Below are 236,610 nucleotides of genomic sequence, written 5' to 3' on the forward strand. Positions count from 1 at the left end.
GAAGCCAGCCTGGGTCAAAGTGAGTTCAAAACCAAACCAACAATTAAAAAAAAGTAGATTTAAAATTCCCTTTAATTATTTATTTTGGATGCCAATAATGATATGTAGACATAGAGTTGCTGTTGTTCATTTTCATGCTTTACTTGTCTCAGCTAACTTGTGGCTAGGAAGGGGCCATAGGAGAAATTTTACTTTATCCTATATAAAGCAGGCCCACCACATACATCCATTAGCACTCAACTGAATTTTGAAGTCAAGGGCCAAGATTAAAGGGAAAGGGGATATATTATGCCTTAAGCAAGTTTTGACTATATATCACATGCTAGGCAAGGGGAAAAGTGAACATTTAACACGGTTTCTGATTTAATGGTAGGGCTACAGCTCCGCTGGAAAAATACCTGTATTCTTTTTTTTTTTGGTCTTTTTCCTTTTTATCGGTACCGGGGATCGAACTCACGACTGCCTGCTCGCAAGGCAGGCGCTTATGCTGCTGAGCTAAATCCCCAGCCCCTAAATACCTGTATTCTAAGAAAAGAGCCTAAACAAGAGGGTTTCTCGGAGGAGCAACACCAACATTAAACAACACAGACCATTAGGAAGGGATGAGGAAGGTCAAGGGGGCAGCACCAGCGAGGGGAGAAACAATTCACTGACGCCTCTGCAGGTGGCTGGGCCGCGGAGAGTGGGAAATCACGCTCAGGCGGGAGCTGCACCAACCGGGATCACAGCTGGAAGTCGAATGGAAGCTGCCCACGCACCGGGGCTCTTCGACGGCCCTTAGACTTGGCATATCTGGGTTGTTTCAAATTAAGGATATGTCTTACATTTTCCCTCCAGTTTTCCATTTCCAGTCTTCTGGTTTTTCTTTGACGCTCCGGGACTCCAAATATCTTCAGCCGGGGGATCCGGTAGCGGTGCAGAAACCAGAAGGAAACCAGGACAATTAGGAGCCAGTTTCTTTCTTTTGCCTTGTGAAGTCTTTCCAGCGGCGCTGAGGAAAGACACTCAAAGTGACTAGCCAACCAGGGAAGACCGGGAGCAAAATCAGTCACCATCAGGATTAGCGTTCTTCACCCTCTCCTTTCTTTACCGCGGTACAGCCCCTGCTTGCCCCAAAGGGTTGATTGGCAGACGGTTCGCCCAATCCTGGCGTGGTGCAGAGAGCTGTCACGTCAGGGACTGAGCCTATCAGATTAGGCAGGAAGCGAGTTTCCTGCCTGCGAGAGCCTGCCCCCTCGCCGCGCACGTCCCGCCTCTCTCTGGAGAGCTACGCGGCGGCGGAACGCAGGCCTCGTGCCGTAACGGCCATCCCGGCGGCCGCGGGGGCGACCGGGTTCCCTCCTCAGGTGACTGGAGCCGCCCGGGCTCAGCGTAGGGCAGGTGAGGCGGCCTTGCTGGCTGGCAGACACACAGACAGCCCTTTGGTCGTCCGTCCAGCCTGTTAACTCGCTGCGTCGCTTCCTCTTCCCGGCAAAGTTAGCCCCGGGAGCGCCGTCTGCTGGCGCTGAGCGGAGCCGGAGGGGGCGGGGAGGCCCTTGGGCAGAGCCTGGGCGTCTGCACCGCGGCTGGGCACCACCCGTCGGGCCTGAGCCCTGGGCGGCGCGACCCCGCGGCCTCTCTTCTGCTTTCGGAGCGCCGCCCCTGTGAGGCTGGGAGGTTTGCTGTGCTGCGCTTAGTAGCTCCATGTGTCTCCTGAGAAAGTCCTCTGGCCAGTTGTGGCGATATCCGAGGCTGGGAAGGTAGGGACGTAGGAGGGAAGGCAGGGCGCTCTCCCCCTTCTCCACCGGGAGCGGAGGAGCTCACTGTGCCAGCGAGGGGTGCAGATTCGGGACGCGCCCTGTTCCCCTCCCCCTCGGATGCCCAGCGCCCTCCTCGTTGGGGGGAAATCTGGGCGTTACTGTCGTCGTGTGGATCTGCTTCAGGTTTGTAGCGAGTTGCCTGGGCTTTTGGTACAGTTGGAGTGTGTCTAGATAAAAATTTAGATACAGTTGGAATATGTCTGGATAAAAACTTAGATAAATAGATTGATTTCGTACTCGTACATGTTTCTATACGTGTTAAATTCACCATTAGAAGCTGAGGCAGTCGGGTTTTGTTGGGGCCTGAGAATCCTAACAGGCGCTCAGTTAATGTTGAAATGATAAACTGAAGTCACCTGAAAATAATTCTACACGTTACCCGCTTTGGGCGATAAGGAAAGGAGGTTAGGAGAACTGGTTTCTCAGCCCACCTTAGGTGTGGAGCAGTAAGTTCCAGGCAAAACGGGTGTTGCAAGAGATACTCATTTTTAAAATCTTAGTTTTATAGATTTGTGACAAACTAGCCACAAGAATTTCTTATCCGCCTGGAAATCGTTCTGCCTAAAGCCTCACCCTTCAGGGAGGTCACAGAGTAAATGGGGAAATAACCCAAAGAGTATTGTTTGGTAATTGTCAATAATGTCCAGCTCTTATTAAATAGGCATCCCGTTTACATCTTGATCGTAACTCTAGTATGCATCGGTGAATAGTACTTTCATCCTGACCATTGATTTTTCTTGAAAAAATTATAATCAGTAGGCATTGACTTTATCTATATACACAGTTTGCAGTAGGTTTAAGTCTACTCAGCTGTTTGTTCTCATTAAATGTTAAAATGTTGCCCTAATTTTTCTAAGTGCTTTCTTTTTGTCTACATTTTCCCAGTCCCTTCAGGTCTATGTAAATGAAACTTGAAACATACATGTAATATTGTGTTAGACAGTGATACTTTATGCTGCTGATTTCTTTTTTTTCTTCGGATTTTCCAAAAACTCAAAGTAGATCTGATGTGTTTATTAAATAAATCTTTTGTCAGAAAAATTTAGTAAGTTTACTTACCTGAATAATTTGGAAAAAATGGCACGTGTTCTCCATGTATGGCAGCAAAGTAAATGATTTAGCTGGTAAGTCTTCAAATTGCTGGTCATTTAACACATTCTTCTAAATACTTGGTTGTGCTGTTTTGGGAGGACGACTGGTGGCTTGATATGGCATTTAAAGATTAAGAAGGCAATTCGTTCTAAATAATCTTCACTTTAGCTTGTATGAGAGATGGAATTTATATGTAGGTTTTATAGCCTTACCTTCAAAGCTGAGTCCATGTGCGGACTTTGTTTTGGTAACATTATATAACAGCATGCTGTCAGTTACCCAGTCCCCACCTTTTTTTAATCTCTAAGTACAAACATTTGCCAGTTTTGCGCATTAAAAAGAATTTTCTTCCAGATGTATGTTCTTTGGTGTCCTTGCATTATTTATTTATTTGTTTTTTGTATGGGCCCTTTTATGCTGAGCTATAGACTCAATGACCTTTTATATTTTTGTTTTGAAACAGGATCTTGCTAAATTGCAAACTTGCCCAATCTGTAGCTGAATTTGTGATCCTGCTGCCTCAGCCTTCTAAAGTGCTAAGGTGTTGTGACACCTTGACAATCTTACTTTCATTTTTCAGCTACTCATTAGCTTTAACTGTGTTTGATACCTGATTTTTCAGTATTAAACACATCCTCCCTGCTGCTAGATCTTAAAATAATGGCTTGAACACATCTCACTGTTGATGAACCAGCCTCATCTGTTACCTTCAGAACATTACATAGTTCAGTAGTCAAAGCCTCCTAATGAAAACCCATTTGTTTAATGTCAACACTTCTTTACAGGACCTGACCACCCTAGCCATTTATACTTTGCATTTTTTTATCTTTATCATATTTGTTGAAATTTTGAATATATATGGTCTGCCTGCTCTTTTTTTTTTTTTTTTTGGTGGCACTGGGAATTGAACCCAGAGCCTTTGTACTGAGCTAAATCCCAATTCTTTTTAAATTTTGAGATAGAGTCTCAACTAAACTATTAAATTGCCCAGGCTGGGTTTGAATTTGTGATCTATCTGCCTCAGCTGCCCAGAGTGCTGGCCTTACAGATGTATGCCACTGTGTCCTGCAGTTGCCTACTATAGTATTTAAAACAAAAATTTCCCTCTAAATTACAGAGTAGTTGGGTGGGCTGTTGCATGTTTCTGATCCCAGCCCTCAGAAGGCTGAGGCAGTAGGATCACTCTTGAGTTCGAGGACTACATAGTAAGACCCTGCCTGAAAACCCCACAACTCCCCAAAATACTACACAGTAAATTTTTGATCCTTTAATATGACATTCCAAATATCTCTTCTGTGTGTGATGTGATTTTTCTTTGAACCCTTGGTTCTTTTTGTTTTTCCCCATTCCTTTGGTTTTAAAGTTTATGTGGACTTGTATCATGGTACTGTAGAACATTATTGCTATAGTGTTGTAATCTACCCTTTTTTATCAATAGGTAAATGCATAGGTAAGTGAAATTCATGTCTTGTTGTGTGGGCACAGCTGAGACTCAAACTTTTTTTCCTAAAATTTTGTGTGTTTGTGAAACCATACTACTATTTATCTCTTGTAGTATAACTTCATATTTTGTTTCATATTACTTTGCATTTTGTGTATTTCTGAGGCAGATTGAAAATTTCTTAAGGGCAGGAAAACTTGTAAGAATTGAACAGTGCTTTAAAATCTGTATGAAGCCTTTTAGTATCATCTTTTTCTATGCTTGTGACATGTATTAGTAGCATTAATAAGAATAATACATATTGTCATCTCTATGGTGTAGTTCTCTGACCTACATTAAAAAGAATAAATTTTTTACAAGTTTTATTGTTGAAATTTAGCTTGGTGAATTCTCCCTGCCCCCTACTTTTTTTTTTTTTTTTTGATAGCACTGTGTTACATCCCTGGGCTTTAAATTTTTTTTTTTTTTTAATAAAAGTTGAGTAAGTTGCCCAGCCTGCCTTAGCCACCCAGTCAATAGCTGTGATGACAGGCATGTCACCGTACCTAGCATGTCTGAGAATTTCTTCATAGAATGAATCTTTGGGGGGTCTTGCAAATAGCTGCAAAACCATGTAATAGTTTGGAAGAAATCTGGAGGATTTATCACTAACCTAAATATAGTGACCTAAGTTTTTTTCTTTTTTGAAACAGTAACAGTTTCACATTTTGTTTTTTGTTCTGTTCATCTGTCAGGAGCCAGCAGTACATCTGCTTGTTGAGCAAAATTTTCTAAAAATCTTGTTCCATTTTGGGGAGTTAGAGAGCTTTTACATATTCTTCACATTTTCCTCCCTCCTGTTTCTGTTAAATAAAAGCATAAGATTACCTTGTTACATGTAAGTATCAAGAGTTAAATGGTGTAAGACTGGAGAGAAATGTAACAGGTGAAATCTCTGAAGAGAAGATGCTTCCTCTTTTGGTCTGAAACAGGTTAGAAGCTGCTTTTGTTAATTTTTTTGTTTTCACTTGTTTAAATAGGTAATTAACTAAAATACAACTGGTGAAATGGTGATTCTCTTGTTCCTTTTTCCTAAAATCATACTTAAAGGATTGATAAATTGGACATGAGTATGATACAAATGATTTATGCTGCTATTTAAAGAACTGACTTTTTCAAAAATTTCAGCATGGGTGGGCATGGTGGTACACACCTGTAATCCCAGTACTTGGAAGGCTGAGACAGGATTCCTGTGAGGCCAGCCTGAACTGCATAGTGAGATCCAGTCTCAAAAAGTAAAACAACAAAATTTCAGCACATATGGCATTTCCTAACTCATGTTGCTGTGGAGAGTAATTAAAATAATAGATATAATAAAGAATTTGAAATGCTGTACTTTAGAAAGCGTATCCCAACCATATTGTAAAAACATTATTTTTTGTGGTGCAGTCAGTTGAATTCAAGGCTTTGACCCTGAGCTATATACCCATTACTATTTTCTTTTTTTTTAAAGTTTGAGACAGTCAAGTGTGGGACTGGGCCCACACTTGTGATCCTCTGGGCTCAGAGTGCTGGGACTACAGACACGCACCACTATGTTCAATTTCATTTATTAATTTAACAAGGCCTTGGAAAAATTTCCTTAGAAATGCTTGATCACTGCCAGACACTACATACTATTGAATAAGAAATTTTAGAATATTTAGTGTACAACCCTACCCCATCCCAATAATTCTGCTTTGCTGCCCTAAGAAGTCAGTTAACTTTTTCTGTGTTTTTTTTTTTTTTTTTCCATTTCCTGTCTGTGTCTTTGGAAAAAAGCCCTATAAAGCCCCACATAATTTGGCATTTGCTTTCTACTGCATCTCTTAACATTTTCTCTTTGAATGGTCCAGGTCTTTTTTTGCCTTGGAACTTGTGAATATACATTCTTCACCCTAAACGGTGACTCCTTCAGGTTACCTTAGTATTTTGTGTGGCTGATAGGAATAGGAAGATACCAAATATCATAGGCCAGAGAAATCAGTGGTTGCATGGTGTTCAGTTTTTCAATGTTGTTTCTTTGTGTGTTGCTATCTGTACATAATTATAGAGCTTTAAACATTTTTTCTTTGATAAACTTCTATTTTATCCATTTGAAAATTTCATTTGCTTAAGAGCTTGTTTCAAGAAATATCTTTTGTTGAAAAGTGCATGTATTTAAATGTATAACTCAGTGAATTTTTGTATTTGCAGACATATGTGTAATCATTGCCCACGTCAAGATACACGTTTCCAGTGCTTCAGAAGGTTCTCTTGTTTTTACAATAAAGATTCCCTACTCTCTCCTTAAAGCTAATCTTTCTCCTGACCTCTATTACATTATTATTTTTGCTTGTTCTTGAACTTAATGGAATTGTACACTACAGTGTTAGCTTGGTTCACTCATGAACTGAATTCTTTCCATGATTCTGATCACATACTGAATTGGATGAGAACTGAATCGAATTCATTGGTAGATTCATTGTTGACCATGTTAGGGAAAAATGAGTTCTCCAGTTTGCTTTGCATCCAATTGTAGAAAGAATTAGTTTGTGAACTGAGGTATGGCTGTTTTTCTGTCTTTATACCTGGGAGTAGAATTGTGCTGTCCTTATTTAACAGTTTTTGAACCTACTTGAATCAGCACTGTGTAGTTGGTTCGCAGTAGTTTTCTGGTAATTTCCAAAACTAGTGACTTCCTTTTGTGATTTAAAAAAAATTATTACTATGATTATTGGTTTAGTCCCTCCATGTGATATATTACCCATTACATGCCTGTGAAAGGTTAAAGTCTTACATTAGTGAAACCATTTTTGTTGATTTTTGTCTTCCAACTTGATTTGGCTTGGTAACATTCTCTGTGGAGATAGTTTTCTTTAGCAGAGAATTCTGAAGGCATTCCTCCGTTTTGTGTTAGTGTGTTAACCATTTGAGAATTTTGAAGACATTCTGATTTTTTTTCTTGTCCCACTGCACATTTGACAGTATGATTCTGATTGTAAAAATGTTTTTTGTTTTCCTGGAATTTTGTGTATGCTGTGTTCTGAAATTTCACAAGGACATAATTTAGAATTTTTTTTCAGTAGTGGAAATTAAACCACAGAGCCATGTCCCCAGTCTTTTTTATTTTGAGATAGGATCTTGCTAATTTGCGCAGGCTGGCCTCTAACTTGTGATTCTTTTGCCTCAGTCTCTCCAGTAGCTGAGATTATAGGTGTGAGCCACCATGCCTGCCAAGTATAGATCTATTTTTAGTATGTTTTCCTGGGTGTCTATGGTATCTTAATATGCAAAACAATTAATGTTCACTAGTTTTGGGAAAATTTATTTCATTGATAGCCTGTTAGGGCTGTTGTGAAAAACCAGAGACTTTGGCTTTTTAACAACAGAAATCCATTTTCTCACAGATGTGGAGGCCAGAAGTCTTAAGGTCAAAGTGCCGTCAGAATTCATTTGAAGCCTTTTTGGTTTTTCTGTGAAGTGATAGATCTCTATTATTGGGTTAGGGCCTTATCCTTATGACTTCATTTAATCTTAATTACCCCCTTAAAGGCCTTGGTCTTCATATGCAGTCATATTATAGGGTTTCAATGGGAATTTGAGGAAGGGAGGAGGACAATTCAGTCTGTGGCTATGGTTTATTTTTTGTTTGTCATGTATATGGCTTTCTTAGATTAGGTTACTAATTTTTCATTTCCAAGTCTTCATTTCTTATTTGAAAGATGTTCTTCATTTCCTAAACTTGGTTGATTTTTTTTTCATTTTTGCTCTAAGGACTGTTAAGTAGAGTTTTTTTGTTCGAAGTTCCTTTTTATATAGCATTCTGTGCTTTTTAATGAAAATTGCCAGCTTCTGAGGCCATAAATGACTTACTGGAAAACAAAAACAGAAACAAAAACCTTTTTTCCTTACAAACTTTTTTGGGATGGGAGGTTCTGGAAAATTGTCTTTGGGGAAAGGATCTTGCTGTGTAGCCCAGGCTGGCTTGAACTTGTGGTGATCCTGCCTCAGCCTCCCAAGTGGTGGGATTATAGGTGTGGGCCACCATTCTGGGCTTCCAGAGTGTTGCTTCTAAATTGATTTTTGTTTACTTTTGTCACTATGTCTGAGGTTTATTATGTTTTGAATAATCCTTGGGATTATTCAGAGTCTATAAATTAATTAGAATTTATTGACTTTGAACTTCAATGTATGTTTGGTTCAGAGTGACCCATATTTTGGAGAAAACCATGATGTTTAGGAAATGTGTCTTTGGGTCCTATTCATGAAGGAAAATTTTAATTATTTTGAAGTCTGAAGTTTGCCACTTGTGGTTTATTTTCTTTTCTTTTTTCTTTTTTCTTTTTTTTTAAATTTTGTAACAGGAATTGAACTCATGACCTCGCACATGCCAGGCAGGTGCTTATGCCACTGAGCTAAATGCCCATCCCTGGGCTTTTCTTTTTTGGGAGATTTGTTACTGATTCATTCTCACCTATAGTACTTGTTATCGTATCTGTTTATTTATTTTTTTATTTCCTCATGGCTCAATTTTAGTAGTTTGTATAATAGTGTCTAGTTGTTTATTATGGTCTTTAAGGATCCTTAGTGTTTTTGTAGGATTAGCTGTAATACTGCCTTTTACACTAATGATTTTGTCTTTATTTACTGTTTTATTGGTCAGTCTAATTAAGTCTTACCAGTTTTTTTAATCTTTTCAAAAATGAGGTCTTCATTTCATTGATCTTTTTTTTTCATGTATTTCTGCTCAGATCTTTGTCTTTTTTCTAGTTTCAGATTTGGTTCTTGTTCTTAAATTGCATCACTAGGTGGTTCAATTGAAATCTTTCTAATTTTTAAAATGTAAACACTGCTATAAACATTACTCCTATGGGATTTGATATGTTGTATTTTCATTTTTATCAATAAATTTTTAAATTTCCCCATAAACTCAGTTTTTTAAGAGTACATTGTTTGATATTTATTTATATAATTTCTGAAGTTGCTGTTGTACTTGTTTTATTCCTTTGTGGTCACAGGTGATAAACACAATGACTTTAGTTTTTTAGATTGTGCTCAGGCTTCTGGTATAGCATATAATATATCTTGGAGAATGTTGTGTGTGGCAATGAGAAAAGAGTGTATATTGTATAACTCTTAGTTGAGATTGAACCCAGGGTTTTTACACTGAACTATGTCTCTAGCTCATGACATTGCCTAGATTGAGCTTGAACTTATATCCTTCCTGTCTTAGTTTCCAAGAAGGCTGGAATTCTAGGTATGTGTCATCATGCCCAGCTGTTTTTTTTAAAGACAATTTTTGATTTAAAGTCTTCTTCTGTTATAAATATTCCTGATTGCTATTGTTTTCATTTGCTTGGTATAGCTTCAGATTCAGTCTGTGTGCTTTACTGGTGACACAAGTTTCTTGTAGGCAGCATATGGTTGGGGGTAGGACTTTATTTAGTTTTGGTCTTTTTACTTCTCTAAATCACAACTCAGTCATCATACTGCCCTTCTGTTTCTTTGGTGTCCCTCTCTTATGTTCTCTTCCCTTTCTCTCTTTTCTTCTTTTCTTCCTCCCCCCATCCTGAGTACTCCACCTTTTCCTGTGCCACAAAATCACCACTGTGCTGACACCTGCAGTCAGATGACCTGCTGTTTTCTTTGTTTTGGACCTCTCTCTGCTCAACTTTAGTTTTGGGGGTAAGAAAACTTCATAATTTCAATGTTGACTGGTTTTTGGTGTACAGAGTCTAAAAAAGAAGATCAGCAATTTCCATACAAACTACAATAAAAATACCAATAACATTGTACAAAAAAATCTTTACTCCAATTATCACACCTAAGGCAGTCTGCACACATGATGGCAACATATTCTGTACACATGCATTGCTTACCATGATAACATGTGTCTTTTGCTTTCCTAGCCTTTTTGTAAAACATACTTGACGTCTCAGTGGTCTTGCTGTTTGGTCAGGAGGTTCTTATACAGTGTTAACAGGAACATAATATACCAATAACTAAATTCTGTATATGTATCGTGTGTTCAGAATAGACATCAGCATTTTCATGTCAGCTGTGTATTTCCTTACAAAACCTAAAAGGTAACATCAAAAATTAAATTCCTGTATGAACTGCAGTGACAATAGTAGTAGAACTCCACCACAAAAATAAACTTTGCTTCAACTGTCACACTCAAAGCAGTCTTCATACACAACAACTGCTAGTTCCATGCACATTTCTCACACCTGATAGTATGTGTGCTTAACTTTCCTTTTCTGTATAGCAGTCTTTCTTTTTTTTTTTTTTGTACCAAGGATTGAACTCAGGACCTCGAGCTTGCCAGGCAAGGAGTTGAGCCACTGAGCTAAATCCCCGGCCTTTATGGCAGTCTTGACACCTCTTTTCACTTCCTGTTTTGACAGGAGCATCCTACTATATTGTACAACATGTGCTTAACAGGGAAGTAAGATGTCAGTAAAATATCAAATATGTAATGGGTGCTTCTAATAAACATCGTTTTCACACCAGCTGTTTACTTGCTTACAAACCTAAAAGATAATATAAGAAATAAAAATTTAGGTGAAATACAATGTCATCTCAAGCAAGTCTATCACAGAAATAAGCTTTGCTTCAACTGTCACACCCAGGGCAATCTTCACACATAACAATTGTATGTTTCATACATAAGTATCACGTACACTGATTGTAGATGTTTTGTTTTCCTGTGCTTTCTTGTAGGGCATGGTTGATGTCATTTTTGTTTTGCTCTTGTAATAGGTCTTTTGTGATTCCCATTTACCTGCAGCTTAGCAATGTGCTCCACAATTTTTTGGGGTCGTTCCCTGGGCACAAACATTTTGATTTTCTTTTGCTGTAAATGGTCTCTTATGAGCTCTAGTCCCAATCCTCTAAGAAAATTTCTCCATGATACGTTGCACTTCTTATTTTCTTCGTAAGCTGTCAAACTATGGTACACATGTTTAGAATCTAGTAAAACACAACCATTGGCCAATGCTTTGTGTTCCAGGTGACATTATAGTTGCTCCATAGCTTATCAGCAACATGTATTCCATGTTGGGGTTTGTTGAAAGTTTCCATCTCAGGCTTCTGTTCTGTCAGGGTTTCCCTATGAATAGGTAAATCATGGTGAAATGTTGACATCAGCAGTACCAGTTTGCTTTTCTTTGCCATACAGGAGGACAGTGTTACATCTTTCTGAAATTCAAAGATTGAACTGTACAGTTTTTTCTTTTGAAATTGGAAAATTTCATTTGGAATTTCTGCTTTGTTTCTGGGATGGTTCTTAGGCTGATTAACTTGTGCTGTGTTAGCAAATATAATACCAGTTGGAAGCTGGTAAACCAGTTGTCCATTGTCACATTCTGATCAGTTGGGAGATGGGAGCAACAATTCTGTTAACAATATTATTCAGTTTATTATTATATGAATAAGGACCTAATGTCTAAGTTCCAGGATAAATAATCTGATGATAAATCTTCACATCTCAAAAGGCATACATTTTTATGCCATGTTTTGACCCATCACTTTTCTGCAGGGTTTTCACAATGATCATCATAAGAAATCTGTACTAAATACAGCAGACCTTTGCGATTTCAGTTTAGCTAGTTAGGTATCATAATGAATACATTTTTGAATATGGCTTTTGGTGCATACAGAACATTTTACTTGCATTTCAGTGTTTGGATATTTCACTTCGTATCCCCCTGCCCCACAACATCCTGTAGCATTTTGTCTGTTAAATTTCCAGCATTGAATGGCAGTGCTGGCATTCTGTCCAATATGTTTCACCCCTGCTGAGCCCTTTACTATTTCAGACCTAGTTCTAACATTGGATAGTTCCATATGTACTCACATTGCTGTTTTTTTGGTCATCTAAATCAAGTCTGCATTCTCATTGTCTGTGTTAGTTAATTCTTACTCCATTTTGCTTGCACAGGAACTTAGGCTCCCATGGCCAACCTCAAAGGCATCATGACCTCCACATCACTTTTCTGTTATAAAAGCATGTATTTTACCATAATGGATCTTCTTCATGGTCCATGCATGAGAAATCTGATGATTCCCTTTTGACCTCCTCTAAAACTTGTAAATCTGGTTTTTTATGTGTTGTACTGAATTGGGCTACTTCTACAAGAAAAATCAAAAGAAACTTATTTATTTATTAACAGATTCTGAAGTGATGTGAGTCTATTGAACCCTCTGTGGTACTTGGGTAAACACACACAAAAACTGTTTCACGGAGCATAAGGATGGGTCAAAATCCCATTTTGGCTTTTTTGCATATGTGCACACTCCTTTCTGTTTGTCATACCTATTGGTAAATGCATCAGTTGCTTTCCGTATCTTCAGAAAGGTTCTGAGGGGTACAGCAGGTTACTATAATACATAAGTACAAATTTACAGTTAGAAAAGGAAGAGATGTGTCCACTGGATTTAGGCTTATACCCCGAGGATTAGGGAAATGGAGATTCACTGCTCAAGAGTAGGGTTTCTTTCTGGGGTGATGACTGTGTTTTAAAATTGTGGTGGTGATTGCATAGCTCTGTGAATATACTAAAAACCATTTAGCTATATAGTACGTGTGTCATCCTTGCACAGGGGCCATGCTAATCTTCTGTTGTTCCAATTTTAGTATATGTGCTGCTGAAGCGAGTACTAGCTATGCACTTTAAATGAATGAATTTTATGGTGTGTGAATTGTATTTTAATAAACTGTTACCAAAAAAGTAGCTTGACTTCATTTTGTCAGTTCATGTAGCTTTTCCTCTTGTCCTTTCCTCTTTTCTCCTTCCCGGGGCCCTCCACCTCCCTCTTTGTTATTGTGGTCATTGTTGTCTTGATAATTAAATTCAGAGCTTTTGCACTGAGTTACATCCCTAGCCCTTTAATTTTTTGAGACAGGGTATTGCCAAGTCACTGAGTTTTCCAGGCTGGGCTTGAACTTACATTCTCTCTGCCTTAGCCTCCCAGATTGCTAAGATTAAAGATGTGTACCACCACACCCATCTGTCACTGCCACTTTAGATGCCCTAAAGATTGAAAATTTTATCCTGTAAAGGAGAAAGTTTGTGTCAGGGAGGAGGTGGGCACTAGACATAATTGAAGACCAGCTATCCAGCAGGAGATACTTGAATTAAATGAACATGTTCAATGTTAGTATCCTTATTGAGGCTTCTGTTTGGCTCCCAGAATTCTGGTGATTAATGGGAATTTAGAGGATGCTTTTCTAGTTCAAGAGGAGAGGATGCTTTTCTAGTTCAAGAGGAAAGCTAGGTTATTTCCAACATCTTTTTAAGGTCTCTCCTTTTAAATACAAGCAAACAGTCAAGGATCACCAGACACATGAAGAAAGCATTTCATATAAGAAACTAAAGCAAGGGGCTAGGGATATAGCTCAGGAGCAGAGCACCTGCCTGGCAAGTGCAAGGTCTTGAGTTTGATTCTTAGTACAAAAACAAAACAAAAAACAACAATAAAAAAAAAACTAAAGCATGTAGAAGAAAAGAATTTTGAACAGTCAGAACAAGAACCTTTCAGAATTAGATTATAAAAGCAAGAGCAAAGCATTCAATGAAAGGATGAAAGTTAGAGGAGATCTTTCATACAGTAAAAGATGGAAAATACATAGATGAGCAAAGATAAATTATCAGTCTGGGAAATCAGCTTGCAAATACCAGAAGTGCTAGCGAGAAAACAGAAAAGAAATTCTGGTGTATAAGGAAAATTCCCTAAATTGAGCAACATAATATTGCAGATTGAGAGGCTCCTTTGGGTGCTCTTGAAAAATGAGTGAAATAAACATGCACTTTTTTTTTTTTTTTTTTTTTTTTTGGTGGAGTGTGGGATTGAATCCATGGTGTCATACATGTTAGGCAAGTACTCTGGTATTTACTTTCAATTAGGGCCTAGTCAGGAACATAGGAACTAAACCACTTATAATCTAATACAAAGAAGTGTTTGGTCAGATGTTACTGCTTGTCTTGTGTCCCTTAAAAAGGAATGGTGAAGTCCTAATTCTCAGCATTTAGAATGTGATCTTACTTAGTCAAGTTAAAATGAGTTCATTAGAGTTGGCCCTAATCCAATGACTGGTTTTCTTTTTTAATGGTATTGGAGCTTGGACCCAGGGCCTTCTCACTCATACATTCCCAATTCAATTCTTTTCTTTTCTTTTCTTTTTTTTTTTTTAATTGGTACCAGGGATCGAACTCACGACTGCCTGCTTGCAAGGCAGATGCTTATGCCACTGAGCTAAATCCCCAGCCCCTCTTTTCTTTTCTTTCTTAACTTTGAGACAGAATCTTGCCAAGTTACCCAGGTTGGGCTCGAACTTGTGATTCTGTATCAGCCTCCCAGAGTGAGGCAGCCATTTGCCACCTGGGGTTACAGGCCTGTGCTGCCATGCCCAGCTGGTGTTCTTTTTAAAAAAGGAGAAAACGTGAACACACAAGACCAGGGAAGACTATCGTCTACCAGAAGCTAGGAGGGAGTCTGGAACAGATCCTTCCCAAACATCTGAGGCAGTACGGCCTTGCCAAGTACCTTAATTTTGGGTGCCTGACCTTGACAAGCAAGAGACAAATTTCCTTTGTTCTAATGATAAGGTAGCCCTTAAAACTAATACATTAGATAATTGAACAAGTGAAAAAGAATTATGGAACATCACAGAGAAAGTGCACGTAATAGTAGAAAAGAATCACCAGCTCTAGGGCTAAAAGCACACACTAAAAAGGACTTATTACAAGTTTGAAGAGAGGCCCTCAAATATCAGGGAAAATTGCTGACTGGGCTAGAAGGGAAGATATCCTAGGAGATATGGTGAGATGGGCTCTGGTAGTGCTAGGAGAAACAGTAGTTTTGAGGCTGAGGAGAAAGTGCCCAAATGGGCCAGTGAAAATGGGCCAAAAAGGATCTTAAAACTTCTGAAGAAGTTCAATTACAGAGATTCAGCATCCTCACAACATAGAAGACAGTTTGAGCAGTGCCCTCAAAATCCTTATGTTGGAAATTATTGCTAAGGTAAAATTCTTTAACAGACTATTAAAATACACAACTGTAGAATAAAGACAATTCACAAATACTTTTCCTACTCCTCTACCAGGAAGTTGTCTGATTGCCACCAAAGAACCGGAGATCTAAACCCTAGAGAAAGAAGACCCCTATTGGGATAGTAAAAGAGTTAGGTATTGCTGAATAAAGTTTACATATGAGTAGATAAGAGGTTTTGATACGGTTTTATGACTGGGAAATTAATAGACTACCGAGCAGGAAATTTCAGAGTTTGGAGTGGAAGTAGTGATGCCTTTGTTTAGTTATTAAATATAGGTTTTAGTGCTTCATTCTGGAGTTCATTCTTGAACTTCCCCTTAGAGGATTTTGCTCATTCCTATGATTTTTAAAAATGGTATTAACTGGCTGGTTCACAAATTTTTTTCTCCAGGTAGGATCATATTAGTTACCTATTCCTGTGTAAAAGCTACTCTATAACTGACAGGTTTTTTTCAATGTTGGTGATGGAACCCAGGTCCACCTGCATGTCTGGCAAGTACTTTGCCATGAAACTACATCCCCAGTCCCTCCTGAAGGTTAAAACAACAGTAGTCTTTGGATTGGCAATTTGGTTAGGATTCAGATGAAATGATTTTTCTTTTTTCTATATGGTAACATTTGGTGACTTTTCTTGATAGTGCTACTTATGAGTGTCTTGTATCTTGAACTTAAAATAGTCAAAACAAAACTTTGTTTTTTGTACTGGGAATTGAACTCAGAGCCTTAAGCTTGCCAGGCACATGCTAAAACAAAACTCTTTTAATTCCTCATTCTTAAACTGTACATGGTTTCTCTCTCCTCACCCCATATTGTCTATCCCTCAGTCTCAGTTTAATTTTGTGGTGTATTTACCCACCTGGTTGCCAGAAGCCAAAGAGTCAGTCTTCTTTTTTGTCCATATACACTTCTGGTCAATCATCCAGTCTTGCATTTTTTTATTGTCAAATACATTGGAAATCTTTTATTCTTTGTGTATAACAACAAATGTAATCTACTTCATCACTTCACTTGGATTGCTTTTTTTTTTTATTATGCTGAACAATATATAACATAAAATTTAGAATCTTTTTTTCCCACAAACGTTCATTTTTGTTTTCTGTTTTTAAACTTTATTTAAACAATGATTAAACAAAACAGAAAATGGGTAGAAATAATACATACATTCAAAGAAAAAATAAACAGAAATCACCATTTGATGTTTACATACTGTCCTCTTACAAATAGTTGTTCAAGATACAGAATTGTAACATAAAGTGGGAGTTCAAACAGCAAGACTGCAAACAGCTGTTCAACTATCCAACAAAAACTTAGTAATATGGTTATCAATCCTATACACTTAAACATACATGCAGTTATCATCTTCATTTATGTTGAGATTAAACAAACTAAAGCAGGCTAAAATCATTGTGAACAAAGGATAATAGTATTGCTGGATTTCACATCATGACACTCCAGGATCAGCACTGGGTACTGTAGTGTTTTTTTTTTTTTTTTAATTTAAAGAAAGACTAAACAAAACAGAAAACGGGTAGAAAAAATACTTTCAAAGAAAATTAAGAAATCACTAATTGATCCTTGCAGATTGTCCTCAAACTGGTTCATTTTGATTGCCAGTTAAGTACATTTTTAATCCATAGTTTAACAATGGAGGGTCATACACTAAAGTCAACACATATACCTAGCATTTCAGTCTAATCTTGTCTATGTATACAACTGAAATCAATTACAAGACATGGCCTGATACCAGGGTTTGATACTTTTTCGATATATTAAACTTTATGTTGCGCACTGAAGTCATCATACCTACAGCAAAGTCAGAGCTTTTGTATTTGTGTTTATTCATTTAACTTTTAAAACACTACCATAACTGAATATTGAAACAAAAACAACAGCAAGTAGTGAACATATGATGATTACAGTCCTTCACGCATTCACTACTGCACTAAATGCTAGCAGTGAGTGTTAATCACTGGCCCTATTAAGAGGTCTGACACTGAACACTACCTCTGGGATCAGTTCATCCTCATAGGCTTCTCCATTGTAATGGTGTCATCTTCCTGATTTGGATCAAAGTCCTACCTGATCCATTTCATCAGTCTTTTCTTCTTTCAGGTAACAGTTTTTCTAGCAAAGAGAGTTTATCAGGAGAGAGAAAGCCATTTTCAGGAAAGTTTACCTTAATTCAGTGATTAGGTGACCCTTTTCATATGGTCTACGATAAATTGGCATGCCCTCATTTAGCGCATACTCGATGTCTCCATGCTTGATAATCTGACCTGGATGGGAGGTGATGACTATGGTTTGGTTGTCAAGAGTAGATACTGGCTTCTGGAAGCCACACAGCGCTTCAACCAGTTGTATATCCATGCACATGAAAAGGTCTTCTCCCTGTTGTATATCCATGCACGTGAAAAGATCTTCTCCCTGTAAAAACAGCATGGTCCTTCTGATCTAAAACAGTGATAATATCTGCTGGCTCTGGTCTTGGTTCTTGGTGTCCTTCACCATGGAATGTTATCTTCTGACTGTCTTTCATGCCTTTGTCAATACGAACTTCCAGAATCATCTGTCTTCCTTCTGTTACAGCTTTTACATCTGTCTTTAGGACTGATGCATTCCTCATGACCCTAGCACTCCATGCACACAGACTGAATTTGCTGAACCATTCCAGGTCCTATCTGATGAATTCTTATTTGCATTCCAGTACCTCGGCAGTTGGGACAGCACTCCATGGCTCCTGTCTTAGCACCTTGGCCTTCATGGTTGTCACAAATCACATTCTTTTGCAGAGCTAGCTCCCTTTTGGTACCATTGTATAAATCTAAGGTAACTGAGAGCTGGTGCACCACATTTTTACCTCTCCTTTCTCTCTGCATCCTTCCTCCTTCAAAAAGCATATCAAAGATATCCATGGGGAATCCAAAACCGCCACCTGCTCTACCCTCCTTAATTGCCTGTTCTCCTCCTTTGTCATATAATTCCCTTTTCTTGGCATCAGAGAGAACTTCATAAGCTTGAGAAATCTGTTTAAACTTTTCTCCTTCATTTGGATTCTTATCAAGGCGGTACTTCAAAGCCAGTTTCCTATAAGCCTTTTTCAGTTCTTGGGTGGCATTTGATCCCCAAGACTAATAGTAAGGTTTCTTTCACCATTTTGTACAGGTGGTGAGTGGTCTGGGCTGGAGTGGGAGAAGTAGGAAGGAGTGCACACCTATGCGCAGGTCGAGCAGCCACAGCTTCTCTACTCACAATGCGTTCTGGGAAGTTCCCAAAGTTTAGTATCTTAACCATTTTTAAATGTACAGTTCACTGTCAATAAGTACATCCATAATTGTGGGCAACCAGTCTCCAGAACTTCCTTATCTTGCAAAATGGAAACTTCATATCTACTAAGCAGTTCCCTGTTCTTCCTTCCTCTCAGCCTCTGGCACTCATTCAGTATTTTGCTTTGTGTTTTTGTGAATTTATTTGCTTTAAGGACCTCATATATGTGGAATCATAGTATTTGTCTTTGCGACTGGTTTATTTTATTTAGCTCAATGTCTTTTGACATTTATCCAGGCTCTGTATCATATATAAAACTCTTCCCTTTTAAGGCTTAATAATATGCCTATACACACACACACACACACACACACACACACACACACACACATATGTGCTTCATCAGTCAGTGGACACATGGGATGCTTCCATCTTGCAACTTTTATGAATATATGTTACTGTGGGCATGGAAATACAAATACCTGTTTAAGTCTTTGTAATTGTACTTTTAATTTCCTGGAAGCTGCTTTTATATTTTATATTACTTTTATATTTACTGTACAATTCAGCGTTATTACAAGAGTTCCATTTTTACCACCTCCTCATCAGCACATATTTTCTTTTTTTATAATCATAAAATGGGAATGAAGAACTGTCATGCTTTTGCTAATTAGTGATGATGGACATCATTTTTTATATTTGTTAGCTATTAATCCATTGAGGCCACTAATCAAGTGAAGAAGGGTTGAAGTATGGATAGGCTGAGTGGCTGTGGGTTGATGAGTGTAGTTGGGTAATCATTTGTGTACAGTTGGACAAATGTATGCTAAATTTTTTTTTGCCCAGTTTCAATTGTTGTCTTTTTATTTCTGCCTTTGTCTTTTAACAGCATCCAGATAAATGTATTAGTTCTGATGTACAAATAGTTCTAATAATTAATAGATCTTTCACCAGATAAGGTATGAGGAGGTTCCCCAAGAAGAAGATGAAAAACCTCAATTAATAGAGTAAATTCACTAAGCTGACTCCCATTACGGATAAAGAATTTCCAGGATGCCTCAGTAGGAGGCACAGAAGAGATTTGTTGAGCAGGAAAAAAGCGTATATTCAGAAGGCAGTGTAGGTGTTTGGAAAGTGAGATTCATTATGATCTTGAGCTGAGTATTTTGTATTTATATAGTCTTCGCAAATCTGAAATTTGTGAATCTGTAGAGAACTTAAGAGGGTGTGGCCTGTTTATAGGTCACAGGTTCATTCTGCAGCTGAAAGGGGATAGGTGAAAGGTCTGTTCACAGGTGAAAGGGAATGCTCTTTGTAGGTGAAAAGTTCTTATAGGAAACAAAAACACAACCTCTATTTTAAGACGAAAGAATATTTAGAGAGCCCTTCTCAGTGTTCATCTTGGTCTGGGAAGTTTATATTCGTAATCTCATGGAAAAGTTACTGGAATTCTAGTAAATTAATTCCAGTCTACCACTTTCAGTGCAACCTATGGCAAGAATAAAGACACTTAAGACATAATTATGGGGAGCCAAGGGGGTCCTAAGTCTAGCCCAAGATGGTGGTTCATCAGAACAAAGGCCTCGACCCAGGGCCCAGCCCAGATTTTATTAATTTGTGAAGAGGGGAGTGGCTTGAGGGTAAATGACTGACAATGGTAGCAAGTATGTGAGGGCTGGGAGCTGAGCTAGGTAGGCAGCATGAAAGCAGCTCTGCAATATGCAGAGAGATGAATATGCAGAAAGACTGATTTGCATAACAGATGAGATAATAATGTCTGTTTTGTGACTGGTGTTTCAGTTCTGATATGTAAATTTTTCTGCCCTGGGAAGTGATAGCCTTTTTTCTGGAGCTCAGTCCCGGTTGAGATCCCAGTTGACAGCTGTGGAGCAGTGGCTCTTCCAGGCTAAAACATGCTTTTTTGGGATTTACCAGATGGGGAAGCAGTGACTAGTTTCAAGGATTATATGTCAGCACCTCAGCTAGCCCTATTTATGTTGCTTAAAACCAATCGAAGGGATAAATAAATGGCCTAGCCAGCCGTGTAAGTATCAGTACATGGAGATAGGGCCAGGTTTAGCCAAGATGGAGATAATTGCTCTTTATTCAAGGAGAGTCATCCAGGTGGTACTTCACAAATTTAGGAGTTTTGTGCAAAAGAAAAAGGTATTGTAACCTTTAGTAACTTTTGTGTCCTGATGCTGCAGTTTTTCTTACAAGGGCAATTTTAACATAATAATTTTTCTTGTTTCCTTCCAACCTTGCTTTTTTTTATCCTACCTCAATGTTAGTGAGTGAACACAATGAAAATTTGTATTATTTTCAAATATCATAATCCAGTGTGTGCTGATGAAGACTAGAACACAGATAATAGCACTAGCAGTTTTTGTCATAGTGTAGATCCAATTATAATTTACTTGCTTAAAACCCTTCAGTGATTTCTTATTACTCATAGAATAAAGTTGGTCCATGTTTGTTGTTCAGTCTTTATGTTGTGCTACTTTCTCCCTAATAGCATTTGATTGGGTCATTTTTGATAATGTGTGAGGCTTATTTCTCCTATGTACTTTATAGTTCTCCTTTGCTTGGAGCACTGTACTTCATATACTTACATGATTATTTGTTAACCTTACAATGTGAGTTTCAATTCTATTTTTAAAAGCCCTGATTAATATTTCTATTTTGTATCCATCATAGTATTATGTTTGTTTCTGTTACGGTATTTATCACAATCTATAATTACTTTATTTGAAAAAAATATTTTCTTAAGTGTGTCCTCTGCTAGAAAGAGATGTCTGTTTTACTCATTGTTGTATCCTGGCAGCAGTCAGCTAATACTTAGCTAGTAGTTGTGTTTACTTATTTTCAATGCTGGGGGACAAAATACTTGAAATTCAAAGTTAAAGGAGGTTTATTTAGCTCATAATTTGTGGAGTTTTCAGCCTATACTTGGCTGGCTCCAAGGCAGTGTGCTGTGGAAGAGGGCAACAGTTCATGGCAAGGGAAAACAGCGAAAACAACGAGCAAAAAGGGAGAAGCACAAGAGAAGACCCTACTGTCCTCTATATTATATGTCGGCTGCCCACTCTAGGGTAAGTATAGTGCTTACACCCAATAAGGCCAGCATTGGACCATGAGTCAATCACAAACTCCGCAGTCCTGCTCTCATGACTGCATGAGGCTTTGAGGAGACATCTAGACACAAACCATAGTAGTCATTCAGTACACATATTTTTAGGAGTGAGTGACTATTATGCAGTGAACATTACAATGGAGAGAGAGTGGTATAACCAACGGCTCATATGATAATTTAGAGAAAAGTTGCTAATGGGCTGGATTTTAAGGATGGCCATTTCAGTGGAACAGAAAAGGATGAACAAGACACATTTCAAGGGTAAAACCAACAGAAACTGATGTGTTACTTAAGGGGAGGCTGGATGAGTAGAAAGATGGTGATTTGCAATGAACAGATCGTCAAAGAGGATAGAACTAGAATTTAGAGATAATGAAGAGATGGGAATGATACACGCTGAGTTTGATGTAGCAAGACATTCAAGTAGAAGTGTTGAACAATGGCTTGGATGAGAGGACACAAATGAAATTACAGATTTGAGGGGCTGGTGGTTTAGCTCAGCAGGCAAAAGCGCCTGCCTTGCAAGCTGGCAGTCGTGAGTTCGATCCCTGGTACCGATAAAAAGGAAAAAGACAAAAAAGAAAAAAGAAATTACAGATTTGAGAGCAAACCAACAAAGATCCTATAAAGCCATAAAAATGGATGAGCTATTAGAAGATGTATATTGAGAAGAGGATGTTATTGGGAAGTCACATCCTGGTGAAGCAAGGAATCTAACTGCCTAGCAAACAGATGGCCGAAGAGGAGGGAAAAGAGGACCTAAAAATAGAAACCAGAAGTAGTTGAAAGGAAGCAGGAGAACCCATTTAATATGGTATTAAGAACTTCAGAGCTTTTCAGGAAACAACAGTTAACTTGGCTGTTCTTGTGATATGCATGTGAAGGTTCTGAAATGTTTTTAAGTATTTTGAGGTCTGAAAGCACCATGGCCTGCCTTCTATGAAAAATACAACTTAATGAGAATGATGAGTATGATTTTGAGCTCTTTTTCTTTTAGAGTTATATGCTGAAATATTATTAAAAAATTTTTTTAGGGAATATGCTGAAACATTTACAAGCAAAAAGATTTTATTTCAAAATAATCCAGTGAAGAGATAGGAGTGGGTGGGATTATGAATAGGACAAGGGACCATGAGTTGATGATTGTAGCTGAGTATTAGGTTGAGGGTAAGGGTATTTTTTTTCCTGTTTAATGAATGTTTGAGATTTTACATAATAGAAATGATAAAAGGAGGAAACTGGCTCTCTGCTTTCTAGCTATGACCTTGAACAAATTTCTTGAACTTTTTTTTTTAATTAAGTAATTTTTTAATGAATAAGGGAGAGGTTGAGATAAAAGGGGGCATAACAACATAACAATACAGGTTAAAGCATGACACTTTCAGCAACCTAGTGCCTCACCACCAAATTACCCAACTTAATAGTAGTTACCATAGTGTCTTTTTCCTTGAAATATTTGAATATAACTTTATATGCTATCGCATCAAACATACCAAGACTGTGTAACACCATTCAAGTGGATGAAAGCATTGTACAGTATTTAGAACCAGCTAACAGAAAAATGATCAATGGTTTCTATATCTCTTTGCCTATAACAATTTTTGTTTATACTACCACATATGATAAAATCCAGCAAGCTACAACATGATAAAATCAATGGAGACAGAAGAGCCATAGTTTGGTGTGGCTTCAAAACAAGATGGTATTAAATCAGCACTAGCTATTATGATGTCTCATTTTCTTCAAAATTGCTGTTCATTGCATCACAGGCCATAATATCAAATAGCCCAAAATAAAGCCATTCCAATTAATGAATGAAAACTTTATAAGGTTTCAAGGCCACATAACGGGGAATCATGGTTACCACATACTTTTATATATTTGAACCATTTCCTACACTAGGGAAACTATTCGGTATTCACACATGCGAGATTGATTTAGTTCACTTATGAGTATGGTTTCAAGCTGCGCCCATTTATTGATAAATACCTCAGTGTGATCCTTCTTTATAGCTGAGTAATACTCCATTGTATAGAAATACCACAACTTTCTTACCCATTCCTCAGTTGATGGACACTTAGGTTGTTTCCAAGATCTGGCAATTACAAATTGTGCTGCTAAAAACATAGGTGTACATATATCACTGTGATATGATGCTTTCAGTTCTTCTGGGAATATGCCTAGAAGTGGAATAGCTGGAACAAATGGGACTTCCAATCCCAGCATTTTGAGAAATCTCCAGACTGATTTCCACAAAGGTTGTACCAGTCTACACTCCCACCAACACTATAGGAGAGTTCCTTTTTCCCCACAGCCTCTCCAGCACTTGTTGTTGTTGGTTTTCTTGATCTTGGCCATTCTTTCAGGAATCTCAGTGTGGTTTTAATTTGCATTTCCCTAGTAACCAATGATGATGAACATTTTTTCATGTATTTATTTGTCACTTGTATTTCTTCCTCTGAGAAGTGTGTATTCATCTCACATGTCCATTTTTGGATTGGGTCTTTGAATTTTGGGGGTATGAGTTTTTTTTAATTCTTTATGTGTTTTAGACAAAAGTCCCTTGTCTGAGGGGGAGTTCATTAAGATCTTTTCTCAATTTGTGGGTTTTCTTTTCACTATGCTGGAGATTTTTTTTTTGACTTACAGAAACTTTTTAATAAGAGGTGGTCCCAGTTATTGATTCTGGGAAGTATTTCCCATGCAGTTTGAGTTCTGTTCATGAATTTTCTACCTACCCCTATGTCTTCAAGGTTTCTACCTAATTTGTTTTCCAATAGATTTAGTGCTTCTGTTTTAATATTCAGATCTTTGATCCATTTGGCTTGGGTCGAGTTTTAGTTTTTGGCAAATGGAGAGCCAGTTTTTCCAACACCATTTATTAAAAAGACTGTTGTTTTTCCAGTGAACCTGCTTGGCTCCTTTATCAAAGATAAGGTGGTTGAGTATGTTTGTAGTTGTGGTTGTATCTTCTAATTTATTTCATTGATCCTCTGCTCTGTTTTGATTCCACTACCACGTTGATTTTACTACTGTTGCTTTTTAGTATAACTTCAAGTCAGGGATTGTTATGCCTCCTGCCTTGCCTTTGCTGCTTAGGATTGCCTTTGATATTCTAGGTCTCTTCTGGTTCCAGATGAATTTTAGGAGTGGTTTCTCTAGATCTTTAAGGTATGTTGATGGTATTTTTATTGGGATTGCATTGAATCTGTATAACAGTTTTGGGAGAATGGCCATTTTCACAATGTTTATTCTTCCTATCCATGAACATAGGATGTCTTTCCATTTTCTGAGATCATCTTCAATTTCTTCTTTCAAGTGTATTATAATTTTCCCTGTAAAGGTCTTTCACTCCTTTTGTAACAGTAATTCCTAAATATTTCACTTTTTTGCTTGCTAGTGTGAAGAGTGTAGCTTCTCTTCTCTGTGATTTTGTTGTTAGTGTATAAGAATGCTATTGATTTGAGTATTGATTTTGTATCCAGCTACATTACTGAATTTATTTATTAGATCTAAGAGTCTTTCAATGGAGTTTAGGGGGTATTCTATGTAGAGTATCATGTCATCTGTAAACAATGACAATTTAACTTCTTTTCCTATCTTTACCCCTTTTATTTCTCTCTCTTGCCTAATTGCTCTGGCTAGTACTTCCAGTACTATATTAAATAGGAGAGGTGATAAAGGACATCCTTGTCTTGTGCCTGATTTTAAAGTAAAGGCTTTCAATTTTTGGCCATTTAGTATGATACTGGCTGTTGGTTTGTTGTAGATGGCCTTTATTATATTGAGGTAAAGACCATCTATTCCAATTTTCTGTAAAGTTCTTATCACGAATGAATGTTGGACCTTATCGAAGGCTTTTTCTGCATCTATGGAAATGATCATGTGATTCTTACTTTTGGCTTTATTCATATGGTGGGTTACATTTATTGATTTACGTATGTTGAACCATCCCTGCATGCCTAGGATGAATCCCACTTGGTAATGGTGTATAATCTTCTTGATGATTTGCATCCTATTTACCAATATTTTATTGAGGATTTTTGCATCTGTGTTCATTAGGGAGATTGGTCTGTAGTTCTCTTTTTCAGTTGGGTCTTTCTCAGGTTTTGGTACTAGAGTAATATTTGCTTCCAGGAATGACTTGGGAAGGATTGCTTTCCTTTCAATTTCATTGAAGAGTTTGAGGAGTCTTGGCATTAAATCTTCTTTGTATTTCTTGTAGAATTCTGCAGTGAATCCGTCTGGGCCTAGGCTCTTCTTTGTAAGTAAGGAATTAATTATATGTTCAATTTCATTGATAGAGTGATCAGCAGTTTTACATCCTCTTGATCTAGCTTTGGTACTTCATTTGTTTCTAAGAATCTATTTCTTCTGTGTTATCAAACCTTTGAGAGTAGAGGTTTTCGAAATAGGTGTTGATGATCTTCGGTATTTCTATTGAGTCTGTAGTGACTTCACCTTTTTCATTTCTTATTGCATGGATTTCAGCTCTTCCCTTTTTTTTAATAAGGTTGGCTAGGGGCTTATAGATTTTATTTATTCTTTCAAAGAACCAACTTTCTGATTTGTTGATTCTTTGGAATGTTTTCTTAGTCTCTATTGCGTTGATTTTTACTCTGATTTTTATAATTTCCTCTCTTCTTTTGGCTTTGTGCTTGACTTGCTCTTCTTTTTTAGCTGTTTGATGTGTAGCATCATGTTGTTTATTTGTATTCGTTCTGTTTTCCTGATGTGGGAACTCAGTGCAATAAATTTTCCTCTCAGGACAGCTTTCATTGCATCCCATAAATTCCGGTAAGTTGTATCTGTATTTTCATTTGTTTGTAGGTATTGCTTAATTTCTTTTTTAATTTCCTCTGTGACCCACTGATTACTCAAGAGTGTGTTATTCAGTTGCCATGTATTTGTGGGATTTTTGCAGTATCTTTTATCATTAATTACTAATTTCATAGCGCTATGGTCCGATAGCATGCAAGGGATAATTTTAACTCTTTTGCATTTATTTAAATATGTTCTGTGAGTTAATATATGGTCTGTTTTAGAGAATGACCCATGTACTGCTGAGAAGAATGTGTATTCTGTTGTTGTTGGGTGGAATACTCTGTATATGTCTATTAAGTCCATTTGTTCACAGGTGCAATTCAGTTCTTTTATTTCTTTGTTGATTTTCTGTTTGGTTGATCTGTCCATTGGTGTCAGTGGTGTGTTAAGATCTCCTGTCAGAACTGTGTTACTGGTGATTTGGTTTTTCATTTCTGTTAGTACTTGTTTTATATAACTGGGTGCTCTGGAGTTTGGTGTATATATATTTAAGATAGTTATCTCTTCCTCTTGGAGTTTTCCCCTAACCAGTATGTAGTGACCTTCTTTATCCTTTCTGAACATTATTGGCTTGAAGTTGACTTTGTCTGCAAACGGAAGAGCTACCCCCGCTTTTTTTGGGGGTTCCTGTTGCATGAAGTATTGTTTTCCATCCTTCGACTTTCAGTCTATGAGTATCCTTTTGAGTTAGGTGGATTTCTTGTAGACAGCATATGGTTGGATTTTGTTTCTTAATCCATTCTGCCAGCCTGTTTCTTTTAATTGGTGTATTGAGACCATTTACATTAATAGTAAGAACTGTTATATATTGGTTTATTGTTGACATACTATCTTTCTGCTGTTGCATGTTTATCTTTCTGCTCTGTTTAATTGTCTGCTTTGTTTAGTGGTTTTTTCCTAAATGTATCTAGGCTGTCTTTCAGTATTCTTTGCAGGGTTGGCTTGGTGATCATGAAGTTTTTCAGCTGGTCTTTGTCATGGAAGTATCTTATTTCTCCATCGAATTTGAAGGACAGTTTTGCAGGGTACATCAGCCTTGGTTGGAAATCATTTTCCTTTAGGATCTGAAATACATCACTCCATGCTCTTCTCGACTTTATTGTTTGTGCTGAGAAGTCTGATGTAATTCTGATAGGTTTTCCTTTATAGGTCATCTGTCTTTTCTCTCTTACAGCCTTTAATATTGTATTCTTTTGTTCAGTTTCTGGGATGGTCATTATTATATGTCGGTGTAGATTTATTTTGGTTGTGACTATTTGGAGTTCTGTATGCTTCATTGATCTTGATATCAGTTTCCAATCTCGTGTTTGGGAAATTTTCAGCTATTACTTCTCTAAATATCCTCTTGACATCCTTTATGTTGTCCCCTTCTTTTTCATTTATCCCTATCAACCTCATGTTGTTTCTCTTTGCGTCATCCTGTAGGTGTTGAATTGTTATTTCCCGATTTCTTGTTATTTTTAAAAGATCTTTTCTTTCCTGTTCATTGGCTGCTATCTTGTCTTCGAGGTCTGAGATTCTATCTTCACATTCATTGAGGCAGTTTTTACAACTTTCAATGGAGTTTTTGATTTCCTGTATATCTCTTTGCATCTGTTTTATGTATTCTGTTTGTTTCTTATATTGTTCATCCAGGGATTCTATCCTTTTGTTTAGTTCCTCCAGTTTTTTAACTGCATCTTCCTTAGCTATGTTTAGCATCTGCTTCATTTCTTTTATCAATTCTTCTTTCATCTGAGAGATTATTTCTAGTTTGAATTCCTTTAAGGCTTCCCATACTTGCTTCTTTATTTTAGTTACCATTATTTCAGGTGTTTCAGTTATGTGGCATGTGTTTTCTTATATGCACATGGCTCCTGGGCTTTCTTGGGATGGATGAGATTGCATTTTGGTCTTTCGTTTTGTCATTTTCCTGTATTTTGGAGCTTCAGGTATTGTTCCAGGTGTGGGAGAGCGGTGTGCCAGCCTGGAATGGGGTTCCCTGCAATGACCCCACTCCCTGGACCTGGCTGGGAACCACGGCCTGGTCCTCAGGCCAGAAAGAGTGTCTCCTCAGGCTGGGCGGGATTCCCAGCCACCACTGCTACAGTGACTGATCTGGCCTGCTCCCCAGTCTGGTAGGGAACCAGCCTGGTCCCCAGATCAAGGAGAAAGTTCCTGCAGGTTGGGCAGAGCTCCCAGCGGCTGTTGTTACACTCACCCGCCGGGCCTGGTCTTTGGTCTGGTAGGGAGCCGGCCTGGTCCCCAGGTCAGAGAGAAAGTTCCTGCATGTTGGGCGGAGCTCCCAGCCACTGCTGTTACACTCACCGCCCGGCCTGGTCTCTGGTCCTTTAGGGAACCGGCCTGGTCCCCAGGTCAGGGAGAAAGTTCCCGCGGGTTGGGTGGAGCTCCCAGCCGCTACTGCTACAGTCTCTGATCTGGCCTGGGCCCTGGTCCGGTGGGGAGCCGGCCTGGTCCCCAGGTCTAGGAAAAAGTTCGTTTCTTGAACTTTTGAAGACTTCTTTTTTTGTTTATCTTTTTTTATCAGTACCAGGAACCGAACTCACGACTGCCTGCTTCCAAGGCAGGTGCTTATTCTGTAGAGCTAAATCCCCAGCCCTTGAAGACTTCAGTTCTGAAATGGTAGTGCCAGTGTTTATTTCGTAGGGTTGCTTTGGAGATTAATGACTTTGTATTAAAATTACTTAGGCTTCTTCTGTACTATGTTCAGTAAACATTTTTTTCTCAGTACAGATTTCTGCAGTAGAGTTAAGTACAATGTTAAAAGGAGTTTGCAGAGAGAAAGGACTTGAGCTTGTATCAACTTTTAAAAAGAAATACACTTAGAGTTGTTTCTCTCATCCATTGTTTTTGTTATCCACTGCTTTGTGCTCCGCAGTGTCAATAACCTGTAGTCTGCAGGTATTGTCATGGCTCCATGGTACTTCTAATAAAACCTTACATTATTAGTAGCCTAATACTGTATCAAAATGATGCACCTGAAGGGTGAGTACAGTCCAACTTATTAAGATTGCTTTTCTTACAGTATATTGTTTTAATTGTTCTTTTTAAATTATAAATGTTAATCCCTAAGTGTGCACAGCTTATAAATTGAATTTTATCACAAGTGTATTTGTATAAGAAAAGGCAAAGGATTTGGTATTATCAGTGGTTTCTAGCATCCACTGGGATCTTGGAATGTATTGTCAGTGGATCTGAAGGGAACATGGCTACACTATTTTTTTTTTTTTTTAAACTTTTAAAATGAATCATTTATTAAATCAGACTTATTCTTAACAGTTGTGGAAGTTATATGGATGTTTAATTCAGAGTATTTCACATGAAAAAAAATGTTAAAATGCTATGGGCAAGCAAAATCATAGCACACATGTACATAGGAATACGGTATTGCTAAACATTCAAATAAGGCAAATATTTAAAACAGTTGAGGACATTAAGAATGAACTGGAATGTGTGACCAGTATTTCCTTGGCAAATACAGTTAGGCCTTTTTATAATGTTAAGAATTTCTAATTTAAAAGCACCCGTAGATAGTTCACCATGGTAGTGAATGTGATAGCACATGCCTGTGGTGGTGAGTATGGTGGCATATACCTATAATCTGGCACTCTGTGAGGCTGAGACAGGAGGATAGAAAGTTCATGCCCAGCTTGGGCAACCTAGTGAGATACTGTCTTAGAATAAAAAAAAAAGGATTGAGGATGTAGCTCAGTGCCAAAGCCCTGTGTTCAATTCCCAGTATAAGACAATTAAAAAACTACTTATATATTTATTAAATTTATTTAGAAGTGTTTTTAATAGAAACTTTCTGATGTGCAAATATACAAAAATCATAGTAATATTACCAGGTTTTGGGTTATTGGACTCTTCTTCTGGAAGGTGGTTTCTAGGTTCTTTCTACCCTGAACAGAGAATTGGTCAAGACAAACACAGATGGTAATAAAGTTTTACATTTATTAAAGATTGGAAAAGAAACAGGCTCTGTAAAAGTATGAAGAGATGTATGCTCAGCAGTAAAAAACCACAATTGCCAAAAACTTTTTTTTTAACTCAACGTTGACTGGCTTTTTTATATCTCCTACTTGTCCGGCTAACATCAAGCATCATAAACCTGCAGCAAAAGTCCCAAGAAATCTGTGTGCAGATCTTTGGGAACTGTACTGCACATGTGTCCTGGGATTTTACAATTAACAGATCATGCCCATTTCCCCAGTCTGTCTTCGCTATGCCCTAGTTTCCTGCCTCAGTAATACAATTTGTCTGTGCTTTTTCAGCTACATCATTTTACAGAATCTTATTCCAGAAGCATTTATAATAGATGCCCCTTTTAAAGATGTTGCCATTTAAGTCATCTGAGAGTAAATTTTCTTTTCTTTTTTTTTTTTTTTTTTTTTTTGTTGAGACAGGGTCTCCCTATATAGTTTAGGCTAGCCTTGAACTAGCAAAGTAGCCCAAAGTGGCCTCAAACTAGGACAGTCGTCCTGCCTCAGCCTCCTGAGTGCTGAGATTATACCATGTGTGGTGTAAATTTCTTTTTTAAGATAAAATGAATTGAAAAGATGTCTAAAATGAGGGGCTGGGGATTTAGCTCAGCGGCATAAGCACCTGCCTTGCAAGCAGGCGGTCGTGAGTTCGATCCCTAGTACCGATAAAAAGTTTAAAAAAAAAAAAAAAAAGAGAAAAGATGTCTAAAATGGGTTAGAATTTAATCACATTGTAGTAACTTTTTTTTTGGTGAGGCAAGGCCTTGCTATGTAGTACATGCCGGCCTTGAACTCACTATGTGGCCAAAGTTGGCCTTCAACTTGCAGTGATTTTTCTGTCTCAGCCTAGATTATAGGCATGTGTCACCTCTAATGCCTGGGTCATGTAACAACTTAGAACACCTTTACCTTCCTTTCATCCTCTTTCTGTAGCAAAAGTTGGTATACCTAGAAATTCAGTTTATAGATGTGATACTGATTTTGTCTTCAGATAAATGAGAAGCCTTAACAAAGGGAAAGGAGAGAGCTTTCTCACATGATTTCATTCTTTTATTTTTAGTTTGTTCATCTTTTTGTTTAGGGCACTTTGGCGAGTTAGTTGAATAAAGTTTAGAAATGTAATTTATATGTTCATTTTCTGTTTAACATAGAAGTTATTGCCTTTCTCCTACTCAGTAGCAACCTAAGGAAGAAAAAAATAGTGATTGAGAAGAAAGGATAAGATAAAAAGACAGGCAGGTGAGGAAGTGTTTAAATATGAAATATGAAAGGAGGAGAAAAAACTTGAGAGCTAATTGCCAAAAGAATTGTCTAAAATTTATCTTTCCCTTTGCCTTAGTATGAAGATGGAGTAAATTAGCAGTTGAACTTTATTTGCTAGTATCATATAATTGGTGACTTTCAGGTTATTTGTTACTTGTGAAACACATAAGTTAAAGTAATATTGAAATACAACTGTCTAAAGTTATTTTTCCATACAGTTGGTGGAATTTTTAGCTAATATTGGATAAGAGGAAAGGACATGGAAGGGTAACTGCAGCTGGGCTCGCACTAAGTGTTTTATATATTACTTTGTGCAGTCCTCCCAGCAGCCCTGTAAGTAAGAATTGTTACTGAACAGGGTCTGAGGTTGTCTCCCAAAGAAGACTAAAACTCTGCATTCTGCCCTCTGGGTTTGTGGACCTTTAGTCACAGAAAAGCATTTTAGGACCTGTTAGTTTGAGGCATAAGTAGATTAATTAGAGTTACAAAGTAAGAGAAAATGAAGGACTTCCGCTTGAGAAATTGAAGGACTGTACTGGTCTCTTGAAGAGAATCAGAGTGGTCCATTCACAAAAAGAACAGGCTAGGTTTTATGGATTTGCTGAGGTGAGTTAGAGTCTGTTTGATCATTATCTCAGTTCTGGTTTTGCATAATGGCTCTGGAAAGAGTTCTTATTGCTTGAGGGGGCAATTTAGTCTCCTTGAGATGATTGTTTCTGCTTGGGACAGTCTCAGTTTTATAGAGGCTGGAATATTTATGAGGCATTTGAAAGTTCTTATAAATCTCTCATCTTGGTCTCCTTAGTATTGAAGGGTGATGAGATAGGTTATGTAAATTTAAGGCTCATCAACTTTGTTTTCCCCATTTTTAGACACTGCCAAAATCATTAACATTGTTTATATAGAGAGCAGAACAAGAATCAGATTCAGTTTTAATTTGTTTTTCTGACCCAAAATTTTAAGGTGATAAACAAGACATTGAAAATGAAGGCTACACATTATACTGTTTTTAGTTATTTATTTGGCATCTGTAGACCCAAATGTATCACTTTTTTTTTGCCCCCCTTAGAGCAGTAACTGCTTTTAAGTGGAGTTTGTCCTTTGTCCCCATAATGGTCTCTGACTTAAATCAGTGTTACTGAAGCACAGAGATGTTAAATAACTTAGGTGTTGGAAAAGTAGTAAGTTAATAGAGCAAGAATTTAAACTGTGGTGTTTCTGTTTTCTTGCATTGTATTTTATCCATCCTTGTCTTTGATTTTTTTTAATGTTGAAGAGATAAAATTTCAAACAAGGGTAACAGTGGTTACTACATTGCATAGTTAACTTTAAATTAGTTACTCAAAGTCTTTGTCCTTCATTTTGTAATTCTGTTCAATTACTAGTCTATTGGCTCTAAAAAAACCCTTTGCTGAGATATAATTCATGTAGGATACATCTCATCATTTTAAAGTATACAATTCAGTGGCTTATATAGAGTTTGACAACCATCACTACAGTTTTAGGACATTTTTAATCACCTCAAAAAGGTGATTAAAGTAACAAGTATAAGGATACTTGTTAGTTGCATGTGCTTCCTCTAGTCCTAAGCAGCCACTAGTTTTTCTATCTCTGTAGTTTTTACTCATTGTGAACATTTCATATAAATGGAATCATGTAATATGAGGTCCGTTGTGACTTCTTTCACTTAGCATGATTTAAGTTTCATTCAGTATCCCATTCGTCATTTTATTGCTTGAGTGATATTCCATGTTAAAGGTGTGTTTTATTTGTGCATTCATCAATTTCATATTACACTGTAACATATTTCACTGTGGCTTGTTAGGCTTTTTAAGCACAGTTGAGAGACAAAACCAGAGATGAGAAAAACCTTTATTGCTGACACATACGGTTGCTGGAGACTGCAAGGACCCTCAAACAGGGGAAGCCAGGGAGTTGCTTTTATATAGAGTTGGACTGGGGTGGAGACTGGATCATGGAATTAGGAGAAGATTGGAGGATCTTTGGCGTGGGCCTGAAAGAAGAACAGGAAGTTTATTTTGAGCTTGGAAGAACAGAAAAGTTAGGATTGGAGGAACACATTGTCATTGTGCGGCCCAACACTGTGTACTGGGCAGATGCCACGTTAAGTCTAGCAGAGTCCCATATGAGCAGGGCCCATCAGCTAATAGACATTTGGGTTGTTTTTCCCTCAGCTATTGTGACTAACGCTATGAACACTGTATGTGGTACATGTTTTTTTTAATTGTGGCAAACTATACCTAACAAATTTTATCATTTTAACCATTTTTAAATATATTCACCTTGTACAACTATCATTACCATTTATTTACACAACTTTTCTACTTTTGATAACCAAAACTGTACCCATAAATGTTCATTAGCACTATGAGCCACCATTCTATTTTCTATGTCTATGAATTTGACTCTAGTGGCATGGAATCATGCAACATTTGTCCTTTTCTGACTACTAGTTTGACTTAGCATAATGTCTTCAGGATTCATCCATATTGAACCATAGTTGATAATATCCCATTGATTCTGTGTACCATATTTTGTTCAACAAGTAATGGACATTTGACTTTCAGTAATGCTATTATCAATATGGGCATATAGATATCTAAGTCCCTACTTTTATTTCTGTTTAAATACTGTCTACTAGCTGATTGTGCCTGTAGAGTGCCTCCTACTTTTTATTTCTGTAAGGGAATACATCCAGAAATGAAAATGCTGTATTCATATGATAATTCTTATTTATATGTCTGTTTATTGGGTACCTGGAATTGAACCCAGGATCTTTGCACTGAGCTATATCCTCAGTCTTTTAAAATATATTTTGAAGTGAATCACTAATAAGTTGCTCAGGCTGGGCTAGAATTTACCTCAGCCTCACAGAATGCTAGGATTAAGGTATGCACCACATGCCTGACTGGTAATTCTGCTTTTAATTTTTAAGTGAACTGCTACAGTGTTTTCTCCAGTGGCTACACCCAATCTTATGTTCCCAATAGTAGTACACTAGAGTTCTAATTTTACCATATCTTCATTAGTAGTTCCCCCCCCCCCCCGCACGCTCTGAGAGTAGGAAAAATATACTGAGAGAAAAAAACTTCTATGAGGGACAGAAGCGGGCCTGGAAAGTGGATTGCCCACCAGCCCTGTTTCTCAAGGATGTTTTTGAGCAAAGTCACGAGGTGAGGCAGGTTTAGGATGGGAAAGAACTATAATCATTCAGTAGCATTACAAGTATAGTAGCTTAGGTAATATTGATCCAGTGGAAAATCATAGGATGGATGTGAGGTAGGATAAAACCATGGTCAACCAATAAGATTACGATGTCACCAATAATACTAAATGGGGATCAAACGAGGAAGCAAGTTGTGTAGGAAGTACAGATGGGATAGACAAGGACTGTCTTAGAAGGAGTGGGTTAAGGAGGTTTGGTCCTCTATTCCAAGTTGATTGATGTCTATTTAGAGTATCAATCACTGCTGTTCTTTCCTAGGGGAAGTATATGGGTGAGTAGTTCTTCTTTTTCTTGAAATCTGGCCTTCAGTAAATATACCTCTAGCCACAATTGTCTTCTGCAGTGAACTCTGGAAGACTTAGACCTGTCTGCCTATAATATTTCTCCCAAATTTAGCAGTCTATAATTGCCCTCTGTAGAAGTACCCTTAAATGCTGTGACAGAACAAGGAGTGAAGACTGATCTGGCTGCTGTCGGCTGAGGAGGGTAGTAGTTGTGGTCAGCAGTCAGAGATACTCCATAGAGGATCTATCTAAAGGCCTTTGATAGGCGCCAGGTGTTCTTATCTTGGGTACAGTTAAAAGTCTGGCTTAAGACAAGGACAAAAGAACCCAATTAAGTATGCAACGTCCAGATAATTATGACTAAATTCAACAAAGGTTTTCATCATGAGGAGCCAGCTAATGATGAGGGGAAGGTCCAGAGAATTTCAGAATCTGACATGTCATTAACATGTCATCTTAAATCTTGAAGAGCTATTGAGATAGTAGCAGAAGGATCAAAAATGTGTACACAACATTTACATCTTATATTTGCACCAGTACCTCCTTGTACTGCTGTTACAGTGTCTAATGCCATCTGATTTTGGCTTGCTTCATTAATGTTGCTTCTTCATTCAGGAGAGAGAGAAACTGCAGTAGTTAAGGCCTTGTTATGTATCATACAACCCTTTTTCAACAAGATTAATGTGGTGGATCCTGGTTAAAGAGGCTAGCATCTTTGTCATTGGTTTTATCTGTATGGTCACTTGGGGTCTTGCAGCCTCTAGGCAAGAATAAACACATTTTTAAGAAGTTACAGCATTTATAATCAAAGCATGAGCATTAGAGCTGACTGGTAAGTCCAAAAACTTTCTAAGGGACTGGGATCACAGTTGTAACCCATTGACTCTTAGATCCCTCTACTGGTAGAGTCTGGTTTTTTTTTTGTCTTTTTATCAGTACCGGGGATCGAACTCTCAACTTGTTGCTTGCAAGGCAGGCGCTTATGCCGCTGAGCTAAATCCCCAGCCCGTAGAGTCTGGTACTTTGTCATGACCTTCCAGTTTTAACTATAATTATCTCCAAAATTACAGTGACTTGTGAACCATATTATAGCAATTAATACCTTATTTTTGACCAATGTAAAACTCAAGTAATTGTACATAGACAACAGTATATTGTATTGGTAAAAACAGTTTAAGCATCATTTTGATTAGTTGGTGTCTTAGTTACTTTTCTTTCATTGAAACAAAATACTTGACACCCAAAATTAGGAAAGGGAAAGTTTATTTTTCATAGTTTGGAAGTTTCAGTTCATATTCAGTTGGCTCCAAGACAGAATGACATGGCTAAGGGACAGCAGTTCATGCAGGCTAAGGGGCTGCAAACAGTAAGCACAAACAGCAAAAGAGAGAAACACGCTGCCTTCCTACTGTTACACTATATGCTGGCCCACCCTTGGGCAGGTGTAGTACTCACTACCAATCTGAGTGCTAGACAATGAACCAATTACAAATGCTAGATTTGGCTGCATCCATGGTTGCATGAGGCTTGTGGGATGGGGGCATCTGAACATAAACTGTAACAGTTGGCAACCTGTCTATCAATCTGTCTAACTATAAAATAGTATTTAGAATAAAATACCTTTCCCCAGGACAGGAGACCTAATACTCTTTATATCCATTCTATAGCCATTCTCTAGGTGTGAGGTGGCATTATTATTATTATTTGCATTTCTAATGGCTCCTGGATGCCTGTTTAGTTCGCAGAATATTTTAAAAGTTCAAGTTAAAGTCTCTTTTGAGACTCAGGATCAATTCTTAGCTGCAGGCCTCTGTAAAAATCAAGAACAAGTTATGTACACTCAAAGTACAGTGGCAAAGAGTGGACATTCTCATTCCAAAAGAAAGGAATATTGAGATAGAAAAGACCAGAAAGCAAAACTAAAACACAACAGCTTGAATATTAAGTCATGTAGCTTCATGTCTGGATCTGGGGTACACTGGTGATAAAATGTGAGTTCCAGAGAGGCTGGGTAGCCCCATCCCTGTGACCTTGATGTTTGCAGCCCATATGGCTTTTCTCTTGAGCTGGTGCTACTTTCATTTGCAGATGTTCCATGTTTCTGGTATTTCTAATTCATGGGATCTCTCCATTGCACTTTCGGCTTCATTCCCACGCTTTGACACGTTGCCCTCTTAAGAGTTCCCTTTCTGTCTTCCAGGCCTTCCTTTAAAATCTAAGCGGAAGTCTCCTTGACCCCACGACTCAAAACCATCATCATGTGGATGATGACAAGGTCTACTATCCTTGAGAGCATAGCCAGGACCCTTTTAGACCATCACAGCTGTGGTTGCTTAAGTCTGAGCAGAGGGAAATGAACCTTGAGACATTAACTTCCTAGGAGGTCCTTCTTGAGCAGGGGTCCTAGGGATTCTTTTCTCAAATGAAAAGTTGACTTTTTTTGAAGGATTCATCCTGTGGTGGGTAGGGTTCTGCTTATTACTGAGATCCCCACAGGGCATCTTTCTTCTTGGCCCTGTACAAAGTAGTTGGTTTTTTTAATGGCACTAATTTCTTCAGCAACCTACCTTCTTTGGTCTCAACTGTACAGCTGGTTTCTTGTAGGCCCAAACTTAAATTTTTCTGCTCTGCTTTTTTCTTCTTTATTCTCACTATAATTCTGGCAAAAAGCAGGTCAGCATTCCAGACTTACAGCTTGGATTTTGGACCCCCTTGAAATTTTCTTGGCAAATCAGTTGGTCCTCCACTTTCAGTCTCAGCCTCCTGCAAAGTTTTAGGACATGCACAAAACGTACTTTTTTTTTTTTTTTTTTTGCCAGAGCATTATTATATACATGGCCTCTAGCTAGCTGGCAGTGAAATTCTTGTTTCTCATCTGAAACCTCCTAAGCCTAGCTGTTACAGTCTAGATTCTTATTGGCATTCTGGTATGCTGAACTCCTCCCACCCATCAAACTCTGCTAGGTGCATTTTCAGGCTTTTCTAATTCCTGTCTCCAAGCCTTTCCAAACTTTTTCCATAAAACATTTCCAATGGTTTGTAAACCACATGCTCAGGGACAGTTGCAGCAGCAACCACATTCCTGGTACCAGTTTTCTGTGTTACTTACTTTCCAGTTGCTGGGACATAGTACCCACCACCCACAAATTAAAGGTTGAAAAGTTTAATTTTTCTCATGGTTTCAGGTGATTTTGGTCATGTTTAGCTGGCTCTCAGACAAAAACATCATGATAGAGGGACTTTAGTGGACCAAATATGTGCTCCCAAAAGTCTCATGTTTTTAGAAGATAGTTGGATTCTAGGTGTGCTGTCCTTCGTTCATTGATAAATTCAGTAAATTCGTGTGCTGTTAAGAGATGGGGCCTGGTTGGAGAGGTAAGTTTCTGGGGAAATCACTGAACGCTGTTGCCTTCCTCCTCTCTCTCTCTATGAGATGCGCGACTTTCCTTCACCATGCCTTTCTGCTATGCCATATTTGTTTTGGAGTCAGCCAGTCACAAAACTGGAGACTGAGCCAAATAAAAGCTCTTCTCCTTTAAGTTTTTGGTGTCAGATATTTTGTACAAGAGATGGAAAAGTAAGTAATGCATATACCCTGAAGTGTGCTTAACCAGTTCCCTGGGTGTTTCTTAATACAGTCAAGTTGGCATGTTATGATTAACAGTTACATAGTTTGCTTATGAGAGGTACATATATTTATTTATATTTATCACTTTGCCATATTAATATTTCTTCTGTAGTGTTTGTAGGGACCCTTATAGTTTTGGTAATTAAATAACCAAATATTATGCAAAATTAAGGATATTAGAGTTTAAAATGCATTATTACCCTAAATATAAAATAATGATAGATAAAATAGTTTTAAAATAAAAAGCCTTGCTCAAAAGTGAATCAAATTTGGCCTGGGGATTTAGCTCAGTGGCTTGCCTTGCAAGTGCGCGGTTGTAAGTTTGATCCCCGGTACCCATTTAAAAAAAAAAAGTGAATCAAATTTATAGAAGTACAATGTATAAAGTAGGATTAAATCCATGTGTCAGGAGTTGAGTATGGAAATAGGGTTGAAGTGGTTCTAAATTCATGTCTTGTAAGATCGTAGGGACAGACTCAACACTGAAGCTATAGACGAAAGGTAGGAAGATCAGTGACAAGGATAGGGTGCCCCACTTGTTAATAAAATAAGGCTAATTGCAACTGACTGCTGCTTATGTATTGAATTCTTTTTTGAGACAGGGTCTCACTGTGTAGTTCAGGCTGACCTGGACTCATTATGTAGCCCGGGCTGGCCTGAAGCTCGCAGTGATCCTCCTCTGTCAGCCTCTCAGGTACTGGGATCACAGGTGAGTACCACCATGCCCAGCTTATGTGGTGAATTCTGAAAGAATGAAAGGGTGTTTTTTTTTTTTTTTTTTTTTTTTAACACATGCTTAATGGCTTTCATTGGATTATGTCCTGACATACCCTTTGTAAATTGAAAATATTGTAAGTTGAAAGTGTGTGGGGCCTTGGGTTCAACCACTAGTACTACTACCACCGCCAGAGTAAAAGGACTACATGAGTTTGGTGAGGAAGGAAGAGCATACTTCACTGTAGACTCAAATAGTGCTTGAAAGGAAGTAAGTTAGTAACTAGCACAATATTGTGAAGGTGCCAGTGATACAAAATGAAGTGAGACTTTGTATAAATTTCTCCAAAGAGCGCCTTCAGGCTGCCTTGGGAAGTAATTGTAGCCCCATCTGACCTTGAACTCTTTGAGATCATTCTGTCTCAAGTCTCCGGAATGCTGGGGTCATAGGTGTGCACAACCATGCCCAGCATACACAGCTATTTAAACAGTTTCATTGGTACGATGTGTAGTGTTTAATAAAATAAATCTCCCATATGCACTTAATGTGTTGTGTAAATTGTTCTCTGTTAGATGTAATTGATTTATATTAAGTACTTTTTATTTCCTTACTTCTGATTGTTCTGTACATTATTGTGAAACTATTTCTCCCTTTAATTCTGTTTTTTATATTTTGATGTTATTAGCTTTGTTTATAACTTATTGATGTGTTGAACCTTTTATTAATGTATAGTAAATTTCTAGGTATGTTTTTTTTTTTTACCAACAGTTCATTACCTTACTTTGCCTTAGTGTCTGGTAACTGCCATTTGTTGTATGTCAGTGAGTTCAACTCTTAGTTTTCCCATACGACTGCGATTATGTAGTATGCTGTTTGTCTGTCTGTACTTGTTTAGTATAGTATCCTCTGGGTTTATCCACATTGTTGTAAATGTGTATATTTACTGTTTTTCCTTATTGTGTTGTATCTTGGCTGCTGTGAATAATGCTGCCAATAACCTGGGAGTACAGATATTTTTGTGTTACACTAATTTCAGTTGGTTTGAATATTTATCTAGAAGTGAGATTGCTAAATCATACAGTAGTTTTATTTTTGTTTGCAAAACATCCATATGGCTATACTAATTATATCTTCTGTCTTAGTTATTTTTTACTTGTCGCTGAAACAAAATACCAAAGTTAGGGATGGGAAGATTTATTTCTTACAGTTCTTGGAGGTTTCAGTCCATAATCAGTTGGCTCGAAGGCAGGGTGGCATGGTGAGGAAGCCCATTCATGGCAGGTGCAAGCAGTGAGGTAGAAAGCGGGGAGAGAGAGACACACACACATTTTCTTCCTGCCTTTACATAGTATGCTGGCTCCACCCCAAGATGGGTGTAGCACTCACACCACTAATCTGAGTGCTAGACAGTGAACCAATTAGAAATGCTAGATTTGGTCAAGTACATAATTCATGAGGCTTAGGGGCCACTGACATAAACCATGGCATTGTCCTACCAACAATAAATGAAAACATTCTTTTCTCTGCAATCTTGCTGGCATGTTTTTAATCTTGGTTTTTTTTGTTTTTGTTTTTTTTTGGTCTTTTTCGGTACCAGAGATCGAACTCATTACTGCCTGCTTGCAAGGCAGGCGCTTATGCTGCTGAGCTAAATCCCCAGCCCCTTTATCTTGTTTTTTAATAAAAGGTATTCTAACAGGTATATCACATTGTAGCTTTAATTTGCATTTCCCTAATGATTAATGATACTTTTTTGTCTTTTTTTGAGAAATGTTCACTCTAGTTCTTAGCCTGTGAGTTTTTTTTTTTAAACTTATTTTTTATTTTCTCCCAATTCCAAAGGCATTTAAAGTCATAGGCACTTTCAAGTCATTGGAATGGAATGCTGTGTTCAGATAATGCTGACGGGAACCCTTTCTCTGTTCATAGATCCAGTCTTGAGCACAGGACTTGAAGTCAACCAATTTTTCAGGCTTAAATCATAGGCTGATCTTTTTTTCAGTACTTTTTAATGAATCACTGCCATGAATGATGTTCCTGCCAACTTGTATGTAAAAGTTACTTAAAATAGTGCCTGGGTTAGCATCAGCAGGTTTGGTCTCCAAGCATCACTTAGCTTCTCTTCACTACATTCAGTCTCTCCTATGGCCACTGCTGTTCTTATGCTGCTTTACCAGCCCAGAGGAAAGGACAGTCTTCTGGGTTAATATTATGTTACTTCCAGTAGTCTTTGGATGACTGAAGGAACTTCATGAACACCATGTGGGACAATTTCTGTTCAAAATACTTGGTCTTGCCTACCAGGCTGCAATGCACACTGTCTGACTTTATGCTTTTGACCATTTTTAAATTGGATTATTTTCTTGTGTCTCAGTTTTCTTGTTGCTGAGACAAAATACCCAACACCCAAAGTTGAAGGTTTGTAAAGATTTCAGTTTGTAAAGATTCCGTTTCATAGTTGGCTGGTTCCAAGGCATGACAGAGTAAAATCACAGAGCAAGCATGAGGCAGCAAAAGATTAACAACAGAAACAGGCAGCAGCAAGCAACCCCACTCTCAGTACCAAAATTTTACTTTTCTGGTTGCTGACACAAAATACTTGACACTCAAAAGAAGAAAAGTTTATTGTAGTTTATAGTTTCAGAGGTTTCGTAATTGACTGGCTGTAGGTTTGCATGGTAGAAGAGTGCGATAGATGAGAAACAAAACAAGCAGTTCATAGCAGGCAGAAGGCAGTGAAACAGCAAGTTGCTAAAGTCTTAAGAGTTTCAACATTGCTGAAAAATCCAAGTCACCTCTAAGCAAACTCTTAGCTGTGGGTTCTAAGCAAAACTTGTAGCTGTGAGCCCTGTACAAATGAAAGATTAAACACTTCCAACATTGCGTGGCACAAAGATGCAGATTACCATTCCAAAGGGTAAAACCAGAAGGATACGAAGGAAAAGGGACCAATGGAAGTCCAACATCCAGCTGGACAAACATTAAGTCCTGTAGTTCCATGTGGAACATCTGAAGCAATCTGTGGCAAATCATAAGCTCCAAATGGCTTTACCTCTATGGCACTTTGGTGGTTATAGTTCTCATCACTTCACATGCCCATTTTGCTCCCTCTTTGGGGGTTTTCTCAGATGAATCATGTTTCTGACTTTTTCAGACTTCTGGCATCTCCACTGAACCTTTGGCTTCATCGTCACAGCTTCATAGTTGCTCTCTCAGGGACACAGTGCCTGGTCTCCCAGACTTTCTTATGAAATCTGGGTGGAAGGCTTTTTAACCTCAGAACTCTTGTATTCTGCATAGACCTAAAACCAGCACCATGTGGATGATGATAAGGTCTGCTGCCAACTGGACCATTAGCTAGGCTTTTTTCTCTTGGTTGCAGGGATTGAGTACTGGAATCACTGGACACTCTGAATCCAGTTCCAAGGAACCTGGTGCGGCTGCGGCTGCCATTCTGGAACATGGTGTTCCTGCCTTTTTGCTCTTGTTGCTTTTGCTATTTTTTGCCACCATAAACTGTTGCCCTGTGCCATGTGGCACTCTGACTTGGAGTCAGCTAAGTATGAACTGAAACCTCCACAAACTGAGCTAAATAAACCTTTCCTTCCTTAATTTTAGGCTTCAGGTATTTTATCCCAGAAACGAGGGAAATATAACCAACATACATGCTGTCTTGATAAAATTATATATCTACATTTAGTGTTTTAATTTTTATAACCATGTAAATATTAAATATAATGTAGCTGACCTGTGTTTTATGATTTGATATTTCCTCTCTCTTTCACTCTCTGTCTCTTTCTCTCCTCCTTTCTCTCTCCTCCTTCCCCTCTTTCTCACTAAGGATCAGATCCAGGGTCTGTATACTACACAAGTGCACTACCACTGAGCTACACCTCCAGCCCTCATAAATTTCCTATCTTGTAGAAATTAATTTTTCTTAAAATCTTTAAGCCTTTATTTAAAAAACTGTTGGCTTTTTACTTACAGTTTTCTTATAAAATTTATGCAATTTTTTTTTTTTTTTTACTGGTACCAGGGATCGAACTCACAACCATGCGCTTACAAGGCAGGCGCTTATGCCACTGAGCTAAATCCCCAGCCCCTAAATTTAAGTACCCATTGTCATACCCATCAGATAGTCTATTAAAGTTTTTCTTTCCTGGACTCCTACCCCAATTTGAATTCTTTTCTTCAGAGCTACATTTTCTTTAGCTAGCATTCCTGAAATTTTCCTTGTTTCTTTTCATTAGTTCCCCTGCTACATAGATCTTATACCTTCTCTGCTTTATTCCCTTGTTTTGCTGAAGCATGGCCTTCACTTGTTTCCTAAATAAACATTGGATTTAAATTTTTTGAGAATGTGTATCTGAAATGTTTTAGTAGTCCTTTCATTCTTGATTAGTAGTTTGACTATGAATAGAACAGCTCTTGTATTATGTTTAGAGGTTGAGTTTTGCAAGATGAAAGTCATTCTAAAGATGGATAGTGATTAATTGCACAACAAATGAGTATATTTAATGCTGTGTACTTTGTAATTAAAAATATTCAGATGGTAATTTTATGTGACTTCACTAGATTTGCTGTTAATAAAATACAGTCTGGTATTTAACAACAAATTAATTTTCTCATTCTGTTAGGAGATTAGCAGTCTTGACAATAAGGTATCACTAATGTTGGTGACTTTCGAAAGCCTCTTTTGAGCAATTTTTAAACATTTTCTTTTTTTTTTCCTTTTCTGGGCTTTTAGATGACTGTCTTATCCCTGTGTCTTTTGGTGTCCTTTTTTTTTAAGAACAACTGTCATACTGGATTAGAGCCCACTAATGACTTCATTTTACCTCAGTTACTGCCTTAAAGACAGTATATCCGAATGCAGTTACATTCTGAGATACTGAGAGTTAGGACTTAATTGTGTGAATTTTAGAGAGGCACAATTTAGTCTATATTTCACCACAATTTAAAAATATTTAAATGTGTCAGTTATGAGCCTATTTATCTTTAATTATTACCTAGATAGTAAGGGGTTTATAGTCTCAATGTTTTTTGTGTTACTCATCACATTCTTCATTGTTACATGTTTTCATTATGGGTGGTAGTAATTGTGCTGTAGTTGTCTACCCCTAATTTAGCAAGAGTACTGCTTTTTTTTAAATGGTAAGAGAATGATTTCTGCTTCAAGTAATATAAAATATATTCTAAGATTATTTTAATATCATCTTAGATCAGTTTTTGTAATTTAGAGGGTAATAATGAGTAAAATTTTATGATGTCTGTTAAAATAATCATAAAGGAAATAATATCTTTTGTATATGTTTGTTGAAATAGGATTATAGTTGGGATTATTTTTGAGAGGAAGTGTTTTTTTTTTTTTTTTTTTTGAGACAGGGTCTCACTGTGTAGTTGAGGCTGGCCTTGAACTCACTATGTAGTTTAGGCTGGTCTTCAGCTTATGATGATCCTCTTGCCTCAGCATCTAGTGCGAGGATTACAGGCACTTAAAACTATGCCCAACTTGAGAGCAAGATTTTTGATTAATTTACTTTTCTTTTTTCTCGTTCTTTGGTTCAGTTTCCTAGTCTGTAATAATTGCTCAGTAACCATTTGTTGAATTAATAGTTTTAGTATACCCAGTACTTTTGCTTTTGTCATTACTTTTTGCTTTCTCATATTGATGATGTCTTCAAAGTGATATTTCCGAAAATGGGTAAAATAAGATCACATTTTCATTGACCTATACTTAAAAAAATCAAAAGACAAAACTCTTAATTTTAATTTGGCTTTATTTTGACTAGCTCATGATTTTTGTTTTCCCAGTGATGGAATTTGTTTAATTGGTTGTTTCATTACCAAGAGTGTTTAACAATAAAACTTATTCAAAGATAATAGGACTTTGAAAATTTTGTAGAATAAAAATAATCTTACAAACTGCCTTGTCTTTTTGCATTACTTATGGCACATAAAAGTTAGTTATTTGTGGGATTTTTCTCCCTTCATTGTTTACTGATTGATTTGTAACCCACCAAATTTCCGGACTTAGTCACTTGGGTATTGTTACTTAGCTGATTCTTATCAGAAACAGGAAATTGTTAAGATATGTGTTAAAGTACAGCAGACTGTTAATATTGTATTTTTAGTAGCACAACAGATTTCCCTTCAGAAACATTTTATGCTACTAGTTGACTTATTATTTTTTCCTCAGAAAATAATCACCCTCTTGCCAAAAGGATCTTATTAAAACTTATATACATGGAAACAGTACCCTTCTCCATAGTTTATACATAATATATAGATTAAATGATGTGACAGATTTATTGTATAGTGTACAGCTTTACTTAATTTGTAAAGTAGGTTGAGAAGAAGCATCCTCTTTAGGTGTGATTGGTAGTTCTCTTGTGTTCCCAAAGTGGACCCTTTAGGGTTTCTAAAGACAACCTTTTTCATAGTTCTAGGATATTAATTGAGTTTTTCACTCTGGAGATCCTTGAGGCTGAAAGAAATTTGATACTAGGTAAAATGTTAACATTTGGGTGACCTGCAAAACTCATTGTTTGTTTTTGTTTTTATTTTTATTTTTTGTCTTTTTCCTTTTTATCGGTACCAGGGATTGAACTCACGACTGCCTGCTTCCAAGGCAGGCGCTTTATGCCACTGAGCTAAATCCCCAGCCCCGCAAAACTCATTGTTACAAGTTGTGTATTTGCTACCACAATATAAATACAGAGCAGGTCCATCATTTTCTCTCAAGAAAAAAAATCTTTTATGATTTGTAGTCAAACTTTAGCTCTTGATAGTCAATTTGTCTGCGTTCCATGTAATTTTGCCTATACCAGAATGTTACACATAGCCTTTGGATCACTAGGTCTTGCAGTTAGCATGATGCATTTGTGTTTCACCCTTCTGTGAGTCAGTATTTCATTCCTTTTCATTGCTGAGTAGTAGTCCATTATATGGATGGACTGTAGCTGATTTATCCCTTTATTCATTAAAGGGAATTTGTGTTGTTTCCAGTACGGATGGTGAATAGAGCTGAGCCAGTGGGAACTTGTTAATCATTTACTAATTATTACCAATTATTTAAATACAAGATGACCCAAAGTTGCATGTTTTTTGTTAATTTTTATAAAATAATATGAAATATAAAAACAAGAATCAAATTCAATAATTTTCTGTATATCTACAACCCAGTGTTACAGTCTCAACAGTAGAATCTAGTGTGTTTCTGATTTCTTTTTGCATTATTATCTGTATTCCTTTATTTTTTTTTTATGTTTGTTTGTTTAAATGGCACTCTTTAAACTGTCGTGTTGTCCTTTTCTTTTTTACTCTGTGTGGTATTATGTTAATAAAAGGACCACCCATGAAACATAATAGTGAAAACAGGTGATGGATGTCCTGGTTGGGGTTTCCCTATCTCATATTTTTCAGTTATTTGTTCTGTTAGACCTAATGTGAATTGTAAATGACTTTTTGAACCCCCTTGTTTTGAATGAACAACAAATGAGTTCCATGTTTCTTGGTCCAGAATGTGCATAAATTTTTGTAGTAATACTTTTTCCTCACATTTTGATTACATGGTAGCTTGTCAGATGTTGGTCAACTCTGTTAACACCACCTATAGAACTATAATCACTAACCACTATTAGAATTTTTTAGTTTCATTTCTTTCAAGTTTTATCATTTCTGTATTATGAATAGTTAACCATAAAGACAGTAATTGTTGTTCCATTTCATAACACAGACTGTCCCCTGTTTGGTATGCTGACGTTCTCCCTTTGTCAGTTTTTCTTTTGCAGATGTTGTGACACTTCCTTCCTATTGAGTCTCAGTCACCTGAAGATGTTGGTTTTATATTGTAAAAGAGTATCATTGAGTTCTTACATATAAAACTTTTATTTCATGTACTTATTATGAGAGTTTTTATAGATTTTAGCACAAAATTATAGATTAGTTTGTACAAATTAGTGAGGCCAGGTGTGACGGATGCCTATAATGCTGTCTTATTGGAGGATCAGCCTGGGCTACACAAGTGAGTTCAAGACCAGCCTGTACTACATAGTAAGACAAAACAGAACACAAACTTGTAAAAGAAAATAATCAGAACTAACTATTGAATTTCACTAGAAACAACATCTTGTTACAAGAGAGAAAGAGACAGAGAGACAGGAAACAACAATAGCAAAAAATAGACATGAGTGTATCTTTTGCAAACAAGAATTGACTGGTTGAAGCTGTTGGTGGGGAAGTTGAAGCTAGAGGATCCCTGTGAGTTCAAGTTCAGCCTGGGCTACCAGTGAGGGACCTGCCAGCCAAAACAGAAAAAAATTGATGAAATGACACATGCTGGAGCGTTACTCAGGATAGTCAGCCTCCCCAAGTGAAGCTCGAGGTTAACTGTTCAAGGGCATTTGGGTTGTTTCTAGTTTGTGGTGGTGAATAGAGCTGCTGTAAACATTTGAGTACAGGTTTTTGCATGATCATAGGTATTTGTCTCAGTTGGTTAAATATCCAGGAATTAAATACAGTCATGTGGTAAATGTGTGTTTAGTTTATAAGAAGCTGTCAAAGTTAACTTATACTTACCTGTTTGTACTATTCTGTATCTTCAAAGGCTCCTGGTGCTGTCAGTTTCTTCTTCCTTTTCTTCCTCCCGCTGTCTCTAAGCCATTTTGTTGCTATGCACAGTATCATGTTGTGCTTTAAATTTGCCTTTCTGTAATGACTAATGATTTGATCATTGCTTTGAGGTTCTTTTCATGTGATTATATACCATCTGTACATGTCTTGACGCGGACTTCCTAAGTGGTCCATAGTGGCCTCAGATTTTCAGTTTTCTTGCTTCACAGAGTTCTGAGTATCTTGTAAATCTAAATTCCTAAGTTAGAGGCTATGTATAGGGTTGTGGCCCTTCCTCCCCCTTACTGGGAATTGAACTTAAGATCACAAGCTTGCCAAGTAGGCACTGTACCATATAGCTTTTTAGTGCTATAAATTTTCTTTTGAACACAATCTTAGGTGTATCTACTAATTTTTAAAGAAATGCTTGATACTGGGGATTGAACCAGGGAGTTGTGACCTACATCCCCAGCCCTTTTATTTCCTTGAGATGGGCTAAATTGCTTAGGGTGGCCCTGAATTTGCAGTCTTCTTCCTGTCTCAGCTTCTCTGGGATTACAGGTTTGTGCCACCATGATCAGTGTAATTTTTTATGTATTTCCATTCAAAGTATTTTCTATTTTCCCTTGAGTCTCAAGTTTTTTCCCCATAAATTATTTAGAAGCATGTTATTTAACATCCAAATATTGAGTTGTTCTACTTCTGTCTGTTAACTGGTGTCTAGTTTCTGTAATGGTAAGAGAATGTATGCTATTTGATGTTGTCTTTTAAATTTAATAAAGTTTGTTTTATGTTCTAAAACATGGCCTTTGTGAATATTCCATGTGTACTCAAAGATGTATACTGTGCTTTTGTTTTTTGGTTGGGGGTTTTTAGGGTTTTTTTGAGAGCGGTCTCACTGTATAGTTTAGGTTGGCCTTGCCATCACTATATAGTTTCACTGTGATCTTTCTGCCTTAGCCTCAGCCATGTGCCACTACAACTGGCTTTTGCTTTCGTTAATTGGTTGAGGGTATTGTTTAAATAGTCTTTGATACTGTTTTATGTGCTTGTTCTATGATTATTACTGGAAGTAGTATTAAAGTGTCTGTTTCATCAATTCATCAGGTTTTATTTCCTGTATTCTTGTGAAGTATTACCTATATAGGACGGTTATATCTTGATGAATTGGCTATTTTATTGTCTGTTGCTTTTCATTACCCTTGCTGATTTTCTGTGTTTGAAAATTTACTTTATCAAATATTAATATAGCCATTTTTTTCTCTTGATTACTGTTTGTGTGATCTTTTGACTTTCAGTCTGTATCACGTTTAGGTTTTTAGCATAAATTGAGTCTGATTGATTGATTGATTTAGGTACTATCTTGCTACATAGTTCAGGCTGACCTTGAACTCACTATATAACATAGGCTGGCCTCAAATTGAAGTGATCCTCCTGCTTTAGCCTCCCAAGTGCTAGAAATACAAGCGTGCAACACCATACCTGATAAGTCATCTTTAATAGTTTAATCTGACTATCTTTTTGTAGTGTGTTTAGGCCATCTATTTGATGTAATTATCTAGTAACTTTTTCATCACTGACACAATACCCTGTATCCACAGATAAAGGAGGAGAAATTTTCTTTTGGCTCGTTTATCAGTGGAGAGTGGTGATGAGGCAGAACAAGCATGGCAGAGGGGCATAGCAAAGGAGAACTGCTCACAGCTAGGCAGACAGGCAATAGAGAGAAAAAAGTGAAAGGATCCTAGGAGGGGGATACAACCTTTCAGATGTAACCTAGGTTCTGACAAGATCCCACTGCCTAACAAATCATCTATGAACTCCCATAATCTAGTCACATTCCAAAAGCCATGCTTGTGAGGTTATGAGGCTCTTAGGGGACATGCAGATATGTCATAATAGTAGTTGTTGATTTCCTTGCTACTTGGTATATGATATCTGTGTGCTTCTTGTGGCTTTTATTCTTCTTTTCCTTTTGTGATTTCTTTTGGATTATTTAAGTCCTTGTGTTTTTGTTTTTTGATTTTGCTGTCCTGGGGATTGAACCCAAGGCCTGGATGCATGCTAGGCAAACACTTTACCACTGAATTTCGTACCTTGTCCTTTTTAAAAATTTATTTTGAGACAGTCGTGCTAAGTAGTCGAGGCTGGCCACAGATTTGGGTTCTTCTGTCTCAGTTCCTAAATAGCTGGGATTAGAAGCATGCACCACCACATCTGACTTCTTTTTTTAATATCCATTTAATTATTGTTTTTTGGCTATATATATATATATATATGTAATAAATGTTAATATATGTAATATATGTTAATATTCTATTTTAATTTTTGGAAATAGGTTGCTATGTTGTCCAAGCTGGTCTCATGGCCTCGTGCACTCTTCCCTCTTGCCTCAGCCTCTTGAGTAACCTGGACTTTAGGCATGCATAAACTACCTAGCTTTAATCCTGAATTTTTAGTGATTGCCCTAGAGATTTAATTCAGATAGCTCCTATTTTGTGAGAGTTTGACTTGCATTCTGTCAGGTTTATGATTGTGTAAAAGTGATAGGCATTGAATAGAAATAGTACTTTGAATTTTGATATTTTACCCCCATCCCTTGGCTATTGATACATATTCAGATACTCTTGTGACAGCTTAGCAGACCATAGTCAGGCACAGAATGACCAATACTCAGTAAATTTGTTTTGCTAAGCTATGATGTTTGGTAGGTTAGGTGTATGAAATTCAATTTTTTTACTGATGGTATTTTCAATTTAAAATGAATTTCAAAGTCATAGTTTTATTTTCTCAACCTTTTTTGTGCTATTTACATCTCTTGGTATATGTACCACTCGGGTAGCCTCAGGCTTGGATAGTGTTTATACTTCAGTTCTTAGTGTCTTCGTTATTCTTCTTCCGATGTATTACACATTGTTCAACTTGAGGAAGCCTGGTATAGTATTTATCTTGATTCATAACTACGATATAGAGATGTCAAAGATAAACAGTTAAAAGCTAGACACTCAAGTGGTAAAGATAGGTTTTCTTTAATAACTGTTGAAGAATTCAGTGCAAATTGAAGTTGTCTTTGCCAAAACCGAGGTACTTTTTTTTTAAAGGTCGCTATGTGAAAGACATTGAATAGTGTTAAGGAAAGTTGGTTTATGTGGCTAGGCCACAACTTCACAGACCAGGGTTTGTGAACTGGCACTTAACTGGATGGGAAAAACTTAGTATTTTTGTCGGACTATGCCTTGAACTGAGGATCTGCATGCTGAGCAACATCCCTGGCTCATTTCTTAATTTTATTTATTTTGAGGCAGGGTCTTGCTGAGTTGCCCGGGCTGAGCTTGAATTTATAATCCTCTTGCTTCAGCCTTCCAGAGTGTTAGGATTACAGGCATGTGATACCATAGTATTGAGTTTTCTCAGTCAAGGACCTTTGAAAGGAAGGACTAGTATCATCCTCCTAGGATTTCGCCTTCAGATATTAGATACTGTGCTATTAGTGTTTGTTAAAATCTTTGTGGGAGTTGGGTAAACTGGGAGAAGTGAGACAGTATCAATTTTGCTGAGTCTTTGTTTTGGTTTTTGTGTTTTGTTTTTTGCAGTACTAAGACTGAACCCAGGGCCTTTGCACTGAGTTACATCCCCCTAAGTATTTTTTACTTAGAGACAAGGTCTCACTAAGTTGCTGAATTATTCAGGCTGGGCTTCAATTTTTCATTCTCTGATTCCCTTCCCTGATCCTTCCAGAGTGCTGGCATACTCTTTTGAGTCTTTAATTTTTATTTGAAGAGTTTTTTGTGTGTGTTTGCCGACTCCTCATGATCCCTTTCCTGGTTCCTCTAGCTAGAAAGATTAAGTTCTTTTAGAATTTTTGTCTCCCACATTATCACTCAATTCTAGGCTTTGCTGTACGTAGCTTCAGAGAAAAGTGGTGATAGGAAAGAGAAAAATAAATTCCCCCCCTCACTGGTTGCTACTACTCAGTCTACTTTTCATTTTGTCTTGGGATCTTAATAATGTATGTGCCACCTTCCTTCATTGTGACAGCAGTGTATATCATTTTCTGAGACTGACCTTGGAAGGCTGGAAAGGAAAACCTCTCCAGGAATTTAACAGAAGTACCCTTTGGCTGTTAAGGGTCTTTCCCCCTGTCCTTTGGCCAAATAATGCTCTAAGTTTTCTTTTCTCTGACTGCACCTCCTATACAATTCTCTTTTTTGCCCACTTGTTTTCTAGTCAAAGTCAGAAAATACAGCAGGGTGGTGGTGGTGACTGTGGTAGTAATGGAAATAGGAATAGTGGTGGTAGAAGAAATCATAAGGAAATGTATTGCTGCTATATTTGTCTTTTTTTGAGTTGATTTCTCTCCCCAGCCACTTGCTGTTAACTTACTTTTTAGAATTCTTAGATGCAGTGGGTATGTTATCATTTTCTCTGGAAATAAAAATATTTAGGCCAATTAGGTTTTTTTTTTTTTTTTTTTTTTTTTGAGACAAGTTCTTGCTGTGTAGTCCAGGCTGACTTTGAACTCATAGTGATCCTCCTGCTTCAGCCTCCTGAGTGCTGGGATTATAGGTGTGTGTCAATATGCCTGAGTACCAGTGAGTCCTAACATAGTAGTACGAGAGGTTCAATGATAGTTTTAAATTTCACACTGCAAACTGATATTTGGGAAACTCCCTGAGCTGGAGGTGTAGTTTAGTGATAGAGCACTTGCCTAGCATATATGAGGCCTTGAATTTGAACCTTCCCATCCTAAAAAAGAAACAAGAACTGTCCCTGTGGAAAAGGTCCTAGGAGGGTCCTAATCCTACCCTACCTGTAGCATTAAATTGCAGGTTCACTGACTCCTGTCATGGAAATAGAGTTTTTGGGATGTGTCAGTAAGAAACATAAAGGAATTAGACAAATTTTGATTAATATTATACATGTTTCCAGTACATGATGATTATACTCATCATGGGGAGTGGATATGTGTGCATAACACTGTTTTTTTGAGAATTAATATTTTCTCTTTTTATTCAAAAATTAGGCTAAAATAACTAACATTGTAACAGGATAATAGCCTTCTTTATTGTCTTGCCCAGCTGTGTACTTACAGAAGCAGGCACAATCATAACTTTGGTATGTATTCTTCTAGCTTTATGCATTTAAACCTCTAAAACACATGTCTATGTTCAGAAAACTATAGTATCATTTCCTGGTTTTCATTACTATTTTGTGTTAAAAATATCCATATATGTTAAAAATCTGTGTCTCTAAAATTTATTTTATTCCTCTCATTTTAAGTTCCGTTTTCAGTCCAGTGAACGTTATGTAATATGTCGTAATTGTAAACATATATATCATAATCATATTCAAATCTACCTTAAACATGCATGCATCAGAATTACTATTCATCTCTCAATTGAATATTTTGGTTGGTTTCAGTTATATCAGGCAATACCATAGTAACATAGTGAATATCCTTTTTTAGTTACCTTGAGTTAATGTGAAAGTTTGTTTTGCACTATATCTGGAAATCATAATTGTAAAAATATGAGATTTATATACTTCTTTTCTTTCTTTCTTTCTTTCTTTCTTTCTTTCTTTCTTTCTTTCTTTCTTTCTTTCTTTCTTTCTTTTTTGATGGAGAATGAGGGAATAGATAGATTTTAAAAGTAGAACTGCAGCCAGGGATAGCAAGGACTCAGTCTCCTCCTGTGATGAAAACAGCTGAGTTCACATCAGGAAAACCATACAACAAACTTCCAAATCATCAGCATGACATCTTCCACCCCAGTTCTTTTGCTTTGTTAGCAGCAACCTCAGGTGGGCCTTCTGCGCCCAGAACCGTGCTGATTCACTTCAGCGGGGTGTTACAAATCTACTATGTCCCTTATTATGTAGACTTTAAATTCAAACTGGCTCTTTTATCTGGTGCTTTACTGAGGAAATGACTATTAAAGGGAAAGTTAAATTACGAGATTTTTTTCTTCCTTTAGATACTGGATTTAGGTTCTTCTAGTGTAAATGTAGTAATACTTGCTTTTTCTGTCACGTATTTACTTTTTTGCCTTTTTTTCTTCTCCATGTTTCCTTACCTTTACTTTGGTTTTTTTGGTGCCACTTATTATTAGTTAGCTTTTAAGTTAGTTGGTTTTCTCTTTTAATTGAATATTTTAGAAGAAGTAATATGTATCTACTGTAAAATACTAAAACTGCACATCTACAGAACAGGGATTGGAAGTCTTACCAGTTTTATCACTTACCAAGACTACCACTGTTTATAATATGATGTATATCCTTCCAGAACTTCAAATGTGTATATGAAGATATAGGGTATTTTTTTTCAGAATGGAGATTGATTGATTGTTTTTGGTACAGGGTTTGAACTTATGACCTTGCACTTGACAGGCAAGCACTGTGCTGCTGAGCCATATTTCCATCAGAATGGTGTTTTATAATAAGGATACTGTTTTGAAATTTGCATTTTCCAGTATTTCTTGGATATTTATCATACCAGTACAGATTGAGCATTCCTAATCTGAAAACCTCAAATCTGAAAAGTTCCAAAATTTGAAACTTTTTAAGCACTGATATGATGCTGTAAATGGAAAATTCCATACCTATTCATGTGATGGGTTAGTAGATTAGAGTCAAAATGCAAACACACAAGTGTTTGTGAAATAAATGAATTTCTTTTAGATTTGGATCCCATCTCCAAGTTTTCTCATTTTATATATATGAATATTCCAGAATCCAAAATTTGAAACTTTTCTTGTCAGAAGTGTTTAAGAAAGGTATCCTCAACTGGTGCTTACAGTTTAGCTACCCTTTGTATATATTTTGATTCAAATGGTGACTGCCTTGAGAATTTGTTCCTGTGCACTTAGTGGATAGTACTCGGCCATCTAGGTAGGTCCTTCACCTTTATAGCCAACATAGAAATAATCTTGACTACTCTTCTAGCTTTTGGCAGACCTTGCCATCATCTTTGTGGTACTGACTTTATAGGCATTTAGAGTCACAGGATTAGTTAGTTACTTTTCTCATTACTGAGACAAAATACCTGACATCTAAAGTTAGAGGAGGAAAGGTTTATTGTAGATCATGGTAGAGGTTTCAGTGTATAGTTTGCTGGCTCCAAAGCACAGTGGCATGTCAGAGGGGTGTCACAGAGGAGAAACAGTTTATAGAATGCAGAAAGGCAGCAAAACAGCGAAGTAACAATAAGCAGCCCTCTTTCTGTCCCTTATAGTATATCCAGGCAACTACTTGTCCTTAAAAGTGAGAAGAACCTGACACCCAGGATGCACCGTTCCACATTACCCATGTTCAGAACTATGTCAAGCCAATGAGTGGACTAAATTAGTAATCATACTCATAATCTCAGCATCACACACTCTAGATCTAGCCACCTCTGAAAAAGCCTCTCTTGTGACTACATAAGGTTTTGTAGGGGAGGGGTTTGAAGCTGGGAGAGTAAAAGCAGTGTATGGTGACTCTAGAATGTTGAAAAAGCCAGAAATGTGAAAGGAGTAAGGAAAATTTCAAGGAACGAACAAAGCTGGCCCAAGAGAGAACACACTAACCATGCTGGGAGGGGTAAAGCCCCTAACATAGTTTGGTGTTCACATTTTGCTGCTGGTTGCTCTGGGTGCTGGATATGGAACTATGGGATTTAATTTTTGCCCTGTTGTATTTGGTCTTGATTTGGTACCATTCCTTTCTGTCCTCCTATTTCTACCTTCTGGAGTGGATATGTTTACCCTGTGCCATTGTGTATTAATCCTTTCATTTTTACAAAGGCTTGTAGCTAATAGTTTGCCTTAAACTTCAGAAGAAACTGGATTTACACTTTTCAGCAATGCTAAAATTGTTAAGACTTCAGCACCTCTTGGTGATGCATGAAATTCATTTTGCAAAAAGGGATGTGAATGAGTCTTAAGGGCCAGGAGCAGAATGTTATGGTTTATATCTCAGTTACCCTCTAAATCCCATGTGGTCATGGGTAGGACTTTGGGGAAGTGATTAGGTCTTTAGGATGTGATACTGATGAGTGGACATTGCTTCACTAATGGGTTTATGGCTAAATGTGATTTTGGAAGGTGAAACCTGGTAGAAGGAGGTGGATCCTTAGAGATGTGATCTGAGTCTACTCTTCCCCATGTTGCTTAAAACTGTCAATTCTGCTTCATGCTGCCATGTCATAAGCAATCCTCCATTACCATGCTTCTCTGCCTTGGAGCCAGTTGACTGTAGATCAAAACCTCTGCAAACAGCCAAAAATAAACTTTTTCTCCTTACAGTTGTGGGTATTGAGTATTACATGTCAGCAAGGAGAAAATAACTAAGACATCCCTTTTCAGATGATGTTTAGAGGGGATAAGGAATGTGTCCAGATTCACAGTAGATGACAGAGCTGAGCAGTCTGATGTCAAAGCCTATTCTTGTTTGTTTTTTTCTTTTATATTATCTATCTGCCTTTCAACTTTATAGGTCAGATATTAAATTGACAGTTTATGTGAAGGTACAGTGTGGACCAGTCTTTGGATTAGTTTGAGGTTACATGGAGAAAACTATTCGTTTTAATCCATTTGAACCAGTCTGTACTAGATTAAAGTAAATGAATTTGATTCTGGATTCCATTGGTTAGATAATCTGAGACATCTCTGTATATTTCTTTTGGGACCAATTTCACAGAAATACTGTTGGCTATCTGAGATAAACTGTATTTATTAAGAAAATACAATTTTATTCTAAGTTACTAAGGATGATTAGTCTCAAAAAATTATTTGGACATGTTTAGCATTACTCAAAACCATGTACTCAGTACCTCTTTCAAATCACTTGCCATTTCCTCTTTGCCGGAGGAAAAAACTTTTCCTCATTCAAAATACTATACACTAGTTTCACCTACTTGGAACTTTTTATAAATGGAATCATACACCATGCCTATATATGTCTACATTCATTCAATGCTATGTATGCCAAATTTAAACCTGTTATTGGATATAGCTGTATTTATACATTTTAATTATTGTAATATTCTAGTGTATGTCATACTGTAATTTAGCCCATCCTTACACTGTTTAAAAATGTCTATTAAAGAAAGAAATTTGGGTCTATTAAAGAAAAAGAAAAGGTCTTCTAGATAAATTGTTAAACTGAAAAAGGAAGGTTCAGACAATGTATATAGTTTGCTCTTTTATGTGTATATATGTATTGTGGGGGAGACGAAAATTAGAATTTCTAATTTACATATTTTCTCGTGTACTTTCCTTAAGTATTCAAAAAAGAAACAATGGAAACATAAACCAGTACATTTCAAAATGGTTCTGTGGAAGAGTGGGAGAGAAAGTAAAGCTTTCTTGCTTCATTTGAGACACTGTGGATTGAACTCAGGACTTTTGCACTGAGCTATATCTCTGGTTGTTTTTTTGAGATAAGGTCTCCCTAAGTTGCCCAGGCTAGGGTCAAATTTGTGATCTGCTGGCCTCAGCCTCCCACAATGCTGGGATAACAGGTAGGTGCCACCATTCCCAGTGGAAGCAGAACTCTGAATATACCTTGTTTGATAGTTTTAGAACTATCTAAATATATTACGTAATTATGAAAGTTACATTTTATAAAAGCCAAAACATGGAAATAAACCTGACTATATCCAGTGCATCAAAACACATAGCATATATTCTGTTCCCCTGTAGAGCCTGTGTACTGTTACTTAAATCATTAGGCAGAGTTCTTCATAGAAGAATCAGTTTTGGAAAGCAGGTAGAGCTAGCAAATTACTATTTTGGAAATAATGGATCTAGGCAGTGATCATTGATGGCTTATAAAATGATTAGGTGAATGTTGCTGTTTTTGTTGTTTTTTAAATTTTAAGTGGGCTTTTTTTTAAAAGAAGTTCATTCTTTGTGTATGTTATGATAATACATTTAAAATGAGGGATTGGTTTGGGTACATAAGGCTTGTAGATCCTTTTTACTTCCGCTTTCCCTCATGTTCCTCTTATCCTTCTATCCTCCAGGTGAAGATTTGATAGGAAATTTTATAATTGATTAATAAATTCAGTATTACTAAGTCTACTATTAAGTCTCAACTATAAATAGTTCAGCCATATGTAGTGTGTCTCCTAACATATGTCAGTATCAAGAATACAACCTACAGCAAAGGAAGCTAAGAGAGAATTTAAGCCTCTAGAAATAATGACCAGTTTACTAGAGAAAAAGGAAATAAACGAACATCACAAGGGTATACACCAGCCAAATTCTTGATGGTGGGTCATGTTATGGAAGAGTGGGAAAGCAAATGATGTTACAGAATTAAGAGTCTGAAAGCATAGTTGCCAAAAACTGTAATATGTAGACTTAGTTTGGACCCTGGTTCAAACTGGCTATAGATTTTTTTTAAAACGAAAGAATGTTGCCGGTGTTCCTTAACTTAAAAAACCCAGGTTTTACAAAATATATTGATGAACTTAGCTTAGTGATAGAGTGCTCACCTAATCTTATGTGAGGTTGCCCTTTTATAGTTACAATGGTTTGGAGTCTGTAGTGCTATTGGGAAGTAGTGGAGCACTTAAGAGCTAGGGCCTAGTGGGAGATATTTGGGTCATTGGGGTATCCCTTGAAGAATGTCGGTTCCTAGTCCCCTTTTTCCTCTATTTTGATTTTTAGTGTGAGGTGACTGGTTCTCTTCCCTTAACATAATTCTGTCATTATTTGCTGCCATAGTCTCAAAGCACAAGAGCCAACTGATTAGCCCTTCCAAAACTGTGAGCCAAAATACTGTAAACCTGTTAACTCTATTAAATTGATGATCTCAGTGTTTTGTAACAGTGTTGGAAAGCTGACCAGCAATCAACCTAACAGATGTCCCCTCTTGCTCCCACTTTTCTTTAATCCCTAAAAATCACTGATCTTGTTTTTTCTATAATTTTGTCATTTTGAGAATGTTGTATAAATGGAATCATTCAATAAATAGCCATGGGATTGATTTTTTTTTTCATCCAGCATAATTCCTTAGCATTTTACCCAGATGCTTTTATCTAATAGTTTTGTTCATTTTTGGTATTTATATACCAGTTTGTTTTAATCATTCATTTGTTGAAGCATATGTGGATGGATGGTTTCCAATTTTTTATTTAATACACAAAGTTAGTGTAGATATTCATATATAAGTTTTTTTAGAGGCCTTCATTTCTTTGGTATAAATACACAGGAATACAATATGTGGGTTTGTATAGTATTTTCATTTTTTATTTTATGAGAAACTGCCAAACTGTTGTCCAGAGTATTTGTACTACTTTACATTTTCGTCAGTAATGTATGATGATACAGTTTCAAAATACTCTTGTGAGCATTTGGTATTACTATTTATTTTTAGTCAACTTGATAGATGTATATTGTGACATCTCTGTGTGGTATAATTTACATTTTCTTAGTAATAAATGATAAATGTCTTCATGTATTTTACTTTTTCTCTAATTAAATTTGTTTTTCTGCTGCTGAATTTTTCCTTTTATGGGTCTTGCTTTTGTGTAGTCTTTGCCTAGCTATTCTCTGACATATTTCTAGAAGTTTCATGGTTTTACATTCGATTGCATTTTGGGTTTATGTATAAGGCACAAGATTAAGTCCAGTACCTTTCTTTTTTGGGCTAGGGGTGTTGTTGTCTCAATTGCTTTAACAACATTTATTGAGAGGGCTAGTCTCCCTCCATTAAAGTACCTGTGCACCTTTGTCAAAATTCATTTGGCCATATTGTTGTAGGTCTGTTTGTGGATTCTCTCTTCTCTTCCATTGTTCCGTATCAGTATCTCTTTGCCATTACCCTCGTCTGCCAGGCAGTCCCATATGGGACCCACTTGCGTGTGTGTTTAGCTGACCTTCACCTTTAAATCTAGGGACTTTGTCACTATGTTACTTCTTGAGTTCTGAGCTCTTTAGCTGTCTTTCGTTCACTTTTAAAAATTTTCTTTTATATGTAATATTCAGGAATTTTAGTTACAATTAACTAAACGAATAGGGAAAGAATGACTATTTTGACCTTGTGCAAGTGAGAGTCCTCTGTCTAGGGATTTTTGTTTTGTTTTGTTTTTTGGCTTTTTTTGCATATTGAATGATGTAGGACTGTTTTTTCCCAAATAGATAGCCAGTTGACCTACTGTCAGTTACTAAATAACTTATTCTTCAATAATTTCAAATGCCAGGCCTCACATAAGAAATTCTCATGTATTTACCTTTTTTTACAGACTAAAATTACTTAAAAGACTTGCCTTGATTGACCATTCCCATTTGTGTAATGAAGCATAATAACTTGATACCCTTGGCACTTTTCTATTCCTACCAATTAAATTGAATCTACTCAGCAGGATTCATATATAAGACTTCTTCTAGAGGTGCTTCTAGTTAAAACAAAAATGGTACTAAACAATTGCTTTTATGAAAACTAAATTGATTGCTTTGGAAAGAACTGTCAGTGGAAATCAGTGTAAAAAGTTCGTGAATAAGCTCAAGGTGAGACATCAAATGTTTGGGAGGACTACACCCTGAAATGTCTTGTTGAGACTGATATCACCCATGCTTTTTGAAGTACAGTACCTACTTTTAAAAGGCCTAAACTTTGTACCTCATAGTTTGTACCTTAGGGAAAAGGCCTTCTAAAACCACATGTGTGGGGGTGTTTCCTGGATCTCTGAACATTCTTTTGGTCTGTTTCTGTATCACTATCATGTTATTCTAAATTGACTCAACATGTTTTAATGCATTTCGATACTCACAAATAAAACTGACTTACACCATAAAGAAACTTACTAGGCTCAGGGAGTAGAGGTTCAAGGTGAAAAGCAGACTTTGGTGCCTTTTTTTTTTTTAAAATAACTGACTATTTTCCAGCAATTCTGCTTTTCCCTTGCTCATCAGTTCCGTCTTCCAGCTGGAAACCAGAGGGCCACAATAGTTCTCTACCTTATCTCTATCTATGATAGAATCCTGAAATCTATGTTTTTAAGAGCCATTTAACTTTTACCTGAAGTCTCATGCTTTTCCTTGTATCTCTTTGGCCTTACATGGATTAAACCTAGCAAGGGAAAGATTGTCATTGATCTGCTTGTATAGATTCTTATTCCTGGCTGTTTATATTAGAGTCATTTGGGTAGGTTTAAAAATACTAATACCTGATTAACCCTTTAGACTGAATTGACCCTTTACTCTGAAGTATTGGCCCAAGAGTCTATATAATTGAAAGTTTACTAAGTAATTCCAGTATGCAGATAGGGTTTTGATTAATCCAAAGTTATCCTTGTAGCCAGCCAGGGTATATTCTTTAAGTTCCATGGCTAAAATACTACTAGAAAGTGTAGAAAGTGTAGTTGGGATACTGTTTGGAAAAGAAACACTGATTGCTGAATGTAATCTGCAATGTCAGTGTACCAATTCTTATTTTTTCTCAAATATTTGTTGCCAGTTTTACATATACTTTTCTAGATAACTTTTCAATACAGTTTATCAAGTTTCCAAGTAAGTTCCATTGGGACCTAGAATTGAATTTCATTAAGTTTATGGATCATTTGGGCAGTGGATGGAACACAGGGAAGGAATCTGAATCACTGCCCAGGTATCCTTAAAAAATACTTGCGTTTAGCTCTCCACTTTTTCAGAAAACCCATTGTTCATTGTTGCTAGCTTTGTTTTTTTTTTTTTTTTTTAACATCGTATACCAGTAATTATTTCAATTTAGCTAAAATTATTTTGAAGTAATTTTAAGTAGAAAAGGCCCATGTATACCAATATTTTTTTCTGATTTTTCTGCTCATCATTGTTTCTTGAACACATCATCTTTTTAAAAAATTTTTTTTTTAGTTTTAAGAGAATAAGACCAAAATAGAATAAAGCCAATCAAAACAAAACAGTGAAAGCAGTATAAGACCTCTAAACAAGACAATAGGAAAACAACAATGGTCATCTCAATGCTTCTTGTTATCTTCAGAATAGCTGTCCATACCATTAGGCATACTAAAATCAAACCCAACAAAACAGAAGAAAACCAATCAAAACAAAACAGTGAATGTGGTGTAAGTTTCAAAACAAGATCGTAAGCAGTGAGTTAGATCCCCGGTACCAATAAAAAGGAAAAAGACAAAAAAAAAAAAAAAGAAATCAACAATGGCCACCGTAATACCCCCTGCCATCTTCAAAATAGCTGCCCACAAAATCAAACAAAACAAAATAGAATAAAATCAAGCAAAACAAAACAATGAAAGTGATACAGGATCTTAAAGCAAGACAATAGAAAATCAACAGGGACCACCACAATATAATATCCTGTTATCTTTGAAACAGCAGCCTGTGCCATCAGACACAGTGAAACAAGCCAGAACAAAACCAATAAAAATGACACAGGACCCTAAAACAAAGTAATAGGGAATCAGCAATGACCACTACCTTCCAGTTTAGACACTTCCTTCCCTTTGACTTTCACAGTATCTACTGTACATTTTGGATCATACTCCTTCAATTTTTTTATAGTAGGAGAACAACATGATATTCTATATGACTGAATTATTTTACCCAAGAGCACAATCACGTTGTATCCATTCACCTACAAGAGCCTTGTGATTATCCTTCTTTATAGCTGAGTAGCTTTCCATTTTATAAAAATGCTGTATCTTACCCATTCTGCAGTTGATGAGCAGGCTACTCCTGCGATTTTCTGGTTCTGTGTTGCATGGAGCATTGTTTTCTCTCTTGTGACATTCAGTCTCTCAGTTTCCTTTCCAGTTAAATGCATTTCTTGTATAAAGCATATTGATCGTTGCTTGATCTACTCTCCCTGTGTTTCTTTCTGTTGGTGAACTGAGGCCATCTACATTAATGGTTATGGCCAACATGCATTGGTTTGTCAGTGTTACGCTTCTTTTTTTTTTTCCTGCTGTTGACTCCCTGCTTTTCTCTTCCATTCAGTTGTCTGCCCTGCTTGGTGATATCTGCTGCTGTTCCTGGGACTCTGTTCATTTTTTTTCTCTCTCTAGAATTTCTTCAGTGCTCTTTGTAGGGTTGGTTTGGTGATCACTAATTCCTTCAGTTGTTCTTTGTTACAGAAGTATCGTATTTCTCCATTCATTTTGAAAGATAGATTTATAGGGTACATCAATCTGAGTTGGAAGCTGTTTTCTTTCAGTACTTGAAATACTGCACTCTTAAGCTTTTCTTGACTTGATGGTTTGTGTTAAGTCTCTTGTGATTCTGATGGGTTTTCCTTTATAGGTGATACATTTCTTTTTTCTAACAACCTTTAATATTTTGTTCTTGTGTTCAATTTCTGGGATCTTGATTATATGGGTATAGTTTTATTTTGGTTATGGTTAGCTGGAGTTCTATATGCCTCACTTATCTGTATGTCAAGTTCTTTTCCCATGCTTGGAGATTTTTTGCCATTACTTCTATAAATAGTCTTTATGTCATTTGTGTTGACTCCTGCTTTTTCACTGAAACCTATCATTCTGAAATTATTTTTCTTTGCGTCATCTTGCAACCCTTGAATTGTTATATCTTGGTTCCCTGTTATTTAAGAGATCTTTCCTTTCATGATTACTAGCTGCCATCCTGTCTTCAAGGTCTGAAAGTCTATCTTCAGTTTCTTTCAAGCAGTCTTGCCAACTTTCAATGGAGTTTTTAATTTCCTGGGTATTTTTTTGAGTTTGTGTCACACATTCCAATTCTTCTCTATATTGTTCATTCCCATCCTCTTTTTAAATCTATGTTGTTCATGTAAGAATCTGTGAAGAAAGATGGATCAGGGATGAGATTGGCTTGTGATTTTTTCTTTGTTCTAAAATAGCTTATGTAATTTGTTCCTTGAAATTTACTCTAATTTGTCTGTAAAACTTTGTGGTCCTGGTATTTTCTTTATGAGAACATTTCATGATTGCTTCAGTTTTATTTTTAATTTTTCTATAAATTTTCATTTCATTTTATTTTAGATTTATTAAAATAATTATAACATAGCTGGATGTGGTGGTGCACACGTACACTTCCAGCACTTGGAAGGCTAAAGCAGGAGAATCACCACATTCAGGGTCAACCTGGGCTACATATTTAATTCAAGGCCATCCTGAACTACATAGTGAAATCTTGTCTCTAAAAATAATAAAAATAATACTAATAAAAAATAAAACTATAATATTGCTGCATCTTTTGAATTTGCAGTGTAATTACGATTCTTTTCATTTGTGGTTTTTGAGTGAAGTTTTTCTTCTTGAGTTTTTTGTTTGTATTTTTTGAAACAGGATCTTCCTATAGTACTCAGATTCTCAGACTTGCTATATAGCTCAGGCTGGCTTTGAACTTGTGATTCCCCTATTTCAGCCTCTTAAGTGGCTGAAACTGCAGGTGGTCTCTGCTATGCCTGGCTATATTTTTAATTGATCAAACTTGCTAGAATATATAAATTTTATTAATTTTATCAGAGAATACCTTTTCATTTATCTACTTTTTCTTATGTATTTTTATTTTGTTTCATTATATTCTACTCTTGTTTGTAGTTTTTTTTTCCCTACTCTTCAGCTTCTGCTTTTCTAATTGCTTTGTGTGGGTGTGTGTGTGTTACCTGCTTAAGATAGATGCTTATTTCATTACCTTAGAGTTTTTTCTTTCCTTTTTTTATACTGGGTACCCTGTTTCAAAAAACAAAATCCAAGACCTTGCACATACTAAGCATGCACTCTGCCACTGAGCTAAACCCCTTGCCTTATTTTTAGCTTTTGTTGTTTTCTAATATAACTATTTAAAACTAAAAGTCTGCTTCTCCATAGTACTTTTGCCTCATTTATGAGGTTAGTCTTTTATTTCCACAAGTCTGTATGATTTCTTCTCAGACTCAAGATTTTTAGAATTTTTCAAACAAATTTTTAAAACTGTCTTTGTGTTATCATTGCTAGGGAATATAGATATAGTGTACCAGTTACATGAAAGTTGTTGAGACTTTATGGCTTGGCTTTTAATCAATTGTGTATGTTCCATATATAGTCTTCTGTTTAAAAGTAATGTTCTGTATAGATACTACGTTAAATGTATAAGTGATAGTTCTTTTTTTTTTTTTTTTTTTTTTTTTTTGGTCTTTTTGAGACAGGGTCTTGCTATGCAATTCAGGCTGGCCTTGAGCTCACTTTGTAGCCCAGGCTGGTCTCAAACTCACAATGATCCTCCAGTCTCAGCCTCTGGAGCGCTGGGATTACAGGGATGAGCCACTATGCCTGGCTCAAAGTGAAAGTGATAGTTCTTACTAATATTTTTGCCTCTTTTTTTTTTTTTTTTAAACTGAGATAAATACATTAAAAAATTGTCCTCTGGCTGGGGAAAGAGCTCAGTGGTGCAGTGCCTGCCTGGTAAACACAAGGTCCTGAGTTCAATTCCCAGTATCTCCCTGAAAAAGCCATTCTCCATCATAATGAATTTGTCACTTTCTCTTTGTGATTCTTACCAATCTGTTTATTTGAGTTTGTGCCATCTAACTGTGTAGAAAGGATAAACATTGCTCCAAAAAAGTATCTGTTATTTGATATATGTAAGTTCTGATCTTAACTATATTGAGCACTTTTTCATCATTTATATAATGAACTTAATGCTAGTGATGCTTTTTGCCTTAAAGTTAATTTATATAATATTAATATAACAATACAAATTTTCATGAATTGGTATTCTCTGGTGTATTTTCCTCCTAGTTTTACTTTTCAAGGTCCTTAGATTTTTTTGGTATGTCTTTTGTAAAGTGTGTAAACAACTATCAGTCAACTTTATATAAAAATATTTTCTATGTGTTTACAGTGCTGAAAGTGTTGAAATATGGCAGAAGAAGTGGTGGTAGTAGCCAAGTTTGATTATGTGGCCCAACAAGAACAAGAGCTGGACATCAAGAAGAATGAGAGATTATGGCTTCTGGATGATTCTAAATCCTGGTGGCGAGTTAGAAATTCCATGAATAAAACAGGTTTTGTGCCTTCTAACTATGTGGAAAGAAAAAACAGTGCTCGGAAAGCATCTATTGTGAAAAACCTAAAGGATACCTTAGGTAAGTTGGTTTTGTGTGTTCTTTTAAGTGTGTGTCAGTAGAATTGACTTGAAAAGGTCAGAAGTAGAATTTCAACTAAGCAAGGTAAATTTAGTGTATAATAGGTATTTAAGCCAACAGAGTAGTGTAGGGTGTAATTCTAGGCCCAGATTCAAAAATAAAATAGTGCTGATGAGCAAAATTCTCACCTTCTAGCAGGAGCTCCTTGAATCATGAGTGCCTGATAGAGTTTAGTCTTAGAAGAAAATTCTCATTTAGTAAGGGAAAAATAAAACGCAGAATTACTTCCTTGAGCATTAAGACAATTTATTTTACCTGGCACATTATGGAATTTTAACATCTAATGGCTTAATATTGTGAACTTCATTTTAAAAAGCAAACTCATTTTATTCTACATAATGAGTATTGAACTGTAGATTATTATTGTATTAGTATCTACGGGGCTAATTTCTTTCCTGTTTTTTCTTTCCCGCTCTTTTGTTCCTCTAAGTATAAAATTCTTCATGATTAATTTTTATGTGTCTTCCAATAGGCCAGAGACAGTTGCATCTACTTCATTCACACTGGTCTTGTCTAAGATGATAGGAAGGAAATACATATGGGTGAAGACTACCGCCTCCCCTTTAATTAAACACTTCAGGCTGACAGGAAGGAATTGGGAGGGACAGAAATTAATTTTGGTTTTTCAGGTAGACATACTGTCACTTAATTATTCTTTGTCAAGGAGTAAAAAACGTTTCTCCTTGGGAAGTCAGTTTGAGAGCAATGTAGTGAGATTGACAATACAGTATGAAATGTTTTGACCTACTGCTTTCTATTTTTACTTCTTCAATGTTCTGTTATTGAGTGTTTTTATCAGCAATAGAATACATGATTAATGATTTTAACCATTGTAAGACAGCAAATACAAAATACATTATAATTCAAAGAATTCCATAAGGTATTAGGTTTATAGTGTTCTAAAGTAATTTAAGTAAATATAATCACCATGACCTTTAACTGCCCAGATAACTTTTTATTTCTATTTCAGTCTTAAACCTGGTAATTTTATTATAGTGGTATAGTTATTGCTACCTGTATTCCAAGGTGATCTATAATTATTTTGTGTAATGATGTAAATCCAGCTTTTACATCAGTTAACCTACTTTTTCTTCAAAATTTCTACACCCCCCCCCCTTTTGGTAACTTGAATGCCCATGTAAATAATAAATTTGTTTTACAATGATTGTGCTAGTAGAGACATTATTTGGAAGTTAAGGAGGAAACCAAAGAAAGGATGAATGTGTGAATGTATTTTTTATTAAAAAGATACATACTTTGTTTCTTTCAAAAGTGAATAAGGAGGTCACATTTTTGGCCATCATGATTTACTTGTCTTACAGGTTCTTTTCTAGTTTAGGGGAAAAATAGTTTTGGAGAGAAGCCTCAGAAATCTGTTTGCCTGGGTGTGGGCCAGGTCACATGGATGGGTGTGGGAAGTTTCAGTGTTACAGAACAGACCAGGAAGCTCATTAGGAATTATCCTGTGCAATGTTAACAAACTTACAAAAGAGAACACATTTTATTCAGAATGGATTGGTTAAACGTCTTTAAAGATTTCTTCAGTAAGTTATTCTTTTTATTAAATCTGTAGTTTTTGAATTAGGCTTGTGAATTTAAAGAGAAGTTATGGAGAGAGCTTAGTGACTTAATATTAGCTAGTACTTAATGTTTGTATAATACAAGCTAAATGATTGGTGATCTGTCAAATGCTGTTAGTTTTGACTTAATTAAAATTATTTAAAAATGTTTTAATGTAATTGTTTAAATTGTAAACAGAAGTTAATGAAGTTTTTGAATTTGGTATAGTTAATTCAAATGCAGTAACTTTCAGTTTAGCACAGTATAATTCAGATGAACATTAAAAACATCAGGGAAAAAGGGATTTGGTGAACAAATTCTTTCATCTTCAACTTTTTAATTAATATACCATTTTACTGCTTTTTACTTAGATTTTATAAAAAGAATATTAAAATGCTAATAAAAGAACTAGTCGAATGCTAATACTGACTCCCAGGGGCCTAATCTATGTCTGCTGATGGCCTTTTATGATCTTACAATAATAAACTTGATTTGATCAGAAAAATTATTATAGAAGTTGCTTATGTACAGTGAACGTAAGCAAACAAAGAATAATCTGTCGAGAGATTCTAGGGAAAAGATTATTTCAGGGAAAAGGGCAGATCAGAAGAGGAGTAAACACTCTGTTGAAAAAGAATGTTCTAATTGGAATGTGAGGACTTGTTTGTGGTGTTAGCTTTGATGCTAAGTGAATCTCTCCACAATGTGTGATAACTGGCTTACTGTTTGGAGAGTTGATAGGTTTAAAAATTTTTGTATTTCCAGTTTTTGGGTTTGCTAATTTATCCACCAATACTTTTATTACTGTATGCCAGGCAAAACTCATTAGTTGAAAAACTAATATTAACTCTTTGCCAAATTTACATTTTGGTGCCCAAGTAGATGATAGTTATTAGTAACACAGTAGATTTTTATATCTAGTTTGATCGTAAGTAATATTAACTGTAAATTAACCAGAAATGGTATAAAAATATATAATATTGATACAGTGATTCAGTATATATTATTAATCAATAGGATGATAAAATTACTCTCTCTACAGAGTCTTAGGAAGCTGTTAATCTTAAATACATGTGTAGTTTGAGGGCCAGAATTTGAGATTTATAAACAAAATTCCATCTTTTAATCCCTGTAGCGCCTCCATATATTTATTTTGCCAGGCGGCTTATTAGAGTACAAGCAGGCTATTCATTCACCTATTCCTTGGGTGGATTTAGAAAGCAGGGGAAACAGGATATGTGCTCCTTGTGTGATAGTCAGAATACCCTTGAAAACAAACAACTGTGTTTTTTATAAAACAGTTTTTCATTTAGATGAAGTAGGTGAAAATATAACAGCTTAAATAAAAGCATATAATGGCTACAACACTATAAATTCATTTTTAGAATTCTGTACTGTTCCCAGATAAACCACTTATTATAAGCCTTGTGGCTTAGGATATAGAACTAAACTTTCCTTATTTCCTGTTTTATGTCTTACGTGAGAGTTAATTGGTAAGCCTAATGATCATGGAAAATCCCTTCTAACTCTAAAAGTCTTATTGTCATGGTAAACAACTAAGTGGTCTTATGTGTGTCATAAGAATTGAGAAATCTGTCAGAGAGAAATTAATTTTGGGGAAGTAAGAACATAATGGCAGAATGATAGCTCACTAAGGAATTAGAAAAAGCAGCAATACTTTCTTTGTATCCCTTCTGTTGAACATTTACTCAGGGATTTAGGTGAAGGAAAAATGACTTTTTTTTTTTTTTGTCTTTTTCGTTTTTATCGGTACCAGGGATCGAACTCACGACTGCCTGCTTGCAAGGCAAGTGCTTATGCCACTGAGCTAAATCCCCAGCCCCAAAATGACATTTTTAAGGAATGTCATTCATGCTGGCAGCAGTGCCTAATAAAAGATACCAAGTTGGTTGCAGTGGCACAATCCTTATAATGCCAATTTAGTGAGACCTTATCTTAAAATAGAAATTAAAAGGGCTAAGAATGTAGCTCAGTGATAAAAGACCGTGAGTTTGATCCTCAGTACCTCAAAACAAACGAAAAACTGAAAAGATTGCAGAGAACGTAGTCTGGTGACAATTTACATGAGTAAAAGATTTAGTAAGAGATGCTGTAGTAAAGTATGTGAAGGGATGCAATAGTCCTTAATGTGTATGCTCGCTAATTGAAACATTATCTAGGCTATCCACTTTGAGTACTTTCATCATGGTACTGAGAAACTGACAGTTCGAAATACTGCCATCCAAATTAGGTAAGGAAGAGTTATTGATACTAAGATTTGCCTCATGAAAAAGATAGATATCACATAAAGATGAAGTGTTTTATAATGCTTAACCAGGTACTTGAAAAACATCTGAGGAGCTTATAGTGCATTGTTCTGATTAAGACATTTGCTACAGGAACAGAGAAATAAGATCAATAGATACCAGCAAGGAAAAAATTGCAAGCTCTGCTAACACTATTTTTTGAGCAAAGGTACCAGTAAAAATGATTGTCTCAAAGTAATGTACCTCTTCGGTGTTTAGATCTGAGCCATTTCCTCCCAACTCTAGCCAGGTTCAGCTGTGTAATTTAACAGTAAAAGTTTAAGTAATTTTGAAAAATTAAATACCAGACACACTAAGAAGTAGGAAAGTATTAACTACCATTGATTTGAGGTCCTGCTTTGTGCAGTGTCTTGTGCTACGTATTTACATACACTTTTTAAAACTGTACAAAAATTTTATGATACCGACACTTAACCCTGCCATTTCACAGATGAGATTGGAGTTTAAAGATGATTAAATAACTTAATCAGGATCACATAGGACTAAACTTAGATCTTTTTTGTTGAAAATTTTCATTATTGGACCTGTTACAACTAAGGAGTGCGAAATAGATAAGCAATGCATTAGAAACATTTGCTGTAAAAGGACTGATGTTATGAGGACTGTAATAAACGAGGAGTTCGGAAAGTGTTAGAATCTGAGGACTTGTGGTCCCCCCACCACCCCTTTTAAGAAACATGATGTTGCCAGGCTCGCCTTAAAGTCCTGGGCATGAGTAATCCTTGCCTTAGCTTCTCCAATAGCAGGGACTATAGTGGTGGGCACTAGTCAATCCAGCTATGTTCCCCAAACTTACAGGTTAAAATTAATCTTCAGTTATTAAGAGGTATGTTTTGGAGGTAGCTAGGTTGTGAAGACAGGGTCTCAATGAAAAGAGTGATCATTGTCCTTTTAAACGAAGTGCAAGAGTGTGTGTTTGCCCTTTCTACACTGTGAGGACTCAGCAAGAAAGGTGCTGTCTGTGATAAGTTACACAGTTTATGGTATTTTTGTTATGGCAGCCTGAACAAACTAAGGAAGAATGGAAAAAATGCATTGATCTGAGGGAGGGTTGTTATGGAAGGATCTAATTGTTGCTTGATGAGAATCTAAGTGATACTCATACTTCTTTGTGTAACGTTGTGCTTTTGTAGCTACTCTCCTTGATAGCAGGCGACTGAAATGTTCATTTTCTAGCAATAGAAATAAAGGCCAATAAACAGACCTTTTTAAAAGAATCATGAGCAGGAAAATAAAGCCTACCAGTTGTACATGAATTTATTCTGTTATTCACATGATACATACTTCAGTGGAACATTTAGTGTGGATAGAGAAGTGGCTAAAAGACATGTTTGATCTCAAAGAAGCAGATACTGGTATGCAGTGTGTTAAATGGAAAAAATATTTCAAATAGTAATGGTGTGAAGGAATACATGAACTCTTCTGGGGAAAGGAAGGGAAATTTTCAGTGAATAGATACATAGACTATATCTTAAAAAGAATGAGATGGGAAATGTTTTAGCCAGGAAAACATCATATACAAGCATGAGAGCCTTGGAAGAAGAACATAAGAGTTTTGGTAAGCCTGAGGAGTTTGGTATTCAAGATTCTGGTATATTAATCAGCATGCAAGTGGGAAGCGGGAATGAAGTAAAAGACACTTTGTGTTCTATATAAAATATTTAAGCTTATGTTCTTAGAAGTATTTCTGGCCTTTAAGATTCATTTATTGGTCTATTAAAAATTCTTTTTTCCTTAGATAATACATAATCTTCGATATTATCTTTTTTCAAAAATAAAATCATTTTGAAACTTATTTTCAGTTAAGTATTTTTTTTGTATTTCCTATGGTATTCAGTTTAACAGACTTCACTGTGAGCATCGGCTGTATGCACAGTTCTGGGTAGTATGGGAAATGCTAAGGTTCAGTAAAACATAGAACAGTCTTCATTGAAAACTTACACTTTAGTAGATGGGCTTAAAAGACAGAAAAAAGGTAATGTGTAACACTCAGAAAAACAAGGTGCTAACGTGTTTAAAAAGGAGACTGTTAAGGATAGAAATAGAAAATAAATATTGGAGCGAGAATATTAGCAATTAAAAAATTTTTACTTGAAACTTTTTTGAATGAGTAGATTTTTAAGAGGCAGAAGTTTTAGTAAGGTTTTGAGAAACTAGTAAAGAAGATAAACTAAATCATGAAAGGAGGAAACGATTTGAAGATTTAAAGTAACCCATTTCTTATTAACAGGGTTATTTTAGTATGGGGATTAAAAGTATACTCTTATTTAATATTTATTATTTCATTATCATGTCACTATTTTATTTAGTTCCCTAAACACTCTTATTAAATAAATTTGCTCATCTGTGTTTCTTTAACATTAAACAAAATTTTTTTTTGAGACAAGGTTTTAATGTTGCATAGGCTGGCCTTGAACTCACAATCCTTCTCAGTCTTTCTCCCTTTTTCCAGTTATCTTTTATTTTGCTTCTTATTTATATTTTAGGTTTCCTGTGTAAAAGAAACCATACAGTATTTAAGTTTGTGTGTCTGATTTATTTCACATAACATTATGGTCTCAAGGTGCATCTCTTTTCCTACACAGGACTCGAGTTTTTTTTCCTTTATGGAAGAGTAGTGCTCCACTGTGTATAAATACCACATTTTCTTTATCCATTCATCCACATATAGGCCACTTAAAAGATTTTGCTATTATTCATTGTGCTGCTGTGTAAATGTGGGTATGCTTGAATTACTGTAACATGATGCCTTTAAGTTTTGAGGGATGATACCTAGGAGGGGAACAGCTGGCTCAAATGGAATTTTTAGTTCTAGAGTTTTGAGGAATCTCCATAATGATTTCCATAATAGTTATACTACTTAACATTCCTACCAACAGTGTAGAAGACTTCCTTTTTCCTGACAGCCTTGCCAGTATTTCTTATTATTTGATTTCCTAATGGTGGCCATTCTTTCTGGAGTAAGATGGAATCTCAGTGTTATTTTGATTAGCATTTCTCTAAAGGCCAGGCGTGTTGAACATTTTTTCATGTATTTATTACATTGTACTTCTGCTTCTGAGAAATGCCTGTTCATTTCAGTTGTGTGTGTGGGTTTTTTTTTTTTGTTGTTGTTGTTCTTTTTTTTTGTGAGACAGAGTCTCTCACTATGCAGTTCAAGCTAGCCTTAGGCTCACTTAGTAGCCTAGGCTGGTCTCAAACTGTCAATGACTCTCCTGTCTCAGCCTCCCGAGTGCAGGGATTACAAGAGGGAGCCACCCTGCCCAGCTCAGTTGCCCATTTTTTGTTTGAATCTTTTATTGGCGGGGAGGTTAATTTTTTTGAGTTCTTTTTTGTACTCTTAAAAATTGATCATTGCTCTGAGGAATAATTGCAAAATTATTTTCCTGTTCTGGAGGTTGTCTCTGTTGGTTATTTCCTTGGCTATGCAGAAGCCTTTTAATTTGATACAATCCCATTTGTTGATTTTTGGTACTATTTGTTGTGCTATTGTGTCTTTCCCTATCCCTATGTCTTCAGGAGTTTTATGTTTTTATCTTCTAGTGGATTAATTCTGTTTTAACATTTAGATTCATTCCACTTTAGTACATGGTGAGATTTATGGATCTAGATTCAGTCTTGTGCATATAGATAGGCAATTTTCCCAGGACCATTTATTAAAGAGACTATTGTTTTTCCAGTGTGCATTTTTGACCTCTTTGTCAAAGATCAAATAGCTAATTATGCCTGGGGTCATTTCTCCACTATTCTAATCCATTGATTCAGATGTCTTATTTTGGCAGCGTTGTGCTGTTTTTATTACTGTAGCTTTATAATACATTTTGAAACTGGATTCTGATTTCACAAACGTGTCTGCTACTTCACTCTTGTTGCCTAGGATTGCTTTTGTAGATCTGTGTCTCTTCTGGTTCAGTATAAGTTTTAGGATTGTTTTCTCTAGTTCTGTGAGGAATGCTGTTGGTATTTTAATTGGGATCATGTTGAATCTTTTTATCAGTTGTGGAAGTATGACTGTTTTGATAATATTGCTTTGTCTAATGAGGAACGGGGAATATCTTTCCATTTTCTGATGTCTTCTTCAATCTCCTTTTTCAGAGTACTATAGTTTTCTTTGTGGAGGTCTTTCATTTCATTTTTCGGGTTTATTCCGTAGTATTTAATTTTGTCTTGCTGCTATTTTGAATGGTATTGTTTTCCTAATTCCTTTCTCAGTGAGTTGATTATTGGTGTCCAGAAATGTTATTGATATTCGTTTGCTGATTTTATATCCTATATTGTTGAATTATTCTAGGAATTTTTGGTGGAACTTTTTTAAGGTTTGTTAAGATCATGTCATCTGCAAAAAATAATTTGACTTTTTCCTTTCCTATACATATCCCTTTTCTTTCTTTCTCTCTTGCCTGATTGTTTCCAGTGCAGTAATTCCTTGGCTTACAAATGAGTTCTGTTCTGGTAGAGCATTGATAAATTGGATTAGTTTGTAAGTCTGATGATGTGAGTCTTAATACACTTTTGACACAATTATGCAATATATACTCATTTGTGCTTTCTAGTAGTCCTCTCCATATCGCCACTGCTTTTCTTTTGGTTCTGGCCATCCTGGGCTGTGATTGAACTTTGTACTGCTGTGCAAAAATTGATTCACTGTTGTGCTGCTGTATACAGCAGCACAGCAGTGACAGTGTCTGGCAGATAAGTTAGCTACTTTTGTGATTTGGACACAACTACAGTATTCACAATGCAAAGTCTGTTCCTATGAAAGTTCACAAAATAAAAGTGTGTAAATTGGAGTTTGTAGGTAGAGTTACTGTGTTATGTTGAACAAGGATGGTGTAATGGACATCCTTATCCTGTTCTTGCTTTTACAGGGAAACCTGTCAGTTTTTGCCCCATTTAATATATTGGCAGTATGTTTTCCCAAATGACCTTTATTAGATTGAGATAATAAAGATCCTTTTATCTGTTTTCTTCAGGATTATCATGAATGGATGTTAATATTTTGTCAAAGGCTTTTTCTGAATCTGGTGAGATGATGAGATTTTTTTTGTCCTTGCTTCTTTTTATGTGATGTATTACATTATTGATTTGCATATGTTGAACCATGCTTGCATCCCTGGGATGAAGCATACTTGGCATGATGTAAGATCTTTTTGATGATTCATTGCATTCTGTTTGCCAGTGTCTTACTGAAGATTTTTGTGTCTGGGTTCATTAAAGTAATTGTCCTATATACTTCTCTTCTTTCATTTGATCCTTGTCTGGTTTCGCAGTCAGTGTGATGGTAGCTTCCAGGAATAACTTTGGGCCCACTCCTTCCCTTGCAGTTTCATTAAAGAGTTTGAAGACTGTTGATATTAGGTCTTCCCTGGAGTTCTCAGAATTTATCAGTGAATACCCCAGGAGCTGGGCTTTGCTTTGTTGGCAGGTTTTTATTACTGCTTCAATTTCGTTGCCTTACATAGGAACTTCTAAAATCCCTTATTATCCCATGTACTAAATATCCTTCCCAATTGTTTTCCTTTGCTCCAGGTTGCTACTAATCAGATGATTCAGGAAAAGTCACCCACAAAGACAGTTTAGCTCTGGGAATGTTCCAAGCCAGGTAAACCCAAGGCAAGCCATTGTACCAGTTCCTCAGGAAACTGACAGACAAGTTGAAACCCACAATTATAATTCTTAAAGAATAAAGTTTGTATGGCTTCCTTAGGTGTTAGGATTATAGGTTTCTGCCCTCTGTACTTGGGGTACCACTGATTTGGGGTATAGGAGATGGTAGGCAGTTTAAAATTCCATAGTGTTGTGCATGGTGGTGCATCTCTGTAATCCCAGCACTCAGTAGGCTGAGGATTGCCATCAGTTCAGTGCCAACCTGGCCAGCCTGAACTTCATCACAAGACCTTATCTCCAAAAAGCAAAACAAACCCATGAATGAATGAGTGCAGGCACATTGTTATATTCTCTTTACTGAAAAGCAGCATCTTTACCAAGCGTTGCCTACTTTTTATATTTATATTTATATTTATTTTTTTATATTTATATTTTTTTCCTCTAGTGTAATTGATTCTGGCAGTATTAGCACATTAATTGCTCTTTAGAGAGAACCCTTGAGTCCCTTGTGTTGCCATTTTGTGATGTTGTCTTTTTCTGGTTGAGATTTTTCAGAATGGTGATACTGTTAACCAAAAGTAAGAAAGTTAGGAAACAAAGAATGTTGATGTGTGAATACAGGAAGCATTATTTTTGTGCAGACATGGTTGTTGGGATATAAGATGCTAATGATATCTGTTGTTTAATAACAATTAGAATTCTAGTATTTGAACTTCAGACAGCTTACAGCTGCAAAGAAATCTGAGAAATTTGTACACAGATATTAAAATGAAAGTATTAAGATTATCTTGAAATGGAAATGAAGGCCAAGTATGTAGCTAGGAAAACTTAAGAAAACATTCACTGTATATTCAGCAAACTAATTTTGTTCCTACGGTGAATATATTTTGTTGCTAAATTAACAATGGAGATAGAAACGGTCTAGTTATTTGTCCTTAGGAAGTTTACTTTCCAATTAAGGAAAGCAGACAAGTAAACAAGTACAGTACCGTTTTATAATGAAAAGATTTAGAGAGGTCCAGACAGAAGCATAAAAGAATATGTAAATAGGTCAGGAGAGTCAGCAAGAGACATGGAAGTCAGAGGAGAAAAAATAATACATAGAGTGGGCTGTGGCCTTGATTGCCCTATGAAGATTTTCTTTTTTCCTATGAAGATATTGAGAAGGCTGAGGACTCTAAAGCATATTACTTTGGCAGTATGGAGGTAGCATGATTTTCATCAGAGAGGTTTTAATTGAGTAGTTTTGATAGCTTGGTGGAGATAAAAAACCAGATTATTGAGGTAGGCGTGTAAGGGTGTGGTAAAAAGTTGAAGGAAAAGAAACTTTTTAATTAAATTTATTGGTACATTTTAGGTATACATAATGGTCACATTCATCCTAGGGAATTTATACCTGTGTATGATATAACTTAATTCCCTTTCCTTCCTTTCCCCTTCTCTCCTTCCCAGTTCCCCTTCCCATTTGAACATTTTCTTATTTTCCTGTATCTGTTACACCTTTTGATCCTTATTTACACTTTTGTTTTCTGACATCAGAAAAATAATGCAGTATTTACATGTGTGTCTAATTTATTTCACCTAAAAATATGGTCTCAAGGTGTATGCATCTAACTAGAAATGTCTCAATGTTTATCCTTCCTTATGATTGAGTAGTACTCCTTTATGTTAAAAAAGAAACCCACATCTTTATCCATTCATCGGTTGATGGGCATTTGAGCTGTTTCCAAGATTTGGCTATTACAAACTGTACCTCTATAAACATGCATGTGCATAGATCACTGTAGTATGATGCTTTTATTTTGGAAGATAACCAAGATGGATTGGGTCAAATGTAATACACTGATTTCCACAGTGATTACACCAGTCTCTATTCCCACTAGCAGTAGAGAAAGGTTCCTTTTCCCCCATAACTCCGCCAGCATTTGTAATTGGTTTATTGCTTGGTAATGGCCATTCTTTCTGGAGCAAGATGGAATCTCACCATTGTTTTAACTTACATCTCCCAAATGACCGGTGATGTTCAACATTTTTTTTTATATATTTATTTGCAGTTTCTGCTTCTTCATTTGAGAAGTGTCTATTCATTTCAGATGTCCATTTCTTGACTGGATCTTTGAGTTTGGTGGATCTGATTTTTTTTTTTTGAGTTCTTTATATATTCTAGATAGGAGTCTTTTGTTTTAGGTACAGTTGACAAAATTTTTTTCCCATGCTGTGGATTGTCTCTTCACTCTATTGGTGATTTTTCTTGCTGTGCAAAAGCTTTTTAATAAGATGAGGTCCCAGTTGTTGGATCTTTGAGATAGTTCCTGTACAGTCAAGGTTTTGTTCATAGTCTTTGCTTACACCAATGTCTTTAAGAATTCTATCAATTCTATCTTCCAGCAGATTTAGTGTTTCTGTTTTGATATTTAGATCTTTGATCCATTTTGATTTCAGTTTGGTGAAAGATATGTGTCTAGTTTTAGTCTTCAGCATATGGAAAGCCCGTTTTTCCAACATTGTTTATTAGAGGGTATCTCTCCTCTAGTGAAGGTGTTTGACTCAACTTTGTAAAGACGATTATAATTTAAAAAGAATAGCAAAGTTAAACACACTTTATTTTGGAGTAAAAGAGATTCATGTGGTTTTAGACATTGACAAGACTAAGTAAGAGAGTAACATAGATGGTGAAGCTTCCCAAAAGAGTTATTAAGGAACCTAGAACGGTCAGGGTTTGAGGACTGAACTGATTAGAAGAAAGAGAATGAGGTTACTGAGAAAAAGTTTTGAAACAGGAGGAATTTGAAAAGTTTACCTAGGAAAACTCCCAGTTGTCTAGGTAAGCAAAACAATCAACATGCTAAGATTGGTAGCCTTGAAAATAGCAAACTGAACTTGAGGTACTATACCTTTTTGATGATAAATACTGTTTGTTAAACTACTCATGTCTTTCACCAAATACATATTAACCATTCTGTGTAGTAAACATTACTTAGGATCCTTAGGATTTTATCTTTGGACAAAGTAAACAAAATTCTCTGCCTTTGTGAAAGTTATAGATAAATGCATCAAAGGAGACATATACATTATTTTAAAATAAACATATGAGATAAAATAGAGCTACTTGGGTCTGAAAGGTGAAGAAATAAATGAGAAGTTTACCCAGATGGGACTGTAATTTTATATTGTATATCTGCTTCTAAGTCATTGTTTTATTTTTATATAGGTTAATAAATAAAAATCTGAGTTAAATGGTGACCAACATGGGTGTGGCTTTGTTGGAAACTTTGTGTACTTATAGTTATGAGAGAGATGGTGTATATTAAAGTTTAAGAGAAAGTCAGTTTAGAACCACTTTGTAATTACTTATTTTAAACTCTTTGACAAGTGAAAAGATGAGAAAGTAAACTTTCACATAACTGAAATTCTTTTTTTTTGGTCCCTTGGATCAACCTCGACCTCATACTTGCCAGGCAGGTGCTTGTGCCACTGAGCTATATCCCCAGCCCAAAATTCTTTATTTGGTTATGGAACAGAATTTGTATCTTTGTTTCTAAAAATATGATTGTACGCATTAATTTTATGTACATATAAAGATTTAAACTATATGGAGTTGAGATCTTTGTTTAATATAAATTAGGTTTTTGTGTGTTTATACTCAATTGTTTTTTGTTCTCATTGCCTCATTTTTATTTAAACAGGCATTGGAAAAGTGAAAAGAAAACCTAGTGTCCCAGATTCTGCATCTCCTGCTGATGACAGTTTTGTTGACCCAGGGGAACGTCTTTATGATCTCAACATGCCTGCCTATGTGAAATTTAACTACATGGCTGAGAGAGAGGATGAATTATCATTGATAAAAGGAACAAAAGTGATTGTCATGGAGAAATGCAGTGATGGGTGGTGGCGGGGTAGCTACAATGGACAAATTGGATGGTTCCCTTCAAACTATGTAACTGAAGAAGGTGACAGCCCTTTGGGTGACCATGTGGGTTCACTATCAGAAAAATTAGCAGCAGTTGTCAATAATCTAAATACTGGGCAAGTGTTGCATGTGGTACAGGCTCTTTACCCATTCAGTTCATCCAATGATGAAGAACTTAATTTTGAGAAAGGCGATGTAATGGATGTTATTGAAAAGCCAGAAAATGACCCAGAGTGGTGGAAATGCAGGAAGATCAATGGTATGGTTGGTCTGGTGCCAAAAAACTATGTTACCATTATGCAGAATAATTCATTAAGTTCAGGTTTGGAACCATCACCTCCACAGTGTGATTATGTTAGACCTTCACTCACTGGAAAGTTTGCTGGCAATCCTTGGTATTACGGCAAAGTTACCAGACATCAAGCAGAAATGGCATTAAATGAAAGAGGACATGAAGGAGATTTTCTCATCCGTGATAGTGAATCTTCGGTAAGTTGGTTTTCAAAAGTAAAAGGAAATAGCTCTGGATATTAAAAAGAAGATTACAGAGGTTAAATGGCTTTCTTAAAGTTAACCAGCTTGTAAGCTAGAACATAAGCATAAATGTTCTGAGGTAATGTTCTTTACAGGTGTATCGATTTTGAATAAGAACTGTAGCAGTATATTTGATCACATTCTCATCTCTGGGACAAAATATCTGATACACACAGTTTAAGGAGAGATTTTTTTTTTGTCTCATGGTTTCAGAGGGTTCAGTTCATGATTGGCTAGCACCAAGACAAACAACATAGTGGAAGGGTAAAAAAAAGCTGCTCAACACTTTGCTGCCAGGAAGCAGAGAGAGAAAGAACCAGAAGAGAGATACACCCTCCAGAGGCATGCTACCCATGATCCACCTTCAATTAGACCCCAGCTCCTAGCAGTATATTCAACTAGGAGCTTATCAGTAGATGAATCCACTGATCAGTATAGTTTTCCCATGAGCCAATCACCTTCTAAGAGTCCCATCTGTCTTCTGGGGGACATTTTGCTTCACAACTATATGATGCCACACTAGGATATTTGACTTTTCCCAGTTATGTTGGTTTTGCTTTCCCGAAGTATTTGCTGTTGTAGTAAACAGGAAAATGGAGAAAACAGTAGTTGGCTTCTTCATTGAGAGTAGACTAATGCAATAGATTTAAGTGGGAAAACCATTTTTTAAGTTGTTGATAGATGCTATATATAAGGAGATAACCATTGTAGTCCTTATCAGAAACTCCTACATTTAAAAAATTCATATTCAGACTTCTTTATAAATTGGTTGTTTAGAAATTAAAATAATGCGTTTTTATATGTCTCAAAACTCTACTTTAAAGGGGCTTCTTTTTTTTCTATTTTCTGTTTTGGTACTGGGAATTGAACGTGGGGCCTTGCGTTTGCCAGGTAGGCACTTTGCCACTGAGCTTTATCCTCAGCCCTCAAAACCTATTTTAGTACTGTGTTTGAAATAGAGTTGTAATGAAAGGTAAATTATGTTGTATTAATAAATTATGAAATCATGAAAATCAAAGAATAATGTAACTGGTGTCTTAGGTATTGTCTAGGATGTTAAAATTTTACGACACTCAATTTCCTTAAAAATTTCCTTTCACTGCTGCATTGTAACTTTCCACTTAGCAAGTCATGAGTAATACTGTCTGTGAATGTAATTGTACAAAAAGAATGTGTATTTGCTCAAAAGATTGAAAGAAAGTCAGGAGGAATTGTGTGTGTTGAGAGAGTGATACTAACTTCCTTATAGGAATCCCTCAGGATGGCAGGTGGTCAGTAATAGGGAAGAGTAGTGAGATCCATTTTCTGTTACATGCCTAATCTGGCCTGCTGTTTGAAACTTTAAGAGTAAATAAATATAAAGAAGCTCAAGATCAGATTTTTCTTTCTTTTTTAAAAGAACTGCCATCATGAAATCCCTGTTCCTGCAAGCAGCATTCACAAATAGGAATACTAATTTCTTTGGATACACTCTCATCCTCTCTGTCCCCTACCTTGACATCTATTTACATTATTCTTTAGACTCAGTTTTCTTATCTGTAAAAAGTGTTTGTTCTGAGCATTGAAGGAGATAATCTGTAAATAAGTTAGCATAGTACCTAATCCTTACTGCACAGATTCTAGCCATTATCAGTTTAATATAAAAATGCTTTAAAATGTTTATGGCTTTCACAGTGTTAACTATTTTTTGTTTTGTTTTTTTCTTTTCTCCCTCTGTTTTAGCCAAATGATTTTTCAGTATCATTGAAAGCACAAGGAAAAAACAAGCATTTTAAAGTCCAACTGAAAGAGACCTTCTACTGCATTGGGCAACGTAAATTCAGCACCATGGAAGAACTTGTAGAACATTACAAAAAGGCACCAATTTTTACAAGTGAACAAGGAGAAAAGTTGTATCTTGTTAAGCATTTATCGTGATACTGCTAATCAGAAGTGACTGTTACACAGCCTTGTTCTTCATGTAATTAAAGACTGAAGAAAGTGTTGATCCAATCCTGCTTGATTGGAAATTGCTGTTTCTAACTCTGTATGAGAATTGACTATAATCCATACATATTTTTTATTATCATTCAGCCCATACATATATACTATATATGCAATGCATCAGCATAGAACAGTTACTTATCCTTGGTCTTTTATTTCACTGTTTTCTTCTTTGCTGTTTTTCTTTTTGCTTCTAATATTAAGGTTTTGTATTTTGAGAAAAAAATCAAATAATGCAGATCAGAAGTCTGTATGGAAGAATTCCTTTATTGCCTTTCCTATATTTCCTTGTAAAGGCACCTATTAGTTCTGCCATAGTTTCTCCTCATATAAAATTATATCTATATATGGCATATGCTAAAAGTAAATTTCTTGGAAAGTGTTATCTTTTCTGTGACTAAATAGCAATAATAAATGGAAAATTAGAAATTATTTGCAGGTTATTGAATTTGTCACCACTCATTGTAAATACCAAATATGTTGTATATGCTAGTGTTTTTTTAATGTCTTCATTGTCTACAGTATACTACAAAACAGATGAAACATAAACATACTATACAATTTTAACTTACAGCTTGAAACAAAAATCTCTAAATTCTTAAAAGATTTTCTTTGGTGCTTTTTTGTATATGGTTAAGACAGTTTGAGATGCTGAACTTTTAAAACTGTAAGGGATATTCTAGTGTTAATTTTTTCTCTGAATGTTGCTTTACCAAAGTTTCTTGCATGTACATGTTAGGTTTATGTTATGTGTGAAAAAGTTACAGCCAAGTTTTGAGGAAATAGACAATAAGATATATGGATTTTTTTTCCTCCTTAAACATACATCAGTAATTGTAAAGGATAGTGGTATTTGCTGTTTTCATTTCCCTCTTTCAGCAGTTTTTTTTTTTTTTTAAAGGATACTGGAGATTAAGCCCAGGCAAACACTGTACTGTGAGATATATCCCTAGCCCTTTTATAATTTTTGGGTTTTGTTCATTGAGACACTAAAATTGATGTATATCTAATGGAAAGATGAAAGATGCTTATGAGAAGATAAAATTGTATTATTTAAAAAATAATACAATGTTTGTTTACCGAGTAGTTTTAGTGTATAAATGGAGGAATAATGTATTAAGTCTACTTCCGCAGGCCATGGGGAGGATCAGTTTATGTATTTTATTAATTCACTCAAACCATCAGTATTTTACTTAAAGATAATTATTAAAACGATATCATTTAGTAAACAGTAGAAAGTCATATATTTTCAAAAATATCCCCAATGCTGACCAAGGATATGAATATTTTCACCCTTTGATGTCATAAAGACATTTAATTCACCAGAACTACTGATTATAAAATTTAATGTGTTAATTTAGGAGGATTTTTTTCCTATTATTTTAACTTTTCGTATTTAAACCTTAAAATCATTTAAAGACTAATGCTGCCACTGGGTGGCAGCTCTCCCTTCTTCCATTAACAACAGAAGTCAGAACACAAGACATTGCTGTTATAAAATTTCATCTTCATTATGTCTACTTAAAAGTGTAAAGCCTATTCATAATTCACTATGTTCCAGAGTATTCCTTTGTTTATTAAGGTAATTATTAATAATAAGTTTCATGGAAATGAAAGTTACATATCTTACCTTTTGGCTGCAAAAATCACATGAATATAGAGGACAACAGTTCGAAGTAGTTATAAAATGAGTGGTAAGCATCCTTTTATTTTTAATATACATTTGATGATGATGATAATTGTTTATTTTTTTCTCCGTGGTTCCCCAGTCTTCATTATGGGGGAAAAAAAAAACGTTTAAAGTAGCAGTTAATACTTTGTATCACAGAAAGGGTTATTTATAGCAGACCCTTACTGAGCTGATATTAATAAAGCAGAATTTTGAGAAAATATCTAGGAATAGAGTAGTACTGAAAGCAGAATTCATATTCTTGTGCCATAATTAGATTTAATATAGAACTGAGTTTGATGGTACACACCTGAAACCCCAGCAGTTAGGAGGCAAAGCCAGGAGGATCACTGAGTTCAAGACCAGCCTGGGCTACATAGCTGTCTCAAAAAAGGATTTATTGTTGCTGTAGAATTCATAATACATGTGTGTCAGTATCTGTGATATTCCCACTTGTGGGATAAAAACTTGGGCGGGAACTATTTTGTACTTCCAAGATGTCAGGTTTTTTTTTTTTTTTTTAATTATTTAACTAATTCTTAGACCAGCGGCTGTTTTTATAAGCATGTATGTTATTTGAAGCAGCTTCCTTAAGAATTGAAACAGCCTTATAAAATAGCTACATGAGCTATAGTAATAGGACTTTTATTAGAAACTGGTTTCCTCATTCCTAGCCCATGATATATATTGCAACATATTGCTCTCTGTGAGCTAGTTTTAGTTGAAGATGGTCCTGGGGAAAAAAATATCACAGAAGTTTTCTGCATATGAGATGATTAGTTATCAAATTTAAATATAGATGTAACATTAATTCTTACCAGCCACTTTTATAAATGTACAAAATCTTTGAAGTTTTTTAGAACATATGCATAAATATATATCTATATATTTAATAACAAGAGCAATTGCTGTTGTATCCCTTATTTGGCCATAAATCCTTAGGCCAGTATATTCACAGATATAAGACATACACATCACATTGTATACATCACATGCACCTAGCACCACTAAAGACTTTGACAGGTCATTGAACAAAATAGGGAAACCAGTGCCTTTGGCAAAATGGGAAGGCCTAACAGATAAGCAATTTAGAATAAGGTCATCCTTGTAGATAAATAGCATGTAGATTACTTCTAGCTGTTGTAATGCTCTGTCATGTAATCCAGTGGTAACAGAGGCAAAGCTGTCATTGTGTAGTACAGTACCTTTGTCAGAATTAGAGAAAGGCATCTTTCTGGCAGACTTAGCACCTTCTCATCAAGAAGTTTGGAATTTACATCCTCACCCCTTGATGGGTGCTTTGTTCAGGTTACAACAAAAAACAATGGTCCTGTGCAGGGATACTGTTCAGCCTACACACAGGGCTGAAGCTGGGTATGCTGCTAGTACCTATAGTACTTACCTTACTTAAGGTTTAAATGGAAATACTCAAGAGGCTGAGGCAAGATGATCGATCCTTTAAACCTAGAAATTCAGGCTAACGTGAACAACATGGCAAAATCCCATTTTTAGGAAAAGTTAACATTTTAAAAAGGGATTTCACATAAAATTCAGTTACGGTTTTCTTTTAAAAACGAGAAACTGCAACAGTGGAATTTAAGCAATCAGCTGGAACCTAGTACAAGTAATATTGTTTATTTTTAACCAGTGTATCTGCTGCAAAAATTAAGTGTAAAACAATCTGTTTCCTAACCCTTATACCACTCTCTAGTTCATGTTTTTGGCTTGGAATCTGCAGATTCTTACTTTTCAGAAACACTTTAAGATGTGTTAGCCAAGTCAGATTTGGAATGTCGTTTGTAATGTGTTTCAACTTTTCTATCATTGAGGATAGGATAGATAATATCCTTCTTTACTGTTCTGAACAGCATTCTTAGACTTAAAACATGGCAGATTACTATGAGTGAGGGGCATTGTTTGGTTTTATTGCAAAGTAGGAAGGATTGGCTTGTTCCTCTCCTGATAAGTTAACTAACTTGGTGTTTGGCGATTTTATGTGATTCGGCTCTGCCATATTGTAAGCTTTGACAGACAAGCAAGATATGCATGCTCCACACCCTAATTTCTTGCTGTTACATGAGCTAAAGCAACTGACAAAAATTGAAATGTATATTTCTAGTTTACTTAATGAGGTGCTCTTTTGTTTTGAAAGTATACATGTGCTAAGACTTGTCTAATGAGAACAAACTGGGTGTGGTGGTGTGAAAAGCAAGAGGAAAAGTTTCACTTATTAGCCATGTTCAGAGGTGTGTTTTAAACTAGTGTCTTTGAGAACAGTTTGCTGTCTAGAGCAATTTCTTTCTATCAGATATTCCAGGGTTGGCCTGCCTGATGCCTGCGGTAGCTTTGCACAAATGTTTAAGTTGCCGGCAGGAATGCTGCCTCTCAAATTACTTAAAGAGCATGGATACCTCATCTCATTATTTTGGAATAATGTTGCAAGTTTTATTTGTAAATATAACAAAAATCACAGTACTTCGTTTCTTTCAGTATATTTTTGTGCCTCGTGGAATAAATGACTTTCAAACAGGGAAACAGATACTTTAAAGCAGACATATAGTTAATGTATTTATTGTTTTAAGTAAACTTTTGGGTTTAGAGTATGTACATTTTGAAACAATGGAGAAATGACTATAAAGGGACTGCTAGGTATTACCTTTTTAAATATAGTTTAAAGACAGGAAAAATTATTAAACTTTTGTTTTTGAGCACTTCAGGAGGAAATTTGCATTCCCTGAGTAACTATAACTTTGGAGCAAATGATGTCAAACTTGTTTTGATAATGTTTTCTGGACTATAGATAGACCTAAACAATGTCACCGAAAACAAACGCTGATTTCATCTGGGGATATGAGTATTACTTGGTGTCAAAATGAAAAAAAAAAAAAATTTAGTCTCAATTGTTGTAGTTTGGATGTTGAACGTCCCCAGCCCACAGCACTACTGGTGGAACCTTGAGGAAGTGTGTGTTTAGTGGAAAAAGTTAACTCACTGGGTGCATGCCCTTGATGAGGCTCTTCCAGCTGGCTCCCTGCTCTCTCTGCTTCCTGGATATCTTGCGCCCCTGCCATGATGTATCGTCCTACCACAGATCCAGATTACTGAGGTCAAGTGACGGTGGCCTGAAACCTCTGAAGTTGTGAGCCAAAACTTCATTGATTCTCTGGGATATTTAGGTATTTGTGTCCCAGCAACAGAAAGCTTTAACACTGATGTTCTATCAGTGCATAGTTAAAATAGCTGTTGAAGATAATTGTCCATCCAGCTTCAAATAGTTTACTGCTCAGGTGCAGACTATTCAGTTGTGGGTATAGGAAAAATGGACAAAGGTTTCATAAACCTTCAGCTGCAGTGGTGAGGGCTCTGAATTTAAAAATAGATTCATCAATCAAGAGTGAGGTTGAGGGTGTTGGCAGAGGATGATCAAAGGAGGTCTTAGATAAAATTGACCTGTGAACGAATTGTGTGCTCAAATTACAGCACTAACCGGTGATTGAATGAAAGAACAACCAAAACCATTTGAAAATCATGTGTAGATCTTCATCATTTCACATTATTTCTGGTTTTCAAATTTTAAAATTGATTAAAATTGTTTTATTTAAATAGGGAATTTTTAACTACAAAGAACTATTTTGAGTGAATTCTGCTTCTCCATCTTAAGAGTTATTGGGAGATATATAGAAAAAAAAATACAAAAGGACCACAGTTTGGCAGTTAAGTAAGAATTTTAAATCTAATGCTACCCTAAGGAAAGAATTGAGGTCAAAGGAGATTAAATGCTTGATCACCAGCCAATAAGTAATTTTTAAAAATTGAAAAGCCAAAAGTATATTCAGAGGTGGTGAAAAGACATGGGAGCTCTGAAAGTTGGAGCTTGACAGTCCAGAGTTGGAGCAGACTTGGTGGAATTAGAAGAGTCTTAAAAGGAATTCCACCGTTTAAATTCCCGTGTTACTACTTCCTCCTCCAAATTGAGACAGTAGATTACAACTAAATGTCAGATGTGCTAAATCACAGAACATAAAAGTTTAGGAATGTTGGTGCAAAGGGAAAGAACAACTATGTTAAGAAGAGCGAGGGACAGTTACGGGAATGGAGTAATTGACCATCTAGACTGACCTGGCTCCAAGACCTTTACTGGACTCCAATTTTGTACTCTAGGTTCTTCCCTGTTCATTCAAGTCCTGTCCCTGAAGGGCACAGAGGGTTTAGGAGTCTCTTGGTCATCAGACTTCTCCCTCCTCACTGCTGCTTTTTAACTTTCTAGTAAAAACCTTTTTTTTTTTTTATCTGCTTTTCCTCCCATAACTAAATATCAAGGATTAAAGTGGAAAATATATATATTAGGATATGTATAATAGGAAATACACCCCATTTCTAGATCATGCCTTCTTACAATAAATAGAACCATTCTTCCAATAGTCCATCCACAGACATGGATGATCATGTAACTCCACAAAAGACCGAGAGTTAACCAAAGAAGCACAGGCAGCAGGAGAGAATGATTTGGTTTTTGTATTTTCATAGGAAGATCACAAGTAGCCGATCAGATAGCATAGAAATAACAAGATTAACAGTGGTACAGTGCACAAGGTCCAGAGTTTGATGCCTGATTTAAAAAAAAAAAGTCAAAGTTAGGGGTATCTAGGTGAGGGTAGAAGTTAGCAGGTAGGCATTGCTCTGCAAAAGTCCTCATGCAGTAAAATGGATAAGACATAGGAGGATGGTCTGACCCAGGCTTGAGAATGACCATCACTCAAATGTCCTGATAGCAGGGAGTGGTGGTGCACACCTGTAATTCCAGCACTTGGGAGGCTGAGCCAGGAGGTTTTTAAGCCAGCTGAGACCCTGATTCAGAGATAGAGAAAGAGCAATGGCATTTTCCTTTAGTGCCCTTTTAGATACCTGAGCCTAGCCATTTTTAAAGACCTATGTGTCTGGCACTATGCTCATATGCTTTGTCTGCATTCTTCTATTCCTATAACCAATATGCAAGGCATTATTGTACTTACTATATAAATAAAATCCATGAGCCTCACAGAGTTGTTTTCTTCTGCTTTGCATCAAAAGCACATGATTTTTTTCCCATCTACTCAATGCACAGATATTTAGCTTTTAGTCCAAGACCTTCACTGAAACTGTTAAGATTACAAATGACAAATCTTGTTAAGATTACAAATTGCTAAATTTTCATTGATCAATCACTCATCCTCAGCACTCTGCTGGGATAGTCACTACACTACACTCTGACCCATTCTTTGCCCCCTCTACTTTCCATGTCTTTGTCTTGGTCTGTAAATGTGGGTCTTCTTCAGCAGTGCATTCATAGCTTCTCAGCAGCATGTTCTCCTTGGATGATCTTATCACTAATGGTGAGATACCAGAAGCAGGGGAGAAGGTACCACGCCATTGACATCCATGAACTTGAGACAAAGATTATTTAACAAACTGGAGATTTCCCCACCTGTGTGAGCATCTCAAATTCAAGTATCTCAAATCGAATGCAGACATCTTTATCTGTATCTTCCCAACCCTGCCTGCACTAACCCCACCCCATCTTGCTCCTCTCTTTATTTCAGTTGAGTTGCTGCCATCCACCTACTACTACCCAAACCCAGAACCTGAAAGTCACGTTTGGCTCTCTCAGCATCTCCCAGTTCATTGAGTATTCAGAAGCTGTACCTTCTATATCTTTTAAATGTCATGTCTCACATGTGGAAAACCCACTGTAGGCCAACAATACCTTGTGGCCTAGATGACTGCCACAGCCATCCATCCGTCCCCCACCCCTGCCAACTGGCTCCCTTTACTAGTAATCACCTTAGTCATAAACTTTTAAGGGAACGCCATGATCGATTTGAGTTTTGAACCCTTCCTTTGACCTCGACCTTCATTCTCAGGTTAAACCCCAAGCCCCTTTGCAAGACTTTGAAAGCCCCCTGGAATCCTACTGCTGTCTTAGTCCCATCTCTTGTCACTTCACAGACTTCTTATGGTTTCATAAACAAAATAACTGGCTGAATGGTTTTTTTTTTTCTTTTGGTCTTCACAGTTTATTAGTCATAAAGACACCACCTCCTGAAGGTCTTCTGTGATTCTATAGGCTGGATTAGATGTTTCCAAGTGCTTCTGTATTCACTTGTGAATATTTTTATCACTGTATTTTCAACAATGACTTAAAATTATTTCCGTGTGCTTCTCCAATAATTAGGAAGTTCTTTTCAGAGGAGCAAGAACAGTTAAATACTCAGGATTGGTGCTTCCAGGGGAGTCCACCACTGCTTCACTGGAAAGAGTAGCCAACTGGGATTATAAACTCAATACCAGGGGCTGGGGATTTAGCTCAGCGGCATAAACACCTGCCTTGCAAGCAGGCAGTCGTGAGTTCAATCCCTGGTACCGATAAAAACGAAAAAGACAAAAATAAATAAATAAATAAATAAATAAATAAATAAATAAATAAACCAGAAATGAGTTAAAGGGATGGGGTTTTAAAAAAAGACATGTTATTTGTTAGGAGGAAAAAGCAGAAGACAGAAAGCTGCCCTGAAGATGGGGCAAGGGTTTCCAGAAAAACTGGTTCCTGTGGGCCTCTGTGCTTTGCTTCTGTTTATCTGGAGATAAGGGCCCTCTCTCCCAAGGTGACACCTGGTTGTGAAACTTGTCACAACCTTAATTGGCTCTCTGGAGAGTCATAGATGGATCCCAGACCATTGGATGCAAGCCACATAGTCTATGTGCAGAAGGCTTTGGTGGGCTTAGATTTCTTGCCCATTTGTCCTTGTCAAGGCCTTATGTCTGAAATTTATAGATTACCTAAGAGGAGTCTTAAGAAAAGGCAACTTAAAATTAGTGATTAGGACTAGGTATATAGCGCAGCGGTACAGCGTCTGCCTTGCAAACACAAGGACCTGAGTTTAATTCTCAGAACCAAAAAAATGCAGGTAGTGATTAAGGGGATGAGTGTCATCTAGTGCAGCAACATAAGAATAGGAATGCATATACGGTAATGCCTCAGTTCACAAACACTTCCATTTACAAATAACTTGGTTCAAAAACAGGCATTCAGCAAAATTTCGCTGTATTTGGAAACCACATCAGGTGATGAGCACAGCCGCAGCCATCTGCCCCACACAGACACAAACATAGTTGTCTTCCCCATAACTGTAAAGCAAATTGTTTGTAAACTGAGGTACTACTGTATATTATTATATAGTTTTCCTTTAGGTTAGTAGCCCTCTGCCTGTTTTGTCTCCTTTCCACCTTATTGGAGGTAGAGAGGGGTGGCTATCTTGGTTTCAGGCACCTGACTTCCCCGTGCTCTTCTCAGTCTGCCCTCTAATGTAAGTCCCAGTGCTATTTGGTGCTTTTCTTCATCTGGTTTCTTCTTTTTATCCTTGTCCTTTTAATTGCTCCCTCCAGTAAAATTTTAACTCTTCCCAGCCAGGATTATCCAGAAACTCTGATGAGCCCTTTATTTCCCTGCCTACCAATCTCTTTCCCCTGCAAGATCTAACACATAATAGGCCCTTTTCCCAAGGTTACATTGCAAGTAAGTGCTGCAGCCAGAAACAAAACATCTTCTACTCTAAAACCCATGTTCATGCCACCATTGCATTTGCATATTAGGATGCTTAAAGTTCTTTTTTTTTTTTTTTTTTTTTTGTCTTTTTCCTTTTTATCGGTACCAGGGATCGAACTCACGACTGCCTGCTTGCAAGGCAGGCGCTTATGCTGCTGAGCTAAACCTCCAGCCCCTAAAGTTCTTGAAGAGTCAGAATTGTTTTTGGATTTGAGTGTGAGTGTGAGTGTGTGTGAGTGTGTGTGTGTGTGTGTGTGTGTGTGTGTGTGTGTACGTGAAAGTCTTTTATTTTAACAGGGCTTGTGCTGCAGCACAGGGGCGCTAGTGCCCAGGAGAGCACACTCCTAGACTAAAATCAGAAGAGTTGAAGTTTAAGGGGCCAACTCAATTATAAGGTTTTCCTTCCAATGTTAAAAACTGATTCTAATTAATTTAAACTATGCATTCCCATAATACTTACACAGTATAAAAATGATATTCAGTAAAGAGTCCTTCCCCCATTTTTCACTTTCATTTTTCCAGTTCCACTCCCTCTGCCTCCTGTTAGTTTCTTGTATCTCTAGGTCTTCTTTTTGACAAATGCATGAAAATATGAAGCTCTGTGTTCACCTTTTAAAAATATCTTGCCAGGTGAGGTGGCTTATACCTGAAATTCCCCAGCATACTGGAGGCTAAGAAGGATTACCACGGGTTCAAGGCCACCCTTGACTATATAAGGAGACCCTGTCTTGAAAATTTTAAATAAGTGTTAACTTAAAAAAATTTTAAAAATTTTTTCCATGTAGGTGTATATTAGCAAAAAGAGTCGATAGGTACCCCACCTGAATAAACTCAGAGGGAAACTTGGTAAAGGACAGTTGTGTGATGAAGGGAAGAATATTGTGCCTGCTCACTGACTACTAAGAATACCTTCCCCAATCCACAGATTCTGTGCTACAGAGATTCCCCCAGGCAAATTCTCAAGCTCCCCAGTGTTGCCTTCTAGCCACTCCCCTTGCTGTAATATCTGGGTTTGGGCGAAAGGAGGGTGCTGCACAGCCCGCCCCTTCTGTGTTGTTTGAGCCAACTCCCCTTTCCAAAACATAACTGCAACCCAGTTCTCAGTTCCATCTTGCATCTGAAGCGAGTTGGCTGGAATGGACAGAATTCTTCATTGCAAAAGGGAACGGTGTTCCAGTTCAAACCAAGTCTACAAACAAACTCTAACGATGATCCTGAAAGGGAACTGGGCAAGTCTTATCATGTGGCTTTTCCACGCCTTGATTCCATGTTTGCTCACAGGTAAGTAGGAATTAGAATTCATCTGAAAGTTTGGGCCTTGAATATAGGTTAAGAAGGTGAAAAATACTTCCTGGGTCTTGGGTTGAAATGTATGTATAGAGCAGTATTTTTTTTTCTTGGTCATTACAGAAAAGATATCCCTATCATTTAAAAAATAAGTTGGATTTGGGACTTTTCTCTGCCAGTAAGATCATATACTTTTTTCTCCACTCATAACTTCTTGTACTTACCTGCTTTACTGTTCCAAAATTGCATGCTGATATTTTGTCATATCAAATGGTATATAAGAGAAATTCCTAATTTTAGTATTCCGAGATTCTGGTCTTTTGTGGTGTTAGTGGGAGCCTCAGATTTCTCTCTCTCTCTCTCTCTCCTCTCACTCAGAAGTACTTATTCTAATTAGTTTAAAATAGGCAACAAATCAGTGCAAAGGCACTCAGCAGATGGTTAGAACTGGCTCAAACATCAAATGTACTGTGTTCCTTCCTATTCCCTAAACCTTTGCCACTCCCAATTGCTCAGTACATCGAATCCACATTCTTTTTCTTTTTTCCATGATCCAGTACATTTAGGCCCCACCCTATAGTTATTTGACCCTATTTCTCACTATTTCTTTTCTTTTTTTTTTTTTTTTTGTCTTTTTCCTTTTTATCGGTACCAGGGATCGAACTCACGACCACCTGCTTGCAAGGCAGGTGCTTATGCCACTAAACTAAATCCCCAGCCCCTATTTCTCACTATTTCTTTCTCTTTTTTTTTTTTTTTTGTCTTTTTCCTTTTTATCGGTACCAGGGATCGAACTCACGACTGCCTGCTTGCAAGGCAGGCGCTTATGCTGCTGAGCTAAATCCCCAGCCCCAACTATTTCTTGAAAACATAGACTAAAGGCAGCTTCTATCTTCAAGCCAACACATTATACTGTCATTTCTGCCTCCTGGCTTTTATTGTTAACAATTTTCCATCAGAAGCACCATCTTTGGGTCCTTTTCCTATTCCACCCCCATTGTCACTCCAGATCCTTCCTTCCAGAGACCCTTCCCAGACCTCATTTGCTTCTTTAACTTTGACCTCATGTACTTTAGCCTCGGGACATTACTTCATTTTTCAGCACTGGCCTGAGGGAAGAAACTGGACATCTTTCCTGGTGTCCTTAATCCTGTATCATAGGCTGAATAGGTTGATTGTTTGGTTAGTTGGTTAACTGTTTTTTGTTGGGACAAAAAAAAAAAAAGTCAAGGAAATATCCCTCCATTGAGCCAAAGGGATAAGATGGGACGTGGAATGGAAAGTAGAAAGGTCGTGAGAGCAGTCTTTAAATCTTTTCTTAAAAAAAAAAAAAAAACAACGTTTCAAACAGACCTGGAAGTGAGTGTGCTCTTTGGACAGTTATAAACTTATAAAAAAACAAAACAAAGCAACAGTGGTGGAAACCACAGGACATCAAAGTCAAAGGACTTCTGTGTGAGTGTTGGATTGATCACCTCCCAGCTAAGTAACTACTAGATCATGTGCTCTCAATGTTTTCATCTGTGAAATGATCTTAATAGCCACCTGAATGTTGTGAGTTGTTAAATAAGATGATTTAACAAACAAAATCATTTGATGACTTCAACATCTGCCACTCCAAATATTAGTTATTTTTATCTGTTGATGATGAAAATGGATGGTGATGTTGGCAAATAATTGCTTCAGCTGAATTTGCTTTTATCCAGTTTTGATCTTTTTCTGTAGATTGTGTAGGTGCCTGTGATTAGTTCTGTGACTACAGAGACAAATGGGTATATTTGTTGCTTTCTTTCATAGAAATATTTTTGACTTGTTTTGTCCTTTAAAAATAATAGTGTGGTTTAGGAAACTGATCCTTGCTGTCAATAATAACAGTAACAGCAATGGTGATCACAATTGCCATTTCTGAGTGTGCTCAGTCCCTTGGGTTAACAAAAAATTTCTTTTGACTTCTTTTTTTTTTTGGTACCAAGGATCAAACTCAAGTCCTCGCATTTGTCAGGCAGATACTTAGGCTGATGAGCTAAATCCCCGGCCCCCTTCTTTTGACTTCTTACATCAATCCATTTTTGTAATTAATTCACATTTTACATGTTAGAAAACAAACCCAGAAAGGTTCACTTATTTGTCCAAGTATAAATCCATCTAGTAAGTGTGAGAATTAGAGCTTGACCCCCACTTGGCCTGCTCTAGGGTCCATTGCCCTTTGTAATCCTGTGCAGGAGCTGAGCCATTGCACCTGGCCCAAACAGGGAAAGGAGAGACAAAAGAAATGCATAAGTCACTGCTGCCTTTTCCTATGCATTTGCTGTGAAGGCTGCTCGAGGAAAAGATGCCAGAAGAGGATCCAAATGTGAGGAGTTGACTTTCTATGCAGTATGGATTCTTGCCAGGAAGAGATACAGGGATTTCTACCTGGAACTTGGGTCCAGCAGCTTTGTGGTAGAAAGAGCAGGGGTTGTAGCTCAGTACAAAGGCTCTGGGTTCAATCTTAGTAATGCCTGCCCCCCACCCCCGATAAAAAAAGCTGGGGCCTAAATGCAAAATAGCATTCCAGAATGGATCCTGAAACAGAGAAAGCAAAACAGAACAAAACAAAAACCCTTAATGGAAATATTGCTAAAATCCAAATAAAATCTGGAGTTTAGTTGTAGTAATGTATCCATATTAATTCCTTAGTTTTGATAAGTGCATCATTGTTGTATGTTCTCATGGGGGGAGCTGAGTGAACAGTAGATGGTAACTCTGTGTAATTTGTCTTTGCAAGTTTTCTGGAGTTCTAAAGTTTTTAAAAAATTTAAAATTGTATGTTAAGAAGACATGAAAAAGGGTAAGGGATGGGAACAAGCCAAAGACAGAAATTAATCTGAAAGAGTTCCCAAAGACCAAGCTGGAAAAATTTGAATAACAAAACAAATAATGATAGTGCTGGATTTTAAACAAAGAATAAAATAAATCTATATGAATTAATATGGATATAAATAAATGAGTAAGGGTGGGTATGGTGGTTGAGGCAGGGCAGTAGCTGTAAATTTGAGGCCAGTCTGGTTACACAGTGAGTCCAAGGCCAGCTGAATTACAGAGTGAGACCCTGTCTCAAAAAACTAAAGTGGAAAAATGGGGATGTAGCTCAGTGACTTAAGTGCCTGCCTGGCAAGAGCAAGGTCCTGATTTCAATTTCTGGTAACCCCCCCTCTAAAAATAAATAAATAAATATTGAGGAAAAAGTAGCTCTTACTTAGAAGAGAATTTGCATTAAATAAAAAATGCTATTAGAATATAACAGCAATAATTGTATCGAATATCTACAAATGTGATGTTGAAATTCATGGGTGAGTTTGAAGAAAAACAGACAATTTACATAATCCCACAGTATCACTCTCAAGGTATTTATTAACTCCATAGACAAAATGATCAACTTTACAGTGGAAACTGCTCCTTAAATAAGTGATCAAGATCATCACTAGTAATGACACAATGACATAATGTACTTTGTGAGTACATGACAAAAATATATAACCTCAGTCAAATCATATGAAAACAGCAAACAAACCCAAGCTTAGAAACATTTTATCAATTGCTGACCCTTACTCTTCAGAAATGTCAAATCATAAATGACAAAAGAGACTGAGAGCAGATTGGAAGGGATTACAGTAACTGGATATGATAACTAAATGGGGCATCCTGGACTGGTTCATGGAGAGTGGAAGTATGAAGGGAAAAACTGGTGAGATTTGAATAAAGGCTGAGGTTTATTTAATGATATTGCTTCAGGATTAATGTTAACTTTCATACTATGGTTAAGTACATTTAGAAGGCTGAGGGAAGGGATATGATGGCAGGACTGGGTTTTTTCCTACGTGCTCTAGGGAGAATGTGTCCTTTGCCATTCCCAGCTGCTACTGGCCACTGGTAGCAGCATGCTTCACGTACTTGCTCCAAGTGCTCTTCCCATGGTTTGTATGTACCATTCTTTGTTTAATCAGTCGCCTTTTAAAAGATATCTGAGCTAATTTCAGTTTCACTATGAACGTTCATGTGCAGGTCTTACATGATAAAAAGTTTTCATTTCTCTAGGATAAATGCCCAAGAGTATAATCAGTAGTTCTGACAGTAATTGTTGATTAGTTTTAAAATTTTTTTTTAATTTTAAAGATAGTAAAATATAATAAAACAAGACAGCACAAAGCCAATCAAGACAATGCAGTGAAATTGGTACAAGACTTCAGAGGAGGATACCAGGATAACAATAATAGGTGTCATAGTATATCTTGTTATCTTCATAATAGTCCATTCAATCAGGTATAGTAAAATCAAACCAAAAACAGAACACTATAAAACCAATCAAAACAGAATATTGAATAGAGCAAAACAATTAATCAGAACAATTAATCAAAACAGTGAAAACAATATTGGCCTTCAAAGACAAAGTGGAAGGAAATCCCCCATATTTGCTATACTGCATAGTGTCATCTTCCCAAGAGATGCTCAGAACTCTGGTCCCAGATCAGCATAATCAACCAACAATACAAGCATTTAGTTGCTACCAATTCTGGCTGACCCAGAAACCACCCAGTTGCTATCAAGGTGTCGGGGTGGGGTGGGAGGAGAGCCATGGGATGTTTGATTCTCAGCCCCCATGCTGGTAGGCTCTTGGGAGACACTAACTTATTCTCTCCCTGTTGCCCATGGCTTGTACCACTTATCAGGAAGGATGGCTCAATGCTTTCTTTGTTGGTCCCAGAAGTTCCAGCATGGCTGATTTCTGCTGATTAGTTTTAAGAGATCCTGCCAAGTATTTTCCAGAGTGAGTGTTACCATTTTTACAGGCAGTGTATAAGGGATCCACTTTCTCTCCTTCTCACCAACATTTGGTTTTGTTACTTTAAAACATTTTTTTTTTTTTGTCTTTTTCTTTTTTATCGGTACCGGGGATTGAACTCACGACCGCCTGCTTGCAAGGCAGGTCCTTATGCCGCTGAGCTAAAACTTTAAAACATTTTGCCATTCTAGTAGATATGCAGCGCTATCGCATTGTGGTACTAATTTGCATCTCTTAATAGCTAATGATATTAAATATTTTTTGCTTATTTGCTATCTGTACATCATCCTTTCATGTTAGATGTCTTTTCATGTCTTTTGCACATTCCCTAGTGGATTGTTTGATTTTCTGCTATTGAGTTTTGAGAATTGATAATGGTTTGCAAATATTTTCTCCCATTGTATAGTTTGTCTTATCATCCTCTTAATGGAGTCTTTAAATTTTTTAAATTTTATTGGTACATTATTTATTTATTTATTTATTGATATCTTTTTGAGACAGTTTCCCTATGCAGTTCAAGCTGGTCTCCAACTTGCAATGATTCCCTTGCCTCAGCTTCCTGAATGCTGGGATTACAGGCATGCACCACCATCCCTAGCTTATTGGTACAGTTTAGATTTACATTGTAGCATTCATTATAGGGAGTTTGTACCTGTATGTGATATATTTTGCTTCTTTTCTTCCCATTCCCTTCCCCCTTGAATATTTCTTCTCTTCCTTATTTACAAAAGATTTGCTTCCACTGTTTCCTGCTATTCTTTCTCTTCTCCTCCCGTCTTTCCTTCCCCCTCCCACTCTCTTGTTCCTCTTCTCATGTGAACATTTTCTTCCCACTTCCCAATATCTATTATACTTTTTGGTCCTTATTTATACTTCTCACACCAGAGAAACAATGTGATATTTGCACGTGTGTCCTATTTATTTCACTTACAGGTATGGTTTCAAAGCACATCCATTTAGCTAGAAATGACCCTTTCTTTATGGTTGAATTGTACTCCATTGTATAAAAAACCGTATCTTTATCCGTTCATCAGTTGATGGACATTTGAGCTGCTTTCCAAGATTTGGATATTACAGACTTTGCCACTATAAACATGGGTATGCATCTATTGCTGTGGTATGATACTTTTCATTATCTTGTGAAGGTACCAAAAAGGGCAATAGCTGGGTCAAATGGAACTTGTAGTTGTAATTTTTGAGGAATCTCCACACTGATTAACACAGTGATTGCACTAGTCTACACTCCCACCAATAGTGGAAGAGGGATTTTTTTTAACCTCAACAGCCATTCTTTCTGCAGTGCAATGTTATCTCACCATTGTTTTAATTTACATCTCCCAAATGACCAGTGATGTTGAACATTTTTCATATATTTATTTGCAATTTCTACTTCTTTATTTGAGAAGTGCTTATTCATTTCAGATGCCCATTTTTGGGCTGGGTCTTTAAATTTAGGGGTTTGATTTTTTAAAAGTTATTTATATATTCTAGATATTAATCCTTTGTCTTAGGTATATATTCTAGATATTAATCCTTTGTCTTAGGTATAGCTAGCAAACATTTTTTCCCATGCTGTGGGTTTTCTCTTCACTCTGTGATTTCTCTTGTGTACAAAAGCTTTTTAATAAAGATCCAAGTTGTTAATTCTTTGTGATAATTTCTGTGCATTCACAAAACTATCACAAAGAATGTTTGGCTTCTTTGTCAAAGATAAGGTAGCTGAGTATATCTTGACTTTTTCTGCATCTTCTAATCTGTTCCATTGATAATTGGGACTTTTTAATTTTTATTTTTATCACAATAACTCTGTAGTATAATTTTAAGTCAGGGAATGTGTTGCAACCTGCCTTGCCTTTCTTGCTCAGAATTAGAATTGCTTTTCTAGATATTTTCTGATTCCAAATAAATTTTGGATTGTTTTTTCTAATTCTGTGAGCTAGGCGATAGAATTTTTATTGGCATTGCATTAGATCTATATAACAATTTTGAAAACATGACCACTTTAACTTTATTGGTTCTATTTACTTAAGAACAAGGGATATCTTTCCATTTTCTAATATCCTCTATGACCTCCTTTTTCAGAGCACTATAGTTTTCAATGTAAAGGCCCTTTATTCCCTTAATTGAATGGATTTGTCAGTATTTCATTATTGGATGCAATTGTGAAAAGTGTTGTTCCCATAAATTCTCTCTCAGTGAGCTTGCCATTTGTGTATAGGAATGCTAGTCATTTCCTCATATCCAGCTATGCTACTGAGTTTGGTTACTAAATCTAGAAGTCTTTTGGTGCAGGTTTTGGAGTGTTCTATGTGGAGTATCATATTGTCCACAAATAATGAAAATTTAACTTTTTCCTTCTCTATCCTTATTCTCTTTCTTTCTTTCTTTCTTTCTTTCTTTCTTTCTTTCTTTCTTTCTTTCTTTCTTTCTTTTTTTCTTTCTTTCTTTCTGTTGTCTAATTGCTTTGGTATTAACAATGTTTCCAGAAAAATACTGAATAAAAGTGGTGACAGTGAACATCCTGATCTTGTTCCTGATTTTTGAATGAAACCTTTCAAGATTTTGTCTGGTTAGTATGATGTTGGTTGTTTGCTTGCAATGAGTAGCTTTTATCAGATTGCGATAAAGACCATCTATTCCAACTTTTTTCAGGATTTTTGTCATGAATGAGTGTTGGATTTTGTCAAATGTTTTTCTGCATGTATTGAGATGGTCATGTGGTTTTTGTCCTGGCTCTGTTGATAGTGTATGTTACATTTATTGATTTGCATATGTCAAACCATCCCTGCATCCTTGGGATGAATCCTATTTCGTCGAGGTGTATAGCCTTCTTGATGATTTGCCGCATTCTGTTTGACAGTATCTTTTGAGGATTTTTGCATCTAAGTTCATTAGGGAGATTGGCCTATAGTTCTTTTTTTGTTTAGATCCTTCTTTGGTTTTGGGGTCAGGGTAATGCTTGCTTTCAGGAATGAATCTGAGTGTATTGTTTCCCTTTCAATTTCATTAAAGAGTGTGAGGAGCAGTAGCATTAGGTCTTCTCTAAATTTTGTGTAGAATTCAGCAGTGAATCCATTGGAGCTTGGGCTACTTTGCTGGTAGGATTCTAATTACATCTTCAGTTTCATTGACTGATATTGGTTTATTTAGAATTTCTGTATATTCTTGATTGAGCTTGGGTAATTCATATGTATCCAGTAATCTTTCCATTTATTCTGTGTTTTAAATCTGATTAGAATATAGTATCTCAAAGTAGATATTGGTGATTTTCTTGATTTCTGCAGGATCTGTTGTGATTTTACCCTTTTCATTCCTAATTGCATGGATTTGAGTCTTTTCTTTCCTTTTTTGGTAAGGTTGGCTCAGGGCTTGTCAATTTTATTAATGCTTCAAAGAACCACTCTTTTTATTCTTTTTTTTGTATTGTTTTCTTAGTCTCCATTGCATTAATTTATCCTCTGATCTTTATCAATTTCTTCCTTATACAAGCTTTGCACTTGACTTGTTCTTCTTTTTCCAGAAGATTGAGGTTCAATATCAGGTTAAACAACTCAAACAAAATTTGAGCTCACTATGATGTTCTGATATGGGAATTCACTTGTATAAATTTCCCTCTTAGGACAACTTTCACTGTGTCTCATAAGTTCTGGGATGTTCTACTGGTATTATTACTTAATTGTAGAAACTGACTAATTTCTTTAATTTCATCTCTGACCCATTGGTTGTTCAGGAGGGTGTCATTTAATTGCCATGTGTTTGTGAAGTTCTTGTGGTTTCTTCTGACATTGATTTCCAATTTCATTGTACTATTGTCTGATAACATGCAAGGGATAATTTCAGTTCCTTTGCATTTACTTAAGGATGTTCTATGAGCTAGTATGTGGTCCACTCTGAAGAACATCTCATGTCAGCTGTGAAGAACATGTATTTTGATGATGTTGGTTGGAACACTCTATAGGTATCTATTAAGTCCATTTATTTAAAATTTGGTTCAGTTCTGATATTTCATTGTTGATTTCTTGTCTAGTTGATCTATTTGTGCAATGGGGTATTGAGGTCTCCCATTATAATTGTATTAGTGCTTATTTGATTTTTCACATCAGTTAATGTTTGATTTATATAGTTGGCTGCATTGGTGTTAGGTACATATATATTCATGATTGTTATCTTTTTATTTTGGATTGTGCCCTTTACAAGAATGTAGTGGCCTTCTTTACATCTATAAATCATTCTTAGCCTGAAATTCACTTCTCCTGCAAATAGAATAGCTATCACTGCTTTCTTGCAAGTTCTTGTTCATGGAATATTGTTTTACATACTTTGACTTTCAGTTATAAATTTCTTCTTGAATTAAATATGTTTCTTGTATGCAACATGTTGTTGGATCTTGCTTCTTGATTCATTCTATCAGTCTCTTTTGATTGGTGAATTGAGACCATTAACATTGCTGGCTATACTTGATATGTTTTGACTTATCCTCCTCATGTTGTTTCCTATTTTTTTCCCCTGTTTAATTGTTTGCTTCATCTGGTGGATTCATTCTGTTCTGGTTCATGGAATTGTAATCCTTGTTACCTCTTTCTAGACTGTACCCTAAGCTTTGCACACTGACAGTATCATAGCTGGTGAGGTTTATCCTATACATGACTATTGTTAATAGAGTACCCTTCACAACATTTTGGAGTGCTAGTTTGGTGTTTATGATTTTCTTCAGGTGTTCTTCGTCATGGAAGCATCTTATATCTCCATCTGTTTTGAAAGATAGTTTTGTAGGGTACATCAATCTGGTTTGGAGATTGTTTTTTCTTTCTTTAAAGAGTATGAAATACTTTATTGCAAGCTCTCCTTAACTTGAGGGTTTGTTGAGAAGTCTGCTGTGATTCTGAAGGGCTTTCCTTTACAAGTTTTTTGTTTCTTTTCTCTAACAGATTTTAATATTTTGTTCTTGTGTGGAATTTTCTTTTTTGTTGTTGTTTTGAGACAAGATTTCATAATGCAGTTCAGGCTGGCCTGAACTCATTTTGTAGCCTAGGCTGGCCTTGAACTCAAAGTGATCCTCTTGCCTCAGCCTCCTAAATGCTTGGATTAGAGTTGTGCACCACCACACCCATCTCTTGTGTAAAATTTCTGGAATCTTGACTGTTAATAAGTCTTGGTGTAGGGATTTTTGGGGGGGATCATGGCTAATTGGAGTTCTGTATGCTTGACTTATCTACATATCAAATGCTTTTTTCCCTGCTTGGAAAGTTTTCTGCTATTAGTTCTGTGAACAGCTTTTTATGTCATTTTAACAGTCTCCTGCTTTTCATTGACTCCATTCAGTCTTATGTTATTTTTCTTTGCATCATCTAGCAGCTGCTAGCTTGATTTCTCATAATCCCTTGCTATTTTTTTTCAAAAGAAAACAATGCACATGATATAGGACTTCAAAACAAGATAAAAGAAAATGGACAATGACTACCATAGTGCCTCTTGTTCTCTTCAAAGTAGCTACCTATACCATCAGACAAAACAAAATAGAATAAAATCAATCAAAACAAAACAATGAAAGCAATATAAGATAATAGGAAATCAATAATGGCTACCATAGTGTATTTTGTTATCTTTGGAATAGCTGCCCATGCCTTCATATATAGCAAAATCAAACAAAACAAAATAGTAAAACCAAACAAAATAGAACAATGAAAAAAATACAGGGCTTCAAAATAAGATAATAGATTAACAATGGCCATGACTTCCCTTTTTAGACATTTCCTCCCCTTTCAGTTTCACAAAATTTATTATGCATTTGGGATCCCAGTAACCCTTAGGTTTTATACCAGGGAGGCAACACAATGTTTACCCATGTGACTTTGAACCATTTTACCCATGTGTATGGGTAAATGCTCTCAAGCTGTATCCATTTACCTACTAGAGCCTTGAGGTTATCTTTCTTTTTTTTTTTTTTTTTTTTTTTTTTATTGGTACCGGGGATTGAACTCACAACTGCCTGCTTGCAAGGCAGGTGCTTATGCCGCTGAGCTAAATCCCTAGCCCCCTGAGGTTATCTTTCTTTATAGCTGAGTAGCTTTCCATTGCATAAAAATGTCATACATTTCTTGTCTCTTCTGTAGTTGATTGGCAAGGTACCTCTATTTTGTTCTGATTTTCTGTCACATAATGCATGTTTTTCTCTCCTTTGGCTTTCAGTCTATCAATTTACTTTCCAATTAAATACATTTCTTGCATAAAGTATATTGATGAATCCTGCCTCCCAATCCACTCTGCCTTGTTTCTTATTATTGATAAACTGAGGCTATCTACATTAGTGGTTATGGCCAACATGTACTGGCTTATCTTTGCCTTGCTATTTTCCTGCTGTTGGCTGCCTATTTTTCCCCTCCGTTCACTCATTTGCCCTTCTTGGCAGTCTCCCTCTCCTGCTGCTCCTAGAACCATGGTAATTTTTATCTCTCTCTAGAATGGCCTTCAGTATTCTTCATAGGAGTATTTTGGGGGTCATGAATTCCTTCAGTTCTTTTCATGGTGGTATCTTGTTTCTCCACTAATTTTGAAAGGTAGTTTTTCAGGGTACATCAGTCTGGGTTGGAAGTTGTTTTCTTTCAGGACTTGAAATATTTCAACCACTTCTTGACTTGATGGTTTGTGTTAAGAAGTTTGTCATGGGCTGGGGATTTAGCTCAGCGGCATAAGCGCCTGCCTTGCAAGCAGGTAGTCGTGAGTTCGATCCCTGGTACCGATAAAAACGAAAAAGACCACAAAAAAAAAAAAAAAAGAAGTTTGTCATGATTCTTATGGGTTTTCCTTTATAGGTGATCTGTTTCTTTTCTCTAACAGCTTTTAATACTCTATTCTTGTGCTGAATTTCTGGCATTTTAAATATTATATGTCTGGGTGTAGATTTATTTTGGTTATGGCTATCTGAAGTTCTATATGCCTCACTCATCTGAATGTGACTTCCTTTTCCCATGCTTGGGAAGTTTTTGCTTTTATTTCTATAAATAGGCTTTATATGCCATTTGTGTTGAACCCTGATTTTTCAGTAACACCTATCATTCCAAAGTTATTTTTCTTTCAGTAGTCTTGTAGTTGTTGAATTGTTATTTCCTGGTTCCTTGTTATTTTTAAGAGATCTTTCCTTTTGTGATCAAAAATATGCAAATCTGTCTTCAAGGTCTGAAAGTTTATCTTCAGTTTCTTTCAAGTGGTTTTGTTAACTTTCAAAGGAATTTTTAATCTCCTGGCTATCTCTTTGAATCTGTTTCATGCATTCTAAGTCTTTCTTATATTGTTCATTCAAGGTTTCTCTCATTTTCCTATGTTCCTCTATTTTTTTTTATCTACATCTTCTTTAGAGATGATCAGCAATTATTTTTTCTTCTTTTACCTGAGACAGTATTTCTGTTCTAATTTCTTTTATAGCCTCATGAAGTTGTTTCTTTACTTCAGTTGCCATCACTTCAGAAACTTTAGGTGTACAACTCCCAATCTCTTCCATGTTTCATCTCCTCGACTTGCCTCTACATGAGTTAGAGCCCAGAGACTGCCTTTTACTTCATCATCTTGACATTTTCCTGGGTTCCTTTGGACAAGTGGATAGTGGGGTCCCAGGTACTTCTCCCATTGTCTACAATTTCTCCCAAGCATGACTGGCTGGTTCTACTGGCCAGCAATAGTTACAGGTATCAGATGGTGGCAACTGGGTATGTTGGTGCAGGATTGGCTGCTGCTTTTTCCAGCCCACGCTGGCTCCTGGCAGGAAGCTCCCTCATGGTGGCCAGCATGGGTGTGAGGGTGTGGTTGGCTGCTGCTTCTCCCAACCCAAACTGGTTACCAGCAAGAAGTGTCCCCAGTGGTGGCTGGTATGCATGCAGGGCAGGGCTAGCCACTGCTTCCTGGACCCAAGCTGGTTACCAACTGGAAGCATCTCTGATGGCCAATTTCTGACTATTTTAAAGAATTTTTCTTTTTGTGATTGCTAACCACAGTCCTGGCTTCTAAATCTGATATTCTGTCCTCATTTGGCCCAGTTTGCTGCCTATACTTTCAGTGGAATTTTTAATCTCCTGGATATCTGTTTGAATCTGTTTGTGGTTTTTTTTTTTTTTTTTTTGGTCTTTTTTGAAACTCTCACTATGGAGTTTAGGCTGGCCTTGAGCTCACTTTGTAGCCCACACTGGTCTTGAACTCACAACGATCCTCCTGCCTCAGCCTCCTGAGTGCTGGGATTATAGGGGTGAGCTACCATGCCCAGCTTTCTGTGGTACCAGGGATTGAACTCACGACCTCACACTTGCCAGGCAGGCATTTATGCCGCTGAGCTAAATCCCTGGCCCTGTTTGAATCTGTTTTATGGGTTCCATTTCTCTCCTTTGTTGGACATTCATGGTTTCATAACTTTGCTAAGCTCCTCTGTTTTTAATCTGTAGCTAGGGATGAGGATTTAGCTCAGTGGCAAAGATGTCTGCCTGCTAAGCACAAGGTTATGAGTTTGATCTCTGGTACCAGAAAAAAAAAGAAGAAGAAAAAAAAAAAAAGAAAAAAGAAAACTACCTAATCTGTATCTGCTCTAGAGTCACTAAGAATTACCATCTCTGTAGTTATAGGATAAATTATTTCTGGTTTGATTTTTTTCTGGGTCCATGTTCATCTGCTTTGTTACTTCTGCCATTAGGACTTCAGAGCAACCGTGTGGGTGGCTTTCAAAATTGTTTCATGTCATTGCCCACTGAGTTTGCTTTCAGTGAGCTGCAAGCCTAGGGGATTGCATCTTGTTTAAGTGTCTTCTCATTTTCTATTTTTTAAGTTCATTTATGGGTCAATGCTTATAAATTACTTATGGTAATAGCGTTATTGATAGTATTTAGAACCCCTTGGAAATGACTACTTCTCAGATATGCCTTCCAAGTGCAGCTGGTTTTGGATTTTGAGTGTATTGCAAGATCCTGTTTCTTCTACTCATGGTGGATGAGAGGTTATTGCCTACTTGACCAAGCCACTTGTTCTTTGACACTGCCCTATAGTGTTGTTTATGACCCTTAAGCAATGTTGGTCTCAGGATATCAGGATGAACAACTGATTAGAACAATTACATCACCTTGGCTAAAGTAGTACAATCAGCAATAACAATAGCATCAAACACAGTCTAGAAAATGACAAACTATGGTGACTATTAATTTTAGGATCTTTAACGATTGTTAGTACAGCTATTATGGAAAGCAGCATGGAGTATTCTTAAAGAATTAAAAATAGAACTGTTACATGATCCAACAAAGGAACAAAAATTGGTATATTATTGCAGCAGAATTCATAGTAGCCAAGGAATGGAAACAAACTAAATGTTCATGTATTTATGAATGGATAAAGACAATGTGGTACATACATAGAACAGAATACTACTTAGCCATAAAAGTGATGAAATCCTTCTAATTTGTGACACAGATTAAACTGGTTCATTATGTTAAGTGAAATAAGTTACAAGGGCTACGTGATCTCATTCATATACAAATCTAAAAGTATTAATCTCACGGATGTTTAGAACAGAATAATGGTTACCAGAAGCAAGAGAGAGGAGATAGGGACAGGAATGGAGACAGACTGACCAACATTTACTACAGTACAGTAAGATAGAAGTAAGTTCAAGGGTCCTATTGTAGAATAGAGTAACTATAGACAATGCAAATGTACTGTATATTTCCAGAGGCTATAAAGAAAGATTTTGAATGTTTTTAACATGGAGAAATGAGAAATGTTTGAGGAGATATGAGTGGTACTTTGATTTGAACATTATACATTGATACCCCACAGATATGGACAATTTTATGTTTGTTAAAAAATAAATACATACACATTTATATAAATGTGTCTCCATTTTTAAAATTTGTATAATGAAGAAGCTCATTGCTGTTACACCCAATGTGGTCATGAAGATTAAATGAGATAATCATGTAACAATCTTATACATGGCCAAGAGAGAATAAAGTAAGTTGATAAAGATTAGTTGTTATTACTATTAATATGTCATTTTGTCCTGAAGGTAGAATTATAAGGATGATAGTGAAATTTAGTATTAGCTCAAATATGATGAAATTAGAATTGTTCTGATTCATAAGTCTGTGAACCCTTTTATTAGCCACCAATTCAGAGCAATGGCATTCCTCAACTGTCAGCCTACCCATCTGTCTCTCTTTGCCTTTATCCCAGATGGAGTGGCTGCTCTGCCTGCCCCTCAGAACCTCTCTGTACACTCAACCAATATGAAGCATCTCTTGACGTGGAGCCCGGTGGTCCTACCCAAAGAAACAGTATACTATTCTGTCGAGTACCAGGGGTGAGTTTTGTTTTTATTTCCTTCAGGCACAGCCCTTCCTCCTTAGCTAAAGGAGGTTTTGTGAACTGAGGGACAGATGATCTCTGATGATCTGCTCCCTCAGTGTGTGGGCATTGGGAGAGCTGAAGAAGCCAGGGATATCATCTTGTGGATGTGACAGCAAACTTTCTGGGAATACAAATGTGTATAAGAAAAAAAATATGTGTAAGTCCATTGTAATGCAGCTTTTCTACACAGAATCAGCTGTTCAAGGACTTTGATATTGACCTGAGATTGATAAGTGGTTGGAGACCCAGATCCTTATTGTACAGGAGTGATGTCAGCCTTCCTGACTAGCAGCTCATTCCTAGAAGCCAAAGAAGTCTTGACCTTAAAGGAGTTGGCCTGGGACCTATCAGGGTCTAGCAGTGGCCAGGTGCTTGCTACTGTTAAGTGGCAGTGACAGGGAAGGTGCTCAATATATTTCATTAGCAACAAATATAAACTGAATTCTCTGTGCATAGACATTCTGCTAGGTTACAAACATAGTTGACTGGGATTCTGCACATAGGGAATTTAACATCTAGAGGCAGAAACAGTGAATGTAGTAGGTCTGCATTCTCCGGTTAGTACCACTAGCAATAGGTAGATATTTAAGTTGAAATTACGTTAAATTAAATTAAAACATGTGTTCTCTAGTCAGGTGTTCCATAGCCACATGTCAGTAGTGGCTAACACACTGAACACCACCAATATGGAACATTTCCATCATCATAGGAAGAGAAGCCCTGTTCTGTTTCAGGCAATTTCAGGTATTGATCAGTGCTAGGAGGCAGCCAGAAGGCTGATGCAATGGAGTTAACTCCATGATGTTTCATATTAGGTGGCTGGAAAGGCCTCTCTGAGGATGTAATATTTGTCATATCTGGAGGGCAAAAGGAAACATCTAGGTAAGCAGCATTTGGAAAGCATTTGAAATAGAGTGAACAGTTAGTCAGGCAAAAAGCTAGCCTGAAGCAAAAAGAGATCAGTGTTTTGCAGGAATGAGCAGGAAGTAAGTGTGCAAGAATATCTTTTTTTTAGTTGTACTAGGAATCAGTCTCAGGACCTTGTGCTTGCCAGGCAGGCACTTATGCCACTAAAGCTATATCTCCAACTCTTACTATGTATTTCAGACTGACCTTGAATTCACTATGGAGCCCAGCCTGGCCTCAAACTTGTGGTGTTCCTCATGCTTCAGCCTCCCCTGTGCTACAGGGATGTGCCTCCATGCCTGGTTTAACAATTTCAATTTTATAGGCTTGGGATAGAGAAGACTGGAATCTTGTAGGCCACAGGGAAGAGTCTGGGCTCCATTCTAAGTGCTTCAGGAACCATTAAGGATAGAAACATGTAATTTGCTGAGTGGCTTGGGGAACAGAAGTGTGGAAGCTAGGAGGCTACAGAAAGGAAAGGCACAGTGGCAGTAGAGGGTGGTGACAGAGGACATGAATAGGAATGGACAGATCAGGGTTTCTGCTTAGGCTTCTCTTCGCTGGTTATAAAAGAAGTAAGGGTGAGGGATGATTGGTGAGGGAGAAGTGGAGGAACTGGGGTGGGAAGCAATAAGCATCCATAAGAAATAGGAGAAAGATAGCAGTTACAACCATCTTTGAGTCTGGGTCACAGAGGCTGAAGTGACACTGTACCCTCCTCTCCTTGGCCAGCGAGTATGAGAGCTTGTATACAAGTGACATCTGGATCCCCAGCAAATGGTGCTTATGCACTGAAGGTCCTGAGTGTGATGTCACTGATGACATCACTGCCACAGTGCCATACAGCCTCCGTGTCAGGGCCATCCTGGGATCACAGACTTCGGCTTGGAGCATCCTGGAGCAGCCCTTTAATCCAAACTCAAGTAAGACTTCTCTCCCTCCTTTCAGGAATCATGTTCACAGAGAGTTTTAGAGCTTGTTTTAAGGTAAAAATATTCTTGCAAAACCAGACCACTGTGAACACAAGCCATCTTTTTTAGTACATCTCAGAAACTGTCTGTGTCCTACATGCTGTCTCTCTCATGCCCTTGTTTGGAAGTCCTTTCTGACCAACTCTGTCAGGTGGTAGAGGGGGTTGTCATTGGGAACTGGAAGAAATGTTTCTCTGGAAATTGGAGAATAGAACCAAAATCACTTCTTACCTTGATCATGCCTCCATAAATCTTACATGGCCTCCCATCTGATGCCTCACAGCCCCACATTTACTCACTGTTTAAAAAGATCTTTACGTGTAAGAGCTGCCATAAACAGCTCATTTATATGGTTACTGGCCAATAACTTTTTTATTACAATAGTAACTGGAAAATTATTAACAAGCGAATAAACCAGGTAGGTGGCCAGATATGGCTACATGCAAGTGATGGGCAGTGTGTAGAAGAATGTGTGCTTGGGAGACAACAGAGGAAGAGGTCCCATGAGTAGAAGACAGGGAAGCAGCTGGCCACATGGTAAAGGGTTTTGCCATGAAGCTTGGTCTGGAAAGTAGGGGGCAGCCGTGTTAGAGTAGAAGGTCTAGACCAGGTTTATCTTATAGAACAATCTTATAGAACAAAAGTGACCTGGAGTGGGGCAAGCCTGCAGGGCAGGAGAGGAGTAGGAAGTGGTTGTGTAACACTCCAGCTGAGCAAAAATGGGTCCTAATCACAGGAGTGAAGGAAAAGATAGGGAGGACAGAATGAATTCAAGAGACGAAGCTGAGTTAGAGAGGACAGCACTTAGCAATCAGTCACTGGGGGATGGAGTGGGCAAAGATGGTGATGGTGCTCAGCTTCTGAATGAGGTTGATAAGAGCACTGTCCAAGACATGGAGCCTAGGAGGAACAACTGGTTTTGAGAATGGGAGCTGCCTCTGTTTTTGTGCAATTTGAGATTGAAGTTCCTACAAGATGCTAAGTCATGTGCATCTGATTGGCTGCAGGAAATCAGGTCTTAGGATTCAGAGAGATCAAAGCCAGATCACAACCCGGAGTTAGTGGCTGAAGGCTTGGGAATGGGTGAGATTATTCAGGGACAAGATAGATGGAACAGAGTGACTCTGGGACAAGGCCCTGGGAAAACATAGGGTTTAAATGTAGTTGGAAGGAAGGCCAGCTGAGGAGGTAGAGGGCCACCGAGGGGAAAATAAACAGCTCCTGGTAGGCTGAAGGAGGCCCCTGGGTGTGCCCGTAAGAAAGTGGTTCCACTGAATGTGGAGGATGGCAGTCTGGTTATCAGGGTGGAGGACTCAGTAAGGCGGAAGGCAGCTCCTCCTCTGAGACATTCCTCTGTGGGAGGGAATGCTACCAGCTTGGAGCTGTGGGAATGGCAGAAGATGGGACTTTCAGTGGCCTCATTTTGCTTAATGTGGCAAGAGAAGGCAAAGGAAGATTTAAGGCAATGCTTGCAGAAAAGAGACAAGTCGAGGTTATAGAGGAATACAGAATATTGAGTGGAAATCAGGAGGTTAGAAGTGCCCTCCTGCCCAGCTGGAAAAAGCTAAGGAAGATGAAGGTAGCTTTGAAAGCATTGGCCCAGTGGGATCAGAGGACTGTGGTTTATACTCTAGCTCAGCCACTGGACAGGGGAGTCACTGACTCCTCATCTAAAAGAGGAGTAAGAGTTTGCTTCACTGGGTAGTTATGGGGACCACGTGAGATGAAATGTGTAAGTGCTCAGTGCAATACTGTACTATCACAGCACTCAGCTGTTGGTGGATATTATTGTTATTTTCTTAGGAGGCTGTGATTTGAGAGCAGAGAGAGAATGTCTGGGGCAAGAATAGAATGAGATGCCAATAGGAATTTTGTGCAGAATGTGTATTCCTCTCCAGGCCTCCTTCCCATACACTGGGAGGATTTGGTTGATGGGGCAGGATTGCAGTGCCAGCACTGGGGGAGGCTAAGGGGTACTGGATGGCACTGCAACCTATGTCTGATCACAGTGCCCAGGCAGCACCATTCACACTTTTCTCTGGCAACCAGTGCTGCAGGTAAAGCTTGGGGCTTGTGTTGGAAGAAGGCTTGGGGAAGATGGAGATAAGGGTGTTAAAAAAACCATGTGAGTGAGCTATGCAGTAAAACTTGTACTTAGGAAGGCAGCATAAACAGGAAAGAGCCTTGCTGCAGGAGGAACAGAGGAGCAAGAGCCCAGACCTGCAATGGGAGGCAGAGGGTGTGCTTCTATGTGAACCCTGAGCAGTGGAGTTAGTGACCCAGCTGGGACGGCATTTTGTTATTCTAAGAGCGTTTGGTCTGTCCTTTCCTGTTTGAAAAAAACTACATCAGTCTCTCCTCAGGGTTGTGAATATTCATGCTTGAAGGCTGTCCTGGAGAGGATCTCTGGAGAGCAGAGATTCTTGGTCTCGACTGTGCTGTGGAGTCAAAAGGAGCTTTAGAACAATTTTCCCAGGACACATCCCCAGAGGATCTGACTTAAATTCCCCCCAGGTTATTGCCATGTACAGCCAGAGCTGAAGAGCAGGTAAAACACCCCACATGGGACAAGTTGGAAACACAGAAAAACCTGGGCTTAAATTTTGGCCATTAATTATGTAGCTCTGGGCAAGTGCCTTCATCTCTAAGTACAGTAGGAATAATACTACCTTCTTAAGTTTCCTAAATGGATTAAATAAGCATGTAGAGAGAAAGAGAGAGAAAGAGAGGGAAAGAGAGGGAGAAACGGAAGACCCAATTTTAATCATGCTTGACTTAAAAGTGAAGTCAAGCATCTATTTTCCTCTTGGAGGTGTTTCAGAGGCCATGCTGGCTGTGCTGTGTCTGCCTAGGTATGTTTGCACAGCTGACCTAACTTCCCAAGTCCTCTTCCCATCCCCTATCTGGGCAACTCTCTGACCAGGTCCACACAGGTCCTCATAAGGTAGGTGAAGGAAATAGTATGCTCTCTCAAAGCTCCCTACAGGAACTGCCTTTCTTGAGTGTACCCTGATCCCAGGACATGCCCATCCTACTTCCTGAGCCAAGACCCACGACTGGGGTGGCTCTTTGGACCCTTCAGTGCTTGACTCTGCAAGGGAAGTATGAACCCACTATGAGAAGCCAGAGAGTGGAGGCCGCCTGCGTACACCTTTCTGTTCTTGGTCTGCTGAAGGAAAAGTGTCTACAGGAGATAGTGGGCTCTGTTTGGGACCTAACAAGGTGAAAGATAGCATTGGTGATCAGACTGTAATTTCTTGAATTATTTGTTTGGATTCATAAAAAGATAACTTGCCAGTATTTCCCAGTCACAATGTGAGATGAAAAATCTTTGGGCCAAGAATTACAATCCCAGCCCATCCATAGCCTTCTGATTTGCTGATGTCTGAGAGTCATCTGGTTCCAGTATGTGCCGTGGGTATATATGAGCTATAGGGATGCCTTGCCACTGTCAGCTATGTTCATTCTGAGGAGCAAAGACTGCTCTCAGCTGCACTCAGCATAGATCCAAACTTGGAAGGGGTTTGGTAAATGAAGAACAATTTTTGCTAAAAAGAGTAGTGGAGAGAGGAACATGGAGCACATAATTTTAAAAGAAAAAAGATAATGTCTATTCAAGTATTCAATTCCTTTATGTGAGTAAGTGTTCCCAGAGAAGGAACAAAAGACTTTATGATAGCTAAGGGATTTAAAAAATGAAGTTGGAATTTGTCATTCATTCATTCAAAAAACATTTTATAAGTACCTCCTGAGCACAGGAGACTAGCGTACAGCTGATGCACTATCTACTCCAGGGGTGCTGGCATCCTTCCACCGATGACATGGTCATCATGTCTCAGGGAAATCAGTCCTGTGGGGCTGGCTTTGATTCTGCCCTTGTCTCGCCAACAGCCATCCTTACTCCACCTATGATAGAGGTCTCCCAGGATGGCTTCCATTTGGTTATTGAGCTGGAAGACCTGGGACCCCAGTTTCAGTTCCTCGTGGCCTACTGGAGGAGGGAGCCAGACACCAAGGTGAGACTTCCAACGTTGGCCCATGAGTCAGGCTTTGGGAAGGAGGCACAGCTTTTTGTGGGTGAGTCAGATGTGGCCCTTGAGGTACACAGTGTCTGGGTAACCTGAAGATGAACATCTTGGGTGAAGCTTGTGACAGGAGAGATGAGAGTATGCTGCCCATTCACTAGCTTCTTCTGCAAAGTACTGCTTTGGCCCATCTCAGGCTTTTGGTGGGGGACCTTTCCAGGCTGAAGTTTGGGGGCTGTCTCCTTGCCCTAAACTCTTAACCTAGTTGGGTTCATAACATCTTTAAAATGCCTTCTTTTTCCTTTTTTCACTAGCTGATCTCCTCAATCACTAAGGGGCAGCAGGCCAGGGCATTCCAGATCAACCGGATGATTTCGAAAGCACACGAGGCTGGTACAAGCCTCTTGCGGATGTGTATCTTGGCAGGGTGTAGAAGTGGGAGCAGTAAGCCAGGAGCTGGCTTATGAATAAGCCCATATAATTACTAGTGGGTGGGCCATTCAAAATGCCAAGAAGCAAGCTGCCCCTCTCCATGGGAAGGTGGCTATAATCTGGGGTGACTGGAAGGCCAGTCCTCATAAATGGATAGTCAAATAAGCAGCAGAGAGGGGGTATAGCTTGATTGGGCACTGGGAGATATTCAAGCCTGTGGAGCCCTGTCCAAGCTGATACGGTGACAAAGCCTAGAGGCCTACTCCAGTCAGCACACAGAATCTTGCTTTCTGGTAAGAGTCAGTGTGATGCAATACACAGGATGTGTGAGCAGCTAGGCTCTCAGCTAGGCAGCAGCACAGCCTCACCTACATGGAAGGCCTTCTGCTGGGACCTCTCCTGGGACCCCCTCCTCAGCTTACTCCTGGGCCCTGCCCCCTCATGGCTCCTTCCTGCATGTGCCTATAACTAGGTCTCTCAGCCTGATGCTTCTCACCATGTCCTCTCCCTTTTATGCCTACTTCCAGCTCAAGATATTCAGTTTCACAAGATCAAATTCTTAGGTGAGGAATCCATTGTCTACTCTCATCCTATCATCCTGAGCCTTAGGGGTTGCAGGTACCCAGCTACTTTTATGGGACCCTTCTCAGGTTGGGTGTATCCCTGATCCTAGGATTATCTGAGGGCAGTGCCCATGTCCCTCCATGCACTCTACAGGGGCTCCAGGTTGGGTAGTGTCCCCTGGAAGGTGGGGTGGGAAGGTAGGGCATGAAATAATGCAAGATTCCAGTATTTATCCATATTGGGTCAGGGCCCACTGGCAGGACATGATATTGCCAACCAGGCAGATGGAGTGATATGGGAGATAGGCCAGGGCCTGGTGGGAGGGAAGATATAGTTCCTGCAGATTCTTTGGGATGGCGCCCACTCCCCACCCTTGTACCTGGCAGGGATGGTGCTGGGAGAGGAGCATACACCCTGAGTCATCTGGACTTGGCTCAGACAAGCCTCTGCAGGCTCAGACACAGAGCACAGATCTTGGGGAGAGAAGTGGAGGTGGGAGGGTGGACAGATGGGTGGACAGACAGGTAGACAGATGGATAAGGGAGGAGAGGTGGTCTGCACGCTCCACTGCTCTTGTGCATTGAACACAAGGTGAATGCCATTGGGAGGAATAGTGCCTAGCAGCCTTGGCCATGCCGAGTCTTGGTTCAGTCAGATTTCCTGCCTACAGGTCTCTGCTCAAATGTCCTGTTGGTGAAACTTTCCCTTTCTGTAAAACACTGTGCCTTCTTATCTCTCTCTTCTCTCCACCTGTCCTTCATAGCCCTTCTCACCATCTCACGTGTATTTCTATATTATTTGTGTATTGTTTGTCCCCTACGGCATGTAAGCTCCATAAGAGCAGGGACTTTGTCTGTTTTGTTCAGCGTCACGTCTCTGTGCTTACAACAGTGCCTGCTGTGCATTCATCTTAAGAAAGATGAATGAAAGAGTAAATGAATGAATGGACACATGAGAATGAAAGGAACTGCAGTTGTCCCTCTCTGGTTCTCTCTCACCTTTGCAGTCCTGCTGCCCTTAGGGACTAACTGTGTTTTCTGGTCTCTTGAAGGAACATGCCAAAATAGTAAGGAGGGGAGGCATTCCTGTGCACCTCGAAACCATGGAGCCAGGGGCCCCATACTGCGTAAAGGCCCAGGCGCTGGTGAATGCCATTGGGAGGAATAGTGCCTTCAGTCAGACAAAGTGTGTGGAAGTGCAAGGTAAGGAAGGGTAGCCTGCTTGTCTCCTGGCCCAGACATGGGGACTGCCCTTGGTGTGTGTTTGGGTGCCTGCCAGATGCTTTGATCTTGATTTGCCCCCAAGCTGGATGGGTTCCCATGGTAACAGTGTGCTGGGCTCTCTAACACCCACCTCCCATGAGGCAGAGGTCCATCCTGGGGCTGGGTGGGGTTCCAAGAGCAGCTGTCTGGAGTACTTAACCCAAGCCCTCTGCTGGGGTCAGTTGTTACTTTCTGGGGTTGAGGGGGCTCAAAGAGAGGCTGCTAGGTCAGGCCTTCTAAGAGACTCCACATTATGATGTCAGTTTCTTTGATTTAGAAGGGACCTTACAGAGGGTCTAACAGAATAATCTTGCTTATTTTTCTCCCTTGAGTTTTTTTTATGTTTTAAAAATCTATATCATCTAAAGTCTTTTTGAAAAGAAGCCAAGTCAAACAAAGCACTACACTCTCTGATTCTACTATTCAAACATAACTGGTTACATTTTTGTGTAGGACCATTTAGTTTTTAAAAAAAAATATTATTTTGAATATATAGTACATTACATGGTTCAAAATATAAGATACAAGGGCCAGGCATATAGCTCAGCAGTACAAGTACCTGCCTGGCAAGTGTGAGGTCATGAGTTCGATCCTAAATAAATAAAAAATGTAAGATGCACATGGAAATTCTCTTTTCTACTCTCTCCATTCATATAATTCTTATATGCTCTCCAAATAGTTGTGACCTTATATATTCTTCTGAAGACTTTTTTTAATGCATATGCAAGTAAGTGAAAATATGTTTACTATATTGCCTTCTTTCTAGCATAAATGGTAGGATTTTTCTGGATCTTGTCTTTTTTACTTTTTGTATTTCGTAGATTTTTCTATATCAATAAGAAAACATCATTTTTGCTGCATGTTATTCCACTTGTATATTTATTATGATCAATGTAACTAGACCCCTGTTGATAGAATTTAGGTCTTTTCCAAATATTTTGTCATCACAGCCAATGTAGTAATTAATTCCTTTGTATAAAGATCATTTTGCTGCTCTATATATGCATTCGAAGGATAAATTTCTGGATGTGGAGTAGCTCGGTCAAAAGTCTGTGCATTTAATTTCAATCACTGTTTCCAAATTGCCCTCCAAAAGAATGTGATCCTGTAGGGAAGGCTATGTGCAGACGTGTGCTACAGTCCTAAAACATATGAACATTTTTCCTATTTTTTTCACAAATATCATAATCATAACATTTTCCATGCTGATCTGCTGACCGCCTTTTCATACTACTTTTAAAAATCATATCGGACTTGTTTTAAAAGTTGAATATAGCTCTGCAGCACAGTGCCTGTCTGGCAAGTACAAGATCATGAGTTCGATTCCTGGTACCAAATAAAACAAAACTTAAATAATCCATAAGTATGAAATAGTAAGAGTTAAATATTTTCCTTTCTTCCTTAACAGCACTCAGGAGTTTTCTTTTGGCATTTAACCCTCCAGCTACTGTCAGTCTTTTCTGGAAAAGCAGGGATACTCATAAAGGTTGTGGAAACAGGGCCCCACGTGTCCAGTTCTAGCACAGAGCTGGAAGGAGGCATAGCCCTGGTAGCTAGAATCAGGGCTTGATACAGCATAGTTGTTATGTAACTGTTTTCTGGACTTAGTATATTCCTCCACTGTGTGAACCATTGCCAAGAGCAGGCTGTAAAACTCTTTGTTTTCAGTTACCGCCCAGCTGGGTTCTATGCTATTCTGCTCCAGGGTCCTCTCATCCTTCTGGCGCCCAGCCCCCCCCCCTTCCTCTGGCAGCAGGGCCAGGTATGTGCGAACAAGGCTGGTGCCTTCACATACCATGCTCCTCCCTTCCCCTTCCCAAGAAAAAGATTTTAATCTTCCCTGGGGCTTTCTGGAAACAAAGCCTTAATCTAGAGCCTATGAAACCAGTAGCAATTTTAGTCACAAGGGCACATATCAGATCTCAGCATGCTGGGATCTGTTATCATGGCCAAGGTGTAGAGCCAACTCCAGGGAATCAGAGGAGGCCCACAGTGGGCGGTTTCCCCTTCACAGCTGTTCCTAAGCCTGTTTTTACTGTTTTGTCTCCAGGAGAGGCTCTCCCTTTGGTGCTGGCCCTGTTCGCCTTCATTGGCTTCATGCTGATCCTCGTGGTTGTGCCATTGTCCGTCTGGAAGATGGGCCGGCTGCTCCAGTACTCCTGTTGCCCCATGGTGGTTCTCCCAGACACCTTGGTAATAGCTGTCTCTTTCCTTTTAGCACAACACTGACCAGATGTAGCCGGGTTTATGGAGATTTGCAGACATGGGAGAAGTATACTTGCAGAACTTTTGTCTTAGTCCATTTGTGCTGCTGGAACACAATACCATAAACAGTAGAAGTTCATTTGGGTCACTGTTCTGGATGCTGGGAATTCTGAGATTGAAGGGCCACATCTGGTGAGGACTTTTTTACTGTGTCATAATACAGCAGATGACATCCCAGGGGTGAGAGCATGAGATCAAACTTGCAGCATTAAGGCCTTAGAAAGATTACTCTGTATTAATTCACTCGTAATGGCCGAGCTCTCATGGCCTAATCACCTCTCCAAGTTCCCATCTCAACACAGTTGCACTGGTGATTCAGCTTCCAACATCTGCTTCTAGGGATACATCAAATCACAGCAACTTCTTATGAAGTTAGGAGAGACCTCCCTTCTCCAGGGCACAGGGACCTCCCTGAGGCTCCTGAAGGCCACCTCTGGTTTTCCCCAGGACCTGAAATGATCAGGAGATCAAGTATAGACAAGCTGAAAGAAAAGACCTATGTATTTGTGTATGGATATTATATATAAAAATAGTTAAGATAGTTATACTACTGATTTCTCTGAGTTTGCTGAAGAGAAAGATTTGCACTGGTATTGTTTGGACAATTGAATGCAGATGTCTTGTGCTCTGGGTGAATGATTTGGGTATGACAATGCACAATGTATGTTCCATTGTTACCCCCTGATTGATGTGCTTTGAAATTTTATTGTAGTTTTTTTCTTCTTTTTCTTTCCTTTTATGCTTGAATAAAATGGATTTTTAAAAAAAGAGATAAGATATATTGATAGCCTAAGATCATTATCATTTCAGGAGTCATTCATAGTCCTGCTGAGCATTCTTTGCCCCATCCCGTAATTGTAACAGCAGCAACATCCAATAGCATATTCTGATATCACATATTCAATTTGTATACCAAGAACTGCATGGTTCTCAGAGCAGAGAACTGTTAGAATTGGTTCCCAGTCAGGGAACCATATGATAGAATTCTGGTGTGGTTGAAAAGATAAGAAGTATGAAATATAAATGACCTTTAAGAATGTGGGGAGAGACCCCTGACCCTCCGGGGTCTTGCATTCTCTCCATCAGACATGTGGAGTGGGGGCATACATGTAGCTTAGGTTTGAGGTGGAGCCTAAGGGGCATTACTGATGCACAGGTAGCCCACTGATATTCATTTCGCACCACAGGTAAATTTCTAGGGGTGGGGAAGATAGAGCTCAAGATAGAGCCCCTTGGTTCCGCCTCCCAGCTTCACTGGCTACAGTGTCCGGCATAGGGCAAGATTCTTTCAAGAACATGCGTATGAATGTGGGAAGCATGGGTTATGTTTTAGTTTTGGTAGGAATGGGATGTGGTGAGAGGGCAGCAATATGGGCCTTCATAGACTACTCAAGACTGGGATTATTCTCCTGGTTCCTCAGAAGGTCAGGATTCTTTTTTGTTTTGTTTTGTCTGTTCTGGCAATTGAACCCAAAGGTTTCATACTGAGCTATATTCCCAGTCCTTTTATTTTGAGACAGGGTCTTGCTAAATTGTCTGGGCTCTGGGCTTGAACTAGCAATCTTTTTGCCTCAGGCTCCTGGGTTCTGGGATTATAAATGTGCACTGCCACACCTGCTAAGCACAGGATTTTTGTGGTTGTTTTGAGACAGTGTCTCAACATGTATTTCAGGCCTGCTTTGAACTCACCAAGTAGCCCAGGCTGGCCCTGAACTTGAAGTGATCGTCCTATCTCAGCCTCTGAAATGCTGGGATTACAGACATGTACTGCATTGCATGGTTAAGCGCAGGATTAACTTTCTCCTGAGAACACTGGACCGCAGGTTTGAGTCTCTCCAGTAGACATAGAACCAGTGTGCCCAGGCTATTGAGGGGAAGAGCAAATGCTGTCCATAGCAATTTCCACATGGTCAATCTGGTTGCCTTCCCAGATGGTTCCCTTGCCCTCAACCACAGAGTGCAGCACAGTGAAACAAAGCAACAGTAAAAGCAAACAGAAACAAAAGCGACTCCCTCCACCCTTGCTACACCAGGAGTTTCTAATCCTGGAGGAGCCAGCAGTAGCTTTAACCAGAACTGCAGCTCCGCAATCTTGGAGTTTTTCATCAGCATGCAGTCACTGGAAAGTCATTTGTATGGCATCTGTGTGGGTTTGCTTTTTCTCTATATACCAAAACCCCTGTGGAGGATTCAGGTTTTCCACCTTGGCATGTGAATACTAAATAAAGACAAAAGGAGAAAGTTCTGCAGTTGAAGAGCTCTGGGATGGCCAGTGTTCTCTGTGGAACACAAGGCCACAAGTTCAAACACTCATGACTCTTACTGTTATCAATCAGGGAGGCAGGTGGGAATAGCAGCAGAATACTAGGGAAAAGAAAATTTGCAGGCATTGGCTGCAATGAGAAAAGAGCCAATTTTGCACCAGGCATAAAGGACTCTAGTTAGCAATATAACCGATAGTTTGATGTGTGAAAGGCTCTTACCTCACTGTCAGGAAGGTATAATTCTTTTGGTGTCCTGTGGTCTCAACTGAGATGTTATCTCATGTATTAGCCCGCAGACCTCACAGGCTCTGACTTGAGCCTTCGTTCCAGTTATCAGCATGGAGGCTATTTTCACCTGCATGTTGCTGCTTTGGTATTAATGAGACCACTGTGCCGTGGCCAGATTCAATCACATTCTTTTGGTCAATGAAGGAAGCATCTGTTTCAATATAGCCAGTTCTGCATATCTCAGTGAATAGGGTTTAGGGAGAGGTTAGGGAAAGACTGAGACAAGGGACATTGTTCCTCAGGAGAGTGCAGCTTGACAGTCTCCCACATCTCTACACAGAGGAATAATTCACCCTGCATTCTATGCTTCAGGATACCCACCCATCCTGCTGTCATAACGCTGGCTCTTCTTTTCTTTCTAGTTCTTCAGGTAGTTGGAACTTTTACCAACTCTAACACAGAGCTAAGTGCCAGGACTATTTTAAGGATTTATAGTGGTCAAAGTATATGGCAAATATTTTAAATTTAAAAGGTTATTATAGTAAAAGACATGTTGCCAATAATTCCCCTCAAAATAACTCTCTTCATTTTGAACATATTTGTCCTTTTGTTCTTGGCAGTGTGTTCTTTATTGTAATGAGGTTTTCAAAAATCACCATTTTTTATTACTTCTTGTACACTGACCCATGTCACTCTTTCTTCTGATTTTTTTTTTGTGTAATAGTTCTACTAATTATTGAAGGAAAGGTGTCAAATCCCAAATATATGTGTGGCTATATCTGTGTTTCTTCCTACACATCAATTTTCCATTCATGTATTTTGAGGCTCTGTTTTAAGTACACTTATTATTTATTTATCTTCCTGAGTAACTCTTGTAGCATTGTAACATGTTCTTTATCTCTGGTGATATTCCTTTTTGCTATATAAATATAGCCTTTTTTGTTTACTGTTTTTATGGTATATTATCCTAATATGTCCTTTATTGACAGCAAATAGTCTCCTTTTCTATTTTTAATTTTTTGGTATCAATTCTGATAATCAGTTCTGATAATCTCTGCCCCTTTAACTGATATGTTTAGTTCATTAGCATTTATTATAATGATTAATATAGTTGAATATAAGTCCATAATTTTATTTTTTGTTCCATCTATTTTTTTTCTATCTTTTTGTATTAAGTAAATACAGAATTTTAGAATTTCTCTGTACCCTTGACTTTCTGGTTATTCTTCACATAATCTTTTCATAATTACTATGGGCATTATAATATACATATTATTAAGGAGACTTTTCAGTCTTAGAGTTAAAATTGTATCACACTGTGTAAGACCATGTAATTACTTTGTAAGTACTCATGTTTTTAAAAGATAATTAAAATAGGCATTTATGTTTACACATATGTTTACCATCCCTGAGACTCTTCTTTCCTGAGATCTGTGTTTCCATTTAGTATGCCCTCCTTAAGTTAGGAAAACGTCACAGGTTTGCTAATGCAGATTTGGTGGTGGCAAATTCTGGCCTAAAAAGGATATTATTTCAGCTTAATTCTTGAAAGATATTTTTGTAGAATTCTTTGTTGACAATAATGTCTTTTTTTACTACTTCAAAACTTGCTTAATTATCTTCTGTCCCACATTATTTCTGATAAGGTAAAAGCTATAGTTTTTAGTATCATTCCCTTCTATAAAATACAGTAAAGCTCCAGCTAACCAATGAGTTCTATTCTGGGAAAATGTTCTTAAGTTAGATTTGCTCAAAAGTCTGATGAAGTGAGATTTATAGACCTTTGACACAAATATACAATGTAAAGCATAAAAAACCAAACACAGACTTGTACACAAGTACCGTGTTTCCTGACCATTCTGGATTACTATACATTGTCACCCTGTACAGTAAGCACATAGCAGCACCACTGTGACAGTGGTAGGCAGACATATGAGCTACTTACATGGTTTGTTGGTATCTATGAATGTTTGTAATGTGAGTTTAATTTAGACTATCTATGAAAGTCTGTGACTTGAATGTTTGTAAGTAGGGACTTATTGTATGTTCTTTTTTTCTTATTGCTTTCAAGTTACCATTGGTTTTCATCAGTTACACTACAATATGCTTCAGTATTTTTTAAAATTTTTATTTATTTGTTTATTTGTTTGTTTATTTTGTGGTGCTGTGCAGGCGCTTATGCCACTGAGCTAAATCCCCGGCCTCGCCTCAGTATTTTTTACTTTATATTTACCTTGCTTGTAGTTTATTGAATTTCCTGAGTCTATATATGAATATTTTTCACCATAATTTGGGAAATTTTCAGCCATATATCTTCTGATAGTTTTTTGGTTCTATTTTCTACTCTTCTTCTGTGACTAATTTGATATATGCTAGACATTAGAAATAGTTCACACATTCGTGAGACTCTATTCAGCTTTATAAGGGAAACTTTTTTCTTCTGTTTTACAGCTAAGTAACTTTAGATTATCCACTTGTTCATGGCCTCTGTTTTTATCACCAATATGATATTAGGCATGTGTAATGAACTTTTAAAATTTTTATATTTTTATTTAATTTTAGTATCTCTATTTGGCTCTTATTATAATGACCTCTGTAGCCATTTTTACTTACTCATTTGTTATGAGACTATTTTCCTCTATGTTGTGATTATAATACTTTGACTATTTTTTAAAAAATTTTGGTAATTTTACTAGATGAGCCATCCCAGGACCGATCTCTGCTGCATTTTATTTGGCCTGAGTTACATTTCATGTATTTTTATGTCCAGTGATTTGCATCATATTCCAGATATTTTGAAGAATATGTTGTAGAGATTTTAGATTTTATTATACTTCACTGAAGACTGTTGATTTTTGTTCGTTGTTTTAGCAAGCAGCTAACATGGATGAATGTACATTTGAATCTTCGGTCTCCTATGCAAAAGGCAGTTGGTATCTATTAGTCTGTTTGGCGTTAGCTAGATTGTTTGGTATGCCCCACACCTACGAGCACACAGTTCAGGAAGGATAGTATTTGTATATAACATATGTAGCTCACTCATTCTAGCTTTCTCCTTTTGGGGATTTGTCCTCTCAACTTTCTAAATTTTAAATTTGCATACATCTCTGCTTTCTGCTTTTCAAGACAGAATGACTGGCACTCTTCATAGTATCAAGTGGGACCTGCCCTTAGGCAAAGAGCTATTGAAAAGAAGAGGGGGCACTCACCCAGTTACAGTCTCTTTTTCCAAGTGTGCAAATTGCCAATGCCTTAAGGAATCTGGTTTTATATTTTGATCAGTTTTAAAAGTTGCAGAAGGTTGAACTGTTTGGTACTCTTCTGCCGTCATAGAAGTACAAACTTGAAATGGAAGGGGAATCTCTGAACCAATCCAAAGTTATGGTAGTAGAGGGACACTCCTGGCTGAGGCAGGTCCTTGGCTCTCTTTTCCCCATGTGTGGTGAAAAGGTCAGCCTTCTCCAGCCGTTCTCCACCAACTGGTCACCTTTTGTGATTCCTCTCAACTCCAGTGGCCCATGCCTGCCTTCCACTCAGAGGCTGTTATATTGGTAATACCTCCCTCACTGTTCCTCTTCTGGTCCTTTATTCAGGGACCAGGAGAGATTTTCTTCTCAGTATCAGGAATATGAAGATCTTTCCAAGACCTGCAGCTTTCTTAGTAAGGAACAGAGTAGAGGAAGGAAACAAACAAACCTATAAAGGATCAAATTTTAAAATAATATTTAGGGTCTATAAGAAAAGTCCTAAGCTGGCAAGAACTCTTAGGAATCCTGGCATATTATGAGCCACTGCCCAAAGTCAGCTTTTGGAGAAAACTAAAAGCTTAGAAGAGGTCAAAGAAGAAAAGACTCTGACAGAATGAACAGTTTCCTCTCCAGCTGATAGATGCCATCATTGCTGGCCACATTTAGCTTCTCTGTTCTCCTTTACCACCCTCCTGCATCACTCTGATGTCTTTTCCTACATTCCTTTCCATAAGGATTTTTACTTTTTTCCATTTTCTAGATTTTTAAAGTAGACCAGTTCTTCGGTCTATGAATTTTCCCACAGGGCTAAAAAAGAGATAAAGCACTAGGGTTTAAGCACATTCTGGAGTAGTAAATTTCCACCACCATCTGCCCTCTCTGCTTCAGCTCAAGCGCAGCCCCACTGTTTTCCAGCGTTGCGTTATTTGTACATAATCCTCCAAATGGCTAAAAAGTTTCTAGGCATCTTTACAAAATCTACTCATCTTTCCAATTAAACTATGGAAAACTGTCAATCAGAAATCCTTGACAGTTCTTCAACAAATCTAGCACGTGTGTTTACTTTTCTGTATGGCTGAAACAGTACATGTCTACATGTACAATTTTATAGTCATGGCTGCATTCTGAAATATACTGTTAAGAATTTCTTTCCATTAAAGTTTATAGCACCATGGCACACATCACAGTAAGACTATATTAGGCAAGGGAAATTTATTACTTCATCTCTATTTAATAACATGTCATTTTCTTTTTTCATCTGTAATTGCTCGAGGGGCCTGGGGGCTTTGATGCTAATGGGTCTTCTCTTTCTGCCACTGACTTTGCTATTTCTCTTCCTGCTGTCATATTCTACTCTAAGATAGGCAGCGAGAATAGCAATGACCCCTGCATTAGTAGATCTTCAGTGATTCATCCCGAGTATAGCCTTGTAGGCTTCACAGAAAGTGGGGTTTGTGAGCTCTGGCCTCTGGGCCAAATAGGTGCTGAAAAAAGAAGGAAAGAAAGAACAAAAAAAGGTAAGAAAGATGCAGCACACTGAATGTGACTCATTAGGGAGGTGTGATGGTGCCCAGGACACACATTTCCATCTGAAGGAAATAGCAGTTGATAACCAAGAGGGAAGGTGAGCCAGTGAGACCAGATCTCCAAATTTTAAACAAAAAACCCAGAAATCCAGGCTTTTATGAAAAGTCTCCAGATTTTTAAATATTGAAAACTGATCATTGCCACAATGAAACCCATTAATAATAAGAAGAAAACTAATTCACATTAAAAAAATCATCTTAGCCTTGCTTGAAAGTTAATTCTAACCTGTGCAGTGACATTATGTCTTCTGAACTGATGCTGTTTGTTTAACTTTCCTCTCCTGGGACTGTGCTGTACAGTATGATAGCCACAGCCATCTGTGGCTATGAAACAGGTGACATGGCTACCCTGATCCGAATGTGTTGTAAATATGAACAGATTTTGAAGATAGTACCAAAGTGAACTCTTTCAGTAATTTCTTTGGATTGCATGTAAATGTGGTATTTTGGATGTTTGTTCAATAAAATTAATATTTTATTAAAATTAATTCCATTTACTTGGGAGGGGTGTACTGGGGATTGAACACATGGCTTTCATACTGGGCTATATCCCCAGACCTTTGTTTTTTCAGACAAGGTCTTGTGAAGTCACTAAACTATGCAGGCTGGGCTAGAACTTGTGATCATCCTGCCTCATCCTTCCAGAGTGCTGGGATTATAAATATGTGCCACCACACCCAAATTCTTTTACTTTTTAAAATGTGCTCCTAGATTTAAAAAACTATATATATGGTTCCCATTATATTGCTTTTGGACAGCGCTGCTCTAGAATTTAAAAATATAATCACTGCAGACTTAAGCAGCCAGTGTATGGAGAGTCTGACTGGACCAGCGGCAGGAGACAGGTGGAGGGCATCGCTGACATTCACCCGCTGAGCTTTTTCTCATACTGTCTTTTTCAGAGCAGGTTACTCTTCTCAGAGCTCTGGGGGTGGGGTGGGGGTGCACAGGAAGAAGGGCAGGGTTTCTGTTGTCGTCGTTGTTTTGTTTTAACAGGGCCTTGCTATGTAGTGCAGGCTGGTCTTGAACTCACTATGTAGCCCAGGCTGGCCTTGAACTCATGGTGATCCTTCTGCCTCAGCCTCCCCCGAGCTGTGCGAGGGGGTTACAGGCATGTGCCACCACACCAAACTAGATTTGTTTGTGTGTTTTGACCGGAATTATATTTTGGACTTTGTGCTTCAGGTTCCCAGAGAGGATATTACTGAATAGGAAGCTGGAAGATCTCAACAAATACTGGAAGTCACTGATCTAGGCACTGAAACTGTTTTTGAGGGTTTTTTTTTTTTTTTTTTTTTTTTTTTTTTTTTTTTTGCTGCTTGCAAGTTAATTGATTAAGTAGTTGGGATGTTTGTGATATTCTTTACTACCACTATTACTGCTAGTAACATCTAATGATTGTTGGTGAAAATTAATTTCAGAAAATAACCAACTCACCACAGAAGTTAATCAGCTGCAGAAGGGAAGAGGTGGATCCCTGTGCCATGGCGATGCTGTCTTCTGGGCTTGGATCCTGCAGCCTTGGGAAAGGGCCTGGTTGTCAGGAGCTGGCATCCTGGCCTACAGGACACAGAACCCATGAGGGAGAGGCTGTGTTTCTGCCTTTCGTGGACAAAGGATGGGAGAAATGAGGAGCACCCACCTGCCTGCCTGTCCATGCCTAAAAGCAACCATCAGGGCAGAGAGCTGTGGCCAGCAGAGCACTGATGAGGGATCAAGTGATGTGGCCTCTGCCATTGGGCAGATGGGTGACCCTGAGGAGAGAGACTTAATCCCTTTGGTCCTTAGTTTTCTTATCCATAATGGGAGTTGACAACACACCTGCTCTCTATCTGCCTCTGTATATGCACACACACCTGGCTCCCGCAGGGCTGAGGGGAAGCAAGCAACACTGTGCACTGTGATAGACTCAGCTCCTCTGGAGATCAGGATACAAATATGTAAGGAGAATGATCAAAGCCTGCCCTGAAGAAGAAAAGGAGAATGGGAGCAAACACTGATTTCACTTCAAGTCAATACCTGTGCACAGGTGAGTGGCTCAGCAAACTACAGGGTGTGACCAGGATGAAGACCCCAGCCCTGCTGAACACAGGATGTACCTGAACACTGTGAGCCATGGAACCCCATGGACTGTGCGTCATGTGTGCACATTGAGGACAGAAGGTAAAATGTGCACAGAAGAACACAGAAGGACATCAGCAACAGGTGCAAGACTTTGCCCCTTTGTCCTGTTGAGTTGCTAAAAGGGCAAAGATGAAATGAAAGGGGATCTCCCTGGGCAATCCCTTTGTTCCTGGAGAAAAGTGGTCTTCAGAGATTTAGTTACATTGTCAGTCTTGAGTCCAGGGAGGCTTAAAGGACACCTTTGGTGAGGAGAGTAGGGTGTCTCTGGGTTGTAGCTGGGGCAAGGGAGGAGCACACTGAGTTCTCAGGAGCCACTTGCTGGATGGGATGCAGCCTCAGTGTACAAGAACCCCAGCTGAGGCAGATGGTATTGGCTTTGCATGGCCAGCGTGTTCCGAAGTGCTTGCTGGAGGTCTCCACAGGAAATCTGTGAGAATCCCCCTTTCCTAAAACAGCTCATGCAGGACCCCTAGCTTCTTCCAGGTTGCTCACCCCAAACCCAGCTTTAGAAGCCCTGACAATCTCTCTTGCATCAGCTGAAGAAGAATCTCCAGCAGTGAAGGAATGGAAAGAGGAGTTTCTTGAGAGACAAGAGACTAATGAGCAAGCCTGCACCTCATTTTTTAGCCCCTACCTCCTCCCAACTTGGGAGCCACTGAGTTGGTTTGTTTCTACTGCCACTGCCTGGATGCTTCCAAACATCCTGCAGTGGACATGGCTTACTGCTTCAATAAGGTCTTTCCCCCTTGGAGACAAGGACCAGCCACCTTTGTTCCACCAGGTGGAGTCTTTTTTTTTTCCTTTTTTTACATCAGTACTGGGGCTCGAACTCACGACTGCCTGCTTGCAAGGCAGGTGCTTATGCTGCTGAGCTAAATCCCCAGCCCCACCAGGTGGAGTCTTAATACATGGAAGTTTTCTGCGAAGAGGAGGAATGGTGAGCCACAGAGAGAGAGTCCTCTGAAATTTGATGTCCACATGCTGGAATATAGCAACATGAGGAAGAGAGGAAGGAGGTAAGTGGGTCCCTGAGACCTGGGAAGGCTCTGAAGTGAGAATTGAGACCCACTGTGAAAGCAAAGTGAGAGACTTAAACAAAGATGAATGTGGCAGCTGGTGCTTTCTCCCCAAGACCAGACTCAGTGTGGGAGGGGTGGCTTGAACCTACAGGCACAGTAACTACTAGTGACCTCAGAGGCTCCCACAGAGAAATTCACTGGTGAAACAGAACTGTGATGCAGTGGACTGCAGTAGCTGGTGAGCTGTTCTAGTTCAGATGTTCCCTCAGGGAAGGGTGATTGGTTAGTAGCCATCTTGGAGAGGAGGCCAACTGAACTCAGAACTCAGAACAGCTATGGGCCAGCTCCATCTAGCGACTCCCAGTGTTAGGGTGAGGCTGCCGAGTTTGTCAGCAAGTGCTCAGGGAGCCAAGTTCAAGCTGGCACAAGACTATTGGAGGCTGAACAAATCATGTTCCAGTCTCACAACCAGCCGGACCTTCAGTGGAACTAATGGTGCAGGCTTGCTGGGATTATTCACTACCCTGCTGTAAAATTATGGCTGGCTTGCTTGGGTTAAATAACTCAGATCTGGGCTCTGCTTACATTGCCTACAGCAGAGAAACACATTGAGGTGGACATTTTAAAACAATTTTTTTTCTTTTCTGGCTTTTGTTTTAATTTTTTTTTCTTCATGATTATTTGTTCTTGTTTTTATGTGAGTGTAAAAATTGTAAAAATTCTAGTTTTTGTTTTTGTGTTCTGTTCTCATTTTTATTTCTTCCTTCACTGTTTCCCTCCTATCTTCTTCACAAGTTTCCCAAAGTTTGCATAATTTTCCTTTCTTCTCTAACCATGTTCTAATCTTTTCCTCTCCTTCTATTTCTCTGTTTTCCCCTGACTCTAAAGCAGATACAGACTTTTTTTTTTTTTTTGTCTTTTTCATTTTTATCGGTACCAGGGATCGAACTCACGACTGCCTGCTTGCAAGGCAGGCGCTTATGCCGCTGAGCTAAATCCCCAGCCCCAGATACAGACTTTTTAAAAAAAAATAGAGGAGCTTAGGAGCATGATAGAAACCATGAGTGTCCAACATCAGAGGGAAATGAACTCCATAAGACAGACTCAAACCAATATTGAGGGTATTAAGAATTCATTGAAAATACACACAGTAGAATGAGTCAATATTAGGACAGAATATCAGGCCTAGAAGACAGGATTGTAGTTAGTGATTATGAAAAGAAAAATTCCTAAAAAATTGCAAAGGATTATGAAAAATCAATCCAGCAGTTATTAGATGGTGCAAAGAAGAATAACATAAGATTGAACAGAGTCAGTGAAAAATCAGGAGAATACACAAGAGACATAAAAAACAAAACAAAAACAAAACAAAAAAGACAAAAAAACAAAACCTGTTCACAGCAATAGAAAACTTCTCAAGCAGGGAAAAGAAATTTGACATACAGATAAGTGAGGTATATAGAACTCCACTAACCAAGGCAAAAAAAGAAAAAATTTAGTACACCAAAGCATATAATACGCAAGATTCCAGAAATTCAACACAAGAACAGAATATTAAAAGTTGTAAGAGAAAATAAATAAATTACCTATAAAGGAAAGTCCATCAGAATCACATCAGACCTCTCAACACAAACCCTCAAGACAAGGAAAACTTGGAGTGAAGTATTTCAAGCCTTAAAGGAAAACAACCAGATCAATGTAATCCACAAAACTATCTTTCAAAATTGATGGAAAAATATAAAGAACATGACAAAGAACACTTGAGGAAATTCATATCCACCATACCAGCACTCCAAAATGTCAAGGACATTCTAGAAAGTGATAATAAGAACTACAACTCCATGAACCATAACAAAATGAATCTACTACACAAGTTAAGCCTTTAAACAGAAGGGGGAAAATGAGAACCAACAACAGGAAAATAACGTGACAAGGATAAATCAAAACATATCAGTTATAATCAGCAATATTATTGGTCTCAATACACAAATCAAAACTAAGACTGGCAAAATGGATCAAGAAACAAGATTCAACAATATGCTGCTGTAAGAAACACATTTAATTCAAGAAGAAATTCATAGACTAAAAGTCATTATTATTTGCAGATGACATAATTCTCTACATAGAGGAACCCCAAAGAAATTCATTGACTGAAAACAAAGCTCCATGGGAAAGGGACCCAGAAGACAGAAGTGGTAGCTATTTTATTTACAGGCAAAGTGGACTTCAAGTCAAAGCTGATTAGGAGAGACAAGAGCTGACTAATTGTTCCTTGAAAGAGAATGATTCAAGCAAAAAAACTAACAATCATAAAAAAATACGTGTACAAATACCAAATACCAGTACAGCCAACTATATAAAACAAATACTAACATACATGAAAAATCGAATAAGCGCTAATACAATTATAATGGGAGACCTCAGTTCTCCACTGTTATAAATAGACAGATCAACTAGACAAGAAATCAACAATGAAATATCAGAACTGAACCAAACTTTGAACAAATGGACTTAGTAGACATCTACAGAGTGTTCCAACCCACATCATCAGAATACACATTCTTCTCAGCTGACATGGGATGTTCTCCAAAGTAGACTGCACACTAGCTTATAGGACTTGCTTAAGTAAATGCAAAGGAACTGAAACTATCCCATGCATATGATCAGATCACAGTGCAATGAAACTGAAAATCAATGTCAGAAGAAACCACAAGAACTTCATAAACATATGGCAATTAAACGACATCCTCCTTACCAACCAATGGATCACAGATGAAATTAAGGGAGAAATTAGTCAGTTTCTACAATTAAATGATAATGCCAGTAAACATCCCAGAACTTATGAGACACAATGAAAGCTTTCCTATGAGGGAAATTTATAGCAGTGAATTCCCATATCAGAAAAACACAGTGAAATTTTAAAAAAAACACCTAACATTGAACCTCAAACTTCTAGAAAAATAAAGGCAAGTCAAGCCCCAAGCTTGTATGAGGGAGGAATTGATAAAGATCAGAGGAGAAACTAATGCAATGGAGACTAAGAAAACAATACAAAAAAAATTGGTTCTTTGAAGCATTAAATAAAATTGACAAGCCCTGAGCCAACCTTACCAAAAAAGGAAAGAAAAGACTAAAGTCTTTAGCAATTAGGAATGAAAAGGGTAAAATCACAACAGATCCTGCAGAAATCAAGGAAATCACCAATATCTACTTTGAGAAACTATATTCTAATCAGATGAAAAACAGAATAAATGGAAAGATTCCTAGGTACCTATGAATTATCCAAGCTGAATCAAGAAGATATAGAAATTCTAATAAACCAATATCAGTTAATGAAATTGAAGCTGTAATTAGAAACCTACCAGCAAAGTAGCCCATGCCGTGATAGATTTACAGCTGAACTCTACACAAAATTTAGAGAAGACCTAATGCCACTGCTCCTCAAACTTTTTAATGAAATTGAAAAGGAAGCAATATTCTCAAATTCATTCCTAAAAGGCAAGCATTACTCTGACAACCAAAACCAAAGAAGGATCCAAACAAAAAAAGAACTACAGGCCAATATCCCTAATGAACTTAGATGCAAAAATCCTCAAAAGATACTGTCAAACAGAATGCGGCAAATCATCAAGAAGGCCATACACCTCGACCAAGTAGGATTCATCGCGTGGATGCAGGGATGCTTCCACATATGCAAGTCAATAAATGTAACATACCCTATCAGCAGAGCCAAGGACAAAAACCACATGGTCATCTCAATAGATGCAGAAAAAAACATTTCACAAAGTCCAACACTCATTCATGACAAAAACTCAGAAAAAAGTTGTTAGTTGTTAAAGATCTAAAAGTTAAAATATCTGTTGGAAGATAGAATAGGTAGAACTCTTAAAGATACTGGTGTAGGCAAACTTTATGTACAAAACCTTGATTGCACAGGAACTATCACAAAGAATTAATAACTTGAATCTCATTGCGTTAAAAAGCTTTTTCACAGCAAGAGAAACTACCAACAGCATGGAAAGACAATCCACAATTTTTATCATCCGTACTATAGGCAAAGGACTCCTATCTAGAATATATAAAGAACTAACCCCCCAAAACAATAACAACAACAACAACAACAAACTCCCTCAAATTTAAAGAGTCCAAAAATGGGCGTCTGAAGTGAGTGAGTAGATACTTCTCAGATGAAAAAGAAGAAACCATAAATAAAAATATATGAAAAAATGTTAAATTACACTGGTCATTTTTGAGATGTAAATTAATTCCGAGATCCCACCCCACCCCAGAAAAATGGCTATTATCAAGCAATTAAGCAATAACAAATGCTAGTGGGGTTTCCGGGAAAGAGGAACACTTTCCCACTGTCGGTGAGAGTGCATGCTGGTGCAACTACTGTGGAAGGCAGTCTGGAGATTCCTCAAACTTTGTGCCTAGAGATTCCATTTGACCCAGCTATTCCTCTTCTTGGTACCTTCCCAAAAGACTGAAAAGCATCACATCACAGTGATATATGAACACTCATCTTTAGAGTGGCACAGTTTGTAATAGCCGAATCTTGGAAACAGCTCATTGCCCATCAACTGATGAATGGATAAATAAGTCGTGTGTGTGTTTCTTTTAATACAGTAAAGCACAAAGAAGGATAAACCTGAGACATCTTTAGCTATCATGGATGCACCTTGGGACCATACTCCTAAGTGAAATAAAGTGGACACATATGCTCAAATATCACATGGTTCCTCTGGCGTGAGAAACCAAAAGTGTAAACAAGGGCAAATGTATTATCAGTACTGGGAAATGGGAAGAAAATGTTCAAATGAGAAGGGGAACAAGCAGGGGGTGGGGAAGAAGGGACAAGAGAAAAATAGAGCTAAAATAGAAACAAGCTTTTGGAAATGAAGAATTGAAGGGGGGTTGAAGTGAGGGGAGGGGAATGGTAACAAACAGAAGAAACAAGATATATCATGTACTAGGACAAACTGCTTCCGATGGGTGGTACCACTGTATCTAAATGTGCCAATAAAATAATAAAATAAAAAAAAACAAATTTCCATTGGCGTTAAAAGAGAGAGGGAGAGAGAGAGAGAGAGAGAGAGAGCGAGTGCAGCCTCTCTCCCAGCTAGGAAATTGCCAAATTCTTGCTTTTGTACCATTTTGTTTGTTGCTGTGTTATTTTTCATGAAGAGAGTGAGAATTTTATATTTAACTGGAAACATATGTTCATTGTGCGAAAACAAAGACCATGCTATTACTATATGTGTTGTCACTTTGTTGCTTCCCTCTCCTCTGCCCCTTCACCCTGAGAGTATTTCTCTCTGTCACCTACCAGGGCTGAGAAACAACAAATGAGCCCCAAGCACCCGCTGCTAGAAGCACCCATGAGAGTTCATCCATTTTTTGCTGGCATATGCAGGTGCTTAGAAATTTCTGTCAATCTTCCGTGTCTTCCCATGTCCCTGACCATGCAGCAGACACTGAGCTAGTGCTGATGACTGAGGGGCTGCCTCCTCCACAGCTGCTAACTCTGTTTCCCCTGGAGCTCCCTCTGTAGCTTATTTATCCCGGTCTCCTGGTTCTTTAAGCATGGGCACTTGCATGATGGGACAGGAGTGCATTTTGTGATTATAACAGGACAACAGCTGTAAATGGGGCTTATTCAAGTGAATTAGGAACGTGGGCCCCCTACTAATAACCTCCAGCCTTGCACTTCACCTGGAAGCTTAAACTTTCAGATGCTCAGATAGGAGGCCTAGGAGCAGGCTCAGAATGAATGCTGGCTTCCTTTTCACAGATTGCATTGTGTCCTATGGGCACTGGGAGAAGTATAGGAGGGGAGTGGCCTGGGTGGCTTCTGATGCTTCCGTGGCTCAGGCTGTCGTCTACCCAGGAGCTTCCCCAGAACCAAGCTCAGCATTCTGATGGTGCCTTCATCGAGCAACACCAGGGTCCAGTGAGCAAAGACCTGTGCCATGATATTTCAGTGGGGTAAGGGGAAAATACTAATACTGTAGTAGTAAAAAAGATTATCATTATTAAGTGATTTATCTAGCATAGTGGGACCTTATAAGCCTTATGGAAAAACAAAAAGGTAGAGCAAAAAATGGGGCAGATCATGCAGCCTTCTCAGTCATGGTAAATGCAAACATCTGAACCCAAAATGTCAGATAAGTGCTTGCCTAGCAATGCAAAATGAGAGTAATTAGACAGTAAATTCTTAGGGGAATGCTGTCTAAAACAAAGGTTTGAACTGTTTGTATTGATAACACACTTAACAAAATTAATCTCCTACGTTCCCAGATAAAGCAAATAATTGTTTAATTAGGAACCTAGCTTCCAGGATAAGTGAAAAGGAGGGCCAACTGCAGACTGCAAGGTTTGAATAAGAACCGTGTACTGTTAACTGAGGCAAGTAAGATAATATGAGACCAGGCTTCTGAACATTTTAAATCTAGCTTGGCTTTTTCTCACTGAAATGGCCTAGAAGAAATGTCACCCCCACAATGTACACTATTGCCCAGATTTTGGTTTCTAATGCTATTTTTGTCCAAAGAAGCCAAAGATTCTTGGAGCCATGGCTAAATTTCATGTCCATCTGAGGGTGAAAGATACAAGACAATTCTAGAATATCTACACATGGCGGGATCATAAAACAAAAAGCTTAAATAATTGTGTCATTCAAAATTATTCATAACCGGAGAACCAGCCAGTGTCTCCTGAGATCCATGCCATGTTGGAACTTAGGACTCTGGGAAGCCAAGCCAGCACCTCCCCTCCCTGGTGGGCGGAGGCAGGGTGGCAGACTGCAGCCCTTCCAGGGGGAGAACTAGCAGTGTCTCCTGAAATTCACGCCATGTTGGAACTGAGGAGGCAGTGAAAACAAAAGACCATCCTGCTCCCTGCTTAGCAACAGTGAACCTACTGCTACATGGCCTAGAGTCAAATATCCTACTTCCCCTATCCTCCGTCTCCTCCCCCTCCCTGAAAAAAAAATAATAATAAATGTAACTCCCATTAAGAAAAAAAAGAAACTGAAAAGAAACAGTTAAATTATCATAACAAAACAAAACAAAACAAAATTATTCATAACCAATCTGAAAAGTGCTCCTATTGGCCAGCAGAGGAGCAATGTGAATATCAGGGGGTGTTGTTTGACATCAATTGATACAATAAACTTGAAGTCATCCACCCATAATGGTACTTAAGAAGTGCCAAAGATAACAAAATAGATTCCCAAAGATGAATAGAATAAAATGTACAGAGGGGCGTGGTGGCAAACACGGGTAATCCCAGCACTTGGGAGGCTGAGGTGGGAACCATCGTTGTGAGTTGAAGGCCAGCCTGGGCTACAAAGAGAGTTAAAGACCAGCCTGAACTGCATAGTGAGACTCCGACTCAAAAAGACTTCCCCCATTAAAATAAATAAATAAATAAAGAAGGAAAGGAAAACGAAACAGGGAGGAGAAGCATAAAGGCTGTTTAGATTCTGAAATCCCTCTTTATCAGAATGCAAAAGAACCTTGCCATGGGGCCTCTTGACAAGATAGAGACAGACTGAAAGTGGCATGAAAGGGAGAGGCTATAACAAGCCTTGAAGAGGCAGGGGATGGTGGCTGGGGCCGGGGGCCAGGGGTAAGTGGTGAAGGGGCAAATCTCTGTCTGATGCATCTACGCTGACTACATTGTTTTCTATTGGTGCAATACATTGCATTCATTAATCAACAAGCCCAACACAACTGAGTAGCAAGTAGAACTACTGTACTTTTGTTTGCGCGGGTTTTTGTTTTGATTTTGGTCTTTTTGGGACAAGGTTTCGCTATGCAGTTCAGTCTGGCCTTTGACTCACTTTGTAGTCCAGGCTGGCCTTGAACTCACAGCAATCCTCCTGCCTCAGCCTCCCAGGTGCTGGGATTCCAGGCTTGTACCACCATATCTGGCTTCTTCCTGTTTCTTATATTAAAAAGTAAAAAAAAAAAAGGTATCTTTTTTTTTTTTTTGTATTCTGCGTGCTCTATCTTAGCCTTTGGCAAGAGTGATTTTCTGAGGCTGAGATCTCCCGGTTTTCTTTGAATCTCTTGTTGACCAGATCCCACCGCAGTTTCCGGAGCCCACCAGGATGGGAGCTCCTCCTTATGTTCACGGGTGTCTGGCGCCACCTTGTGGTGAGTTCTGGAAAATTCCTTCTGCTCCTGCTTGTGCCCTGGGTTCCTGGATGAGAGAATGGAAAGTTTAGACCAGTTCCTAGAACAAGAACTCAGCAGAAAAACTTCCATGGGCTTGGCCCCTACGAAGCCGCCGTTGTCACCAGTGGACTTTGCCGTCAGCGTCTCCTCACCCTGTGTCTCGCCGCCTCCGCGGATGAGTCCTTTACCCTGTTCCCGCAGCGCCTGTTCGCTGGGCTGTGGCCTCTGCTGGCTTCCGGTCTCCTTTCCTGTGTGTTGCTGTTCCCTTGTCTTTAAAAAGACTTATTTTGATGCCCCTTTTTGCTGTGTCCTATTTCCAGCCTACCTCTGGGCCAGACTGACTTTCTGGGGGTCCCATCGGGCCCCTGCTCCATAGGGGGCGCCCCTCTGCTGCCCCACTCACGCTAAACCATGGGTGTGGCCAGCCTGTGAGGCCGGGCCTGGGACGTCAGAGAGGACCCCAAACTGTCTTCCTTTGCTGGCTCCTGGGATGCTGAGGTCCTGAAGCCCCTGACAGAGCAACCCCGGAAAAGCCATCTACGTGGGAGCCCTCGCAGAGGGAGGGCGCAGCTTTTCCTTCCTTGCCTTGCACAGCGCTGGGCTGCAGGCCGGAAGGGCCAGCAACCCCGCGAGACCGAGCAAGAGCCTGAGCCTGGATCCAGCCCTTGTCCTGTGGCGGAGAGGCCTGTTCTGGGTCCCACTGTGGGACCTCATTGAGGGACATTCTATTTATTATTTAAAAATTTTTTATTTTAAAGAGAAAAAAAATTTCAAAACAAGAGGATAACAATGGCTAATACATTATGTATTGTTATCTTTAAATTAATAACTCAGAGTACAAGATATTGGCATTTAATTGTCCAAAAAATATTAGCACAAACCATTATTGTGAACTAAATTATAGCTATAACCATAACTATATATAGTTATCGTTAACTGAAGTATAGTATAGTATAGTACAGTGTAGGATAGTATAGTATAACTATCTTATCACATATATATGTATATGTGTGTATTTTTTTTTCTTTTCCCTTCTTTTTGCCTTTCCTTTATCCCACTTTCTCTTTCCTTTTTAAGCTTCTTCCAATTTTACTATATCTGTTGTGTGTTCTGGATCTTTTTTACTCTTTCAGCTTCTCACACTAGGGAGATAATACCACATTTACACATGTGCATGTGGTGTATTACACTTATGAGTATGGTCTCGAGTTGCATCCATTTACCTATAAAAGTCTCCAGTTTATTCTTCTTTTTGAACTCAGGACCTCGTGCTTTCTAGGCAGGCACCATGTGCTAAGCTATATCTCTGGCCCTAGTTTATCCTTATGTGTGAATAGTACTCCACTATGAAAGGGCCATGTCTTTTTTATCCATTCCTCTGTTGATGGGCATTTGGGTTGTTTCTGAGATCTGGCAAACTGTGCTTCTATAAACACAGTGCACATCCCAGAAAACAGGGCTTCTCGTGTGCTCCCACCTGTAGCCACACTGACAGACTTTCCTGGTGAGTTCACTCCATTTAACTTTAGAGTCTTACACTTGGAAATAGATCAAAACAGAAAAGCCCCTCTCCTCAGGCTAAGTCTAATTATGGCGGGACAATGGCGTGAGACAATTACCATTATTTATTTATTTATTGTTGACTGTCTTGCTGTGTGGTTCGCGCTGGTCTTGAGCTCACTATGGAGCCCAGGCTGGCTTTAAACTTGCTGTGGTCCTCGCGCTTCTGCCTCTGAGTCCTGGGATTACAGCATAAATCTCACGTTCAGTTATTACTGTATTTTACAGAATATTCACGTTCAGTTATTACTGTATTTTTTAATTTAGTAAATGGCAGCAAGTAGACGCTGAAATTTAAATGCGAGTAACTTTAAGCAGCTCCGTTCTAATTTATGAAATGGTGTCTTTTTCAGATAAAGGAATTTTCCCATGTTAGAAAAACTGGAAGGTTTAAATGATCTGCTTTCCCTGCTCTTCCTCTTAACTTCTATTTTTTCTTTCTTTCCTTCCTTCCTTTTTCCTTTCTTTCTTTCCTAATTCACTGTTTTCTCTCTCCTTTTAAATTTAAGCTTTAAGTGTAACTGGTTATATGGTACAATATTCTTTTAAAATTTTTTATTTTAAAAAAATAAGACAAATACAAAACAACAAAGCAGATCAGAACAAAACAATGCAATCAACACAGAATTTCAAAACAAGACAACAGGAATCAACAGTGGTTACTATAATGTCTCTTGTTTTCTTCTAAATAGTTGTCCATATCTTCACACACAATGAATTCAAATAGGACAAAAGTAGTATAAAACCGATCAAAACAAAAGGATGAAAGCTTTACAGCAAAACCAGACAACAGAAAAATCAACAATGGCTGCCGTAACATCTCTTGTTCTCTTCAAAATAGCTGTCCATCCCTTCACATATATTGAAATTAAATAATACAAAACAGGCTAAAACCAACCAAAACAAAGAATAAAAGCATTACTGGACTCACAACAGTACGATAGGAAACCAGCAATGGCTACCATAATGTCTCATTTTCTTCAGAGTAGCTGTTCATACCATCACTTGTAATAAAATCAATTCTTATAAATTTTTTAGGGAAAGTTGTAGGCATGTATAAGCCTATATGTATACATCTATCCTTTCTGAATTAGAGGGGAAAACAAAACAAAACAAAACAAATTATGAGAAAACAAGAAATGAAAGAGACAAATAACAGTAACGAAGAGCCCAAAACAGTGACAATACAGGCTTGCAAAACAAGATGGTAGGAACATAACTAAGGTTGTTATTTTGCATAGTTTTCTTCAAAAGAGTTACTCAGGTTACCACATATAAAATAAAAAATTGATCTAATCCTATGAATGTTAACTGTTTTGTTCCAAGAACTAATAAAATTAGTAGCACAATCAGCTAATAGAATTAGTAGCACAAGTGTACATATACAAAATTATATCTTTTTTCTTTTCCATTCTTCTTTTCTCCTTTTCCATGAGTTATTTTTTTCTCCTTTGAGCCAGTTTCTTACCCTTTCATAATATTTACTGAAGATTTTATATCTTATTTACTCTTTCAGTTTCTTACACTAGGGAGCCAATACAATATTTAAACATGTGAGTTAGATTTATTTCACTTATGAATATAGTCTCAAGTCTCATCCATTTAACTATAAAAGCCTCAACGTGATCCTTTTTTATAGCTGAGTAGTATTCTATTGTATAAAAAAATACCACATCTTTTTTTTTATCCATTCCTCTGTTGATGGGCATCTGGATTGCTTCCAAGATCTGGCTATTACAAATTGTGCTCCTATAAACATAGGTTCACATATATCACTGTAGCATGTTTTCAGTTCTTCTGGGAATATGCCCAGAAGTGGAATAGCTGGGTCAAATGTGACTGCCAATCCCAGCTTTTTGAGGAATCTCCACACTGATTTCCACAATGGCCACCAATCTACACTCCCATCAACAGTGCAGAAGAGTTCCTTTTCCCCGCAGCCTCTCCAGCATTTGCTGTTGGTAGTTTTGTTTATCCTGGCCATTCTTTCTGGAGTGAGATGGAATTTCAGGATGGTTTTAGTTTGCATTTCTCTAATGACCAATGATGCTGAACACTTTTTCATGTATTTATTTGCCATTTGTATTTCATCATCTGAGAAATGTGTATTCATGCCCATTTTTGCATTGGGTCTTTGAATTTTGGGGATCTGACTTTTTAAAATTCTTTATATGTTCTAGATAGAAGCCCTTTGTCTGAGGGACAGTTGACTAAGATTTTTTTCCCAAGTTTTGGGTTTTCTTTTTACTCTGTTGGAGATTACTTTTGACATGCAAAAATTTTTTAATAAGAGATCCCAATTATTGATTCTGGGAAGTATTTCTCCTGCAGTTTGACCTTTGTTCATGAATTTCTGACTACCCCTATGTCTTCAATATTTCTATCTACTTTGTCTTCCAGCAGATTTAGTGTTTCTGTTTTAATATTTAGATCTTTGATCCATTTTGCCTTTAGTTTAGTGCATGGTGATAGGCATGGGTCTAGTTTTAGTTTTTGGCATATGGAAAGCTGGTTTTTCTGGCACCACTTATTAAAGAGGCTGTCTTCCAGTGAACATGTTTGGCTCCTTGAAGACAAAGGTGGCTGGGTGTGTTTGTAATTATGGTTGTATCTTCTAATCTATTCCATTGATCTTCTGATCTGTTTTTACTCCAGTACCACGCTGATTTTATCACAGTAGCTTTGTAGTATAACTTCAAGTCAGGGATTGTGATGCCTCCTGCCTTGCCTTTGTTGCCCAGAATTGCCTTTTCTATTCTAGGTCTCTTCTGGTTCCAGATGAATTTTAGGCAAGATTTCTCTAGATCTATGAGGTTTACTAATGGTATTTTGATCAGAATTACATTAAATCTGTATAACAATTTTGGAAGAATGGCCATTTTTACAAAGTTTGTTCTTTCTATCCATGAACAAGGAATGTCTTTCCATTTCCTGAGATCCTCTTCTATTTCTTTTTTCAGAGTATTATAATTTTCACTGAATAGAACTTTTACTTCATTAGATTGATTCCTAAGTATTTCATTTTTTTGGATGCTGATGTGAATGATGTGGCTTCTTATTCTCTCAGTGAGTTTGTTGTTTGTGTAGTGGAGTGATATTGATTTTTGAGTGTTGACTTTGTATCCAGCTACATTACTGAATTTGGTTATTATACCTAGAAGTCTTTCAGTGGAGTTTTGGGGTCTTCTATGTAGCATGTCATATCACAGGTCCCTTCTTACTAGCCAGCAGTCCAGCCACCAGTCTCCCTGGGAGGTGAGGTTAAGGGAAGTTAAGCCAGATGCCTCACCTTCCCATGGACCACAGCCCCAACCAGCTCAGAGGCTCAGCCACATCATGGGAATGCCAGCCTGGGGTGAGGCCACCACTGTACTACAGCCCAAGACCATGGGGTGTAGGTACCCAGCCCTCCCTGGGCCCACACCCAGGCCTTGCAGAGATGGACAGCTACAGTGAACCAGGGATGGAGGACAGGGGAGACAGGTGGACACATGGCCAGGACAGGGCAGTGGGTGGCTGACAACCTGTGCCAGGAAGCAGGGAAGCACACAAGAGCTGAGGCTCCAAGACACCAGCCCAGGTCCCATTGTCCATGGGACTTCACTTAAAAAACACAAAGTCAAAGGTAAAATTAATAAGAATTTCAGAACAGCAACCACAGAGCATTAAACCCCACTGGGGAGGAGGCCTCCCGAGTTCAGGTCTTGGGTAGCTGCACTGGCCCTGACATGGGTAGTGAGGTGGGAGGTTCTGGCTGGAGCAAAACCACTAAAACACCTATGCGGGATCTGTCAAAGCATGAGACCCAGGGCACACATACGGCACATGGGAGCTGAGTGGGTACAGCCCCTGAGCTCTGTGCACAGAACCAATCAGAAAAGTGCTGTTTTTAGTTCTTCGTTTATTCCCAGCACTTGGGAAGCTGAGGCAGGAGGATCACTACAAATTTGACGTCCACATGGGTAGACTACAAGGCGAGACCTTGTCTCAAAAAGTCAAAAAACAAAACAAAAATTCTTCACGTATACCTGCAGTGAAGCCAAGAGAGTTTGTGATAGGACAGTTTGTGTCTGACATCAGGCCGCGTGAGTTTTTGATAGGTAACTGTCCCACTGCCCCATTCACACGAGAGAGAAAAGCCCGCAGACATTCCAGACACAAAAGACCCCTTTCTCCTCATCCCATTCTCAGTCTTGTTCTCATGGGCCGCTCTTGCTTTGCAGAGTGTACTTCTACAGTCAGTAAGTGAATGTCCTCACTGCCTTTTCTCTATGTTTTATCAATTTTCTGTTCAGGACACCAAGAACCTAGGAAGAATCCTCCTGGGACCACTATCTGATAACGGCAGGACAAAATACGTAAAGATACGCAGAAAGGAGACAAGAAGGCCGATAGTGGTGGTACCTACCTGTAACCCCAGCACTCTGGGAAGCTGAGGCAGGAGAATCACAAGTTCCCTAACCCTAACCCTAACCCAATTCACGCCTGCCTGCTTTCAAGGCAGGCACTTATGCTGCTGAGCTAAATCCCCAGCCCCCAAAACCACAATTTTAAAAGTATACTTTTTCCCTGATGAATATAACCATTATGTACCCTGAACATGTACTAATAAAACATTTAAAAAGTATCTTTCATTGTTATTTAAGAAAGCTGCAACTTCAGATGCAAAGTCACCCAAGGCCATCCCTACCTGTATTCCCCGTCTTTGCTCTCCAGATCTGTTTATCCTCCCTGGATTGGTTGATTTGGTTTTTCCCTTCCAGGCCCATCATGCTCAAATCCCTTAAAGATACTATAAGTCCATAAATTAACCTAGTTGATAACATAAAGGGCGGCAACCTGAAATTAAGATGAAGAAAAAAATTCAAAGGGTACAAAGACTGTTACCATAACATCTTGGATCACCCATCTTGAAGGACCTCTGCAAGGGCTCACATGTACCCCATCCCCACAGTGGGCCCCTCGCCACTCAACTTTCTCTGACTGTTCTTATTTTAAGTCTGCCTCATAAAATCTGTCTCTGCTTCTCACCGACACGTCCTGAAGTTGGTCACTGGAGCTGAGAGGGTCCTGAAGCCCAGGGGTTTGACTAGGACGAGTCCACTAAGGCAGCTGCAGAGGAAGAACCAACCCACATGGCAGGATGGGGACCATGGAAACGAGAGGTCACAAAGCCAGAGAGAGGGACCCAGCAGCCCCAGCTGTGAGAGAGCCCCAGCAGGGCCGTTCCAGGTCTTGTGCGACCTGAAGCTTACATGATTTACACCAACTTTAAGACAAAAAGAACAAAAATAGATACAAAAGTGAATAGTTAGTTGGAAATCCCAAAAGTAAATGGCAATGGTATACAGTACTACGGGGCCACCTTGGTCACCTGGGTTTTCTCGCATTCCTGACTACCTGCTTTGTGGTCACCTCTTCATGTGTGGACTTGGTAGTCACTACCTTGAGAGAAAACACAGAAGTAACTTACCTTTCCTCCAGTGCAGCTGATCTAAGTGTGCCTTCTATTACTGAGAGTTCAGAAAAGTTCCCCACGTTTTCACAAGCACATCCTGATTTTGTCGTATGAACCTTTAGGACTGCTGTCAACTTTGGAAGAATCTTCAGAACATTTCCTTTACAGATGAACTGTGAGTTTTCAGGGCACTTTTTATCATATGTGTGTGTGTGTGTGTTCTGACTAGAGCTAAATTCTGAAATAATCTTTGAAAGGATGACAGTCATTGCCCACTTTTCATCTTTGTATTCGTTTATTTCTTGGAAGAGAATTTTCTTTCTTATTAATGCTGTAAAAATTACTTATTTATTTAATAGGATTTTTGCTATGTATCAACCCATATGCAGGAAGAAATGAAGCAGCTGGACCACCAGGCAAAAACCGGGACCCATTATACCTCCATCCCTAAGCACCAATTTTTTAAATGAAAAAAGAATAAAAATGACACAGAATTTCAAAACAGCATAATAGGAGATTAACACTGGTTAATACATTGCATATTGTTATCTTCAAAGTAGGTGTTCAGATTACAAGATATAGACATGAAAGGAATGATCAACTGAACAATGAAAGCATAAAGTGTTCTTTTTGATGAACTAACAGAGAGTGTAGCTATCATATGTATGACCTTTTCTTTCTTTTCTTTTCACCCTTTCCCTATCCCAGTTGTTCTTCCCTTTTGAAAACTTTCTTTCACTTTCACAATATCTATTGATTTACTCTTTTAGTTTTTTACACTAGGGAGACAATAGGATATTTACACATGCGAGTTTGATTTACTTCACTTATGAGTATGATCTCAAGTTGCATCCATTTACCTATAAAAGCCTTGAGTTTATCATTCTTTATAGCTGGATAATACTTCATTGTATAAAAGTACCACATCTTTTTTATCCATTCTGCAACTGATGGGCATTTCAGTTGTTTCCAATATTTGACTATTACAAATTGTTTTGCTATAAACATGGGTGCACAATTACCACTGTTGCATGATGTTTTCAGTTCTTCTGGGGGAAATTCTGGATTGAAGGAGGTCTCCAATTCTAGTTTTCTGAGGAATCTCCACACTGATTTCCATAGTGGTTGCACAGTCTACACTCCCACCAATAGTGGAGAAGGGTTCTTTTTTCTTATTGGCCAGCCAGCATTTGTTGATTTCTTGATAGTAGACATTCTTTCTGGGGTGAGATGGAATTTCAGTGTTGTTTTAATTTACATTTCTTGAAAGATCAATGATGTTGGACAGTTTTATTTACATTTATTTGCTGTTTGTGTTTTTCTCATCTGAGAAGTGCATATTCATCTCAGATGCCCATTTTTTGATTTGATCTTTGAATTTGGGGGACTTGATTTTTTAAAAAATTCTTTATATGTTTTACATGTAAGTCCTTTGTCTGAGGAACAGTTGGCCAAAATTTTTTCCTATTCTGTGGGTTTTCACTCTGTTGGTGATTTCTTTTGATGTGAAAAAACTTTTTAATAAAATGAATTGTTGATTCTCTGAAGTACTTCCTGTGCATGTTGTTCATAAATTCTTTGCCTACTTTTATGTCTCCAAGATTCCTATATACCTTGTTTTCCAGCATATTTAGTGTTTCTTTTTTAAATATTTAGATATTTGATCAATTTTGACTTTAGTTTAGTACATGGTGATAGACATAGGTCTAGTTTTAGTATTCAGCATATAGAAAGTCAATTTATCCAGCATCACTTATTAAATAGGCTATTTTTTCCCCCAGTGAACATGTTTGGCCCCTTTGTAAAAGCCAAAGTGACTGTCTTTGTAGTTGTGTCTGCATCTTCTAATCTGTTCCACTGACCCTCAGGTCTGTTTTTATTCCAGTACCATGCCGATTTTATCACAGTGGTTTGTAGCATCATTTCAAGTCAGGCACGTGATACCTCCTGCCTTGCTTTGTTGCCTAGAATTGCCTTTGTTATTCTAAGTCTCTTCTGTTTCCTAGTGAATTTTACAAATATTTTCTCTAGATCTGTGAGGCATGTTAATGGCATTTTGATCAGAATTGCATTAAATCTGCATAACAGTTTTGGGAATATGGCTATTTTCACAACTCTGATCCTTACTATCCAGGAGCAAGAGATATTTTCCATTTTTTAATATCTTCTTCAATCTTCTTTTTTAAAGTACTATAGATTTCCATGTATAGATCTTTTATATTCTACATTAGACTCATTCCTAAGTATTTCAGTTTTTTGGATGTTACTGTGAAAGGTGTTATTTCCACAATTTCTCTCTCTGTGAGTTTGTGTACAGGAATGCTATTGATTTTTTGAGTGCTGACTTTGTATCCAGCTATGCTGCTGATATGTTTATTAACTCTAGCAATCTTTTAGTGGAGTTTTTCGGAGTCTTCTATGTAGAGTATCATGTCATCTGCAAATAATAATAATTTAACTTCTTTGTCTCCTATCCTTATCACTTTTATTTCTCTCTCTTATCTAATTGTTCTGGCTAACATTTCTAAAATGTTTTGAATAGGAGTGGTGATAATGGACATCCTTGTCTTGTTCCTGATTTGAGAGTGAAAGCTTTCAGTTTTTGTGTATTTAACAAGATGCTGGCTGTTGTTTTGTCATAGATGGCTTTCATCAGTTTGAGATAAAGACCATCTATTCCAATTTTCTGTAGTGTTTTAATCATGAATGAGTGTGGAATTTTATCAAAAGCTTTTTCTGTATCTATTGAGATGATCCTGTGATCTTTGTCTTTGGTTCTGTTGATGTGGTGTATTATATTTATTGATTTGTATATATTGAACCATCCCTGCATTCCTGGGATGAATTCCACTTGGTCATAGTGTATAATCTTGATAATTTGCTGCTTTTTTTTTTGTACCAGGGATCAAATTCATGACCTTGTGCTTGCCAGGTAGCACTTACTCTGCTGAGTTAAATATCTGGCCCTATTGATGCATTTTTTTGCTAGTATTTTATTGAGAATTTTAGCATCTAAGTTCTTTAGGGAGACTGATCTGTAGTTCTCCTTTTTGGTTAGGTCTTTCTCTGGTTTTGGTATCACAATAATGCCTCCAGGAATGAGTTAGGGAGAATTGCCTAAGCACCAGTTGTAGGAGTCCTCCTAATGTATGAGTCTGATCAAAGATATCCCAGTTAAACTTTGTAAACTTTTATGTAGCCCTTCCTGCCTCTCCCTCTTTTCCTTCTCCTTCTCTTCAAGTCCTGGTGATTGAAATAGGCATTCAGGCATCAGATCCTCAACCACTGAGCTACGCCCTAGCCTTGTTTTCTGTCTCAGAGTTACCCCTTGAGTCACAAAACTTCCTCCTGTCTGACGTATTTGTGTTTCCTAGTTTCTTTTCCTTATCTATACAGTAGTTGAGTTGGTGACACCAACATCGTACTGACATAATAAACAGCTTTGCAAATACACTTTTCCCCACAACTTCTCTTGAACTACTTGGTGTCGACTAAGTTTCACTCTTTGGACTCCAGTGTTTTAGAACATTTTAGAAATGTTAGCCAGAGCACTGAATCACGGGGTGGGGCTGGAAGTGCTCTTCACTGGCTCCTCCATGCCTAAGGGGATCATCCCATCCTCCTTTTGTACTCCCTGAGTTTGGCTTCTAGTCTTTGCCTTTTCTGGCCAGTGAAAGGTTCTTGCCCTAGTATACGTTATTGTACCTTTATGGCGGTGGGCTAACATGGTGGAAGGCCAAAGTGGGAATGCTTGCCTTTATGGCCACTTCTTCCTTCTTCCCCTTTGGCCCAAATTGTTACTTTCTTGCCTGTTTGTGCATGAAGAAAATTCCAATCAGTTCCACACATGTCATCAATGCCTGCCCCATGTGCCACTTCTGATCAGAGGTCATAAAACTCTCTGCCCCTGGGTATCCAGTTGGAGGACAAAGCCTCTCTGCATCCTCAAATAAAAAGGCCACTTTCACTTTCTCTTTCCTTCTGCTTCTCTCTTGTGCTAGAAAACTGTGATAGCCAGCTCTGAGGAACCCCCTGTAGCAAGCCATGAAATGATTTTGGGGATTCTACAACATGAGCCAAGTACTTGGGTACTTGTACTTAAAATTGCTACTGCACAATATAAAGAACTGTAAAATTTGTACTGTTTAAAATGTTAAATAATTTAAATTGCTCCTCTGTTTTCATTAACAACACTGTTAAATAAACAGAATGACACGTAAAAAGCTCATGAAAAAAAGGAAAGGAGCTTTCTAGGCACCTGAAATGACACTTTTTCCCCATCAGTGCTAAAGGGGTTCCCAAATTATGTAGGGGATCCTGCTTGAGATTGATGCCCTGATGGAAAAGAGATTCAAGGCAGCCCTGATCGGTTGCATGGTCCTCTAGGCTTCCGGGGGTGGCAGGACAGCCAGGTGGCACAGTGGCTGGAGCTTGGACGGGGTGGGGTGGTTAGGAGTGGTAGTGTGGGTGCCCTCTGCTTCTGAAACATAAATAAGGGAGGAAGAATCAGGGAGGGAAGTCAAGGATGGTTGAGGTAGCAAGGCAGATTCAGCTGGGCAGGGTTACAGAGGTGGGTACTGCTATCTGCCATTGGAAGCGAAGAAAAAAGGAACTTAAAAAAAGATAATGCAGAGGGTGGACGGGGCTCAGAAACACCAGGAGGCAGTTCTCCTGTTCAAACAAGTGTCCGACCCTGGCACAGCTGGTGGCACTTACTCCTCACTTCACTCTCCCTTCTCTCAAACTCAGTCTCTCCCCGCTGAGTGGAGGAGCTCAGGCTGGGTGCCTGCAGGGTCTGTGTGCTGACTTGGTGGGAATGGGATCTCCTTCTCATGCCCCACAGCCTGCTGCCCGGTGAAGCTGTGACCCAGGTGAGGCCCAAACTTCCTGTCCTGCCCAGGAGAGCAGCTAGCTCTTCACAGCAGCCCCACATTCTGTAGAGGGGCGGGGATACGGTACATTCTCAATGACGCCAGTTGGCTGCATCTTTTGCTGATTGGCCAGTGGCTCCGCTTTCACACAGGCTGAGCTGTGAGTGCTGAGGCTGTGTGTATGGGAGTGGGGTGGCAATAGAGTTTGGCTCCATTGGCTGCTCCTATACCAGCAATGTAGTTCCCGACCATCACTGGGGCTAGACCCCCTGCCACCCCAGGCAGGCAGTACCCAGGCTCTTCCTTTCTTCTTATCCTACTTTGAGGCTTGGGCTACTCTGCTAAGCCAGGCAGAGGAGAGAACATGAAGTGATGGCCACGTAGCATCTTTGAGGCCCAGAGCCTTCTCAGCAATACCTGTATTATCTCATTAAACCTCTACCTATCCTGACATTGGAGGTGTCACTCTTAGTGCTACCTTCTACATGAAGACTCACAGCTCAGCAACCTTAAATATCATGCCCACAAAGTCACACAGCATTTAGGTAGTTCTGTCAGACCTCAAACACAAGCCTGCTGGGAGATTTTGACTTGTGTGATACCAACGGATGTGCTTAAGATTTACAGGAGGGTCCTGAGTCCTCTCTCAGGTTTGTTGCTGTGTGAGGGAGGGCTTGGAGAGACGGTAGTACTGTGATTTTTCAGGACATTGAGCCAATCTGTCCTACAGCAGCTCACATGGCTGGGCAGGACAGGACAGGGAAGGAGGAATTCTGCCAAAGCTACTCATAACAATTTCCTCCCATTGTGGAGGAAAATGTTGTCACTTTGGAAATGGGTTTTTCCACTCTGCTGGAAGACCCTGATGATTTGGGACTGGGCCACACATCTCGCCTGTCTAGATTGACAGTGTCTGAGATGAGACTGTGAGGCATCTGACTAAGGTATCTTGAGCAACACGCCTGGTGGAGGCAGTTCACTCCAAATCCTCTCTGTGATATCTCCTAACCTAGAGGAATGAGAGCCACCTCCTCTTTGTCTAAGAATGAAGGGTAAACCTACAGGGCAAGCTGATGAAATAACTGAATTATGGAACAGTACCAAAATTTGTATTATGTATACCTGAGTTACATTGCTTGAAAAATACGTTTATAGATGTGTATTTATACATCCTGCCATTTTCTTGCTATTCCAAATACTGCTGCAGTGAGGATGCATATGCCACACTCCTGAGTCAGGGGACAGCTTTGATTGTAGGCTCTCTCCTTCATCATCTGGCTTTACCCTGAAATGGACGGGACTTATCACGTCACTTCTTCGATTTCTCCTGCCCTTGGCCGGATCAGGATAAGGATATTTAAACACCAAAGCGCCGGTGAAGTCTAGAATGTTTCCCTGCGTCCAGCGTCGAGATAATTTTAAACTCTTGGATCCTTGAATTGTTTGGCTCTTCCGGAGTGACTTCCTGGGAAGCCTGAGAGCCGCTGTCATTCCCAAAGTCGCCACAAGGTGTCAGTAGCGCTCTTGTTTGGTTCCACAGCTGATTTGGTCGAGTCCCTGCGGCGCTTTTGTGCCCTCGCCTACAAAATGACAAATGTCCATCGTGCAGGGCACTTTTTTCAAGAAGTGCCCCAGGGAACTCGGGAGTTTACACAGGAAGCCGAGGGAGCGAGGGGCTTCTGATAATGATATTCAACGTGGGGTGGAGTGGCTCACAGGCAGAGCCCGGGCCTCTCCAGCTTTGATGAATGAGATTATTATGGAGAGGAGCATGGCCAAGCCCAGGACGTGCTCTCTGCAGGTGCGAGCTCAGGGCAGCATCACGTCGCCACCTGCACGAAGAGGAATGGGCTGGGCCTGGTAACCAAGGGGTTAAAATACTCCGCACCTAAACTTCTTTGACTATACATTTCTGCCCAGCACATACTGGACAGTCATAAGCACTAGACTAATGAGGACCAAAAAAGTAAACACACAAGCCCTCTTTCCCTCCCCTGAGCTAATGCTGTATCTTTCCCTAAGAAGTACAATATGAATTTTCCAGAAAGAACAAAGAACAGAAAAATGCATTTCTAAGATAAGATATTGACATTTGACCTCTTAGACCCTGCCCCACACTTTCATTTCCCTACCCCCCCCCCCCCCAATCTTCACCCTGACTGTGTGACTCTGGTCTGGTGTCCCTCTTGACAGTGTACTTGATGATCTAAATAAACTGTCCTTCCTCTGTTCCTCGTCTGCTGGTAATTCCTTCTAAGGCCCCATCTGGCAAGTCGGTGGGTACTGCCACTGTGGGTCCCTGCTGGCCCTGTTTGTCCCCAGCAGCCACAGATTAGGCCTCTGCCTGAGGTTGAGCAAGGTGGCCAGGGTAGCCTTGGAGAGACAGCAGCAGGGGCTGCTTACAGTGTTGCCCAGGCTTCACAGCGTTCACAGAGTCAGCATCAGCTTCCGGAGGAGCACAGCCACATAGGAGGTGGTCGGGTGGCGGATGGGTGTGTGGGGCGGGGTGGTGAGGCACTCAGGAGTGAGGTGTCCCTAGAGACACTTGCACAATTGGCCCCTCAGGGTGGGGGATGGCGGCGAAGGGAGGAGGTTCCCTAGGGACTGTAGACTCACAGGCAGGACCCCCAATAAAATAGCCTTTCCTCTCTTCCAAGTTCTACCAAACCTCCTCACTGCGCACTCCTCCTGGACTGGATGTTTTTTTTAAAAGATTCTTACTGTGTTTGAACCTCAGCACCTGCTGGGAGAAATTCTACCTTCGGCAATATCATGGGTACTATGGTCACATCCATGGGTACTATAGATGGCTTTCTTCTAGCCACCAACTGTGGTCACTGCCACAGGTCTGATCCTGGCTCCAGCCAATGTCTGGTCCCAGATGGATGGCATCAAAATTATTCTCATCTGTTCAGCTGTCACCTTCAAAGCCAAGCCCCAGTCCCAGCCTCAGCCAAGTACACTGTTAGGTTCTTGTTCTGCCCTCACAAACCTCAGATCTGAGACCTTTGGTTAGAGCCCAGGTCCTCATCCTGTTTAAGCTTCTCTGCCCCCTGGCCAGTTCACTCTGACAATTTTCTTAGTCACCTTCTGAATTGTAAACTCTTTACTCCTGCAAAGCTCAGGTTCCTACTGTCCACCTCTCTTCTGAGCCCTGAATCCAGGGACTCATCTTCACAGCGCTGGACTCCTCTCACACTTCTCCAGGGCACTAGCAGTAAGGTATTGCTCTTTTAGCCCCAAGCGCTGCATTCTCTGTGCATTCTCTGCTGAGAATGATCTATCTAGCCATTCATCCTTAATCTGCATAACTAATAAGGACCCCCTCCCCCATGGACCTAAGGTAACTTTCTATCCTTACTCAGTGGACTAAGAGGCAGCGACTGTCTTTTGTTTGAGTTTGGGCACACTTTTTGAAATTGCACAGTTCTTTTTCACTTTCAAGCTAGTTGTGATATCTACAGATACTCAAAATAATATCTTTAAATATTGACTTTTACTAATCAATTTTTGTGGATAGGCACATAGGCAACTGATATCTGTTTTTGAATAAATAAATGCAGTGTGCTTGTGTTGGTTCTCTGTAGAGTGGCTGGTTGGTAGCTTGAGGAGATGGGTCAGGGATAGCTGGTGGGTTGGTTTACTCTCCTCTTGCTCTGTCCTGGTTACTTTCTCATCACTGAGACACAATACCTGACACCCATAAGTTAAAAGAAGAAAGGTTCATTTTGGCTTATGGTTTGTAGGGGTTTCAGTCCATAGTTGGCTGGCTCCAAGGCAGGTGGCATGGCAGAGAAGAAACTGTTCATGGTGGGGCAGGCAAGTAAGCGGTGAGCAAGCCTGCCTGCTACTTTCCTTTTTACCCCGTCTAGGCTACAAGCCTATTGGTTGGTGCCACCCACACCCAGATGTTCCCATCATCCCCACCTGGAGCTGGCTAAACCAGTCAGTGACTAATTTGGTTATCACATATCCTGAATCCACATTCACACACCAGAGATCCAGCCACTTTTAGAAAACCCCACCTATAAATACATGAAATTTTGGATGAAAGCCATAATGCTCTCATTCCCTGGCCTTTCCTCTTTAATCCTAAGCACTCTATCTGTTTCTATAATCTTGATGTTGGGTAGCTCTACCAGCTTGTTTAGAGTCTTTTTTCTTGTTGCTACAAGGTATGAGAGGGGGGAATTTAAAACTATGTTGAGTAGAGGAGTCTTCCTCTTGGGTTGGAGGCAAAATACAAGTACCATGGCATTGTCTGTGTGACATCAATTACTACGCCTTCAAACAAGGGGTGTGGTGCGCACCTGTGTTGGGGTCTATGTCTAGATCCCCAGTCTTCCAAACTGGTGTCCAGTGAAGGCTCAAGGGAATGAGACAAACAACATGATTTTAGGGCTGCAGGAGGATTGAAATCCTCTGCAGAGCTTGTAACTCTGCTAGCTGGCCGGCTGACTGATGTGAGGCAGCTCGAATTTAATCAGAAAAAACGAGGAGTTGAGTGGACAGTGAAACCTGAAAAGGATCTTGGGAGGGATTCAAGGACACCTCAGTGCAACAGATGATGCTAATTAAGGAAAACTATCCAGAAAGTCTCCGGGTGGCCTCAGCTGTGGCCTATCTTGCCTCCTGAGGCGTCTCTTCATCCTCAGTTCAATCATTCCTGGACCGTGCCACAGCCCTACACATGTATTTAGCTTCAAAGCTCTCCAACACACTTGCAAATTCTGGGTAGCTGAGGGAAGAGGACCGCAAGCTCAACTCCAGCCTGGGAAACTTAGTAAGTCCTTCTCTCAAAGTGAAAAATAAAAAAAGGTGGGGATGTAGCCCAGTGCAAAGGCTCTGGGTATAATCCACTGTACCATACACACACCCATCCACAAAAGCCCCAGCCAGGATAACGAAGGGAATTGATCCTTGTGAGGAGGAACAGGAATGGGGGATGTGGAGTTCCTGATTGAAGCAGTTTATGCTCAGTGTCATGCAGACAGACATAAGGAAACGTGAATAGGGTTCACCCATTTGGGATGAGACAGTAGAGATGGGTGTCAGTGGAAGTGACTGAGATTAAGGAGCCCTGGGAATACTTACAGGCTTGAGAGAATTCTGAAGACCTGGGCTGAGCTCTGAAACGGGACCAAGTCTATTTCCTGGTGTTTAGTTCTCTGTAGGGCTGGTAAACTGAGGTCTGTTTGCAAGGTTTAAGCCCTCAAGTTGAGCACATGCTGGTCTCTAAGGCGAAGCCTGGTGAAGCCAGAAGAAGGCCCACAGAAATGGAGAGACAGGTGAGCGGGTGTGGGCGGGGCGCCGAGAGTGCACCCTGGCCAGTCGTTTCTCAGCCTTGGCACATGTGTGGAGCTGGGGTGGTCAGTGTGCTCCTCACATAGCCAGGCGTGGCTGAAGCTGCCTGGGGAGGCCTCCTCTCCAGGTCCATTTGTGTGCCAGGGCATCGAGACATGACCTTGCCCCTTCTACTTTATATCAGTCCTGGTCAGGCATCGGGGCTTTTCTCATACACAATGCTTAGCCGGAGCTTCGGTGTGGCCTCTCGTCAGTATCTCAGAGCCTCCCTTCCCCTCCCTGAGACAGGAGCTCTGAAACATGCCGACAGGACAGACAAACCTGTCTGTGCACAGGAAACCTGTCTGTGAGGGTTGTGCACAGGTGGTTGGGGCACGAAGGATGTCTGATCAGTGAGTCCAGCCCAGCCCTTTACAGGTGGGAATCCTGAGCCTCATCGAGACAGCATTTGTAGTCCCTTGAGCTTCTAGGCCTGATCCTGGCTGCCCTGGGTGATTTCAACACTAAAAATCATCATTTAAGTTTCTGCTTTCCTGGGTCCAGGAAAACACTCTTGTCCTACCACTGTTTGAACACCCCAAAACCATTCAGTGTGAATCTGTGTCCTGCCCAGGCAGGTGTTGATCTTCAGAAATGGGACAGAACTATTTCCTGAACAATGTAAGCTCCCAGGACTGCACAGGAGCTTCCACTGGAATAACATCCGGTCCAACTGCTTGTGTCCTACATTGAATACTAAAGAAGAAGGAGCCCAGAAGAGGCACGAATGTCCTCCCCCACTTCTTAGCTACAGGAGCTTATAGTGAAGCCCCCCCCCCTTCTTTTTTTGTGGCAGGAACACATCACATATTTTAGAACAGTCATGGTAGATGGAATCACAGCAGACAGTTCTGCCTATTCAGTTCAGGCACGGTATCCCCCAGCTACTACTGTAGCATGGTAAACTATGAAGAACTGTGCTCTGAAAACCCCACAAATTTGACTAATGCCTGTTTGATATTCTGGTTTTATACATTTAAGGATAATATGAGGTATGGGTTGAATCCATAGGAAAATCTTTTTCTTTAAAAAAAAACAAATGACATCTTGTGGGCTCTTCTCCTTTTTAAATTTTTTTTTTAAACCACAAGTAAAATGCACTCTGATAAAAAAGATGTACGTGGCATGTATCCGTGATAATAGCCATGGCAAAGGCAGTGTGAGGCATATTAACAACAGACTTATCTCTGGAGCAACACCTTATGTAAGATGCATTTTCCTCTAGAGCCAAGCTGCACAGAATTCACCTACACGGGTAGATAAGTGGGCCGTGGGCCCACACACAGTCCAGCGCCAGGCCCTGTGGCAGGGGGGCTTCTCACCTACATAATTGACACGACAAGGGTAGGATTTCCATTTAGTACAACACAAACTAACATGTAAATTGGTACCTCATATTCCACAGTATGGCTGTGCTGTCACCTATGGAACCCAAGATAATTTCAGTGACATTTTCCTTTTCTCTGGGGGAGAATTGCTCTTTCCAACAAGCATGGGTAAACATTTGCATGGCAAGTGGAGACAGGCATTCAGGGTGTAATGGTTGATAGTTGTGTCAATTTGAGACGGAGAAGTTTAAGTGATTCAGCAGGGGGCCAGGGTCCTTATTGGTAACATCCTCAGCCTGTGCAAGAGGAGGGTGTGGAGATGGTATGAGCGTTACACCCACCAGAGGGACATCGCCTGCAAACAGTAAGAGGGAAATGAGGCCGGACCCACGGCTCCAGTCTTCACCTTCAGGGTGGATGTCGTCTTCTGGCTTCTGGCTCAGGCTGTTCTGCTTCCACCTCAAGACTCAGTCTGTTTTTGTTTTCTCCTGGCTTAGGACTTCTTTACCTCTAATTTTCATACTTTAGAGCCCCAATCATTCCTCTGCTCCTCTGGCTTGATGACTCCTTACATTATAGTCTATTCCTGTTTTTTATTGCTGGATTTTTCCAAGGAGTGATCCGCATTGCTTCCTCTTTTTTCTTTATGATCTCCATACTCCTAACCTCTTGCCATTTAATTTTAATTCTCTTTTTTATGAAAATGATATTTTTGAAGAATACAGATGAGGCTATAGTTCCAAGAGCCGTTCCTAAGACTAGCGATAGAGTTTGATCTGTGTGATGGTCATGTCCCTCTTGGGGTGGGCAGAATAATGACTGTCCAAAAGATGTCCATGTTCTAATCTGTGGAACCTGTGCATATATTACCTTTCAAGACAAAGGGACTTCACTGATGTGACTTGAATTAAGGATCCTTAGATGATGAGATTATCCTAGGTCAGGTATTTAGCTCAGTGGCATAAGAGCCTGCCTGGCAAGTGTGAGGTTGTGAGTTTGATCCCTGGTACCAAAAAAAATTTTTTTTTTTTGCTTTCTATTAAACCACTAAATGTATGGTAATTTCCTATCTTGACAGTAGGGAAACAATGTATTTTTCATAATTCCCTTTTCCATGTTTTTGACAAAGTCCAGCACCCATTTAAGATAAAAATCCTACAGAAATTGGAATATATAGTTTTTAATCTCAATCTGATAAAAACCCATCCATGACAGACCAACAGCCACCATCATACTAAGTGCACAAAAATTGAGAGCTTTCTCTCTAAAATCAGGAACAAGATAAGAATGTCCACTGTCTCCACTAATTCAATATAGTCCTGGAAACTTTAGCTGGAGCAAACAGAAAAGAGAAAGAAATGAAAGGAGTAAGGATAGGAAATGAAGAAGTTAAACTATCATTATTTGCAGATGACATGATATTCTACATAGAAGATCCCAAAAACTCCACCAAAAGATTACTATATTTAATAAGCAAATTCAATAATGCAGCTGGATGCAAAGTCAACATTCAAAAATCAATAGCCTTCCTATACATGAATAACAAACTCACTGAGAGAGAAATTGGGAAACACCTTTCACAATAGCATTCAAAATAGTAAAACACTTAGGAATTAGTCTAACAAAGGATATAAAAGACTTCTACATTGAAAACTAAGTTCTCTGAAAAAGGAGATTGAAGAGGATGTTAGAAAATGGAAAGATATGTTGTGCTGTTGGGTAGGAAGAACCAATATAATGAAAATGGCCATGCTTCCAAAACCATTTACAGATTTAAGCAATCCAATCAAAATTCCAATAGCATACCTCACAAAATTAGAGAAAACAACCCTAACATTCCTCTGGAACCAAAAGAGACCTAGAATAGCAAAGTCAATACTGAGCAACAAAGATAAGACAGAGAGCATCAAAATTCCCAACTTGAAATTATACTACAAAGCTACTGTGATAAAAAGCAGTGTGATACTGGCAAAAACAAAAACAAAACAAAATGAAATAAAACAAAAAAACAGACCCAAAGATCCATGAAACAGATTCGAAGTTGCAGAAACAACCCCAGACACACTAAGCCACCTTATCTTTGACAAACACATTCACTGGAAGAAAGACAGCCTTTTTAATAAATGGTGGTGGAAAAACTGGCTCTACACATGCCAAATATTAAAACTGGACCCGTATCTTTCATCATACACTAAGCTAAAATCAGAGTGGATCTAAGATCTTAATATTAAAACAGAAACATTAAATCTGCTAGAAGACAGATTAGGTAAAACTCTTGAAAACTTTGATCTAGGCAAAAACTTTATGAACAAAGCCCAGATTGCACAGGAACTATCGCAGAGTCACCAACTTGGATCTCATCCTATTGAAAAACTGTTGCACAGAAAGAAAAACCACCAACAGGGTGAAGAGACAACCCACAATGTGGGAGAAAATGTTTGCCAGCTGTTCCTCAGACAAAGGATTACTATGGAGAACATATAAAGAATTCAGCAAAATTAGTCCTCCTAGATTTAAAGACCCAATCCAAAAATGGGCATCTGAGATAAATATATACTTCTCAGGTGAAGGAATACAAATAGCAAGTAAATGTGAAAAAATGTTCAATATCACTGGTCCTTTGAGAGATGAACTACACTGAGATTTCACCTCACCCCGGAAAGAATGGCTATTATTATTAACAAATGCTGAAGGGGCTGTGGGAAAAAAGAAATCAGCCACAGTTGGTGGGAGTGTAGACTGGTATAACCACTGGGGATATCAGTGCAGAGATTTCTCAGAAAACTAGAACTAGATGTCCCATTCTACCTCACTATTCATTCCCCTTCTGGGTATCTTCCCAAAAGAATAAAAAACATCATATCACAGCAATATACCTGCACCCATGTTTATATGGCAATCAGAGCTTACATCTTTTTTACTTAAGCTAATTTATATTCATTTTTTGGAATCAAAAGTACATTTTTATTTGCCAAGTTGCTCAAGCCAGAAACTCCAGGGTCGGGGAGGAGAGTCTGCTTGGACTCCCCTGGCCGTCTCTGTTGTTCTGGAGCCCAACTATATAAGGAGAAGGAGAACCTGGACAGCCCCTAAAGACTCTTGCAAGGAGGATGAGAAGCAACACAGAAAAGAGGAAAACCAGGAATCTACATGGAAACAAAGGGAAGGAGCTATCAGAAGTGTTAAATGTCATCAGGTCCTAAACCAGGGTGCTCTTGCTTTGATGTCAAGAGTAGTTTGGAACCTGGACAGGGTGGCACATACCTATACTCCCAGCACTCTGGAAAGCTGAGGTAGGCAGATTCTAAGTTTGAAACCAGTCTGGGCAATTTAGTGATTGAGACCCTGCTCAAAATAAAAATAAAGAGGAGAGCTTGTAGCCCAGTGTGAAGACCCTAGATTTAATTCCAAGAAGTGGAAAAATCACATTGATAAAAAGATGTACATTGTTCCGGGAGAACATGGCGGACAGACAACAGTAACTACCGGAGGCTCTCTGAAAGGCTCGGCTCAGAGGCCAGGAATGATGTGGACTAAGGAGACATGAACCGGTAGAGATATGCTCTGCTGACTCAGGAACGAACTGGGCTGAGAGAAACCAACTTAGAATACAGTCCTGGCACTAAAATAGGAACAGAAAAGACTCGGTGCGGAGGCTCGACCCCGCGCCATTGGAAACCGCGATTTGGGTTTCCCGCCTCCCGGCGGCTGGCTGCCTCCACAAGCGGCTCAGCAAGGAGAGATGCGCCGAGCTCTGGGAACGGGAGTCTGCGAACGGAGTCGAAAACAGGACGGACAAGGAGGCGTACACGAAAACTGACTGGTGGCAAGGTGAGTGAGAGAAACTGACTCCCTACCACAGTTTGACTCCAGCGGAGGACTTTCTGGGCACGGGCAGTCCTGTAAGAGCAGGGCGCGGTGGTGACTCCAGCCACACATTCCCCTCTCGGACGGGATTGGTGAAAAGTGCCTGGCCTGCGTGACGCTGCGGGCGGATTCAGTAGGCTGGCCTAACCCAGATCCCAGAGCCTGACGGTGGCCCGGAGGAGCGAATGACTCCCGCGTAGGCTGCCTCCTCCGCAACTCCCTGGTGCGCAGCGGTGGGCGGGAACACCTAGCCAGCGCAATTTGATCAGGCTGTGGCTGACAGGCAGGGAAGCCGGGCCTCCTATGTAAGCTTGCATTTTATAAGGAACAGAAAATATGGGGAAGGGAAGCAACAAGAAAGGCTCCTCGGCCCCCAATTCTGAGAAACAGGCAATAGTGGACACCGCACCAATATACATTAAGCGCCATATAGAGAGCCTCATAGACCAATTCAGGAATGAAGTTATCAATGACCTGAAGCTAGAAGTATGCAGAATAGTTAGAGAAATGCTAAGCACCACCCAGGAAAAAACAGATGGTGGAATGGAAGAACAGAAAAAGAGGGGAGAATTGCTTGATGGAGAAAACAGAGAAAGCATTGAGTATGTGAAGCAGGTTCAAAGGGACTATCAAGAAATTAAGAAGTCTATCCAAGACTGGCATAACAGCTTGAAAGAAACTAAGGACAGACTATCTGAACTGGAGGGCAGACTTGTAATATGGGAGAATGAAATGAAAAACCTCTTAAAAATAACACAGAAACAAACAGCAATAATACAAAGACAAGAAGATGATAAGAGGAGCCATAACTTAAGGATTAAGAACATAAAAGAAGAAGTAGGGACACAAACAAGTGAACTACAAAAGCTACTCACAGAAATAATCCAGGAGAATTTTCCTAATTTAGCAAAAGGTAAAGATACTCAGATGTATGAGGCATACAGGACCCCAGCTACCTACAACCCTAACAGAGAAACACCCAGGCATATAATAATAAAAATTCCAGAAATTCAATACAAGAACAGAATATTAAAAGCTGTAAGAGACAAGAAACAGACCACTTACAAGGGAACACCCATCAGAATTACAGCAGATTTCTCTGCACAAACCATCAAATCACGAAGAGCATGGGGGGAAATAATTCAAGCTTTGAAAGATAATAATCTCCAGCCAAGATTGAGATATCCTGCACAACTGTCCCTGGAAATTGATGGAAAAACGAGGTGCTTCCAGGATAAAGAGGAACTGGGGGAATTTGCAACCACCAATTCAACCCTACAAAAAGTATTGCAGGATATTCTAAAAAAAGAAAAATACAAAGAACCCAGAAATAGTGGCGGGGAGGCCACAACGAATGGAGCAGAGAACAAAGTGAAGAAGACAAACTGACAGCTACTGACAGAAAAAGAGCTCAACAGAAATGAGGCAGAGAAGATTGGATGATAGGAACAGCTATTTTGGAGAAAATGACATCTTAATAGGTAATACTGATTTAGTACCATCTTGTTTTGAAGTCTCATCTAGCTTTTGTTCTTCTATCTCCAATGGTCTAAACAGGTTGTATCTTATTGGATTTTATTATGTACGATAGTATAAGCAAAAACCTTTTAAAGACGAGGAGAATATACAGAAACCATTGTTCATTTTCTGTTAGTCGATTCTAAATACTCTATAATGCTGTCATTATCTTAAATGGTTTTACATTGTTTTGATATACTTAATGCTACAGTATACGAAGTTGTACTCAAGGACTTCAAGGAAAGAGTCTATATGGTAACTACTTTTGGGTCGGAATTATCTGGTGGTGAAACACTATTCTGCTTAAATGGTTATGTTTTGATCTGCCCTGTTTCGCTGTTATGCCCTCTTTTTTCTCAATCTCCACTCCATTATTTACTTTTTTATTTTTATCCGTTTAATTAAAGGGAAAAAAATAGCAGGATATAATATAGTAACCCACTTTGACTTTCTATTATCTCGATTTGAAGCCCTGTATTACTCTCACCATCTTGTTTTTGACTGAGGTTCCTCTATTCTGTTTTGCTGGATAGTATCAGGTTCGAAAGTTTAGGCATCAGCTGAGAAGATAATGAGATTCATTATAACGCCCATCCTCGTTGACTTTTATCTACTTTTGAAGACCTACAATGTCTCCAATGTTTTGGTTTTGTTGGTTTTGTTCTTTACTGTTTTGTTCAATTGTATTACAACTAATGATATAGGCAATTCTATTAGAGATAGCGGGAGGCATTATGGTAACCATTGTTGATCACCTTGTATTATGTTTTTATATTATCTATTATGTCCACCCTTTTGACTTGACCAATTCTGTTCTGTTATGTCACATTTGGTTTTACTCTCTTCCAAAAAAGCAATAAGAACCGTGGGAGCAATGAAACCCAAAATGTGTAATAGACATTGTACAAAAGAGAGGAAAAGAAAGTGCTCTAAACTATATAACTGCATGTATATTTAAGTGTGTAAGATAGAAAATGATATCACAGAGTTTTATTGGATCATTGAACAGAACTGTTTGCAGTATCATTGTTGGAATGTCCACTCTACAAGCTTTAATTTTGTGACTTGAACAATTATTTCTAAGATGGCAATATGCAATCCATTAACTAGTGATTTCCTACTGCGCATTTTTTTCTTCTGTAAATCTGTATAACTTGTACCCCTTCACTGTTTTTTTTTCTTTTCTCCTTAAATAAAAAAAAAAAAAAGATGTACATTGATTATTCTGAAAATTCCAGATTTCCTGCCAGGCAATTCAGTTTACAAAATACTCAGGAAAGAGAGACAGTTTATTTAAAATAAGAACTATTTTCTATCCTCAAGAAGTAATCCAGATTTTAATGAAGACCTTGAATTGAATTGTAAGAAAAACATCCAATAAAACTCACTACTAGAGTCAGGGATGGTGGTGCATGCCTGTAATTCCAGCACTGAGGTGGCAAATGCAGGGGAATCATTTGAGTTTGAAGGCAGCCTGGGCTACACAGTGAGTTCAAGACCAGCCTGTACTACACATGGAGGGAGACCTTGTCTCAAGGAAAAAAGTTGTTACTGGATAAATCCATACACTTATAATTTTTATCTGTGAGCAATTAAAAATATAAAATATAAAATATAAGGTTGTCTCTTGCTAGTTTTCTTTTCTGTTATGCTGGAGATCCTACTCGGCCCTCCCACATCTAGGCAACTATTATAACACTCCCAGGAGTCTTCAGTCAAACTTTAAAGGGCCATACTGGTGGTCCCTGGATGAAAGTGATGCCCCGATCTTCCAGGGCTCCACTCTGAAGTCACAGTGACCCACAGGGGTCCCTTTGTCTTGTAATGAGACTCAATAGGGATCTAGATCTTTAACAGTGACAAACTTTCTCCCTCCATGACTCTGGAAAAGAGAGGTAAGATTTCCTCTTCAGGAGGTTCTGAAAACAGCAAGGTAGACAAAGCTTGCAGGTAGCATGTTTTGGTTGGGCTGGTGGCCAGCAGTCCACAGGCAACCCACCAGCTGGGGCCAGGCGAGCTGGCTGCAGCCTGGCTTTGTGAGAGCTGATTAGGATGCTTAGTGGTACCACACTATGCGTAGTGACTTGTTCCTGGAGCTTGCCTCACCTCTGTCCCCTCAACCCTGCCTAGGCCCATTCCTGAGTGTGAAAGTTCCGATTGTTATCTCGGTTACAGAATCCCATTCCTTGTCTGTTTTCTTCTGCCCTTATCCTCACATTTCTTTGAATGTCCTTTCATGGGACGCCTTGATCTGCTCCCAGAGAAATGCAATTATCAGAAATCAACCTCTCTCACCCATTTCTGCCCTAAGCAGCTTTTGCCCACTGGTGAATTTCACATTGTACTGAGAAAGTCAGCAACTAATACTAATAACAATAAAATATGTTTGTATTTTTAGATGACTTTTTCCACTGGGGAATCCCTAGTGAGAGGCAGGCGCGGAGCTGAGTGAGGGTGTATATGAGTTGGAAATAGAGGAAAAGAGACCTGGCCGGCTGAAGCCTTTTCTTGACAGCTAATTTCCATTTTTTGGTATCAAGGGGTCTGTGCCAGTAATTGGCATGCAGATTGTGTCTGATGGGCCTGTTATAGAGAATAAAGGAAACTGCTAGTTAGAATAAGCCAACCCCAGGCTGATGGATGGGGCATAAGGAGGTCATTGCAAAAGAGAAATTGTGTGTGCGCGCGTCCCTGTGCGTGTGTGTTTCACAAGAATTCCTGCCCCTCCTCTCTCCTTCTTTACCCAGCAAACTCTAATCTTTCATATTGCATTGAGACAAATGTTGCTCCATTTCTCTCTCTCTCTATTTTTTCCTTCAAGGGATATTTGATGGAACCTACTCTAGGTTTTAATAAAATGTGGGGGCAAAGGAGAAATTAAAAGAGTGTCATGGTTTGTTAGCAGCCCAGGATCATCCAGGATGGGCCCAGGCTACAAATTATGCTTTGGAATTAATTGGCAGAAGGTAGCCACCCTGTCCATCATTCTTAATCTGGCAGCTATAGGATATCAACAGGAAAACGTGCTCTGCTACCCATTTCCCGTGCTTGGTCTAGGCCACTGATCTGATCAGTTTGTTGTTTCCTTCATACCCACCCCATGCATTTGTCAGTTAGGCACTGTTCTGTTTCCTGTCACCTCTAAGGTTAGCTGGGCCATACTGGGCAGCTCCTAAGGAAGGTGCTCCCAGTTCCGGCACCTGCCATGGGTCCCAAGAATGCACAGCTTGGCTTCTAATGGTCATGGAAAGCTGAGGGTGAGTTTAGCTTCTTGTTTCACAGCTTTATTAAGACTAAAACAGGACACAGTTAACTACTGACATGGCATGTAGGTGTTAGAGAGACTGCAACGTCTAGAGCAAGACTCTCTCTCTCTCTCTCTCTCTCTCTCTCTCTCTCTGTCTCTCTCCTTGCCTATCCAAGGTTCCTACTCCCAGACAATATTAAGTCTTTCCTGGCCTCTCTGGGATGTGGTGGAACTTGGTTGCAGTGGCTTTTGATGGCTTGGGAAGTCCCACACTGTCAGCCCACATGTTAGTGATGCTGAGAGCCTAGGTTCTTTCCTCTTTTTATGAAGGAAAAGATGGTTTTACACTCAGTAAACTCAATTTTGTTCCTGGACACAAAAGGGAACTTTTCCTGCGTGTCTGACCCTGCAAGCCTTTAGGGTGGAATTTTCCCAATTCTTGTCTAGCTCTATTTTTCTTCTGAGTACCAAACTTGAGTTTATGTCATTTGTTGAGTTGAAGTTTTAAACTTCTGTTCCCAGTCATTGTGGTTCTCCATATAGTTTTCTGGTCTTGTGTGTGATAGTACTTTTGACAATTACATGTCTGAGGCTTTCAAAAAGACTTTTCTTTAAAAACATATTTAAACAGAATTTATAATACTTGCTGCAATTTATTTTTATCTGACACATAAAAATGTAAAAACTGCACATACTGAGAGACCATGTAATGTTTTGGTCCATTAATTCACTGAATGATTACAGAAGGCTAAACATTTTAAAATGAAATAGATGAATCTTTTATGGGACACATTTGAGAGCAGTCAAAGCCATTCCACTCTCTTAGAGGCTCGGCTATTTTTATCTCACTGTTAATCTAGGGGTGAGGTCAGTGTCTCTGATTTCTTTCTTCATTTCCAGCAGTGCATTGGAAGTGTCTGCTCACAAGTTATGCTGGAGAGGGAGAAGAACTAAGAAGTGGGAGGAAAAACAGGTATTGGAGGCTAAGGAAGGAGAGTAGAGACGTAAAAGGAAGAGAAGGGGATAGAAAAAACATGTGGAACCGGGTGTGGTGGCACACGCCTGCAATCCCAGTACTTGGGAGACTGAGGCAAGAAATGGTCATGAATTCAAGGACAGCCTGCACTACATTGCTAGACCCATCTCAAAAAACAGAAGCAACAACAAAAACACACAGAGACGAGAGAGGGAGTGAGAAATGGAGATACCCAGGTGGCCACCTGCACATAGCCCGCCTCCATGTCGAGGCTGGCTGCTTTTCAGGCCTGTCAGGAGTTTCCACTGCTGTGGACTTTTTCTGTGTCTGCTTAGCTCCTTTATCCCTGCTGCCCTCTCCTGCGAAGAGGCTGCCGAGTACACCAGAGGATCTTTTGTTGGCTATTATAGAAAAGTTCTCTGTTTCGCTCAGAAATATCAACAACTGGGGTGTTCACTTTGCAGTTGGAAGGTCATAGTGGAGTTTTTGGTGCTAAGAGAGGATAAACAAAGAAGAGGAAGGGACTAGGGAGATTGAACAGGGACTGCTCAAGTCAGTTCCGTGGGCAGCTGTGAGGCGCTGTGGGCAGAGTTGGGGATCTGTGGAACAAAGGTCCTTGCTGGTGCCTTCTCCAAGTTGGGTAGGAGTAGAGTGGTCCAGGAGTTGTGAAACTGCTTGGCGAGACTCTGGGTGCAAGCAAAACTGCCTTGGAACTTCCCAGCACTGTGGGGGAATCTGAGGAGGTGGCCTTGGAGTATCTGACACCTGCCTGTGGCATGGGTAGATGCATTCCTCTGATGCACTGGCAGAGGTAAGGCTCCTAGATAGGGCTTTGTGGGATCAGGTTTGGGCAAATGAGATGTGACCAGTCAGGGAGGGAGGACCAATGTTTGGTGGCAGCTGCGTGGGCCAGGTTGAGAACTTTGGATAGAACTGGGTGCAATATGTGTCTGTTTAGAGCCCTTCTTTTTGGAAGAGGGATTATTAAAACCATCAAACAGCAAACTTAACTCAGTGCCTAGGCTACCCTCCCAAGTGACGAGGAAACATTCAGCTGCTGCTGAATGTCTGCAGACATTCAGTTCTGATGTTTTAGTTCATTCAGGCTGCTTTGACAAAAAACCCCCACTAAACTGGATGATCTACAATCAACAGAAATGTATTTCTCACAGCTTTAGATGGAGGATGAAAGTCTGGCAGATTTGGTAATGATAAGGTGTGACCTTTTGGCTCATAGATAGGATCTTCTGTGTCCTCGCATGGTAGAAGGAGTAAAGGAACTCCCTTGGGCCTCTTTGAAAAGGGCACTAATCTTATTTACGGGGACTCCTCCCTTGTGATTTGATCATCTTCCTAAGGGCATTATCTCCCAATGCCATCCTCTTGGGGGTTAGAAATTCACAAAGTTTTGGGGGCCACTAATAATTAGACCATAATGTATGAGGAACAGGTCACTTGATGAAAGTATGGGATTCTCTTCTAATAAGGTCTTTTTCTGGAGGGTTGCTATGGGGTAGCTTTGTTCTACTTCTCCAGAGGTAAGCTTTCTATGTTAGATGTCACCGCCTTGCTTCTGGACAGGGAGCCTCCTTAAAAGCTCCTGTTTCCCCTGTGTTTTGAACATTACAAACCTTAAATAAAGCTCTTTAGAGTCTAGGTTGATCTCATTTTAGGATCTGTGTCTTCATGTTCCTCTTCATTTTCCTCCTGGTTGCCATGACTTCTGGCAGCCCTAGACAGGGGCGAGGTTAGCCTGTGGGAATTAGGAGCAACTTTGGGAAACCTCTGTGTGAGTTATAAAAGGGCAATTTCTTTGGTGTTGGAGGAGATGACAGCCCCAAACAGGTTGCACTGGGCAATGTGGAGGGCACAGGCTGAGCTCAATTCCCTTTTCTCTCCTTGGCCAGGTGCCCTAGTAAGGAATAAGATCACAAGTATGCTGCCCTCCTCCACTTAATTATTTGTCAAGGTGCCACTGCCATTGTCATGTGATGATCACTATGCCTCAAAAAATCATCTTACTACTTTACATTTTAAAATTTCTACCTAAAATTGCCTTTGTGTTCTCCTTAGATATGTGTTTTTAAAGCACAAGTCCTGTCTTAGTTATTTTGTTTGTTGCAGAGACAAAATACCTGACACCCAGATTCAGGAAAGGTATATGGTCGAGGGAGTACAGTTTGCAGAGGTTTTGGTGCATAGTTGACTGGTTCTAAGGCAGGGTGGCACAGCAGAGAGGCATTTCAGAGGAGAAACAGTCCATGGCAAAGCAGGGCAGATAGAAGACAGCCAACAGCTGTCTGAAATAGCAAGCAGCAAGTGACAAGTAGTAAGAGCAGCTTTCTTTCTGTCCCTTACAGTCTGTCCAGGCTATGTACCCTTAGGGTGGGTAGCACTCACACTCAGGATGGGGCATCTTTAATCCTAGCATCAAACCATAAAATATTCCCAGCATCACATCCTTGATTCTTTACATACTCTAGATCCAGCCACATCCACCTATGAGCACATGAGGCTTTGTGGAGATATCTAGCCATACCACATCCTAAGAGTATGAGTGGTTGAAAGCATAGCTGTCTAAAGTTATGACTTCAGCTATGAGGCCAGTCAGATTTTAACAGAAAAAAACAAAAACAAAAACAAAAACCAAAACCAAACCAACACTTCAGTGATTGTAATGGGAGGAATTTAATGCAGGGAATTGTTTAAGCAGATGATAGAGGCACTGATAATACAGACAGTGGATGAGGCAATACAGGATCAGAACTCTTAGTTTGGAGAGACAGGAGGAAGTGATGTTTCTAGGAAGAGTCACCTTGCCACATGAGGCTGCAGACACAAGGACCAGTCACCGGGAAGCCCATGATGGGAGCACAGACAGACAGCTCTGTTCTCTTGTAGCTAAACCAACTCTAAGATAGTTTTCCCACTATCTTGTTATCAGTTAACAAATGCTTGCATTTGTTTGAATCTTAAATTTTAAGTGTAGTGGAATACATCTGAGGCAATATTTATATAAGTCCTAAAAGCCTATTTACATTAACAACTGCATTACGTTAGATAACTTTTTATACTCAATCAGTCTCTGGGGGCTGAGGTCATGGTGCCCTTTAGTCGCAGTCTATTGGTACAGATGCTGCTTCAGGACTACAGGGGTAAACTGGAAATGCTCTCAGTGATGGGAGCTCAGCTGGGAGTGAAGCACACTGGAATTCAGATCCAAGGTCTCCTACCAGGTGCCACAATTGGGAGGTTCACCCACCCAGTCTGGCTTCTGCATTCCTGCCAGGAGTCCCCAAGGAAGTCATTTCCATTTCCTTTTTGCCAGCTGTATGCAGGGTTTTCTGATTGGCTCACACGATATGTATATACACAATCATGGTATTTATCCTGAAAGCTCCCCTGAGTCTTACGTTCAACAATGCATTCAAAGATCCCCACTTCTCTGTCTCCAGTTCTGTGATCTAAAAGCAATGAGTTAATGAAAAAAAGATTCCTCGAGGCAAATCCCTATCCTCTTTCTCCTGATGATTTTCAGGCAGCTTGGTTTTACTTGTTTATTGTGAACTCCAGGGTTGTATTTGTGGGCAAGTGTACTGTGCAGATGTGATAGGACCAACATTTGTTATAAGAACTGTTTAAGAATCAGTTCGTTTTGTTCACCATCTGTGTTTAGCTTTGCTTTGCATAGAGTGGGCTCAAATACTCTGTGAGCTGGTGGAAATTGGTCTCACAATAACCACCAGCAAATACCTCTGATGAATTTTATCTTTTCTTTCACCTTTTATATATTATAAAACTTTTTTATTTTGTCTCACAACCAATTTGTAGCCACTTTTACATTATTAAAGAGCACAGAAGTTATGAAGTTTATATAATTAATTGTCATCATTTTCAACACAGAAAAATGTTTACTATCTGCCAGGTACAGAACTAAGCACTCTACAAAACGAACTCATTTTAAGGCATATTACAGCCTTATGGCTACTGAACTATACTCCAAGTCCTGAACCTCGGAGGCACCAAATATGACTTTATTTGGAAGTAAGGTCTATAGAGAGGAAATCAAGTTAAAGTGAGGTTTTATTAGGGTGAACTTTAATCCAATAAGATTGCCATCCTTACAAAAGGGGAAAATGTGGACAGATAGATATGCATCTAGCAAGAAGATGTGAAGAAACACGGCTACAAGCCAAGGAGAGGCCTGGGACAGATCCTACATGACACTCAGAAGGAACCAACTCTATCAATACTTTGATCTTGGACTTCTATCTCCAGAATGATGAAACAATAAATGTCTGCAGTTTAAGCCACTTAGTTTGTAGTACATTATTACAGCAGACTTAGAAAACTGATGTACTAAATTTACTATTATTACTGAATAATAAATAAATAAATAGTAAATAAATTTACTATTGTTACTGAATAATCTTAATATTATCCTCATTTTCAAATGAGGAACCTGAGGCACAGAAGGGAGAAACTAAGATTTTGCAGCCAGCTGTCAGGGTGGGACCCTACTTTCCCAGGCATCCAAATGTTCAGTATCAAATGGAGCTGGTGGCTTCACTCTCAGTGGCCTCGTTTCATTTACCTCAGGACTTCCCTCTTCTTCAAATGCTTTTATTTATAGGTCAGTAGACTTTGTGGAAGTGAATCTGATGTTAGCGTAATGGAGAAATGGGGCCATGTTTATAGTGAAACACCATTACACTGTAGCCCAGGACCCAGGCTTTTTTTTTGGAACTGGGGATCGAACTCATGACCTTGCGCTGCCAGGTGGGTGCTTGTGCCACTGAGCTAAATCCCTGGTCCAGGACCCAGCCTTTTGCAGGACTGTGAAGGTTATGCATGTTGCTGACTGGAGCTGGTCACGCGCTTCAAGATACCTCTGTCCAAAACCCCCAGTAGGAGAGAGAGCAAGACATAAGCACACATGTGTGTGTACATCCACAACTTTCTCTATGGAAACATATTAGTACACAACCTTATCATCTACACCTATATTACAGGCAGAAACACACATATGTCTGAACATACATATAACTGCTCATAAACACATTTATCCCACAGAATATGTTCAAACAGTCTCAAGCAACCCATCTATAAGTGTATATTCTTACACACAGCCACATCTGCTCTCACATTTCTTCTACATGAATGTGCATGTGTATACACACAGCTGAGAACACAGATATGGTAAAGTGACCTTCTGTCTCACTGGAGTGTGACAAGCTAGCACTGTGCCTGAGGTCAGATTGTCCAGAACAGCTCTCAAGAGAAGAGGGGGTGGACAAGGCATTTATGGAGAAGGTGCTCCAGGGAGTGCATGAGAGAGCAGGGCAAGCATAAGAGTGGGAGGAAGAATGTGGTTTAAGGTGAGGTTGCAGCTTCGCCTGGCCCTTGGGAACTTTGGAGTATCATTTTGCCTTTCATTAAGGGGATGGAGCTGACTTTCAGAGCTTGTCCCAGCTAGGTATGGGTTTTGGAAGCTCTGAGTAGTGACATAGATGCTAAAGTACTTCTCTCTATTGGTGTAGCTGGGTGAAGGCTCCAGCAATCCTGATGTGGTCCTCAGAAAACTGCAAGCTAAGAGCCCTTGAAAACAACACATACTTTGGAAGGAGAATCTGGAGACTGCCACCAGACCTAGGAAAGGCGATTTGGATAGGGTTTTGTGTGTGTGTGTGTGTGTGTGTGTGTGTGTGTGAAGGAGTATGGAGAACACTGGGTATGGAGAAATTTCTTTTAAGGAACACAGGGATGATCTAGGAATGTGAGGTTCACTGAGCCTATGTGTCAGTCCTGGCCCAACAAGAATCCTGCAACTGCTAGATTGGAGGCAGCCAGGCAGTAGGGGCAGAGTCTCAAATATAGGGTCTCAGATAGGCAGCCTGGGGAACACCTGTAGAGCCCAGCCCAGGTACTGATTCTATAGCACTATAAGAAGGTAATCAGGGCTTACATTTCACCTGGTCTGGGCTGGCCTGGCAACCTACTTGGAATAAATATGGGGCAAGATAAAAAAGAAAGTATTTTTCATAAGCAAGCAATGATTTTCAGGGACTAGTCAATTTAAATTCATATTTTAAAATAATTTATTTGTTAATGGCACAATCCTGCTAAAAAATAAACCAAATTTTTATTAGTGAACAGAATACTTAACATCTTCATCTAGAGTTGACTGGTCTGGGAATCAGAAATTGCTTTATCTCTGCATGGCTTAAAAGATCATGAGGGTGGGCCCTGCTGGCAGAAAATAACCCTGCCCAAGGACAAATTCCAGCTCAAACCCTAGGATGCAAAAACCCACTTGGTTATCTAAATGACAGCTTCACAGTCTCAAAAATTAAACTTCATCTGTAGAATGGGAAAGAGCTGTTGGTCGCTCAAAAATATTAATTTCTCTGCTGTAGGTTGTTTACACGATGCTGATGCCTCACTTTCAAACAAGATTGCGTGTGGTTCTTAATAAATATCTAGTGATTTGGTTAAAAATGAGGACTTCTAAGCTGGCTTATAGCTTTAACATTGCAGTGTTTGAAGAATGATGGGAAGCTGAGGAGAACGTCTTCATAACTTGGTGGCCCTTGACCCAAGTATCAGCAATGTATGAGAAAGAGTGGCTGTGCTCCAATCTTCTAAATTTTTGTTAAGAGTCAGAGGGTGAACTTGAAAATTTACATATTAAAAAAAAACAATTCATTATGTTTTCATGCATTTAAATTAAGTTAAACTTTTCATTTTGAGGTAATTGTAGATTTATGTGCAATTTTGCAAGAAAAATATAGAATAAAAATGTATTCAAAATTCGTTGTGGGTGTTTGAGTCTGTGTTTTCTTAATCTCATGATGGTCATTAATACTTTTCTTTCTAGTTAGTAAGAAAGCAGACATACAAAAATCAAAATCCTTAATACTGAGTTCGGCATCACCAACCTCCCAAAAGTAGAAATGAATGGCTGTAGGTTCTTATTTTCAGTTAATGTTATAAGGAAAGAACTTAGTCATGTAGTTCAGAAGTCCAAACGATAATGAAATAAACATTGTGTTTGCCCTTACAAATGCCCATGAAACAAACCTTAAAAAAATAAAAAAGATGAAATAGCATATTTATATCCATAATGGAGGAGAAATATATTTATATTTACATTACTAGAAGTATCAGAAACAAGGTGAATCGAATCAATTATACAAGAATTTTGACATTTTGTAAAAAAAGTTAAAGGAAAATAATTGAAAAATTATTCTAATTACTATGAATAAGGCTTATTGTTCAAAATAGATGAAGAATTGTGCAATTTAATGGTTAGTTCATGAATTCTATTTGACAGTTTATCAGAGATATGCAGATACCATTCACACATAAAGAAATGCAGATAACATCTTTCATTAGTAATACCTTTATAATTTATAACATCACTATATCATTATAGTAAGTAGATACACTATGAAAATGTACATATTTTAGATTTTTACAAATAGTTAATAGAAAAGTGTTCAGCCTCAGTAAAAATTAAAGAAATAGAGATTTAAATAGATGGAACATCAATATTAAGTTAGCAAAAATAAATAAGATGTATTATGTTGTCTGTAGAAAACACACATACACTGCTGACTGTTATGGGTAATGTCTAAAATGTTCCTCAAAGCCTTATGCATTTCCAGGTACTGCCTGCCTTGATGTGGGCTGAAACATCCACAAACTGTGAGCCAAAATAAACCTTTCCTCCTTTAACTTGTGGGTATTGGATATTTTGTCCTAGCAGTGAGGAAGTAACTAAGATTTTGATACCAGAGAAGTGTGTAGTTGCTAAGAGGCTATCTGGCCATGTGGTTCAGAAATCTTTCAGCCTGGCTTTATTGGAGGAGTTTGGAAATGTTTGGAGATGCTGGCTAAAGAATCAACCATAGAATGCTGTGAGAAAATGGGAAAGTCTCAGGCCTCAGAATACCAGAAGGGTGGCAGTAATGTAACTGGAAAAGACCAGGCTCAGAAGCTTCAGTTGAGTATAAAGACTGCATTGCAAGTTGAACTCCAAACTATGTGTGTCATGCTTTGGCAGAAAATTGTCTCCTTTTGACTTGTACCATAAAACTTTATAAGGGACTGAGATTAATGGTAGTAGATTAACAAATATGGTGGAAAACATTCTAAGATAGTCTAATTTTTTTATTTTGAAGAGAATAAAACTACATGAAATAAAACAGAATAGAGTCAATCAAAACAAAACAATGAATGTGCTACAGGACTTCAAAATAAGATAAAAGAAAACCAATAATGATTACTATAATTCCTCTTGTTATATTCAAAATAGCTACCCATACCATCAGGCATAATAAAATAAAAAAATAGAATAGAATAAAATCAATCAAAACAAAACAAAGCAATACAGGATTTCAAAACAAGATAATAGTAAATGTGGTGGTCCCCCGCTTCTTGAGGTATGAAGGAGCCAGAGAAAATAATTTGGAAAGGAAAAAATTATTTATTAAACACAGGCCTGGTGATGCAGTCTCCCGTAGCCAGTATGGAAGACTGTGCTCCTAACAACTAAAGGGCAGGGTTTGTATCCTGTAAAACTGCAAACAGCTGCTGGTCTTACAATGCAGCGGGGTGGAGTTTGCAGCGCACTACAGAACAGGAACTCAGCGGTTCTTGGGAAGAACAAGGATCAGGTGGGCTAACAAGCAAGTTTAGATTAGGCAAACATCCTGTTCTGCTCTTAGAGTTACCTTTGATCTTTCTCTTGCCTTGGGGAGACTTATGAGGGTTTTTTTTTTTTAAATATAGGTTACAACATTCCCCAATGATTTTATGTCTGCTTCTCCAAATCTTTGGAAAGACTTGAGAACTAATCTTGATGGTGAACCAGTAACATTTCATAACCTTGGTGGCGTAATACCATCAGCCTCACATCTTGTACTTGCTGCCCGATAAAGGTAGTTAGCCTCTTGACTATACAGGGGCCTATTATAACCAAGAGTAGCAATCCTAGCAATGGTCCAAGTAAGGACAGAAGATAAGGCAGGATTCCCTTCCAGACACACAGAGGGGGTTTTCAAATAGCTCTCTTCTTCTTTTTAGTTCTCTTCTTTTTAGGTTTTCAGGAGGTCTAGCCCTCTTCTGTTTTGAAGGACCACTTCAGCTAATGAATCTATCTGATCCTGAATGTCCTGAATGGTACTAGATAATACCTGTACATCTTTAACAATCTGGTTGGAAAGTTGAACAGAGACCCCCATTCCTGCTGCCCCCATACCCAGGGCTCCTGATATTTTTAGACCTACCAGTAAAGGAATAATCTAGGCTAGGAATGGGGACTGGCTCATCTCTGGGTAAAACCTCTATGTCAGGCAACAGGACAGCTGTTCTTTGCTTACAGGAGGTCCAAACTCGCGGTGTGAGGTCAGTAACAGCGCCATTAAAGTCCCCAGTAGTGGGATAGAAGGGGCAAAAAGCAAGCAAGCTAAAGCGGCACATGCCTGATACAATTTAACTATGCTTAGTCAATTTTAACTTTAAGGGGTTACCAGTCTGCTGCACAGTCCACAAGCAGGTAGTGGGGTCCCAGGTACTTCTCACATTGGCTACAATTTCTCTGAAACGAGACTGTTTGGTTCTCCTGGTAGTGCTGGCTATTGGTATGTGATGGTGACCACTGGGTATGCTAGGGCAGGGCTGTCTGCTGCTTTTCCCAGCCTACATTTGCTCCCTGATGGCTGGTGAGGTGTGTGCAGGGGCAAAACTGGCCACTGCTTCCTGACCTGAGTTTTTTACCCATAAGGAGCCTCCACGATGGCTACTGGAGTGCAGCAGTAGTGGCCTGGCCACTGCCTCTTGACCTGAGTTGGTTACTGGTAGGGTGCCTTCATGATGGTTGCTGGAGTCAAGATAGACTAGTGTTGAGGTAGTGACATGGCTACTGTTACAGGCTATTAGCTACCTGTACTTTGAGAATCAAGAGTAATTGGCCTAATAAAATGACTAAAAAGTTTTGACTTTGGTCAGAAAGAACACCCAGTAATGTGTGTAGCCTGCAAAGATGGATCAGAGGATGACTTGGTTGCTGAAACAATCGACATTCCGAAATCAAGTACTTTGGAACTGGACAATAGAATAGACAACCTGAAGGTAACAAAAACCAGTTCATTTCCACCATTTGTAGTCTCAAAAATGCAAAAGTGAAAGACTTTGCTTTGAGAAGAGAACTCCAGGGTAATATGTTCAAGAGTGGTGGTGGCCTAAGAAACTTGTTTCTCTGGATTGGGTTCATAATGCTTAGCAATACAGGTAATCCACCTCTATAACTGAGTGAAGAGGAAGCCTGGTGGCAGATGCTGGTGTCATCCATGCAGTGCTGATTATAGGTGCGTGAAGAATACAAGAGTTGTGGGATCAGGAAGGTTTTCTCCTAGATTTGGTGAAATATGGGAAGCCAGGCGGCGTGGCCCTGAGAGGGCACGGTGTGAAGCTGTGTGAAGCCAGAGATGCAGTGGAGACCACAGAAGATTGAAGAAGCTAGAACTGTGGATTGTTCGAGGAAAGCTGCAAGGAATGAATAAGACCAGGCCAAAAAAGAAGCCATGGGGGCTGTTGCCGCCGCAGTGCTATAGAAGTGGAACCACCCAAGCCCTTTGGAGTTCACATCTTGCCACAGATTGCATCAGATGCTGGACATGGAAATATAGGATTTAATGTTTGCTCTGTTAGATTTTGGTCTTGTTTTGGCTCCATTCCTTTCTATCTCCCTATTTCTGCCTTTTGGAATGGGAATGTTTATCTTGTGCCATTGTATATTGGAGTGTTTAACTTTCTTTTCATCTTTACTGGGATCACACGTAAGAGCTTGCCTTGAATCTCAAGGAATTTAGACTTTGACTTTTCAGTGATGCTGAAACTATTGGAAATTTGGCAACTCTTAGAGATCAACTAATGCATTTTATGCATGAATCCCTTGAAGTTTAGGGTTGTAATATTAAGGTTCATATCTAAAATGTCTTCCAAAGCCTTATGTGCTCCCAGATGGGGTTTTAGGGAATGACTGGATCATGGATGTGATACTGGATCTTGGGCATGTAACTGCCTAAGTCCATTGACTGGATTAGCACAGTTTGTGTGTGGATGTATAGATTTACTGAAGACAGAATAGCTGCTCTGGGTGTGGGTGGCACCTATCAATAGGCTTGTAGCCTGAATGGCATAAAAAGAGAAAAGGAGGCTTGTTGCTATTGCTTTTTTTCCTGTCTACTCCGCCATGAACTGTTTCTTCTTTGCCATGCCCCTCTGCCATGCCACTCTGTCTCTAAACTATGTGATTCTGAGGTGAACCAAAGTAAACATTTCCTTTTTTAACTTGTGGATGTTGGATATTTTGTCCCAATAATGAGGAAGTAACTAAGACCCTGGCCTTCCTGAAAGTTGCCCCTATTTTTTAAAGTATAAGTTGGCAATTTGTAATAAGAAATCTGAAAGTTTCATATTCTTTGACTTGATAATTCCAGTTTTGGAAATGCATTCAAATGTAATAATTAAAATGAAAAAATCATTTGTATAAGCATATTTTTGGTAGTAAGTTTATAGGAGGGGAATATGGGAAATGTGTCAGTAAGTCTTGTCACTGTAAGAAAATACTGGATAATAACAAGTTAAAGGAGGAATGATTTAATTTTGGCTCACAGTTTCAGAACATAGTTACCTCACTCCATTTCTTTAGGCCAGGACGAGACAGAAACGTGTTGAAAAGGCATGGGAGAGAAAAGCTGCTTACCTGATGACAGCCAGGAATCAGAAAGATAACGAGAGAAGGGGCTGGGGCCAGATATATGCCCTCACAGTCTGACCCCATCAACTAGGCTGCACCTTTTGTTTCCGTGACCTCCCAATAACATTGTCAATTATGGGCCTATCATTGAATTAATCCACTTGTGAAGTTAGAGCCCTCATGATCCAACTACTTTCTGACAGTACAACCTCTTAATACATGAGACTTTTTAAGGAAAACATTTAGACATAAATCATAACAGGAAATGACTAAAATGCCCAGAGAGTAGAAATAATTAACTGAGTCCTAGTGTGTCAGGATTCTCTGTGATACTAAATTTGAAAAGCAAGTAAACTATGTTTGAATGTGAAAATGTGTGTATAATACAATGCGGAGTGCAAACAAAGCAGGATAAAAAATCCACTCTTGCATTGTAAGAGCCAGTATCTGTACTTTGATGAGTCTGGGAAAAAATGTAACTGGGAGTTTCAACTTCATGGGATATTTTCTCTATAAATTTTATTTACTTATTGAATATATATTTGATGAAGATGGAAGGGATTACTAGAATAATCCATGCAGTAAATTCTCAACTTTTCTAGGAGGGAGGGTATTTCCAGCTTCCCTTAGGAAGCTGATCTCACTCTTTCTGTAGTTGGATCATCACCAGGGACAGAGAGCCTGCTTTCCCAGGAAGGCATTTTAAGGATGCAGCAAGTACCTGTTGCTTCTCTTCCTTTTCTGTACTCCTCCCTTTCCCCTGAAGTTATTACATCATTAGAAAACCTTGAAGAAGAAATATTTCACCTCATGGTTTGGAGTAGGAATCTAAAACAAGATAAGGACTGGGCTGGGATGCTGAGAATCTGACCTTGTGCTCCTCCTGATTTAGCAACATTTTTTTTTTTTTTTGCCTCACATGTGTGTTAAAAGGCATTACTCCTAGATAACTTTGGACTAGAAGTTTCAAATAATTCTGCTTCAACTGACCCAAAAATCAGGAAAAAGCATTTCTCATAACAAGAAATCTCTGGATAACCTCCAGAGTGGTTAATTCTGTGGCTCCCAGTTTTTTTCACTTTTCTTTTCTACCAATTTTAGAGTATCAGTCATAGGAAGTCTGTTATGGGCCTATTGCATAGATACAGTGCATCATGTCAGAACTGTCCTTTTCTCTTTTTAAAAGCAAGAAACTTTACCAAAATCTGCTCTCTGATCCCAGTCCTAGCAACCTTCCCCTTCCCCAAAGCACAGATACTGTCTCTTACAATGCAAGAGTGGATATTTTATCCTGCTTTGTTTGCACTCCGCATTGTATTATACACACATTTTCACATTCAAACGTAGTTCACTTGCTTTTCAAATTTAGTACCTCAGAGAATCCTGACACACTAGGACTCAGTTAACTATTTCTACTCTCTGGGCATTTTAGTCATTTCCTGTCATGATTTATGTCTAATTGTTTTCCTTAAAAAGTCTCATGTATTAAGAGGTTATACTGTCAGAAAGTAGTTGGATCATGAGGGCTCTAACTTCACAAGTGGATTAATTCAATGTTAGGGGAGAATATGGAGAGAGAGAGTATGGAATATGAAAACAACCCCAAAGGGACTATTCTTACTGGCCAGAATTGCATTCTGTGGCTAAACCAATCACTGCTGGGATGTGATAGCACAAGGATTGGCTAGAGCTAGACCCATCAGGACCTGTCCCCAAAGCTGGGGAGTTGGTTTCCCTTTCTGGACACTAGTTCCCAGGGTTTTTCACTCCTGGTTCTTTGGGTAGAAACATAGTACTGTGGTTTTCCTCCTCTGTCACTTACTTTCTGTAATTGTGTCTGCAGGTAGAGCCATACAGTGAGTGAATATATAGAAAGGAAGAAAAAAAAAAAAGTAACTGAAGGTTCTGTCCGTGTGGTGAAGAACCCAGTTTCTCTGGTCAGACAGAAGTGCTCCGTTCCCCTAGAGTTAGCACCTGCCTGGCTACTGCTTGCATTGCCTTGAAATTGCCTGGGGAGTGGTGAGTGCCAGGGTGGAAACATTGACTTATGCAAATGGGAAAGGGATCTAGACATAGAGGGAGGAGGTTGGATGGGAGGGGAAAAGGAAGTAAAAACAATTAAGATTTGCTATGTGCATGCACCAGCTTCCCAAAATGAATGAATGTAAGATAAACGTGCACTAATAATAAACAAACAAAAATGAGAGAGAGAGAGAGAGAGAGAGAGAGAGAGAGAGAGAATGGAATATGAAAACAACCCCAAAGGGACTATTCTTACTGTCTCTCTGACCTATAAGGGTTTTCCTTTTCAAGCCTAAAGTTGGAAATAAATGCTTCTTTTGCAGTTTTTTCCCTGTCTTTATCTGGTACACAGCTCAGGTTTTGGGTTGGCTTTGAACCTAGGTTCAAAAATATTGCTGAAGCAGGAAATATTCTCTTCTTGACTCTCTCCTGTGTCTCTGTCTTTCTGTCTCTGTATGTCTGTCTCAGTGTGTCTGTCTCTCCGTCTCTCTCTTTCTTTCCCTTCCTTGAGGACTGTTATCCGTCCTTAACCTACCCTCCAGCATTTGTTTTTTAGGGTTCTCAGCTGTTCTCTCTGGACTGAAATAATCCAGAGGCTTGAGAGACATTAAAATTATCTTATACCTAAATATGTAAAGGAAAATTAATCTGCCTTAGTTTATATGGCTGACAAGTGCCAGAAAGAGAGTCATCCTAGGTCTATGGGTCAAACTTTATATTTTTTTTACCACTACCTTGTGCTGCCTCTGAATTAAAATCAGACTTGGTTCCCCATCATAGCTGATATATATATATATATATATATATATATATATATATATATAAAAGTATATATATATATATAAAAGTATATATATACATACTTTTTGAAATAGGGTCTCACTGTGTAATTAGCTGGACTCACTTTGTAGTCCAGGCTATCTTCAAACTCGCAGTGATCCTCCTACTTCAGCCTCCCAACTGCTGGGATTACAGGTGTGTATCACCATGCCTGGCCAAAGCTATTTTGAAGATTCTAGCTTTCCTTTCTTTAGGCTTATGTTGCCATGTGGTGCAATTTTACAAAGATAATACTCTTATTGTGTCTCATTGCCTCTTTGGATTTGCTGCTTACTAGATAATATAAGAATCTGTAGGAGGACAAAACAGCACAGGTGATTAGTTTCTCAAACGAGCGTCTTTAAAACAGTACATTAAGGGGCCTGGGATTTAGCTTAGCAGCATTAAGCACTTGCCTGGCAAGTGTGTGGTCATTAGTTCGATCCCTGGTACAAAACAAAACAAAACAAAAAAACCCAGTACATTAAGAATATACAAACCTCAAGGTACAAGAATATCATGTTCTCCCAGTAAGTTAGTCTCTGTGGCAAGTTTTTATTTGATGAGTAAAACAAATATATATTATGGATTAGAATAAAAACAAGTGAGTTTTAAATTTAAAATATAAAGTTGCATTAATTTATTTATTTTTTGAAGACAGAGGGCTTTTATTTATTTTCTAAATCTATTTTATTTCAAGGATAAAAAGAAAAAGAAAAACTATAAGAAAATTTCAAAACACATCAATCAGGGGCAACAATGATCCATACACTGTGTGTTGTGATCCCCAAATCATTCACCCAGAGCACAAGATACCTGCGTTCAATTGTCCAAATAATATCAGCACAAATTTTTCTCTTCAGTGTATTCAGAGAAATCAGTAGTATAACTATATTAACTATTTCTGTATCCATCATATACATATACATGTTTTTTCTTTTAGCTTCTCACACTAATTAACAATACAATGTTTACACATGTGTCTTATTTATTTCACTAATGAATATGTTCTCAAGTTATATCCATTTCCCTATAAAAGTCTCGGTCTATCCTTCTTTATGGCTGAGTAGTATTCATTTGTATAAAAATACCACATCATTTTTATCCATGCCTCAGTCAATGTGCATGAATTTAAAATATAAAAAAGTAAAACCTCTGATAAGACAAAATGCTACACAAACCATCAAGTTTCCTGACCCCAGATTAGAGTTCCTCATATCAATACTGAGTACTATAAATGGATGGACCCACTTGGCTAATGTCAGGTGAATAATAGCCTTTGCCTATACTGGAAGATAGGTCCTCATGCCTGATTCAAGGAACTTGGATGGAATCCCCCTGAAAACATTGATTTTTAGGAATTTTCTTCCCTTGGTCACTTTGGCATCTCTCCTATACACTACTGCAGACTTCAGTGCTTCAGCTTCATAGAAAGACAAATATTTCCTTCAGTGGTTGAGATGTTCAGGGGAGACATGTCTAAGTAGGTCTCCCTTCACCAGTACTTGGTTTTGTCTTGAATGCGGAGAAAGAAAGGTGAGGTGGTTCTTATTATGGCTTGATTTTGTGCCCAAAACAGGTAAATTGATGTGCTAGCTCTCTAGTACCTTAGAATGTGACTTTATTGGAAATAGGGTCTTTAAGAGGTAACCAAATTAAACTGAAGTGTTTATTTTGGGCCCCAATCCAGTGACTAGTGTCCTTTTTGAAAAGAAAAACTTGGACACAGAGGTTTTTAGGAAACCACCAGAGACTAGGAGAAAGAGGCATAGATTACATAGATTCTCCCTCATAGCTTTTGGCTAACACGTTGATTTTAGGCTTCCAGTCCTTCCAATTCGGAGACACTAAATTTCTATTATTTTAAGTCAGCTAGTTTTAGTACTTAGGAAACATATAGTTCCTGAAGTCAGAAGAGAAGAGACAGCTTCTCAGATACTTACAGTATAGTTTGAGAAGATTAAGATGTTTTGGAGGATTCCAAGTTAGAGACGTTAGATTAAATGTACATATTTACCCTAGCTTCTTTCTAAAATCTGAACTGAAAAAATATTTTTAAAAAATTCATAAATTCAACAAAGATAAAGGAAGGGTGTCAATCAAATTAGCCAACTGTCAGAGGCTGGAGAGCAATGGGGAAGTGGCAACAACCTCAACAGACGTGAGAAAGTTGAGCCCTAACCTAGCAAGGGGGAAATTCAACAAGTAACTCAGTTCATGTCACAGAAACCTCACTGTCCAGGTAGCAGATAGTATAGGATAGGAAGAAAATTTTCTGAGGAGTCTGATCAAGCTACAAGGGAAGCCTTAATGACACCTGGCATCCCCCGATAGCCTACCAGCTCTGTAAAAATAAATGTTGAGCTCCAGCCCAGTAATGCACTTGGGGCTTCTAGGCACCTTATTAGAGTCACACTGCTACGATTACATAGTCTAGGGGATCACATTATAAAGAAACCTGATATGCAAGAGACTAAAACAAATAGATGTAAGCATTTTGTAATAATAAATTCTACAGGGCTGGGGATTTAGCTCAGCGGCATAAGCGCCTGCCTTGCAAGCAGGCAGTCGTGAGTTCGATCCCCTGTACTGATAAAAAATGAAAAAGACAAAAAAAAAAAAGTCTACAGTAGGAGAGAGTATGAAAAAAAAAACTATCAATAATATTCTCAGAGATAAAAAAGATGGTAAAATAGGAAGAAACTGTGCAGAGACAAAATAAAATACAGTACTCCATCCTTGGAAAGAAAACATTTTCTATCAAGGAACTATTGGAAATTAAAATTATGAGAGATAAAATAAAAAAACCTCAGTAGCAGAAAAATTTTATAAAATCTCTCAAAATGTCAAAGAAAAAAATGTCAAAATATTCTAGTGATAGAAAATAGGGAAACAATATGAGAAAGTTATAGAATCAGTGTAGGAGGTTCAACACCAGATATCAAAGTCAAAGAAAGGGAACAGAAAAAAAAGAAAGTTACATTATTAAAGAAAGCTTTTAGAACCAAAGTTAGCTTTTAGAACCAAAAACTCAAATATCCAACTTGAGAGGTTCCACTGAGTGTCAAGCATCAAAGAAGAGCAACTGACAGGAAAATACTGGTGAAATTTCAGAAGACTGCAGAGGAGGAAAGACTTTAAAAGCCTTCACAGATTAAAAACAGTGTGATTATTATTTGTCATGTCGACTTGGTTTGAGTAAGAACTGCTAAGCAGAGTAGCAAAATGCTGCATGTCTCAGTGAATGATTTACACACAGACCACAAACCAAAAAGGGGAGACCCACTCCAGACGTGAGCGGCACCAACCGCTAGGCGTGTGCTTGGATGGAATCAACAGGGAAAGAAGAAGGAAGTCTTCCCTTGTTTTCTTATTGCCTTTTGATATTTGTGTCTGGTTCCTTCAGGTTTCCAATCGGATTCTTCAGCCTTCTATTGCAGACTCTGTTTTTTCAACTCGGGTTGACACTGGTGACACTGGAGTGAGCTTCCAGGCTTTATATCTTCCACCGCTACTGGGTCCTCTGGCTCTCCACTGTGCAGATGGCCATTTTTAATTCTTCTGCCCTAATTCTACAGATAGCCATTGGGGATCTTCCCCTTCTGGTCATGGAAATACTTTGTATAATTACACATATACATTTTATATTGATTCTGCTGCTCCAGAATCAATAAGAATCCAGTGACTTCCAGAATTGGACTTCTCAACAAGAGTACTGATGGATGTGTACGCATCTCCAGTCACATATTGGATAAGTAAGTACCCAATAAAATATTACCCAAGTGCCATGGTGTGCATTTGTAATCCCAGCTACTTGGGTGGTTGAGTAGGGAGATGGCAAGCGGGTTACGCAAATTAGCAACTTAGCAAGAAAGACAAAACAAAATAGAAAACAAAGCAAAACACCACACAATGCCCAATAATCAAAAAACAAACGACCCTCTTCCCTCTGCCAAACAAGAATAAGAACAAAAAGAAAAACTAGGATTGGGAATGTAGCTCAACTGATGGTTCTGGGTTCAATCCTAGTACTGCAAAAATGACAATACAATAAATTATTAATATTAATTTAAAAATATAAATCCAAATAATTAATAAATAAATATCTTCCTGGAGATATGTATTTATACACAAACAATTATAATTCGGGGAATTAACTCACATGATTGTGGGACTGGCTAATCTGAAATCCTTAGTGAAGCCTAGAAACACAGGAATGCCATTTTGAGGAAGAATTTTTTCTTTTTCAGGAAACTTCAAGTTTTACTTTTAAAGCCTTTAAGTGGATTGGGTGAGGCCTACCCTCATTATCAACAGTAATTTTTTGTACTCAAAGTTAACTAACTGAAAATATCAACCTCAGCTAATTATTACCTTCACAGCAACCTCTAAATTAGTGTTTGAGTAACTGATATAATAACTTAGCCAAACTGACACATAGCACTAAGAACTACATCAATTTAATTGATAGCCCAGCTGTCCATTAAGTGTGTCAGTAGAATAAGACTCTCAAGGACAGTGGTCTAAACATCTTTGTATGCCACACACCTTTTCTCATAAGGCTATTAGAGGATTGTCTCAACAAATAAACCAACCAAACCAAGGAAGATATGTATTGGGTTGGGTTACATTGGAGAATTTGAAATGTAGATTTTTGTACAACTGATTTATTAAAGAGATCTATAAAGAGCAGAGAAGCAAAACAAGGAAAAGAAAGGAAACTAAGGAAGGTGTGATTCCAGAAAGTGTTGCATGAAGCTTGACTTCAGTATGATCCTGCAGAAGAGTCCTGTGCATAAGTTACAGCAGAGCTGTCCCAATCTGAGGCAGGGAGCTGGCTTGCATGCTCCCTACTAGTCGGTGTTAAGGGCTGCTTGGAAAGGTAGATGAAGATGTCCAGGCACTTGAGTCTCTGGTTTTAGACAAAACACTTCTAGTAGCCGATGGCCATCTTCTGAAGAAAAGCTGCAGATTCTGGAGGTTGCAAACAAAACACCCTGAAGCCAAGAAATGTATGTGTGTGTGTGTGTGCTTGCAAAAAGAGAAAGAAACATGAAAGGAGATAGGACTCTATGAAATGGAATATAGGATACAGAGAATCCAAAGCAGGAGAGAAACAAGTTATCTCCAGAATGATGAAGGAAATTCTAAGGTGACAGTCATGCTGGATTCAGCCAGCAATTAAGAGTATTGGAGTAGATTAGAAGACTAAGAGAAAATTATTCAAGAAGACAAAAATGATAAAATGCCTATTGAGTTTGAACGTATTGAGAAGAGATTTATATACAGGGGGAAGTCTTTACAGTTGAATTAATAAGATGTAAAAAACTTTGCAGATAAAAACCAAATTAATAATAAATTGTGGGCGAAACAAAATGTATTAGAAAATAAAAGTAGTCATACAAGATATGATCAAAAGATACGTGAATGTTTAAATGCAAAAAGACACATTGCTGAAAACTCCCTTCTGAACATTCTTTCTTGCTTCTAAACATAACAATCCCATCATTCTTGTCACTTCTTGAAACAGTTATGAGGTCCTTTTTCAAGTCTTTTGTTGTGCTGTTGTGGCTGTCTCGGTGCCCTTAACTGATTCAAAATATTTGCCTTTCATTATCATTTTGTCTTTGAGGAAGAGCCAGAAGTCACATGGTGCCAGGTCTGGTGAACTGGGGATGACTACACACTGTGATGTCTTTATTTGGCAGGAATTGTTGTAAATGTTTTGAATTGATTCAGAGCACTGATGTAACCATGAAAAAATGCTCATGAAAGAAAACTTTCAGAACTGCTTCAAAAAGTGGCCAGAATAATGTGATAAGTATGTTTGAAGCAAAAAGGAGTACTTTGGGGGAGATTAATGGCAATGTATCTTTTACTGTAATAATTTTAAAAAGTTTTTCAGTTTTGTGAGACAGGGTCTCACTTTGTAGCTCAGGCTGACTTTGAACTCATGGTGATCCTCCTGTTTCAGGCTCTGAGTGCTAAGATTATACAAGCTTGTGCCACCACACTCGTCTAATTTAAATTTTTTTTTTGTACCAGGGATTGAACTCATTACCTAGTGCTTGCCAGGCGGTGCTTATGCTGTTGAGCTAAATCCTAATTTTAAAATTTTAATTTAAATACTAGCCATAATTTTTATCACACGTGAGAGTTCATAAAACTCATAAAAATTGTGAATAGTATTTACATGGTTGTAATAATATAAACACTAAATATATATTGAATTTAGCTGAAATTAAGCATGAACGTTATTGGGAGAATGACAGTGGGGCGCAGTGGTGTGGGGGCGAGCAGGAACAGAGTGTTGAAAGGGCCCCATCTTCCACAGTGGGATCCAGTGGACTGTGCAGTTGCAAAATCAAGAGTCTGCAATATCAGCATGCTAGTCACAGATGAGGATGAAAAAATCTTTTTCAGGTTGAAGTTGGTTTCCTGAGTATTGAAAAATGGGGCAGCAAGTTCAGCTGCTGGTTTTTACACCCATCTTAGAAAATGATTTGACAGTTGACGCTACACATGTGAAAGAAAGCTCTCCAGGAAGAGATGCAAGAAATCAGAAGGAATGTTAAGGTTAATTCAGGGATAGTTCATTTGGATTAGCTTGTGTCCTCCCACCACCAAGTAGGACCCCAGTAGACATCAGGGCAGTGAGGAAACTTTTATCTTTAGACTGTACGAACAAAGATCTTCAAACTTCAAATAGTAAACTCAGAACCATAAAAGTTTGGAATCTTACATTCATTGAATCTGGTTTCAATTCATCCTTTATTTACTTCCTTATTTTGTTTTAGGGATCAGACCCAGGGTCTCACATATGCTAGGCAAGTGCTCTACTGCTGAGTGATGTCCTTGGGTCCTAATTCACACCTCCAAACTCACCTCAGGTGCCACTTTCTCCAGGAAGCCTTTCCTGACTTCTCAGATCCAAGAATGCCTGTATTTCCTGCTAGCATTCAGCAGCCTGTAGTAACAGGTTGCTTATTTGTCCTCCTTATATTCATTTCTAGTTTCAGCACATTTGCTCAGTATCCTTCCCTCAGATCCCGGCCTTTCCGTAAGTAGCATCAAGTCCAGGGAGTTGTAGAGGCCCCAGCTTTAAGAGCAGCTCCTGGCCTCTGGTCAGAGCAAGTTCACTGTGGCATATAAGATATGAGACTTCTCCCTCTTGTTGGTTTTTGGCATCCAACCTACTGGCGTCTACTGAGAGATCTGCACCACTGGCCTGTCTCCCTTGACTTGACTGCAGAACCCCTCCTGTCTGTTGCCCCTCCTCCGCTATATCCTTGAACCTCCTGGGTGCACTTTTGAGTCTTGACAGGGCTGAGGAAGCCTCAGGAGGAGTGATGTCAGGTCCTGTTTTGTAAACATCTCCAGCTGTTGTTCTTCCTTTACCAGCTTTGCACCATCCTGGGGGCTGTGAAGCACTGAGGGATCTCACTCACCCTGCTGAGCCTCACCTGGGAGTTACAGACAATTCTTCTTCCACAGACCCCTGAACTAACCCGGATCAATTTTCTATTGCTGCCTGAAAACATTGATATAGACTTAGAGACTATTATTTATAAAGTCAGAAGTGGGTCAGAAGTCTGGTCATGGTTCAGCTGCATTTCTTCCAAGGTGGAACTCAAAGTGTTGGTTAGAGTTAAATTCTCACTTCAGGCCCAACTGGGAAAGATCTGCTTCCAACCTCATATGATTTTTAGCAGCATTCAGTAAGCAGCCAGATAGAGAGCCTCAGTTTCCTCCTAGTTGTTACTTGGAAGCTGCCCTCAAGTTTTTCACTACAGTGCCCTTTCCAAAGGCCACTCACAACATGGCAGCTGGCTTTTTATAGTCAGAAAGGTAGTGTATTTTCTTGTAAATGGGCGCTACAATTGTATGAGCATAATCACATACATGTAACCGTTTGCATCTATCACCTTTGCTATGTTCTATTAAACTCAGGTCTCAGGGTCCAGCTTCATTCATGATGAGAAGAATATGCAAAGGAATGAACATCAGGAGGTGCAGGTCTTGGAGGGACTCTTTAGGATTTGTCCACCGCAAGCCCAGTTCATGAATCAAGAGTGTACACTTGAGGGGCGTGACTCTCACTTCTGCATTAGTTTTCTAAATCTGTCTTCTCCTGACCCATAAGGTCTTGGGTTTGGAAGCTGAATTTTTCTTTCTTGGGTATGTCTTGTCAACTCTACTATTTATAGGATTATGTCTAGGATTTTGAGATGTTAAAGTACTTTCTCTGTCAGAATCCCCAAAATTTAAAAGCTTAAAACTCAGTTTTCTATCTTCATTTTTTCCCTTCCTTTTCAATGCAATAGGTCTAGTTGACCTTAACTGCTATCTGACAATTGGGAAAAGGTAATAGTTAAAAGCAAACAAGCAATAACATTGATATGTCTTACTGTGATATTTGAGCGGTGTGTATTAGGAGGTGTCTGCTGAAATGAATGTAGATACAACATCAGAGACTTGGGTGCAAATCTAGGCTCTAAAAATTACTAGCTTTGTGATATTGGGCTAGTTGCTTATTTTCTAGGCACCTCAGTTTCCGCCCCTGTCAAACAGGGATAATGATTTTTATTCTTATATCGGATCGCTCCAGATGAGAACTCAGCCCTGGCCAACACACTGATCACAGAAGACTAACTGTAGTAAAGCTGGTAAAAATTCCTTTGTAAGTAAAGTACCATATGCATATATATTACTAGTCTAGGTACTGATTTTCTGATGAGTTGTTGAAATTGGCGTAAATCACAAGGAATCCATCTAACAGTAATTGTAGACAGCTTGCTTTCTTTTTCTGTCTCTTTCTTTCTTTCTCAACTTGTATTTGTTATTTATACGTGTTTGTAGCACATGATGATCACATTCCTTTACAATACTCATTTTTGACAAGGGTTCTTCATTGTTTTGGAGTTGGCAGAGAGGTCCTACATCTTTAATGCAGTATAAACGTGAAACAGCAGTTGTTGACTGCAGACCTATTGCTGTGGTGGGGTTCAGCCCTGGCTTGACCTGAAATTTTATTAAAATCAGTGTCATAATACCAGATGGTAATATTACATGTGTGTATGTCTCTGGTAAGTTATGGAGGTAGAGTGAATACATAGTCAGATTCCTAAACACATGTCTTTCCACCTTGGGAGAGTTATTCCAAGATGCTATTTAGATATAGTTTATTTGCTCCCTGCACAAAATTCTTTTCATCACAGTGGCATTACAAACTGTCATGTATCTGGTTGCAGGCTCTGTACTGAGGAGAGTTATATTATACATAAACTCGCAGAAATATTTTCTTCACTTTTTACTCAAACAATATTAATTTTAATAACAATTTATGGAGGCTTTGCTAGCATTGGTTGGTATGGACGACACAAGAAGGCTATAAAATTTCTTTAACTTTCTCTGGAAAATCTCATCTTCTGTTACCAGTAGCTCATCTTTCTTTGGAAGGAAGAAATTGAAGCAAGTTGCAGACCTAGTAAAGGCTTATAAAATGAGGAAAGTTGACTATTACATAGGTCTGAAATTAGGGCCTCGATAGTGGAGGGACTTTTTCATAGGACTGTATCATTTCTGCCACAGAAGTTTTGAATTTGTCCCTCTCTACTTGACACAAAGATCTTTGTTCTCCTTGTTGGCATCTTTTCATATCATCTTTTTTTAAAGCAGGTGAAATTGAGTTGTGCAGTGCCCAGGTAAGTGCTATTTAGCATTTATAGCAGAGTGGCAGTGTTGACATAAGAAAAAGAAAGAGGAGGGTGATTCATTGATTTTCATAGTAGTATTTTGGATCAGCTGAAAGCTCAGGGTATGGTTGGCAAAGGGATCACAGCAATCCACTGGGGCTGGCATGAGAAGCTCAGCCTGTCTGACTGCAGAGAAGAGACACGGTGTGGGGTGCCTTCCCACACTGTAAATTAGGGATAATGATTCCTGTTCTCACATAGGATAGTGTCTGCTCCCTGTGTGATTTCACATTTCTTTTCTCTAGCCCCCAGCTGTTAATCTAGGAGGAGCAGGCAATGGCAGAGGGGTTACTAACATTGTGAGATCTTACTATGTGCCAAGCCTGCGGGATTTTGTAGATGGAGCATCATTTAGTCACCAAAGTACTATGTGATGCAAGGACACTCACCATGACTTTCCTAGTACGAGAGTCCACTGGATTTAAGTGAGAAGAAATGAAATTAAAAAAATTCTTTTTTGTCTTTTTCCTTTTTATCGGTACCGGGGATCGAACTCATGACTGCCTGCTTGCAAGGCAGGCGCTTATGCCGTTGAGCTAAACCTTCAGCCCCAATAAAAAATTTTTTAAAAAAATCTATTTCTGCTGCTAGAGAAAACCTAATCTAATAGCATTTCAAAATCTTTGACCCAACATGTTAAATTTTTTGTCATTTCAGTTTCAAAACTTGTCATCTTGAAGTCTGTTGCCTCCTCCCTCATCAATGCTGCATTTTGTTGAAAGGAGTCGTCAGAGCCCGGTGACCAGGGTGGCGGACCTCTGGCCCGTGGCTGCCTCACTGATGCAGCGGCTGTGGCAGGTGTTCACCTCTTCACCTCTTCCCTTCTCAGCCTGGGGTGGCTCATTCTGGGAGCCTGCCTGTCTTCCTCTGTTGAGGCAGCCCTGCTTCCGCCCTGGCACTGCAGCTGACACCTGAGGTATAGCGTGTTTCCTCTGGTCTGGCTGAGCTGTCCTCCCCAGCCTCGGCTCTCAGGTCTACCTGCTTTGTGCTATAGTCACCTCCAGGCTGGCTCGTGTTGCTTATTCTCAGTGGCCTTCAGGCTCTCACAGACTCATGGGGCTGCCCTCACAGTCTCACGAGGCTGCCAGCTGATTCTCAGAGTTCTAGGAAGGACAGGGTACCATTATCCCCTACTCTCAGGTACTCCTTGCCCAGCCTGGGATTAGCCAGGGAAGGAAGGCAGGGATTTGGGCTTCTGATTTTTAATTCTTTTTCTTCCTTCTCCTCCAGCATGAAACTTCTGCTAGCTGTGGACTACGGGAATAAACCTGTTCTCTTTACTGGTATTTCCATTTCAAAGTTTTCTTGCCTCACACTTTTTGACTTTAAAATAAGAAGAACACAGCATGTTTTTCCCCAAAGGAACTGTTAGCCCATCAATGAATGTCCCCTGGTTTGGTTTCAGAGTCTGAGAAGGACCGTGGTGGCCTAGTAGCACATCAGCTAACGCTGTGAAGTATTACTTCACTATACTCATTGTTTTAGCTACTCCTTCTTCCTGGGATTCAGCACCCAACACATTACAGGAGGAGAGGTGCGTTTTGTCTCACACTTACAGCCCACAGTTGGGCAGCTATAAGGTCGGCCTGCAGGGCAGACAGGCACAGGGGAGAAAAGTTGCACACATCTTGGTGGCAGGGAAGTGGAGCGCCAAGGGAGGAACCAGGGAAGAAGATGCATCTTACCAGGTTATGCCCCCAGTGACCTGCCTCTTCCCACCAGAACCTGCCTCCTAACTGTGAGCCAGCTCTACTGCCTCACAGTCCAATCACCTTTCAAAAGCCCTACCCATGAGCCTTTGGGGGGGCACATTCAGATACAAACTGTAACACTCATGTTATGTCCATTTCACACTTAAAGAATTTAAGTCTCAGAGAGTTTGAGACCAACAGTGTCTAAGCTGCTGCAAAACCAGAACTGTAATAGAGCAGATGCTTCCCTTCCCCCTTCCTCTGCTCCTTCATCAGATCAGGCTACTCCCCAGAGAAGGGAGTGCCATGTGCTGGGTAGATGAAAGGTAGGGACTTAGTAGGAATGACAGCCCCCAAGCTGAACTGGAGTTGTTGGTCTTGAGGCACACCAGGAACAGGAATCATTACTGGAAGACGCTTTGCTAGGAGGAGCTGGGAGGACCAGGGTAAATACGGAATAACAGGAAAGTTCTGGAAAACAAGTCAGTGCTGCTTCCACCAAAGCAGGAAGGATAAGGTGGTGAGTGGATTCCCAAGGATGCCCACTGTGCTGTGTCTTCAAGGGCAATGAAAGCCCCCAGGTAGGTCCTGTCTAAGACAGTTACACAGACAAAGGAGGAAAAGATGAGAGGATATTCTGGATTTCTGAGGACTGCGTCACACACAGCAACAAATGCAGAATAAGAGGCTATAGAAGGCACATGAACTCCTAATTTCCTAGAAAGAAACATGAATTATCAAGAATGTAATAGAAGACTTTTAGCTCAATGTGGTGGATTAAACCCATACGTCTATTTCTTTTTCTTAGTCAAATCTCATTGAAATAGCAGAAGGAATTAAACAGATTTAAGTCTTTAAGAATGAAGAATGCCAGGGAAAACAGACCTGCAGGCATCGATACATGGAAGCCCCCACACAGAGTGGCTGGCTCATCAGATGATCCCCTGCTACAAAGCCCATTGGCCCACAAGCCCTACCCAGGCACACAGAGCTTCTGGATTTCATTTGACACAGAAAACCAAAGATATCAGGTATTTGAAAAAAATTGGGTATTTGATAGGAGAGCTAATGACCAGAATAAGCAAATAGGACAAAGTAACCATAACTGTGAGGAAACACACATGAGAAAGGTATGGAAAAACTTCAAAATAATCCCTACAATTAAATATCCTTAGATAAAGCATAATATTATATGAAGTATCTTAAGAGAGATAACAGGTGATGTGACACAGAAGTGCCCTTGGGAATTAAAAATATAAAAATAGTATATTCAATAAATGACTTAAAAGGTAACACTGAGAGAGACAGTATAGTAGATAACTAAGAAAGTAAATGGTAAAACCTAAAAGATAAAAATAGGAAAGAAAAGATTAGTAAATCAGAGAATCAGATCATGATGTTAGTACTAATAGGAACCCTGAAGAGAGAACATTGAGGGGAAAAATTATCACAGAAATAATACAAGAGAAATTTGAGGACTTCACAAATTTAAAGGTCCATCACAATGAATAGGTAACAGGGTTTTACTGGAAAGCACATCAGAATGCTAGCGATACATTGACAAGCTGACAAATTTCTAAAGGGGAATAAGGGTTACAAAGGATTCATCAAGAATCAGGATAGCATGGACCATATCAATAGAAACCCTGAAGCCTGAGTAATTCCTTCAAAATTCTAGGGAAGTTTTATTTCAATCTAAAATGCCATATCCTGACAAACCATCAATCAAGTATGAAGGTAGAATGACATTTCCAAATATATGAGCTCATAAAAATATGCCTCTTTTGAATGATCTTCAAAATGCTATTGGGTACATGTCCCACAAATGAGATTATCAACCCAGAAAGGGAAGGGCAACAGTTTAGAGAGGCAAAGGGGTTCACAGAATGGTGTGAAGCTCAGATCCAGGACTGAAACTATCTGGTAGGTCTAGTAGGGAGCAGCATTGAGATTTGAGCAGGATAGGAGGCTCAGAGAGGAGTGTCCCCCTGAAAATAGCTGGAAGTGGTACATTTTCTAATATGCTTGAGGACATTAAGAATGACCAGAGGGCATTCCAGAGGAGGAAATTGGCATACGATATAGAAAGCAGAAAGAATCTATTAAGAATAATAAGAATAAATTACTATTATTTGTAAATAAACAATCAGAGGAAATAGTTTTAAAAGTGAAAATGTTTGCCTCTGGGGAGTGTGATTTAGGGGCACATGGAGATAGGTCCCAAGGGTTGATATTTTCATTTTAAGTCTATAGACCTGCTAAATATGTATACATATTATTTTGAAAAGCATTATTTTGAAATTTACTGACATTTGGAAATTTTAGTCCATGAAAGTTAAAAAATTTCACATGGTTCAATGTAATCAAAATGAAATAGATTTGTGAGGGAATCTTTAAGAGTAATGAAATAGAAATACAAATACTATATGATCTCACTTTAATGTGGAAGCTGAAAAAAGTTAAACTCATAGAAATAGAATAACATGGTAATTACCAAGGGTTGGAGGGAGTGTGGGAGGATTATGATTTTAAAAAAGCAAATTTCAGTTACAAGTGTAGAATAAGTTCAAGAGACCTATTGCAGGCTTGAATTATGACAATGCCTAACAATTGTGTGTTGTATTCTTGAAAATTACTAAAGAAGTAGATTCTAAGTATTATCACTACAAAGAATGGCAAATATATGAAGTAATATGTATATTAATTAGCTCAATTTAACCATTTGACAATGCATGCGTGTTTTAAAACATTATGTTGGATAACGGGAGGCTGCAAATCCCGTACCTTTAATGCAGCAAACTGACCAGTGGACCCAACAGGAAAAGCTGTGTTGGCTTTTGGTGACTGCTGGAAACTGAGACCTGGGACCCTGCGAAGCAGCCAGGACTGCCCCACTGCACCAGAGGAGATTGTGAAAGGCCCTGGAGCTCCGAAGCCAAATGCTGTGCAGTTTTCTGACCATTCCACACTGGGCTGGGAGTGCAGTGAGGGCAAGCGGCGTGGTGTGCAGTAGACTCAAGAGGAGGACCTGCACTGAGCCCTGATGAGTACTGGGTACTGGGTCCGTGGCTGCTGGGGTTGGCCAGAGAACATCTTGGAACTAGGCAGAGCCCGCCACCACAGAGACATCAATAACACAGAGAGTCTGGCAGAAGACATCTTAGAGTTGGGCAGAACCTGCGGCTTGGTGACATCATTGAGTCGCCCCTGTAGAGAGGTCTGGTGGAGGACATATTTAAATTGGGCAGAGCCTGACACCGTGTTGGCTTCAGTGTCATACAGAGAACTAGTGGAAGACATCTTGGAATTGGGCAGACCTGCTGTCCTGGTGCTCCTGGCACAGAGAGGTCTGGAAAAGGACAGCTGGGATTTGGGCAGAACCCTGTGCCACGGTGACATTAGTCAGCTGCTTCTGGCACAGAGAGAACTGGCAGGATCTGCTGGGGCTGAACCAAGCCTCTGCTTGGGGCCCAATAAGCAGATACAAAATAGTCGCAAGTCTGTGACATCCAGAAAGTACAGCCTAATTTATGGATTGACTGGCACAGAGGCTAGAGGCTAGCCTGCACCTTCCCTACATCCCTGCCTACCCCAGATAACAGCAAATTGGGGAGGACAGCAAAAACTCAAGTCAGCATGCTTCTGAAAGGCCCTAAGCAATACGGAGAAGGCCAGAGACCCCCAGGACACTCCAGTCTGAAAGAAACCAGAAACATGACAAGAGATAAAAATAAAAAATTCCAGCTGCCCAACATGAGAAAATAAGCCCAGGAGAAGTAAACACTGAAGAGAACAAGCACAGTAACCATCCAATACTGGACACAGCATCAGCCAAAATTAAAAACATACCTCCATGACCTCATAGGTGAATTTAAAGCTGTACTCCTGATCCAAGTGAGGCAAGATATAAAGAGATTAATTAAAGAAATGACAAGCCCCGCCCAAGAGAACACAGATGGAAGAACTGAGGAAATCAGAAAAGAAAGAGAAACTTCTGAAGAAGAATTTAAACATAACTTAGAATACATGAAACAGATCCAAAGAGATTACTAGGAAACTAAAAACTCCATTGAACACTGGCAAAATATCCTGACAGAAACTAAAGCCAGCCTTCTGAAACTTGAAGAGAGATTTATGACATATGATCGTGAAAGCAAAAGCCTCTTAAAAATAACAAGGAACCAGAAAGAAACAATTCAAAGGCTAGAAGATGACAAAAAGATACATAACTTAAGAATAAAGAATGTGAGTGAGGAAGCAGGAGCAACCAAAAATGAAATACAAAGAATATTCACAGATATATTAAAGCAAAATTTCCCATGTATAGCAAAAAGAAATGATATTCAGATAAAAGAGGCATACAGAACACCAGCTACCTACAACCAAAACAGATCTATGCCTAGACATATAATAATCAAGATTCCAGAAATCCACCAAAAGAACAGAATATTAAAAGCAGCCAGAGAAAAGAAGCAGATTACCTACAATGGGAAAATTATCAAAATAACAACAGACTTATCAACACAAACTTTTAAGTCAAGAAGGGAGTGGGGAGAAATATTCCAAGTCCTGAAAGAAAATATGCAACCAAGACTCATATACCTGTCAAAAATCTCTCTCAAAATTAATGGAGAAATAAGATGCTTCCAAGACAAGGAGGAACTGTGGGGGTTCGTGGCCACCAATCCAACCCTACAGAGAGTGCTGAAGGACATTACAGAGAAAAAGAGGAAAAGATACCAGGATTCCAGCAACAGTGGCAGAGAGGCCTCAATGAATGGGGCAGACAGTGGAATGAGGGAATAAGGTGAACAAATTATAGCAGAAAAGTGGAGTAGCAGACATAAGGCAGAGATGGTAAGCTATAGTCTTTAGTATAGATAGCTCTGAAACACTATAAAAAAAGGCAGAGGTCATTGTTAATAGTGTATCAGGATTTAAAAGACATAGTAGTCTTATCGCCATATTTAGTTTGAATTTAATTTGTTCTGATCTGTCCACTCATGTCAGATTTGAGGGCACAGACATCTAACCCAAAAATAACAGGTTATACCATGGTAACTATCCTTACTTTCCTATTAACTTAAACTGAAATCCTGTATTACTTACATTGTCTTACTATGACTGATCTTAATTGAATCCGATTCATAAGACCATGGGTTGGCCTTGGCTGATTTTATTTGAATTTGGTATGCTTGTTAGTATCAACCCTAAAAGTAGATGCAACTACTCTGAAGATGACAAGATGTAAAGGATATCCATACTGGTATTAATTATTAACAGCTCTCAAATCCTACAATGCTTTCAAAGTTGTGTTTTTATAAAAATAGGTAATACTATGTTTAATTATATTAAGCTGATGTTGTGGACAAATCTATTGAAAATAACAAGAGAAAACATAGTAACTATGGAAGATCACCTATATTGTGGTCTTATATGTCTTATCCATTGCATATTTTTCTAGGAATTTGTTTTGCTGTCTTGTTATGACTTGTTTTTCCCTATAATACAGAGAGGATAGATATATATGTAGAAATTCACACATGAATTTTTTTAAAAAAAATTATTTATGGGAACAGATTATATAATGCAAGATGTAATGAACAGATACTCTGAAGAAGAGATGCTAAGAAACCCAATGCTAATTTTGTAGCATTATGATATAAATTCTAGCAATACTATTGTTCGCTGATTAGAATGATATTAGTCTGGTCTCTTGAGTTCAATTTCAGCATATGTAGAGATGGGGACGGCTACCATGAAGAGAATGAGAGATGTGATGGTAGTTATTATTGTCTTCCTTAATGTTGGATCTTGAAGACCTAAAAAGCCTTCATCATCCTGTAATGATTGATTAGTTCTATAATATTCAATAAGTATATAATGTGGGTGAAGATGGGGATAACTATTTGTAAGAAACTAGAGACAATTAGATAGACAGTGAAGATCTCCAGTGGACTTACTTTGAAATCTGTATTTCTTTAAATTGTTTTTTTAACTGTTTTGTTCTGTTTTGATCTTTTAATCTTACCCTCTTTGAGATGTAAAACAAGTGTGTAAGACTGATAACCATATTACTGAGTTTTTGTTCGATCATTGAGCAGAACTGTTTGCAGTGTCACTTTTTGAATGTCATTTTAAATACTTTAATTTTGTAACCTGAACAGCTATTTCTAAGATGACAATATGTAACTTATTAACCAGCGATTTCTTACCGTTTGTTTTTCTGTAATTTTGTATTATTTCTACCCTTTTTTATCTCCATGTATTTTTTGTTTCCTTTTCTTTAAATAAAAAAAATTATGTTGTACATCATAAATATAATTTTGTCAAATAAATGAAAATTAAAGAGCCAAAAGAAAATAAAGAAGCAATACTGTAATGTACCAGGATTGATTACTTATATGCATTATAAAAATCAAAAATTTTTCATCAATATTTTACCAGGCAGCTGAGCTAGTTAGAAATATTACAGGCAGTCAGATGGGGTTAGTCTCTCGAAGAAGCTTGCACAGAGGATCAGATGTCTGATGACCTTGGAGGAGACACACATCTCTTGCTGTGGGCCAGATACCAAAAGAAAAAACACACACCTCTTGCTTTGGCCAGATCTCAAGACAAATGCAACCACACCCTTAAGATAATCCTTAGGGATTAAATCTGAATCACCTTGAGAAACCAAGAATCATCTCCCAATCCCCTATAGGAAGGTGACTGATTGGTAGTAAAGAATGCTCGATTTCTGTGTCACTGCCTTCCCCATTTGCCCCTGATTTGGTCAATTTTACCTGAGCAGTTAATCTCATTGGTTGACCATGGTTCTGTCCCACTTTATGCCCACCTTGCAAATTCCCATTTTTTCCCATCTTTGAGCCACCTAATCTCATGATTTTGCTCTGTATAAGTCCCTGGAAAAGACAGAGTCCTTGGCAATCCACTCAGGATCCCTTCTGTCTCTCTCTTAGACAGAAGCTTTCTTTTGCTCAGTAAATATTTCTGCTCTTAATCTCCATTGTTCCTAAAATTCATTCTTTGATTTTAGAGAACACAAACTCGTACTGGACATATAGCAGGTCAGGAATTTCACTCCCCTATATCAAAGACAGAAATAGGAAGATGAATCAAATTTTAGCCACACTGGCATAAGTCAGTAGACTGGAACACTTAACGTATGCCACCTCTGCCTTCTCCATGTTCTGTACGTCCGAATGTTAATTATTTCTCCATAATAGTATTGCATCTGTTTTTTTTTAGCTACCCATAAGTCCCATCACAGGTCTAGTTTCCTTCTTGATAAATGATTGTTTAAATTTAATTCTCCCTGGGTAGGTGGCGCACACCTATAATCCTAGCATTTGGGAGCCTGAGATATGAGGATTGCAAATTTGTGGCCAGCCTAGATTACATGGTGAGATTCAGTCTCTAAACAAAAGCAAAATAAGAACCCTCCCTCCCTCCTTTGTCAGTCTCTTGATGTCTCTGTTTGTTTATCTCCTTAAGTATCTGGTTTTCTTTCTCTGGCCCTTGCATTCCTTCTCCAATATATTGTTACTCAGTTCCCATTTCCTGGGAAAGTCTGAGCAGGACTTGGTATTGTGCTAGGGTTAGCAGGGGCAGAATGGTCCACTGCACAGTGTCTTTCAGGATCTTGGACAGTGTACAGACACCAGCTATGCTGGGAACTACTCCTGTGTGCTCTGAGAGAGAAAGCCACATGCACTGCAGGATGTATCCCCGTAGCCACAGCTGTTTGGAACAGAGAAGATGAGGGGAAGGGGTTTAGATTCTCTCTGCTGGGAATTTGGAATTGAACCTGAAGATAGGCAGTTTTTTAGTTTCTTTGTGTAGCTACCACATGCTGCCTCTGGTGCTGAGGGTTGTGTACCCCGTCCTGTGGGGGTAAAGATCAGGAAATGCTGGTTGGTAGAGTTAGGACAATGAAGCAGGTGTGCAGAGGGGATGAGAGATGAAAGATGGAATCAAAATAATCACTTTGCACCTCCATCTTTTAGTTCTTTTTTTTTTTTTCAGTACTAGAGGTTGAACCCAAAGCCTTTGCACTGAGCTATTTGTTATTTGTTATTTTAAGACAGGATATTGCTAAGTTGCTCATTTGCCTAGTGTAGGATTGAACTTGTGATCCTCCCACCTCAGCCTTGCAGAGTGCTGGTATTACAGATGTACACCATCACATCCAGCTAGTTTTATTTTGAGAAAGGTTATAATTCTTCCTTTTGGATTTAAGCTTAGTAGCCATACCCAGGCATGGTGGCATACACCATATCTTTAATCCCAGCACTTGGGAGGCTGGAGCAGGAGGATCACCATGAATTTTAGGCCAGCCTATGCACATAGTGAGAATTTGTTAAAAAAAAAAATTAGTGGTCTGTAGGCAGATGCTCCTTCAAATCAGCTTCTAATATGTCATTTTGCCCATCTCCCAAACTCCTCCCCCAGCCAAGATGGATAAAAGTAGTTCCACTTCTTTGTTCTTGCTCCCCCATTCCCTCATTAAAGGCCTCCTCCTACTTTGTCTCCTTCTTGTCTCTCTTGCACTACTTTAGATTGAGTGCCAAAAATACTCATTCCAACATATCCTTCCATCTTCTTTGCTTAGACTACACTGAGTCAGTTCTTGCAATCACAGAACATAGTGGATATGTAGTGTCTGGAATTCTAAGGCAGTGATTCACAGGACTCTTTATGTTTTCAGCAGGGTGCCCAGTAATCCTGGGCAAGAGGAAATTTTACGCATACTTGGTGAAGCTCTATGAGAGTAAATTTTATTTGACTTAATGAACTTGATCAGGAGCTCTCCTATTTTATAAGTGTACCCAAGAGAGAGCCTAACTAGGCTTGCTCAGTGCTATTTTCCTTCAAGTTTGACGTTAGCGTTTGAAGTGCGGCATATAGTTCCAAAACCTAGATGAGTCCAGCTGATATTTAATTGTAGGAACAAATATGCTTCTCTGATATAGATTTTTCCTTCTGATTTTTAGTGTGTGTTATGTGGAATCCATTTTAGGAAGCTTCTGTCTGTATTAATTTCTTCTCATGCTCAGTATTTCTCCTTCTTTCTGCTCTGTCTGGCCTGATATGATGTCATTTGGGCTGTATTAAACATTTTTTTTTTGAAGAAGGCTGAACATTATATATTTCATCCAAAAAAATGCTATTTCTGGGTCTCCAATTCATCTCTGCCACGGCATTTTCCTGGTTCCTAAAGGACTCTGGTACAGACATACCCTCTCCCCCTCCTCCCTTTCACCTTGGATTCAGCACTAAAAATGTAAAAGACGTTAATAAGGCAGGAGGTGCTTTATGCCACAGGGTATAGATGATACTACTGGAAATGAGGAATCTTCTGCCTGAATGTTGTCAATTTGTTACTTTTCTGAGTCTGCTGGTGGCAGCACAGCGTGGGGCCCTGTTATCTCCCAGCCCAAGCAGCTGGCTTTGGGCGCAAGTCTGGACTAGGAGAGATTGCTTTGTGGCCCCACTGGGACATTTCACAATTTCCTTTTCCTTGAGAAACTTTAAAAGCCATCCGGGCTCTACTACCCATGTGTACTTCACGTAGTGCTTCTACCACGTGACTCAGTCCAGGAATGCAGCCACCAGATCACCTGCCATGGAGATAGTGAAATATGTCACCCTGCTGTGGTGCAGTGGATCCAAGCAACAGACAGTCTGACTGGACAAACATTTATTTGACACCAGCTGTGTATGACATTTGTGTCAGATGTAAGGATATAGGGGTCAATAAAAGGTGGTCTGTGCCCACAAAGAGCTCAGAGTTTAGTGAAGAAGATTCACAATAAAAAAATGATATAAAGTGGGTAAAATATAGGGAGAGAAGGCAGTACAGGAGCTGGAGGCCTGGCAGGTGTACAGCAGTGAGGGATAGATTTTGGAGATGGCTCTCTAATCTGAATGTTGAACAAACTGCAGTAACTGGGAATAAAAATGGGAGAAGCATTTGTGGAGAGGGAGCAGCATTTATAAAACACAAAAGTGTGAAACTGAGCGGTCTGTTTGGGAGATAAGCAGGTTGACAGAGTGTTCAGGAGAGAAAGGGGATATGAAAGATCAGGCTGGAGAGTCACAGGGCCAGCCAGTTGTGTACCTTGTCGCAGGGAATGGGTGTGGTTTGCATAGATGAAACTGTCCTGCCAGAGTCGATGAGGTGGGAGGCTAGGCCAGGATCCCTGGCAGCGGAGGCAGAACTGGAGGGTTGGCAGCAGGGCAGCTGTAAACCTACAAGTGCTGAGTGTCTTTGCAGAATTAGGGCGATAAGGGCAGCCAGATAAGCAGTCAGTGGATGGTCCAAACTGGGTGCACAGGCTTTGAAGATTCTGGATCTAAAGTCTGCACTAATAGATCAAAGATTTAGGCAGGTGTTGATAGTCAAAGTAAGCCTGAGTACCGCAAAATAGGTAAAAAATCAGAGGACAACTCAGTGGCTGGCAAAGGAAAGACCTGTCAGGAGTTGTGATCTGAACTGCTTCACCACTTAACCACCCCTACCTTGTTTAGACAATGCTGGGCAATGATGAATTTACACTTGCTCATCCTACCTGTTATGGTACGGAGAACCATGTGGTAGCAGAGAGAGGTGGTGAGCTTGAGATGTACTTAGTAGGCTAACACACCTAGTTGTCTGTGATTTGGATGTGGAGATGAGTAAGAAGATATCTAACAACCCAGTTTTTTGACCTTTAGCTATGTGTTGACGGGGTGCTACAAGTTGTTCATATAATAGATTGGTTTGCTAGGACTGTTGTAACAAACAATTCCACAGAAATTAATTGAGGGTCATACCATGGCAGAAATAGATTTGTATCACAGTTATGGAGACTAGAAGTCTACGATTAAGTTGTTGGCAGGATTGAGTCTTTCTGAGAGCTGTGAGGAAAGGACCTGCTCCATGCCTCTTTCCTTCCCTTATAGACGACTGATGTCTTCTCATGTCTTCCTCCTGTCTTTCTTGCATGTGTGTGAATGTGTTGTAAGGACACTAATCACATTAGATTAGGGTCCACCTTAAAGACCTCACTTTGGTTTAATTATGTCTTTAAAGACTTTTTCTCCAATAAGGTTGCATTTTGAGCTAATGAGGGTTAGGACTCATATATATGATATTTTAGAAGAGCTCAAGTCAGCCCATAACGATGTAGATGATCAAGAGGGAAACACTTTTGTGAAGAAACACAGGAGTTTGGTATTGAACATAAAGTGATACCTTGGTTCATGAATGTTTTTGTTTGTGGGCAGTTTTGTTCATGTACAAAAGCACTTGGCAAAATTTTGTTTTGTGTATGAATTCTGCACTATGTGACAGACATGGCAGCAACCATCTCTCTAGTACAAACACTAATGTGGCCATCTATTGCAAAATTATGAACCAAATTACAGTATTAATTTGAGAAGCTTTTGAGATATTCAAGTAAAAATGTCAGGCTAACAGTTTTATATACAATATCTTGTGCTCTGAGATTAGGTCTGGGTTGGAGATACAAATTTAGGAATTGTTGGAAGGTTTAGATTTCAATAAAGCCATGGGAATTGGTCATGATGTGTGTGTGTATGTGTGTATGTGTAGGTGAAGGACACTTAGATACAAGGTCCAGGAATCCAAGTTGTATGCCAATAAAGGCCACAGATCTCCCAGTTTACAAGGGTCCCATATCTTTCCGCTTTCCACATGGAATCACCTTCTGTTATATTGTGGCCATTAGCTCCACAAGAACTGTGAGTGTCTGACAAAGAAGTCCTCCAGTGAGTATAGATAAATATTTAAAATAAAATCCTGGCTGTAATTCTTTATCATGTGACTTATGCTTATTGTAAAAATTCTAACAAATTAAAAAATATGATAAAAGAAAGTCAACATAAGTTAATTCAGACATGCAAACACCTTGGCAGCCCTCAGTCAGCAAGGATGGAGGTCAGGAGGTCAGTACCTCTCTATGCTGATGCTTGGGAAAGCAGAACAATTCTGAGATTTCCTATTTATTTCCTCTGGAGAAGCCGGCCCAGTGAACTATTAGTTTGCTCATGATAACACTCAGCATTGGTAGTAGCCTAATACTGATTTTCCTTTCTTACCTATTTCACCCTTCTTATCTTATAAATAACTTCCTAAGGAACTATCTTTTCATTACCCTTGTCACAGGAACCTAACCCAGGATATATCTCTAATACGCAACCCAGAAATAATCATCTTCAGTGTAAACACTATTCCACAATGTCTCTATGCATATACACAGGACTGGCCAGAGGGTTAAAAATAAGTTTGCAGAAATAAGACAATTTTTAATACACATGAATAGCATTTTTCAAAGGATATCAAAAAGAAGTGCTAAAAGGATCCAGGGCTGACACTAGAGGGAGGTGATGGGGATTCGTAGGGCACAGGCTTTAAGAAGATTCTCATTCTTAAAGTTGTAAATAAGCAGGGTTGGCCTTTGTCTAATCCAGCCATAGTGCTACGAACTTCAGTGAGGTCTTCTGATGGTTATAGCTCCAAAGCTGGCTCAGACATGGAGCACAACATATGACAAGTAGAGGACTTTGTGGGCAGGACATCCTCATCCTTGTATCACTTATCTCTGTAAGTCTTGAAGGCCCCTAGTGGCTGGGCTCAAATTTTCAACCATTACCTAGCTGATGGTCTCAAGCACCTATAAGAGTGATGGGAAGAAGTTTCTATTCTCTTTGGAGGGGAAACTGCTCCACTGAGGTCTCGTGATGACATTTTTTTCATGAGACGGGTGTTTTGGGAATCCTAGGATGGTCAGACTCTCTTCTGTCTGAAGAATTGGATAAAAACACTGTGTAGTAGCTGCACGTGGTGGTGCACACCTGTAATTCGAGTACTTGGGAGGCTGAGGCAGGAGGATAGTTGCAAGTTCAAGACCAGCCTGGACTACAAAGTGATTTCAAGGCCAACCCAAAATGTATAGCGAGACCCTATCTCAAAAAGACAAAAAAAAGTACAGTGTAGTAAAACACATTTCTTTAAGTACATTTCAGTTCGGTTAATAGTTGTCAAGGACCTACTATGTGCAAAGCACTGTCCTGAGCTGTCTCTACATGAAGATGGAGGTGCCCTTAAGGTAACAGGCACACTTAATGTTTCCTGTGAGCCATGCCTGGTCTGTCAGAGAGGGTGTTTTATGAGATGGTTGGCCAGGGAGTCTGATCTGGAGTAAATTTGGTTATTGAACTTATGGATGTTTTTCAGAATGAGGAGTACAGCAACAGTACCAGGGAGGAGGTGAAAAGAAAGCGGAGTATGAAAGAGTTAAAAAACAGAGAAGAGAAGAGGAGTGGCACTGGCCGTGGGTGAGTGAGGGGATAAATGAGAAGAGGCTTGTGGCTGAACACTTGGGCTAGAAGCCTCTCCCCAGACTGGCTTGTGGTAAAGCAAGGCGGTGGACACCCATCATTACTGTGGGTCATCTTTTTACCTCTTTCCTCAGGCTTATGTGTTCTTGATGAGGCCGGACTGCATTTTGTGGGGTACAGGGAGCCTGAGTTTGGAGGCAGTAGCATGCAATTAACAGCATAGTTTGGGCCTCAAGCCAAGTCTGTCTTCCATTGTTTTAAATCATTTCTTCCTTATTCTTAACTTTACTGTGATTGACGCTTGTCACAGTTTCAGCTATAAACAAATATCTGAGCTCACTTAAAGAAGTGTTGGCCATGGTTGCTAGTTGCCACCTCTTGATAAAGCATATTCATTTTTCTCTGATATTAAAAAATACACTTCTTTGAAGTATTCTATCTACCTTTCTTTCCATGCTTTCCGAGTTCTTCAAGGTAGCATGCTTTTACTATCCCCATTTCATTTTTCATCACCTCTTTCTTACATGAGGACAATCACCTTGTTTTGACCACGGCTGTCCTACAGACCCTCTTCTCACTAAGATCTCCTCTACATCACTACAGGTAGTAGGCTTCTTTTTGGAAGTGCTCACTCTGTGACCCTTGGTGGCCATGCTTCTCTTCTTGGTTTTCTCCTTTGACTTCTGTGTCTTCCTCTGTCTCTGGCTGACCTGGGAGCCTTCTTTTTATTTTCTCTGTCTCTCAGATGTTGCTATTCCTTAAACTTTTGTCCTGTCCTCTTTTCCCCCTTTCTCAGCTTGAATGCTTTGATTCATTTCTCTTACTTTGACAACTTGTCATTTCAAGTTGTGTCTCCAGCCCAAATTTGCTCCTGAGAATTTAGATCTATGGATTCAGTTGCCTACAGAGTCCTGACAATACTTCACACTTATGTTCCTCCCATTTGACTCATTCTTTCCTAGAAAACTGGGTCTGCTTCAAGTATTACCTTTCTCGATAAATTTGGCATCATTCCAGAAACCTTCCTTTCTTCATCCCCCTCTTGGTGATGACGAGTGTATCTTGTTCCATCTATTTCTTCTCTTTAGAGTCTTCTAAGATGGAAACAGGCCCTGATTCCCTGGCAGAAGCAGACCTCAAGCAGTGGGACATTGTTTCCTAACTGGCCACACTGAGCCAGCTGTTTGAGACTGAGACCTGAACTGGATTGGGAGAGTCGTGGGTAGTCAGAGGCAGCAGTGAGAACATGAGACACTTTCCCCAGTGACCCATCCCACAGACATCAGCTGGTGAGTGAACCAAAGTGGTGGTGCCCCACATCCACTTGCATGGAGTAGCAGCTGGACAGTGGGACCACCTTTTTATCTCAAAGTGCTCTGGGGCTCAAATTTCAACAACAGAACAGCCCCTGGATCACTTCAGTGCCAATATCTTGTAGTGAAAGGGAGGAAGGGCTGTCCAGTCACAGCAGGCAGCTGGCAGTTGGACAATGGACTGGAGGGAACCGGGCTGGGAAGTAGGAGCTGGAAACAAGGCTCCAGTTGGGTAAATGCCATGTGCTAGCCCTTAGTCCTAGCTGTAAAGGACTAGAAGCAGTCCTGTGGCCAGTGGTGGGCATCCTTTTCTTTGGTCCAAAGACACAAGCATGCAAGAGTCCTAGGCTGGTGATGGGACAAGGGTGTTCCTGCCCCCTTGCACAAGCAAGCTAGCCATCTTGGCTGGACAAGTGCATTACCACCTACCTGTGATCAACAGGCAAATGGCTTTAGGTAGCTGCAGATAAGGGTACTCTCCTTGCCCTAAAACCAATTTGTATAAGGGGAGTCAGTGGTGTGGCCAAGATCAGCTCTGCACTCAGCAGTAGTCCTACTGTAGACTTGGCAGAATTATTCAGTACAGGGGTTTTGACTAGGAAACTAACACTGAACTGGGGGAACTGGGGAAATTTAAAAAATAATCCTTTTTTGATTTTTACCTTTTAATTTCTTGGGAGGGGGCAGTTGACTTTTATTATTCCATTTGTTTTATCTGTCTTGTCTCTCTCTTTCCTCACTGGTCTTAGTATTCTCTGAGATTTTCAGATGAATGAACACTGTTTCTAGTCTTTCTGTTTTGCCTCAAAATTCTTTTGCTTTTTTCTCTGTTCTTTCTCTCATGTTATCTTCTCCAGTTTCCCAAAATTTGGGTGATCATCTTAGTCCTTCAACTTTGCTTATAGTATATTTATCTTTAGCTATCACTCTGTTTTGTCACCTATTTCTCTTAAATTCCCCTTCAACACAGGATAAAAAAGGGGAAAACACACTACATACAATTTCCTGGTGTATGTAGGAGGTTGTTGTATAAATATACCTCTTGCTTCTATAATTAGGGATATCAAATTAGCAGTCATCACAGATTATCAGTTTCAGGGCTATGTTTAATGATATTGTTATTACCAATTATACTATTTTAACCTAGATGCCATATTGCTGTAATAAGTTGTTTACCTTTGCATGATAACACCATGATAATTTGGGGTCACAATCATCCCCATAGTCCATTACCAAGGACTGGGTACTGAGCCAAATAAATAACAATGTATGATCCCTAATAAAGAGAGAAGATAGAATCCTGGGACAGACACAAAGATCAACAGCCAGCTACATCTAGAAGACATCTCAGAGGAATGGACATTTCCTAGGGGGCCTTTGATACTAGTGATAAAACTAGTTAATGTAAGGAAAATACAAAGAACAACACGAAAAACAAATCAAAATAAAAAATGGCAGGACACAGATGCAAAATGCAATTGTAACTTACCAAGGAAAAATCCAGGGACAATGAGATAGAGGAAAACAGAAGCCATGCACCTGAATTAACTAGTGATAGCAGAAAAAGTAAAATAATATATATGAGGCTATAGAGGATATCAAAACAGAAATAATCTCACAAGTAAAAAAAGAGATAATGACCAAAATTAAGGACTCGCAAAGCAAATGTAGGTAGACATAGATAAAAAAGTAAAGGAGCATAAAAAAATAATGGAAAACATGAGTGTCCAATATAGGAAAGAAATGGAGTTCATGAAATAGATTAAAATAGATATCCAGGAAATTAAAAATTCCATTGAAAATGTGCAAAACCATATAAAAAAGTGAAGGCAGAATATCAGATGTAGAAAATAGGGTCCTGGTTAGAGATCACAAAAAGAAAAGCCTCTTTTTATTTTTTTAAATTTTTTTATTTTAAAGAGAATAAAATCAATGAAAATAAAACAGAATAAAACCAATCAAAATAAACCAGGATAAGGATACAAGACTTCAAAACCCTACAAAATCAACAATTGTTACCATAATGCCTTTTGTTGTCTTTAAAACAGCTACACATATCTTTGAACATATTAAAAATTGAACAGAACAGAATAGAATAGAAACGATAAAAGCAAAACAATAAATGCAATAAAGAACTTCAAAACAAGCCAATAGTAAATCCAAAATGGCTAACATAATGTCTTGCTATCTTTTAAATAAGTGCTCATGCCATCATATTAGCATAATCAAACAAAAAAAGATAATAAAACTCAACCTAACAAAACAATGAAAATGATGTAGTTTCCAGGTGGGGATCACTTCCTTGTGAGGCCTGGTTATCTCCTGCTGCAGTCTGTGAATGGTGCCGACTTATGAAGAAAGGCTTGGGTGTGGCTGTCCCCACTCCAGCAGTGGCCCAGGCATGCTGCTGGTTTCCAGGTGGGGATCACCTCCTTGTGAAGCTTGTTTTTGTCCTCCTCACAGTCTGCAAATGGCCAACAAAGACCTCTTAAAAACAGCAAGGGACCATGATAAAACAACCCTACATTTCCAAGATGATGCAAAGAGCAACAGCATTAGATTGATTGGGGTCAATAAAAATGTGAGAGTCTATGCAAAAGACAGAGATAATAGCAAAAACTTATGAAGCAGGGAAAAAGAATTTTACATACAGGCAAGTAAGGCATACAAAACTGCAATTATAATCAATAAATCTACACCAAGTCATATAATAACCAATATTCCAGAAATTCAGCACAAGAACAGAACATTAAAAGCTGTTAGAGAAAAGAAAAAAAATCTATAAGGGAAAGCCCATCACAATTACAGCACAAACCCTTAAGATAAGCAGTGCTTGGAGTGAAGTGTTTTCAACTCTGAAAGAAAACAACTTCCAACCTGCATTGATGTACCCTGCAGAATTCTCTTTTAGAATTAATGGAGAAATAAAACACTTCCATGAAAAAGAACAACTGAAAAAATTCATGACAACCGAAGCAGGTCTATGCAGGGCTCTAAAAATATTCTAGAAAGACAAAACAAAATCCACTGTTATCGTTCATACACTGTGTCAACTTGAGAAGTCTAGAAGCTTAAAATGGATTCAATAGCTTTACATCCTGGGGTGTAGAGGACAAGCCATTACCATTCTAGGATATTGTTCATTGAATCAATTTGAGAAGGTCAGAAGATTAACAAAGTGATTCAGCAGGGGGCCAGGGTCCTTCATTTCTAACATTCTCAGCCTGTGCAAGAAGAGGGCACAAAGATGGGGTGAGTGCAATAGCCACCCCAGGGGAGTAGCCTGCATATGGTAAAAGGCAAATGAGGAGGGACTGATTGCTGGTTCTTTGGAGGAGCTCTTGTCTTTGCCTTCAGCTTGGATGTCATCTCTTGGCTTCTGACACAGACTGTTTAGCTTCTAGCTGGGACTCTTCAGCCTTCATTTTAGACTCTTTAGCCTTTGTCATAGACACTTCAGCCTTCCATCACAGATTCTTCAGTGTTCCATCACAGACCCATTGACCTCCTGATATGGACTTGCACAGGACACTACAGTAAGCTCAAGCCTTTGGGCTGGACCCTTCAACCTCCAGTGTGCAGACATCTTCTGCACGTCTTGTAATTTCTCGTTTATTTGTATATCTTGTGTTATATCTATTTCTCTAGTAAACCCTGAATGATACACTCACCATTAGAAAAGTATCACTAGAAAGAAATCACCAGGCAGGGTGATTTCTATCACTAGAAAGAAATCACCAGGCAGAGAGGAAAGACAGGGCATCATCAACCAAAAAATTACATGAAAAAGAAAAGACAATGTATTATCAGATAGAGCCATCAATGTAAATGATCTCAATCTGCCAATCAAAAGAAATAGACTGACCGAGGGGATCAAGAAATAAGATTCAACAATATGCTACATTCAAGAAACACATTTAACTCAAAGAGAAATTAATAGATGGAAAGTCAAAGAATGGAAAGTAAAACTCCATGTAACAATCCAGAAAAAAAAAAAAAAAAGCAGAGATAGCTATCCTGTTGCAGATAATGGGATTTTCTATTATCCTATCCTATTTGTAGAACTTCAAGCCAAAACTGATCAAAAGAGATAAAGAGGGACACTATACACTTGTTAAGGGAAAACTCCAAGAATAGTGTTTGATACATTGTAACAACTTGAGAAGTTTAAAAGCTCAGCTAAGTGACTCAGCAGTTTTACACCCTGGGTCTAGAGGACCTAAAACAGCTGTTTATGCTCCAGGATGTTGTAATGGGTGTGTCAGTTTGAGAAGTTTAAATGTTTAATTAAGTGACTCATCAGGGGCCAGGGGCCTCACTTTTTAAATAGCCTGAGCTCCTGCAAGAGGAGGGCATGGAGATGGTGTGAGTGCTACACCTGACCGAGGATGGACAGCCTGAAAACACTATCAGGGAGGAAAAGAGGCTTGTTCTCTCCCTTTTTTGCTTTTGTTGCTTTTTTTGTCTTCTTATTTGCTTTTGTTGTCTTTTGCTGATAGCAACTATTGATTCTCTGCCATGCCACCCTGCTTCAGAGCCAACTGATTATGGACTGAAAGTTCCAGAAACTGTGAGTTAAACCTGACCTCTCTTAGTTTTGGGAGTCAGGTATTTTGTTTCAGCAATGAGAAAAAAGTAAGACAGAAGGATAACAATCATAAATATGTATTTACCAAATACAGGGGTACACACCTATATAAAGCAAATATTAACAAACATGAAAAAACAAATAAGCACTAGCACAATTGTAACAGGAGACTTTAATACCCCATTGTCACAAGCAGATAGATCAACTAGACAATGCAGTTGAGCCTAAGAAAACAATACAAAAAAATAAATGAATCAAAGAGTTGGTTCTTTGATAGATTAAATAAAATTGACAATTCAGCCAACCTTATCAAAAAAAGGAAAGAAAAGACTCAAATTCATGCATTTAGGAATGAAAAGGGTGAAATCTCAAAGGATCCTATAGAAATTCAAAAGATCTTCAATACTTACTTTGAGAACATTTACTCTAATAAGATAGAAAACAGAAGAAATGGGCAGATTCCCAGATACATATGAATTACCAAAATTGAGTCAAGAAGACGTGAAAGTTCAAAATAACCCAGTATCAATTAAATTGAAAACATTATAAAAAATTTATCAACACTTGCATTCATTGATTAATTCTACAAGAAATTTAGAGATGATCTAATGTCACTACTTGTCAAACTCTTAAATGAAATTGAAATGGAAACAATTCTTCCAAAGTCATCCTGGAAGCAAGTATTATTCTGGTACCAAAACCAAAGAAGGACCAAACTGAAAAAGAAAACTAAAGGCCAATCTCCCTAATGAGTATAGATGCAAAAGTTCTCAACAAGGTACTGGCAAACAGCATGCAGAAAATTATCAAGATTACATACCATGAGTAAGTAGGATTCATCTCAGGAATGCAGGGATGGTTTAATATACACCAATCAATAAGTGTAATACACCATATCCATACAGTCAGGGAAAAAAACTGCATGATCACCAAAGAGATGCAGAAAAAGCATTTGACAAATTCTGAAACCCATTCATGATCTAACCCTACAGAAGATTGGAATAGATGGCCTTAATCTCAATCTGATAAAAGACATTTATGACAAACCAACAGCCAACATTTACACTAAGTGATCAAAAACTGAAACCTTTCTTTCTAAAATCAGGAACAAGAAGTTGTCCATTGTCACAACTCCTACACAATATAGTTCTGGAAACATTAGCTAGGACAAGTAAACAAGAGAAGTAAATAAAATAAATAGAGACAGGAAATGAAGAGGTTAAATTATCTTTCCTTCAGATGGCATGATACTCTACTTAGAAGACTCCAAATATTCCATCAAAAGATTTCTGAATTTAATAACCAGATTCAGTTGTATAGCTGGATGAAAAGTCAATACTCAAAAATCAACAGCATTCCTGTACATAGATAATAATCTCATTGAAAGAGAAATTAGGGGAATAACACCTTTCATGATAGTATTGAAAAAATTAATTACTTTGGAATCAATCTAACAAAGGAAGTAAAACTACAGTACTCTGAAAAAGGAGATTGAAGAGGATACCAGAAATGGAAAGATATCCCTTGCTCACATGTAAAAAGAACCAACATAGTAAGAATGGCCATATTCCCAATATTGTTATACAGATTTAATGCAGTTCCAGTCAAAATACTATCATCATAGGTCACAGAACTAGAGAAAACATTACTAAGATTTATTTGGAACCAGAAGAGACCTAGAAGAGCAAAAACAATTCTGGTCAGCAAAGGCAAGACAAGGGGCATCAGGATCTCTTACTGGAAATTATACTACAAAGCTACTGTGATAACAACAGTATGATACTTGCAAAAAGCACACATGAGAAGCAATGTAACAGGTTAGAAGAGGTAGAAACAACTTCAAACGCACGTAGCCATCTTATCTTTGACAAAGGTTTAAACACGTTTCCTGGAAGAAAGAAAGCCTCTTTAGTAAATAGTGCTGGAAAAATTGGCTTCCCAGATGCCGAAAACTAAAACTAGATCCATGTATGTAATCATACACTAAACTAAAATCGAAATGAATCAAAGATCTAAATATTAAAACAGAAGCACTAAATCTTCTGGAAGAGAGAATAGGTAGAACTCTTGAAGACATTGGTGTAGGCAAAGATTTCATGGAAAAAGTCCAATTGCGTGGAAAATATTACAAAGAATCAATAACTGGGATCCTATTAAAAAGTTGTACACAGCCAAAGAAGTCACCGGCAGAGTGAAAAGACAACCTACAGAATGGGAAAAACATTAGATGGATGCTCTTCAGATAGAGAACTACTACCTAGGACATATAAAGAATTAAAAAAAATCAGACCTCCCCAAAAGAAAGACCGAATTCATCAGTGATCATTCAAGAGACACAAATTTAAACAACATTGAGGCTTCATGTCACTTCAGAAAGAATGACTGTTATCATCAAAACAGCCAATAAACGCTGATGGGACTGTGGGAAAGTGGAGCCCTTCTCTACTGTTGGTGAGAGTGTAGACTGGAGAAACCACTGTGGAAATTAGTGCGGTGACTCCTCAAAAACTACAATTAGAGGTTCCATTTGACCTAGCTATTCCCTTTCTTGGTCTCTTCCCAATAGAATTAAAAGCATCATTTCACAGTGATATATGTGTAGCTGTGTTTACAACAGTACTCATTTTGAAAACAACTAAAATGCCTATCAACTGATGAGTGAATAATAAAGATCTTTTAATTCAATGAAATACTAGTCAGTCATAAAGAAGGATAAAGTTGAGACATTTATAGCTAAATCAATACACCTTGAGATCATACTCTTAAGTGAAATAAATCAGACGTGTAAATTTCACATCGTCTCTCTAGTATGAGAAACTGAGAGTGTAAATAAGAACCAATATGTATAATAGCTATTGTGAAATAAGAAATAGGGAAAGGGTAATTGGGGTGGGATGGAAGGGAAAAGAAAAAAACAGGAAAAAAAAGGATAAAATAGAAACAAAGGTAGTAAACAAGGAGGAGAAAAGTTGAAGAGAGGGGAAGGGAATAAAAAAAAAGAACCTAAGATATATCATGTACAGGTACAAATTCCCTACAACGAATATGACTGCTATGTATATCTAAATTGTACCAATAAATTTAAGTACAAAAATAGAATATTCTAAGAGGTCTCCTTGGCTCCAGTCTCACCACAATCGCTCTAGTCTTCAAAGTTTATGAAGGATGACCTTCATAAAATACAAATCTGACAATTTTGCTCTGCATCATAAAACTAGTTGAAGCCTTTCCACCACCTACAGGAAAAAATCCTGGACCTCTAGGCGGGCCTGTCTGAGCCGTCATAATTCATTTCCTGTCCCTCTGTCCATTCCTTCTTCAGCAGGGCTTTCCTCACATACTGTGCTAAGGGAATAAAGAAGTGAATGAAGCCGTCTTCCAAACCACTAGTAAACTGAACAAGTCATTTGGAGCTCAGCCCCTGCGCAGTTACTGGATTGATAAATCTGTAAAATGTGTTGAACCCAATATTTGCACATCAGAGGAAACTTTGTTTCTTTGTGACTCTGGAAGGCAGTAGCATTGAGTTTCATAATAGGTATCAAAGGAGCATAGCCAAGAAGCACTGCCCACAAAAGGATTGATTTCTCCCAAGTAGGGAGCTACTCATATCTAGAAATGACCAAACGGGTGTTAAATATGGTGGCAGACAGATTGGAGGAGGAACTGTTGAAGATTTTGAAATATTGGGCTATGTAATGTCTTATGTTTACTGAGTAATGACTATATGCCTGGCATTGTTCCTGTGCTTTGTATGTACTGGTTCATTTTTACTCAACTTTATCCTAGAGAAAAGTGTTATTATTGTCTTTATTTTACTGAGCTCAGAAAGGTGATGTAAATTTCTTAAGGCAACTCAGAAGACAGGGCTTAGAATTCACTGGGGATGGTTCTCAGCATGAATTCTCCAACCAACATCACGTTAACATCACTGGGATCTTGTTAGAAATACAGATTCTGAGACCTCATTCCTGGTCCACTCAATCAGAAATTCTGGTGATGAAACTGACAATTTATTTTTGGTCAGTCCTCCAGGTGATTCTGATGGTTACCAAAGTTTGAGAATTATCACTCTAAAGAATTTTCTATTATATCTGAATATGTACATGAAAAAGTATTAGAAAGAATATTGTCTTCCAATTTTTGGAAAATTTGGAAAACATTCTGCTTTCAGTCTACATGGCTTCAATGTTTAGTCTGCTGTCTTTTAGTTGGGGCAGACTAGGGGGCTTCCTGGTAGGTCTAGACACCCTCCAGGCCCCAACGGATTAAAATTCTACAGATACAGTTTCAAAATTTGGAAACAAAATTTCTCTGATAATATCTTCTTGTAGCTCCTTACATTGTTTCACATGACAATTGAATCTGAGTAAAAGAAAAGCAGTATAAATCATGAAAACCAGAACAATCTCTAATTTAAAATGTGAAGAAGATGCCACAAATCTAGTAATTTAGTAAAGGCAAGAGAAATTTTGTGTTTTGAGAAAAAGCTAGATAGAACAGCTGGTAATATAGTATCATTTATTTTCTTAATTCTGCAGAATTTCAAGTGAGAATCAGACACTATAGCATTTAAAAATAATGCAACCTTGCTCCCAATGCAAGTGGCAAGAGCGAGAGGTCTCCATGGAGCTTTGCTAAAGGGGGAGGGGGAAGAAATAAAAATTGTTCACTAATGTGCCGGCACGTAATGACATAAGGATCTGACACTTGGTGCATTGAAATGCAAACAAGATGTCCCTGTGTTACCCTGGCAATTCATCATAAAGGCCAGTGCATTTGTGCTTATTATACATGAGGTGCAGTAAATTATTACCAGGCTGGTTCTTCTACAAACTTTTCAAACTATGTACATGATAGGGTCAAAAGAGATTTATGTATGTGTTTTCATGTGTATGTGTGTGACTCATGCTAGGAAATATACATAGAAGTGTATATTTCTCTCTCAGTCTGTGGTATCTGGAGCCAAATGCAGCTGGATTAAAAATGAGACATTCACGTAATGACTAGGTATTCAGAAGCATTCTTTCTCCTCTATCTTTCTGTCTATATGTTTGTATATATATATTCTATATATAAGTTGTAATATACATATTCTATATATACACTGTATTGGTGTATCCCTAGATAAGTTAAATGTAGTATCAAAGAATACCAGCCTAGAAAATTTTTTCAAAATGTGTTGCAAGCAGAATTATAGTAGGTTAAGATGGTTTTGGAAACCTATTGCTGGAGGTTCTACATCATTATACCCAAGGGATAAACTGGAAAATAAATGGATGGAATGAGATCTAAAAACAGAAACAAAAGCAATACATAGACCTGAGAGGTGATCAATTAGGTTCTTTTCCTTTCAAGGAAAAGTTTGGGACACATAAGCATCTATAGTAACAGGTGTCTAATCTACTGTCACTCCCTGTGGAAAGCTCACTTTGTGTTGGGAGGAGGCTGGGGACAATAATGAACATTTTTTGATTCTTTTGTTTAGCTTTCTGAAAAACAATGCAACAAACCCCTGCAACATTAGTATATTTGTAGTTTGTGTGAGGTCAGAGTTGATGGTAAGGCACGAGCCTGGCAAAAACTCAAGAGGAGGCAAGAACATATGTTAGTGAGAAGGTTCTGGAGCAGAAATTAAACTTTGCAGGTGTCACTCTTTACAGCGTCCTGAAGAGTTGGTACTACTGCTAGTATCTCCTGACACAGGTGGGGAACCTGAAACTCAGGGAGATTAAGTGACATATGCAGCTAGAAAGTCAAGGAGTTGGAATTTGAACTCAGTGTCTGCTTGTTTTGAAACTCTGGGGCAGGCAGGATCAGAAGAGAAATCACACTGTGGGCTGTGCAGAATCTGTGGAGCTGACTTGCAGGCAGGTGGTTGGGCTTTAAGCGGCCTTCTTCTGTTTTTTGTGGGAGTGACACAGGAGAGGGTGGGAGTGAGGAAAAGGGAAAGAAGGTGAGTGAGAAGGGCATTTGCAGTGATTTCCCCATGAAAAATTTCTAGTCACATTTCCTAACCAATTTCATTATAGGGTTTGGTATAAGTTGGTTCATAGGTGGAGTAAATAAACGGAGATTTAAATGGAATACATAGAAAAATATCTGGAAGGTTATATAACCAAGTTCTAATAATAGCTATTACTGGAGAATGAGATGTAGGAGGGAGAAGCATCAGGATTTAGTTATTATTTACATGTCCCAGTTTTATTTTTAAAAACAGTCACGAAAAAATTTCAAGCATATATAAAAATAGAATAATATAGGGGCCAAGGATGTAGCTCAGCAGTTCAAGCTCTTGCCTGGTAAGTGAGGTTGTGAGTTTAATCCCTGGTACAAAAAAACAAAACAAAACAAAAACAAGAAACAAAAAACAAAAATCAAAACCAAAACCCCAAACAAACAAACAAGCAAACAACAAAAAATAATGCTCATTCTTAATCCTAGGTTAAATAGTTATAAATTCATGACTAGTTTTCTTTCATTTTAACAGAACAACCCCATTTCCAGACCTTTCTTAACCCTCCAACTTATTTTAAGTAACTCCTTGATTTCATAGCCCTTTGAGAGTAATGTATTGGTTTAAAAAAGAAAAATCACTTTCTGACATAAAACTAAAAAGAAAAATTATTTTTGAATATATAAAACTAGAGTTTCTATTATTTAGTAGATTTTTTTGGAAAGCCTTGACTCTCATACCTAGCTTAAAATTGGAATTTCCCAAGCTGCTATTTACACATGTAGGTCCCAGAGCCAACGAGGACCCAGGAAATCAGAATCTCTCGAGTGAGTTCAGAGATTGATGATCAAAATGTTCTACATATGATTCTGGTGGTGAGCCACTTTTGGAAACACTCGGTCTACTTAAGATAAACTGTTTCGAGAACCTTCCAGCACTTTGGAAAAAGCTAATTCCATATAAGCGGTTGATACACCAATTACAAATTTACCTTATCTAGTCATTAAATTAGGTTCCCTAAGGACCATGCTGAATCTCGGATTAAAGTAGTTGAATGTAGTTAACCTAGTTTTGATTAGCATGTAGCTATAAAATAAAAAAATTTTTCTTACAATTCTTGCAACTCATACTTATTATCAGTGTAATACTAGTCTTTGCTACAATTAGTGAAAAAATGTACTTTATGTTTGCCAGTAAGGCCCATGATTTTAATGTGAGAAAATAGAATTTCAAAGCAACTAAAAAACTTGCCTCAGGATATGAGATGTGGTAAAAAAAATTACACTGTGTTTAAATTTGAAAACATATATTACAGTAAAAGACAGATTGTCCTTAATCCTCCTCAAATACTCCCCCTTTCTTCAAACACATTTGTCACAACATTCTTGCCACTGTCTGAACTATTTCTGGAAGTCCACTTTTGTGAGTATCTTTGGTTACATAATCATGGCTTCCTCGATGTCCTGAATCAGTTCATAATATTTACCTTTCATAGTCATTTTGGCTTTGGAGAAGAATCAGAAGTCACATGGTGTCAGATCTGCTGTATAAGGTAAAGGAGCACACACTGTAATATTTTTATTTGATAGAAATTATCATAAATGTTTGCTCAACAAGGTGTGATGAAACTGCAGTGAATATTAAATATTATTACAGTAAAAGATTGCCATTAATTTTTCACGAAATACTGAGAGTACACCCTCTTAATTTAAATACACTTATCATTCATGGCAATATCTTTTTTACTGTGTAAGCTTTAAAAAATTTAAGCATTCAACATATTTTTTAGTCACTTCCTCTATGTTGTTGATGACTAATCGATGACAAATACAAAATCTGCACAGATGGGTTATTGTAGACAAGATGGGTTCCCAAGTTCCAGGAACAAAGGTTATAGTCAGGAAGTCACATGTGTTTGAGGCCATGACTCTCAGTCAACAGATGAGACACCAAAAGACTGGGGATCATGGGAAGATGGCAGATTGATAAGTAGCAAGGTAAAGAGCCTCTCTGAGAGAAACAGCTCAGACATTAGAATTTAACACTGTGGAGAAGGCCAGATGAAAGGAAAGGGAGTCTCATGACCCAGGAAGGAAAAAGAAAAAGAAAAGAAAAAGGTGAATGGAAGGCTGGAACCAGATGCATTCTCACTGGAGCTGGTCCCATGGTGTGCTAGGCACCCTGGAGTCTGAAGACTCATGGTCGTGCTGAAGTTGGGGGTTGGCGAACCTAAGGATCTTGGTGGGAGGATGTATTGCAATGGAGAATGGAGCTGGCATAGAGATCTGCACTGGCCTGCAGTGAGTGCTCGGAATTTGGTCTTCCCATGGGAGGAAGTGATGAGCTGGGCAACATTTTGGAACTGGGCAGGATGGGCCTGAACCCGAAACCATAGCAGCTTCAGTTGGCTGCTCCTGGTGCAGAGGAGATTGGTGGGAACTGCTTGGTCTGGGTCCTGCCCCTGTCCAGGACCCAATAGTCCAGGGACAAAGTTGCCCCTGAAGCTGTCTCAAACTGGTTCCGTCTGCACAGCACACACTAACATGGTGAAGACCCCTGGTGGTTGACTGGCTCAGAGGGGAGGGACCAATCTGCACTGCACTTGCTTATATTTCAGTGATCAACAGAAAACTGGAGAAGGCAGCAATTCCTAGCCAGCACATTTCAAAGTAATTGTAACCAATACAGAAAGGGCCTGGGACCTCCACTATACACTTGTCTGGAAGAAATCAGAAACATGACAAAAGAAAGAAACAAAAAAAGTCTCCAGTTGCCAGCCCAAACAATATGGGTCAAGGAGAGGTAAACAGAAAAGATCGAGGGCAGCATACATGCAGTATTGAAAACATCATCAGCTGACATAAAGAAATGTCTTTGTGACATTATAGATGAACTCAAAACAGAAATACTAATACAAGTAAAGCAAGATATAAGAAGATTAATAAAAGAAATGCTAAGCACCTCTCAAGAAGACACAGATGGAAGAATGGAGGAGCACAGAAAAAGGAGGGAAACTTTCAATAAAGAATATAAAAAAAATCTAGACTACATGAAAAAGATTCAAAGAGATTACCAGGAAATTAAAAACTCCATTGAAAGCTGGCAAAACTGCTTGAAAGAAACTAAAGATAGACTATCAAAACTTGGAGACAGGTTTGCAATGTGTGATTGCAAAAGGAAATATCTCTTAAAATTGACAAGGAACCAGTTAGTAACAATACAAAGGCTAGAAGACAATAAGAGGGTCTGTAACTGAAGAACAAAAAATGTGAGTGAAGAAGCAGGGATAAACACAAATGAAACAGAAAGGCTATTCACAGAAATAATTAAGGAAAACTTCCCAAGCATAGGAGAAGGAAATGATATTCAGATATATGAGGCATACGGAACTCCAAGCAGCTACAACCAAAACAGATCTACACCCAGACATATAATAATCAAGGCACCAAAAGCCTGGGGTGAATGACAATGGAAGTAGGGCATTGATTTCATTATACAAACTCAGGTGACTGCTGGCAATGAAACTCAATGTTTTCAGGTGGAGCTTAATGTCTATTTTGACCTATTATTCAGATGAGAAGTGAATATTTTAATCAGTATATGTGATGTTAGTCAGTTTAGGACCCCCCCACTCCTCTTGCAAGGGGGTTTCAGTCCAGTTCTGGGTATCAGAAGTGGGCATCAGAATGCTAAGCATTGGGGAACAGGGAGATCCTAGTGTCATTCTGCACCAGCACCTGCTAGACAATTCATTTGCATCTATCTATTCCTGGTCCATGTAGATTTTAGCTATGTCTGTTTATTCCAATCATAAGGCTTCTTCAGGGCTGGCACTTTCTTAGCGACCCTCATTACCAACTGTTCCAGGAAGCTGGCTGCTCTGTGCACTGTGAAGCTTGAGGACTCTAGGAGGAAGCTTTAGGCCTGGGTGCTGGGAACCCCACATGACCACTTTCTTCTTTGCTGGTCTTATGTGTTGCTGGCCCCAGAGAAATTCCCTGAGCTTTGCTGAGCCCTGAGCAAGCCCTGAAGATTGAACAGATGCTTCTTACTTTTATGCCTAAATCTATAATGGAATTCTTCCACATATGCTGCTTCCAAAAGACGTGATATGTGTGAGGATGGGTAGAAGGAGACGGGGAAGTGGGAAATGACAGCAGTATTCCTCACAGGGAACCCAAAGGTTCAAGTTTCTTCCTTCCCACTTAGCAACTAGGGTGCCTTATTTTTCAGTAGCATAATGCCCAGTGTGTTTCCCTTTGACGTCTTCTTCCCGATGCCTCAGTTTCCTAGACTATAGGATATGTGGAATATTCTACAGTTCATTATGGGTGGAGACTGAGATAAAACCATCTTTGCATGACAGCATGAACTCGGTTAAATTTTTACTTATAATATAAACTCTGTCTTGACTCCTTCGGAGTTCAGAATGTCAATTCCCTCAAGCCATGATCAACAGAAATAAATTTGTACTTGAACAAACTGAGTTTATTACTCAGTGCAGTGAGGTGGAGCACATCACAGGGGATTGAGGTATTGGTAAGACAGTGCTAGCAAAGATGTAAGGGTTGTATGCTTGTGTTAAGAGATTTTGGGAAGGTTTAAGGAAATGGGGTTTTGCTGTAAATTAGGTACTATCAGGAAGTAGGGTAATTCTATGACTGCATATCTTACTTCATTTTATCTACAAGTATGGTGACTCTGCAGAGGTTAAAGATATAATCAGTAGAACTAGCAGTCACTCATTTTAGCCAAGAGGATGAGACCAGGGGCATTTTTGTCACTGTGACACTGTTCATGTTTGTGTTCAGACATGCTTAAAAGATAACCTTGTTTTGGTTTTTCAATTTTTTTATTTTAAAGAGGGTAAGATTAAACATAACAAAACAGAGCAAAACAGATCATAAGGAAACAATTTTAAGAAACATGGATTTCAAAGCAAGTTCACTGGAGATCTTCACTGTGTATCATATTGTCTCTAGTTTTCTTTGAAATAGTTGTCCCCATCTTCACACACACTGAATACATACTGAACATTATAGTACTAATCTAATCAGAAAAGGATGATGAAGGCTTTTTAGGTCTTCAAGACCTGACACTAGGGAAGTCAACAATGGCTGTCATAATGTCTCTCATTCTCTTTGAAGTAGCTGTCAATATCTTTAGGTATGCTAAAATTAAACATACGAGACTCGACCAATATCACTCTGAACAGTGAATAATAATATTGCTAGACTTTATATCATAATGCTACAGACTTTGCACTGGGTATCTTAGTGTCTCTTCTTCAGAGTATCTGTTCATTACATCATGCATTATATAATCTGTCCCCATAAACTGTTCAGAAATTCTACATGTGTGAATCTCTTCATGTATATCTATCCTTTCTGTATTATAGGGAAAAACAGATCAAAATAAGACTACAAATCAAATTCCTAGAAAAACATGAAATGAAAAAGACATATAAAACTACATTATTAGGTGATCTATAGTAGTTACTATGCTTTCTCTTGTTATTTTCAATAAAGTTGTCTACATCATCAGGCATAATATAATTGAACATAGAATTACATAGCAATTTTAATAAAAACACAACATTGGAGACATTGTAGGACTTCAGAAGCAGTTAATAATCAAACTGAAATGGGTAACTTTTACATCTTGTCATCTTCAGAGTAGTTGGCTCTACTCTTAGACTAGATACTATCAAGCATACCAAATGTGAATAAAATCAGTCAAGACAAAACAGCTGTTTTAACAAACCAGCTTCAAATAAAAATCAGTCATAGTTAGACAATGTTAAGTAATACAGGGCTTCAGTTTAAATTTATAGGGAAGTAAGCATATTTATGTAGTATATCCTGCTATTTTGGGGATAGCTGTCTGTGCCCTCAAATCTAGTATAAGTAGACAGACCGGAACAAAATAAAATCAAACTAAACAGAGCAATAAGACTAATGTGTCTTTTAAATCCTGATACAATATTAACAATGTCCTCTGCCTTCCTTTTTTAGGCAATTCCTCCCCTTTTCCTTTCTCAGGGTGACTTGTACATTTTGGGTCCCACTAACTCCTTTAGTTTTTAGATTAGGGGGGCAAACTATTATCTATCTAAGTGGTGTTGAACGTTTTTACCCCTGAGCTTGATCTTGAGCTGTATTCCTTTACTTACTAAAGCCAAAAGTTTTCCTTTTTTTGTCTTTTAACTTTTTTTTTTTAATCAGTACTGGGGATTGAACTCACAACTGCCTGCTTGCAAGGCAGTTGCTTATGCTGCTGAGCTAAATCCCCAGCCCAAGTTTTCCTTTCTTATAGCTGAGTAGTTCTCCACTGCACAAAAGTGTCATGACTTTCCAACCTATCTGTAGCTGCTGGACAAGTTGTCCCTATTTCTCTTTGGTTCCTTGTCTCACCTTTGACTTTAGTTTTTTAACCCTCTTTCAGGTTGAGTATATTTCCTATTCAGAGCATCTCAATGGATCCTGCCTCCTAATCTACTCTGCCTATGTTTCTTTTTGTTAGTGTATCTAGGCTAACTATATTAGAAATTATAGCCCACCTTCTCTGCCTCATCTCTGCTATTCTACTTTTCTGCTATTATTTGTCCACTTTTCTCCTTCATTCCACTGTCTGCCCTGTTCATTGAGGCCTCTCTGCCACTGTTGCTGGAATCTTGGTGTTTTTTTTTTCTCTCTCTCTAGAATGTCCTTCAGTATTTTTTGTAGGGTTGGATTGGTGGCCATGAACTTCCACAGTTCCTCCTTGTCCTGAAAATACCTTGTTTCTCCATTAATTTTGAGAGAGAGTTTTTCAGGGTACATCAATCTGGGTTGGAGGTTATTTTCTTTCAGGTCTTGGACTACTTCACTCCAGGCCCTTCACAATTTGATAGTTTGTGTTGAGAACTCTCGTTATTTTGATGGATTTTCCTTTATAGGTAATCTGCTTCTTTTCTCTGACTGCTTTTAATATTCTGTTCTTGTGAATTTCTGGGATCTTGATTATTATATGTCTGGGTGTAAATCTGTTTTGGTTATAGTTGGTTGGAGTTCTGTATGCCTCTGGATATCATTTCTTTTTCCTACGCTTTGGAAGTTTTCCTTGATTATTTCTGTGAATAGCCTATGTAATTCATTTGTGTTTACCCCTGCTTTTTGCTCACATTTTTTTATTCTTCAGTTATAGATTCTCTTGTCATCTTCTAGCCTTTGAATTGTTACTTCTTGGTTCCTTATTTTTAAAAGGTTTTTTCTTTCACGATCACACATTGCAAATCTATCTTCAAGTTTTGAAAGGCTAACTTTAGTTTCTGTCAAGGCATTTTGCCAGCTTTCAATGGAGTTTTTGATTTCCTAGTAATCTCTTTGGATCTGTTTCATGTATTCTAGATTTTGTTTATATTCTTCACCAAAGATTTCTTTTCCTTTTCTGGGTTCCTATATTCTTCCATCTGTGTCTTCTTGAAAGGGGCATAGCATTTCTTTTATTAATCTTTTATATTTTGCCTAACTTGGATTAGAATTTCAGTTTTAAGTTCGTCTATGAGGTCATAAAGGTATTTCTTTATGTCTGCTGATGTTGTGGCCAATATTGCATGATTGCTGCACTGGTTTTCTTCTGTATTTACCTCTCCTGGACTTATTTTCCCAGGGCCAGCAGCTGGAGGTTTTTTCTTGTTTCTTTTTCTTGTTATGTTTCTGGTTTCTTTCAGACAGGTGTATGGTGGAGGTTCCAGGCCCTCTCCATATTGTTTATGGTTTTCTAAAGTGTGCTGGCTGGGGGCTTGCTGCCCTCTCCAGTTTTCTGTTATCTGAGGTGCACACAGGGACTGTGGACTGTGGGCTCTCCTTTGAGCCAGTCAACCTGCAAGTGCCTTCAACACGTTAGTCTGTGCTTTTTGTATGTCACAGGCTCGGGACAGTTTTGCCCCTGGCTATTGGGTACCAAACCAGGGGCGTGACTCAGCCCAGGAAGGTCCCACCAGTCCTCTTTGTGCTAGGAGAGGCTGACTGATGCCACCACAGTGCTGGACTAAGGCCTGTCCTGCCCAACTCCAAGATGTCTTCCAGCCGGCCACACCCGCCATGGGACCCAATTTCTAGCACTCACCGTGAATTAATGCAGTTCTCCACCTTGGCTCCACTCCATCCCGCCAAGGGCCCGGGACGCACCAACTTCCATTATTGGCAGCTACAGCTGCAACGCGACCATGGATCCTGTGATTCCACAGCGCTCCCAGCACAGCGCGGGACCAGTCTCAGTGAGCATGTCTGGCTCCAGCCCTCCATCTGCATTTTCCCTTCCTATTCCCCTTTTTCTTCTTCCTCAGTTTTCTCCTGGGTCATGAGAATCCTTCTTCCCTCATCCGGCCCTCTCATGTTGTCAAATTCCACCATCTGAGCTGTTTTTCCTGGAGAGGCTCTCCACCCAGCTACCTATCAAGCCGCCATCATCTTGTTGACAAAATCTTGTTTTGGTTTTGATCTATCATCATCTCAGAATAGTCTTGTCTAATGTTGACGCTCTGCGAAATTCTATGTTTAACTGGATGCCTATTTGTAAATCCCACCTTCTAGGAAAACCAAGGTCAGCCTGATAGCATCAAGACAGCTCCCAAATGTCAGGGACTGCTGCTTTTCTTTCTCATGACTATATACAAGCTCAAAAATCCAGTGTTATATTTCCCAAATGGATTTTAGAGATGCAAACACCAAGAATGATTCATGTAGTATTTCCCACGTTCTCAAATTCTAGATCCCAACAAGGGAAGAACTTGGAGGTATCAGGAAATCCTGCAGAAAATTTCACCAATTAAAATATTAAAACACTGCCCTATCTTCTCAGTGACATTACCAGATGGTAGGTGCTATCATGGAGACAGCACTGTGAAAGGAGGTTCTAACAAAGATCTTCCTGAAAGAGACGACCAAATGACCTTTCCAGTAGGCAAAGGGATAAAGGAAATATAGGGCAGAGAGAAAATCTGTATTGGTCATACTGGGAAGAGACTAGTTTGTTATAGATCTTGTTTTGCTCAGAGCCCTTCTAAAAAGAAACCAAAGCATTTCACCTCTATTTATACCTTACTGAATAGAAAGTACTTCCTGACCACAAAGCACCTAGGTGGTAGGTTTCTCGGAAACCTGGGAGTTGGCTCTGCACATAAAGATAGGCTGGCCAATCAGACTTTCAGGAATGTCAGTTGGGAAATCCCAAGACTAAGAGGCAGTGTAGGAGCTGGAGGGAGTCATGGCGAGGCAGGGTTAATGGGAAGCCGTCATCCCAGGCAAAGAGGTGGCAGATTAAAGAATAAGAAATGAGATGGTCATGACAGACCAGGCACATAGACTGAAGATACCTGACAGCAGCCCAGTTCCATTTTCATAAAGCCACACAGTGGAAATTGCTCACTTCTAAGGTTCCTCCTTTTCTACACATGGAGTCTGATTTGGCCAGAATTTCTAGTCCTGGACTTCAGGCCTTTTCCTCTTCCTCACCACTTCATGTTTGTCCTTTCAATGCCACTCAGCTTCTCCCCTGTATTTGGGTTCTTTGGAAGAAGCCAGCTTAAGCAAGAATAGAGGGAAGCAGAGACTAGACCATGTGAGCACTGTCTGCTGAGACTTGGATTTTATAAATGCCCCCAGATAGCCTGTTCTATTTCTTTTTGAGTTTTTGAGACAGAGTCTTGCTATGTGTTCTGTTCTGGCCTTGAACTTATTATAGAGCCCAGGCTGGTCTCAGACTCAAGGTGCTCTTTCTACCACATTGTCCCAAATGCTAGCATTATCTTTAAAGAAGAACAGATGACATATGTGCCATAGATTCACCACCGCTGTCCTAGGGAAAGGAAAAGGCTGGTTGAAATCAGTTAATAGCACCTTGAAAACTACAGGATGAATTCAGCAAATAGCAAGTTAATAATTATATGAATTCATCAGGGATTTAGCTCAGGATTTAGCCTGGTAAGTGCAAGGTTGTGAGTTTGATCCCTGATACCAAACAAACAACAACAAAAAACCCAAACAAAAACAAACAAATAATTATATGAATCCAAAATACTATTTACAATTAGAGAAAATAGACACCAAATAGATTGGAAACTTCATTTTCCAAACTGACTTGTTCATGTGGTTAAATCCTCCTGTTAATGGCAATCTAGGATTTTATACCTAGGAGTTTGTAAAGCAGATGCAGAAAGTGGGCTGTGCAAGTATGTGTATGCACATGTGCACTCCCATGATTTTTGCGAGGAAATGGAACAGTGGCATTGCCAAAGGGGCCATGCCTCCAGGAACAGAGGCTGATGATCACCTGGTGGTGACAGGATGCTTACCAAACCTGTGACTGTTACCTCGGAAGGACTGAGGTTCTGGTCCTGCTTGAGGCTGCTGTTGCGCTGGCTGCTCACAGCAGAGCATAGGCCCAGAGATGGTGTTTAAATGGTGACTTTATAATGACTTTGAATAGAAACAAACAGCAGCTAGTGTTATGAGAGACAGTAGGAGGTTGGCTCATAAGCTAGGCATTGAGTCATCTATGCAGCAGTGAATTTCCTGTCTCCTTCCAAGCCAAATGTGGGATTACCAGGACAGCATGGGCTCCGAATTGAAGCCCACATGACCACCAGGAAATTCTTTCACTGACCCTTTCTCTATCTTGCTAGAGGGGAATGACAGAAGCACATAGGACATGATCTTGGCTACTAGGTTTTTGGAAGGAAAAAATGTCAAAATTTTTTTGGACCCCCCCCTGAAAAAATGTCAAATTTAAGGCTTATAATTAGTGGGTGCTGATAGCTTCCAAGTTCCATATTTCTGGATTAGTAAGACAGTGAAAATTTGCCCATTCATTCATTTACATATCTTTCCACTCTTTCTTCCTCTTAGAAACAGAGACATCTTTGAACAAAAGTAGAACACAGAGGGACAGAAATACAGAGGTAGTCCAAATCTCAGTTGATGCTTTAGTATATAATTGGTTATAAAAATATAGTTCTGGGTGTCGTAGAAGGCAGGGAACACACTGTTTCTGAAAAAGGGAGACATACTAGCATATTTAGAGAGAAATGGTTTCTTGTGATAATTTCCTTACGTATAAGCAAATATGTAAGTTCTAGCTGAGTGCTTTTCCAACTATGGTGCTCAGACCAGAAGCAGCAGCAGCAGCAGCTGCTAAGAACTTGTTGGAAACACAAACTCCCAGACTCCACCATAGACTGCTGAATTGCGGGGCCCAAAAACCTGATTCAATAAGGCCACCATCAGGTGTTTCTGGTGGATGCTCAAATTTGAGAATGTTAGCTCTGAATGTGCTTGAGTGTTTATTATTACTCTAAAGCCAGACTGCTTTCTTCAGCAAGTTGTCAGCAATCTGCAAATATAAGTGACCCATTTCTTGGCCTTCCTAATGCCTGTGGTCTTTGTAATACACTGGAACAGGGATGCCAGAACTGTCTCTCACCAGCTCCATTCAACACTTACGTGGCTTAAGGAAGACAATGGCTATTTTGAGAAGACATTCTATTAGAGTTCTTTTCACCTTCAACGTGTAGTAATGTAACATGAATGTTCTTCATTTTCTTAAGTTGCAAACCTTTGTTGGTATTGTCAGGGGAAAAACCTATAAATATAACTAGCATAATTTCTTTTTGTTTTTTTCTTAACTGTATGGCTTGCCATCATATTAGAGATAGAAATTTAATTTACAGTCTACTGAATACAATAAAAAATGTGATTTCCCCATAACATATTTGTATTTGTCTATTCTCTTTAAATTGGCACACTAATCCATCTGGATATTTGCAGGACAACTAGCTTTTCCCTTTTTTATGAGACTGCATGCTTTTTAATTTTTTCTAAGAGCAAACTCAACGTCCAATTTTATTAAGAGAAAATGCAAAACCAGATAGTTGTCCTTTAGTTTTAAAGAGAAGTGAGAGACTCAGTGTTTTCATTTTTACCCAGGTTTATCATGTTACATAGACTCACCAAAATCATCTTAAATATGGAGACATCTTAGAGGATTCTGTATTCACAGAATTTTAAGCCATTTGCCACTGGCAAACAGAAAACCATGCATGATATCTTTGATATTTGTTCTTTAATTTACTCTGTCTAGGACAATGCCACTTTGTTCCTTCTGTACAATACCACACAGTTGTGATTAGTGTAGGTGGATAATACATTTTTAATCTGGGTAGACTAATTTCACTCATTTTCTTTTTTTTCTAAATATTTCTAGTTTTTTTTTTTTTACTCCATTGTCTTTTGTAGAAATTTTAGCATAAATTCTTGCAGTAACTTTGGTAGGAATTTCATTAAACTGCATATAAATTTGGGAAGAGTTGACAGCTTTACCATTTTAAATTTGTAATCCATGAACTCTATGTCTCCTATTTATTTGGATTTTTAAAAATTTAGATCTAAGTCTTTCCTCAGCATTGTGTAGTTTTCAGTGTATCAATCTTTCCCATGTTCCTTTAGAGCTGTGCTTATTTTTTACTTGAGACAGTAGAAGCAGTATTGCATTTTCAAATGAGATGTCTAAATATATTTATGGACAGAGAGAGAGAGAGAGAGAGAGAGAGAGAGAGAGAGAGAGAGAGAAAGAGAGAGAGAGAGAGAGGGAGGGAGAGAGAGTCTTATTTCTCTTTACAACTAGAGGGCAACTAGACAACTATATGGTTTTGCATTTGTTCTTAAAAACTGTTCATTAAATTTGCTTTTAGGAAAAACTGCAAGAGTGATGTGCTATATACACATATAAGATTGAAATTTTAATGTTTATCCCTTATCCTGCAGTTTTTCAAAATTCATTTATTTGCTTTTGGAGTTTTAAAAAAATTTCTTGCAAATTTCTGTGTAGATAACTATATCTTCTGAAAAATAAGGAGAGTTTTGTTTCTCCTTTTTGTTTTGTATGTATTTTACTCTTTTCTTGACTGGTAGCACAGATACTAGGAGTGGTAAAAGCAGGCATCCTGGACTTGTTCCTGATTTTATGCAAAAAACATTCAGTATCTCATCACTGAGAATGTTTTCAGTTGTAGGTGTTTTTGTATATGTTCTTCTTGAAGTAGAGAAAATTATCTTCTATTTCTATTTTTAAGAATTTTTAAAAACCACAAAGTACTATTGGATTTTTGAGTAATGTATTTTCTGCAATGAAATGATCATATCATTTTTCCATTGTTTCGAAGTTCTTTATTACTTATTCTCTATACCCATAATTTTTCTTTACCTATTTTCATGAGGATAGGTATGCTGATGACAAATTATCTTAGCTTTTCTTTATTTGAGAATGTCTTGGTTTCACCTTTATTCCTAAAAGATATTTTTTCTGAGTATAAAATTCTAGGTTGACACTTCTGTTCTTTTAACACTTGAAAAATATTGTATCATTTTATTCTGAGTTTCATAATGTCTCATGAGAAATCTGCTGTCATTAGGATGGTTTTCAGTCAGGAGTAGGTGCATTTTTCTTGGGCTACTTTCAAGGTTTTTTTCTTTAGGCTTCAGAATTTTAACTATGATGCAACTTGATATAAATTTCTTTGGATTTATTCTGCTTAAAATTGAGTCATTTTCAGATCAGTAGTTTTATATCTTTTGCCAACTATGGTAAATATTCAACTATGATTTCTTTGAATACTTTTTGAAAGTATCCTGACTTCTTTCTCCTGCTTTTATGTCTTTGGTGAGATTAATGTTAAATATTTTGTTTTAATCCCAGAGATCCAAAGCCTCTTTTATTTAGTTTTCTTCGTGTCATTTACACTGGGAAATTTCCAGGGTTCCTGCTATGAGTGAGGTCTAGAGTGCCTCCCCAAAGACTCACGTATTCAGACTGGGTTTCTGAGGGTGACTTGATTATTGGGTGTTATACTCAGCAGTGGATTAATCCACTGGAGAGTTCAGAGATGAATGTGGGGTCCAATCAGAAAAGGCCAGTCCCTGGGGTGTGACTTGGGGGATGTGTCCTCCCTGAGCCCTCCCTTCTCTCTGGACTTCTGTTTGCCATGATATAAGCAGTTTGCCTTGGCCAGGTCCTCCCACTGCTGCTTCTGGCTTGGCGCCAGCTGGCCGTCGACCGGACTGTGAGCCAGAAGTAAACCCTTCTCCTTTCAGCCATTGGCGCTGTGAATGTTACCCAGCAACAGGATGGTGACTGAGGCAGTTCCACCTTCCATGCATTGCTGCTTTCTTCTCCTGCTGTCAAACCGTCCACTGACATTTCATCTCTGTTACTGTATTTTTAAAGCTGTAAAATGTCCATTGGGTTTTGCTTTACATCTTTTATTTGTTTTCTAATAATTTTTATTTCCTTGCTAGGGATTTCTGTTTTATCATTTGTTTCAACTGTTTTTGCAGTTGTTCTTAGAAGTATTTTTGTCATGGCTTTTAAAAAATGGTTAGATAGTGCTAACATCTCTGTTATTTTTGTTTTTATATCTTTGATTGTCTTAAAATTTAGTTTGAGTGTATAGCTTTTTCACACTTTGATCAGATTTTTCCCTGGGCAGTTCATTTTTTTGATGGTATTGCAGTGAGCTTATTATTAAACTAAAATTAAATTATGTTAAAAATATTTCAAATGTTTTCAAATAAATTCAATAGCTCATTCACCCGTTTGCTTGTTCTGTGCTGTAGATACTGCTTTTATTAAGATCACTAATGACTATGTTGTCAAATCTAACTCAAATTTATCTTCATTTTATCTATCTTGCTGCTGATAATTGTGACAATTGTGCTTTACTTCTGTCTGTACTGCTTTCCCTTTGCTGGCCCGCAGGGTAACGAAGCGTTCCTTCTTCCCCTCACTTGTGTTCTCTCCTCATGATGGTGTTCAGTCTTATGGTGTAGGTGGTCTCATATCCTGATAACTTCCCGGTTTATATCCTGAGCCCTGACCTTCTGTCTGAGCTATTCATCATGTATGCAGTGGCCTTCTTGACCTCTGTGTTTGAATTTTCAGCTGGCTTCTCAGTGTAATTTAAGCACAGTTTACCTCTGAAGTTTTGGACCCTTCCTCACCATCCTTACTGCCGTGTCTTTCCTTGTTCTGTCTTCTGAATCTCTGTAAATATTGTCTTTTCATTTACATGCGCTCCAAACCTAGGCTTTACCTGAATTCTTATTTTTCTTCATCTCCATCCAAACACGGTAGTGAATCCTCCAAAGTACATATGGAGTGTGTGGCCTTCTGTCCATCTCAGATGGTTTCACCGTAACTTCAGGCACCATCATCCTCTCTCAGACCACCGTCAGCAGCTTTCCCTGTGGTCTCTGGTTCTGCTCTTACTTCTCTGTGAAAGCAGAGTCTGGTTTAACAGAGAAGAAACTGGGAACCACAGAGAAGTACACACACTAACAGCAACCTGGTTACCCGCCCTCTCCTTCCGGAATGTACAAGTGTTAACATGCAAGCATTTTTTAAGCTTCTGATTTCATTTTGCTTAAAGAAATAAATCTATATTATTAGGTTAAACTCCTATTGTATTCTTGTGCCTAATGTCATTCCCCTTTTCTTTCTTTCCTTGATGCGAAATGGTATGCTTATCTTGCCCACATTTTTATACTTTTATTTTTGTACCTAATGTTATATTCCAGAATGATTTTGTACATTTTAAAGAATTTATGTATTAAAGAGAACAAGTTTATTAATTTTAATTACTGAATTGCATTGGATGGATATACTCATTTTACTTACGCATCCTTCTATAGTTTATCCCTTTCCAGTCCTGGATAGTGAACGCAGTGCTCTCTACCACATAACTAGACTTTTCCATTTTACTTTGAGGCAGTTTTGCTAAGTTTCCCAGACTGCTATTGAACTTGTGATTCTCTTGCCCCAGACTCCCAAGTTGCTTGTATTACAGGCATACACCGCTGTGCGTGGCTTGCCTTTTATCTTTTGTTACTACTAGCAGTGCTACTGTGTGTGGACTTGGATCTGTCTTCTTACGCAGTATTCATGAATTTCTGTGCCAAATACCTGGAATGAATGAAAATGCTGGTTCATGCTGTATTTGTGTTTTCAGCTTTACCTGAAACTGTCAAACTGCCCTCCAAAATAGCAGAACAATTCCATCAGCTAGATGAGTGGGTTTTTTTTTTAGTACATTTTCCAATAATGAAATTTTTTTTTTTTTATCGGTACCAGGGATCGAACTCACAACTGCCTGCTTGCAAGGCAGGCGCTTGTGCTGCTGAGCTAAATCCCCAGCCCCTATACTGGATATTTTTCAATTTAAAATATTTGGCAACCTAGGAGATATCAAACAAGTGAAAGGATTACATCACTTCCTACCATCAACACCATTTACACGCTGCTTAGAACACAGTTCATACGTCAGATTTAAAACCTCCTATGGCCTATTAAGGCCATACATGTCTGCTCTCTCCTCAAATCTCTACCTTTGGAGCCATTTGCTTTTACTTGGGCATCCAGCCCACATCAGGCCCTTTTCTGCTTCTCAAGCCAACAGAGCTCTGACTGCCCTAAAGTCTTGTTGTCTGCTCTTCTCTCGGCCTGACTGGCTCTATTTTCAGCTTTTAGTGTCCCTCTCAGCTTATGTTTGAGCCACCAGGATAAGAGATCCATCTCACTCCCTCAGAGAAGGCTTCCTAGACTGGTCCAGCCCTTCCCCTTTTGTTTCCTGTTGGGCTACGTGCTCCCACACCACAGCCTGTTTACTTGTATGTACTTGTTGGTTATATGCAGGTGTGTGGTGCTGCTTCTTCTCGCCCTCCAAACCTCCAGCAGACTGTTGTTCATGTTTCATGCCGGCTCTGGACTGTGCAAAGGTGGGCACTGTGGGATCTGCAGTGTCAGTGCAGCTGGTCAGTACAGTACAGATATACTGTGAATTCAACACTCTGGGAAAGGAAGACAGCACCTGGCTGCATTTTTGTTGCCAAGGACCATGCTAGTGTGGCTTACATGTATTCTCACTTAATTTTCTGAACAACTTTGTGAAGTGGGTGGTTTTACTCTTGCTTTACAGTAGACTGAAACACTAAGCAGTTAAATATCTCACCATGTCATGCAGTTACCACGTGTAAATCCGAGTCTATCCATCTCTTAATTCTTTATTCAATGATGGTCTCAGTTACAAAACTGTTAGGTAATTTTATACCTATTTATGCCATCTGGTTTTCTTTTCTCAGTTAAATTTATTTTTTAACTGACGCATAAAAATACCATAATTGTACACACTTACATGGTCGCATGTAGTGTTTTGATACATGCATGCATTGCATGATATTTAAACTAGGTTAAACATATCTACCTCATCAAACATTTATTATCTTTTTATGGTAAAAACATTAAAAAGCTTTCTTTCACTTTATAAAAATACATAGTATACTGCTATAATTTGTGGGCACATGCTGTGCAGTAAAACACCAGACTTCTTCCTGCTGTCTAACTGTAACTTAACCATTTCTCTTTACCTGTAAGTGTATCCAGGAGGGAGATGACTGATTGGATTGCCCACTTAAGCCAAGATGCCTACCTGGAGCAGAGTGTCAACTACTAATAAGCACAGGAATCATCTAGGGGTTGGAGTGAGTGATTCTCATCATGCTTTTCAAGATTGCTTGAGGGTTACATACATGAGGGTGTTGTTCAGAAGTAGTTATTTCCAAGCCACATATTAGGAGATTTGATTCATTAAATTCTGTAAAGGGTTAGAAAACTTTTATGCCCTAAGCAATTTGTAGCATTAAGATAAACTTGGGAAACACTGCCTTATAAAAACTTTTGATGGGGTGGCTGCTAACTTGAATTTGAAAAAAGATGCTGGAGTATTAGTGAGAATGGCAGGGGTGAATTTATGCCTTCGGGAGCAATCAATTTTCATGATCAAATGTTATTTATATCCCTGAATATAAGTGAAAACCTGAGTATTCCACTAACCAGGTTAGAAACAGGAAAAAAAATGTAACTAAAACCTTGAAGGTATTTCAAGAAAGAAAATGTATGTCAGGACTTGGAAAGGCTTACAAAACAAACCAGAGAAAGGCCAGGTTGCCCAAAGGGTTGTAACTTCAGGAGGCCACCCGGGGCTGGAGGGGCAAAGGAGGACTAGAGGGATCCAGAACTGGGAGTCTGCTGAAGTTTCTGCTTTGGAGAGGACCCCAGTCTTAGATACTGTTTGCCTGCTGACATTGGGTAATATTGGGGGGGGGGGGGAAGAAAAAAGAGAGGACAGAGTGAGGCAGAAAGGACGAGGGAATGAATGATAACTTATGTCAGCTCTCTTCTCTACATTGCCCCTCATTGGCTGATTCTAACTGGAATCCAATTAGAAGTCCAATTAGAAGGGAGATGGGTGATAGGAGAGTGGGAGTTGCAGTTTGCAGGTGTTCAGCCCCTTGTGATGTGGAGTAGAACCTAGATGGTGGGCACAGGCCAATAAATAATCAGCTGAAGGGGCCAGTCAGTATGGTGTCATCACGGAAGAAAGATGATAGGTGGAGAAAAAAAAATAAGACACTATTCAAAGTAAGGGCTGCTTAGCATTTAGGGTTATTACAGTTGTGTTCATTTTATTCATACGTAGTGGTTATTATCGACATAGTGTATGACTTAACACATAGAAAGTCAATCTATCATTCTGGTCTAAGTCAAAAAGTAAAGAATAGCAGCCTTGTTTTTTCATAGTTCAGACATTTAAAAACAACTTTGAACTGAGGTTATATTTCACATAAAAATCAAGAATTCCAGCTGGTCTTGAAAGGTCGGAATGTTTGGCAACATCTGAGTTGCATTTCAAAGGGGCTCCAAGGTCACCTAAAAGCAATGGATCCAACTGACCAAGGACTGAAACCATGAGCCAAAATAAATATGTCCTCCTTAAAAATCCTAAAGTAGTCATAGTCAGCTGAAGGAGGACAGCAGCTGCCCTGTTTTGACAGCATTCATCGTCCTGTGTGTGCCTCGTACCACGTGCCTGGGCTCTAAGTTTGATACCAGATGTCATAACAGACCACTGCATTTTTAAGGAATCGCTTTATAAAGTTGTAGTTTATAAGGTTACAAAGGTGAGAAAAGAGTGCAATCTACGTCTGAGATAATTTACCTCTGTTTGTGGCCACACTGAGACAGAATATTGACAATGCCCATCACAATGATGAGGATGAAAATGATGGGTGAACCAGGCAGGAACACCCAGGCATGTGTACGGGTCGCCGGGAACATGTCAAAGTCCCCGTTGCTCTAAACTTTGCTGCTCACTGTGAGCAAAATGGCACATTGGTTGGGGTTTTGGTTTATTTCTTTTAAAAAGTATTCTAATTTTAAACATTTCTGGGATACTTAATGTTCAAAACTCTGTATAACACATCCTTACAGAAAAGAGGACCACCACAGGTGTGTATAATCATCTCTCCTGGTTTTCCTGTTGTTATAGAAACACAGCCAATAGCTAGGTGACCACCCTGAACGTTTTATCTTGTAGATAGGTAAGTCTTGATTAGGAACTTTTCCAAGATACTTTTCTTCACAACATCTTGAAGTTCTTCTCTGGCTTTGCTTCTAAGGTCTTAAGAACTTCTTGAGCATAGCTTACTAGTTGGATGAATGTTTTATTGCCGTTCTGCAGAAGTAAAGTGAATTTGTGCATGGTTTTTCAGCCAGAGGGGAAATTCATTACTGGGATTTTATTCTCCATCGCGACATAGCGAGTATAGCAAAATAAACACAAGAGGGCGCCAAAGACAAACGTATGATGCGATTTACTCACCAGACATCTGAAAATGGCATGAAAGGGAAGGAAGGAGATCTGAAGAGGGCAAAGAGAAAAAAGAAGAAAGAATGAACTCACTGCAGCAGGCTACAGGATCCTTTATAGTCCTGGTGGCAAAGTTTTAAAATTACAGAACCAATAAAATCTGACCACTATTTCACCAGAGTCTGCTGTGAAAGATTGTAGGAAGGAACTTAAGTTACTTAGATGTAAGGTTTGTATTTGCCTCCAGACCCTGAAAACATTTGTG

At 38.8% G+C, this 236,610-nt stretch overlaps 2 protein-coding genes and 2 pseudogenes across 5 annotated transcripts; 2 read left to right on the forward strand and 2 right to left on the reverse strand.

Moving 5' to 3' along the window:
- The first annotated feature begins 1,222 nt into the window (after positions 1 to 1,222).
- On the forward strand, positions 1,223 to 82,799 carry Nck1 (NCK adaptor protein 1). Of its 4 annotated transcripts, none has more exons than XM_003476738.5 (4): positions 1,223 to 1,380; positions 66,143 to 66,386; positions 79,627 to 80,339; positions 82,107 to 82,799. In XM_003476738.5, the coding sequence occupies exons 2-4, from the start codon at positions 66,161 to 66,163 to the stop codon at positions 82,299 to 82,301; spliced, it is 1,134 nt and encodes a 377-aa protein (XP_003476786.1). In that variant the 5' UTR covers positions 1,223 to 1,380; positions 66,143 to 66,160; the 3' UTR covers positions 82,302 to 82,799. The 4 variants fall into 4 exon arrangements, with proteins under 4 accessions (XP_003476786.1, XP_013015331.1, XP_005006755.1 ...); XM_013159877.3 differs by lacking the exon at positions 1,223 to 1,380 and adding an exon at positions 1,559 to 1,739; XM_005006698.4 differs by lacking the exon at positions 1,223 to 1,380 and adding an exon at positions 1,734 to 1,922.
- Positions 12,894 to 12,994, reverse strand: LOC111753527 (U6 spliceosomal RNA; annotated as a pseudogene).
- On the reverse strand, positions 17,366 to 18,540 carry LOC100724688 (dnaJ homolog subfamily A member 1-like; annotated as a pseudogene).
- Positions 82,800 to 82,989: 190 nt separating the features above from the next.
- On the forward strand, positions 82,990 to 137,708 carry Il20rb (interleukin 20 receptor subunit beta). Its single transcript, XM_013159633.2, has 7 exons — positions 82,990 to 92,899; positions 107,931 to 108,057; positions 109,743 to 109,933; positions 113,873 to 113,997; positions 116,054 to 116,204; positions 118,315 to 118,457; positions 127,277 to 137,708. The coding sequence occupies exons 1-7, from the start codon at positions 92,755 to 92,757 to the stop codon at positions 127,484 to 127,486; spliced, it is 1,092 nt and encodes a 363-aa protein (XP_013015087.2). The 5' UTR covers positions 82,990 to 92,754; the 3' UTR covers positions 127,487 to 137,708.
- The last annotated feature ends 98,902 nt before the right edge of the window (positions 137,709 to 236,610 follow it).

The sequence above is a fragment of the Cavia porcellus genome, unplaced genomic scaffold (genome assembly GCF_034190915.1).
Source record: "Cavia porcellus strain 051 isolate PalLab524CR breed Dunkin Hartley unplaced genomic scaffold, mCavPor4.1 scaffold_5, whole genome shotgun sequence".
Lineage (NCBI taxonomy): Eukaryota > Metazoa > Chordata > Mammalia > Rodentia > Caviidae > Cavia > Cavia porcellus.

Excerpts from the sequence above, each read along its gene's own strand:
- Nck1 (XM_003476738.5), top strand. The coding sequence starts at position 66,161 with ATGGCAGAAGAAGTGGTGGTAGTAGCCAAGTTTGATTATGTGGCCCAA. Across the intron at positions 66,387-79,626 it reads AAACCTAAAGGATACCTTAG|GCATTGGAAAAGTGAAAAGA; the intron begins GTAAGTTGGTTT and ends TTATTTAAACAG. Across the intron at positions 80,340-82,106 it reads TCCGTGATAGTGAATCTTCG|CCAAATGATTTTTCAGTATC; the intron begins GTAAGTTGGTTT and ends CCTCTGTTTTAG.
- Il20rb (XM_013159633.2), top strand. The coding sequence starts at position 92,755 with ATGGACAGAATTCTTCATTGCAAAAGGGAACGGTGTTCCAGTTCAAAC. Across the intron at positions 92,900-107,930 it reads GATTCCATGTTTGCTCACAG|ATGGAGTGGCTGCTCTGCCT; the intron begins GTAAGTAGGAAT and ends CCTTTATCCCAG. Across the intron at positions 109,934-113,872 it reads GCCCTTTAATCCAAACTCAA|CCATCCTTACTCCACCTATG; the intron begins GTAAGACTTCTC and ends TCTCGCCAACAG.